Below are 269,882 nucleotides of genomic sequence, written 5' to 3'. Positions count from 1 at the left end.
ACACCTGAAGCTTACATAACATGTCAAATTTATTTAATAAAAAAATTCAGACTGCTAACAGTCACACTGCTGTATGATTTGCGGTCAGTGTTGATTCTGGCTGTTAGCTCCTACAGAAAGTGGTCACTGCAGGGACCCCGGGTAGAGTGCTCTTGATACAAGGGCTTAAGAGGAAATGCTAGTTAGTTCCATAAGAGAATCTCTCTCTCTGCTTCTAGACAAGTTTAACCCTGTGTTCCTGGACCTGAACTTGGAAAAGACCCTGATGAGTGAGCTCCAGAAATACGCCCTCATGCCCCACAGGTTCTAAAAATTGACTAACTGCTCACCACCACATTGAGTCTTTTATGAAATTAGTTCAAAATTAAATTATAACAGTCCAAACACACCTTCACACAGCCATGTGGTATGTGATTCAGTAGTACACATAGACTTCAATAAGTATTCTCTTGAAACTGCAATATTTATTCTTATAATTGTACAGCTTTATAAAGAAAAGTAACAGGCAAATGACTTAGAGCCAGAAATTCTTAAGTATCTTAGGATCTACCAATTTTAGTATCTACTGAGTAGGGCAGGGTGAAGGGGAGAGCTAAACTGTCTCTTAGTCTCCCTTTGTTCGTTAGCAGCTGAATCAATGGGTATCTCAATGTAAACAAAGTTATGTTGAGTCGGTAAAGGTCAATTGTTTCACAGTCACAGATGAAGCCATTCATATCTGTCCTGGTTGTAAATACATCACCATAGTTACATTTTAATTCACCAGCATCTTAGGGAACACATTTCACTAAAAATAAAAAGCAATTCTTTATTCAAAAAATTAATAAACATCTAGAAGAAAATACAAACAGGCGTTCTGGTCACGAAGCAGTGTAGTAAAGCAACAGATGCCTTTCTGGCTCGACATAACAAAACATTAAAAATTATGAGCAAATAGCTGTCAAATACACTGTTAAATGATACCTAAGTCAACGTTTCACTCTGTTCGGAGCGCTGCTGGGTTGATGAACACGTGAGATGCTGGGAGAGCGGCGCGGCAGCTCCACACCTCCACACACCTTGCCCTGTGCGTCTGCTCCACACCTCCTCCCCACACCTTGCCCTGTGCGTCTGCTCCACACCTCCTCCCCACACCTTGCCCTGTGCGTCTGCTCCACACCTCCCCACACCTTGCCCTGTGCGTCTGCCGGCCGGCTGTTCCTGTACTCAGCTGTCGACTGAAGAACATCCCAACCTGCCTCTCTCCTCCCTTGCACATCCCTTCCGTGATCATTAAGCCGCCGGGACAGTTAGGTTCTGGTCACCATCAGTCTTGGAAACAAAGCCTCAGGTCTCAACGACAGGACTATTTTTCTTTTGGGTATTTTTGGCAGCTTCCCCCAGTCTCCAGAAATACCAGGTTTACTTATTTCTTGTTCAGTAATGCTAATCTGACACCACATAGATAAAATACAAGCAGTTTCCTTTATTATTTTCAAATCATCACACGAGGATATGTTTGAGAGAGAGAGGAAGAGAGAGGGAAAGAGAGGAACATCCATCAGTTGCCTCTTATACACACGCTGACCAGGGATTGGACCTGCAGTTTAGGTGTGGGACCTGGCTTGGAATTGAACCTGAAACCTGGTGGTATACAGGATCCTGCACTAACCAAGCTACCTGACCAGCGCCACAGCATTTTTCTTAATTCAGGCAAAACCAGGAGTGGGTTTAGAAGTGGTCTGTATCTTTCAAATGACTATAATGCTCTGTGGTTAACAATGAATTGATGGAATTTTTAGCCATTCCTTTTTTTTACAAATCCCTTATTGATATCCCTTATTAATGACAATGCAGCAGCCAGATGAAGAGATTCGTAAGTCAAGGTCTTGAACAAAGAGCTGTTGTCTCCGAGCTTGGGGCGCTGGCATATCAAAGCATTCTGATTCTCCTCTTGTAATTCTCGATTGTTTCTCTGTATAAGCTTGACTGTGACAGCGAATGGGGAGTATAGATTAACTATAAGAAAAATGACATTGACAATGAGTGCTTGTGGTGCTAAGTTAATGTTTCTTTAAATGTTGGAAAGTACTATTGGAGAGATCCAAGATGGCAGTGGGGTAAGTGGAAGCTACGCTCACCTCCTCCTGGTTCCAAACTGGAATCACAACTAAAATATAGAACAATCAACCTGAATAACCAACTGACGAGCCTGAACAGAAATCTTATAACCAAGAATTTACAACAACATCAAGACTGGTAGGAAGGGCTGAAATGTGAGAAGGACTGATCCTGCTCCCGTGGGGTGTGGCTGAGATCCCAGAGGGGTATCTCGGCTGTGAATTCTCCCCCTGAGGAGTATGGAATCTGCGTTCCATGCCAGACTCCCTAGCCCAGAGTACCAACATCTTATTCAATGGCAAAAACTAAAAGCATTTTCCTTAAGATCAGGAACAAGATAGGGAGGTCCACTTTCACACTCTTCCTCAGCTAGGACAGGAGGTCCTAGCCAGAGCGGTAAGACAGAAAGAAGAAATAAAAGGTATTTTAATAGGAAAAGGATAAGTAAAACTATCATCATTTGCAGATGACATGATATAGAGAACCTTAAAGATTACACCAAAAAACCCTACTAGAACTGATAAATGAATTCAGTAAAGTAACAGGATACAAAATAAATATCCAGAAATTGGTTGCTTTTTTAAACAACAATAATGAACTGTCAGAAAGGGAAACTGAAACAATAATCGCATTGCCCTGCCTGGTATGGCTCAGTGGGTTGGGCATCATCCTGCAAACCAAAAGTTGACTGGTTCGATTCCCAGTCAGGGCATATGCCTGAGTTGTGGCCATGTACCCTACTGAGGGTATGCAAGAGGCAATTGATCAATGTTTCTCTTGCACATTGATGTTTCTTTTCCTCTGTCTGCTGCTCTTCCCCTCTAGTAAAGAGAGAAAGGAGGGAATAGAGAAAGGAGGGAAGAAAGAAAATACTCCCATTTACAGTTGCATCAAAAAATAAAATACCTAGGAATAAATTAAACCAAGAACGTAAAAGACTTGTACTCATAAAAGACATTGAAGGAAGAAATTGAAGAAGATCCAAATAAGTGGAAGGATATACTCTGTTCATGGATAAGTAGAATTAACATCATTAAAATGCTTATACTACCCAAAGCAATCTACAGATTCCAACACAATTCTTGTTAAGATATCAATGGTACATTTCACAGAACTAGAATAAATACTCCAAATATTTATATGGCACTGCAAAAGACCCTGAGTAGCAACAACAATCTTGAGAAAGAACAAAGTTGGAGGAATTGTGCTACCTGATAAACTATGCTACAAAACTATAGTCATGAAAACAGCATGGTACTGGCATAAAAACAGACACATAGAACAACGGGTCAGAATAGAAAGTCCATAAGCAAACCCATGCCTTTATGGTCAATTAATATTCAACAGGAGGCAGGAACATACAATGGGGTAAAAACAGTCTCTTCAATAAATGATGTTTGGAAAATTGGACAGATAAATGCAAAAAATGAAAGGACTAACTTACACAAAAATAAACTCAAAATGGATTAGAGACCTAAATGTAAGTCATGAAACTATAAAAATCCCAGAAGAACACATAGGCAGTAAAATTTCAGCTATGTATTGTAGAAATATAGTAGTACTTTTTTCCTGATATATCCTTGGGCAAGGGAAACAAAACATAAACAAATGGGACTACATCAAAAAACTTTTTGTGCAGCAAAGGAAATCATCAACAAGATGAAAAGACAACCCACTGAATGAAAAGAACATATTTGCCAATAATACATCTGATAAAGGTTAATATCCAAATCTTATAAAGAACTTAATACAACTCAACAATCCAATTACAAATTTGGCAAAAGAGCCGAATAAACACTTTTTCAGAGTACATACAGATGGCCAATAAACATGAAAAGATGCTCAGTGTCACTAATCATCAGAGAAATGCAAATTAAAACCACAGTGAGATATCACCTCACACCTGTCAGAATGGCTGTTGTCAATAAATCAACAAACGACAAGTGTTGTGAGGGTGTGGAGAAAAGGGAACCCTTGTGCACTGTTGGCTGGAATGCAGACTGGTGCAGCCACTGCGGAAAGCAGTATGGCGTTTCCTCAAGTAATTAAAAGTGAAATTGCCTTATGATCCAGAGATGCCGCTTCTGGAAATATATCTGAAGAAACTCGAAACACTGATTCAAAAGAATACATGCATACCTATGTTCATTGCAGCATTATTTACAGGAGCCAAGATCCGGAAGCAGCCCAAGTGCCCATCAGTAGATGAGTGGATAGAAAAGCTGTGGTACATTTACACAGTGGAATACTACTTACTGGGCCATAAAAAAAGATATTTTACTTTATGCGACAGCGTGGATGGACCTGGAAAGTACTGTGCTCCGTGGAATAGGCTAGTCAGAGAAAGACAGATATCATATGATTTCATTTATTTGTGGAATCTAAAGAACAAAATAAACAAACAAACTAGGAACATACTCATAGATACAGAAAACCTACTGACAACTGTCATAGGGGAGAGGGGTTGGGGGGTTTTGAGAAAAAGTTGAAGAAATTAAGCAGAAACACAAGCCTCACTGACACTGTGCCATGTGGTGGTTACAGAGGGAAGGGGAGGTGGTGGAGGGTAAGGTGGGAATAAATGGTTATAGAGACTGGACTTTGGATGGGGGACACGATACAGTACACTGGTGATGTCTTAGAGAACTGTACACTTGAAACCTGTATGATTTTATTAACCAATGTCATCCCAATAAATTCAATAAAAACTTACACAGAGAAAGTAGTCTTGGTTAACAAACAAAGTTGAACACAGGTGAAATGTTTGAAGTGTGAAGTTACTTGGGAATTTGTACGCAACAAAATTCTACCAGTTGTGACTTGGAGCGTCATAGTTTCTTTACTCCAATTTTGAGGAACCATGTTAGCATTTTTTAGGAAATATAGATAACTGAAAAACTTAAAAAAATTATTATAGGGCCCTGGCTGGTATGGCTCAGTGCATTGAGTGCCAGCCTGCAAACCAAAGGGTCGCTGGTTTGATTCCCAGTCAGGGCACATGCCTGGGCTGCAGGCCAGGTTCCCAGTAAGGGGCATGCAAGAGGCAACCACACATCAATGTCTCTTTCCTGTACCCTCTGTCTAAAAATAAATTAAAAATTTTTAAAAATTGTTATGGGTTGAATTGTCCATTGCAAATGTTGCAGTCCTAACCCCCAGGACAAATGAATGTGACTGTATTTGGGAAGAGGGTCTTTGTGAATGTAACTGAGTTAGGATGAGGTCATTAGGGTGGGCTCTAATCCAAATGGTCTCTATAAAAGAACAGGAACACGCCATGTGGACACACACACACCATGTAACAGAGGCAGAGCCTGGAGTGATGCAGCTACGAGCCAGGGAACACCAAGAACTGAGGGCCACCACCTAGAAAACTCGAGGATGCTACTACCCAGTCTCAGAGCATGGCCCTGCTGATACCTGGATTTGACCTGTGGCCTCCAGAACTGAGAGAATAAATTTGTTGTCTTAAGCCAACCAGTTAGTAGTACTTGTGGCAGCCCTCGGAAAGTAATTTGAACTCTTCTCGGAGTCTAAATACAGGACAAAAGCAACCTATAGAGCAGTGATCGACTCCAGGGGGCCTGCTTTAGCTCCAACTCCCTGGTGGTGATGGAGGTGGTCTTTGGACCTGCAGTGCAGCTCGACTTCTCCTTCTGCTCAGGCCCATTTCCTTCCACAGGTGTTCTGAGGACACTCCTTAATAAACAGTCTGCACACTAAACTCCACCTTAGTGCTTCCTGGAGAACCAAGTATGTAACACATACAAACCTGAAACTCAATAGTACTAGATTATACCTTAGTAAAGCTGTGGGGGGGAAGTTTGGAGGATTCTGAGCATGTCACTCCTTTCAGATGTCACTATTTAATGCAATGCAATGGCTCTAACTTCTGTAACAATTTTTAAAACCGGTCATTTATTGTGGCTCCCCAAATCAGAAATATTACAATAAATAGCTAATACTATTATGAAAGGACTCTTATAGCTTCATCATAACATGTTTCTCTGGCTGAGCTCCCATTTTATTTTTTAAGTGGTTTTATTTGTTTTAAGAGAGAAGGGACGCGAGGGAGGGAAACATCAATGTGAAAGAGAAGCATGGATTAGTGCCTCTCACATGCACCCCAACTAGGGACTGAACCTGCAACCCAGGCATGTGCCCTGATGGGGAATTGAACCAGTGACTTCTTGCTTTGCAATATGATGCCCAGCTAACTGAGGCACTCTGGTCAGGGCTATATTAAAAAAAAAAAAAAGATAAAAGCAAGACACCGAATATTTGGGATCTTTTTTATTTTTGTACACATGACAAGATTTTACACCAAGAATAGTCAGTTAAATAGTACAAATTTACATTCATGAGGAATGTTAAAAAAAATTCAACTAAAAAACCCTCTTTTTCCTGTGACCCACAATTCCAACATTTTACAGTGCACGGGAAAAGGGAGCTGGGGGAAGCATCCAAAACACATCTCTCCCAAAAGAAATGACTTAATTTTTCACATTCCATCTCCACACGGGATCCAAATGGTGATGAGAGTAATTTACAATTCATCTTTTTCAGCTGTAGATTTCTGTGAAAACAAGAATCAGAAAACATTAAAAACCAGTAGAAATAAAATTCTTAGCACACAGAAGGTTCATTATGTGGACCTGGTATGTACTTCTATCTCTTTCTATTCTTTCAGCAGTAGACTAAAACCTCACCTTGCTAATCTGGAAACAATTTTAGATAAATTTTAGATAATTTACTACTCACAAGATCAGTGGCCCCCGAACACAAACAATCAAAGTTTAAAACACCCTAATGTTGCTACACAGTAAGGTAGAGCAAATGACAGAGTATGGAAGAATTGTGGGTTAAGGAAAAAGTCTGTTTAAAAACACCAAGAATGGATGTCTAAAATAAGGAAATAAAAGAAGCTGAAAGATCAAAGAATATACTTTATTTACAGAAGGAACATGATTTGATCTAAAGCCTTTGAATTTCCTATGAGACGCCTCCATGGGGGCAGATTTCTGATTAAGTCTGACTTCTCTATGTTACACGGTCCTAAATTTGCTGGAACTAAGGGAGTCCCCGTTCTCGGTTAGCTATACCTCTGCTGTTTCTTCATCTGCTCCGGCATCCACGTCTTCTTCGTCTTGCTCTGTATCTTCTGTGGTGTCCTCCGTTGTTTCATCAGGTTCTTCTTCTGGTTCTTCTTCGACCTAACGGCAACATTTATGAGCCCACGAATGGATCTATTTTCACCTCGAGTATTTAAATGTGTAAGACCTCAATTTCACAATCCTCCAATTAGAGTTATCAGGCAAGCTAATCATGGGAGATAAGGTTAAAAAAAAGCACGCAAAAGGAGAATATCTGTTTAATTTCTAGTACAGCACATGATACTGGGGATTCAAACATTTAATAAATTATTTCTAGCCCTGGCTAGGTAGCTCTGGTGGTCAGAGCATTGTTCTGACATGCCCAGGTTGAGGGTTTGATCCCTGGTCAGGGCACATACAAGATGAACCAAGGAATGCATAAATAAGTGGAACAACAAATTGGTGTTTCTCTCTCTCTGTAATCAGTAAATTAAAAAAAACAATAAATTATTTCTAAAAAGTAGAGATTAGTCCAAATTTTCACAGCTACATCAATCAGGTAATCATGGGAAACCTATTCTTTAAAAAAGAAAAAAAGAAAAAAAAAGCCTATGCGGGAAAGTTGGGAATACGAACCTTTGCGTCAGGGTCAATGTTTAAGCTGAGGCGAAGCATCCTTTCTATTCTGTCTCCATACGCCTTAGTGTCTGGTAGGAGGTATCCTGACCTCAGTGTGGCTGTTTCAAACAAAACCACCGCAAGATCTGAAACTGTCTGGTCATCTTCGTCTTCCTGAAGTGGGAGAAACCACACTTTATGAAAAGGCACAAGGCATTCCACACGAGGGAGAACGGCTGTGGTATCTACTCACCTTAACTCGCCGAAGCATGTCTTTGATCAGGGGGTGTCTGGGGTTGATTTCAAATGTTTTCTTCTGGCTGGCATAGTAACTGTTAAGGGGTAAAAATGAACATTAACACACACCAAATTTTAGGGCCCATACATTTTTTTCTACTGCACACTTTCATAATTACTGCGAGCAGCTCTGGAAGGAATCAAGATGTTCTTATACTGCCACACCATGCTTTCCCTTTTAAAGGGGGACAGGTGTCATTAGATGAATCCCAAGTACCTAGAACACGCTGAGTGATGAACTGATTTAGTATCCTGCCTGTTCCCACATAATTCGTCCTCACTGCCTCAACTGCAGCTCTGTCCCCCAGAGCTGCGGGTCACCTAGGCAGCCCCTGGGTGTTGCTCAAATAACATTTTCTCCATGATGCCTTCCCCAACACGGCTCCAAGAAAAGTCAACTGGTTCTTTCATCTGAGTTCCACTCCCGATTCTGAACATTCCTTCATGATCTCTAGCATGTTAGTCTGACTGTTCTCTCCAACAGTTATACATTGAGGACAGGGGAACTTCATCTCTCCCCATCCCGGGATGCCCATGACCTGTGCTGGCCTTAGAGGATTAGGACTGGACTTGTCATCCTGACTAGTCTGAATGTGACCAAGGCAGCAGTAATGTCCACTTTAGGCCATCAGTGAATAAACACAGTAGGTGCTCAAATGTTAGTACTGAGTGGAAGGTAACTTCCTATTAATGAATGACTGAAGTAGGTGCACATTTACTAACTGACTCCTGTACTATTGCAGTGAGATAAGCATACCTGATGTTTACAGTCTAGTTGGGGAACAAAACATATAAACAAGATGCCACCTTAGCATTTTACTGTATAAACATATATTGGCGAGTCACGCTAATTATGAAACCTAAGTGTGTGTAAGTCCTTATTTATTTTTAAAAACAATGTGTGAGAAGACTCCTTAAGCTAAGCCTCAGGGAAAAAAGAATGATACTAGGTAGCAATAAGAAGTGGACAAGAGAGAATAAAAGTTGGGGGGGAACACGACCACACACTATTTTCAAAGCCACTGCTATGACAATAAAACATAAACTTGACATATTTCTTAAAAGTAAAGGGTACCAAAGACCGACTTATTTCTAGTACTTGGACTTTGAGTTCAAAATACTTGTTAACTCATGGGTCATATTTTACCTTTAATTTTGTGGGGCATACTATTTGAGGGAGAGGTATGGTGATTAAAAAAGTCTTAACCAGCCCTGGCTGGTGTGGCTCAGTGGATTGAGCACTGGCTTGTGAAGCAAAGGGTTGCTGGTTCAATTCCCAGTCAGGGCACATGCCTGGGTTGTGGGGCCAGGTCCCCAGTAGGGGGTGTGCAAAAGGCAACCACACATTGATACTCCCCCCTCTGTAAAATAAATAAAATCTTTAAAAAAAAGACTTAACTAATTTAATAAAATTGTCATTGACCTCAGCTGTACATGCAACTAAAAATATAAATAAGTCTAGGTCAAGCACATAACAAAATGAAGACAATTTATGAGTAACAAATACAGATTAAAAAAAATCTATAGAGTAACAAATATAGATTAAAAAAATCTATATTTGAAATACCATAAAATAAATAAGTCCAAGCCCCTTTCCTTCCAATCCATTGTGGCAGGAAGACCTCTGTAAACTTGTTGTCTCCCTAACATACAGTGGACATTGACTGACCAGCTCTGTAGAGGGCAATGCCGGCTTCTACAGGATGGCTGGGCCTAACCCGGTGGCAGGCACTCTCCCGAGGCCACTTACTTCGTAGAGATGTCCTTGCCTGTTTGGTATGCTTGAGCTTTCATGATTCTCTCCATGTTGCCAGACCACCCGTACTGGCTGGCCACGAGCGCACACGGAGACTCGGTCAGGCGCTGAGACACCACGGCCTTTTCAATCTTAGGAGGAGAAACCACAGTTAGGTGTATGGAAGTATCAATGGTTAAGGCCATTCAGTAACTGCACTTCCACTCAAGGGCTCTTCCCTTGAGATAGTAAACATAGAGGCAGGCTATTAAAGTACCTCTCATTTAATAATCTGAACTTTTTCAGTCTGAAATACTTAAACATCAATTTTTAAAAACATAGAACTAAACTTAACCAGTAAAAAATTAAATTATTATAAGAGCAATATTAAACTATAGAAAAACCTTCATTTATAAAGAAAAAAACTGTCTAGCACGCATATATACAATAACCACTATTAACCTTTTAGTTCTTTGTAGTTTTTAAATTTTAAGCCTGTCCTTCCAATAATAACTTAACCACAACAGTAAATGTTGTCCTGACAAGTTTTAATGGTTAAAAAGTAACCAGCTGCAAAGTTTAATTTGTTGACAAAATAAAAAAAAATTCGAACACTAAAAAATGTTCACACTTTCTAATTTTCAGAATACCTTGTCCTTAAGGGCTTTATCCTTCATCCAATTGAGCAGAGGCTCAAATTCTTTCTCAATTGCTTCACGATTCTCCTTGGTTTTCTCACTTTCATCAAACTTCACGCCCTCCTTGGCAACATTCTGGAACCTCTTCCCATCAAACTCAGGAAGAGCCTGAATGCAGTATTCATCCACAGGTTCCGTGAGATAAATCACTTCATAGCCCTTTTTCAGAAGTCGCTCAACAAATGGAGAAGATTCGGCCTATAAAATCAAGGGAATTTCAGTTTCCCAGGTCTAGCCTTGATGTACGAGTTCATGCTAGCAGCTTTGTTTATGGAGTACCACAACCTCATTTACAGCTGGAGACTTCAGAGGCACAGAGAATGTAAGTGACTGACCAGGCCTCCTAACTACTACAATTCAAAATTACAATGAAGTTTCCCTTCTTGTTCCCAAGAGTTGGCTGTAACTTTCCAGCTATAAACCATGATCCCTGCCCAGTGGAGTGTGTCTCACCTCTTTTCTGCTGGACCCAGCCATGAAGTAGATTTTGTCCTGCTTCTCCTTCATTCTTTCCACATACTGGTCTAGACTAGTGATGTCACTTGCATGATGAGAAGACTGGAATCGAAGAAGTTTAGCAAGACGTGTTCTATTTGAGTGATCTTCAATCACCCCAAGCTTGATGTTGGTACCAAATTCTTTCCAAAAAGTGTCATTGTACTTCTCATCTGCAATCTTTTTGATCATGTCCAGAGTTTTCCGAACAAGCTTCTTTCTAATCACCTAAACCACAATTAAAGAACAACTGATTAGAGACCTTCATCTCAAAGTTCTGAGAACCTACAAGATGTAAGGAGGCAGCGGGGTGGCGGTGAAGATACCGACAGGCACTATCGCTGCCATTTACCAAGGGGCAGGGAATGGTGAGCACCCCCCATGTCAGACACAGGGCAACTAAACTGTCAGTGGAAATAGTCACAAGATCGCTTTATGTTTATATTCTAACTTTAGACCAGGCAGTGTGTGTGTGTATGTATACATATATATGTCATCGCTATATAATTCTTTTGATACATTTCTCTTAATTCTTTTCTATACATTTGAATATTTTTTATTACATAATGGGGGAAAAAAGAATCAGATTCTCAGGATTTGAGAATTTCAGAGTCAAATTAGACTCATCTGAGTAGCCAAGGACTAGTCCCACAATCTGGTGACTCCAACCATGGGCACTGCGCACCGTGGCCCAATCAAAGAACGAAGCAGCCGGTCTCTTCCCAGAGACACTCACCTTAAGGAGTTTATGTTGCTGAAGAGTCTCACGGGAAACATTCAAGGGGAGATCATCTGAGTCCACCTACATATGGCACAAGTAAGTTCGGTGAGCAATAAAAACACTGGAAAAACCCCAAACCAACCACCAACCAGCCACCCAACAGCCCCTTCTCCCAATCTTCAGATACTCACAACACCCTTGACAAAATTAAGGTACTTGGGCATCATATCATGGAAGTCGTCTGTGATGAACACTCGGCGCACATACAGCTAAGCACAGACAAAAAGAAGAAAAGGTTATCACCTGGAAATTGTACTTGCAAATTAAAAATTCAGTTTACAATACTTAAAAACCCACCTTAATGTAATCACTCTTCTTAGATCCATATTCGTCAAATAGACCACGTGGGGCAGACGTGGGTATGAATAAAATTGACTTGAAGGTAACTTCTCCTTCAGCAGTAAAGTGGATATAAGCCATCGGGTCTTCACTTTCCTATGGGAAGTTGGTACTTAGTTATTCAAAAGGCACCAAAAAAAGGCAGTACAAAGGCTAGGCAATTTATTACACAGTATAGTTCAGTTTAGCATTTAATATAAAAAGTTCCCTCTCCAAAAAAAAAAAAGGGTGAGGGAACACCTGGAGAAAAGAAGAAACAACTAAGACTGCGATTTTAGCTGGCCAGACATGGCTGTTTTGATGGTAACCGTCAATAACATTACCCCTAAACTTGGGAAGGATGGATCCCATGTTTTAGAGGACAGGAAAACCAGCAACCTACCTAAATGACAAAATCATGCACCACACTCCATGAGTGTACTGGTCAACCATGGGAAGTACTCAAGAACAGAGTTCTCCCATGGAATTTGGACTATAGCAGTAGATATAAAGACATATGGGAATAGCTACAAAAGTATTAAGACCCAAATTCCCTACATATATTGCATTATATCCATCACTGTACCCACATGTGGCTAGTCCGAATTGGGACGTGATTGATGGTTAAGTGTAAAATACACAACCAGATTCTGAAGACACAGTGCAAAAAACCCCAAAAAGTAAATTTTGATTTTTTATGTTGAATACTATTTTGGATGTATTGGGTTAAATAAAATAAATTATTAACAATTAACTTCACCTGTATCTATTTTTTTTTAAAAATATGGCTTCTAAAAATATTTGGGATAACATGATGTGGCTAACATTACGGTATATTTCCAATACAACTGCCCCAGAGAAAGTCCCTTTAGATACACTAGTTTATCTAAAGTCCCTTTAGATAAACCTCCCCTTTAGAAGCAAGGGGAGGTTTTTAGAGGTAAAGCTTAAAGGGTGGCTGGATGTGAACACAAGGAAAACAAAGGTTAAGTAACAAATCGACAGACAGAATTAAAGAGTGAAGAACAAATGCCATCACAGAATAGTGTTTTATCTAGCCATGCTATGTCCATGAAACTATTCTATTTTGTACAAAATATGGTTTAGAGAAACATTAACCTGAAACAATCTTAACCTGTGCTAGTTTGGGATGTTTAAGAGTTACATGGGATCAGTAAAAGAAAAAAAAAGTTAGTAGGAGTTATTCCTACCGACGCTTGTGACCTCACAGTAATTAGTGTCGTACACAAGCTCTTTAAGGATCATGTTAAAAGCCAGTCAGCCATACAACTTTGTTTTATGGGTGTCGAGTGGCGTCACACACAAACCCAGAGGTACGATCTGTTGTGTAACACAGGCCCCTTGGCAATCTGGTGCAGCCTATAGATTTCTCAGAGCGACTTTAAAAAAAATGTGTAATATAAATACACAGGATTAAAAAGGAAACCGATTGTAAAGCAGTTACAAATTGTTTTAAACTTATTTTGGAATTCAGTATGTTTTATTATCCCATTATTCTAAGTGATAGTTACCTTTGAAAATGATTTGTAGAAAGCTTTATATTCATCCTCTTCTACTTCTTTTGATGGCCTCTGCCATATTGGTTTGATGTCATTCATGAGTTCCCAGTCCCAGACAGTTTTTTCAACCTGAAGTTAACAGTATGAATTAGTTTCTCCCAGCAGTCACACTAGTGGGAACCATGGCTTTAGGACATTTCAGAAAAGAACATGGGAGGAACAAAAGGTACCTCTAATCTGTATTAACTAGAGCTCCTGCCAACTGTATACAAAGTTTAGGGGAAGAAGTACTTCTTAACATTTAAGACTGATTTAAGATTGGTATTTAGTATAAAAGGCAACTGGTTATCATTGTAATTGATAAAAAGTCAAAATTTTCACTATTTTTAGCTAAAATGTTATGTCTTGAAAATAGGTTTTGAGGTTAGGATATATGCATTACGTAGTTCATGACTTACAGAAACGCAACATCTTACAATAAGTATTACCCAAACTCACAGGCACAACTTGTACCTATTCTGCCTCCTGTGCAGGCCAGAGAACTACTTGTACAGTTAACAACTACATACCAAAAAAGAGGCAGAATGCTGTTCTAAGATTTTAAAATTCAAAATGTACTATAAGCCACCAGTCCTGAGCAATATTTAGAAGTCAGAAAACTCTCATAAAAGCGAACTGGGTTTGGTACTTACAAAACTTTCTAGAAGGGGAAAAACATACACAGCCCCCATCTTTAAAGGATGGACTTGCCATTTGGAAAAAAGACAACCTTTAAGAACTGAAGCTCGCCTGAATCAGCGCCTACTTAGGTTTCTGTGTTTTTCTGATACATCCTGAAAAATATTTTAAGTGGGGACATAAACCAGAATTACTTTTTTAGTTTTTGGCTTCTTTTCTTCTTCTTCTTCTTCTACTGCTGCTTCATCGTCAGATTCTTCTTTTTCTTCTTTTGTGGTTTCTTCTTCTTCTTCCATGGGTTCCTCAACAGTTTCAGTCTGTTGAAGAAGAAAGTAGAACTCTGGTTAAACTCATTTCTTTAATGATTCTGATTTCATCTACAGAATGAAACAAAATCACAGCTCGAAAAAAATATTTTTCTGTTAAAAAAAAAAAGCCAAATATCCTGAACCGGAAAAAAAAAGAACACATTTATCTTTCTCTAAATACTGAATATGTACCAAGGTAATACATAAATTTTTAGCAATGTTGATTTACCTTGCTGCTCCACACATAAATAGGAAAGTTTATGAACTGTGAGTACTTTTTGACGAGATTTTTAATTGTATCCAATTCAAGGTAATCAGAGGCTTCTTCTTTTAGAACAAGGCTGTAAAAGAAATAAGACATTTATAGACACACATCCGCGGTTTCGAAGAGCTGATTATGAATTCACCTTCACGACGATGCTAACAGCCAGCAGTTCTGTTTAGTTTAAGATACCCTGTTACTCAGGTTAAGAACTCTTGTCACCAGTAAGGGTTATGAGTGAAACACACCCAGTATGGATGTGGTAAAAGAATCTTCCGTGCATTCCCTGAAGTAGACTATCCTTAGTTCCAAGTAGGAAATGAAAATGTTCCCAACCTTCTAAATATATATATATTTTTTCATTTGAAGAACTGAAATCTGAAGATAGCTCAAGGTGAGAAAACATCTGGAGAAAAGTGGAATTATATGCACTCTGAAAGTAAATCTAGAAATCAAATGATTAGTATAGTGAGCCCCTAATAAAAACAATGTTCCTTAAAAAAAGCTAGAACGTTACTCTGAACTACTGTTATGGCCGCACCATCCACACTCTGTGAGACAACGCAGACATGGAAGACACCCACCCGAGTTCCACGGGGCAGCTCTGGTCAGCTGACTCCAACACCCAAAACTGTAGCATTGCTTCCTCTCCCCATTTACTGCCCATTCTGCAAATGCTAACCCCTACCCACCAAAAAGAACAAATGACGACACATTCTCAAACACAGCGGCTAGCCCTCATCTTGGTGTTTGTGCTCCCAATAAAAATGAAGGATGTTGTGTCTATGGTTCCTTTCCTGCCTCAGAAAGTTAATAGCTCAGTAGCATTTGCCAACAAGTAGATAGTGCACGTGACGCAGCCTAATGAGGTGACCAAGTCTCCAGTCTCAGAGCAGAATGCATCTCAGAGATGCTGGAACAGTTCAATTTTGATTTTATTTATTTATTTTTAGAGGGGAAAGGAGGGACAGAGGGAGAGAAGCATCAATCAATGTGTCTGCCTCTCATATGCCCCCAATTGGGGACCCAGCCCGAAACCCAGGCATGTGCCCTGACTGGAAATAGAACTGGTGACCCTTCAGTTTGCAGAAGGATGCCCAGTTCACCGAGTCACACCAGTCAGGGCAAGAGTTCAATTTTGGATGCAAGCTGAAGCTGATGATTTGAAATCTTAAGAGGCATTTAAATGGGAATTAGATATAGGAACCGTGCCCAGCAGTGAGATCGGACTAGGAGTTCACAAACTGTGTATGGCTGGTACCCATACAAAACTTTACAGGGACATAACCTCATCATATATAGTTTAAGGTTGCCTTCAGCTAGAACAGCAGAGTTGTGACATGTGACAGATCCAATAGTCCACAAGCTTAAATTACGTACTAGGTGGCCCTTTGGGGAAAAGTTTGTTGACTTCTGATGTAGATGAACGAAGAACACAGATTTGAGAATCCCAAGAAAAATCTGGAACCTGAATCCCTGACAGTGGTAAGATTTAATCAGGAACACAAGGATGAGAAGAGGGCTGAAACTTAACTTTTAAATAAAAAGAACATCAACATTTAAGAAAAGGGAAAGACATGTAGGGCCATGGAAACGAGGCAGTGGGTTGTGCAGCAGAAAGCCAATTCCATAGAATGCATCACAGAAAAACCGAGGGAAACTGAATCTATTGCTGGAGCAATGTCACTTAAACAATGCCCTACTCCATTGGATTCGGCAACAGGGATTATCAGTGAATGATTTCAATGGAGAGGCTGTAGATGAAGTAGATACAGCGGGCTGAGACCTGACAGGGGTGAAATAACCAAGGCTGGTGTACTTCCTTAAACTCGACTGTGGAGGGACAGAAGGAGAGTTAGTGCCCGACAGAAGGGCGGATGGCACCGCCCGCCTTCCCCGACCCTGGGGACCACAACATGCTTCCACTTTGATGGGGGAGAGGCAGGTGTGTGGGAAAGGCTGACTTTAAAAGGTGGGGCAGGAATTAATTTGTGCTTCGTTTTTGAGGCGAGATGAGGGACCACAAGCAGGGACTAGCTTTAGGGAAAAGTGCAGAATCCTGCCCTCACTGTGGTAGGAAGGACAGAAGCACTCATATTTCAGGATCTCTCTTAATCCTCACAACATTTCTCATTCGGATAGGGCAGAGACTAATTTAGGGGTACAGAGAGAGATGAAGTCATGTATGCGGGGCAGGATCCTGACTTCTCTCCATTTTCCTCTGTCCACGTTAGACTTTTAGTTCCTCAAATGGACCTCATCTCTGAAACTTTCGACATGCTGCCTGGAACATCTGAACTCATCACTATTTCTGAAAGGCCTTCTGGCCCTTCCTACATTTGCCACTCTGCAATGACTGAGTGTTTCTTCCCTTTTACTAGAATGAGCACGTGAAAGCAGGGACTGCAATCTGTTTTACCCTCCGCTGTAGCCTTAAACCCTGGCAGGCAACAGGCACTCAAATGAGTATGCTGAGTGAATGGTAGGGTAGTTAAGACTTGAAGAAAAAAAGGCAATTTTGCCCAGGGAAAGCAGAACCTGTTGTAAAGTTTCACTCACTTTAGCAAACATCCATGCTACCTGCGTAACACTGTCCTGACACCTATTCATTCATACAAAAATGTGCCAGTCGAGTGTTAGGCTCTGGGAACAGAGCAGTCAACAAAACATTTGCTTTCATAAAACTTCCTTCTAGGTAGTCTTGCCTGCCTCTCACACTCTAAAATGGCAGCACCTCCGGGGACATCATTTTCTTTCTCTCTCTAGTTAAGAGACGTGATTTACCTACTCTCTAACACCTAATGAGAGAGGGCACTGGGGTATGACTATTAGGGAGGCCTCCTGAGGACGCTGGGAGGTGTCAGCGATCGTAACGAAGCAGGGAAGGGTAAACTGGGGCGAACACACTGGTAAAGAACTAAAATGCAGCCCTCTAATTAGCCTTAGATGTTCATGAAAGGAACATCTCTGACCGCGGAGACAGGAAACGTTATGTTTTGGGATGAAGAAAACTGGTCAAAATGATGGGCACATGCTTCTTTCCTACTCGAGTATTTAATGTTAAGAAAAATTAAAACTGAATCAAGGGGTGAAAAGTGAGGCCTCGGGCACATTTTCACTTGGCAGAATGGAGCACATCTGCTGGCCAGTAGGGAAGGAATGGCCCCGCCGACCACACAGTGCTGTTACAGGCACCACACACGTGATGCTGGGCGTGAGATCTGCCTCAGCTATACAGACAATAATTATTGGCTTAAAATAAATTCCGATGAGAATTCAGTAATTTCCAATTATCCTCAAATGAGACATTTTCTTCCAAAAAATTTTAACTTTCTTTAAGCCTTTAGTCTCTGCAATCCACCCCAACCCACTACTACCACAGATCTCAAATATTTCCAATTGCCGCCCATAGTCTCCTTGCATCCAATCCTGCCCTCCTCTGGAAAACTAATCCTGTGACCACGCTGTTCCTCCAACCTTTATCCGTGATGCTCCACAGACGGACTACCTTTCTAAGTCTTGCTTCCCTGGAAGACTTGGACCAGCCGCTTCTCTGGGAGGCCTCCACTTGGCCTTCTCCCCAGGAAGAGCTAACTTTGCCAACTTATTGTGTCCTCTGTGCACGGCAGCCATCATTAACTGTGGGTGTCTGGCCCTTAGCAAAACCTGAAAACATTCTTCAGCTAATGAGAACAACTCAATCTCATTTTATAGGCAAGGAAATTAAAACCCAGAGTAAGGCATTTGCTCAGAGAGCCCAAACAGGACAGTCAAGATCCTCACTCCCACTGTTAATTACCATGAAGAACTAACTGGTGACACTCACGTAATTGTCGTTCCCCGTCCTAGAGTGTTTCCTCTTGGATCAGCAATCACAGAAAATTCATTGGAGTCGGATTCCCAGATGTGTTGGGTATCGTTGTTGTGTTTCGATGTGACAATGACCTTATCTGCTACAAGAAAGGCAGAGTAGAAACCAACACCAAACTGGCCAATCAATTCAGAAGTCGACTGGCCATCTTCTTGTGCCTCGGTCATTCTGTTTAAAAACTCGCTCGTCCCTGATTTGGCTATGGTACCAAGGTTTTTAACCAACTCTTCCCTGGTCATTCCCACACCAGTGTCTGTGACATGTAGCAGGTTCTTCTCCTTGTCACACTAAAGGAAAGACAAAAACAAGATGGTTATCTTTGCTTTGTACTCACAGTATGACAAGTGAGCACTGAGCTATATGTTGAAAAACTCCCAGCTTTGGGCAACATCCATCCAATATGAATTGTGGTATTTTCCTCCATATAGTATTTTATGGCCTTTTCAGAAAATGCACATCTTCAGTATAAGCATTGTTCTTTATAGAGAGCATAACCTTCAGTTCAGTGTATTGGAGAAAGCATCAAAAGAAAGAGGGCTAAGACAGACTAAACAAAACAAGCTTTTGAAGAAAATATTCAAGAAAAATAAAATTTTATGTTTTGCCTATTTCTCTGATAGAAAATAAGAATTCAAAACTTGAATCACTTCTGTATATGGTATCTGTGGAGATCAATGTTCTTCACCACTATGCCCAACTCTCTGCTGTCCAGAAACATGATAGGAATACGATTCCTCTCTCCTTTCACGGTTGGGGAGGTCGTATCACTGGATTTGGTCGGTAAATTGTGACTTTCGGGATGGAGCCTTTAGGCTCCTCCTACACCATGCTGCTATACCAAGCTCTCTCTACACCATGGCAACCAGGTGGTGGCTGCTCTATCAACCTGTGGCCTGGAGTGAGGATGATACAAAGCACAGAGGCCACAGGCAGCCTATGATTGATTTCAGCCAGAGGGTGGCAAGTTGTTCTTGTAAAACAGCCAGAGAGTAAATACTTTAGGCTTTGGGGGGTCATATGGTCTCTGTCCCTACTCAACTCTGCCACGCAGCGTGAAAACAGTCACAGATAATATACAAGCAGGCATGGCAATGTTCCGATTAAACTTGACTTACAAAAACAGCCAGCAGGTTGGATTTAGCCCACAGGCCATGTTTTGCTGACCTCTGATTGATTCCCTGAGACTCGGGGTGTCGGTGGGGGTGGGGAGGGTTGTCACTGCTGCATAACTTGTTTCCCTCGACAGATGTGAATTCTTATCGCTAAGGATTCTTTTTATTTGAAAAGAAAAAGAAAATAGTTTTAAGCTTACCTTAATTTTGACGGTTAGTTCCTCATTTCCAGAAAGAGCATTTTCATCAGTCAGTGATATTAGCCTTATCTTATCTAAAGCGTCAGAAGCATTTGAAATCAGTTCTCTCAGGAAAATCTAGTTGGAAGCCAGATTAAATACAGTTAGATTAGCCTCAGAATAACACAGGATGTTAAATTTAATGTCAAACTCATTTTATTTCTCCTCTGTACTCTGAAAAAAAGCATTTTATGGTAAAGAGGTGGCTTAACTCTCTTGGTAAAGGAGGTACAGCTCTTTACACGAAGGACTATAGCAACCAGAAGGGATACCTGAGCTGCTAAGAGCAGTACCACCAATCTACTGGTGACCTTCAGGTAGGCAATACATGAAGCTTGGTTCGTTGTGGTCCTTTAAGACTCTCAACTGGTCAGCAGGCCATCAACATAACATGGGGGGGGAAAGGAAAGCGAAGGGAGAATGTCTAACAGTCCCCACCCACCATCACACAGCACACACAGTACCTAGTAGCAATTCTTATTACATACGGTCCTGGGTATTCAAACTTCACTAACTACTTATTTGGAATTACTATTTAAGTACATTTACTATGAAATATGAAAGTCAACAAGTATGCTACCATACAGAGAAAAAAATTATCCTAGCCACATATTGCTTACCTCTTTATTTTTATACAATGAATTGATGATCAGTTTCATCATTCGGTTTACTTCAGCTTGGAAGGCAAACTTTTCTGATTTCTCTCTAAGTTCTCTTATTTGGGATGCATTTAATCCATCCAACTGAATAGCTTCTTCTTCTCTAAGAAGGTAAATTTGATAAATATTGAGTCTATTAGTTCCCTCTAAAAATACAGGACGTGTGATAAGAGCACAGTGGTGTTTTAAGGTGGTCTTAAGGGTCTACCATCTCATTGTTACTGTACCACAGCAGTAGGTTACCTTTAACACCACACTGCAAATACTCAGTTCTTAACTTTGTCAGAAAAATATCCCCAACTTTCCTCCCATTAAAAGGCAAAGTCATATTCGTTTATGCTCCCTCACATGTGGAACCGCCCCTTTGCCCAGAAAGCTCTACCGGTCTATAAAACTAAGTCCCAAAAGGCCAAATTTTAAAACACTGTTCACCTAAGTATTTTCTAAAGCCTTCAGAAGGTCACAGTGTTAGTATTCTGCAACATAGTTATCCAAATAGTTTTCAAAGGAATTCATTCAAGTTTGACCCTTCTTAGGGGCAAGTTAGGAGATACTTCCTTGTGCACACACTTGCTACATTTTCTCTGACCATTTTTTTGCTATTTAAATTTACTTCGTCTGAGCTTTTGGAGATACAAATGAAAGCACCGTATTCCAGTGTTTACAGGACTTATCATTACAGTTTTAAATGAACACAAACCTCTGTACTACTTCATCATCTGTCCTTGAGCCTTCTCTACTTTTGCCCAGGTCCTCTTCTACTGTGCCATCCACGTCGACCTCATCGAGAGCTTGGACCGACCCTGGAGGAAGATACAACAATGAAACCCTCTTAAAACCCCATTGCTTCGTGTAGTTCTCAGAAGGAAAGTAAACAGGGCAATGGGCAGGGGTTGCAAAATTCAGCTGGTATATACAGGAGATGGGGATGGGAGAATGGATCCACCGGTTTAAATAGCCAATGTCAAACAAGTCTGCCTCTTTTTCATTTAAGTTCAGACACTGAGGTTCATTCCCCAGTAGATTCTGAAATACGGAGGCAATCATCACTTTTAGAGAGCCGCGCTCCCCGCACACCCCCGCCCCCCATCCTTTATATCGTTTAGCAGGTTTGATACCAGGCCCCTTCCACATTCACGTGTTGTGCGCAGGCCAAGACAAGGCCTCCAAAGTGACCATGCCCAAACTCAGGGCTTCGAAATCACAGGTCAGAATACAAATAGGATTTTGTGTAACCTCTGGCGAGCGGAACTGAAATTGGGCCCAGGGACCCAAGAAGGGGAAGAGATGTTAAGAGATTGTGAGTTGTTAAGGAGCTGGAGCACAAATGTAATCAGACACGCGGACAGTGCCTTTGCCGTGATCCAGGGCTGCACGCTCCCCAAACCGGCACCTAATAAAGGAAATGCACGTTGGCCAGGAATCGGAAGACGTGGAGGGCGGGGATCCCCAAACTCTAATGTCTAAAGGTTGAGGCATCGGCAAAAAGTCCTCGCGACCGGGCACCCGCAATGCTCTCGGGGTAGCGAGAGCACGAGAGAGGCCCCACCTCCAGACGCGGATACTAGGAGATCTATGAGGGATTTAAATAACTCCGTTCTCTTTTCCCTTCCAGTGGAGGAACAGTAAACCACAGCCCCATAGCCTCTTTCGAGGAAAGGCGACGGTCCCCCTGGCCATCTCGCCCTGTTATTTCATCCCACTCGCAAGATCAACGGCACAAGAACCTTCGAGAAGAGGCCGCGCTTGATGAGGGGGGGCGTCCGGGGTGCCGCTCCTCCCGGATCACTCACCGAAGGTCAGCAGTACGCAGCAGAGGCCCAGCACCCACAGGGCCCTCATGTCGCGCGACCGGCGAGTCTCAAGTCCCTTTTGATTGCAGGAGCCGCCTCGGTCCCGCCACCCCGGGGTTCAGATCCCTACACCTCACGCTGCGCGGTCCGCCCACTACCCCAAGCAAGCACGGCCGCTTTTCACCCCACTTCTCGAGGGCGGAGGACGGGAAACACGAATCCACCAATCGTGCCGCACCACGCACTCTCTGTACCCAATGGAGATTCGAGGGGGGGACCTCAGTGCACCAATCGGAGCTGTCCAGGTGCGGTGCCCATTGCCCGAAGCGTGGCTCCCCCCGATTGGTCATCCGTAGCCACTATTCTCCAATCAAATGGCTCCGCGGGCCCCTCTCACCCGGGTCCGCCCCTCTGCCTGAGATGCTTTGGCCTTCACGGGAAACCGTCCAATAAACGTCAGCTCAGAACACATTCCTCTTTTTGGAGGGGTCGCAGGGGTACTACTTCCGGATCCTAGAGAGCGTTTATTCCGTGACCAGGGGAACGGTAGCCATGGCAACGCGATCTTCGCCTGGCTGTTTGCACGTGGAGTCACTGTGCGACTTTTCTTAGTCAGCTTTCTGTTTGTCAGTGCATCTCGGACAAGAGACACACGTGAGAGGCTGAAAAATCCCCGGAGTGCTCTTAGATGGGAGGATGGTGTGTGTGTATGTGTGTGTGTGTGTGTGTGTGCGCGCGCGCGTGCGTGTGTGTGCGTGTGTCGGTGAAGGGGGGCATTGTGAGTAATTGCAGTTCCCGGCATGCAACGTACTAAGGGTACACTGTATCGAATGCTGGGAATCGTAGTCTTTGACCAGCTGCGTAGTTTGGTCCTTTCTTCTGCACTTTCCCAGCCTGTCTTTGCGTGAACAGTGCGCTGCATTCTTTAGAATTTACATTTTGTTTTAATTGTAGTATTGATCTGTACCAATTCTAGGACTCTCCAGTGTACACACCCCTAAGACGCGGGACTAGGAAGCAGCCACGTCTGGTCCAAGGCCGACCTATGTTCTGCGGGTCTGCCTCTCGGAGTCTGGGTTTCTCCTGGGGCTAGGATTGCGGGTTTCCGAAAATCGCTTCTTGTGAGTCACTTGGGCAGCTTGAGCCTTTGCTTCCTCACTCTGTCCTGCTGCCGGCTGTCCGACGCCTTATTGGTTTACAGAAGAAGGTAGTGAGGCTTTACTTTTCTTTCTTTTTTTCCCCCCTTTGAAATTGCGAGCAACTTTGATGCCTTTGACTTCCTCATAAAATTCAAAGACGGTGACCCGTGGTCCTAGGGTCCCTTCCGTAAGTCAGGAGGAGGGCATGGTCGTGACGTCCGGTCTAGCACAGCAAAAGGGAGGAAAAAAAACCACCCCCAGCCTCTTAGTTTAGCGGGTGCAAGAGGATACACCTGCAAGTATTTGAAAGCAAAACCCCGTGGGGTTGCAAAATGAGAGGGGAGTGCAGCTTTGTAACCTCATACAGATACTCATTCAGCGTTCAGGAAGACACAAAAACCACCAGGTGTCTTTCCTGTAAGGGAAGTTCCTCACGCTCAGCTTGCGCCTTTCGATGTATCTTCTGTCTCTAACCTATTCTTTACTTGCCCCTCACCCCGACCCACCAACTTACCCCTCATTTCCAACAAAAACATTCCTTTTCTTATTGCTAGAAACATTGAACTTCCCATCTGTTTTCTGATAACCGTCCAAATCCCTGAAGACAAGCTTTTCGGTGATGGTCCATCATAATCTTTTAGGACTTCCCCTATTTAGGTTTGACAGCCTTAATTCTGTGGTTGGTGCTTACACATTGTGGTGGCGCCTTATTTACATCTGCCCAAATTACCTATATTTGTTAGTAGTAAGCAAAAGGTATTTACAAAGTTTTCTTTAAACGCCTTCGTGCTTGCATCTGTTTAGAAAGAATATACTAGGGTGTGAATTATGTTCAGAAATCTCAATCTCATTTCTATGTGTTTTAATTCTTGTTTATTTTTTTGAAGATTTAACGTGTTATTAAGAGATTCATGAGTTGAGCAGCATCTCATCTAGCACGTCACAGGGGGCTCCCTTTTTTATTTTTCATATTTGGAAAAATATGAATTCCTTTGCTTTTCTGCATTTCACAGTTCAACTCCTTTACATTTGTCTCCAGCTCTGAACAAGTCAGCCACCAGTTCTGAAAGTGCAAACTCCATCCTTAACTGCTCAGTGGTGGGCAGTTGGTGCTGCACCTGGAGGGAACTGAGAATGAGACGTGCCCTCCAAAATAGACCTCTACCTCTTGTGACTTTTGACCCATTGCTTTATCATCAGTTCCCATCTTCGTGTAGGTCCCTCAGAACTTACATTCCAGATTGACCATTAAGATTGAATACTTTTGGATCTGATTCCCTCACTTGCTAATTCTAACTGATCTCTTTTGACATTATATGTCTATAGACTGTACTGGAAACAGCTGCCTTTGTTCGTTTGTAATTTTTGTTAAGTTCCTTCTTGGAAGAAAAAACCAGATAAGCAAAGGGGTGCCCTTAGGGGCAGTGGATCGCTTCCCTGGTGTAGCCACTGCCTGGCAGTGGGGGGTCAGGCAGATGCAGGAGATCATGGTGCAAAAGCAGCCGGTATCGAGGAGCATGAAGGAATGGGGCTGAGTCAACCGGTTTACTCATTCATTCACTTATTTGCTTTGTCAGTGTCGGAGATCCAGTGTATGCCAGGTATTACGCAAGGTGCTGGCAGTGTAGCGGAACGATGTAGATACAGTCTCTATTCATACAGAGACAGTGGGGTTGCATCATAAGTGCATGCGTTTTATTTATACTGAAGCAAAGACATAAAAGAATGACTGTAAAAGAGTATGAGGGAACTTTTTAGGGTGATAGATATGCTCTTGATCTTGATTTTAATGGTGATTAAAACTAACCAAATTGTCCATTTAAAAAACTGAGTTTTCTGTTGTGGAAATTATACCACGAACAAACACAAACAACCCAGACTAAAACCAACTATCATTCTAAACAGCGAAACACTAAAACCCATTTTAGTAGGAATTGGGAAAAGAGATGCCCGCCGCTGTCAGCATTGTCCCGTGCTGCTTAAGAGTCTTAACAGTATGACAAGAAAAAGAAGTCGTTTTACAAAAGTTGAAGTCTAATTTTGAAATTCCTTCTTGCTGATGAAATGATTATGCATCAGAGAAACACACACACAATAAATCACTGACTGTAAGGTAAACAGATAAACATCAATAGACTTACTTTCATCTTGCAAAAACACATACATAGACATTTTTAATACATTTCATTCATATTAGAGACAAAACCCATGAAATACTTAGGAATAAACTTGTCAAGGTTTGTCAAGTTTGTCAGCTTGTCAACTTGTCGAGCTCCTCTATGAAGAAAACTATACAATTTTACTGCAGAATATAAAACAAACGGAGAACTTGTCTGGTGCCATACCCTATGCTTTACCTATTGCTGTGTAACAAATTACCCCCACACTGTGCAGGTGAAGCAACAAACATTTATCACTTCACACAGTATGTGTAAGTCAGGAATCCAGGAGCACTTTGCTGCATGGCTGTGCCTTGGGGTCTCTCAAGAGGCCACCTTCATCCAAGGCCTGACTGGGCTGTAGAATATGTTACTCCGATAGCCCGCTCAGATAGTTATTGGCAGGAGGTCCCAGTGCCTTCTCACGTGGGCCTCCCCACAGTGCTGCTTTAGTGTGCTCACGGTATGGCAGCTGGCTTTTCACAGAGTGAGTGCACAGCCAAGGCATAAAACAAGGCAGGAGCCATGATAACTCACGACCAGCCTCAGAAATCACACACTGTCCCACACACCGTCCCTTCTGAAGTAACCCTGCTTGGTGAGGGCAGGGATGCACAGGATGGGAACACCAGGAGTCAGAGGTCACTGAGCCTGCTTTAGAAGCTGACCGCTGCCACACCCTTGTTTTAATGGAAGCTGAGAAAAGCTCTGACATTTTCAGCTTCTTTTGTGCGGGATCGGCTCCTAAATTGGGGATAAGAATCGTAAGATGGGGGATTTCCCCAAATACAGGAAGAGGATTCAGATGCTGCAAAATCCGAAAGAATGATAAATGTCCGCCGCATGTTTGAATATTCAAACAGATCAGTGCAACCAAAGAGAGAATCCAGAAGTAATTTAAATGTAGTATGTGAGACAAGCAACTGTTTCAATTCAGAGGGGAGAGGATAGTTTGTTTCATAAGTGATGAAACCTTGACGGGTTATCCATCTCTAGGAAGATAAAGTTGACTACTATCTTACCCCTTGTAGAAAATAAATCCAGTTTAGAAGTCAATAAGAGAGCCTGTGAGTACGTGCTAGGGGTTAGGGAGATCTTGACCAAGACCAAGCATCCGGAAAGTACAACGGAAAGCCTAGGTTTACCAGGCCTCCTTTTTGGTGGGCCCTGAACTCCAGTTCTCCAACTCTTTCAAGCACTAGTGTGAAGGGGCTGTTCAGCTTTGCTTATCTCTTCGGCCACGTGCCGTCTTCTAAGAATGTCGATGCTGTGTGGCCTAAGCATGAGTGAGCACTGGGAGGGGAAGAGCAGCAGAGTGTAGGGCTCGTTTCCATAATGCTCTTCTCTCTGGAATCTCGTCTCCTCAACTCCGTGTTGCCTGGATCCCCTCAAGCCCCGTTTGCCTGAGTAGCTACCTGTTGCCTTTAAATACATTCTCAGGTATCTTACTTATCCAGCCTCTCTAGCTATTTCAGCAGGAGGGTTAGCCTGCTTCAAATTGTCTGTCATAGTACAGTTGACTTTTGAACAACATGGGGGCTGGGGTCCTGATCCCCTGCGCAGCCGAAACTCTCTCCATACCTTGTGGCTCCCCTAGAACTTAACTACTAAGAGCCTACTGTTGGCCAGACATAAACAGTGGACTAACTCGTTTTGTGTGTTTTATGTGTTATATACTGTATTCTTACAATAAAGTAAGCTGGAGAAAATAAAATGTGATTGAGAAAAATTAAAGGAAGAAGAAATATACTGATAGTATTGTACATATCTATTGAAAAAAATCTGTGTGCTAGTTGAAACCTGTGTTGTTCAAGGGTGAACTGTGGAATGGAGAAGTAGATACAGATTTATGTAGTAATAGAAGTCGTTGGTCCTATATTTTTTCTTTATTAGGCTCTAGGTTTTTATTTATTTATTTATAATTTTGGGTTTTTTTTATGGTTGTTCAGTTAGAGTTGTCCCCATTCCCCACCCCCCCTGTTGCTCTCCCCTTCCCTGTCCAACTGCTGCCCCCACAGACAACCCCCCACCCCACTGTTCTCATCCACGGGTCCTTTGTACATGGTCCTTGACTTGACCCTTCCCCTTCTTTACCCCATTATTCCCATCCTCCTACCCCTCTGGTCCCTGTCAGTTTGTTCTTCATTTCCATGTCTCTGGCTCTTTTTTGCTCATTTGTTTCTTTTGTTGATTAGATGCAATTTACAGGTGAGATCATATGGTATTTGTCTTTCACTGCCTGGCTTATTTCACTTAGCATAATGCTCTCCAGTTCCATTCATGCTGTCGTGAAGGGTAGGAGATCCTTCTTTTTTCTGCTGCATAGTATTTCATTGTGTAAATGTACTACAGATTTTTGATCCACTCATTTGGTACTGGCATAAGAACAGACACACAGATCAATGAAACAGAATAGAGAGATCAGAAATAAACGCATGTCTCTATGGTCAATTAATATTTGACAAAAGGGACAGGCGCATGAAATGGAGTAAAAAAGACTCTTCAACAAATGGTGTTGGGAGATCTGCACAGGTACATGCAAAAGAATGAAACTGGACCACCAACTTACACCACACACCAAAATAAACTCAAGATGGATAAAAGGCTTAAATATATGACACCATAAAAGTCCTAGAGCAAAACATAGGCAGGAAAATTTCAGATATTCTACCCAGCAATATTTTCACCAATGTGTCCCCTAGAGCAAAGGACATAAAGGAAAGAATAAACAAATGGGACCTCATCAAATTAAAAAGCTTCTGTATGGCTAAAGAAAACATCAAAAAAAATAAAAGGGAATCAACTGTATGGGAAAACATACTTGTCAATAATACCTTGGACAAGGGTTTGATCTCCAAAGTATATAAAGAGCTCCCATGACTCCACTCCAGGAAGACAAACAACCCAATTGAAAAATGGGCAAAGGACCTGAATAAACACTTCTCCCAGGAGGACATACAGAGGGCCCAGAGACATATGAAAGGATGCTCAACATCACTAGCTATCAGAGATGCATATTACACCCACCAATACCATTTCACTCCTGTCAGAATGGCCATCATAAACAAATTAATAAACAACAAGTGTGGGAGAGGATGTGGAGAAAAGGGAACCCTAGTGCACTGTTGGTGGGAATGCAGACTGGTGCAGCCACTGTGGAGAGCAGTATGGAATTTCCTCAGAAAACTAAAAATGGAACTGCCTTTTGACCTGGCAATTCCATTTCTGGGATTATACCCTAAGAATCCTGAAACACCAATCCAAAAGAACCTACCCACCCCAATGTTCTTAGCAGCGTTATGTACAAGAGCCAAACGCTGGAAACAGCCTAAGTGCCCAGCAGTAAATGAATGGATCCTTGGTCCTATACTAATGTTTCAAAAAATACGAAGATTTTAGCTAAGACATTAAACAACCATAGTTATATTCTCATGTGAACCTTTTGGTGGCTTTTCATCAAGTGGATTATATGATGTTTAATGTTTCCAAACTGTGGAACTTGTATTATTTTTGCTTATAGAATAAATATATTTATAGATATTTAATGTAACTATAGTTTATGCTATATCTACTTTTCGACTAGTTTTATCTCCAATTTTGGATTATTTGTGTTCTTTTCCTTGTTCCTTGCCCCAATTCATACCACATTACTCTGCTTGAGAATTGACTTTGAATTTATAAAACAGTCACCTTCATTTGCTGATAAAATCTCTGTGATTCTCTTGCATGTAATTAGAAAGTTTAAACGTGTTATAAATTAAATTCACCTCCAGTCTTGTAGTTTACATTTTATTTCCTGTTAATTAAAAACAAACATCTCCCTAGAGTCTCCCTTGATTGAATTTCAAATAAGAGATTTGTTAAATTTTAAATGGTGGAGGTAAATTTGATGTTTTGTATGATCAAATTAGCCATGTTGATGATACCATATTTTACTGTGTATAATTCACATCTTTTTTCCAAATTTTTGAGGGAAACATAAGGATGCACATTATACATGGGTAGTATCTGAAATACCTTGCATATGTTCCTGTATTTTGTAATTATTTGTTATATAAAATTTCTTGTATCATATAATATGTTCAAAAATAAATGCTGAAATTCTTTTATAATACAAAAACAAGTATCTAAGTATAAATAAATAAATAATAAAATTTAAAAATGAAAAGAAAAGATTGTTTTTCTAAAAGTTTGGGCCAAAAATGTGTGTGTGCATTATACATGGCAAAATACTGTAATTTTCAATAGAGATTTGACAGAATTGTTGAGCGGGAAGCAAGCTTAGCAATCATGTGGTTCCACAACTCTCCCTTCAGTTTTAAATTATAAAACATATATTTTCATGGTTGAAAATCCCAAATGGTAAAGAAAACTATAAGATCAAAGGTAAGCGTTCCAGGTTCTCCTTACCCCACTGTTCCCACCCCACTGGTCCCTGCTAGAGATGTGTGTGCAGTAAAATGGAAAAGCTTAACTGTTTAAAGGTAAATAGAACAATACGTATTAGCTTATTCCATTTCGTATACCTTGGATGTCTCATTCCTTTTTATGTGCTCCCCTGGTTGACACACATTTGTCTTGTTCTAGTTTGTTGTTATTACAGTCACCGTTTCAGAGAAGGTTTGAACATGCACAGGTTTTCATGTTTGTGCTAGCTGATCTGGAGGATACATCTTCAGTTGTGGAATAGTTAGGACAAAGAGAATGTGCATTAAAAATTCCATGGGTATTTAGCAATTCCCCTATGAGGAAGGCTCTACCAACTTATAATCCCATCTCAAGCCTCCCCAGCCTCCCTTTATGAAGAAAAATAGAAAGCCTAGGAAATTTGAGGTCCAGAGAAATTAGATGAGGTCCCAGAGTTAGGTGATGGCAGAACAAAGTGGAAGTCACATTTAAAAAATTTCATACATTCTAGCCACCACATACCTCTTGCCAACTTGAAAAAGTTTTAAAGGCTTCTTTTAAAAAAAGAAATTTTATCTTTGTATGATTTCAAAATACACAAATATGTATTACAAAAATTTGGAAATTAAAAAAGATAAAGGAAGAAATTAAATAACCCATATTTCTTTATTAAATATATCTCTATTAGCATCTTGGTGTCTTTATTAATATTTAACATATTTAAATTAAATTAGGATCACACAATAATGCTGTTTTATAACTTTTTATAATTGCCTTTTTCATGTGCCAACATATGCTAAACATTATTAGAAATAAATATTTTTTACAAAGTATCTTTTAATGGGTGTGCACTATTTCATGTCATGCCTATGTCATAATTATCCAATTTGTACAGTCTTTTTTAAAATTTTTTTTTCAAGTACAGCTTTCTATTACTCCCATCCCATCCCACTTCCCTCCCCCCCGTGCTCCCCCCTCCCATTTCCACCCTTCTTAGTTGTTGTCCATGTATCCTTTGTATTTGTTCCTCTAAATCCCTCCCCTATTTCCCCTGAAATTCCCTCCCCTCTCCCCTCTGGTTGCTGTCCCCCTGTTCTCTATTTCAGTGTCTTTGGTTATATTTTGCTTGCTTGTTTTGTTGTTTAGCTTCCTGTTAAAGGTGAGATCATATGGTATTTGTCCTTCAACACCTGGCTTATTTCACTCAGCATAATGCTTTCCAGTTCCACCCATGCTGTTGCAAAGGGTAGGAGCTCCTTCTTTCTCTCTGCTGCATAGAATTCCATTGTGTATATATACCATAGTTTTTTGATCCATTCATTTACTGACGGGCACCTATGGTTGCTTCCAACTCTTGGCTATTGTAAATTGTGCTGCTATGAACATTGGGGTGCATATGTTCTTTGGGATTGGTGTTTTAGGGTTCTTAGGATACAGTCCCAGCAGTGGAATTGCTGGGTCAAAAGGCAGGTCCAATTTTAGTTTTCTTAGAAAATCCCATACTGTTTTCCATAATGGTTGTACCAGTGTGCAATCCCACCAACAGTGGACTAGAGTCCCCTTTTCCCCACACCCTCTCCAACATTTGTTGTTTATTGCTTTGTTTATTATAGCCATTCTCACTGGTGTAAAGTGGTATCCAATTTGTTATTGTTGGAATTTAGTTTGTTACCAATTTTAAGCCATTATAAATATTCTTGCTATGAAAATCCTCAGAAGTAAATCCTTATAGACAAATACAGTAAGTTCTTAAAATTGCAACGCTTGCTGGAAATAAAATGCTGGCTTGATTTAAAAGGCTTTTGATAGACACTGACAGATTGCCCTCTAGGAAAGTTGTACCAATTTACATTCTCACTGATTTACATTTTAAGTATAAAAAGCTTAAAAGAAAAGTACAGCCTTGAGCTTTCAATAAAAAAGTTCGATGCTATGTTCATTGGGGAGAGAGGGTGGGAGGCATGACGTTTGAATGTAGAACTTTCTGAAAAAGGTCAGAGGAGCATTTAACCAGTTAACAGATATTCTCTTAATGTTTATTTACTAGGTGCAGTGATAAATACAGTGATGTCATTGAGCCTGCTTCATTGCAAACTATGAAGTCAAACATTTGCAGTAGTGCCAACATCGACAACAATAGGAATAGCAAACATTTATTGAGGCCTTAGTATGTACCTTGCAGATTATAAAATGTAAATTAAACAGTGATGACTTGCTTAAGAAACCTGTTGGGAGAGAGATTTCTTAATGAGAAGCGCACCCTAGCAGTGCTAAAAGAAAACAAATTTTTATTTAATGCGTTTATTGGGTAGGTGCCTACCATGCAGCGTTGCATTAAATCCTGCCACGTGGGTGTGGTCATTATTTCCCGGTTTCCAGCTGTGGGGAGGAGTGTCGGAGTCGGACCTTGAGGCAGGGATTGCGTGACTCCGAAGCCTACACTCAGACTCTGTGCGTTTCCCGGACCACGTGGGCGGTGCTGCTGGGGTGCCACGTGCTTCGGTCAGGTGGGCCAGGGCCAGACCTTCATAACTTTGATTCCCTGGTGCAGACGTTGTATCCTGTCAATTCTCTGTCCGTCTTTCTGATTATGTTAAGGGAAAGTCAGTTCGTTATCATTTGTCTTAAATGTCTTCCTAATAAGTACATGTTAATCTTTGTTTTTAGTAAGACAGCTGTATCTAAGTAGAATTATTCACCCTGTTTGCTTTCAAGCATTTATTGTTATGACTATTTTTGGCATATGATAAGGGTTTTCCACTTGGGGTAATAATGGAAAGTTTCTAATTAATATTTTTTACTTAAAAATTTTTAAAGAAAAATAAAAAGGTATGTCCTACTTTTCTGTATCTTCTTTCCACTCAAAAATAACTCCTTCCATTTTGGTCTGCTAGGTTTTTTTTTCTGTTTTCTTTCAGTTAATCCTCCCTTTTTTCAAGAACTAGGAAAGTTATCAGCACTTGTGAAATGAAGTATGGCAATTATTATTTTTTAATTTAAAATTTTAATTATAAATAATATAGTTACAATTTACTGTCATTTTGATTAGAAAAATAGATGTGCCATAATCTCTGAATTTTAACACAGTGCTAAATTATTTTTCTTCCCTCATGTGCGTTGGTTCTAATTATAACTTTCCTTGAATACTTGTTAATAGGCACTGTTTCTTAGCGTTTTGCATCTAATAGCTTGTTCAATCTTCTCAGCCATTTATGATATGGATACTGTTATTCCTGTTTTGCAGATGAGGAAACCAAAGCGCTGTGAACTTAAGAAACTTACTATAAGGACTTGAATCCAGGGAATCGGTCTGAGCTTGTGCTTTTCCCCTCTCCACTGATATTTCCCATGTTTAGCTGTGTTTCACGAACACTATTGTTATTATGGCCTGTGCTTATTCTTTTCCTCTTCATTTAATCCTTACTTATAAACATTTTCCTCTTCTGTGCGGTTCTCAATTTTTTTTAAAAAAATTAACTTTTTTGGCATAATTTACATGAACTAAAATACACCCTTTTAAGTGTTCAATTGATGAGTTTTGATGAATGCCAACACCTAACCATCACTATATTTGAGATAGAACCTTCCCACCACCCTAAAGAATTCCCTGTGACTGTTCCCTGTAATTTCTTCCCCTGTCCTTCTGTCCCTATTCTAAGATTTCTTGTGACTTCATTTTCAACCCATGAGTTATTTAGAAATGTAATGTTTGCTTTCCAAAATTTGTGAATTTTTTGGGTATCTTTCTGTTATCAGTTTCTAATTTAATTCCATTGTGATTAGAGAACATAATTTATATGATTTCACTTCTTTCAGATTTGTTGAGTTTTTGGTTCATGGTTTAGAATCGTGGTTGGCAAATTTATTGTTTAAAGGGCCAGGTGGAAACTCTTTTAGGCTCTGTGGGCTGTGTGATCACTGTCAACTTTGCTGTTGTAGCACGAAATTCATAATATGAATGGGATTGCCTGTGCTCCAATAAAATATTCTCTGTCAACGTAGCCAACAGGTGGGCTTTGGCCTCACCTTGTGGTGTGCTAACCCCTGGCCTAGAGTATGGTCCTTGTTCTGTGGGTGCCTGAAAAAAATCTGTATTCTTTTGCTGTTGGGTGAATGTTCCCAAAATGCCAGTAAGGTCAAGTTGTTTTGATAGTGTGTCTCAGATCTTATATATCTTTGATGATTACCTGTCTACTATCATTACTGGGAGAGGAATGTTGAAATCTCTAATTGTGTTATGGGTTGGTCTATTTCTCCTTTCATTTCTACCAGTTTTTGCTTTGTGTTCTTTGGAGCTCTGTTGTTAGGTGCCTATACTCTTAGGATTGTTATATCTTCTTGGTGGACTACTTTATCATTTACTGATGTCACTCTCCAGTCTGAGTAATACTCTTGTTTTGAAGTCCACTTTTTTCTGATAATAAAATAGCTCCTCTAGTTTACTTCTCTCTGGGATCACTCCTATATTGTCTAATGTCTGAAAATAGGTATTTCATATATTTTGCCCAGTGTTCTAATTTTTCGAAGAGGGTAGGCAAGTCTAGTCCCTGTTACTCTGTCATGAATGGAAGCAGAAGTCTGTAACTGTCTTGTTAGTAGATGCACAACCTGCAGTCAGCTGTGGTACTTTTATCCTCTTGGGTATTCCCTTAGTGGGGACTAGTTCGCGTTCTTCTCCTATTTTTTCTATTATAAACAATATGATGAACATCTTGACTGTAGTTTTTCACTATTTTGATTAGTTCCTTGGAGTGATTCCCAGCAAATAAGATCATTGAGTCAAAAATTATAGACATTGTAATATATTTTAAAGTATATTGCAATTTTGTTTCCAAATATACTTTCCAGTAGCTTTTGAAAATTATCTGAGTTACATTTTACCAGTATTTAGGTAGCTATACTTGGAAAAATCTATAACATTGCTTATTTTTAAATTTATTTGAATTCTAGAAATGTTGAATATGCTTTTATGTATATTCTTGTATTCTTTTTTTCTCTCTTTGTATATTTTGCTTGTTAGTTTACTAGGATGTCAGTATTTTTATTGGAATAAAGATAAATTTATTTGTGGAAAATATTTTTGAATAGTCTGTTTGCCTTTTAAGTTTTTAAAAAATGTAGTTATATCTCTCCATCTTTTCCTTTGTGATTTCTTATATGGCTTATAAGTTTTAGAAGTTCTATTCAGCTTTGATAAATATTTAATTTTTTTCTTCTAAAAATTGTACTAAAAATTTTCATTCAACAAATTAAAACTTTACCTAACACCTGCTTTGAGCCAGTCATTACACTAATTGTTGGGGACATGTTAGTGACCAAGATAGAAATGACCCCTGATCGTATGAGTAGGAGAAGGTGGATATTTGTGAGGGTGTTAATCTAATTCTAGCCTCCTATGTGATAGGTTAGAAATCTATTAATTAGGCAACCATGATGCCTATTCTGTCATCTTTTAGAATTTTTTTTGCTATAGTAGTGGGAGATTGTGGTTTAAATTAGTTTTTTTTCATATTGCCACCTGTTTATTGGATCAGGGTTTCCCACCCATTGATTTACATCATCTTCATGACCCATAATCCCTAATATGGAGGCAGTATAATGTATGTGTTCCGGAGTCAGGCTGAGCCGTGTTTAGATCCTGGCTCTCCACATACTGGTCAAGTCACTTCTGACCTGTTCCTCATCTTTTCTGAACTTTTGTTTTCTCATCTGTAAACTAGGCTGGTAATATGATCAGTCACAGGATTATTGTGACAACTAAATACAAAAGGGGTACACTTTTTAAAAAGTTACTGCATTATTATGTAATTGTCAGGGGATCTTGATGAAACTTGCTCTCTACATTGTGACATGATATGTTTCTCCATAGGTGAAAGCAATAACTGTAACCAAAACAACATTTGGTATGGAGATGAGTTACATCAAGAAAAAGTTCATTCCGCTAGGCAGTGTTCATTGAGGTTTTTTTTTGTTTGTTTCTGAGTGAGATGCAAGTGTAACTTCCTTTTCACACTCTCAGCAAGACCCCTTCATCCTTGTTGGAGGGCATGTAGTTTTTCCATTAGCTCAGTGACATTGAATTCCCCATGCATGTAGGTGAGTGAAATGTTGTATGAACCTGCATAACTTCAGATTTCAAAAAAGCTCAGAACTCCATCAGACTTCTTTGCCTCCCAGGGGCAAGGAGGTCTTGGGCCTCCTTTTCATACTTTGATTTTTTTCTTTTGTCCCGATGTCAACTTTATAGGCATTTTCATTCTTGCTTCTGGTCTCAGTCACGGGTCTTGGCTTGTTCTGCTCCTAGATACATTAAGCACTTTTCTGGATTTGTCTTCCTTTCACACTCTCAGCAAAGACCCCTTCCGTAATTTTCAAATTCACAGAGGGCTGAAGTAGCAGCCAGCTGAAGGAACACTAGGAAGGTGGCATGGGAGGCTGAGGAAAAGAGGGAGGGCTTTGCATCCAGTGCCCACTCACCTCGTGGTTCCTAGGTCTTCAGCAAAAGCTTTGGGGGAAAATAGAGAATATGAGATCTTCCTGTCATCCTAAAATGAATGTGTTTTTTCTTTTTCAGCCCTAACTTAAACTAGATTGTTTTCAACTCTGACCTCTCCATCCGCTGATTGGTATCTTAGCCTTCACATGTCCATAAGAAAGAAACAATTCTGGGGAAAGATTTCAATCTGTTCGTAGCAAACATAACTCAGAGGAAGTCCTAGAGGCAGTGGAGGTTGGTGGCGATGCCAGGGTGAAAATTATGTTTTAAGCGTGATGTCATCCCCAAGTAAAGCGAGATGAGCCGGATGGCTAATGAAGATGTAGACAGCTGTGCCCAGCTCATTTCCAAGCTCCAGAAACCCATTCAGCCTTACATCTGCTCCACCCTGAATGATTTCAAAGAAGAGAGAGACTTTTTGGCAAACTGCATCTTCCCTCAGCTCAATGAACTCTGCAGTTCACGGGGCACATATTTCAAAGCTGTGGACCTGCGGTGGTCAGCGTTGACGGGCCACGAGCCCCTGCCCTTTAGTCTGGGCAAACAGCATGTCTGCCTCCAGTCCCAACACCTGAAGCTCTGTCTCGACTACGTGAACCGCTGCTTCCCCTTTTTCATCTGCCTGCTGGGTGAGACATACGGGGACTTTCTCCCTGACTACCTGCCTTGCGTGTTCACCAAAGCCACGGACTTGTCCAGTGTGTCCAGGGTGGAACAGAATCGCTACGTTGCTGCAGAAAACGGTTACCCCTGGGTCCTGGAGAATCCCCACTGCAGTCTGGCGGAGTTGGAGATCATCCAAGCCGCATTTCTGAATGAGTCTCAATTTCAGTATTTTTACTTTAGGACCGGAACCACGCTGCTGAAGGCTTTGGATGAAGACAAGGAGGAAAAGCTGTCCTTAGGTTCTCTGATGAACAATGAGGAAAAATTAAGGATTGGAAAGCTTAAGGCCAAGATTATTAGCAAAGGGCTCCCTGTCAGATTTTACAGAGATCTCCAGGAATTGGGTGAACTGGTTTTCAAGGACTGGTCGGTTGTGATAGAAAAGCTATACCCCGCTGCCTGCATGACTGAAAATATAGGTTAGTAAACATGGAGATAACTAAATCTATTATCAACGTAAGGTTAGTGTATTTTGTATGTCTGCCTTGTGAAAGGAATATAAAATGATTGAATATATATACCTTAAGCAGATAACATTGTTACCATATTCCTATAATATGTATTTCTCCATTTGAAGATTTTCGAAATTGAAACTAAGAGCAAATAACGGATCATGAAAGATTAGGAAGTTAAGGAGGTTAAGGAGCTCACAGAACACCTGAAATACCTAGCAGTTATAGATATTTTTTGTAAATCTCAGGCAGAAGTTCTCAACTAGGGCTGATTTTGCCCCCAAAAGGACATTTGTCCATGTCTGGAGACATTTGTGGTGTCCTGGTGGCATCTAGCAGGTGGAGGTCAGGGATACTGCCAGCATCCTTCAGTGCCCTGGACAGTTCCCTATAATAAAGAATTATCCAACCCCCAAAGTCAGTACTGCCAAGGGGTGAGAAACCCTGACCTAAATGGATGAGAACTAACTTTCATTAATCACCTGGTACTTGTGTTATCATACTTAGTCTTTAAGGTTTAGCCTTGCAAAGTAGGCACTATAATTCCTATTTTACAGATGAGCAAATTAAAGCTGTTTTGTAACAGCTGTTTTGTGACTCACCTAATGTCACATAATTAGTGAGGGACCATTTTGGGATTTCAACCCAGGTTCTTATGACTCCCAAATCCATTCTTGTTCTCTCTCATCCTTACTATTCAGAGGGCAGTCATCCATGGACCAGGATCCTCAGCACCACCTGGGAGCTTGTTAGCAAAGCCGGGTCTTGCATCCCATTCTAGGTCAACTGAGTTAGAATTTGCACATTCAAGTTTGAGAAGCACTGCCTGACATCCTATTGCCTCTAAATGAAATGATTACCTTTATTTTTGAAAACAGTATCATGTGGACGTGTGCCACATAAAAAGGGAAGGGCAATATCAAAGTTTCGTAGTGCTGCTTCACCTAGTCAGACTTCAGGAGGGATGTGTGATGTCCCTAAAATTATATGAGTAATGGAAAGTTTATATGCAATGTGCATTTTTAGGGGGGATAGGAAGATGGACTTTGTCTTTGATTAGAATCTCAAAAAGGTCCACGACCCCTCCAAAAAGGTTATGAATTACTATTGTAAGGGCCCAGTTAATGTGGGAATGCAAAACGAAGAGCAGGTGGTACATTCAAACACTCTCAAGGACCCGACAGTTGGTAGTCCTTGTAATATGACAGAGCACAGAGGAATTGGTGGTGAAGGGGGTTGACTTACCTAAAGTCATTCAAATGCAGTGTTGTGGGCAGGGGTGCAAGTGAAATCCCATCTGTGCTAGTCAAACAAAACTGTCAACGAGCCAAATTATTTTGGAGCCCTGGAAAAGAACACCGTGCTATCATAATTCTTTTGGTTTTAAGTGACCCAAACTGGCTTCCACAAAAAGGAAGTTTATTCATCTATATAACTTTAAAGCCCAAGATTAAGTCTGATTCAGCTCAGGCTTTACCCAGGCCCTGGTTCTCACCTTTTCTCCCTATGTTTCTGCTCTCCTGATGTTGCCACGACTCTGTGGCTTCCCCCCCATGGAAGGAAGAGGGCTGTAGCAGCCCCAGATTCAAGTCCAGCAGAAATGGTTCATGGTCCTAATGTGAGTCTTTCTGTCTCTGATTAGTCTGACCTGGACTGTATTCTTGTATCTGTCTCAATCGCTGGTGCTAAGAGAATGTGATGCTCTGAGGATGCTCTGTGATGCTCTGAGGTCACGTGCCACCTTTGGAGCTGGAGGTGGAGTCAGACATACTGGGATAACATGAAGTGAGGCCTGGGGCCGGGTGGGGTCTCCGCTGACAATCTGGGGATGTTACTGAAGCTAGGGTAAGGTGAATGGATGTTGGGCAACTGAAAAATATCATGAATATTCACTATAGGCTTGGAGTTTTAGGGTGTCTAAGGACAGACACACTCTCAGGCCCCAGATTTTTTAGTTTCTAGCATGAGCAAATGACTTAATATTGGTACACCTTAGTTTCTTCTTCTATGTAATGTGTTCACATTAACCTTGAGAGTGATAATGTGTGTAAATGACCTGAAAACGGTGTGTGACACAGATTAGGCACAGAGTAAAGAATATACACACAGTGAAAGGATATACATACTTGGTTAACACCTGGAATATAGTTAATAGTGATATTCTTCGGCTAATCTCAATCCTAACTGCACCTGTTAATTAATATTTAGTAATACGTTCAAGAATCAAGCCTTTTACATGGAAGGGGGATAACAGGGGGAAGAAGGGGAAGGGTCAAGTCAAGGAACAAGTATAAAGGACCCATGGACAAGGACAAAGGGGGGGGAGGGTGGGCAGGGCAGGGGAGAGTAATGGGGGGGAAATGGGGACAACTGTCATTGAGCAACAATAAAAAAGAAAAACAGAATCAAGCCTTTCTATGTATTTGGGTTAGAGACAGATCACTTCTTCATAGTATTTTCCATAATCTTTGATTTTGGTTATTATTTAAAGATTAGCTTGTTTTAGACTTTATTTTTGAGTGTATAATATGTGGACTAAATGTCTGAATTAGAAGGTACAGAAGAATTATGAAAAAGGTATTAGAAAGAAGTCCTAAATTAATATTATTACTGTGTTTTGGATATTCAGTACCCTTTGACTGTCCAGTTCATTCCAACATCTCTCAGCTTGNCAATAAAAAGAAAAACAAACAGAATCAAGCCTTTTGATGTATTTGGGTTAGGGACAGTTCATTTCTTCATAGTATTTTCCATAATCTTCGATTTTGGTTATTATTTAAAGATTAGCTTGTTTTAGACTTTATTTTTGAGTGTATAATATGTGGACTAAATGTCTGAATTAGAAGGTACAGAAGAATTATGAAAAAGGTATTAGAAAGAAGTCCTAAATTAATATTATTACTGTGTTTTGGATATTCAGTACCCTTTGACTGTCCAGTTCATTCCAACATCTCTCAGCTTGGGTAGCAATGGGCCGTTTAGGTAGCTGGTAGTTACTGTAGGGCAATGCAGAGGTATCAGTTCATATTATTGACCCTTAGAAGCATTTCTGAGGTTCTTGAGGATACCTGAGATTAGTTGGTGAGGTTCAAGATTGGCTCAAAAGACCCATGGAACTGTGGGGTTATGCCAAATTCTGTGTAGAATTTTGAAGTTCGAAGCTGCCCTTGGCCAGCCTGTCGGCCTTCCAGGTCTATTCTGGCCTTAATGTGACCACAGAGCAGCCCAGTTAGCTATGCAGGTACAAGTGGAAACCTTGGGAAGTTGGCTGATCTACCTGGGATTCTTTTCCTACACAACAGCTTTCCCCTCCTCTACCCCAGTTACACACACACACACACGCACACATGCTCACACACTCACACCTGGGGAGTAAAGGTGCCTCCAGAAACAGGAGGGTACTTTGGCAGTCCAGAGCCCCCTGACTCTAATTAACTAGGCAGTAGTTTAGACTCACGGTAAATTGACACTGGAAGTAATCTCGGAGACGATCCAACCATCTGGTCCTGCTCTTTATTTTAGCAGAGAGATTAAGGGCCTTGTCCAGTCGCAGAGTTGTCACTGTACCTATGGTTGTCATGGCATTAGGGTGTCTTATCCTAAAAACACACCCTCCCTCCCCAACCCCTGCCATCCACAGACACACGTGTACCTCACAAGATTTAATCAGGTATCTTCATTCTTAGCTAACAATTCGAGAAGATGAAGTAATATGCGTATGTAATAAATCTACTTTTTTTGTTTGCTTCTGTCATTCTGAAGTCACGAAATAACCTGGAACCCTAGGTAGGATTTCATGTACACATAGCATTAGGAGGATTCAGCTACGTGATTTGTGGTAAAACTGCCCATCTAGCCATGGAGTTAACTTTGCCTCCAAAGGCGAGTGCAGCTCAACCTCACTGACCCTTGTAACCATCCGTCACCTTCAAAGAAGGGCCCGTGACACGGCTGAGAGTGCTCACACCAGGGAGTGTCAGCAGTGCAGCAGCTAGCCCCGAGTTGGTTTTTTAAAAAATCTGAGACATATTAATGGGGCTGCTGGGGGGGGGCATTTGCTTTCATTCGGATATAGAAGGGGTTGTGGACTAGGGAGCCAGCCTGGAAAGAAGGTGGTACAGATACAGAAAGGTCGATTCCTTCCTCGGCTTTTATAATAACTGTGTGTAATAAAAAGTGTGAGACTACGAATCTTAAGATATTAAAACTTATCTTTTTGGCCATAAAGACTACAAGCACAGTTCTGAGCGTTCCTATCACGAAGAGTTTACTGAGAAGAGCCAGCAGGTGTTTGCTGCTTCCAAGGAGTCAAACAGAACGTTTGAAATCTTGGAGAGATTTGCCTTAAAGGACTTGGAATTTGATCTTGACAACGCAGCAGCAGGTCCCAGATCTGACTCTGTTCTCAGGTAAGACGTCAAGAAATCCCAACCTTTTCCACCAGGCTCAAGCAGAACCAGCCTGACTTTAATAAACTCGACTTCCCCAGATTTGGAATTTCTTCTGTCACTTCCCCTGTTCTGTGCCCATCCTGCTGAGACTGGCTGGACTGGTCGGGTCTGGAGGGACGGCGATGGGGGATTGAGAAATAAAGAGACAGAGTCAAGGTGGGGTCAGGTGGAGTCCCTCTTCTGGGATGCGGAGCAGGGAACTGTTTATTGGTGAAGTCAGGCTGTATATGTTGAGCCAGCTTTGAAGCAGAGTGTGAGAAAGACAAACCACAAGGCTATGTACATTTTATTTTTTAAGAACATTCGCTGCTCCTTCTTGGTACAGTGATATAGCAAGCAGCCAAGTCATTCTTTCCTTACAACAGTCTATCGGGCTGTTTTCCGTGGCCTAGGGCAGCTGTGCTGAACCGGAGGCCTGCTTCCAACTCCCTTGGCACGCGTTATCCTGCTTGGCCCTCCACACCATCCCTTCCTGTGTATGAGGCCCACCTGAAAGCCACCCCTAGCTTACAATTTCCTGATTAGATATCACTCTGCATATGCAAAGGTTTCCTGGCTATTTCATGAACTTTCTCCCAGTTTCCTCAAGAAGATTATACACTCTTGGAGGGCAGGGTATTTGCCTCTTTTTTTCTCGCATAGGTCAAAATTGGTCTAAATAAGTTCTGACGGTGATGGAATAACTTTAAGGAGAAGGAATTTAGGAAGGAGATTAGGAAATATGAATAATGCATCGGCACAGTGTTGTATATTTTACAAAGAGCTTCCCCACACATCATCAGCCCACTATTTACATTTACATATCCAGCCAGCACTAATTAAATGCCTGCTATGGGCCATAGTAGGCATTACCCCAAACCTCCCTATTTCTAGGGATAAGGCTGGGAGGGACACACGAGACAACCACAGTGCTTACTTCACATCTCAGCCTCTTCATGCCTTCATGCCTCTTCAAACAGCACATGTCACCACCCAGGGTGGGAAAGGTGGGGGTTTCCATGTAGCAGACACCAGCTAAAACATGAAGGAGTGCATGCTTTGGGGAAGGTAAATCTGTTCCTTACACATAAACACAAACAAGGAATTTTCTTTTTTTTTTTAAAGATTTTTATTTATTTATTTTTAGAGGGGAAGGAAAGGAGAGAGGGAGAGAAATATCAATGTATGGTTGCCTTTCATGCATCCCCTGCTGCGAACTGGCCTGCAACCCAGGAATGTGCCCTGACTGGGAATTGAACCCCGATACTCTGGTTCGCAGGCCTGCGCTCAATCCACTGAGCTACACCAGCCAGGGCTTTGTGCTGGAATTTTCTGAATAGTGTGTGCAGGTAACAGAAAGGGGCGTTCTCTTGAAGTTCCAAAGTATTGTGTTAATAACCAAGCATCTAGAGCAAACAGCATTTCCCCCTCATTTTGAAAGGAGCCTCAGAATGCTTTGCAATGGTTTTATTTTCTATTTGTTCTTGAGAAGAAATCATTAAGGCCCTAGCCTAATTATGTAGATGTATTATCTTTGTATTTTCCCCTTACTGACTTTATCTGCTGAGCACCCGGAAGAGTTTTAGACACAGGGGATATGGCAGTGAACAAAAGAGGCGAAAATCTTTGGTAATAATTTCACAATATAGACACATACCAGGTCATTATGTTGCGCTCATACAACTAGTATAATGGTAGATGTCAGTGGTCTCAGTTTAAAAAAGAACAAACAGAAGAATTGCACGTATGTATATTCTAAGATCTACATAAAGGGAAAATGCATAGAAAAAAACTAAAGGGAAATGGGATGAAAAAAGGAGAGAAAAATCCCTGCCTCTATGGAACTTACACATGGAGACAGGTAGTAAACATAATAAATATGCAAAAAGTGTAGTAGGTTAGATGCCTTTGAGTGCTATGGAGCAAAATGAAAACTTGAAAGGGAGTAGGCCATCTGGTAGGAGAGACGGTAGCATTTGGGTAAGTTCTGGAAATGGGGGAGGGAGGAAGCTTTGCAAATACGGGTTACAAGGACGGCCCAGACAAGGGAACAGCGAGCACAGAGGCCCTGGGTCCCCTGGGTCCCCTGGGTCCCCTGGGCCGGGAGGAGTGGCAGGGAGGCCCCGCAGCTGGAAGGAAGTTAGAGCTGTGGAGGGGGTGTGTAACGGGTGGGGGCAGGATGTGGGTTTTGTCTGGTCTCATGGGTCATCGTCAGGACTTGGGCTTTCACTGCTTTTGAGCAGAACAGTGACCTGTGTGACGTAGCCGAAGGCTCACTCTGGCAGCATGGCTGAGGGTGGACTGAACAAGGGCCAAGGTGGAAGTGGGACAGAAAATCAAATTCTGCCATTCACATTTGATGGTTAAATAATTAAAGCAATGAGGTACTGTTTCTGATTTGTATAAGTGGAGATAGAATTCTTTTTTTAAGCATTTTTAAAATTTAATTCTTGTTCAAGTACAGTTTTGTGTCTTATATTCCCAGCCCTGCCCCCCCCCAGTGCTCCCCACCTCCCTCCCATTTCCACCCCCCGTACGTTTTGTCCATGTGTCCTTTATACTTGTTCATGTGAATCCTTCCTCTTTTCCCCTGAAATTCTCTCCCCTCTGGTCCCTGTCAGCCTGTTCTGTATTTCAGTGTCTTTGGTTATATTTTGCTTGCTTGTTTGTTTTGTTGTTTAGATTCCTGTTAAAGGTGAGATCATATGGTATTTGTTTTTTACTGCCTGGCTTATTTCACTCAGCATAATGCTTTCCAGTTCCATCCATGCTGTTGCAAAGGGTAGTAGCTCCTTCTTTCTTTCTGCTGCATAGAATTCCATTGTGTAAATGTACCACAGTTTTTGGATCCATTCATTTACTGATGGGCACCTAGGTTGCTTCCAGCTCTTGGCTATTGTAAATTGTGCCGCTATGAACATTGGGGTACATAGATTCTTTTGGATTGGGGTTTCTAGAATTCTTATGGAGTAACTAGTAGTTAATGATTCTGCTCTGGGGTTCTTGTTTTAGTGGGTTTTCAGACTGATCCTCTTGATTTGCTAACACTGGATATCAGGTTTATTTGTCTTTCCTTCACCGATTCAACACTTTACGATCAGGTACTGTGCCAGTCACTAACTATCCATAGAGATGAAAGAGGCCTGGTATCTGCCCTCAAGGAACGTGCAGCCATGAAAGCTCACCGGACACGTATTTACTACGTCGCAGTGTGTAAGGAGCAGGTCTAGAGTCTCTAAGCGGTGTGCCCACAGACCTGGGAATCCTCTGCACGCCCAGAAGCTTTTCACTAAAAATTAAGCAACGGGCCAAGTTCATTTGTGCTCGTGCCAGTTCAAAGGAATCGCGCTTCCGCTGTAGTAAAAACCAGAAGACCCTAGTGGAGGAGCAGGTTGCTTACTCCTCAGTGAGTCGCTAACGACTATTGAGTCTCTAACGTCATCACGTCATTGAGTTTCTAACGTCATGGCGATCAGGATTGATGGGGACCCTCGGCATATGAGGGCTTGAATTTTTTATTCTCTCCTAATGTGATGTTACATGGGAGACCAGTCTGCTGGTGGTGGCTGTTACTCTGGGGAGGGATGAGCAGGGCAGGCGCGAGGACAGTGGACTGACTTGGTAGGGTTTCCCTGCCTGGGCCCTTTACGTAACCCTGTGTTCATATGGGACAACCCTTGGATCTGTGTAGCTGAAACGGTGTCGTGAGGTTGCCATTTCTCTACTGCCCCGATTTTACTCGGGACAAGGCTAAAGCCCAGAGGGTTTTATCGGGAGCCAACTGAGGCCCAGGTTGAGAGACCAGACTTTCATACCTCTTAGAGACAAACAGATGTGGGGAAACTTTTCCTCCCTCTCTCCATCCATCCCTCCCTCTGTTCCTTACTAAATATTCTTAGTCAAGAGTATTTGCTAATATTTACTAATACTTTACTGCTTTATTTTTCAGAATACCTTCTCCTTCAAGCTCCAAGTCTATTTTGCTCTTATCTGGAGAACGGGGTTGTGGGAAGTCCACTCTGATCGCCAACTGGGTGAATTATTTCAAAAAGAAATACCCAAATATCCTGATGATCCCCCACTTTGTGGGCAGCACCTGGGAAAGCAGTGACATCATGTCTGTGATACATTACTTCATCTCAGAACTGCAGGGCAAAAACTATGGTAAGGCGCTCAAACTTCCACATGTCTTCAGAAAGGTTTGTTAGAGATCAGTTACTCTGTCTTCTGCTCATGTGGCTATTTTCCCCTTGTTTTAATCTAAATCCTCTATTGTTTCAGCTACATATGTGCCCATCTCTTCTCACAGAATTAAAGTTTCTTCCTCCCTCCCTCCTCTCCTCCCCTCCTTACTGCCTTCCTTCCCTCACCGAGTGTTGAGAACTTCCTGTGCCAGGGCCCTGTTCTGGGCAGTGGGGACACAACGGTGAACAAAATGGACAAAATTCTTTACCCTCCTGGAGTTTTCATGAGGGAGGACAGTGAGTTAACTCACTAGGTAAAAGGTGTAGACTGTTTGATGGTAATAAATTCTATGGAGAAAAATAAAGCAGAGAAAGAAGGTAAGCAGTATGTGTATGTAAGAACTGTTAGAATTTAAAAACTGTAGCCTGGCAGAGCCTAACTGAGAAGGAACGTCTGAGTACACCTCTGAAGGAGGGAGCCAGGCCGACATCTCAGAGGTAGCAGACCAAAGACAAGAAGACATCCTCTAGGGCAGGATGTGGCTTTCAACTATTGTTCCTCCTCCTCAAGTCCATGACCGTCTATTGAGCACATTCATTTACGCATTCGTTCATTCAGAATATTTGTTGGTTGCCTGCTCTGTGTCAGCCACTGTCTGGGTTCTGGGTTCATATGAGTGAGTCAGGCAAATGAGGTCATGGCTCCCCCAGATAGGATGTCCCAGTTGAGAAGGCAGATAAATAAACAGGAGACCTATCACATAGTGGTAAATGCCATGCAAAGCGATGTGATGAGGTGATAGGGTGGCTATTAGATTGAGTGACCAGGGAGTATGTTCCTGGATTAGAATAATTCTAGGTAATGTAACAAATCTCATTTCAGTGGCTTCTCAAATGCAATTTCTCACTCATGACACAGGCCAGTATGGGGTTCCTAGTTAGGTGACAAGTAGCTTCTTGTCACAGTGATTTGGGGACATGTGCTCCTTCCATCTTGAGGTTGTGTGGATGGTCTAAGGCCTCAACTCAGTACCTTCTGCTTTTGGCTAAAGGAAGTGGGAAATAAGTGGGAAAGGCACACCCGTCCCTTTCAAGTTCCGGCCCGACAGCAATACACACCGCTTCTACTCTCATTCTTCTGGCAAGAACCTGGCTACCCAGAGCCTGCCTAGCCGCACGGGAATCCGGGGGATAGGAAGCTAACCCCATGCTCTGGCAGGGGGAGCACGGACTTCTGTAGGACAGGCAGCCCTCTCTGTAACAGTCTCCAGGGCCATCTCACAGACAGGGAGCAGCCAGCCGCATGGCAATCAGAAGGAAGAACATTCCAGGCAGAGGGACCGGCGAACATAATAACAGGCCATAAGTTGGAAACCAAGTTGACTGAGGAAGGGGAAGAAGTGTGGCCAGACTGTAGTGGGCCGCAGCGGCAGTCGTACCGGGTGAAGCCAGAGGTGAAGGCCGGGCTGCTTCATATTAGGGTCTTACAAGATGGAACATTAGGTCTGGATCCTACTGAGTACTGTTAACCCAAAGTAAAAGGCCTAAGTGGGAGGCAGCAAATATTAATTTGAGATGAAAGAAGAATAGCTATTCAGGAAGCATGGATTCGGGCAGAAGTCCAAACAGTGTTCTGATTTAGAGACAAAGACAAGGGGTATCTACGAGAAAGGGGAGGGGACAATGACACGAGTAGAAGGAAGGCTCTTCTATTGGTGCAGACAAGCCAGCACAGTGACAGTAACTGGAAACAATATTTTAATTTTAAGTCTGGTAGGCTTTGGTCCAGTGGTCGGATGTCTGCTTTCTTGACCTGAGCAGGAGCTGAGGGTGTTGTGAAGGAGGGCAGTGGCCGTGAAGGCAGCGGGCTTTGGATGAAATGAGAATTTGCTGAGGAATCAAATGTGGGGGTTGAAGGAGAGGGTGGAAGTGAGGATAACTCCCAGTTTTGGCTTTAGGGAACTAGGTGATGAGGGCTGTTCACTGAGATGGGGCAGCATTGGAGGGGTTGGGCAGTGGCTTCTGAGGGGAATCAGAAGCTCTGCTTTGAATGTGAGATGCTAAGATACAGGGTATGCACAGGGAGTGACAACAGTCAGGTGCCATCTACCTCTGTTCTAGGAGCAGTTTTGGGGAGCTCGACTGGTACGGAGCTGTGTGACCTTGAGCAAGTTATTTTAACTCTCTGTGGCTCGACTTTCCCATCTGTAAAATGTGGGTATTAAAAAAATGAAAAAGGCACTTGGCACAGTGCTTGGCATATAGTAACTCCTGATAAATATTAGCTGTGATCATCATCATCGTCACCAGGTGCCCACTGTGCATTGACACGTTTGGGCATGTCTGCCTGCTTTGGGGAATTCATCTGATCTCACCCGGGGCTGGTACCCATGTGTGCCTCTAGGTGCTGAGTGGGTGCACGGGGCCCAGGGTGAGTTGTGATGGATATAGATTACCTCTGTATGAAGGGACAGATATTTGAGCTTCTTTGTGTGTGTGGTAAATGTCTGTGAGCAAGTGGGGTGAACGTGTGCGCACGAGTTCTCCCTGGGTGCTTTTCTCAGGGTGTGTAAAGACATTGACATTAAAACTACGGGCAGCAGGTGTGACCGGGAGTTGGCTAATCCTCCTCAGGCACCTCCCGAAGGTGTTCATTGTGGCCACGTTGAAGGTAGAGCTGGATCAGACCCGCTCAATTAGGAGTGTACTCCCAAAGTGAATCGTTATTTTAATGAGGTGTTTTTAGGTGCTGAAAGCCCCTAAAAAAAACAGCTGTTATCTTTCAAACAAACAGGTCTTTAGTGGGACAGAATAGAATAAATTCAGGGATGGCCTATGATACTTGACAGCCAGGTGACACCTTCTATCCCTGAAAGAACACCCCTCCTTTTTGTCAATCACTAAGTCATTTTGTTACAAAGTATCATGGGATGTATCAGTTAACTGTTTTCCTCTTTCCGTAAGGTAAATTCACCCATCCCAACTGGGCGTTCAAATACTAAAAAAATGTTACCATTTTAATCAGGTAAGAGGCCTTGCCTCCTGCCAGAATAAAGAGAAATGTGTGGGGTCATTTATCCATACTAATAGTGCTGACTTTATCTTCAACATCATTTTGAAGGAAAATGATTTTATTGCCCAGCATGTGGTTTTATTTTTTTATTTTATTTTTTAATTGCCCAACATGTGATTTTAAAAACACTGAACATATGCTCTCCTTTGTACACCCAGATCTCGGCCACATGCATCTCACCCTTGACTGTTTTTTGGCCCAGGACTATATTTTTGACGATGATTATTAGTGACCTTGCACTTCATGATGGTCAGGTTCTGTGTCCTTTGTGAGGTTCATCACAGTCATTTTGGTACCTAACCTCTACACCAGCTTAGAGATGGCCGAACAATCCCTGCCTCCCAGATGAACTGTAAACACCCAAAAATGGTCACAACAAAGCTCGAAATACCGTCTTTAATGACTACTTGTTGTTTGAAGAAAAACTACTAGGAAAATGTGTGTTTTAAAAGCCCCTGGGGATCCGTGTGCTCACGTCCCTTCAGGTCTCTAGGCCTCAGCTTCCTCATCTACAAAATGAGAGGCTTGGACTAGACTAAATGAGGTCTAAGAACGCCGTCTGCTCTAAAATTCTGGCAGTGAAGGCCTGAGTCTTAAAGACTTAAAAAAACACTGGAAGGATGAAGCACCAAGATTAACATTTCCCCTCTTTCTCTTGGAACATGTTTTATATCGGGTGGCACACGTTCAAACTCTCTCTTTTTTGCTGCCTTCTCCTTTAGGTCTCACATTTATGTACAACTTCCAAGGCACTGATTTTATTTTTCTCATATAAAAATCAATACAACCCTCTACTGTAATATAAAAGACGAGATAAAGTTATTTATTATAAAATAATGTGTATTTCCACATGCAAATGCTCAGACCTGATCCAATCAATGGGGGGCAGTAATAGAAGGCCATGGAGTAGGCAGGGGCCTTCCTCTTTGCCGCAAACAGCCACGAAAGCAGGAGCTGGAGGAGTTTGCTGACGTGGCTGTGATGTGTTCAAGGCTCCGACATCATCCGCCATATTGCTCTCAGGGTTGTGGTTTTATGAAATGGTGAACAAATCTTGGCATCATTTCAGATGAAATAATATATAATCTATCAGTTTAAATGGCAGTTGAATTCATAAAATTCCATGTGTTTTTAATCCATGGGGGAAAGCATGTTTACTTGGAAAATGGAGTTGGATTCAAGCTGGGTAACTACAAAGCTCCCTCCCGCCCCACCATGCAGTGCCTCACAGAACATCTGAAAGTCAGGTAGATCGGGGCCAGCGCTTCCCTGTCCTGTGTCGTAGGATGTCTGGGGCCCCTGGAACGCCCCTGGTGAGTGCCCTGCTCTAAACAACCTCCCTAGCTCCAGGCCTTCACCGAGGCCCCGTCTGGCTGGATATAACCTTACCCTTGTTTCTACCTGTGCATTCTTCAGGGCTCGTCTCACATGTCCTCTCTGCGAAGCTCTTCTTCGCTGTGCTGGTTCTGCATCACACTGCAGCGGACTTCAGACTCACATTCTGCCTTCAGAAGTGTTTTTCTGTGTGTGTACTGAGCCCATTTCTCCTTCCCTTAACTCCGCGACTTTCTATTATGGATCATGTCACCTCCCTCGTCTCCAAGTTATCTAGCACAGAATCTTTCCCATAATAGGCATCCAGTAAATATTTGTCAAGCATAATTACTCCAAATGGCTCTAACAGAATCGTAGTGCATTTGAGAGACTTAATCCATTAGAACTTCTTTGCATAACTTCATTTTTTAGATTCTAATATGCTTAAGTTTCTACAGAAAATACTGCTTTTGAAAAATAAAAGCAAGATGGAGTTGTGCGTGGTAAAAGCTCTTTGACTATTAGGTAGTTGATTATAATTTTAGGCTGCTGCTACTATGTCACTTCACGGCAGTTTGAAAGTTGGTCTTCTCATATTACACCCTTTACCCTTTGCTGGTGGACAACTTTGGTCTCCCTGACGATTTTTGGAATCCAAGGTTTGGGGTCCCATGTTGTGGGTAGAGGAGTTTAGGGTTGGCTATGTTAGGCCGAAGATGTGCTAGGACCACAGAGACTAAGCACGCGGTGGGAGATGCCGTGGGTGTGCACTGCTGGGCTTCACGGGGTGGTGGCCGTGGCCCCTACAAAGGCACCTGAAGTAAAAGGGGCTGCAGAAACTTCATAGATCACAGTGATCTAACTTCTCTCTCTTCCCAACCCACCCTTTGTAACACAATTTTTGCATTTTGGGAAACGAGAATAATGTTTTGGGTCATACAAAATATTTTTTATATAAAATCCTGCAAATGTACAGGAGACATCTGGTGGTAAATATCATGATCTATTTTGGGTTGAATATTTTGAGGCTACTAATGACACACAGACATCTATGTTTCAGCTGTACAGCTGTAATTAGCACCCATTGCTCCCAACCCCTTCTGCTTCCCCATTCCATTAAATGTTCTAGCAATGATGGAACCGTTTCTCCTAATTTAAGCAAATTTCTGTGCTACAGGTACTCAGCTTGAAACGGACATTCTTAATGAAGACTCACATGTCTTGGTCTTTCCGCTTCTCGTAGAAGCGTTCATTGCTTCCATCAGTTTAAAGCCGTGTGTACTTGTACTTGATGGAATCGAAGAGTTGGTTGGCATTTATGGCATTTCAGGACAGAAGGTAACCTCTTTTTAGAATAATATCTACTTTATAAGGAAAAAATCCCATAATTTAGAACGTACCTCTCCATTGCATTGCATATCTGTAGCGATAGCCAGCATTGCTTACAGTTACTGCTCTACATGTTATGGGACAGATACTTACACAGCACTCCCAGTTGGCCAGGCACCATTGTAGGAACTCCAGACATCTCAACGTGTTTAATTCTCACAACAACTGTACGAAAGAAGGACTGTGGTCATCACCCTGTTTACACAGAGGGGACTCAGCATGGAGATGGACAGTGGTGGACTGGGAACTCAGAAGTGGGAAGTCTGGTTCTAGAGACTGTGGCCTTGACTGCTGCAGGGTTCTGCCCTGCTATCTTGTACTTTGATCAGGCATTCATTTGGCCCCTGTTGTGTTCTTTATGTCGTATATTTTGATTGGCCTCATCTACGCTGATTTCGCACTTACCAAATCCCGTTGATTGGTTACTATCTTTAGGTTTTCCCCTGTTTGCAGTAATGTTGTATTAATGCAACATTAACTGCAATGTGCAGTTAACATGCAATGTATTAACTCTTCTTGGTATCAAGCATTACTTTGTGAAACTTTTTTAAAACTATAAAGTATATGTAATTATAAATTATGTAAGGGATACCTGTGTCTCATAGGAGATATGATAAAGAAGAAGAGAATAGAAAATTAAATGTCCTTACAGTCTCACCACTGTTACACTTGCATAGCCCTCTTTTTCCTATGGGTGTCTGTATGCACAGGTTACATGTTTGCTTAGATAGATGAAGTCACACACCGTATCGTTTTGGTCTTTAATCTCATACATGCCAACCACCTCCCGTTCAACAAGTAATTGTTGACTGCTTACTGCGGGAGGGGCACTATAAGCCGAGACGGCCTCTGCAGAGAGATGGAGCTTTCATCCTAATAGGAAACGGCGGATGTTAATGACATCATCACACGAGTAAGTATAAAAGTGCAGCTATGACAAGCGCTGCCAGAGATCAGTCTATGCTGTCCTGAGAGCCTCTCATGAAGGGACTTGGCTTTGGGGAGGGGTTCCTGGAAGAAGCATGAGGCAGAGCTCCGCAGGAGGACCAGGGACTATCCAGGCACTTACCTGAAGTAGTCTGGTGCCGTGACTAGGAAACCGTCTCTGGAGCCAGACCCTCAGCTTTGGTCCCAGCTCTGCTTACTGTGGGAATGAATTAGCGAAGACACGCAGCCTCTCTGTGCTTCTGCTTCCTCCTCTGCCTTTCTAGGGGGTTGTTAGGAGGACCGGATGAGTTAGTGTATTAAATTGTGCTTGGGATTTAATTTATAAAGGGACGACTGAGTGGTGGGAAGGGCTGTTACAGGAATTTACAAGGATCTTATTAGGTGTTTATTTTATCCCAAAGGAAAACCATTTAGCTCAAGATAACATCACTGAACAAAGTGACGATTCTTCAGTGGAAAACAGTGTCTGTCTTTTCAATTACGAATGGCTCGATTTGCACCCCCTTGAGGTTCCTTTGGTCATAACTATAGTCCATTCTTCAGAAGTCTAGGATTTCGTTAAAGTATTGATATTTGCTTGTAGTAACCTCTTTTTAGAGTCCACATTTTACTATCAAATTCACAGCAGACAGGTGTCACTCAAATATGGTTCTACGCAATGGGAATTGGTGTTTTCTTATCACCATATTGCTGACTTCCAAGATACTACTTAACATCCATAACTCCGACCCTTATCCTGTATTTGCTCCCTATATTCTACCAACTCTAAGATTAAAAGCCATCAGGAAGTAGTTTTAAAGTCTTTATACTTTTCAAATGTCTTTGACTCCCCCAGGCAAAAGATTTTTCTTGGCTGCCACGCTCGCTGTCTCCTCATTGCAGATTCATCATGAGCACCGTCTCCACCAGCCTGTCCCACAAGTCACTGTGCGCCCGCCCCGACGTGAGGACGGTGGAGCTCATTAGCACAGAAGACAAAGAAGTGAAATTAAACATCTTGAGACAGTATCTCCCCATTTCCAACAAAGACCCCTTCCAACAGATCAGACAGACCTTGAGCCAAAAAGCGAACCTGAGTCCTTTAAAACTCACGATCCTAGCAAATGAGTTGAAAGAGTGTAGGATCTACCGGAATGAGTCTCAGTGTCTGAAGGAATACTTGGAGGCAGACTCTGTTCAGGAGCTCTGGGGACTGATTCTGAAACGTTGGACCGAAGATTATAGTTGGACTTATAAACAAAAACAGGCACGTTCAGATACCATGACTTTGGGAGTAGGTATGTATTCACAGGGAGGAAGATACAGGGTGGACCCCCAACCCAGGGGGGAGGGTCTCGGGATAGGGTTGTCAGAGAAAATACAAGATGCCCAGTTAAATTTGAATTTCAGATAAGCAACAAATACTTTTTTTTAGTATAAGCATGTCCCAGATAGTACATAGGACATACACTAAAAATTATTTGAACTACAGATAAACAATTAATGTTAAGTGTAAGTATATCCCAAATTTTCGCAGGACATACTGCTACCAACAATGAATTTGTGGTTTACCTGAAATTCAGATTTATCTGGGTGCTCTGTGCTTTTATTTGCTAAATCTGGACCCTGTCTGGGTAGTTCTGTGGGTTGACGCTAAGGAGAATTGTATTAGGCACACATTTCAGTCACATTTTGCAGTGGTCTAAGAAATGGGCCTTTGTTTATTTCTGTAACTCTCTCGAATCTCTTTTGAGCCTATAGTCCAACTGATGGCAGAAAACCACCAGCTTTCAGGTTAATTCCATCAATTTAGTTTGTATTCAGGGTTTTTTTTTTTTTTTTAAGTCAAGTGAGGATTTGTGTCCTTCCTGTGTGTCCCCGTTGGGTTAAGCTTAGATCCGAGGGCCTTGGTGCTGGGTGTCCTCGAATGTTATCCGTCCCTTCTGTGTTCCACTGAGGTGGCTGTGGCCCCAGATGGTCCAATGGTACTGACGTCTCTCCGTTTCTGGCATCCATCCTTTAAGAAGCCTGCTTCCCTGTCTGCTCTTGGGTTATTTCACCTATGCTGCCATCTGAGGCCTCTCTCTTCAGCTAAGTTCTGTGCACTTGTGGAGCCTACAGTCCTGTAGATGCTCAACATTCCCGACAGTGAGTGTCTGCTTACTGCACCACTTAGAGGTCCAGACCCCACAGATCCCCCCCAAGGCCCAAGACCATTTCTCCAGTCTGCTTCTTCCCAGGCTCCCCACTGGAAGCAGAGCTCAGGTCCTCCCTACTGTTGGGGGAGCATCCTGGGGGTTGCTCTCCCCCTGCTCAAAGCCAGCTGGGGTTCAGGAAGGGCACACCCCGCTCAGAAACCCCCTTGAGCAGCTCCATCACTCTCTTCTCTCACTCCTACGCCTTGCCTTTCTCGGTTCAGCAAAATCTCTTTTCTTCCTGGGTGGGGGAAAAGTTTTCTTTAGGTCCTCCTGTAATTGTCCAAACCCATTGTTTGTTAAAAACAACAACATTCCTTTAGTTGGCCAGGAATTTGTCTTTTTCATATTCAACAATCAGGTTTTTAAGTGTCAAAGTTTGTTCTCACAAATTGCTGTCTGTGAGCCTTGAGTTTTTCTCTTTCATTTCTGCTGTAAGAACTTTCTTGTAAGGGCAGCGACTTTCCAATAGAGTGGGGATGGGAACTTGGGGCAGGGAGAGAGAAGCAGAAATACTTGGAATGGGAGACACATTGCTTGGCACTACAGCATGCTGTCCTCCCCCAGTTTTTGCTCTGCAGTTTGCATTTTCTTTTTGCAAAGAAAATTGACTTCAGATTTAGCGTGCCCTCCCCGACTTGCAAGTAGGTAGAAACAAGGTCTCTAGAAGATTCACTCAGGCTGAGTGGTCCATGGCTGTGCCTCTGGCTATCCCTACAACTTCAGGAGTGTGCAGGAAGTCCAGCCTTTTCTCTCTCCCAGTGGCTAGCCTTTCCCAGGTGACTTTCTTCCTCCCAGAACTGCCCGCTGGCCCCAGTCAGGCTCAGGGAGCTCAGCCACTGGTGCAGGAAGAACTTGGTGGAGGGGGTAAACCTCAGAGGAAGCTTACACAGGTGGGGTTGAATAGCTGCCTCTGCTTGAAGACAGAATGTATTCTGGGCTCATTCCTCAATTGTATAGGAAGTCAATTCAGATGTATAGGAAGTCAATTCAAATGTATAGGAAGTCAATTCAGAGTGGGACCTCATTGTCATTTCTCTCAATGGACTAGGGATCTCTTTAGAGTCTGTTGACCACAAAGCCAGTGGGAAACCCAGTTGTGTTGGAAAAAAATCTGAGGGTCAGGTGAATAAGAACAGCTGGCTCAAGTGCTGCCTGTGGGTGTGTGCTCAGGACAGCAGTCACACAGAAAAAGCACTCAACCTGTAAATGCAAGCCTCATGTTTGGAAATCATAATGAAGATTGCTGAGCAGAAATGCTAAGGATAATAATGGGCAAGCATGCCAGCTGGCCACCATAGCTAATATGGATTAGTTGTGACAATGCAGGTGATGACTTAATGGTTAAGAACATGGGTTCTGGACCTGGCTGGTGTGGCTCAGTGGTTTGAGTGCCGTCCTGTGAACCAAAAGGTCATCAGTTTGATTCCCAGTCAGGGCATGTGCCTAAGTTGCAGGTCAGGTCCCTAGTTAGGGGTATGCAAGGGACACTCATCAATGTTATCTCTCATGCATTGATGTTTCTCTCCTTTCTCTTCCTTCCTGTCTCTCTAAAAATAAATAAATAAAATCTTTAAAAAATATATGGGTCCTGCAGCCAGGCTGTCTACATTCCAAACCCCATTCTGTGTGACCTTGGGTGAGTTATTTCACTTCTCTATGCTTCTCCTCTCTCAGTTGTGAGACAGCGGCAATTATAGCATTTACCATAGAATGACTGAAAGAATCAGGTTAGTCACATAAGGCATTCAGAATGGAACCTGGTGCACGGGAGCTGTTCTGTCAACCTCGTCCTTATGTTGCCTACGTAGGGCTGGATGGCTGGGTGGCCGACACTCTGTGCTTACTGAGCATCTCGCATTGTGGGCTGGCTGAGGATGAGATACTGCAGCTCTTGGACAAGCTGGGCTACAGGAATCAATACAAAGTGAGCACGTTGCACTGGGCTGCCTTCCGCAATGCCACCAGCCCATGGGTCCAGGCCAAGCCCAGTGGGCTCCTGTACTTCCGGCACCAGTCTCTGCGGAACGCCGTGGAGCACAAGCTTCTCGGTAAGACGCATTTATAAACATGTATAACAATGCTTGTATAAATTAAGACTTGCACTTGGCTGACTTGAGTGGCTGAACATCCCAGGGTTTATTTGCTTATGGGAGAGACTTCTGGCGGCAGGCAATCCAGGGCTGCTCTGGTGGTACCACAGCGTCATCTAGGACCCAGCTCCTTGAATGTCCCTGGTGCACCACACCGTCTTACATTCTCGAAGTCACCTCATGCTTATGACCACTAGAAGCTGCGTGGCTGCTGGAACTCCAGCCACTGCATTTCAGACAACAGGAAGGAAGAAGGGAGGAAGAAAGGGTTGCATTTCCTATTGATGGGCTTTTCCAGAAACCTTCCACCAACATTTCCACTGTGTCTCTCTGACCCAGAACTTTGTCATTAGGCCACGGCTAGAAACCAGGGAAGCTGGGGAGTAGAGGTTTCAACTGGTGAACTACCACCTGAAGCCGAGGTGGGCTCTGTCATTAACAAAGAGGGAGGGAATGGATGTTGGGTGGAGATTAGCAGACTCTGCCCCGATGCTTGGAGTCAGTTTTTATCCCCTTCCGAAAACACTCCCCACCCTAGAGGCAGAGAACTTGACAGTTGCTCTTCCTCCAGGTCTGAGGACTTTGCAAACCTTTAAACCACAGCCTCTGAAAAGACTCGGAGTGCTGTGCAAGTTTCCTTTTACATTTCCTATGTCCTCGTTCGCTTTTTAAAAAGATAAATCCTGTTTTACTGTTTCCTTTGCACATTGTAATCCTTCCCACCATCTCTTATGTTACATATGCAGCACGAGAGCAGGACGAGGAATGAGGATGTTCTCAGAAGTAATGTCGGCCTTTCTGTTCATTTGGTCTGCGATGGGGTGCAATACACTCAACTTCTCTATCGCTCCATGAACAATAACAATCTTAAAGGTGGGGGGACTAAAGCTGGGTGTCAAACTCATTTTCACCGGGAACCACATTGGCCTTGCGGTTGCCTTCAAAGGGCCCAGTGTAATTTCAGCTCCTTAAAAGTTAAGGAGTAGTTATGTTTATACAGTCCTAAAATTGTTTTGGCCCTTCGAAGGCAACTGCGAGGCTGATGTGGCCCCCGGTGAAAATGAGTTTGACACCGCTGGTCTAAAGGGTCATGATGTGGCTGTTAAAATTCTGGATACACGCTGCACACCTTCTCGGCCCTGTGAGCCCCCAAATAAAGTACTGTGGGCAATATTCACTATGGTCAGAAAACAACAATAACAGGTTTTCATGCTGCTGAACCAGGCTGTAAACACCAGGCTTTGCTAGTGGCAGCAGGAATTGTTAGTGCCACAGTTCACTTCCATGCCGTTGGGCATGAGAAGCAAGTCCCACAGGCACGAAAAAGGCTCAAAATCTGGGGCTATGGGACTTCAGCCTGCTATCTTATTCTTTGGTAAAAGGCAACTTTTTGACATGTTTTTCTAAATGTTATACTGATCATTTTGAGGCAAACTTGTCTCTTAGCCACATGCACCTGTCTGCTTCTTTCTTTTGAAATTAATCCTCCGTCTGGTATGGTATTCAACTTGTAACTTAGATTACTCCTGTTAGAAGTTGGCTAATCTAGACTGACACTTTGATCCCTGGGCTCTGATGCAATAACCTCTTTCCCCTTTGGCTACTGTACTCCCCTCTTTGGTCATGTATACTTTGTACACCTGTGTGTACATGTGTGTATACATGCACACATATCAATGGGGTGGAAAGAGAAAAGGGCTGTTAGGAGAGTTGAAAAGCTGACAAATACTATTCTAGTGGCTCAAGGCCATTATCACATCTTGTTAATATTGGCCATAATAGCCACCATTTTTTTCAGTGGTTTCATGTTGGCGTTCATCAGATACATTATTTCACCATAAGAAAACCGGATCTCAGCCAGGGGTCCCTCTCCGTTTGTCCCAAGGCAGCCAGGCCTGCAGGTACCAGGGTGGTACTGGTTCCATGGATGTGCAAGGAGTCATTTCCTGGGGGACCTGAGCCATGCATGCCTTCCTCCCCCAAACCCACCCTTGTCAGGCTCTCAGGGGGCCCTTCCTGGGAAGAGCCCTTTCTGTTTCTTCTTATAGCCCCTAACCCCATAAGAGCTCCCCACAATCCAGTCTGTGAAGCCCATTTTTCAGCCTATGTTGAGTGGAAGGAGTCAGCAGAGCATAACAGTTAGAAGTGGGTTCTGGGGGACTGGGGGTGAACCCTGGCCCTCCGACTTCCAGGCTGATGACCTTGTCCATGTCATTTCCCCACCCCATACAGAGGCCCCCATTGGTAAAAGGATAAGCATTCCAAACTCAAACATTTCTTCCTTTCGAACATTCAGTAAGTTAATTCATGTAGTTATAAGCACTTAGACTAGGCCTGGTCCACAGAAAATCCTCAAGAAATATTAGCCGTCGTGAATTCCCTTCTTGTTTTCCACCCCTGTCTCCCTGTGGCCACCCGCCCCCTGCCTTTCCCAAGATGATCTGTACAAATCCACTGGGGAGGCCTAAGGAGAATCCCATTTCAGCAGATACCCCAGAGAGGTCTGAATTCTCCGGGGCCCACTCCAGTGACACTCAATAGATGCTTCCTGTGGTGTCTGCCTGCAGTAGAATCAGGATCCGGGGGGCAGAGCACTGGAGAGGAGGCGTGAGCTGCCTGCGCACGACACTGTGGCCAAGGGAAGGGCGCAGCCTCACCTCACCCCGTCCGTACCTCACCCCCGGGCCCCATGCTGTGTGGCAAATGGAGCCCACCTTCCCTCCCACTGGAAACCACCCTGGCCTCTACTAGAAGTGATTTCTTCTTAAGAGGAAGGGCTTTGGAATCTGACAGAACTTGTGTGGCCTTGTGCAAGGTGTTTAGCTATTTTTGACTCAGTTTCTCACCTGCAAAATGGGGATAATTACAGTATTTACCATAAGGGTATTAAAAATGCCAAGTATACTTAACGTAAAGTGCTTAACAGCGTCTGGCACAATGATGAGCATGGGGTGAGCACTTCAGCCAATTGCCAACATTTTCAGCTCTGCCCTCTCAATGGGAAGCATTTCCTGTTCCCTTTGCTGGGCGGCACCCAGGGACTGGTTCTGTTCCATGAATCTTGGGTTGCCACTGGCAACTTTCAAGGCAGCCACTGCCCCATGGGTCCTGGAGTGAAGTGACCTGGATTTGGGGGTCCAGCCACCTGGGACGGGAATGATAAACCTTTGGTGTTTTAGCCACTGAAATTTTGGGTCAGTTTGTCCACCCAGCAAGATGTAGCCCGTCGTGAGAGCTAACAGCGCTATGTAAACGTCAGCCAGTGAGCCTGCCATGAGAACTGTGTTTAACTTGGTGTGCACAGGAGAGGCCATGGCTTGGCCATTCCTTGCATCCCATACGTGACCAGAGGAGGACTGGAGCTGAGTGAGAACGGTGGCGTCCTGCTTCTGCAGTTATAAGTCATATGCTGACCAGAGGCCAGCCGCCTGGTCTCTCTCGTTTTAAGTAGCTTTGTTGGCCATATGGAGATTGTATTAGAGCTCTCCAGAGAAACAGGACCAGTAGGAGAAATATAGGGAAATATTATAGATGTGTAGATAAATATTTAGTATGAGGGACTGACGCACATTATTATGAAGACTGAGAAGTCCCAGGACCTTGCTGTCTGCAAGGTGGAGGCCCAGGAAAGCTGGTAGTGTAGTTCCAGCTCAAGTTCAAAGGCCTGAGAATCGATGCTGAAAATCTCAGTCCATGTCTGAAGGTCTGAGAACCAGAAGTGCTGAGAAGATAGATATTCCAGCTCAGTCTACAGGTGCAAATGCGAGTCTCTTCCAGAAACACCTTCCCAGACACACTTGGCAATAGTATCTTAGCAGAGATCTGGGCATTCCATAGCCTGATCAAGTTGACTTGGAAAATTAACCATCACAGGGATTTTCACATCCTCCTCATGAGACTGTAAAAAGGTAAAATCAAACACGGTGTCTGATGTTAAAATGTGTTGCACACTTTAAGCGCCATGTTTAATACTCTGAATCTTAGACTCAAGCTAATATTTCTCTCAGCTCTCTCTCTCATTCCCCACCCACTTTCCCAATTTACGACCCCCAAAATGTCTGAGCCACACACAGTGGTGGGGGGGTTCTTTCCCCACAATGGGTTTCTTAAGCATTGCACATGCCACTTGGGAAGATCGGCATATTTTAGATGAGTTAGCACAGAGCCTCCCCAAATGGGTAGGTAACACGGACATCATTTCCAACAGAAAGGAGCCCCGTTCACTGTAGGTCTTATGAAGAGCCAGGCTGGGTGTGCCATCCAGCTGTGTGACCCATTCATCTTGCAAGAAAAATTGTCCAACAGAAAATTAAAAATACTTGTATATCAGTTTTTGAGGATAGATATCTTCAAGATTTAATGAAACAAAACCTTTTTGTTTCTGACAACCTTGCTTATGGGTTGTATGACCTGTTGGAACCGTTTTCTCTTTGGATATGAAGATGTGGTAATCTTGACTCCAACATTCAATTAGCCATTAGTTTGCCCAGCTACCCCTTGGCTTATATGAGATCCAGGCACTGGATTAACTTCTCCAAAAATGCATGCCCTCCGAGACATGAAAGTGCTTATTTAAGCAGTAACCATGGTGTATATTTAAAATAGAAAAGTAGGTCACAATGATTTCCTTAGGGGAGGGAGAAAGCTCAATATGAAAAATCAACATGTTCACAAGCTTCTCAAAATCTAGGTCAGGGATCACAACTATAAGTAAATGTTTGGTAAATTTAGACTGATTTATAAGGTGATACATTTTTAATAGTGCGGTGTTTTTTCAAGCTACTTTATTGTCTCTAATTATGGCCACAGAACTGTTAATTTACTATTGTGTTTTCATACACTAAAAAGTCAGATGCATTCAACTGCAATTGATTTTTTGAATAGGTGTACTTACTCCTGTTCGAGAAAGCAGCCCACATGCCTTTCAGAAACCAGTGAATCATAAGAAAACACATTTGCACCGAATTTTGGTCACATACTTCCAACAGCAGACTGCTTTCTGGAGAGTGTGCCAAGAGCTGCCGTGGCACATGAAAATGAGCGGCTACTGGGGGGATTTGAGCAGCTTTCTCTCAAGTCCTAGGTAAGTTGCCTTGTTTTTTATTGTGTTTGGCCGATTGAGCGTTTCCTTCTGCTGCTCTGCATTTAGTGAGCCACGGATCCCTTGAGCAAGACACACTCATTTATTCACTGGAAGGACCATCATTTGGCATCAACTGGTGTGGCCGATGGATCCCCAGGGTGGCTCCATTTGATCACCTGGCTCTACAGAGGGTTCTGTTCACTCCTTGACTCCCCCTGGATTCCTCTCCAAGTTAAGAGGCCTTCTGGAAAGAGGAGGACTTATAGTTGGGCAGGGATCAAGGACTGGCCATGTCCTCTTGCTTGGCCTTCCTTCCTTCCTGCCTCCCCTTCTTTGTTCCCTCCTCCTCCCCGCCCCTAGTCCCTCTCTCCCTTTCCCTTCCTTCTCGCCCTCTTATGCGTTCCTTCTGCAAACATCTGTCATTGACCCCCTCTGTCTCCCACTCTGGTGTAGGCTCTGGGGGGTGCATGAGTGACTGAGGTATAGCCCCAAGTCCTTAGGTGCCTTCCATGTGGTGGGGAAGATGTGCAGCCAGAGAATTGCTACACACGGTGGTAACGGGTGTGCACAGCCTCACCAGAGCAAACACAGCGAGCTATGCAAGCTCGGAAGAGGGAGCAGCTCGCTCTGCTTGGCAGGTCCTAGGAGCCCGCGTGGAGGAGGGGCCTCCTGGACAGATGGGTGGCATTGGCTTTGACTGCTGAAGGGTGACAGGCTCATATTTCTTTGTTGACCTATTCAAGTCATATCAGTTAAGAAGTTTGTGAATAGGCTTATGGAATGTCAACAGAAGACTAACTCCCTTCAAGGCATGAAATTCTGAAATGACTTACACTAATCCATTGTGTTACAAGTGTCACAGACTTTATGTCAAAGATCCAAAGCCCGAGCTTCTGGACCAGGCTGCACCTCTTCCACTACTGGAATGTATTATCCGAAGTTGGGTACGATCCTGCCAGGGCCTACCTGTCCTCCATGGCCAAGATTAAAGAAGACAAATGCTGCAAAATAAGGGAGAGATGTACACTCTCAGGTACAGTGAGTAGTGATGTCTCCGTACTCCACTTTGCTGGGCTGTGCAGCAGCCAAGAATGACTGTTTCCTCACATCGTTCTGGTCGCCCCGACAGACCCCTCTGAGCACCCCTCCCCACAAGTTAAGCCAATGATTTCTGAAGATGGGAAATCGAGACCAAGTGTTAATTTTGAAGTGTTTCTTCTTTATTTTCTTGTTGTGATCTTTCCTTAGCATTTTTTCTCTCTCTTTACTTTCTCATGGCTTCAGCCACACCCCAAGGCTGTGTTTTAAGCCTGAACCTCTCTTTGGAGTATCTGGGCACAGAGCTCACTTCCTGAGAGTGACTGACAGTATCGCTGCTGCGTCCATAGCTTTCCTGAGTGACAGCGGACAGTTCAAATTATGTAGGTGCAAAGTCTAAATTATTTCAGATTTCCCCCCAAACGTCCTCTTGTATGTTTCCACAATCTACTGATGGGGCCACAAATTAAACGTGTAATTACTGTGGAGGGTGGCCTCAATCCAAGTTGGGAACACTCTTCCTTTTCTAAATTTCAAATGAAAAACATTTTAATTACAGTTCACAGTCAATATTATTTTGTATTAGTTTCTTGTGCGCAGTGTAGCGGTCAGACAACCAGGGACCGTTCTTCTTTGATACTCTGTCCAGGGCCTGGGCTTAGATGGCGTTTCGGTTAACATTTCCTCCCCCTGTTCTCCATCAGCAGTTCCCCCTGCCTGTCTCTCTCTCTCTCTTCCGCCCTGGCTTGTGAAAGAGTAATAACCTTCATTCATTCTTCCAACAAGTGATAACTGCGCACCTGCCTGGCCCGTGGACCCACTGGGCACTGCTGATGCAACCAACAGAGTCCCTGCTCTCAGGGGGCTTACGGGAGGGACCGTGACAGCAGACGTTGAGCATGTGCCATGTGTAAGACTCTAAGTTAACTGCGGTGTATGTGTCATTTTGTTTCGTTCTCTCAAAACCTCTGTAGTACCATCACTATTGTGTCTTGATTGAAATGGAGGAGGCGAGTCTCAGAGAAATGAGGTGAGTTGCCCAAGGTCTTCCCAGATAGCGAGGAACAGGTTTGGGCTAAACATGCCTCCATCTGTGTTCGCCCTTAAACAGGTAGCCTTTACCTTTATTCTTATTCCCAAGTAGACTTAGGTGATTTTGGAATTTGTCTGATCCACTGATCCTCCGTTCGGAAGGACCTGAGTGAAGCTTGCATGGTTGGCAGTGCTTAGGGACTGAGGGTGGAGGAAGGAGGTGGGGCTGAGAGACAGGGGTGGGGGTGGTCTGTATGTGGAGGAAGCTGGCAACTAACCAGAGGAAGATTAGATCTCCAAGGTGGGGGCAAAAATCCTTCCTGATAATGCCTCAACTGCTTGTCATAACCTGGTTGTCCTGGTGATGGAAGGGGCGAGGCTGGGGGTTGAAAGCTGGAAGAAATCGCTTGGCATGTCACTGTGTGATGCTGTTTTAGATGTAGGTGAGTTCAGAGTGCATCCCCTTGACCGAGGCTGCAGATGCCCACAGGGCTGTCCTGGTGAAAGTGTAAGCAGCTGCCTGCTGCTGCGTGACAGTCATCTAAGATGCTGCTGGCTAGTCTTTGTGTTACTCTGGACCATGAGGGCTCCTCCGCAGAAGTCCTGGCCCTGTCGTTGCCTTTGACACCTCCCTTCTGCCTCACCACTCAGGCTCAGTCACCACCGAGTCCTGTAGTTTTACCTCCATGGCGTCTGTCACGTGCATCTCTCACGCCCACCCGGTCCCCTCATTTCCTCTCTCTGACCATCTTCATAACACAAGGCTGCGGTCAAGTCACTGGCTTACCTGCCTCCCTGCTGGCAGAGTCGGCCCATGGCCAGTTGGGGGGCAGCTCCCTGAGGTACCCCCAGGACTGTATAGGTTCACTTTTCTTCCTTTTGGGTTGCCGAAAGTAGAAGTCACAAGGCCAAATACTTGTCAACAAAGCAATAGAAAATGTATTCTATTCAGTGGAACAAGGTTTAAGTACAGTAGTAACCCTGTATGATCGTCCCAGGCCAGACCACAGTGGTTGGCTGTCTGGGCCTCCTCAAACGTTTTTTGTCTCTCCCCTGGTGGTGCAGCCACGCACAGCCCTGAGCCCATCTGCCCTCCCAGGGTGCTGCTGGAGGTAAGGCCCTTACCTGGAACACGCTTTCAAAGCGGTTCGTGAGAAACCCTGTTTTGTAGTCTGCAATCTTGGGAATTGCTTGCCCCCTTACCCCTGCCTTCCTTTCTAGTGGAGAGGCCTGGGCAAGTGCTCTCACTTCTCCAAATCAATTCAGCAATTTACTGAGTGCCTGCCTTGTGCCGACCATGGGGCTGGATGCCGGGGTACAGCAATGGGTCAGACGCTCTTGGTTCCTGCCTTAATGGAGCTCACGGCGGAGTGTGAAGGACAGACACCACAGAGCAATTAGGCCTGAGAAGTGTGGTACCCGGTACACGGAGCCTAGAGTGGGGGGAGAGGCCTTGTCTTAGGACAGCAGACATTATCCCAAAGAAGGGACAATTCATCTGACTCTTGGAGGATGAGTAAGAACTCACTGGGTACAGAGCAGAGGGAACAGCACGGATGACGATCCAGAGTCGAGAGGGAGAGCAGTGAATCTGCAGAACTGACCGAGCGCAGTGCGGTGCCCACGAGGCTGCAGAGGCCGCAGCCGCCCAAGTGTGGAGGGTCGTGCTCCAGCATCGGCCCTGAGCCCGAGAGCAGTGGGAGGCCACTGGGAATCTAAGCACGCTGGTGCCAGGGCTGGTCTTCGAAGTTCACTCTGGGTGTGGTGTGCAGGATGAAATGGACGGGTGAGTGGGTGAGAGGCAATGCTGGCGTAGATGAGGAGGTGGCAGTGGGGACGCAGAGGACAGTTTGGACCTAGAATCCACAGCTTTGGTCATCAAGTAGGTACAGGAGATGCGGGAGGCAGGGATGACTCCCACAGGTCTGACCTGAGTGACTGGCTAGGTGACGTCTCCATCAACCCCAGCAGCAAACACTCCCAAAGAAGTGGGTGTGGAGGACAGAAGCCGTGTTGAGTCTGGAGTGGGAGGAGAATGTGGGGAGCAGACACTCTCAGCCTCAGAGAAAGTGGGGCCCTGGATACACACGTGGAGTGGGAACTGAAGCCAGGAGAGGGAAGAGGAGCGGCGGTCGATTGGTTTTCCTAATAGTCAGTGACTAGACTAATAAATCAGAAATTTCGAAAGTAAGGGTGAATGTCAATTAGGGGCATTCCATTAACTATCTAGTACATTTTTAATGATTTTGTTGTCTGTGCTTGGTTGAAACACTCCTCTGGTATCCCTCATTTTTAGTTTAAGCCTGTTACAGATTGGGGACAAGGGGAAGAATCCAGTCGTTCCATGGTTAAGGCAGTGTGCTAAGGCAGTGTGCGTCAGGGAGACGAGAGCAAGCAGCCCGGGAGTCAGTGCCAGGAGCGCAAGCCCCGGTGGGACAGGGTTCTAGGTGGGACAGGGCTCCAGTGTGAGCAGGAGTTTAGGGTGGACGGCACAGTTGGAGCCAGGCATCACTGGAAGCAGGACTGGCCCATGGGGAAGTGGGTACAGGACCAGTTCCTCTCCCCAGAGCCACCAGCGCGGGGGGGGGGGGGGGGGGGGGGGGGGGGGGGGGGGGNCGGCGGGGGGGGGGGTGGGGTGGGGGGGGGGAGGCTCGAGGAGGGAAGGGCCAGATCTCGCTGCTGGGGGAAGAGGAGCTCTCAGGCAGGCACACTTCAAAGTAGAAAGAGAGCCCTGGTTCTTGGGGACAGCAGGAGCATCCTCCCAAATACAGTGCCTAGCCTCCCTCCCCACAGACGAATCTGAATTCCCTTTTGAGGCTTAGTCTGTATTATCCCCATTTTTTTCTGAAAGGAATACAGGCTACTTACATTTTTGTCCCCTGCCTGCTTCTGAAGGCAGTGAGAATTTCCAGGGGTCCCAGGCCTATTTGCTTGGATAGAGGAGCCAAGGAGCATCTGATGTCGCTCCAACTGCCGAGGCTGTGGGTCCAGGATGCAGGCACACCCAGCTTCTGGTTTCCCTCCTGCGTGTGTGGTTTGGCTCCCCCTCCTGGTTGCAAGGAGAACAAGTGGCCTAATGTCTTGGAAAGAGGCAGTCTGGAACGTGAACTCCCTTCTCCCCAGGTATTCCTTGGCGCCTGAGCTTGCCCCTCTGTGCCAGCTGCGTCTCTGACTGCTGGCTAGTAGAGAAGTCCTTGAGCCTAGAGGACAACTTCTGTGGTTGAATAAGCTTTTACGGATTATCTGATGTTCTTCTTTTTGGCTGGAGCCCTGGGTCACATAAAAGTGAAGAAAACCCATTTCTGGCCACAGTCACGCTTTTTGGACAATGTTGAAAATGAGAAGAGACAGAATAAGAGCAGATGGCAGAAGGATGGGTCCCCAGTGTGGCTCCATCTGGACAGATGGCCGGCTTCTTTGCAGGTGGCAGATGTGGGGTAGGGAGAAGCATCTTGTCCTCAAGGGGCAGACATTCTTATGAGGGCAAAGGAAAAATGTGTTACGTTGCAGGGTCTTGGTGGAAGGTTGCAGTAGTGGGACAGTGGCAGCTTTTTGAGACCAATGGATGAAGCTTTGCCCTTGGCACCTTCGGAAACCTCTAAGTATTTTGGGTGGATGGAACCAAGTGGTTCATTAAAGAATTTTAAACAAAACAAAACAAAAAAAAAGAATTTTAAACATAGCTCTGCAGAAAAAAGAAAAGGACAAAAGATATAATATAGAGCGGCCACAGAAAATATGAAATATCTAAGAATAAACTTAACATGAAATGTGCAGGATCTTGTATTTTTATAAAATTTTCAGAAGTACAGAAAATAGCCCTTGTCAGTGTCACTCAGTCGGATGTAGCATCGTCCAGTGCACCGCAAGGCTGGGGGTTTGATTCCCAGTCAGGGCACACACCTAGGTTGCCAGGGCATGATTGGGAGGGAGCCGATTGATGTTTCTCTCCCACTTTGAGCTCTCTCTCCCTCAAGTCAATAAACATTAAAAAAATTAAAGAAAACGAGGTACAGAAAATAAGCTTTTAGTGTGTAGAGATATATACCATATGCTTGGATGGAGCAGTTCAGTGTTGAAAAGCTCTCTATTCTTACCCAATCAATTTGAAGGCAGAAGACAATTCTAATAAATACCCCAATGCGATTAAGGCCTTTCTAAATTTTCAAAAGGATTCTAATGTTCTTAGAGAAAAAATATGTGAGAATAACAATCTAATGAGGCAATTTGAATATCAAATTATTTAAACCTTTTATAAAGCTATAATAATTAAAAAATACTAGTGGTAACAGAAGTGGACAGCTCTGTGGAACAAAATGGAAAGCCCAGGCATAGACTCAGCGGTAAGTATACGAAATTAGTAAGTGATAGAAGCATTTCACATTAAATGGATTATGGAAAAAATGGTGCTTGGATCATCATCCACTATTTGGTAAAAAGTTACCTAAAACATTGTATCAAAATAAATTCCAGGAGGATATGGGTTAAACATAGAAAAATAAAATTTTATCTACAAAAGAACAAGAAGAAAATGTAGATGAATGTAAGCAAGAAAATAAAAGTAAGTCGTGAAGGAGAAGATAATTGATAACTCTGTCTAAATAATGCATGAAGTTTTTATATGTAAAACAAAGCAAAATGAAATAAAACAATACTCAGAAAACCAGAAACACAATTAAAAGGCAAGTGAGTAACTGGGGAAATATTTATAATATACATAACTAGTAAATGATTAATATTTCTAGTATATAAAATGCTCTTAAGGTCATTAAGAAAACGACCAACCTGTCAATGAAAACAGGCTCGATCATGATCATGAACAGGCCTCCCAAAGGACAGTCCTTGTCTGACTTCACTCCTCAATGTCAATGGCCTTTTATGGACTGTGCCCTCCTCTTCCACACCGTCTGGTCTCTTGGCCTTGCTCACACTGTGGGTTTATTTTCCATCTCTCTGGCTGCTCCTTATCTGTCTCTTTCCTTAGTTCTTTCTCTTCTACCTGCCTAAGTGTCAGAGTCCCTTATAGCTTTTCTCCTCTCCTGCTTTAAGTTCATGGTAAGCATATCATCTGTGTCATCTGTAAGCATATCATCAGTCCTTGTCTGCATGCATGCGACTCTCACATCAACTTCCCTAGCCACACTTGACCCACTGACCCCCAGACCCATATAGCCAATTGCCTATTTAACTCTCTGCTTGGATAATGTCTCCAGAGCTTCCCAGACCCAATGCGTGCAATACTGAACTCACCCACGTCTTTCCAAACTCAGGGTCTCTTCCAGGGACCATCTCTCAATTTACTACTGGAGGATTACCAGTGGAGTAATCCTTGACACTTTCCCCAAATCCGTTTTATCACTGAACCCTGACATTTTTTACTTCTTAAACGTTTCTCAGATTTGTTCATGTTCACCACCACTGCCCTTCTCTGAGCCATCAGGACTGCTGTATACAGTTGTGCTGATTATTAATATGCACTTAAGGTTCTTCTGTGTGTTCTCATGGCCTGATACTTCATTTCTTCGTATCACTGAATAATGATCTGTCGTTTGAATATACCACAGTTTGTCCTGTGTATTCACTTATTGGAGGACTTTTTGGTTGCTTCTAGTGTTCCCTGATTATGAGTAATACTGCTGTACATACTTGCACATAAATATGTATATGTACATAAGTTTTTAAATAAGTTGGGTAAATCCTAGGAGCATGATTGGTGGATTATACAGTAAAACAATATTTAGCTTTAAAGGAAACTGCCAAACTGTCTTTTAAAGTGGCTTTACCATTTTGCATCCCTACCAACAATGAATAAGAGTTAACATTGTTCTACATTCTCATTAGCATTTGATGTTGTCAGTTTTTAAAATTTGAGCCATTCTAGTAGGTGTCTAGTGGTATGTTATAGTTGTTTTAATTTGCAATTCTGTAATGACAAATAACATTGGACATCTTTATTATTTTTTAATGTATAAAATAGATGATCTTTATTTTTGTTTATATATATTTTTATTGCTGACACTATTACAGAAGCCCCCTATTTTCTTCCCCTGTGCACCCCCTGCCCCCGCAGCCTCCACCCCTGGCCTTCACCACGTTGTTGTCTGTGTCCATGGGCTGTGCACAGATGTGTGTATGTTCTTTGGCTAATCTCTTCCTGTCTCCCCCACCTCCTGTCCCTCTGAGATGTCGGTCTGTTCCATGTATCCATGACTCTGGTTTTATTTTGTTTGTCAGTTTATTTTGTTCATTAAATTCCACATATGAGTGAGATCATATGGTATTTGTCCTTCTCTGACTGGCTTATTTTGCTCAGCATCTTTATTAATGTTAAGGTTTACGAGTTCTCTGTATATTTTGGATAGAAGTCCTTTATCAGATACATATTTTACAAATACTTTCCCCTACTCTGTAGTTTGTTTTTTCTAGTCTCTTAACTATGCCTTTCACAGAGTACAAGTTTTTAATTTTAATAAAGTCTCAACATAATATTTTCTTTCATGGGTTTTGCTTTTGATGTTGTATTTAATAAGTCATTGCCAAATTCAAGATCACATAGCTTCCCTTCTGTGTTTCTTGTAAAAGTTTTTTTTTTTTAACAGGAGTTTTTTTTTTTAAATATTTTATTTATTTATTTTTAGAGGGGAGGGGAAGGAGAGAGGAAGAGAAACATCAATGTATGGTTGCCTCTTGTGCATCCCCTGCTGGGAATTGGCCCCTGCAGGGAACTGGCTGCAACCCAGGCATGTGCCCCTACTGGGAATCAAACCGCGATCGTCTGGTTTGTAGGCCCGCACTCAATCCACTGAGCTACACCAGCCAGGGCACTTGTAAAAGTTTTATAGTATTTCATTTTCTATTTGGATCTAGGATCCATACTGAGTAGTTTCTGTGAAAGGTATAAGGTCTGTTCTAGATCCCTTGTTTGCACACGGATGTGTAATTGTTGCAGGACCATTCGTTAATTAGACTGTCTCTGTTGGATTGCCTTTGCTCCTTTGTCAAGGATCAGCTGGACGTCACAGAAGGTCTTTTTTTAAAACAAAAATTTATTTATTTATTTTTAGAGAGAGGGAAGGGAAGGAGAAAGAGAGGGAGAGAAACATCAATGTGTGGTTGCCTCTCATGTTTCCCCCACTGGGGACTTGGCCTGCAACCCAGGCATGTGCCCTGACTGGGAATCGAACCAGCAATCCTTTGCTTCACAGGCCCATGCTCAATCCACTGAGCTACACCAGCCAGGGCACAGAAGGTCTTTATTGAGACTGCAGTGAGTCTATAGGTCAAACACTTACCAGTGTTGAGTCTTGCAATCCATCAACATGAAATATCTCTCTATTTTCTAAAATCTGCTCTGATATTTTTCATCAGAGTGTCATAGATTTTGTATATAGACTATGTACATCTTTATTAGATTTATACCTAAGTATTTTACTTTGGGGGTGCTACAATAAATGACATTGTGTCTTAAACTTCTAATTCTAACTGTTCAATGCTGGTACACAGAACAATTGGCTTTTGTGTAGTAACCTTGTTATAATTGCTTATTAGTTCCAGGAGTATTTTGTTGATTTTATTTTAATTTTTTTTGGATTTGCTACATTGACAGTCATATCCTTTGTGAACCAAGACCATTGTATTTTTTCTTCCCCAGTATACCTCTACTTCCTCTTCCTGTCTTACTGCACTAGCCAGGATTCCTGGTATGATAATGAGTAGGGGTGGTAAGAGGGGACGTCCTGAGCCCGAGCCACCCTCCCCTCTCTCCCGGCCTATTGTAACAAGTCTCCAAACGTCTTGCTATTCCCATTTTTTCATCTTATAGTCTATTGTCTGCTAAGTAGCCAGGATGAGCTGTTAAGAATGGAAACCAGATTTGTCACCTCCCAGATTAAGACCAGTCCAATGGCTTGCTCGGGCACTAATTCTAAAGACTAATTTCCTCCGCTTAGCCTGCAATGCCTTGCATGGCCCCTGCATGTCTGGGTAGCATCTTCCCCTTGACCTCTAGATGCCAGCTACCTTGGCCTTCTTTCTGTCCTTCAAGTGCATTCTGCCTTTGGGCCTTGGCACCAGCTGCCCCCTCAGCCAGGAAAGGCTCTTCCTATTCATTTGTTGTTGTACCACCTCTTTCTGGTTACTTGTTTAGATATCAGCTGATGTGTCACTTTCTCAGAGTGGCCGCTCAATCTAATATTATACCTTGTCGTGCTAGATCATGTTATCAAATTTAAACCCTTTGCACATCTCTGTTTGACTCTGTCTTGTTTTCTTCCCCTCTACTCCTCTCTCCCCTGTGCTCTGCCCTCTCAGCCCCTGGAATGGAGGCTCCTTGAGAGTAGGACCCTGCCTGTCAGGTTCACTGCTGGACCTCCAGTGCCTGGAGCAGCACGAGGCAGGGTGTAGCTGCTGAATGGCTCCTTCCTGTGTCTCCATCCTGACCTTGAACCAAATGCTGTGCTCCCTCTGCTTTGCAGTCTTCATCCTTCAGTTCTCTAAGGGCCATGCTTTTTTCCTGCCCTACAGGCTTTGAGTGTGTTCTTTTCCCTGTCCAGAATTTCCCACATCCTCTCCCTCATTTTGCCTCAAAACCTTCTATTCTTTTTTTAACTCTCGTATCAATTTCCAATCCATGAAAAACCTTCCTGAATTCATACCACCATCTCTTTCACAGTTCTTTTCATAGTTTGTATGTATACACAGCTGCATAGTTATGTGACGGTCAGTCGCCCCGACCCCTGACAACCCAGCTGACTGGGCCCGGGTCTGTTTGGGCTTGTCCTTTATGTACTGTGCCCAGGACAGTGCCTGACCCACAGCAGGCACTCAAGGTGCTCAGTAAACTGTTGTTGGAGGAATGAATGCACTAAAGAATAAATCCTGGATTTCACTGGTTTTAAGAAGCAGGCTTTCTCAAAACTTAACATTTCTGAAATAGGGATAAATTCGCACTTGATGGTACTTAGAGTTGATGAAGAACATAAATTGTTAATAAATACAGTATTCTGTTTCAAATACAAATTAAAATAAGGTGATATTTTTTAGGTACCAGAATGACAATGATGTTTTGTATAATGAATTAAAAAAATAATATTGGTAAAGGTGTGAGGAAATAGGCACTTTTCCATGCTGCAAGAAGAGTTTATATTGGCACAGTCATTCTGGGGACAGTTTGGCAATATATGCTCGAAGTCTTAAAAAGACGGATATCCTGTGGATCATTGAATTTCTAACAGCTGCTCTAAGAAAGTAGGGAGAGTTAGAAAGATTCTACCAGGAAGTCTCACTGGATGGCGTTCTATGATGCTGAAGAGCTGGCCAATGGCTGTCTGTAAAATGGAACACAATCCAGTCACAAGTATGTGTATCCTCCAGCAGTGTTTAAGGATGCGCAAAAATACTTACAATCTGTTTTCCATAGCTAAGAAGCTACACAAGGGCAGGAACTGTGAGTATTATGTTCAGTATCTATTCACCATCCAGTGTGGTACGGACATACCAATGCTGTTGAATACAGAAGTCAAAAAGCAGGCATGAAACATTATGCATAGGATGATCCCAAGTTCAATTAGTTAATACATTTTTGAGGGTTGAAATTTTTTTAGTTAATTATTTTTTTCTTGTATTTTTTCATTACCATTTAGTCCCCTTATACCCTTCTCCTCGCTGTGATCACCACATTCCAACTTTGATTTAAAAAAATGAGTGTGGGGCCCTGGCTGGTGTAGCTCAGTGGATTGAGCGCGGGCCTGCGAACCAGATGATCTCGGTTTGATTCCCAGTCAGGGCACATGCCTGGGTTGCAGGCCAGTTTCCAGCGGGGGACGCCCGAGAGGCAACCATACATTGATATTTCTCTCCCTCTCTCCTTCCCTTCCCCTCTAAAGATAAATAAATAAAATCTTAAAAAAACCTAGAAAAAATTATTTTAAAAAAATGAGTGTGGGTACACACAAAAGATCAGAAACACCTACAGCTGTAGGTTAATAGAGATTATCTTTGAATGGTGCAATTATGAGGGATTTCAACTTTTCTTTGTACTTTTCTGTATTTTCAATTTTTTACAATGTACATGTTAGTTTTATAACAAGAAAAATTACTTTCTTATCTATTGCAACTCTGTGCTGGTGCTAAGTGAGTGACGGTGAGGATGTGGCCAATGAGAAGCAGGGTTCATGAATGAAAACTTCTTGGAGCACATAGAATGTTGAATTGAGTACTAAACATAGTGGTGGGCATTGTCCAGTCCCACCTGAGCCCTTGACAGGAATCTGAACCCAACAATACTTCTGGAATGTTCAAAAGCCTGGCTGCAGACAGGAGCCATTCCATGGATGTTTGTCTAGACCATCCTGTCTGTCTGCTCTGAGCAGCTGCTTAGAGTTCCTAGGCTCCCTGTCACTTGACTTAACCCCTCAATTCTCACCTCGGGCCCCTTTCTTGGACAGCTGCTGTGGACAAACGTCTCGGACCCTCAGCACTCTCTCTCCCTGGTCTCTGATTTGGTTTTTGCTCTCCAGCCTGAGGCTCTGTAGCTAAGGCTCAAAGCCTCCCAGCCTCCCTGCAGGCTGAGGGCTGCAACCTCATCTGCTGTGCTGATGGACCTAGGATGCCGTCTCCCACGTAGATGCTCAGTAAATCTTTACTCTGTGTATGGATGGTGACCCGTGGAAAAGGTGGTGGGAAGAAAGCAGGAGGGCACTCGGGTCTGGGCGGCCCACAGCACACGCAGAGGAGTGAGTCTGGAATGGGGAGCATAGCGGTATCAAACACATGAGGCCCAGAGATTTGAAATGTAACAGATGGGCAAATGTAGAAGGTCAGCTACTGGGACATTTGGGAAGAGAAATTCTGAAAATGATGCCCTTGACGTACCATGTATTTAACTGGGTCTTCAAGTTCAAAAATTCTGTATATTTTCATTTGTGCATAGGAAGATATAACCACACACACACATGCACACAAAGTATGTTCCTTATTTTGTTTTTTTAAACATTCTGTAATTTCTGTTAAAGAAAGAACAATTCAAGGATAATTCAAGATAATTGCAACAGAGGGCAGAATTGTGTAAGATATTGAAACGCTTTTTTTCTTCTTGCTTGAAAAGCACCCCCGAATACAAATGACAGCAATTTGCAGCTTGAGCTATGGAAACACTCTTCTCTGACCCTCTGGTTTTCAAATTTACACACCAAGGTGATTTAACACCATTAGAGTTACTTTTCATGTCATTGTTTAAAATAATTGGTAATATATGTAAGCCTTAATAAAAGCAAAGTGCTGGTCCCTTGAGAGAGCAACACTAAAATCTGGATAATGCATTTAACTCCTGTACCAAGAGTCAGTGACGGGGATTCCTTGTTCTTTTCCAGTGTGATTTAGGACAATTTGCTTTTCCTTCTATTCCAGTGCTGGAATGTAGGCCTCTGGAGGCCACCACCACAGACAAGTGCAGATTAATGTTCTTTATTGCGAGATTTTTGAAGCTGATGGGCAAGACCAAAGAAGCGGAAGAGTTGTTCTTGAGTGTTGAGAACATGTTAGTGCAGGTGATGTGGGAAATAATTTTATTGTACTTTGTTTTCTTTTGAAAGGGAACCTCTTAGGTACATTTGAAAATAATTTAAGTATTTTATTGTTTAAGCTATTATCGTCTGAATTTTTCCCCCTGTGCCCCCCTGCACCCATCCCGCCCCCCTCCCACAGCCAGTCCCCACACGGTTGTCCGTGTCCAGGGGTCATGCATCTATGTTCTTTGTCTAATCTCTTCCCCTTCTTTCAGCCAGCCCCGCCTCCTCCTCCCCTCCTACAGCTGTCCCTCTGTCCGTCCGTGTTTCCATGCCTCCAGTTCTGTTTCGCTCATTACTTTATTTTGTTCACTAGACTCCACTTATACGTGAGATCGTATGTTATTTGTCTTTCACTGACTGGCTTATTTCACTAAATCCTTCAGGCATTATTCCTTTTATTATTTTGTTAGATATTTTTAGGTATCATTTACCTGTGCTCCTTTTCAATGTAGTCCACAAATAGAGAAACCAATTAGTTATGTTCATTAATGAGGAAGCAATGATTTTAATCCATGCCCCAAACTGTGTATTAATGACAAGTAGCAGTAAATAGATGGGAGTTGATATAGAATGAATGCCTATAATCGGCATCTTTAATGGGAGTGGGGGAATAATAATGTTCATAAAGAAAAGGGGAAGCTGAGTAATGGACTGAAGTGAATTAATAAAAGATTGGTTGCAGACGTGGTCACACTTTTCATAAAGTGTTGGGGAAAGTTGATTGATTATCTTGGCTATATTGATTTACTTTTTTAGAAATATGAACTTTTGGCTTTGTTGAACACAATGAAAATTTCACTCATATAACTATTAGCCATGCTTAGGACGACATTTAACTGCCCTTTAAGAAAAATATCAATTTTTACTGATTTCAGTATTATTTGTGGACTGAAGATAGTATAATCCAAAACAAACCTGTCTTCGTTTTAAAGCCAACACCTTCGGGTTTTCATAAAAGACTGCCTCCAATCCCACCGACACACAGCTAGCTCTACAGAAGGAATTCCAGCTGGCCAGATTTATAAGAGTCAACTTTGCAAGTTCTGTTATGGCACAGACCATTCTCGTCTGCCAATTTTGGTATCCTCTATGGCATATTACAACTTTGGGGCCCTTAAGAAATGTGATAAATGTGTCAATGTGCCAATTTGAATATGCAGGTACTTTATGTCGTTAGAAGGAAGCGTGGAGCAGTGAACAGAGCCTGGGCTGTTTGCAGACTGACCCACACTTAAAAGCTCTGTGGCTGGCACTCACTGCCGTGGGACCTTGGCAAGGATGCTCACCTCTGATTCAGGGAGTTCTCATCGTTGAGGATTCTGCTGTCTGTCTCCTGGGGCTGTTGCCAGGTGGACGGAGACAGTGCCCAGAGCACTCCGCACAACACGTGGCACACAGTGAGGTGTTAAGAACTGGTAGCTATTTTGTTATTACCGTCTATGGGTTATAAGGTAATTGAAGCCCAGGCTATACATAATAAGAGTTTGATTTAAGCGACTTTGAGCCCTGTTTCATCTTTCAGAGAGCAGAACCCAGTGATTCTCTGGTGTCTTATTATGATTGCGGGATATCCCCCATACCAGGTGATTTTTTCCCCCCGTGAGGTCCAGGTTCTTATCACTGACATGTGTGTGTCTAGAAAGCACTAGTCATTTTGTTAGGTAATCGTTAGTGCGCGTCTGACTGGAGTCATTCACCCAGTCCTTCTTCACTCAGCTGACATTCACGCAGGGGCTTGCCTAGGCCGAGCACTGTGCCGGGAGGTGGGGAGAGAGCCGTGAGCCAGGCAGGCACAGTGTCTGCCAGCGTGGAGCTTCCCATCTCGCTGGAAGTCCCTGCCGACCCTGACATCAGTGATGAAGCGCAGTATGCGGACATTGGCTGTCAAGGGATAAGGCGGTTTCACAGGGGCCTGCCGAAGCTCTGGCATGCTAAGAGGATTTCCCACTCTGGAGCACCCTTTCTGGAGGCATCAGTCTCATGATCCCATGCTCAAAATAGTTTACAAACAGGTCTTTGAGACTAGCCACCAGGGAAACTATGGTAAAAATTTTCTTTAGGCTCTGCAGGCACTGTCATAAGAGAAGTTCTAAAACTATTTTGGGCAATCGCAACTTCTCTGAAATACGTGTTTGAGGCCCTGGCTGGTGTGGCTCAGTGGGTTGAGCACTGGCCTGAGAACTGCAAGGTCACTGGTTCGAGTCCCCGTCAGGGCATCTGCCTGGATTGAGGGCCATGTCCCCAGTTTGAGGCATGCAAGAGGCAACCCATTGATGTTTTTCTCACACATTGATGTTTGTCTCCTCTTTCTCCCTCCCTTTCCCTTTCTCTTTCTCCAATAAATAAATAAGGTCTAATAAAAAAGAAATGTGTGCTTGAGAGTACAGATCTTGTTATTTGTGATGCACACATTCTGAACACCACTTTTAAACTTTCTTCAGCCTACGATATTTTAAAGTTTTAAGGCAGTGGTTTTCAACCGGGAGGGAGTTTTGTCCCCTAGGAATATCTGGCACCGCTGGCAACCTTTTCGGTTGTCACAGCTTGGTGGGGGTTGCTGCTGGCACCTAGTGGGTAGAGGTGAGGGATACTGCTAAACACCCTACAACGCATGGGGCAGCCCTCGTAGCCCAGAGGTCTTCTGCGCCAAATGTCATTGCTGGGAAACTCTGATTTAAATGGTATGCTTGTCACAAAGGCAGATCTCACGACTCTCCCCACTATTATCTCACAGTAGGTACCCAGCAGCAGGAAAACCGAAGGGTTTTTGCGTCAGAGGTTCCCTTGTTAAGAGAATGCACAGAAGAGAGCTTCGGTGTTAGGCAGGTCTGGGTGGGACACCTCTGCTCTCCTGCTTGTGAGCCACGTGAGCTTGGGTGATTTATTTAACCTCACTGAGCCTCAGTTTCCCCAAACTGTAGCAGAGGACTAATAACCCCTGTTTCCTAGAGTTTCCATAAACACCCACTGAGGTCATGCATAGCAGGAGCTTAGTTCAGTCAGTACCCCATAGAGAATGGCGGCCACTTCAGACTGCAGCTTGGGAAGCCAATGGAATCTGTGCTTTGCAATCACTGTGAATGTCAACAAACCTTTGCTGGCTACCCATGGGGCCCGGAACCCAGTGCGTGGATTGTGGGCTCCCTGCCCTCAGGAAGCAGAGGGTCCGGAGTAAGAGGAGAACGTAAGGCGTGTCTTCATAGAGAGGAGGCTGACCGGATCCCACTGCGCCTGACTGCTGATTAGCGTTCCCGGTGATAGGGGCGGTGAGACTCAGGGTTGGAAGGACCATGGTGGCCTGTGGATGAGTTGGGAGATGTCAGCCTCCCTGGGACAGGGGCTTCTGCCCCATTTAGACTGATTGTCGATGACAATGGCCGTGGGACGAATCAAGCAAGCCCTGAGGAGCTGAGTCTGATGGACACAAGTGGGGCAAGCTGGATGTGGGAAGGATGATGGTAAATTTTAAACGTTTAAACCACTGGGACTTTTAACATCTGCAAGACGCTGTCATGTTATTCCTATCTTCAAAAATTGTATTACCACTAACAACCAGTGAGAACATTTTCCAAAATTTATTTTTAGTTTGCGATGTCTCCCAGTAAATGCTTCCCTATTACCAATGCTTCAAAAATGTTTAGACTCCCCTGAAAAATGTTGTAAAGCATACAGTCTTCTGGAAGTTTATTCAGAAAAGGGCCTTTCTTTGGCGGGGGTGGGCTGGCCAGTCTAACGCTGTGTCCCCTCAGGAATGGTGTCCTCCTCGTTTTCTACAGAGTCAGAGCAGGGCAGACATGCTTCTCCAAGTCCAGACCGCGGTGGGAGAGCTCTACCTGGAAATAGGGATGACTCCGGAAGCGTTCCAGTATTTCAAGAAAGCGTGGATGAGGCTGATGGAATTTTCGCCCAGCGACTTAAAAGACAACCAGGGCTTGGTGAAGCAAAAAGGTTGGTTGGGTGTGTGCAGAAGGCGTAACCTCTTGTGTTTCCCAGTCCGACTCCCAGGCTAGGTTCCCCCACAAAGAAAGGGGATGAGGAGTGGCTTTGTTCATCTGACTGTTTTGGCAGGTAGGTGGGTGTGTGAGGGCTGACGGTAAAGCACCCCTCGTGGGACAGATTGCCCTTTCAGAACGTCAGGGCTGCTGTGATGAGCTTCAGGAAGGAAGGCTTTGAGCCATAAGCGGGAAATTTGGGGTTTGCCTCTGAGCCAACCTTTCTAGGTTCAAATCCTACCCCTTCATTTCCTAGATCTGAGCCTTTAGACTCATGACTTAACCTTTCTGGGTCCCAGTTTTGGTCACAGTTTTCCTGTGTGCAAGGGAGGGATAAGAATAGCATGTGCACAGCATGTTTCAATGAGACTGCAAGTGTTCGCAGGAGGCTTCCGAAGCACATGGGACGGTGCCTTGCATGCGCAGTTAAGCCAGTATTTTATGCCCCAGAATTTTATGCCCGAGGCCACTGTGGCACCACTGATAGAGAAAAAGAATGTTCGGTGGGTGAGATATTAAACATTTTTGACCCTGTGACTGATAGTCTGACTAAGCTAAAGGACTCTAGACTTACATTTGGTTTGAATGGCTATATCAAAACCACTCACAACTCAGCAGCTTAGAACAGCAGCTGTTTATTATGGATCATGGGCCTGTGGGGGGCTGGGGGGGGTTCCCCCAGTCCAGGGTGGGCTCTGGCAAGCACCTACCATCAGCTGGCAGGGCTGCTGGGCTGGCTGTTCAGAGCAGGCTCCACTTAGACGTCTGGTGGCTGTCTGGCTGAGGTGACGGGGGTGGCTGGGCCATGTGTCCCTCCTTCTCCAGGAGGGTAGCCTGGCCTGTTCGAGTGGTAGCTGGCAGGATGCCCAGAGGGAGAGCAGAAGCTAGGCCTTGCTTCAGAACTGGCACAGCGCGCTCTCTGCTGCCTTCAGTTGGTCTCAGCATTCGGAGTTTATTCGCAGTGTCGGGAGAGGGGGGAGGCCATCGCCGGGCGTCGGGGCGTGTCATGGCATCTGATTTGTGTTCTGAGATCACTTTGGCTGCTCTGTGGATGCCATGGTGAGTAAGGGTGGACATGGGGAGACCGGGTAAGTGGGTGTTCTTCCCTGCCTAAGTGCAAAGTGGGAGGCCCCGATGGATGGCAGGGGAGGGGAGCGGTGGGCACTGGTCAGTGAACGAGGCACTACTGACGGTGGGAACGGGGCTTCTCGACAATGTCATGGCAGTCCTTTGTAGTTAAGACTGGATTCATGCCACAGACAGTTAAGTCTGCTTTTCTTTGTGACCAGTGATGCTGCAATGGCACCTTCTGGGAACCTGAGCGTGTTTTTCTCTCTTCCTAACACAGCGTAGCTTAGAAAATACTTTCTGTCCCGGGCGGGAGGCGCAGTTGGCTGGAGTGTCATCCCATACACCAAAAGGTTGCGGGTTCAATTCCCAGTCTGGGCGCATACAGGAGGCCACTGATAGATGTTTCTCTCCCTCCCTTCTTATCTCTAAACATGCCTTTGGGTGAAGATTAGAAAGAGAAAGGAAAATAATTTAAAAACATGTTTAAAAAGAATAATAAAAAAGAAGAAAACACTCTACTTTTCAGAAGTCTGTATTGTCAGAATATATAACTCTCAGTAAAGGATCAAAATGCTGTCCTTCGCAGAGGGCACTTCTCAGGTGGTGTGTGTCTGGGCAGAGTCTGGGGTTTACTGACTGGGGGTGTGGGGCTGAGTGCGTCGCATGTCTGCTGTCTCGAGGCTGTACCATTTTACTGTTTCTTATCACACTGGCCGCCCTCTGCAGGACTCCTTGTCACGGTGACAACCCAAATTACTACATCCGACACCCTGTGACCTGTCTGTTTGCACAACAGACTCCGAATTGGGTGGCAATCTATTGTCTTAGCTCTTTGGCCCAATAACTGCTGTGTACACACAAATATGTCGTGTGAAAACTGAGCCCCCGTGCTGTGTAGGTCAGGCATTGATTTATTAAGGAAAAAAAAACCTATTGGCAGGGATGAGGAAATGGTATTAAATTTTCTGCCTATTGTCTTCTTACCTCTTTTGTGGAAAAGGAAACACTAAGTATCATCTTCTTTGCCGAAATTTCTTCTTTGCAGGCAGAGTCCTGAACAACCTGGCCAAGTCGGCGCCCGAGGAGTACCTGAAAGAAAAGCACATTGTGGAATGTGCGGCCGACACTTCCTGCCTGCTGGACGGCCACCCCCGCGACCAGGCCACCATGAAATACACCGAAGGTGTTCTGATGTAAACATGTATTTTTTTCTTGAGATTTTTTTGTTTTCTCTACTGGCTTTTATTGTTATGATTGATATACTAAACTCACACTCGTGAATCCATCTCCTGTCTCACTGGCTGGGTTAAGAAATGCTGAATGGAAGTATTTCCACCCTCCAGGTCAGTGGCTCTCAACCCCGGGGCAATCTTGCCCCTGATGGGAGCTTTGCCGGTGTCTGAAGATAGTTTTGTGTTATGACTGGGGGTCGCTGTTGGCACCTAGTGGGCAGGGGCCGAGGGTGCTGCTAAACATTCTACACTGCACAGGACAGCCCCCATCAACAAATTATCCAGCCCCAAATGTCAGCAGTGCTGCGGCTGGGAATAGTGTTCTGGTTTCTTAGGAAGATGCACAAACATCTTGTTACAAATCACTTTGGAGGTCTTGCATCGCTACTATTGTGAAACACTCTGTTGTTTTAGGTCCTCCCATGCAAAACCCAGGAGGTTTGTGAGAATTTGTTTCGGAAACACGATGAATGTAGCCAATGATTACCATGCCCGGTAAATGACACGCATGTTTTATTTTCAGATTTGCTGCTGGAAACAGTTCTCTTGCAAAAACAAAACTTCAAGACGGCTTAAATATCAGAAGAAGTTTATTTGGGGAGAAAAACTTGCTAGTTGGAGAAATTATGGAATTTTTAGCAGATTTACTATTTTTTCATGAAAGGTAAGTTGTTATGAAATGTTTCACGTATGTGTATCTCCCCCTGTGCCCACCTCCCTGCCCAGTGGCGGGGAGGTCTGGGGACATCTATCCAGGGCGCTTTGCTTCTTTGGCTCCAGCCTCAGAGGGACTCACTGTGCCTGAGAGTTCTGTCCCAGCTGATGTGTCAGGACACTGACCACATGTGTTTGCAAAGAGCTCTTGGCCCACGAACTGCACCGAGGTTTTGGCAGCAGAAGCCTGGTGGCACAGGGAGCGGTTCCCAGCACCATTCATAGGACGACATACTGACTCTGGGCCTTGGTGCAGGCCTCAGCCCTTCGTCTACGGTCCCCGCAGCCTGCCGGTCTGTCTGCTGCCAGACCTAGGCCGCCGCCTGCCGTGCCTCAGGCCATGCTTTTCTGCTACCTCTCCCGACCAGGAAGTCATCTTGCTCTCTTGTGACCTGTGGGGCTTTCCTCAGCTCCCCACATGAGGCCGTTAGAGACAAAATTATCCATGACATGTGTCCCAGAAAGGCGAGGCAGCCATTTGTCAAACCCCTCATGACAGGCACATGTAGGACCCACGGTAACGGGGTTTTGCAGAGAGGGAGAGTAACTGGACTCAGCTTCGCGGACAATGAAAAGTGGGGTGAGAATGTGAGTGGGTAAAAATTACTAAGAGGAAACAGCAGGAGTGAACGAGGATCCTGGCTGAAGGCAGTACCAGGGTTCTTGCCGAAAGCAGGCCAGGCTGCTCAGACATTGGCTGGGGTGGAGGATGAGGACCGTGGCTGTGTCTGATGAGGGTCAGAGAGCAAGGTTGGCCAAACTGACTCCGCTGGGTTCCTACTCACACTGGACAACACGGACATGAACGTGGAAGTTGAATGTTGAGGGCCAGTGAGAAAAGCTCAGAACAGCCTCAGTCGAGTTTGGTCAAGGAGAAACTCTTTGTCAGCATCTGTGTTTGAACGAGGGTTGTAGGAATTTCCCTCTGGATCTAACCGGTGTTAGCATCTGCTGGGTCTGACCATCTCCTGACCGGTTGGTACGGGAGAAGATCCTGTGTGAGTCCGGAGAGAGACGTGTACATCACACTCTTCCCATGGCCTGGCTTATACCCTTTCATAGCCAGGTCAGCTGACTGTTGGTCAGGGATGGGCAAAGTTAAATGGTGAAGTCGGGGACGTTTGTTTGGTAGCTGCTCTCCCGCCCTTCCCCGTTCTCTATCTTGCTTTTCTCTTGAGCTTTCCACTTTTCTCGAGATAGTTTTCCTCTCACCTTTCACCAGAAAACTGACCTCTTTCAGCATTTGCTCCCAGGAAGAATGTGCTGTTGGTAATCTCTAGTATTTGGTGCTTTTTCTAAGAGTGTTTACCTTTAAAAGAGTTCAAATGAAGGAGTTCAAATGAAGGGTAGAATTACTGGTGAGACAGAGTAGCCGTGAGATGGTGAGCTCTGGGGTCCGGTTGCCTGGGTTCCCATCAGTGACCGTGAGAACCTGGGCGTGTATCTAACGTGTTGGTATCTCATCCGTTTCCTCATTAGTAAAAGCAGAGTGGTAACAGTGCCTTCCTTGCAGGCTGATTGGGAAGAGCTGTATGTAAAGAGCTTAGCACGTACCAAATGCCTGGCACATACCAAAAGAGTCAACAGCTTGGGCTCACGGTATTATTTTGCTCCCCAGCAGGAAACTTTTTTAGGCACTTGATACCACATAAGCCTCCTTTTGTTTCTCTTAAGAGCAGCACTGTGAGCAGAGAACAAGACTTTCTTCAGAGAAACAAAAAGCTTGGCAATAGAGCCCTTGTCTCAAAAATGAAAAATCTGAACGTGCAGCTCACTGACTGAGTCATGCCTGCCTCTCGGCGGCTCCGGCACAAAGGCAGAGCCAGCAGGGCGTGGGTCACGGGCAAGGATGGCCTCTGTGCCAGAGACCGGGTCAGGCTTGGGTGCCTCCTTCCCAGGCCTCACTGCCAACGGTCCACCTTCTGAAACGACTGCCAAGCCTTTTTCCTTGTTGACGGTTGTTCGCAGGTGGCCGTATATCGTCCACACTGGTCAAGATTGGGGGATACTTTGCTACTCGACTGGACTCTCCTGTCACTCATGTCCTGGTGGAGAGGGCCCCCCCGAAAGCTGTAGTCCAGTTTTCATGCACTACAGAAACGAGTCAAGGTGTCCCGAGGGCCTTGTAGAATGGGATGGGTAGGGGTGGATAAATGAGTTTACATTTAAAAATTAAAAGTAAAAGAAAAAAAGAACAGGGCAGAGAAGAACGAACAAACTGTCAGCGAGGCGGTTGTCATCCACTCTAAGTTTGTGTCCACTCACCCCTCAGTGTCCTCTTCACAGGCGAGTCCCTTTAGTTCCTCACTTCTCATTTACTGTCACTCGACTTCACCCCCCCCCCCGCCCCCATTTCGTCTGCTCCTGTGGAGGTCATGGGGAGCACCCTAAGTGTGTCCCTCTGCACTTCGACTTTGTTGGTCCCCTCCTGCTGACGTATCTGAGTGTTGGTAGCTCCGCTCCCTCCTGGTTTCTGAGATGCACGCCCTGCTTAGATACCTTCTCTGATTATGCCTTCTCTGTTTCTTTCGTGGGTTTTCTCTTTCCCTCGCTGACTCGTGTCCCATGGCGGTGTCCTCGTGGGTTCTGTTCATGGACTCTCTGCTCGTCTTAGCCTTAATGCCTCAACCTCACCTGCCCCGGGGGCTGCAGCCGACCTTCTAGGAGGTGATGGCTTCTCGTCTCTCTTCTCAGACTTCTGTCATCAGCTGCCCACACGCGCATCCACCTGCCCATTGGATATCACCATTTGGGTATTCCAGAGTATTTTGGCATTTCAGAGTCAATATTGTGAAGACTGAATGCATCCATTCCCTCTCCTGACAAAATGCTTCTTCTCCTTCACCCAGTGCAGGCATCCTCTTAAGGATCCGTCTTAAGGATATTTATTCTCAGTCACTATGCTAAACACATTCCATACATTTTCTCATTTAAGCATCACAACTTGATGGTCATTTTGAGCATAAAAAGTCTGAGGTTTAAGAGACTTAGACGCTTGCCCAGCTTTTAAGTGGTGGAGGCGGGATTAGCGCCGGGGAGTCTGTGCCCGGCCACTGTGTCACCCCCAGACCCGCCTGACTGAGAGCTTGGCTCTGACCACGTCACCCTACTGCACGTGTGGGTGCCCCAGCCCCAGCATTCAACGTGATGCCAAGCCTTAGCCGGTCTCCTTTCACCTCTGTGGCCACTGCGTTAGCTCAGACCCGCATCATCTTCCTCTGGACTAACTGCCCCCCCCGCCCCCACCTACAGCCTCCCCTCCTTCAGTTTATCCTCCATACGTCCACCCAGATGACTTTTGTAAAATGCAAATTAGATCACATCATTCTCTTCATGAAAATCTTCAACATTAAAGCCCCAAACCCTAGGTTTGCACTCAATGCCCTTCCTGAGGGGTCAGTCCTCGGTGTCACTCTCCAATCTCTCCTCCTACGTCAGGGAACTCGGCGAGGACAAGGATGAGTCTCACCCATGTCCGCCACCAGTGCGAGCACCAACACTCTGCAGTTTGTCGGATGAATGAATGGATGAATGCCGACAAGGCTTCTTTGATGCAAAATTTTAATTGAATCTCTCTTTTCTAGATGCCAAATGAAGAAAGCAATTGAATATTATAAACAAGTGGTAAAAATAAAGGAAAATGCAATCACTCTGGCCCGCTCTTCACTCGTCAGAAAGCAGCTGAGCGTCAGCCTAAGCGATACCTGTTGTAAATTAGGTAACTCTCAGGTCTAGTTCTGTCAGAAGCAGGTGACTTCGCTCATTTAAACGATGTCATCTGTGAAGCAAGCAACTGTGCCACATACTTTCAACTTCTGTTTTGCTACCTGTTTACCTTCCCTCCTTAGGGAAGGGTCCGTCTAGCAGGGCTGCCCTAACGGAACACCATGGGCTGGGTGGCTCAAACAGCCAGAACCTCCTTCTCACCATTTCAGAGGCTGGGGAGTCCCGGATCCAGGCACGGGCAGGCCATCGTATGATGACAAGGGCGGCAAGAGGCCTGCCTTACGGATAGGTCTGAGAGGTTATCTTCGATAGGCCCCTAGTTTACATTCTTCTAGGTAGTTAAGGGGGAGTCGCCTGTGGGAGTTTCTCCTGAGCCCGAAGGGTCTCAGCTGTCTTTACCTGGAGGTGAGCCACAGACCACAGAGGCACGTCTTCAGTTGTCACACGAGATTTTTAGTAAGTGCACTAACATTGTATTGTGACTGCAGAGTCCTGAAGGAGCTCGAAGGACCCTTTTATGACACTCATTTTCTATTCCTTTGCAATGTGAGTATCCTGACCCCTTAAACAGACTGAGCAGGGTTCCTGTGATTAGTTCTTTGTATCTTCACAAAGCACCAGGCATGGTGCTCCATCAAGCAGGAAGGGGAGGGGGTGGGTGAGCAGGTTCTGTCTGGGTGGTTACACAGTGGGCCTGGGCATTCGACAGAACTGGTGGCTCTGCTCCAGGGTAATAGCATCCAGAGAAATGGCCTAAATTGTATTTTAACCTATTGAACACGGTCATCTTTAATTGATTTTTTAGAATTCAGTGTGGATTATAGATTAACGATGATAATTGCTAGTTTGAAAGGTCTTGGCACCTTCCTTCGTCTTGTACTATTGTGTTTGATGAACATGTAGAATGCCATGTAATCCACCAAGGGGTATGAACATAGTGGGTTTCCAGCCATGGCAACTCAGATTTCAATTATCCTCATCATGTTTTTATGTGTGAGATTATAGTAAACTCATGTTACAATGATGGAGTTGATAGAGGGCATTCAATCCTAAATCCTATTTCTTCTGATCACGGTTTTGTGAGGTACTTAATCAAAGTGAAATCTCTTTCTGTTTAATAGCTCCTTTACAGCTTATCTCATCTCAACTCATATATCGTATATATTTTAACTCAATGTCTCAGCTACAAGGACAAATCCTACCTTAATAAAACTTAACTCTAAGATTTTAGTACTAATCTTGACCATGAAAGAGGGCTTTTGTGATTTATGTTCCAAGCTACCTCTGACACAAAGCCATCTTACTATTCTCCTTCTCTGACAACTGGTTTAAATCTGCCTATTGAGAAGCCATTTCCAGGGGAGAAAAAAAAACCAGATATGCACATTTTCATATTCCATTAGCTCAGGCTGAGTGTGTGGTGTTGAATTATTTATTTTGGATGAAGTGTGGTAGATGAACATGATGTGGGTGGATTTCGAAAAGAAATGCCAGCCCTCTCAGTCATTGTCGAAGGAAGAAATTAAACACGGGCTCTAGTGGATGACTTTCATTAGGGCGAGTCGGTCCCTTTCGCCACGATTGATTTTAAAAGGCTCCGCGCAGCCAGAGACTTCTCTGTAGCAGGAGGTCCCTTCCTCCAGAAAGTCAGGTAAGTGATATAGGCAACATTTGCACTGTAATTTTAACTTAAACCTGTGATGCCATCCTTCCCCCCTGCTCAATCTTAAATTTAGGATCAGAGTCTTTTTATAACGGGTCCTTTGATTGGTGTTAGATGTCAGCTTTCTCACAACTTCCCCACCATGCATCCCCCACCATTGCTAATTTTGGCGTCTGTGGAGAACTTAGACGATTGTGGTGCAGTGTGTGCGAGATCCTTCTAGACTGCTACCTTATCTTCCCCATTTAAGTGGACAATTTTTTATGATTGCCTTGTCCTTTCATAATTTGAAAGAATTTCAAAGCATTCAGTCTGTTTTTCAGAGAGAACAACTCTCTTTCATTTCATGCTCATAAGTTGAGTTTGTACGATGAGTTTGTACGAATCTAATTCTGATTCGATTATCAGAATTAGACTAACAAACCCAATTGACTCTAGGTCATGCTAGAACCCGACAGTTAGGAACAGAGGTCTGCCAGCAGAGGAGAGATGAGCCTGCCAGTTGCAGGCATTTGGTGTGTCTTGGGCATCAGGTAATATGCAGAGGAAAGAGAGGGCCCTGGTTAATCCAGCAATCCAGTTTATCTTAACAGAGCTTCCTTTTCATTTGTTGTGTGGCTGATCCGTGTGACAGCCTCAATCCCCTGACAAACAATCTGTGGAATCTGGTTACTGCTGTCTAGAGGATTTCTGGGAATGAGGTCTTGCTCAGCCACCACTTGAGACTTTCTGGTTCTGTTCTTCTTCACTGTTACCTGTTAAGGCCAATTAAGGCCAATTAAGGCCAATGCAATGTGGCCATCCTGAGCAGGGGAACTCAGCATTCTGCTGAGCTAGATTGGGGCAGCTGAGAACATCACAGGGAGTCATGACAATAATTCAAAATGAAGAGAAATGGCCACAGATTGCTAAGTAGAGACAACAGCTGAAACTTTCTATCGGATTTCCAGCAGAAGCTACAGGCAATATGTGACCTGGGCTATGACTCGAGAAGCAGAGCTTACAGACGGAGAGAACATCTCTGCAAGCAGGAGCCACTGCCGATGCCCAGAAGGACGATCGTGGGGGATAGGCAGCCTAGTGTAGAAGTCAGGAGCAGGGGCTGGGGGGTGAGGCAGATCCCACACTCTTTCCCCAGCAATTGGAGCAAGTCATTTAACTCTTTTGTTTTCTCATCTTTAAAAGACTTGGACACACACAGATTCTCTGGAAGAACAGGCATTTTAGAGAAGATTGCACAGATGGGGACATGATGGGAGAGACACTTGTCACTTTGTATCTTTATACGTTTTCATTTCTGAACCATGTGGATGCGTGTCCTAGTAAAAAGAGTAAATGGAAAAAAAAGGAAGGTAGCTTATACCTTACAAGGTTATACAGGCCTGATGGGTGGTAATTACTCACATAAATTTGCTCTTATTGTTATAAATACAGGGATGCAGGCAGGGTCATCGGTCAGTGCTTTATGCCCTTAATATCCAGCAGTCTCTCTCTGTTACATATTCAGATCAATGCCCCACCAGCCTTGCATTATGTTTGTAGTCAATGCTATAAATTCTGCCCCTTAAAAGCAGTCTTGTAAATGGGTAAATTGAATAAATGAGTACCACTTGCAAATTAGATTATAAAATGTACATTTTTTTACTTTTAACATATTATAGAGAATGATATCAAATTATTGACAGTGGCCTCTGACGGTGTATAATAAACACCTCTGTAACCTTCACCTGTATTCATACCAATTGTTAACCTTTTTTGCTACATTTATATTCTCTGTCTTTCACACACACACACACACACACACCCCACAGTTTTATCTAAACCATTTGAAAGTTGCAGATAGGACACTTTTATCTCTAGACACTTCAGCCTGTGTCTTCTGAGTACACCAAATGCTTTCTCCTATATAATGACAACCAATGATCAAGCCCCAGTAACTTAGCCATCAGGTAAGACTATCATCTACTGTGCAGTCCGTGTTCAAATGTCCTCAAGTGTCCTAGCTGCTTCCCCATGTAAGATCCTCGGTTGCATTTTTCTGTGTCCCTTAGAGCATTTAAGTGGGCTTGCTTTGTCTTTCATGATGCTGACATTTGTGAGGAGTCTAGGTCAGGCTCTGACCTTTCCTCCCTGCTCCAATGTCCCTCAATCTGTGCCTGTCTGTTTCCTTGTAAGTAGACTCAGGTTAAATGTGTTTGGCAGAAATACTACAAAAGGTGATGTTCCAATGCCACCGTCGATAAATGTTTTTTATCCTTCTCTCTTAAATGTGTGAAGTCAGGAGTAATTTTTAAAAATACTAATATTCTTATTTTCCAATACCCAGCAGGTCAATTACTGATAAGTGACTCTAGTCATCACGTCATGATTGAGGCCCTGGGCTATTTGTACAGGTCACTCAATTTAAGGGCCACTTCCCTGGGGTCTTCTCATTCATCAGTCCATGGCATCCTGCAGTGAGTTCCCCTTCTGTGTCTCAAAAATAAATATGCTTCCGGTTATTCTTGTCTTATGCATAACCTCTTGACAATTTCTCATCTTTTGCAGTCTTGTAAGGGAAATTGAGTGGATCCGGGGCAGGAGATTTTGGCCTCAAGGCATGAGCCGGCAATATGCTGAGGGTTCTAGGAATGGCACCTCCTTGTGGAAGTACTTGCTGAGGTTAAACTACCACAGCGCCCAGAGTCCTAATACGGTGAGTTCTGCAATGTGCGCAAGTGCAGATAAGTCACAGAGGGCTAAAAGCACAGACCTGGTACCTGATACAATTTCAGGTAAATCAAAAATTGCTTCCAGAAAAGGGAAAAAGGTCTTGAGACCCATGATTTCTATTTCTGCTGAGGAAAAGACCCAACAGAAGACACAGAATACTGTTGAAATATGGGATGGCCCGGGAAAAGAAGCATCAGAGAAAAGCAAAGATTATTTTTCTAAGATTTTATCTGCGGGTACAGCGGATAATGTAGTAAAGCTTTCACGACAAAGGGTTTTGTCAGCCGATGTGGAGAGTGGCATTGGGCGAGTCACCAACGTGTACCAGCATCGCCTGCTATGGCCTCTTAGCACAAACAATCCCTCTGAACCCATAACGGAGCTCATCTCAGAAAAGTGGCTTTTTCATAGGCCAGATTACAGTTCCATTCCTCAGAAGTGTGTTTTGCAGAAATCTCAGTTTGAAAGATATTTGTTGAGGACCTCAAAGGATACTAATAAAGAATTAAAGTGATTATGGGCTCTTCCATGTCTGTACATTTTTTCTGCCTATTTTATTTAGACCTTTTGGATGAGATGTGTGTATTTTTAGCTGCATAAAAATACTGTAACAGATTTTTGCTAAGAAGAGCAATTTTTGAGTGATTCACATTTGTATGGTAGGTATGTGAGTGCTGATCTCACAGGGTTCCATATCTAAAAGTATAGTGAAACAATGCTATAAAGTTCCAATTTGTGTTAGTTTTACATTGTTACGGTTTATCTATTTTGATCTTATGAATTAATTTTTCAAGTAAACAATTGCTATCACCCAAACTTTTTAATGAACCATGAATAAGAAAACATATAAATTAGAATAAACTGAGGCCATAAAGTTTAAAGTACCAGAGTCCACGGACTTGAAATCATATATGTTTTAAGCATTTTAATTGCCTCTTACCAGTGATTTGTCTGATACTACCCATTAACTATTAAGGATTACTTATTGGCTACCTTCTTCCTTAACACCCAACTAAAGCCTACCTTGTACATTAGGAAGCCAAAGGGAAGAATCAGCTCAGCTGCATGATCTTAGGAAAGTTATTTTGCTTCTCTCAGCCTTGGTTTCATTATTTACAACACAGGAGAGATTATGCACCTACTTTTCAGGATTACTGAACTACTGCATGAGAGCGTGCACACAGCATACCCTTCAATAAGTGGTAGTTATTATCTGTCATGGGTTAACCCAGAGGCCACCTTTTTCCATGAAGCATGTCTTGACCTGCCTGGCCACAGCTAAAGCCCACACTAAAGCTTTGTGCTATTTGCCTTCAATGGTTCCACACCTGTTTCATGGATGACAGACAGTATGGTCTCCCAGGCAGAGTGCCAGGCTTGAGAGTTATTCCCCTCATCCAATCCTGCTCAACACTAACTAATAGCTTGGGGAGTCCTCGCGGTTCAGTGATTCTCAGTCAGGTCCTGGGTGGGCCTTATCAGTCTTTCCCGCGGGACCTGAGACGTGCAGAAATGTTGCACGGTGGGAGTTGCTGTTTATTTGACTTTGATGGATCCACAATGCACAGAACAGGGGCAGCCTACCGGGGCTGAGAAAAGACAAGTGCACCATGCCGGTGAATGCGGGCAGGAGCTGGGTGGCAGTGTCCCATGGCTTCCCCAGCTCCGCAGAAATCTCCTGAGGAGCGCTTGACTTCTAGGTTACGCAGTGGGGGGTGCCTTTCAAGCACATCAGCGCAGCTGCCCTCTCACCGGCAGCACTGAAAGGATCCAAGCTGGGGATCTGGGGACGTCCCAGACCCACTCTCGCGATCCAGGAGAGATCCAGAATTCAGAGGCCATTAATGTGGAGAGAGGTCACCTCCAGAGTGAGGGGACAGGCACAGGCCAAGGGAGGGAGGAAAATGCTGCGGAGCTCTGCAGGCGGTGCAGGGGTCACGTTCAGTGGCCCAAGGCCAGGAGCGAGTCATCCCTTTCCGTGTGGCCTCGGCCTGACCCGGCGTCCACCCAATCGCGCTGCCACTCCAGTGCGCTGTGGGGCCGAGAAGTGACTGCCGCCAAATCCGCGCTTGGCCCCTGCCACCCCGGCCCCGCCTCTACTCCCGCCGCCTCTCCTGCCCCTCCCTGAGCACGCCAGGCCCCGCCCCGCCCCCCCCCCGTGCATGCACCCCAGTGCATGCCCCACCCCCGCCCCGCCCCGTGCATGGCCCCGCCCCCGTGCATGCCCCGCCCCCGTGCATGCCCCGCCCCACCGCGGCTGAAGGGGCCGACCGCGCCGCCACGTGTTCAGACGCAGGGAGCTGCCTGCCTGCAGGACTGGGTGCGGGCGGAGCTCCGGCCCCGCGGTGCCCGGCATAGCCGGGCGGAGGCAGGCATGGCCACCGCGGCAGTGGCTGTGGTGGCCCGTGGGGCCTGGGCCAGGGTGGTGGCAGCGGCCCTGAGGAGCGGATGCGGGACTGCGGCCGGGGTACCGCTGCGTGCGGGCTCGGCGCGGCTCTTGTGCACAGCGCCTGGAACCGCTCCGGACATGAAGCGCTACCTGTGGGAGCGTTACCGGGAGGCGAAGAGGAGCACGGAGGGTGAGTGCGTCGGGCCCTAAGCCCGCTGTACCTGGGGGCGGGAACCACCCCGCTGGGCTGGGGCGCTGAGTCCTCTCGCTTGCGGTCAGCCGGAGACCGTGTACCTGACCCGCGCAGGATCGCAGTCGTGACCCTCGGTCGCCCGGGTCGCCCCCAGCTGCGGGCGACATCGCGTCTGCATTGCGATTTGGGAAAACACGGAAAAATGCATCTCCAGAAACTTTGCAACTCGTGTCTTTTACTGCTGGGAAAGCAGTTTTATAAATTCCTGGGATTTTTTAGCTAGACATCTGCATCAGAAGCACTTCGGGCTCTCCCGGAGGGTTCGCCGACATCACTCGGGGACGGTCACCCTCACGCACCGTTAGATACTGTTATTAAGGAGCACTAATAATAGGAACAGCCCGAATCCGACGAGTCGCGGATCACTTTGCATCAGGGCTGCTGGGCAGGTGGCAGTGCCCGGAGGCTAACCTATTTTCCTTCTTCGTTTTAGGGGGCAGGTGGGATTTGCTGTTTGGAGGAGAGAATGTAGGTGGGCAGTGTTCTGGGCTATCTACCAACCTCAGCAAGGAGGGGGGTGGCGACAACTTTGTGGCTTGGTGAACGTAAAATTAGCTTGGTTCCCTAGTTACTAAGGGGAATGGGGAAAGACAGAAAGAGGACATAGTAAATATCAGTGCCAGGCACAAAGACTGTCTCCCTGAATTCTTCCTATGTCTAGAAGGACCTGACCTGGGATCGAACCGCAACCTTGGCGTATCAGACCACGCTCTAACCAACTTGAGCGATCTGGCCAGGGCAGGACTCAAGTTTAAGGAGCCTGCCCATGGTCACACCTTGACGGATCTGTCTGTCTCAACCTCTCACTCAGTGTCTTATTTACTGCTTTGCTCTGCCTTCCAGCAGTAGCGAACCATTTGGGCACTGGCGTAAGGGACCAGTGATATGGTGCCGCTTCTTTCAGGGAAGATTTAGAATGGAAAATTTAAACAGATTTTTTGAGGGTGGCGGTGAAGGGTGACACATAGAGATAAGGAGAGATTATTTGGTGGGAAAGAACATTTCGTAGAATCACATCCCACCCCCCCCACCCCCCTGCTTTTTTTTGGGCCAGAAGTCAACTTAATGAAAAAAATCAGTTAGGATAATTTTCTGAGGGAACTCAATGTGGCCAGCAAGGCAGAGTCCTATGTAACGGGGCTATTTTCTTGGTGTTCCTTTGCTCAAACTTAATTTTGCATTGGTTTTTGAAGTGGTTGTGTGGTATGGTAGAAAAAAGGACTGTCTTTGGAGACATTGGACATTGCAGATTTTTGGTGAAAGAAAGAGAGATCATATAGCTCAGCTTAACAGCAGGCAAGACTTTTAAAAATTGAAACTCTTAATTGAGATAGTTGTGTAATTATAATATACAGTTCTAAGAATGAATACAGGGAGATATGGTATACCCTTTACTCCAGGTTCTCCCAATAGTAACACTTCGCAAAACAATAAGTAGCGCAGTATCATGACTAGTATATGGGTATCGATACATTTCACAGCTCTTGCTCAGAGTCCTCTTGTTTTACTTGTACTTGGGTGTATGTATACCGTAAAATTTGGTGTGTGATGATTAATCCCAGGGGAATTTTGGAGTATGACAGTTTGAGGGAGATTTTGAGATTGATTAGCCTTGTGACCTTGGTGGCAAGTTGTTTTCCTTTCTGACCTCAGTGTTTGTCACTGTAACCTGGGGATAATCTGAGGATTTTTAGTGTCGACTGGGCACCCACCAGAGGCTCGGTAGATACTAGCTATTGTTATCAGTTACTAAATAACTCTTTCAGTCTTAGACACCCGGAATAAGGGGGGAGGAGGGGTTACTTAGCTCTGGGTCTAGATCTTCCTCACCTGGGCCAGTGCTGTAACTAACTGTGTGGCCTTGAACGAGCCATCTGATCTCTTGAGCTTTGGTTTCTTCCTTTGTAGAATGAGGCCACTAAATAAGGTGTTAACCTTTTTTGGGTCTGTGAATCAGATCCTCTTGTGCCCCCCTCCCCCATCTTCACACCTCAGCACTTGGTCAGTCCCTCCATCACCCCTGAGAACACAGGGACATCAATTTGACATTTCCTTCTTTGCCCTGTGTGGGCCTGGACCACCCCTGTGCCCTTTGGCTGAAGTCAGTCTGAGTGTGTGTGCCCTGCTTGTGGTCATTCACCAAGCATTTATTAAGCACCTAGCAGTGCATTTGAAGGCTATGGATTCACAGGTGAATGGGTCTGAGGGGGAGGAGCCCACAGTGTCCAAGCCCCTGCCTGAGAGAGCAAGGACCCTGTGTTGCCAGGAGGGGGAGACTGGTAAACAGATAAGGGACAGTCCAGCTTGGGGAGATAAACAATGGGTCCCAGGGGCTCTGACACCAGAGCAAATGACTGCTCAGGGATGCGGGAAATGCTTCGAAGGATGAAGGATGGTGTCTGTAGTGATGAGAGGTCAGAAAAAATACAAAAGCATGTAGTGGTTTGTTTGTGCGTTTTGGTTTATAAGAAGACAAAAGAATTTTGTTGTCTCACCTCCTGATTGTTTCCTTCTGGCTGTCCGATCTCTTGCTCTAATCCAAGCAATGTGTCCAGGTACCTTCCTTTGAAGAGTCTCCCAGGGTGATGCTGCTCTGGGAAGAGAGGGTTTTTACTCTGCTTACTCTTTCTCTCCCATCCTTTCTATTTTCATTTTAATTTTTTCAAGTATTCATTTTAATGCTTAAAAGTATTTTTTACAAGCTTTATTTTTTAGATCCGTTTTAGATTTACAGAAAAATGGCATGTTTCTATAAACCCTGTTACCTTCTTACATGACTATGGTTTTTTTTTTGAGATTTTCAGAAGTGTAGTATTTCTGTACTCTGTATCAAACTTAGCTCAAAGAAAACATTCTTTTTATTTTTAGGAAAAGAAATATTAGTTTATAATCTCTTGCAAAAATTTCCTGTAGAGCTATGGTTTTCAACCAGAGTTGGGGAGTGGGTGTGCATTTTACTTTCTGGGGGGACATTTGACAACGTTTGGAGACCTTTTTGGAGGGGGAAGGAAGGCAGCTGGCCCCTAGCCGGTGGAGGCCAGGGGTGCTGCTAAACATCCTAAAATGCACAGCCACCCATGGCAAAGATGACCAGCCCCAAACGTCAGTTGTGCCAAGACTGAGAAATCTTGTCCTAAAATGATGAATTCTAGGAAATCATTGTGCAATGATAATGTAAAGGGATGGATGTCTTTTGCATGGGGTCTGTTATTTCCTGCTATACTGCATGCTGTGTGCATCTCTGAGCTTAATCCCTGGCCTCCCCTGTGTTCTGATTAGTGATTAGCTGGCCCGTTATGTCCAGAGTGAAAGGAATCCTGCTGCTCCAGCCCTACACTTGGAGAGCTGGGTGGGCTTCCCGCTTTAAAGTCCTCTCAGAGCCCGAGATGAAGAGTGACTATTTTCCAAAGTAAAAGAACTTCAGAAGAAGTTCTGAAGACGACTAAACTTCTAAACTTCTGAACTTTTTGTAAGAACTTCAGAACAACTTTTGTATTTTTGCAAATTTCGGTGGTGCCCGGATTCATGGAAGACTGCTAGCTTCTCGGGTCTGATTCTGCGTCGTTATGTTGCAGAATCAGAAATTTTGTTTCAAATGTAGTTGCATATAGTTTGGTTTTTGGAACTCTGGGAAGCGTGATGGCTTTCTGTGGAGCAGAATTACAGATATTACTTACAGAGTAATAAGAGATATAATTTTAACTTTTGGTGGGAGTAGTATAAATGTCAGGCGCTATTAATTATTCAGATGAATAATTTTATTTGTCATGGATCGATTTCCCCTGGAGATGATGTAAAATATCTAAACTAGTGAAGAAAAGGAAAGCTTCTTTGTAGAGAGCTCAATAAAAATGGCTTGTGAATTACGGCCTCCCTGGGGGCGGGGCTGGGGGAGTGGCCTGCCCAGCCCTGTGTTAAGTACCTCTGATCTCCCCCTGGCTGGTGTGGCTCAGTGGATTGAGCGCAGGCCTGCGAACCAGAGTGTCGCAGTTCGATTCCCAGTCAGGGCACATGCCTGGGTTGCGGGACAGGTCCCCAGTGGGGGACACATGAGAGGCAACCACACACTGATGCTTCTCTCCCTCTCTTTCTCCTTCCCCTCCCCTCTAAATAAATAAATAAATACATAAATAAAATATAAAAAAAAAGTACCTCGGATCTCCTCTGGCAGAGTGCCTCTCTTGGTCTCTTTCCCTGCCTGTGATGTTGCTCGTTATATTTTGTGCTTTACTCTTACTTTTATTTATAAGCCCTGCACAGTGCCCCATATAGTGTCTGGCACATAGTAGGTGTGCAGTAAGTGCTTATTGAAGAAATCCCTGAGAGTTGAGTAAGTGGGGAAATCAGTTTACCAAAACACTACATGTTGTGTGATTTCATGGGTATAGAATCCTAGAAAATGCAAACAAATCTGATCAAGTAAACAGCAGTTGCCTGGGGATGGGCAGGGGTGCAGGAGGGAGGGAGGGACAGAGGTCAGAGGGGTGCAAGGAAATGTTTGGGGACACTAGATATGCTCATTATCTTTTGGGGGATGATGGCTTCACCAGTGTATACATATGTCAAACTGTATCACACTTTATTACACTATGTGTGATTCATTATATGTCATTGGTACCTCCATAAACCAATAAAGGGGAGACAGACACGGAAATAAGGGACAGGCTCTGGTTTAGCCTGGGTTAAGGCAGTTCCCAGGAGGTGGGACCCCAGGAATGGTCCAGCGTGAGCCACGTGGTCTACTCTGGACCGAGTAGACCGACAACTGGGGATGGAGGGGTGGGGCAGGGTCCCAGGAGAGGCCAGAATTTGTGTTTTTAGAGGTGGGGAAGGGTTATTTCTTACCTAAGGTTTGGGGTGTGCTGGGCAGATTGCCTGGGAGATGTTCCCTGTCATAGTGAAAAGGTCACCTTGGACAACCTGACACCCATCACTGGACCATTGCGGAAGTGGTTATTGGAGACACTGGAGAAACCAGTGTCGGGCTAAGAACAGTTGTATTAAACCCTTAAGGCCCGACAGTAGCACACGTCTATGTATTGTCTGTATTGCAACTCATTGTTTCTGCTTGTTTCAATTTCTCTTACTGCATGTAACTGATTATTAGCAGAAAGGATGTTAAATGGACACAATCATACCAAATGACATTAGTTGGCAGGAAACATAACATTCTAAACGTAAATGTGAAATTTTGCGTTATAGTCTCACTGTTCTCCCACATACCAATCTCATCAGAGCGAATTCACGTTTTTCAGGCAAGTGTCAGTAGCAAAATGTCCAGCCTTTGCCCAAGCCTTCCCTGGCAGAAGGAAGTTGTAACGTGTGAAGTTCACTGAGGGAGGGATAATAACCTCAGGTGGGCTTGTCTTCTTGGCAATGACAGATGAGAAGTTTAAGGGTTTGAAATTTGGATGTAGAACCTTGAGTTCACTTGCTGCAGAGACACCTGGGAATGTATATACTGCCTCCCCTTGGGGGCCAAAGTTCCTACGCTTTTTTTGTATATTTTCAATCTATATAGATTTAAGAGAAATTTTGAAACCTTGTTTTTAATCTGCATGTGGACTTTTAAAAGAGAATTTGAAGCCATCTTTGGTAAATAGGAACTAATTTGTAAAATACTTTGAATATTTATGAGTATACATAAAATATGGGTATAATGAAGTACAATCAGACATTGAGATTTGGTCAAATGAGGGAAAAACAAATAGTTTAAATCTGCTGTAACTTCTGCTGATGGAACATAGAGAAATATTACAAAGAAATGTTAACCTTGAGCTGTTCATCTTGTCTTTATTTTCGTCCTCTGTGAAGTGGGGATATTAAATGATGCCCACAGGCATTGCTTCATACAGTCCTAGACACACGGCAACTGTGCCGGCCTGTTGGCCCCCAGGATCTCTGGTTGTGCACTGAGACCTGGGGGGATTCGGGAAGCCTGGTGGTGCTTTATGGGGGCAAATGGAGCCTTTCTTGTTTGTTGTGCTCTAGAAAAAACATTGTTTCTTTCTCCTCTTTCACCCCCCCCCCCCTTTCCCTTTCTTTTCTTCTTGGGATCTGTGCATCCTTTTTTTTTTTTCCCTGGGAGACTAGTTTGAAGTCTGGGGCACACAGCAAAGGAAAAACCCTAATTTAATTAATTAGTTTTTACTTAATCAAATCTAATTAATGAAAATAAGTCACCTTTAATGTCTCTGAGATTGTGGTTTGCCGTACTAAAAAATAAACACTTAAACTTCAAGGATTTTCCTCTGCATTTCAGCTTCTCTATTTGATCATGTTCTCGTAAGCATGTTTTCTTCCTGAGTTCAGGTATCTGAGATGTGTGTTTGGGCCTTCAAATGAAGCCTTTCTCCCAGGTTTTGCTTTATTAATATCACTGTAGCCAGATCTTTGTATGTAAATTCTTATTCACATCTTTGAGTATTTCCTTAGCACAGATTCTTAGAAGGAGAATGACTACGCCAAAGTGTATGAATGTTTTTCAAAGACTCATGGTAGTTATTTCCAACCTGCTTTCCAGAAATCTCAGGCCAACTCATTCTCTTAAGCAGCAAGGAGTGAGGTTGCCTACTCCCAAAACCACCTTTATGTTCTATCATTAAAAATGAAACACGAATAGAAAACCCCATACGACAGCACATACAAATAACAATAATAGCAACCAACACACCACTGTAGTCTGATAGGAGGAAAATGGCGTCTTAGTTTCATCTTTTAGACAAGCCACACATGCTTGTAAGAAAAAAAAGGGGAATGAAATAAGGACACTGATACCACTTATAATTCTGCCTTAGGGGAGAGCAACTGCTAACTGTTTTAGTTTGCTTTTTAATCATTAGAATGTTTGAACTATGTTTATTAGTCATTTAATTTCCTGTCTTGTAAGATATAGATCCTTTATCTTTGCACTTGGGCCCTCGTTCTTGTTAACAGCTTGGTATGGATTTTTAAATATTTTTAATATTTAATATATTTAATACTTTTTAATTAATATATTTTAATATTTTTTAATATTAGGCTTTTGCTGTTTGTCTTTTAATTTTTCTTTAATAGACCCCTTCATACCACATTGCTTTTGATATTTTTAGATATACAGATGTTTCAGATTTTATGTTGTAAATCTGTCAATACTTGTCTCTCATGATTTATTCTATTGCTTTTACATTTAGAAAGTTATGTTCTATTCAGAGATGAACTAAATAGTAATCTATGTATTTTTAACCTTTTAAATATTTAAAAAATTTGACTCTTTGATTCACATGGTATTTATTTTGAAATATAGCATGAAGAAAAATCTTATTTAACATACTTTCCTTACAGCTACGTGTTTATTTTGTTAGGCCAAGAGATAGAATATTCTAGGTGAGTTTAATCCAAGGCAGAGCTGAACTTCGATATGTTCTGGAGAGCACAGAGGAAGAGATTACCCATTGTGTTGAAAAAGGGGCACATGAAGGAGAATTTAAGATTGAAAAGATGGATTAAATTGTAAGAGGGGAATGCCTTTGATACCAGGTTAAAAACTTAAAATGTATAGACTAAGAATTTTGAGGAGCTGAATATCCTGGAGGTGAACTTTTACTTGGGACTTCTTCAGTTGAAAGCAATAGAAAGCCCAACTCAAACGGAATTTAAACAAAAAAAATTAAAATAAAAAGAAGAAATTGTATGGGCTCATGTAATTGAAAAACCCAGAGGTAGTACTAGCTGGAAGCATGGCTTGATCCAAGTTCAGATGATGTCGTTGGGCTGCTTCTTTCCCTTGACCTTGCTCTCTTCCTGTTGGCCTCTTTTTCAGGTTCCTACTAGTGGCCCCGCATATCTCCAGATTTACATCCTCTTAGGTCCAAGTTTGGAAGAATAGTGCCTGTTCCTTGCAATTCCCCTACAAATCCAGAAACTTTCCTGATCAGACTCATTGGTGCACTTTGGCTGCAGGGAAGGTGTGATGATGATTGGCTAGAGGGGTCCTCTGCCTTCCCCAATCAGTGTTGGTGAGGGAAATCAGGGGCTCTGTTTGGCCAGGCCTGGTCACACCCTCTCCTGGGGTCGGAACCGCACCAGGACCAGGAAGTCTGAATGTTGGGGAGGGACGGTTTCCCTGAAGACATGCAGCACATTAGAGGAGTAGAAGGTGTATCATTCAGTTAGGCTAGGTTTTGCTGAGAAGCGACACCAAAATCTCAGTGGGTTACCTCAGAAAGCTGTAACCAAAGTTTATTTCTCACTCATGCAAAGTCTAGGGGTCTCAGGCAGCTTTCCAGAGCAGTCGCCTCCAGGTGGTGGCTCAGACTTCCTGGCTTCTTCCATCCTGTGTCTCCATGATCAGCCCAGTAGGAGAAAGGAGTGTGCTGTGGTCTGGAAGTGACACTTGTCACTTCTGCCCACAATCTTTTGGCCAGAGCCAGTGTCAGGAGTGGGGGGAGGATTGCAATCCTCTGCATGTGCCTAGATGAGCGATGAAAATTAGTGGGAGGTGACGCAGCCAGGAGGGGTGAGCGCAGACAAGCAGTGCCCGCAACCATTGCTGATTGAAGGCCTCCCGGTAAGGTGGCCTGCCCTTGTCAGATCCATCCCTTTCACCCCTCGTGTCTCGTGCTGGGGATGATGCTGAGAGCGAGTAATGTATCCAGTAAACTTTTAGCGCCTTCCAGTGCTGGTCCCCAAGGGCTGAGGAGGAGTCACGTGATGCCATCTTTCTGAGGACAGGAAGAATATTTGACACAACTCAGGCCATGGATTTGTACTTGATCCTGTCCCACCAACTGCTCCGTCAGACATGAGGCCTTCATTGAGGGAGAGTCACTTAGCATTTCTGGGCATCGAAGGGCACGAAGTACTTGGCAAAAGTTGTATTTTTCCAGACTTAGATCTTTACACAGTCTAAAATGTTTTTTTGGCTAGGTGGGAAACTTGTCTGACTTCTGTACCTAAGTTATGACTTCATTCATATTCTTTGTCAGTAGTAAAGATAAAATTTAGTCAAGGAAAAAATTCTTTTGTGGTGATCTTAAAAAATCAAACCAGAGAACGGTATGGGGGCTATGGAACAGTATGGTGGTCCCTCAAAAAAGGAAAATAAAATTACTTGTGATCCAGCAGCTCCACTTGTGGGTCTATACTCTAAACAAGGGACGGCAGCCGCTCCAAGAGACACTGGCCCGCACCCCCACGTGCATCACGGCATTATTCATGGTAACCGTGTCCCTGGTGGATGTCGTCCCAAACAAAATGCGGTCTCCACCTACGATGCGGTATTACTCAGCCTTCAAAGGGAAAGAAATTCTGACACATGCTACGAGATAGATTAGCCTTGAAAAGGTTGCGCTAAATAAAATAAGCCAGGAACAAAAAGATACGATATGATTCCCCTTGTACCAGGCACCTGGAACAGTCAAGTTCACAGACAGAAGGCAGAGTGGTGGTTACCAGTGGCTGGGGGTCGGGGGTGGGGTGGGAGTTTCAGTTCTGCCCGATGAAAAGCGTTCTGGGGTGGCAAATGTGCTGACGGTCACACAGCTATGTGAATGAACTTAATATCTGACCCATATAGTTACGGGTGGTTAGGATGATACATTTTATGTTACTCATATTTTACCGCAACCAAAATGAGTAAACAGCCCTCCCCCCAAAAAGCTTACATGCTTTGCTCTAGTTTGCTCACCACATTTCCCAGTGCTCCATGGGATTAGCTGGTGAAAGACCAGAAGCTACTGAGTGTGCCAGTGGGTGTCCCATCTGCCACACTGTCCCCTGAGAGGCACTTAGCTTCCCGTTCAGGGTGGCTGCGTGGAGACCAGGCTCTGGCCAGAGAGTTGGCCAGAGCAGCAACTCTGTCTCTCTCTGTTTCTTTGTACACTTATTCACTGTCATCATCCATTAGGTGCAAAAGGAATTCACTTTCTAAATTCATACCCACTCTTTTCTGCTTTGGGAAAGTACATAACTGACTAGTTAAGGGCCCTTCTGTTTATATTTTAAAATCTGCGGTTTAGTCTACTCACTCTCTTTGTGAGTGGTTGCCATCCTTTCCTTTTGCCTTGTAAGTATTTGTTTTATTCTTAGCACTTTTTCAAAGGGGTTGCAGGGCATGCTGCGATCCCTGTTAAGCTTCTGATATCCTTCAGTTTATTTTGAGTGATGACAAACGTCCAAGAGTTCCGGTGACCGTGTTCATGTGATTGATACACCCCGGGCTCTCTGTCCGGGGGGTGGGGGGCGCATTCCTGGGCAGCTTTCGGAGATGTGCTGGCCAGCTATTAGCGATTTTCCATTGTGGGACTGTTTCTTTGAGAGCTTCACATATTCTTCTTAGGTCGTAGGAAGGGAGAGAGACTTCATTGCCAATGCCATTTCTAAATATAAACTACTTATTTAGACAGGCTATTAGAACTTCCCTTGGAAGGTTTATTTGTGGAAGAGCTTTTAGGTGCTCTGTCAGTGGTCCTGCTTCATGTACTTCATCGTGTGGTCCCGCTCAGAACACAGCATCTGCCGTGACGGCCCACTGATTTTGTAAGGCCAGAGGGCTTGCGTGTTAGATGCCCATGGGCTTGGGGCTGCCGGCTGGCTTCTCCCTTCCTCAGGACTAGTTCTTGTCAACAACGGTCTGCCTTCAGATTTCTTAACACATTGCTGTTTCCTTCCTCAGCTTGGTTTTATTTGCAAAAGAAAAAAAATCCAAGGTTATTGTCTAATTAGTGTCTTTGTCAAAATCAATGGAGAAATGGAATCAGCGAATCTTGACTATTTGGGTTTTCAGTAGAGACGGCCGTATCTGGTCCGTCAGTGGGACATGCATTTGCCCATTCATCCACTCATCCATGCCCCTGCCTTCGCTGGCCTGGAAATTCTGTGTGGGGATGTAAAGGCTTGGTTGGAGCCTGGGGTAATGAGGCAACTTCACTGGAGACCATGGAGAGGTTCAGGGGTCAATCTCTCTGAAATTTTCTGCAAAACCTCTGTTTTCTGGGAAAAGGATCCTAGAGCTTCTGTTAGTTTTTTTCCTTTTTTGAAAAAATTATTTTTTTATCCCCACCTGAGGACATTGTTTCACTGATTTTAGGGCGAGAGGAGGGGAGAGAGAAAAACATGGATGCGAGAGAGCAGCATCCATTGGTTGCCTCCTGTACACACGTGCAGACCGGAGGTCATACACACCCGTGACCTTGCGTTTAGGGGACGATGCTCCAACCACTGAGCCACACCAGCCAGGGCCTGTTAGGGTTTCAAAGGGCCCCCAGCCCTGAAGCTGCAGGGGGCCTCTGAAACGCTCTGAATTGCACCTGATTGGAAGTCGCACCCTGCTAGATCGGTACCTTTCGGGCATTTCAGGTGGCCCTTGGAACACAGGTGGATAACGTGGGCTGTTCCCAGTCGGAAGGAAGTGAGCCCAAGGGAAAGGGGAAGCACCATAGACTCTAAAGCTCTGAAGTTGGAAGGCCTGAATCCATTATTTTGGGGGGGGAAATGCACCCTTCTGAACAATGCTTGTTGTTCCCACAAACCTGGGGAAGGGAGTCAGGAGCATCCATTCCAGAGTTAGACTTCCCGGGTTCAAAGCCCAGCTCTGCCTTTCAGCTGCTGTGTGTCCTTCAGCAGATGATAGAATTTCTGTGTGACTCTGGTGTCCTCATACATAAATGGGATAGAGTGCTTGCCTGGGAAGGATGATGTGAGGTAATGTAAGCACTTCTGACGGCACGTAGTACGTGGTAAGTGCCTAATCAGTATCAGCTATTACTCAGAGCCAGGAGGTTGTCTCTGGTAGCGTAAAAACATAGACGGTTCCGTTTAGTAGTACAATGTGGGCAGTTGAGTGTCTGTGTGCTTGTGTGGTGGTTTTGTGTCTGTCTCCAGAAAGACACCGCCTTCAGCATTTGTTTGCTCATGCGCTGTTGCGAGTAAATTCTGGTGCGCCAACCTCACAAAAGGTGAAAGCATGCCTTTACATATCCTTGTAGCAAAATAGGATGGTTGGTGTTCCTGTCACAAAATGTTCCATGATGAGGTTCTCCCTGTTTGCTGCCTCCCTGTGAAACTGTGCGTAGTGCCGGGTCCGCTGTGTTGGCTTCGACCAGTCTTGGCAAGAAACACACGACGAATTCCTTGTTGTTTTTCTGGGTGATGACGTGATAATCGTGATATTTAAATTCAGTGGTCTGCCTATTTTCTAAAATCTGTAACTGGCCTGTAGTATTTTATAAACCAAACAAATCTTTCGGTGATGTCGAAGCTAATACTCTTTTTCAATAACAATTTTATCAAGGTGTTATTTACACACCCTATGAATCACCCCTTGAACCTCTCCCACTCGGGTTTTCAAGTATATTCACAACAATTCTTCAGCTGTCCCCGTAATCAATTTTAGAACATTTTCATCACCCCCAAAAGAAGTTCTGTACCCATCACCAGTCAGTCTACCTCTCCCGACCCCACGGTCCCAGGCAACCACTTATGTTCTTTCTGTCTGTATGTACTTGCCTGTTCTAGACATTCGTGTGAATGGGGTCACACGGGTGAGGTGCGTTGGGACTGGCTTCCTTCACTCAGCATGATGTGTTCAAGGCAAAGCAGGTTACTCTTGCACTTTCGTTTGCTCACTTGGTTGGAAATCACACTAACCCTTATTTAACACATGGTATAATGTATTTGGTTCCTTTACTTCTAGAACTGGTTCCTTCCATTATGAACAACTTGCTGAATCCAGATGCCATTTTCTCCAACAATGAGATGAGCCTGTCGGACATCGAGATCTATGGCTTTGATTATGACTACACCTTGGTGTTTTATTCAAAGCACCTGCACACGCTGATATTCAATGCTGCTCGGGACCTCCTGATCAATGAGCACCGGGTAAGAGCACGGGGCACCCCCGCTCCTTCTCCCACCCCTTCGACATCTGAAGAACGGCTGTGAGCTGACCTGCCTCACGCCTGGCACGTTGTCACTCAGAAAAATGTGGCTGAATGAATGAGGAGGGTTTTTGTTCCATTCCAAATAATTCTACCAGGAAGATATTTTTTTTTTAAATTAACCATTTTATTGAGGTATGGTGACACGTAAAAAGCTGTGCATACTTAATGTATAGACTTCCTTGAGTTTGGGCATAAGTACACACCTGTGAAACCATCATCACCCACATCAAGAACACAGACTCTCCATCCCCTCCCAAAGTTTTCTCCTGCCCCTTTTATTGTTGTTACTGTTATTTGTGTGTCTGTGTGTGGTAGGAACACTTCACATGCGATCTACCCTCCTAGCAAATTTTTAGTATGGAGTACAGTATCTGCTCTAGGTACCATGCTGTATAATAGATTTTTGGGACTTACTTATATTACATAACTGAAACTTGTATCCAGAAGATAGGTTTCAGTTTGGGGGTTTTTGGGTTTTTTTTTTAGTCTTTTGGTATCTATCAGTGGAGATTCATCTACAAAAATGAGTTTGTGCTCTCAGTTCTTACAGAGCAGCAACATAGCTTCTTCCCAGATCTGAGAAGGTGGCAGCCCGTTGAGTTCTGGTTAGAAGGAATTCTTCAAATGTTAGGCATTGTGTCCACAATGACCAGTGTTGTGGCTGCCCCAGCCCCTGTGGTTCTTATTACAGTCGGAAGTAACCCTTTAGCAGCAAGCATCAGGCCACTTTAGAAAGATACAGCTTTATTATTTACAAGAACTCTAAATGATACCACACACCTGGGGCCACACAGCAAGGTGGACGTAGAGAGAACACATGTTCAGGGGCCTGGGGCTCTGCTTTTATTGGGGTTGAGGGTGGGGGGCCTACAGTGTCCTTGGCTCACACTTTATTGGTGAATTTAAAACATAAGACCTGGCATTTAAAGCGTGGGAAGAGAAAACAAATAATCAACCCAAATGGTCATTTACTGTCCTCTACATGATCTCTGAAACAAAGAGCCACCGTAGTGGGAGGTGGCCTGGCCCTTTGCCTAGTTCTGTGGCTGGCAGTGTGTGTGTTCCAGATTTGAAGGGGATGCCTCTTTGAAATGGATGCATCGGGAATCGGGCCTCATGGCAGGCACTTGCATTACAGAAAAGCAAAATCAAGGTCACGGCTTGTACTACACAATGGTTTACCCTCATCACTGATCAGAATCATGTTCTTTTGCAAAGAACAGTTGAATATCCTCTGGTGCTGAGTATTGTTGAGATCCTAGAATAAGGAAGGAGAAAAGAAACACTCAAAGCCTAGCATGCTTTTCTCTAGGCTGGTGTGAGTCCAGTTTTCTGGAGCCAGGATGAGAGGTGTCCTCAGAGTTTGTGTGGGTGCGTGCCCCTGGGGGACCCCCACAGCCCCCCGAGAAATACCTCTGGAGTCCCCATCTCAGGCCCTGGTGCCTTACTCCAGGAGGGGTTCTGGTTTGGGAGAGAGTCATCCATGGTTGGACAATTCTGCCTTCACAGAGATTTCTCCACCCATCTCTTCTCTTCCTTCATCCCTTTGCACCGTCCTTAAACCCAGACTAAGGGCCTCTTCTCTGCCAAGCCCTATAACAGAAGCCAGGAGCACGAAGACAGGAAGGACCCAGGTTCTGCCCTCAGAGGCCCGGCAGTCGAGTCGGGGAGTCCGTCCTACAGGTAGATGAGGTATGAAGCCACCTGGTGGAGCCTCTGCAGATATCCGACCAGAGGGCAGGGACGTGTGGGGGATGCTCGGGGCAACTTTTTCTGCCTGAGGGAATTGGGGGACATCAAGGAAGGTGATATTTCAGCAGAGTCTGGAAGGAGTTTGTCAGCACCGGTGGGCTGGGGGTGGGTGGAGTGGGTGGGTGTGAGTAGCCTAGAAACAAAAAACTTGACTGTTTTCTGTTTAAGTAATAGGTTGGGTGTAGTATAGACCAGCCCCTGTGTCCTCTGAGACTTCTCTTTCCCTAGGATGATCATTCTTAGTTCGTTCAAACCTTCTCATTTGACCTCTTTTTACCATCTTACAATTTTTTTATTTAGTGATTTGAGAGAGAGAAGAGAGAGAAACATTGGTTTGTCATCCCACTTAATTGGTTGCTTCTTGTATGTGCCTTGGAAATCGAACCCGCAACCTTGGTGTATTGTGATGATGCTCTACCCAAGTGAGCTAACCAGCCAGGGCTCTTTTTATCACCTTTTTTTTTTTTAGATTTTATTTATTTATCTTTAGAAGGGAAGGAGAGAGGGAGAGAAATATCAATGCATGGTTGCTTCTTGTGAGTTCCCTCCTGGGAACTGGCCTGCAACCCAGACATGTGCCCTGACTGGGAATCCAACTGTGATCCTTTGGTTCTCAGGCCCGACTCAATCCACTGAGCTATACCAGCCAGAGCTCTTTTTATCATCTTGGTCACCCTCCTTTGTGTATGCTTTGGTCTACTCCTCTCTGATGTAAGGGCTTGAACTGGAGATGTTACTGTAGGTGGGATCTGACTAGTGCGGAATAGAGGGGGACCATCACCTCCCTGGTTCTCAGTACCATACCTTTATTAATGCTACCAAAGTTCCCATTGGTTTTGGATCCTCACCATTTGATACAATGTGTTCCCTTCAGCTTTTGGTTATCAGTGAATTTAATAAGCAGCTCATTTTGTCTTCATCCAAAATGCAGAAATGGTGTTTGCCAAAAATAACTTGACCTCTGCCACTAAGCCATTGGCTATCTTAGTTATGGCCACCCTACCAGATGGCAGCCCATCCGGCCACCAGCCATTGAGCAACATCTCCCCCTTTGTTCAAGAGATTCTCTTCTGTCTAACCCAGGGTCCCTTTCCTTGACTTGGAGGATGGAAGCAGAATAAGAGCTTGGTGGTCCTGCCCTTCTTCTCCCATCTGTGAACCTATACCACTTTTTCAGCACCCCACCGGGAGATCAGGCTGGAGGGGTCTGGGCGTGGGTGCTGGCATTCAAGTTCCAGGTCATATGCTGTGATCCTGATGTCACTTATAAGGTCGTTACTAACAGCACCATCTGTTGCTTGTCTGCTAGGTACCAAAAGTACAGGTTCTAGAACCTGATTGGCTGGGGTTCAGATCCTGGCTTTATCATTTCCAGTCTGTGACAACCCTGCAAATAGATGTCTCGGTTTTACTGTTGAGGAAACCGAGGCTGATGGAGGTAAGCCAGTAGTTCAAGGCCACAAGATCAGTGGGAGGCAGAACTGGAATTTGAGCTTAGTCTGCTCATTTCCAAGTACAGATGCTCCCTCCTTTACTCCGCGTTGCCCTCTGTGGGGTATGTGACACCTGTCATTTCTGCCTCATGGGTTTATTGTTCGTACAAAAATAAGATGTTCATGAAGTTTTAAAAATTTAGGGAGACAAACTACGAAATTTGGGGGAAAGGAGGTTACGATGATTAAGATTAGAAAAGCTTCTAGATTTAAGATCATTGAAATTTCAGTCCCATTATGTGTGTTTGTTGCTTGGATAAAAGAAATGTGTCATAACACTAATTATATCGTGCATATTAATAGAGTCAATTATGCTTCTGTGCATTTTCTCTTTGGATCTGAAAATAATTCTTCTAAGACGCTGTTGAATGCGTTGGCTTGGCACTGGTTCTCCTGCCAAAGACTACGTGTCCTTGTAGAGTTGGAAAGACATCTGCGTTGAGATGCAGTCATAGAACAATAAGTGGGCAATTTAACATCTTCCCAAAGAGCACATGTAAGCTGCCAGCTTCTTCTTAATTACCCGTTTTCCCTCCCTTCCTTCCTTCCTTCCTTCCTTCCTTCCTTCCTTCTTTCTTTCTTCTATCTTTCTCTTCCTTTCTTATTTCTTTTACAAGAACATGTTTTCACAAAAATAGAAATAAAAAATACTGGATAGCCACTGTTCCGCACCTTCATTTCAGATGCCCACCGAGGGCTACAGAGGGACTTAGGAGAGTTCCTGAGTTCCTGTCCTACCTTTGCACCCTCCTCAGTGTCCCAATCATGGATCAACACCGATGTTCCCCTGGTGTTCAGGCTGAAGCCTAACATTAGCTGAGACCCCGAGGTTCTCCTCCATTCCTCCTCTGATCTCTCAGCAGATGCTGTGGGCCCTCTCTCTCTTTTTTGAAAACAAATAATCTTTTAATTTGAGAGGAGTCTGAGGTTCACAGAAAAGCTGCAAAGGTAATACAGAGAGCTCCTGTCTAAGTATTCTATACCTGGTTTCCCCTAATGTTAACATGTGAACGTTTTTTTTCCTTTTTCTTTTAAAATAACGATACAGTCACAGAAAGTTGCGTAGATAGTACAGAGTTGTCCTCTACCCCTTCCACCTAATTTTCCCCATTGGTTCCCTCTTAAATAGTTACAAAATGAGAAAATTGACGTTGGTATGCTGGATCTGTATAGTTCTGGGGTTTTTTTTATCACATGTGTAGATTCACGATGCAGGCATGGACATGATGCAGGCATCCTGAGTTTTTATGTAATGTCCTGTTCCTGCTCCTCTTGGCTGTGACAGTTTCTCAGCCTTTCCTTGTTTTTTGAGAACCTGGACAAGTTGGAAGGGTACTAGTTAGGGTGCCCTTCTCTTGGGATTTGTCTCATGTTTTTCTTAGGGTCAGACTGGGGTTATGGTTTGGGGGAGGAAGACCACAGAGGTAAAGTGCTACTGTCGTCACCGCTTATCTAGGGGATGGACCATCAATGGGACCTACCTGTGATGTTGGCCTTGATGAGGTCGTGCCTGTCCTCACGTCTCGCCCTCAGGCTTCCCTTTCCCCTTCCCGTGCTGGTTCCTTTGGGAGGATTCACTCTGCGCAGACGCGAGCCCTCTCTCACTCATGCAGAAGATACTCCTCCGGTGCGTTTCCCGACTGCACCCACTTCTCCCCTCCCCCACTGCTGCCGCCCTCACCTCCTGCCCGGCCGTGCAGTGGCCTCCTGACTTGTTTCCCTGCTTCTCTGTTCTTGCTCCTTAGTCTGATCTCCATTTGGCAGAAAGAACGAACCTTTAAATATTGATCATGTCACTCCTGGGCTCAACCCCTCCCCCCCCCCAGCTTTCCCGTCACACTTGTAATGACATGGAAGGCCTCCAGGGCTCCCAGGCCCCCGCTTCCTCACTAGCCTCTCCTCCCACCTGCCCGCTCTCTGCTGCAGCCACACCAGGCTGCTTGCGGCTTCTCTAGCTCCCAGACACGAGCCGCCTTTGGGCCTTTGCCCTTTCCTCTGCTTCGGAATGTCCCTCTGGGCTGCCCGAGCCCTTGCTTCTCTTAGTTTTTATAGCTCTCTGAACTCGTGGACTGCATTTGCTTTGTAGTACTTGTCAGGCACGATATTGTGGTTTTTTACTTGTTTATGGTCTGTCTTCCCACAGTAGAGTGGAAACCTCTTAGGGTCAGGGACTGTGTCAGTTGTGTTCATGGCCATATTCCCAGGCCCTAGCACAAAGTATGTGCTCAGTGAATACTTGACGTCTTGGGGAATTCCACAGTTAAGCAAGGGTCTCGTGCCTGGCGTGCAACTCTGATTCTGGTGTAGGTCATTTGCCCTTACTGACTATTTTGTGTGGAATTTGGAGAGCTTTGCCTTTATGCCCTTCTGCCCTGCCTCCAATTAGACTCATAATTTAGGCTCCTTTAAATAGCAAACTGAGACCCCTGAAAAATGGATATGCTTGTAGGCATCTGGACCTCAGGAACTCACGGGCAGTGTTGTGGCGTCGAGGTCGTGTGCTGTGGCCAGAGCTCTGTCGCTGTGTTGGCTGGGAACGGGTGCATGGCCAAGCTGCAGATTGGGGGGAATGGCACGTGTGGGGGCTCCGGGGTCCTCCGCAGTGTTTTAGTGCTAACTTTCCTCGAGTCTGTCAGGGACATGACAGACTGCGGCATGTTCCGGGCGACCTTGGCCTTTCCTTGTCTGCACCCCCGCCCTCCCCCCCACACCCACAGATTGCACCCACAGCTAGAACAGATCCAGGTACTGAAGGACACGAGTCTAGGCCTAAATAAGATTTTTTAAAATAAAAATCTTGAAAGTTTTTTTATCTATTATATTTCTTCCCACTTTTAGGGATACTAGTAACCTTCATGACATGAGGGGTGAGTCACGCTTTTCAGGATGGTGGAAAGTTTCTCAACTACGAAGCGTCCAGAAAATCTAGCCATAGGCCATTGGAGAGAAGTGTGGTCCCCTGGCCATTGGGAGCGGCTTTGGCATCCTTGACTGGACGTTACTGTGACCGGCTGGCTATTCCTTGAGATGTTATGCACGCCCACACGGGCTTGTGTGTGTTGGAAAGGTGCCCATCATGGGGACCTTTGGGACTTGGCTGCATGCATAGGGAATTACAGTTGAGGGCCAGGAATGGAGCACAGACATCACCCAGTTCCAGTATAAGGGAGAGGCTAGGAAGGTTCAGTGACTCACCTGAAGTCCTCCAGGAGAGTAGCAGAGGCTAGTGGAGGGGGCCTGAGAGCCCAGGCCTCCTGAGTCCCCATCCAGGAAAGAAATTCAGTTTTCTCAAGCAGTTGCTGTGTGCTGGGAAGACTGGCCCGATCCCCCACTGGCATCCGTTGGTTTAATCCTCTCTGCTTTCATGTAGGGTGGGGCTCTTGTTATTGTCACCTCAGAAATGAGAAATCGAAGCCCAGAGAGACATGATCTTGCAGTGAGCACATGGTAGGACTAGAATTTGACGCCTGGTCCCTTAGCCCTGGGCCTGTATTCTTTATCAGGTGTTGTCCTGTGATGGCTCCTTCAGCTGCTTCTGTCAGTTCTCCAGGTTCTGCTGTGGTCTCTGGACCATTCGAAAGCCACTGTGTATCCACCAGGATGTCTATCAGTAGCTCCCCAAGAAGCAGCGAGAGTGACAGGTAGGCCTAGTTCCAGAAGGAGCTGCCAGACTTTCAAGCAGTCCGTGTTCAGAGTATATGCACTCTCTCTCATTCACACGTGTCTCTTAGCTAAAACAGTCAGCAGCCCCCTTGTCACCGCGAGTCCTCTCAGCAGACTCACTGTGCCACCTGATGTGGCAGCTACTGCTGTCACAGAGGCGATGAGCATCTAGTATGTGGCTCAGGGTTTGTTCTGATTTGGTTGTGGGGGCAGGTTGGGGTGGACCTGGCTTCGAATAGTGGCCTGACCTCTGTTTATCTCTGTGAGCCTGGGCAGGCTCCTTGGCTTCCTCCTCAGACTATCTAACAGGAAAACGAACGTGAAGTGCCCTTAATGCTGGGGGAGTAAATAAAGTCACAGGAGGTGTCCAGAACAGTGTGGCACACGGCTCAAGAAAAGCCCCTCTCTCAAAAACCTGTTAAACACCTTCCTCCTGTCCTTTCCCTGTTCGCCACTCCCAAGTTAAAAGGAGACTCCAGTGGGTGGTGTCTCCTAGCCTCACTTCAGGGGAGTGACAAAGTGTCAAGCGTCCTGTGGGGCGTGTGTTGGGTTCTGGGGACAGGAAGTGTATGAACTGTGCACGGTGTTCTGAATTCTTGGGAACGCCCATGAATGGAAATATCATGTAGTGATTTCTTGGCACACATGGCAGGTGTTAGACAGATGAGCCCGAAAGTGACATTTGAGTCAGCGCTTCGTGCAGCTTGAATTGAAAACTTGCTGTCTGTGGTTCATCCTGGTGGGACTGGGACATCTCCTCATGCCACCGTGACCTCGGCCATGAGGAGTGAGCAGCGCAGCCCTTGCAAAGAGGTTTCCTGTGGGTATTGATTATTGCCTAGGTTTGTGTTTTTTTGAGAGGCAACAAGAACTTAATTTGAGACTACACAATTGCAGTGCTAGTGAGCACGGATTCAGGCAGAAACCGAAAGAGCGTTTCCATTACATAGTAACGGCAAGGGGATTTTGTGAGAAAGGGAAGGGAAATAATGACACAGATAGAAGAAAACCCAATTGGGGGCAATAAACTCTGCTGTACATAGTACCGATTCTTGCGGATGTCCATAATTACCTCATTGTGCTCGGGTCAGCTTTCCTGTTGGCTTTACCGAGAGTTGTTTGGAAGACAATGTTGCACTGATCCAGTCCAAAGGTTGTTTTGTCCAAGTCAAACATTCTGCAGGTTCAGAGAGCAAGGTTCCAGGAGCAAGGCAAGCACTGTCCCTCTGGGACGGTGGCTCCAACTCTGTTTGCAGATGGCTCTGTTTATGCCATTTTTCACAAGCTCCATGTAGCAGAAGAAACTTCTGTGCCAGGCAGGTGTGTCCGTGGTGCTCAGTCCCCTGGGGCTCTGTTTTTGGGGAGACACGCAGACTCCAGAATGACAAGTCCATGGATTGTTTAATCTTACAGGATTCGGGAAATGTTAATCCGTGTAGTAAACCTGCACTCCCCCTACAACCCCCACAGAACCCCAAACCCTGCCCCTGTACTACCATCTATGTTGCCCGGCAGGGGTGTCCAGCCTTCCGGCGTCTCCGGACCACACTGGAAGAAGAGTTGTCTTGGGCCACACGTTAAATACAAAAACACTAATAAAAACTGGTGAGCGAAAAAAGGTTTTAAATAAATTTATGATTTTTGCATTGGGCCGAATTCATAGCCATCCTCAGCTGTGTGCAGCCTGTGGGCGGCAGGCTGGGTGCCCCTGCCCCAGAGCATCATGGGAAGTGTAGTCCGGAGGTGTTCCCTGTGGCCACAGGCATCTTGGCTGCAGGAAGGCAGGCACCTGGGTTTTTACTTACGCAGTTTACATTGTGATTGGAAGATTCTGGTGACACAGCCTCTGTAGCCTCGGGAGTAGAAGTTCTGTCCTGCAGATCTGTGCTCTGAGGGCGGGGGGTGTGGGGAGAGCAGGGGCTCAAGCCTGACTCCTCACCCACCATGCCCCAGCTCCGTGGCCCAGGCCAGGCTGTTTCGTCCAGTGCCTTTGATGTTGTGTCAGTGGAATGGGAATGGCAGGGCAAGCAGTGCTGGGTATCTCGGTTCTGTCCGTGGGGTAGCTGGAGTTCCGATTCTGAGCCTCAGGGAGGACGGAAGGACTCAGGTGCCTGGTGCACTGGATAAGGAGGGAGCTGCTGTTTTTGTCTGCATCGTTTGAGGAATGGTTTAATAACCAGGAAACACCAGGGGAGCTGAGCTGTCCCCCAAAGCTGTGCGTGTTCTGAGTCACTGTCGTCACTGTCGCCAGGTGACTGGAGCCACATGCTAAGAAAGGGCCCCTCCATGCCTGAGTCAGGGGATGCTGTCCTGACAGCGGTGGGGTCCCTCCAGCCCATGGAGGGTGAGCGGTGGCCTGCTGTCCAAATGAGAAATGTAATGAAAGCTATATGGAGGGGACCCTTTGAAAAGTGTTCTGCTTTGGTGTCTTCACGAAACCTGGTAATGGGCTCATCGTGGGGCTGCGACATGGAGGTGCTCAAATGCGAGCTGAATGGTGGGCGGCACCGTACTAAGGAGGGAAGAAGCAGATGTGAGTCTGGGTCCAGGGCTCTGGGAGTCTGGGGCGGAGGGAAGGAGGGGAGGTGGCAGTGAAGATGAGAGGAGTTGGGGGGATGAGGCCCCACCTGTGCTGGGCGGATGCACAGGGAGTGGGGCTGGGTGGAGGGCTCTGGGGCTGGGAGGCCCTGGGTCCAGAAGCAGAGGGACACGATGTGATTTACCCCTTTCGACCCCACCTTCCCACCACAGTACCGCAGCCACCTTGGCCTTCGTACAAGGAGCAGATCCGGACACTGCCTTGAGCCTAGTACACACCTCGTTAGCTAAAACCGGTTTCTTTCTTTTTTTCTTAGTACCCCGCTGAAATCAGGAAGTATGAATACGACCCAAATTTTGCAATTCGTGGACTTCATTATGATGTGCAGCGGGTAGGTTCAATCCTCATGTTTTTCTAGTTTAAAGGTGCTTGGGGATAAAATGTACACTTGGTGCTTTTCTTTGCTCAACACGTAAATTGATTTAAAATTCATGATCTTTGGGACTGCAAAGCTGAATTCTTCAGCACATCTTTGCATCAAGTCTTTTTCAAGAGACTGGGATTGGAAAAGCACGAATGCGTGTAGCAATTTGGGAGATAGCGTTTTATTTCCAGGAGGCCCTTTGCTGTTTGGAGGAACAGCCAGCCAGTTTTTACACCTTTCAGTAATGAGTTGCACGGTGCTTCAGTCAGCCAGCAGCAATGTCAGAAACTTGCCCGTGCTTCCTCGTTGTGACAACCTCACATGGGAAAAATTTATAATGACACCCGGAATTCTCATTCAGCGTGCAGATAGCTGTGCCTTATTAACATGTGCCTGTGTTTATGTTTTGGAAGGCTGTGTTGATGAAGATTGATGCTTTTCATTACATCCAGCTGGGAACTGTCTACAGGTAAGAGTAAGCTCCCTCGCCCACACACTTGGCCCTTCTCTCCTGGGCTCTTCCAGTTTTCTGCAGAGTAATCCGTCCTAGGCATTGCTGCTCTGCTTATTTCCCTAGAGCGCTTTCCCCAACCACCCTCTCCTCTCTTCCGAAATCCCTGATGGCTCCCCACTCTCTGGAGACTAGAGCTGTCTCTCAGGTTTCCCGTTAGCGTCCTCTTTTTGCACGCACAACTCCTTCAGACACTGGGTTGGTTACGACTCTTAGCTGCAAGTGACTGGAAGCCAGCTCAGGCTGGCTAACGCAACGCAGTACTGGCTCACTGCTTGTATAGTCCAAGGGCAGTGCCCGGCGCAGATGCGGCCGGCTCCAGGGCCCAAACTGATGTCGTCAGCACTCTTTCCATCTCTGGGCTCTCTTGCTCTCAGGGATAGCTCCCTCTGGGGCAGGCCCCTCGGTGAGGAGTCACCAGGCTTTCCAGGTCGAGAGGCAAAGGGGAGTTTCTTTTTCCTACAGTTTCTACCAGTCTCAGAGGGAGTGGATGCTGGCAGGTACAAATAACGTGTGTTCCTTTCCCCCGAGTTCTCCTTTCTCCCTGCTTGGCAACTGTTCAAGCCGGCAGCCCTTCTACCAGGGTAGTTTCCTTCTTCTCTGCTTCTTGAAATCCCGACCCTGCTTCAGGGCCGACTTGTGGTGAGGCTTCCCCTTACCCCTCAGCCTGAAATGGTTTTTTCCTTTGCTCTTCTGGGTCACGTGATTCTGTGCTCTTAATTGTCTTGTGCAGCCAGGTGCCTGTGACTGTAGGTAGAGAGAGCAGTGGCTTCTGAAGGATTGGGTCGGGCCTCAGGTGGAGGCGGGGACCTCAAGGGCAGAATTCGTCTCCCTCTTGTGGTCTCCTCCCAGGCGTTAAAACCCGAGGGGTGTGCACAGCTGACTGCTGCTACCTGAGCTGAGCTGTTGTCCAAGGTCACCGTCTAGAATGATCTGGTTTGGTGCCAGTGTCTTATCTGATTTCTGGAACAAAGATAAACGGAAGTACAGTGCCTCTTTTGTTTTCAAAGGTTAGCAGTTGTAACAAGTTAATCAAGATCAGAGGCAAAACGTTAATGAATCCACTCGGATATTTTTAAAGGTTACATGAGGGTGGAGAATGGAGGAAAGAGGCTGAAATTAAATTTTCACCGAAGTGACATATCCAATGTGAATTATTTTTGTATGTATTTTAATATTGGCCAATTAATTTTTTTTTTTTTTACTTTGAACAGCCTGTTTGTTTTAGTAACCAAACTTCTCACTGAGCGATTTGTACCCCTGCTGTAGCACAGCATGCCGTCCTGCCCGTTCCTTCTGTGGTCCCTTGTCACGGTGTCTGTTTGTCAAGCACCTTCTCTTCTAGAAAAGGGGGTAGAGGAGCAGACCCACCCCCTTTAGCAGGCTAGAGTGCGAGGTTCCAGGTGAGGAGATACGAGACCGTTGAGCCCTGGTAAAGGCATGTGCTCCAGGCACTGGTGGCAGAGGCAGGCCTGAAACCCAGCCGCTCTGACTGCAGAATTAATTCTTTCCTGGGTGCAGAGGAGCCGGATTCATTGGCAGATTCTCCTGCGGCTCCGGAGGCGGGCCGGTGGCGGGCGTCACCTCGGCTTTTACAGATGAGGAAACTGGCTTTCACTGTCACGTAGCGTTTGGGTCACCCTCTTGGGGTGGTGCCCAGGCTTCCGGCCTTGTGTCGTGGGGTTTAGTTTACCCAAGCCTCGCACGTGACTTTTTCCATCTCGGCACCGACCTTTGGGTAGAGCGATGTGGTCCCCGGCTCGTGAGGTCCGCAGCGTTGTGGATGAGACACGACAGATCCACGCGGACTTCCGAGTCCTGTGGAGGAAAAGGGACTGTGCAGCTTCTCTCTCGAGGGGAGAAAAAGCCTCAGAGCACCTTGACCACCCTCTTAAGAGGAGAGCGCCTCAACCCTGGCCTTGACAAGTTTTATTGTGTTCAATTGGCACAGGAATACAGGGCGTATATGTGAAGCTCATCAAACATTGTCAGGCAGAAATGGCTGAATAATAGGTAACATTCAGAAAACTCTGAGGGCTTATTCTGAGTCAGGGTCAGATTGTTAAAGGACCATAAAACTTTGGGGAACAAACTCACTTCCTGCTTGGATCCTTATCATTTAAATTGAGGGTATTAGCAAAGTAGGTTTCATAGGATTTTATGTGTTCTTTCTTAGGCCTGGTCACCTAGGGAACCTGCCCTTTCCAGCACAGGGCTGCACCCACCTGCAGCGTTGTTTCAGGCTTAAGTCAGGCAGGGGAAGTCAAGCAGTCAAGAGATTAGGAGACTTCTAGCAGACAGAATAAGAACTTAGGCTTTGTCAAAGCCGAGGGGCTAGGGTCCATCACCCCCTTTTTTGATAGCCCCTCAAGTCTTTCCCCGAGGGCCCCTTTGTGATCATGTCTGTCTTAGGTTGTCCCTCTTTTGAGAATCTTACCCGTCATTGGTTAACCAGTCATCCGCCCGGGGCCAGGCAGGGTGAAGAGAAAGGGGGCAGGGGTGGTGCCCCTACAAGGAAGATAAGCTTTGTCTCCTAAGTGGCTTATGGTCCCAAGGTCCGTTACTCAGCCTTAGCCAAGGTGAGGGTGTAGCTTCTGAAACCAGACAGGGCAGTTCCCAACAGCAGAGTATCAGAGGGTACAGGATGATGGAGACAGAACCAAGCCTGTCTCACCTTAACGTATTAAAAACATTAAAAAAAAACCCCACCCCAAAGTAAGGCATTAGAAGGCCTTGTACCTTGTCGAGGGAGGCAGCGTAACAAAGAAGTTGCAGAGCCACAAAGCCTAGGACCCAGTGCTGACCCACCATCTTCTATTGGGTGACCTTGGGGGAGGTACCTGACCTTTCTGTGTCTCAGTGGCCTCTGCTGGGAAAAAAGGGATAAGAGTGTCTTTCCCCTGGCGTTGCTGAGACGTAGGTGAAGGACTATGTGGAATTCATATCTGGCGTGCAGTGGGTGCCCTGTAATAGTAACTTATATTTCTGCTTTGATTGCCATTAAGATGGCAGCAGTGGTAACAGTAGCAGCATTTTGCCTGTCACTTGTAGCAGTTACTGGTGGCACATCTTGCCTCCTCATGACAGTGTCTGACACATTGGTAGGAGAACCCCGGTCATTGCCAGAGGTGTGACAGTCATTGCTGTCGCTGGCTGGGCTGTTAAACTGCACTGCCTGTCATTCTTCCAGGGGCCTCAGCGTTGTCCCCGACGAAGAAGTCATTGACATGTACGAGGGGTCCCACGTGCCTCTGGAACAGATGAGCGACTTTTACGGAAAGGTAATGAGAAATGCTTTATTTATTTAAAGCAGCCTGTGTTTTGCTTTCTCAAAGCATGGCCCGGGAGACTGAGAAGTCTGAATCCCTAGACTCCGTGCCTGCCCACAGGGAGCTGATAAAAAAAATTGGGATTGTGTTATGAGAGACCCAAGGTTTGAGAGAGAAGAGTATGTTATAGGCTCCACGGGTTCATTCCTGGTGCTCCTTCTTTTGCCCTTCCCTCCCTACCTGACGAAGGCTCTGTACGCCTTCCTCACACCTACTCTTTGCCACCACCTCCCTGAGGTGTCCCCACTTTCCGGATTAAGTCACTGGGGGCTGTCAGTGGGGTGGCTGTCGCCTCCCCTGAGATTGAGGGCGGCAAGTCACCCTGAGCCTGAAGGGAAACCTCTGCTTCTCTGACGTCTGTGGGTCTTGTTGCTCTCTGCGTTTTTGCTTCCTGTCCCATTGGGCGCCTTGTCTCGTTGGCATCGTTAAAGCGCAGTGGACGGTGCCGGTGAACTGTTGTAACGTGCAGGCATTCAGAGAAAGGTGCCTTTTCAAGCTCACACAGAGGCTTGGGAGGGGCTAGGACCCAGCAGAGTTCAGTGGCTTTTCCTGCCATTCCAAGGGCAGCGGCCTATTCCCTGGGTCTCCTCTGAGCCTGATGAGGGTGTGAGCTGGGAGCTGAGCGGAGTGGAAAGGGGGGCTGGTTAGACTTGGGAGCAGGGATCGGGGCGTTTTCTCAGATGTGCGTTACACTTGGAGTGAAATGTCAGCTCTGTTGTGAGTGGCAGGAACAAGGTGGACGTTTTTGCTTTTCTGTGGAGAGGGATGAAGATGTTGACCGGAATCCCCCTTGGTGAAGGTCATGTCTGGCTCTGCTGGGGCGTTGGCCTCCATTTCTAAAGTGTGCGCCCACCTCCCCCCCCCCCTGCAGAGTTCCCACGGGAACACCATGAAGCAGTTCATGGACATCTTCTCACTGCCGGAGATGACCCTGCTGTCCTGCGTGAATGAGTACTTCCTGAAGAACAACATCGACTACGAGCCTGTGCACCTGTACAAAGACGTCAAGGTTGTGTCGACAGTAGGAGGCTGCGGTTTTGCATCCCCGTCGCCTTTCTGTGGAAGGAACAGAGTTTTTAGGCTCCTTTGTAGGTCAGGTGTTTGAAGTAGCCCTTTGCCTGGGTGCTCTTGGGTTTGTGGTTCGTCCCTGAAAATTGTAAGATGTTTGCGTTAGGAGAATTGGAAATCAGTCCAATTTGTTGTTAAAAGAAGAGGGTACTCATATTGTTTCATGGATTTCTAATTCTTCCTGACCCAGGGCCAGGGCCAGGGCACCTGGCCAGAGGGGTGAGTGGTGACTATGGTCCTGTCTGTACCCAGCTCACCCTGAGCCCGGCCACCGGCTAGGGGAGGACTCTACACAGAGACCTGGCGTTCCCGTCTCAGGCAGTAGCCCAGGGCCTGCAGTGCCCACCGGAGGCCCGCCTTGCCCTGTGCGCACAGGTTCCGTGCGGGCTTGCTGGGGCCCGGCAGAAGCTGGGTGCTGAGATCCACTCGGGGCAGGAGACAGGGAAGTCTCAGTATTTCTATGCCTGTGCACACACGGCATTTATATGACTTTGTAGTTATAGATTTTAGTTCACAGTCATGTGTTTATTTATTTATTTATCTTTACTGTTCAAGTACAGTTGTCTCCATTCCCCCCCACCACTCATGTGTTTATATGTATTCTTTAAACTAAACTTTTTTCACTACTTAGAAGTGTTTATGTATTATTTACTTGCTATATATTTCTTATATATTTCTAAGCATGTTATAAAAATGTTATATATTGCCCTGGCTGGTGTAGCTCAGTGGATTGAGCGTGGGCCTGCAAACCAAAGGATCACGGTTTGATTCCCAGTCAGGGCACATGCCTGGGTTGCAGGCCAGTTCCCAGCAGGGGATGGACAGGAGGCAACCATGCATTGGTGTTTCTCTCCCTTTCTCCTTCCTTTCCCCTCTAGAAGATAAATAAAATCTTAAAAAGAACTTTAAAAAATGTTATATAAAACATATAACGTTTTTTATTTAAATATATGAATTTTTAAAAGGCCAGTATTCCTATGCTACAATGTTCCAATTGTGTGTCTGTGGCGGATTTGAAGTTCTCACTGTTCTGCGTCATGGATTTTAGCAGATAGATCCTCAGCATCAGTCTGGTGTTAGGTGAACTGAATTTAAATATTTAGTTTCTAGTCTCCTTTTCACGCACACAAGTACTTCATGTTTAAGAAACTTTAAGAACCACTTCCAGTCTTGTAGCCCTCTGCATTCACAAGGAGAGTTGTCTATTTAAAAGTTCAGTTTTTACTTTTAGTGTTAGAAGTTCACCAAGAGTGAACATGTAGGCAGGGTCTTCCTGTGTTCAGGCATTGTTCTTCTGAGGGCTTTGTGCATAGTAACTGATTAAATCCTTACCGTAATGCCTTGAGATAGATACTATTATCGTCACCTTCATTGTATAGTTAAACAGAGGAACAGAGAGGTTGGGTATGTTGCCCACAGTTAAACAGCTAATAAATAGCAGAGCCTAGATTTCAAGCCAGGTTTGGCTCCGGCTTGCTTTTCACCATTGCCTCCTGTTGATGTCACGTTGAAACAAGCCTGTGCTAGAAGGTGATCGAGGTTGAGTTTATAGCCCAGGGTGCACACACTGGACAGAAATTGCCTACCAATTTCCTAAGGCTTATGGCCCACTGTCCCCTCACCCCAGTCCCCTGCCACAGGTGCCTTCAGGGCTGCCACCTGTGTAGAGGACCTGCTCATTGTCACCAGAGAGTGGGGCTGTGCTTGCTCTTGGCACATGTGGGCCATCTTTTCCTAGATGGCTGAGCCTGCTGTTGGGACCTAGGGAAGGGTGCAAAGATGAAAAGCACAATGAGGCCCTTGGCCCAGATGCCCTGGACTCATTTGTTCATGATACTACATATAAATGATGGTTTATTGTGTGGGGCTTTTTTCAGAATTATCCATACAGATTACTTCCTCCCAGTGACCCTATTGCAGACTGCATTGAAAACTGCCACTATCACTTAAGTTCTCCCCACAGGGGCCACCCATGGTGCTTGGATTGCCAGGCTCCAAAGAACAGATGTTATCATGAATGCCCTTCCACTTGTATTATTGCTCAGGCTCACATGTTCACTGATTAAAAACGTGTCTTGACAGGATTCAATTCGAGACGTGCACATCAAAGGAATCATGTACCGAGCCATCGAAGCAGACATTGGTACGTATTCAGTATCACTGTGAAGATTGTCTTAGGCCTGCCCTTGGCCATGGCACCGTACGGGCATTTTACTCTCCGTGCTGAGCAGACGCCGCAGCACCTTCCTGAGTGCTGTGCAAGGACCCTGCATCCTTGAGTCTCAGCGGTCTTCCTTCCCTTTGCCTTAGAATTTGACATAATCCTGATTCCGAAGGAGAGGTGCTGGCAGCTGCAGCCCCTTAGTTTTTTCCCCATAGATGGAGGAGGCAGGGTCTTGGCTACTGATATGTCAGACGCCAACAGCCCACCCTGACCCAGGCTTCCTTAAGACTTCCTCCTCTTCCCCCATGTGCCCTATACAGCTCTGGTGGCAGGTTGAGGGACTGCATGCTGAATCCCTGTGTGGATTTTTTTTTTTGCTCTTAGAAAAGTACATCTGCTACGCTGAGCAGACCCGTGCAGTGTTGGCCAAACTGGCTGATCATGGCAAGAAGATGTTTCTCATCACCAACAGCCCCAGTAGCTTTGTGTAAGTTGCTCTGTGTTTCCTGGCTCCCTCGCTTTCAGCTCCCTGCTTGTATTGCATTTCACAGTTGGAATTTTGTGCAAAAAAGTTGTAAAAACAGTTTACGCTTTCAGTATTAGACTAACCTGGCTGACATGTTGTTTAGGGACAAAGGGATGCGGTACATCGTGGGGAAGGACTGGAGGGACCTATTTGACGTGGTCATTGTTCAGGCCGAGAAGCCAAGTTTCTTTAATGATAAGCGGAGGTGAGTATCCATCTTTCTAGGGGACCAGATCTTTCTTATTTGCTGCTGTGAAGACTTGAGATTGGCGAAATTCCATTGGAAATCACAAGCATTTGACATTAAAGTTTTTGATTTTTAATTCTTCTCGCAAGTAATTGCAGGGTGGTGAGATTAATGCATAAGACCTCAGATGTATTAAAATGGTTGTGGGGAGTGATTTTGGGGGGTGGTTGTTTGTGGGGGTAGTTGTTCGGGGGGGGGTGGGCCCAGCATAGCACAGTCCCTCACTGCACCCATTTAATTTTGCCTTGTTCTGGGTGCCTGGAATAAGAGCTGAATAATCCTCCACCTATATTCATCTCTGTGTTATTTTATAATGATGGAAGGTCAGCAATATCCATATAAGGGAATATTATGCAGCCACGAAAATGATGCATTTGGAAAAAAAGCAGTGAGCCTGTATTATGACTGTAGAAAGTGATATATGAAGAATATGTGATCACATGGGAAATTTGTCACAACCTTAGAGAAAAGAAGATATGACCAGTGAACACAAATGATTGTCATTTTATGTTCATTAGAAAGCAGAAAGGTACAGATGTAAAAAGACCATAGACATCTACTGAAATACACCTACATGCTAGAATTAGGGGTGATTTTCCTTCTCTCCTTTTTTTTTTTTTGCATTTCCAGTATTTTTTGCAGTGAGTTTCTATTTTTCTAATTGGAAAAACAATTCAAATAAGTGTTACCTTAAAAATCTACAGGCAAACAATCTCCCTGGCCTTTGGACAAGCACCCCCAGTGTGAGGAACGACTCTGGTATTTCCCATTTTCCATCATAAAATAGTGTGCCTGTCCTCTGGTTGGCTTTGTATCTAGAGTGCCTGAATTTCAAGTACAAAGCTGGATAAATATACTAAGGCAATATTTCCATAAGTTTGTGTGTGTATGTAACAGAGTTTGTTTTCGCAGAAAACCAGTTTTTTGTACAGTCCAACTTGGCAAATCTGGGTTAAAGACAGTTTCTGTGTAGGAGGGCATTTCATAGCTATCAGTAACTTTTTAAAAAAGGGACATGTATAGGGCATAGTGTTCTCCAAATGTAGTTGACCCTGGAGTTCCCTGTCCACTGCGTGTTCTTGGCTGCTGGGCCTGCAGTTTGGGAGACATGGCCCAGGGCCAGGGGCTGCGTTGGAGCTGGTTCCGGGCTCTAAGGCTGCTTCAGCCCCTTTGTGTCCCCCTGTGAGTGACCATCTAGTGTTCCACACAGCACACGGCCCACATGGCCACCCTCGTCGTAATGCTTCCTATTTCTGTTCTCAGACCTTTCCGAAAGGTGACCGAGAAAGGCGTCTTACTCTGGGATAGAATCCACAAGTTGCAGAAAGGCCAGATTTACAAGCAGGTACCTCATGACCAGTTTATCCTTTTTGTGATTTTGCTTTGTGTGGTCAGCGGTGCCGATGACAGCTGCCGTTCCCAGAGGCTCGCCCCGTGCCGGGAGCAGTTGTGAGTGCTCTGCTCCGGTGGACTGTTGACAGCTTGGTGGCAGAATTGAAGCTGAAGTCAATATCTAAATTAACTTACATTGCAGAGTTTCTTAAAGTAAAATGTGAAGCATTACTTCTCATAGTATCTAACATTTAAGATGCTGGTAGCAAAGCTTAGGCATTTTTTTAAAAGAACCATTTAATCACATGGCATATTACTTGCCCAAATTAGTAATTATTTCCTGACGAGCTGTGTTTTATCTACAGTTTTAATATATTACATAAGGCTTACAAATGTTTGTTTGGATAAATGATTGCATTGCTGACTCTTATTGTATAACTGAAATAAGCTTTTTCATTTTATTTTATTTTTTTACGTGATACATTTCTGGTGGGTTTATAACAACCTGCTAGATTTGGCATTAAGCGTATTTTCTAGGCATTGAAAAAATTAGCTTTGATAACAGCCATTCGACTTCTAGGAAGTTAGCCTAAGAAAATGATTAAGATGTAGCCAACTGCCTGCTGTAAGAATGAAGTTACTTACAAAATAGATAATAAAGCAGATGAGAACAAAACACATGTCCGACATCAGGGAATTGGGTAGATGACTCGTGGTATACGTGTCGGGACCGGAAATTCCATGGCAGGTCAGTACTGGACCTGGAAAGAGGGTCATGGCGTGGGAAGTGTGAACAGAGCATTGCAAAGGAGTATGTACAGCATGCTTCTTTTTTGAAAAGTACATTTGATGTACAAGAAAGGCCTCAAAGATTTCATACTAACATGCTTTTATCTTTATATTTTGATATTTAAAGTAAATTATAAAGGTGAGATAATTTTTTTGAATTTTTAAGAAAAATCAGTATTTGGGGCCGTGGGTCAGTCCCAGGGCCTTGGGCTATACCTGTCATGGATATAATATCTACATGTTCCTCATTGCAGGGCAATTTATACGAGTTTTTGAAGCTGACCGGCTGGAGAGGATCCCGAGTGCTGTATTTCGGTGACCACATATACAGTGACCTGGCGGTGAGGGGGCCTTTGGTTGTAGTTCTTTGTTGGGGGACAGACGCGTTAGTCCCGCTTGTTGAGGAATTTCTCTTTCGGTTAAGATAATTTTTAGGCTTTCATAAAAATGAGGAGTAGGCCACTTTTTTGTGTGTCTCATATTCTACAGAACAGATGGATCAGTCATGAAAAAGATTAATTTCTGGAGAAATGATGGAAGTTAGCAATTGACTCAAGAGTTTATCAGAAAAATCTTTGCATTTGAGTAATGGTAAGAAGTAAATGCCAGTGTTCTTGCCTCTTCCTTTTATTAACGTGTCAGGAACACACGGCTGCAGCGTAAAGCTCAGTGACCTCAGCCAGGGCTTCTGTTGCCAGCCCGGTGCTTCGGAAACCGGCCTTTCTAGGAAACAACTGTTAGGTGGAGATGAGGCTTTTCTTGCCCCTTGGAAGGACCAGTGGGGCACCATGGCACTTGAGCTGTGTGCTAAACCCGTAACTGGAACAACATCTAATTGGAGGTAGAGGGGGTTGGTGCCAGCACCTGCGTGTAGTGACGCATTTCCCAGGTGACTCCTGCACACCTGCGTGACCACGTCTGCCCGGTGGCTGAGGTCTAGTGGAAGGAACCATGGTCCAGAGTGAGGAGACTCAGGGTTTCCACCCAGTTCTACTGTTTATTAGCTGGGTGACCTTGAACACTTCCCTCAAGCCCTGGTGTCCTCAGTCTTCACCCCTGTAAAGGGGTGAAATGAGATGATGTATATACCCATGCTTTAGTAGAGGAGAAATACAAAGTGCTACCAGCAGGGTGTCGGCCTTCCCAGAACGTCAGGCCACGTGACATGGCATCATGGGCACTTGCCTCTTGCTAAGTGGGGTCTTCAGGTTCTGAGGGGAGACTGTGTGCTGCCCTGATGTCCTGTGGGTGCACGGCCCTGGGAGGTGACCCCACAGGCACACACGCACAGGTCTTTGCGGACTCTGAGAGGTGCTCCCAAAGTGGTCATTCTTCAAGTGGGACCCCATGGCATCATTGTCACCTTGTTGGCAATGCACATTCTCCGGCCTCACCCAGGACCCACTGTGTCAGTGCCTCTGGGGGTGGGGCCTGGCCATCTGTGTTTTAACCAGCTTTCCTGCTAAAATTTGATATCAGGGTAACGCTGGCCTTAGAATGAGTTAGGAATTGCCTCCTTCTCTTCAGTTTCTGGAGGAGTTTGAGAGGGATTGATATTAATTCATCTTTAAATGTTTGGTAGAATTCACCAGTGAAGACATCTGGTTTGGGCTCTCCATGGTTGGAAGTTTTTTGATTACGAATTCAGCCTCCTGACTGCTTAGAGGTCTGCTCAGACCTTTTATCTCTTGTGATCCAGTCTGGGCAGGCTGCGTGTTTCTAGGAATCTGTGCAGTTCATCCGGGCCATCCAGACGTCGTCAGCTCACAGCCTGGCCTTTAACCCTTTTTCCTTCTGTCAAATTGGTAGTAAAGGTGCCACTTACATTTCTGATTTTATGAAATTGAGTTTCCTCTTTCTTTTCTTAATCAAGGTAAAGGTTTGCGAATTTTGTAGATCTTTTTAAAGAACCAACTCTTCATTTTGATGATTTTTTTCCTATTCTCTATTTATCTCTTATCTAATCTGTATTTTTTTTCTTTGCTAGCTTTCGGTTTAGTTTTGCCGGTTCCTTAAGGTATAAAGTTAGGTTGGTTTTCGACCTTTCCTGTTTAGGGTCAGTGTTTGTAGCTGGAAATCTCACCCTTGGCACTGCGTTTGCAGCATCCCTAGTCTGGTGTATTGCATTTGCATTTCGATTTGTCTCAAGGTCTTTTCTAATTTCCCTTGTGATCTCTTCTTTGACCCATCGGTTAAGAGTGTGTTGTTCAATATCCACATATTTGTGAATTTTCCAGGTGTTTTCTTCTGCGGTTGAGTTCTAGTTTCATTTCTTGTGAGCAGACAAGATACCTCGTATGATTTCAATATTTAAAAATGTTTAAGGCCCCCCGACATTGTGTGTTTACTTTCTTGAGGGCAGGGATGTGTCTGTTTTTGTTCATTGTTTTATGTTCAGTATCTAGAACAGGGCCTGGCAGATGGTACTTGATAAATATTTGCCAAATGAGAGAAAGACTGACCTTTTAGTACAGTGATTGTGTGTCTTAGATTTTCTAGGGCATGGTAGACACGTTATAGTCTGGCCCATTGTCAAATCATGGGGTTATAATATTTGAATGAAAAGTGTGATCGTGTGTGTTTATGTTGTACGGTCATTCCAAGTTTGATATGCTGTGGTTCCCCATAACCCACCGGGCCTGGCACACAGGGGGGAGCACCCCAGCCATCTGTGGATGGATTAAATGAAGACCTTCAGTAGCACCTCGGTCCAGCCTCTTTCTGCCCGTCACCTGATCGTTGCTTTATAGGCCATGGTTAATGATTCCAGACCCTGTGATTCTGCAAGGACTGTGACTCACAGCAGTTATTTCCAGAACAGAAATTTCCTTGGGGCGAAACGATCAAAGCCTCGGGCTAACTTGGTTTTCATTAAATGTAATTGATTGAATTTGGCGTGGTTAATAACTGACCATTTGCAATTAAAAAGTAATTCAATGAATGCCTGTTGTGGCTGGGTAAGGAAATGAAATGGTTTAAGTTCTGTTGGCATTAATGTTGACTCTCTGTGATCTTGGCGATCAGGATTTGACCCTGAAGCATGGCTGGCGAACTGGAGCCATCATCCCCGAGTTACGGTCTGAGCTCAGAATCATGAACACGGAGCAGTACATCCAAACGATGACCTGGCTGCAGACCCTGACCGGGCTGCTGGAGCAAATGCAGGTTTGGGATCCTTTCCTTTCCTACTTTTTTTTTTTAGCCTGAAGTTAGCCCACTGGTCAAAGTTAATTTAAGTATTTATTATTTAATTGTGGTTATGAAGTAGGAGGCACAAGTCATCCTGTAGAATAAATACTGGGGTTATTTTGCCCTTAAGAGTTTTGCCAATTTCCCTGAAGAGGCCTTTGAAAATGCCCCCAGAGCCAATTGGAGAAAGCGCTTCGTGGGGCCCGCATGCAGGTGTCTGTTTATGTCCGTCTGGCAGGTCCCTCAGCCTCACTTTCCCACTGAAGCCCTGTTGGGGGATGTCCTGTGGGGCAGTGGGATTCGAGAAGCCCTGCCACCATTTGGGTCTAATCCTGGTCCTGCGTTTAGCCTGCAATGGTCTTCCCTGTTCTGGGCCTCAGTTTCCCCTTCTGTAAAATGGAGCATCCTGTGGAACAAACACGTTGGGCTAGGCGCCATGGCTTCCTGGAAAGTCTCAAAGCAAGAGTCAGGGTCCCTATGGGCAGTCTGCATTTGGCTTTGAAGGTGACACCAACAAGGAGCTGGCTCACTGGAGAGCAGTGGCGGATTTTTCCTTCCCATGAGTCACGTGGCCGGTTTCCTGGCCCGTGAAGATGCCCCTCTGTGGCAGTTGTGACCACCTGTCCAATCTTGTGAGGCACCTTGTTTTCTCACTTGGTTCAGCTGCCCAGGCCTGCAGCCATCTCAGCACATGTGCTGACTCTTTCAGGATAAGGGGCACGGATGCCCACTCTCTGTGCTAACGCAGCTTCTGCTCATGACCTGCCAGCTCACTTTGGACATGGCCAGGGAACTGCCTTGCCTGGCAAAGCTGGCAGCCTGCGTGGAGGCAGCTGGCAGTGAGCTCTGGCAGAGCTGTGAGGGGTGGCAGGCCAGGTGCTCACTCCAGGGCACTCACATTGCAGAGCATGGGGCGTTCACGCCCCCTGTCTGGCTTCCATGTGCTCAGCTCCATTGGTTCTTGGCTCTTCTCTAACAAGGATTCATCCTATTGCCTCACCATGCTTGTCTATGAGATGATTTTCTAAAAATAAAAGGCAGTTCTGGGTTAATAAAGCCTGGGGTCTGTGCACAGGTCATACAGGAATTATAGTTACTCTTTATATGTACACACACACAACCATGTACAGGGTCCAGTGGAAGTACTGCCATTGAATGTGTGGTTGGTAGGATATGTGAATGTCTTACATAAGATGGACAGCAATTTGAACATTCCACCCAAAATATATTGTATGCTTTAGTATGATATTGTTATGTTACCAAATTACATGCTTATAATTTTATAATAAAAGATTTGGTATAGACTACCAGCTCAAAAAAGAAACGTTATTTGTGCAAGACCCATATACATATTTGTATATGTATGTATATATTTATGTGTATGTATGTATTTGTGCATGAGCACATACATATGCATATGTCTGTACATGTATAAATATATTACGTGTGACACCCTACAGATTTTTTTATCTCGCCACATCCTTTGTAGAGTTTAAATTCTGGAGTGAGTAATTTGTTGATTAGAATGTCAAAGCTCATTAAAACTAGGCTCACAACACCATCCACATCCCCACGAGTGCCGGGCCAGTCCCGGGGTGCTCCACTTACACACAGTGAGGAGCGTCAGCGTCACTGCTCCTGGCGGTGCAGGCAGTGTGCTGGGCAGGGAACCCACACTGCAAGCTCAGGGCTTGTTGGTGAGGCCGAGGCCCTGGGCTGGCGAGCGGGGCAGACGGGTGAACAGAAGGGCCTTGGCTCCCATGTCAGAAGCAGATGGTTTTCTTGTTTGGTCTTTTTCTCCGGGTCCCACGGCTGCCCCGTGACCGTGAATTGCAGGGAGCCACCTGTCCCCTGCGATCACGAGCGCCTCTGACTCTGGCTGGGCGTTTGTTTCAGTTCAGCCACAGGAGCCTTGCAGAGAGACGGGTGAGATGCCGTTGTCAGGTTGGGGGCAGTTGCCATTTTCTGGGTGCCTTTTGCTCATATTTCAGCTCAGCTAGAGAATTCTCTCCTTTTCCATCTGGTTGAGGGGCTCTACCTTTTTTTTAAGGAAAACATTTTTTCCTTAAATATGTTAAAAGATAATAGAATATTAAGGAAGCCAGTTTAAAACAGATGATAGTCTTATTACCCTTGCACAAATTAAGAGAAATTTCCATGTTAATTTCTTAATATATACACGTATTTTTACACGCTCCCAAAACTATTTCTCCTTAATTGCCATTTTTATGTTGATGCATATAGGTAATGTATGTAATAGGTAGTCTCTGTTAATTATGTTTATGTAGGTAATACATGTGTTTACTGGATACATACTGAGGTCTGTCCAGAAAAAGTCCAGTCATTGTTAATATCATGAGAACAGTTCGTATGACATGTAACTTGGCAGCCAAGGAGAGCGGACTGGAATGCACATGCGTGTATGACAACTTCACTGTACTAGTCAGTGGGGGCAGTAGATGCTATTGAGTGAGCATGTGTCCTGTGTGGCTGTCACATTCAAAATGACTGCATGAGTAGAGCAACGAATCTGCATCAGATTTTGCGTTTAGCTTGAACATTCTCCGTGGAAACTATTCCAATGATTGAGAAGGCTTTAGGGGATGATGTAATGAGTACAGCCAGGGGCAACTGCTGATTGGCAGCTTCATCACGGCAATGCACCCGCTCATGCATCACATCTCATGCAGAATTTTTTGGTGAAACATCAAATCACCCAGGTCACTCAGCCCACCTTCAGCCCAGATTTGGCGCCCTGTGACTTCTGGCTTTTCCAAAAGCTAAAATCACTTTGAAACAGAAGAGATTTCAGACCATTGATGAGATTCAGGAAAATATAATGGGGCACGTGATGGTGATTGGAAGAACTGTGTGAGGTCCCAAGGTGCCCACTTTGAAGGGGACTGAGGCATCATTGTTCTGTGTACAATATCTCTTGTATCTTCCTCAGGAAATGTCTCTATTTTTCATATTACATGGCTGGATACTTTATGGACAGACCTCATGATTTATGTGGATAGGCATTATGTATATACATAGCCTTTAACAATACTTTAATATCCCTAGTTTAATAGTGACCTTGTTTAATGCCTTCATAATATTCCATTTAATTTGTTAAACCATATTTCTCTTGTTGGACATTTCAAAACTATTTGGGAGGGTTGCAGCTGGGAAATCTGAATGTGCATTTTTCATGCAAGTGCCTGTTTCTTAGACTTGAATAAAATTTCTCCAAGAAAAGCTGCCTGTTAAAAATTTCTCATTACCGAGGAGTTTATTTGCATCCAGAACATTCTCGGTAATTAGCTGTGTCCTGCAGGTTCACAGAGACGCCGAGTCCCAGCTCGTGTTGCGGGAGTGGAAAAAGGAGAGGAAGGAGATGAGGTAAGGGCAGCCCACTGGGAAAGTAGGGAGTCTGCCCCCTGTCTGCGTGCGCTCAGCCCACACACCACACCCGCCCACGCACACTTCCAAACATCTTTTTTTAGCTCCCAGGTATGACTGTTGCCAACCCAGTATCCAGAACCACCCACCTGCTGTCAGTGAGTGACGTGTGACATTTCCTTGAGGCAGCAGTGACCTCCCTCTTACCTCCTGCCCTTACATTTGTTTCTGTTTTGAAAACCAAACAAGATGTGCTCTCATTTCTCTCACCTAAACAGCCACGCACACCCCATCTCGGTGCCACACGCCCTGCCAGGCCCCGTCTGATTGGAAAGCCGTGGGAGAAGGAGCTGTTCCTTCCCACCCTGGCCTGCCTGCCTTTCCCGTTCGGGCAGCTGGCGGCCCACTTGTTGGTAATGCCGCCACACAGCGGGGCTCCTGGGACAGGATTGGAGGCGGGCCCAAACCACAACGAGTTCCTGGGGCTCTTCCAGCCCTGGTGCTTATTTGTCACCACGGCTGTGCCAGGAATGTGCCCGCTCTCAGAAGAGTTTGGTGCGTCTTGAGGGAACGGTGGTTCAAGGGGCCCTGGGCAGTGGTGCCTCACTGAGAGGACACCATTCACGCGATCATTCCTGCCCTTGTGCCTGGCCTCAACTGCCCCGGGCCCGGTGTCTCTAAGGTGTGGAAGCAGCAGTCACTGCCAGGGTTCTGGCCACTGAACGGGGCATGGAGAGGTCAGGGGACCTTTTGTTTCCACTTTGAGTTTCTAACAATTTCATATCTCAGTGAGATTTTTTAGTAAAGGTTTAAATACCACTTATGCCACTCCACCCACAGACCTAACTGAGTACTTTTACTTCTTCATTCTTTGGTCATCAGCATCCACTGCCATTGTCTGATGGCACAACTGCTACCAGCTGGTGGCTTTTGTCACACAGGGGCATGAATGATGATGTGTTTTGTTGGGTTTGTAAAAGATTAACAGTCATACAGTTTTTAGCCATTTTGCTGGAATATTCTGAGCTCTACGGCAGCAAAATGCGGCAGTGTGTGGCAGAGGCGATCCCCACGCAGGGGTCCTGGCCATCAGATGGCATGCATATTCTGTGTGCATGTGATGGGGTTTGATTTACATGCATATACACGTGTGTACACGCGCAGGGGCCTCGAGCCTGGGGTGTGGTGCTCAGCCTTGCCGAATGCTTGTGATCCGGGCTTCACGGAGGCCGTGTGGTCTTTGAAGCTGAGTAGTGGATGGTGGAGGTTAATTTACATCTTTACACACTTTAATTTCTTAGCTATCAGAGTGCTTTACAGTTTACAATATGCTCTATTTTTCCTGCCTTACTTAGTTTTCACTATAACCTTACAGACGGGGGCCTTGACCCCATTCTGTAGAGGAGGCAAGTTTGGAGACTGTGAGAACACTCTGTCTGTCTGTGCTTTCAGAAGCAGCTCCCTCTTCTGTTTGAAAGTGTGGTGTGCGGACTTAGAGGGGCACGCGCACCGGAACTGGAGCCTCAGACTGTGCTTTCCGAGGCCTCGGTGGGCGGTGGGATCAGTCATTTGGTTGGATGGGTGGACAGATTGTTCTTCTGATGAGAGGTTGAGGCTGCTTCTAGGCTCATTTTTCTCCCAAGTGAGCCCTACCAAAATGAAAAAGTGGTTTTAGTTGCAGTACCTTTGAGCAAACAGGCTGTTTTGAATCACTCTTTGCCACGCCCCTCTTTTCTGATCCTTCAGAGAGATGACCAAAAGTTTCTTCAATGCCCAGTTTGGAAGCTTGTTCCGCACAGACCAGAACCCGACCTACTTCCTGAGGCGGCTGTCGCGATTCGCCGACATCTACATGGCGTCTCTGAGCTGCCTGTTGAACTACGATGTCAGCCACACGTTCTACCCCAGGAGGACTCCGCTGCAGCACGAGCTTCCTGCGTGGTCCAGTAGGCCCCACACCTGCCGGCTGCCCCTCCTGCAGGAGGCCCAGGCCAAGTGACCCGGTGCTCACCTGTGGACACAGCCAGAAACAGCCCTGGCCCCAGCTTGGGTGGATGCCCCGGGCTTAACTTTGTGTGGATATGAGTGTTGCTTTTGGAAAAGACACAGATAGGCCTTTTGATATTTATCTCATACCTCCTGGAGAATACCGCCCAGGTTGTTAGGGCAGAAGCCGGCAGCGTACCAGTCCCACCTTCCTGCATGCGTCGGGCTGAACAGCGAGTGGCATGTGGAACCTCTGCGAGCCGTCTTCTTGTTGACCGAGGCACTGTAACGGGTGCAGGTGTTCGTGGACAGGTGAGACTTCTCGATGCCATCTCTGTATTCCAGCAGGTGCAGTTTTGAAACTCTTCCTGACCCTGCCCTGGACAACATACTGAACATTCAAGGATGGGCCTGTGCGGATGGAGCGGCACAGGGGCGTGCGGTGATAAACTGCCTGCAGGGAGCTGGTGGTTTAGTGAGCTCTACAGCAGCAAAACGCGGCAGTGTGTGGCAGAGGCGATCCCCACGCAGCAGCCGATGCCCTGGCCTTTTGGTCACAGGGCTTTGGCATTCTGGTGCGTCACTTGGGAGAGAAAAGAGCAAGAGAAGGGACAAGTCCTTAGGGATTGTCCTCAGTATCCGCTTCCTGTGTCCTGCCCCATGCTGGATGCTGGGAAGGACAGACGGTGCCACAAGAGACGGGCGGGTTTGCTCTTTTCCCCAGAGGAAGAGAGAAGAGCTGGTCATGTTTCCGGCCAGCAGAGCAGACTTGGTAGAACAAGGCTGTGAGCAGCAAGCAGGTCAGAGCTGATGCTTGGTGGTGGGTGCCCTGGAAATGCCACCCGAGTGTTGGTTTGATGCGCTCATTGGAGGACAGAAAATGAAACAGAAAAAAATGCCTTGTATTGAAACGCCACACCAGGCCCCTCACTGCGTTGTGTTGGCATTACCAGAAGCCACCCTTTTCTGGGGGGCAGTGAACACGGCCGCCTCGCTCGTGACTTGTTGGCAAGACGCAGCCTTGCATTCAGCCCTCTCCGCTTAGCCATCCCCCACCCTCTGCTCCCCCAGCTTCCTTTCCTGCCCTGTTCGTGTGGCTATTTGGGAGTCTGGGGATGGTTTCTTCAGGTGTCTGTGTTTAAGTTGGGAGAGGACAAAGGGCATTGAAACTAAGGAAAAGGTTAGAAATGATTTAGCTCAGTATTTCTCACATCTGTCTAAGGACAACGCAGGTGACCTCCATTCGTAAACCTGATGCGTGGCAGGTTCAGGAAGGGGGCTTGTGGAGAGTGCTTGCCAGTTGAGCATTTTTATTGCAGTAATAAATGTATCTATGGGAACCAGCTCTTGACAAAATGCTAGCTTGGCATCCCATGGGCTGTCTACAGAATGCAGGTATTAAATGGGTTCTGTAGTGTGCTCTGGAATGCCGCTTGGTGTAATGGGGTTTTACTTGTGATATTCTCTTGCATTTAACTACACTGCTGAAGGTGGCCCTTTAGACCCAGTCGGCCCAATTTGTTGGGCCTTTTCTGTTAAGTTTTGTGGTAAACACAGTGGTCCGTTCTTTTTGGGGGAAGGAATAGGCTTTTGTTGACTGCTCGTTAGCTCCTAGGTGGTTTAAGCATCAGAGTGCATTGGACGGGCATTTATGGGGGGCAGGTGGGCGCCCAGAGCTGCTCAGTGTTGGGGCCCCCGAAGGACATGCTGGTGCTCCCAGCTTCTGCTTTGGAGATGCTGAGTGAGGAAGTAGTGATTTAAACAATTTTTCTTAGTTTTTATCTCATCAGATATTCATTGGATGTCTCCCAGCTGCCAGTTTGCAGGGTGTTTTGTTTATTTTGTTTACTCAAGGATGAGGTAGACTGTTTTTAAAACCTGCTTTCGTGGAGGCCCAGGTTAGGTGAGCCAGGCCTCAGCGGGGAAGAAATACATTTTCTGGGTATGAATAACGAATTTCACAATTACTGGTTAAGGCTGTGTCTGTGGGCCACCGAATGGGCCAGTACTGCAATCTGCCACATGCACCTGTCTCGGCAGGGTCCCGGGAACCCGTGCCCGGTAGGCGGCAGACCTGTGCCCGGGCCAGCAGCTCAGGTCGGGCAGCCGCCTCCACGTGAATCACGGTCCACGCTCAGTCACTGAGTGACTCCCCTGGGACTTGGCACGTTGTCCCGGGCATTTCGTTCTTTCCAGTTCGTTCTCTCGGGCACAGCCGGGGGAGCGAGGCTGTTCTCCACCCTTCGAAATGGCAATTTGGAAAGCGGACAGAATAAAATCAGTTTGCAAACTTAAAAATATTTTCCACTTTTAGCGTCAGTCAGACGAATCTTCTCAGAATCATGGGAACAAAAATTGAGAGTCCAAGGGCAGGCCGTGCCAGCCGAACGTGAGGCGCACGGTGCTCACAGCAGGTCTTCTTGGGAGGGACCTGCGCAGTTGGGTCTCCAGAGTTGCTTCTGTAGGTGGAACCTGGCTTTTTAAATATTTTAGCGGCTTGTCTTAGCGCTTTCACTTTTCCTCCTGACGTCGTCTCTCTCTCTCTCTAAATGCTCTTGTGCTGCTGTTGCCATCAGTGCCATGTAACATAAACCACTTGCTGCTGATTTGGGCACATCTCAGACTAAATTACTAGTTGCTTTGAACGCGTTGGGCCTCTTCATTATTGCAAAGGAGAAATGGAAAGCAGTCTTCCCACCCAGCTAATTGAGCTTTGGATGAACTAAGTGGGTTTTCCTCCCCGAAGGCCTTTGAATCAGCCGAGAGCTGGGCTCGGTATTGGAATTGAATTCCACTCTGCCGAACACTGGTTTGCCGCCAAAGACCCACTCGGGGGCTCTTGTCTGCAATGCTCGAAGACTAAACTTGGCCAGAGGCAGGGGCCCTTGATCGCGCTATTCAACTATGAGGGGGCCTCTGTTCTGCCCTCTTATTATCAATTTCCTCTTGTACCGATTTTCTTGTTTATTTTCTCTTTTATTTGCCTTAGCATTTGGGAGCTTGGCTCCAAGGGCAGTTAACCTCTAATATCCTAGTGGCTTAAGGAAAGAAAAGGGAATGAAGTGTCTTTGGTGCGGGGGTGAGGGTGGGGGTGTCCATGAACTTTTCCTGTACAGGGCCAGATAGTAAATATTTTTGGCTTTGCGGGCCATGTTCTGCCACCATTACTGTAGGAATGGACACAGCTGTGTTTCATTACAGCTGGATTTATAAAAACAGGCCGCAGGCTGCATTTGGCCGTTGGCGTAGTTTGCGACCTCTACTCAAACGGCAACAAAGCGTGTCAATGAGCAGCCTAATCGTGGGTCAGACAGGAGGGAGGAGTCCCGTAGGCAAGTGCACCATATTCCCCTAGGAGCTACTCTCCGGGCGTGGTTACTTATACGGCCAGTGTGTGTTTCCAGCACATGGCATGGCCGTGTGTAACGGAGTTGCCAGGCTCAGGCACCAGTTGAATATACCTCTTATTTTAGTTGTTTGTGACTGTGCTCATCATGGGTGATGGGCTTGGCTGCTCGGATAACCCTCAGGACCGAAGGACTTAGTCCCCCAGCTGCCAGGCACTCTGGCCGCTGGGCTGGTGGCCCTCTGGGGGGCGTGTCCTGAAAAGCCCTGCCTCCACCGGCCAAGGTCACGCCCCTCCTCTGAGCAGCTCCCTTCCCTTCTTCCCTTCCCTTCTTCCCTTCCCTTCCCAGGTGTGGACCCCAAGAACACACCCCATAAACTTGCATGTGCATCTGCATCCCCGCGGCACCCACTTTCTGGGGAACCACCTGGCCACAGCGCTTCTGTGCTTTTCTTTGGCTATGGGAGTGAACTTGGATCTGGGAAACTGTTTTCTCACTGTAGCAGAATGACAGATGGTGCCTGTGGGAGAGCAGGCACAGTCAATGCGAACTAGGTAGACCTCCTATTTATTCCGAATGTGAGTTTGCTATTTATTCGAAATGTTTGATTTTGTTATATGATATTGAATTTGTTGCCAAATAAAAGAGCATTGTCTCATCCAGTTCATTGTAAGTCACTGGTTTTTGTGTGCTTAAGTTGGTGGCAAAGCCATCGTATCTAATATAACCGAAAAGGAATATCCCTGTGGGAGGGGGGAGTTGGGGTTCAGTTCCCACCACTCTCATCCCTTCACGCCCAGCAGAGCACACTTCGCATGTCTTCAGAGCTTGAAGACTGTGCAGTGAAGCCACAGACGGAAAATTAGCATGAGCTTGGCTGTCGGTGCCGTCCCGTCCCTGGAATTTCTTTTCTCCCACAGACAGTTCCCTCCTTGAGAACAGGGCGAGGGTGGGGAACCACATGTTTGGCTGCCATTAAATTACCAAGACAGCTGGAAATTGGAAGCAGTGTTCTAAGGGAAGACAATACTGAATAATACTGAATTAGGAGTGCTATGAAGTCAGATCACTATTGGGTTTTGGATGCATTTAAATATTTTGCAGAGTTTTTTTTATCTCCAACACCTGTTTAAACATATGTGCTTGTATGTGAACCCTTCGGTATACTTCACCTCTCACTCTGCCAGGACCTTGCTCTCATTCACTTCCCCGTGGATAGCCTGCTGTTTGTCCTTCCAGTCACTTGCCTTCGGGTACCTGTGATGGTGGCATTGGAGGACCCACAGCAAACCTGTGCCACGTTCTTTCTGGAGCGCGGCTTCCTGGAGAGGCAGCTTTCCTCCCACCGTGGCATGTCGTCCTAGAGGAGGTGGCTCTTCCTTTGCCTGGAACTGGGACTTCTTCCCTTTGCTGGAGTTGGGGAAAGCTTACAAGACACTCCGGGGTTTCTAGAACTTTGGATTTGACGTAGCAAAACCCCCGGTGACATGGGACGAAGTTATGCGGGCTGTGAGGGCAACAGAGAGGAGTCCAAGAGCTGCCCAGCCTGGCCTTCCATTGCTCGTCCCCGCAGAGATTCCCATGCCCAGCCAGTACTAACCCCCACCCCAGGGCAGTTTGGAAATGTGCGGCGGGTGGGTGGGAGGGTGTTTGGTTGTCAGTCATGGGGGCACTTCAGGCACTGTGGGGGCAGGAACCTGATGTCGAGGACATTCTGCGCAGCGCGGAGAGTCCTGTACATCACCACTAAAATTCCAGAGTGTTTTCATCACCGAAAAATAAATCCCACAGCTCATGGTGGCTAGTCCCATTCTGCCCTTCTCCAGTCCCCGGTAACCACAAATTAATCTACCTTCTGTCTCTGAACTTGCCTATTCCGGAAATTGCGTGTGCATGAAATTGTGCTGTATGTAGTCTCGTGTGTTCTAAGTTTATCCATGTCATTGCATGTTTCAGCATTTAGGTCCCTTAAGTGCTCTTTAGGCCCCCTTTCGGGTGGAATGACATTTCATTCTTGGATATGCCACAATTTGGCTTTCCATTCATAAGCTGATGGGCATTTGTGTTGCTTCTATTTTTTTTGTGCTATTGGAAATAATGCTTCTCTGAATGTGATTTATGTGTTTATATGGACATATTTTCATCTCTCTTGGATATATATGTATACCTTGGAGTGAAGGCTCTGGCTCTTATGGTATCTTTGGGTTCACCTTTCAGAGGAACCATCAGACTTCCCGCAGTGTGGCGCCCTGTGTCCACAGGACAGAGCCCCCGCAGTGGACGAGGGCCATGGTCTCTCCACGCCCTCGCAGCCCTGGTCATCACCCGCCTGTCTGCTCTCCTAGTGGTTGGGAAGTGGTGTCATTGTGGTTTATTGTGTCTTCTTAATGCACACACAGGCAAAACAATTAAGAACAAAGTCGTGGGGCAGAGGTTGGCTGCTGAAAAGAACCAGGTTAGGTACAGCAAGTAGATTTTATCTTTGAAGCTTGACTCCTGCGGTGGCAAAGAGCATTTTCATTGGTTTCCCAAAACACTAGATTTGTTCCACAGGCTTTGTTTCTGTTCCATAAACATTTATTGAGCACGTTGCATGTGCCAGACACCGTGCTAAGGGCTGAGATACACGATGGAGGAGGCTGGTGCCTGCCTTCGGGAGCTTACAATCTAACAGGAAAGGAAGACGAGGGCACCGTCACTATCGAGTTGGGGAGAAGGTAGTAAGAGCATCTAAGGGCACACAGGAAGGACAGCTGGAGGTCAGAGGAGGGAGAAGTCCCCTGAGTTGCTGGGCAGATTTCACAGGGTCCCTCGCCCACAAACAAAACTGTCCCCCAGATGGAGCGGAGAGATGAGGTACGATTCATATACTTCAAAATGCTGATGGTCCTGCTGGTCCCCGGAGGCAGTGAGGGCTGAGGCAATTCACAGTTGACAGCCCCTGTGAGGAAACTGCCAGAGCCCAGGCGGCCAGAGCGAGGCTGGCTGCAGCAGGGCTGGGCTGTCACAGCGCCCCCAGCGGGTCGCTGCCCTCCAGCTGCTGGTCTTCCAAGGCGTCCTGGGGAAGAGAGGTCTGTGAGACACACTGGAGGGCCCGGGAGCTTCCCAGGTTGAGCATCTCCTTTGGCCATGAGTCTGAGACCCAGAGGGGGCTCAGGACAGACGACTCCAAAATAGGACACCTGGCCTTATTAAATGTCTTACGCTGAAGGAATTTTTTAAAAAATGGCAGAAGCAGGGAGGTCATTCTGACCTCCCCCCATTGTCCACAACGCAGGTCATAAAACTCCCATGCCAAGGTCCCCTCCTCTCCCCCGAGTGAAGGAAGCACTCTTACCACCGGAGATGAGGAAGGTGGGGCCGGAAACCCTGTCCGGACCAGCCCTGGCCAACCACCCTTATCTTCCTAGCTAGTTCTTCGCCGTGTGCTACCGGGGCCCAAACCTCTCTGTCTTACCAATTCTTCACAAACGTATTGTTTCTTTACTTCAAAGGCATAAAAGCTTCCTGTTCTAGCCCCTTCTTTGGGTCTTCATTCTCTTGTGATGCCTCTTGTTTACATGTAAACACTCACTAACAGGAGGATATGCCTTTCTCCTGAGAATCTTCGTCAGTTTACTTTTCAGACCTAGCCAGGGTCTCGAAAAGGGTTGAGGAAGACCCCTTCCTCCCCTGGAGCCTAAAATGCAACTCTCCCCCAAGTGCCGGTGCACACACGTGGGGGGAAATGCTCTTGCACGTGGCCGTCTCACGTCTCGCGTTGAGAGGCAGGATGATCTGGTGGTTGGGGGCCCCTCTCTGGGGTCAGTTGCTGCTGTTTGAAGCCTGGGTTCCCTGGACAGATTATTTAGACTCAGCTGTAGTTCCCTTGCCTATAAAAAGTCGTCATAGGTGTGAGGATTGCATTAGATACTACATTAAGAAAGGTGTAAGCACCCCACAAATGGTGGCTATTCCTGTCATTACTGTAAGGCTCCTTTTAGGTTGAAAATTCATCTTGAACCAGAGGTGGTCCTGGAGCATCTGAGAGAGCTGATCAGCAGCCCCACTCCGGAGGCCGCTGCCGCAACCTCCTACCGTCTTTCTCTCCGACGAGCACTGAAACGTTGTTAATTAGCATCATGCACATGTTTGAAGTGTCTGGGTTGGCTACAGATACAAAAGGTATCAGATTCTAGCACGTCACTTTTTGGGGATGGCACCCTTGGCATAGGATTCCTGTTACTGGGATATGTTTGCCACCTGGTGTCATCAGAAGCATTAGATGAATCCTGCATTTAGGATGCTCTCTCACCTGCCTCAGGTGAATCTAAGGCACAGTGCTGATGAAGCCCTTAGCTGAGAAGGTCCAGAGCGGGGTGAACAGGATGGCTGACTTTTTCTCTACTTGTTAAGTGAGGCTGATTTCAGCACCATGCTTGCAGGAGTAAAATATTAATTCACGCAATCTAGCTGAGCTTACCCTTGCAATTTAGACCAGAAACTCTCACATGGGTTTGGTTAAAAAACAAAATAGGGTTTATGATGCAGTTACTCTCCAGTCTGTCGCTACCACAGCGCCATAGGCACTTGGAGCCACAGACATGCATGTTCGGCTCACTGCTGACAAATGATGTCTGTGGCACTATATGAGCTTAAAATGGGGCAATAAAATGGTTTTGTAATGTTTCAGTGCAGCTCACAAAAATTCAGCAACCAGTATGTATAGTGTCTGTGGCACTATATGAGCTTAAAATGGGGCAATAAAATGGTTTTGTAATGTTTCAGTGCAGCTCACAAAAATTCAGCAACCAGTATGTATAGTCTTTGAGGGAGAAGGACAGCATACGTCTGTGCAAGAAACAGAGGAGCTCTCTGGACCTGGTTACTATCGCAGGAAGGTCCTAGACGCACACAAGCCAAGTATTTCCTGAGACCTGGGTGAGGCCGTCAGCTCAGTCTGCTGAGGTGCAAAAGGGCGGTCAGCACACCGGTTGCCGGCATCTCTTATGTGTATATGAAAGGAAGAGTTAAATTTTAAACCTAGTTTCTCAGTCCAGACCTGGTGATACAAGCGGGGTGCGCTTTCCATAGTCAGTGTGCCTGGGGTCCCCTGCCGTGGGGTCCCCCCGGGTTGAAGTCAGTGAAAGCCCCATCAAAGCTCAAGGATCACCAACTCCAGAAATCAACGGCCATTTTCTGGAAAACCAGGGCAGAGCGCGCTCCCCTGGGTATAAAAGACCTCACCAAAGGGATGAAGCTTCAAAGCCTGGAAGCTGCTCTGACAACAGGCAGAAGGGTTTTGGGCAGCCAGGTAAATACAAGTTTAACGTATAACCCAGGATACATGCATTTTGAGGGCTTTGTGTCTTATTTCCCAGCAGCAACCGCCCAAATATTTGCAGCAGAATTTAACGCATTCCTTCTCCTTGTGACACGTCACCTGATCATGAGGTTGATGTGGGCAACCTCTGGTCTTCCCCTGCTTCCAGTTGCTGGGGCTTCTGTCACCCACCCAGAGGAGCCCGGGAGCACCGAACAAGCACATGGCTTCCCTCTGCTCACAACACCGGCGTGTAGGCTTGTTGCCCGAGACACGTCCTACAGGTGAGCTTTTCTTGGTGTGAAGCTTTCCACCGGGATTTGCCAAAAGCCATCATGTCCCTGTGCCGCAGTGCAACCTGTTCCTAAATAAATAATGCAAACTCACCACGAAGGGGTCGTAGGAAGGTTCTGGGGGCGCCGGGGTGGTGCTCTCATACAGGGGGTTCGAGACATTCTCAGGTGGCTGCTTGCCGAGAGCTGTGACGTCAATATCCTCTTCAGACTGTTTGGAAAGGCAAGCACCAGGGCTGAGAGCCAGGATGTCCCCTGGAAGGAACTTCCTCCCAGTTGGCAGGTAAAGCAAGCCCCGCCCCTACCTCCACCTCCGTTACAGCACTTTAATAGAGATCTGATTTCCATAGAGTGACATACGCCAATCTTAAGTGTTCAGCTCAGTGTTTTCTTAATATGTCCACCCAGGTGTGACCACCACCCAAATCAGCATATTGGGCATTTCTCCCCGCCCTCCAACTCCCCAGTTGCAATCCTACCCAGTGTAATTGCTGTTCTGACTTCTTCCGTCACCCCTGCTTGGTTTTGCCAGCCCTTGAGCTTAATTTAAAAGAATTCATAAAGTGTGTACACCTGTGCTTAAATCATTTTTTTTTTGAGCTTTGTCCCTGGAGTTTACACTTAGGCAGGTTATCTGCTAGAAGACAGGTGGCAAAAACAATGCCCGTGGGCCCAATCCGGCCCTCCACCTTGTTTTATCCTGTCCAGCACCTTGTTTCTGACCAGCGGCAGCACCCAGCTCTCGTTTAACTGTTAAGGAGTAGTTACATTTATACAGTTCTAAAATTATATTCAGCCCTTTTAAGGCAACCATGAGGCTGATGTGACACCCCCCCCGCCCCCTCGCTGGTGAGAATGAGTTTGACACCCTGTGCCGGGAGGAAGTGGACTGCTTGGGGGCTCTGCTCGGTCTTTGCTGGGTGTGTCTGGAGGAGGCCGCCAGAGGAGAGGAGAGGCCAGGGAGGGGTGGGTCACTCCTAAGGGACGGTGCTCAGCCACCATGTGGCTGCTGAACCCGGTCCCAGGGTCACTCCACGGTCAGCCAACACCCGCTGACCTAGATGTGGGCTCCTCAACAGTTCAAACAGGGCGAAATGTGTTTCGCTGGCTGCCCCAGGAGGCCCCACGGTGCAGGTCCCCGACTCTGACCCTGTCCCCCACCTCACACTCAGCCTTGAGGCCCAAGCCCATCATGGTGGGCGTCTGTCTCGTGAATCCCCCAAGATGAGCACACCTCCTGGCCCAGGGTGTTTGCTCCCCACCTGGCAGAGAAGCTTGAGGATCCATGCTATGGGCGGCCCCACCACCCTCCTGAGCAAACTCCATCTCAGCCAGGAAGAGGGGCTCCAGGGTGCCACTGCTGCTGCTCTTAGGGGCAGAGACCCCTCCCTGGAGGCAGGAGGTGTGTGCCAAGCACCCACTGCTGGGCGTGCTCTTGGAAGCCGCGGGTCAGCTGAAGTAGCCCAGAGCCGGAGGCTGGATTGTGGAGAGGACCCCCATCACCGTGTTGTTCCCATTTTCCTCCTTCCTACCTCAAAATGCTGGAAGCCAATTGTTCTCCGGTTCAGTCGGAAGTAAGAATATGCACCCAAAGCGATGACTCCAATGACCAGCAGGATGGCAAAGGATATCCCCGTTCCCAAGCCAGTGTGCGCTGCAGTCTGAACATAGAAAGGGGAGGGGCGGTACTTGAATCTGATGACTTCCCAGAGAGGTGTGCTTTCTGGAGCCCACCCCCTGCTTGCTGGCCTGGGCATCTTGGAGCAAGTTGGAATACAATTAATGATAAAATGATTAACATGCATCTTCCCTTACGACTGCCAGAGTCTACCCCTTGCATGAAATAATTCGTTTAAATGTATGGTAGCCCAAAGAAATAGGGACAGTCATTATCGTTTCCATTTTACATGGGAAAACCGAGGCATAGAGAGGTATCACAGCCAGTGAGTGGTCAAGCTGGGCTTTGAAGCCAGCTCGGCTATGCAGCTGCTGAGCTTAACTCTGCTGTGGAACTTCCCAGCGTCTGGCTGTGCTCACCCCTCCTCACGCTTTGGAACAAGGTTGGGACACTAACAACATCAACCACCCAACTCTTACAGGGCATGGGCTACGTGCCAGGGGCTGTCCTATTATTTTGCACTGACTCATAGTCCTCCCAAGAACCGAAGGAGGAAGGCATTAGGACCCTCATTTTATAGATAAGAAAAATGGGGCTCAGAGATGTTCTGGGACTTGTCCAAGAGCACACAGCTATGAAGTGGAGGGGCTCAGGATTTCTCACTTCCCTTCCAGTGGTTTCTCCATTGGCCCATCCCATCCCTTTTATTGGACAAATACTAATGGTGACAGGTGTTGTGTTGGGAATACGCAGGAGTGGGGCTGGGCTGAACCACGGCCAGGTATCCCCGAGGCCAGCTGCCACCACTTGGGGAGGCTCTCCCAATCTCCAGGGGGGCGGTGCACAGGGCTTCCAGCAAGAGTTTCCCCTTGGAGAGTGGACATTGGGCTCTTCCTGACCCCTCTCTGGGAACCCTGGATACTCACCGTTGGGACAGGCGGTGCTTTTAAAGGCCTGGAAATGACATGAATGATCCCATTGGAAGCAAAGATGTCCCACTGCAGAATGGTTCTTCCATCAACAAACCTGGTCTCCTAGGGAAATGGGAAGGGTGCTGATGGAGATTGGCGGTCCCCTGGCTCTTTCTCCCCACATGGTGGCTCTTCGTTCATTTTGCCCGAGACCTCGGAGCCTGGGTTTCAGGTCTGTGTTCACCGATGGGCAGCACAGGACTCTGCTCTCCAGTGGGACTCACCCAGAGCAACTACCTTGATCCAAGAGCTGTGGAGAACCTATGGGGTCACCTGTGCAGCCCACTTGTCTGATAGGTAAGGGTTCAGGAGGAAAAAGGTCTGTCCAAGATCACCCAGGTAGTCAGTGGCAAGCCGCCTTGCCTCTTTCCTCCAGATCCATTGCTCTGAACATCACTCCACACTGGAGAAGAGAGGGTTTTAAGGGACCAAATCCCTAGCTGATCAAAGTGTGAGCCACTGGCGTGTGGTGAGGCCGGTCCCCTGAGAGTTCACTGGAGATGCAGAACCCGAGGCCCCACACTCCACCTGCTGAATCACAGCTTGCGTTTTAACACACCTGCAGGGGACTTCGATGCCTGTTGAAGTGTGAGAAGCACTGGCCTAAACTGCCGATCCTCAACAATTAGAAGTCTTTCATTAGGTAAAAATAAAACCATACTTATTTAACATTTGCTACATGTCAGGCACTATTCTCAGACATCAGAAGTCTTGAGTCACTGAGTCCCCACTAAAGCATACTCTATGCTTTGATCTGACATCACGGTGGTCACGGTCATCACTACCACCGCCACCACCACCTCCAGCAGCAAAATGAGCACCATCGCCAACATAACCACTAACATCACCACCACTGCCATCACCAACGCCATCACCACGATCGCCATTGACGAAATATTATCACTCTTACCACCACCATCGTCAACATCATCAACGCATCCCTTCATCCCCCTTTTCAGAGGAGGTTGGGATGCAGAGAAGTTGGATGACTCGGCTTAAGTTCCTAAAACTAGTAAGTGGCAGAAGTAATTTTCATTGCAGGGTTACCTGACTGCAAGGCTCATGCATTAACCCTTGGGACAGGCTGACAAACTGGCAGAAACAAAGGCCGTGACCAGAGAGCTTTCCAGTGGTTGCATCTGTAGTTCCTCATTACTGGCTTCTGAGGCTTGAGGTCACCAACGGCTTACCTCCCAATGGCTTCCTTCCCAATGGGTCGGGGCAGATTCACAGTGTGGTGTGCTACGGTGTGCAGCAAATCCCATCCCCCTCCCTGCAGGTTTACAGTACACTTGCCCATTAGAACAGCTGCCATCTATTAAGCACCTACTGTATGCTAGGAGCTTTGCATGTATTATCTCCAGTCCTGCTAATAAGCCCAGAAGACTTTTCATACCAGTTGGCTCTGGTTCTGGCTGGAGGTGATGAGCAGCTGGCCTCCCAGCCTAGTCTGCAGCTTGGTACCGTTGACGAGGTCATTGTAAAAGAAGATGTCGACGTTGGTGAAGTGGTGCTCGATGTCCCGCCCGGAGAGCTTCTGAGAGGAAAGAAGCAGCACAAGAATGGTCTTTAAAGGCCGAGCAATGTTTTTTCTTTTTAATGATAAGGATGATATAGAAAAAAACTGTCACTTCTCATGGTCGTGGATCTTCTGCCCCCTGCGGTGATCAGGAAAGGGCAGGTTTATCTCAGGCTTTGGGTTGTCTGGGCTCTGCCGGAGGCTCCCGTCTAGCTAGGTCCCAGGATGTGGCATTGAGAGTCAGCCTTATGATCTAAGCAGGGCTTCCCAGTGGTGCCCTGGGAAGGGTATCAAGTGGCCAGTGGTATAATAGCAAATGTAACCAGACAGGGGCTTGAAAAGTGCTAGCAGAACTGGGCTTCCTCTCACCACATCCTGCCATTGCCATGGCAACATGCCCCAGCTAACCTGCTGGAGAATGAGAGCCCTGAGGAGCAAAGCCCCAGACCAGCCAGCCTAGATCAGCCGAGAGCCAGCCCCCCTCAGGCACACGAACAGGCCTGGCCAAGACCAGAAGAACTGTCCACTGACCCGCAGATGTGAGAGCTAAATAAATGTGTGGCTGCTGAGTTTGGGGGTCATTTGTGACATGACCTCATTGTGGTGATGGGTCATTGACATTGGGCAGAAGAATTAGTCCACAGCACAGACACCAGGGACCCGACTCACCCCCTTTTCTCCCGGCTCGCTGTTTTGGGGCACAAAGAGGGTGCCGCGGACTGACAGGTCAGTCAAGAGGTTCAGAAATGTCCGGCCCCTGGCTGAGCTGTTGGAGTAGGCCAGCATGTCCTGGGGAGGGAAGGGACAAGATCAGAGGGGCCAGTGGTGTGCAGGGATGGGGTGGCTGGAGAGGGTCCCATCACCCATCTGGGAATATCCCTGATGTTAGTAGCCCCAACTCAGTGGCCACTAGCCTGCTGTTTCTCTTTTTAACTTTATTTTTTTTCCATCTATTTATCTATCTTGTCCCTTCTTCTACTTCCACTCATCCCCCCCACCTCTCAGGGCTGTCAGCCTGCTCTCTATTCATGAGTCTGTTTCTATTTTGCTTGTTAGTTTAGTTTGTTCATTAGATTCCACATATGAGTGAAATCATATGGTATTGATCTTTCTCTTGTGGACCTGGAGAACATTATGCTGTCTCTTCTGACTAGACCCTGGCAGAGTTTCAGGGGCACTTTCCCTTTCTGCAATGAATCTCGTGGTCCTAAATCACAGCTCCGTCACAGAGCACGCTCAGTGGGGCCAACTGTCTAGTCCTTTGAAACGTTAAGTCAAACCTTGAGTCTCCTGTTGTCAAAACCCTGCCCTGGCCGCCACTTCACTCAGGAAAAGCCAGAGTCCTTATAATGACCCATGAGGCCCAAAGCTGGACACGGTAGCTCCTCTGACCCCATACCCAGCTGTCCCCTCTCTCGCTCACTCTACACCAGCCGCACTGGTTTCCTTACTGTTGCTCCAAGTTGTCTGGCACACTCCTGCCTTTTGTCCTTTGCTTAGCCTTCTTTCTTCTTCCCTGAATGATTTTCCTCAAATCTGCACACCTCAAATGTCACCTTCTCACTAAGGCCTTCCCTCATCACTCGATGCAGAATGAACACCCCGTGATGCCCCTTCCCCCCACCCTCCCCTCCCCCACAGCACCTTCTAGCATTCAACACCATGTACTTGTTTATTCCATTTGTTTATTTTGTTTGCGTTCACTAATGTAGCTCAAGCACATAGTAAGTGCTCAATAAATACTCACTGAACAGATTATGAGAAATCACACTGCCCAGCTCAACCGAGTCATTGTGTAGACAGGACAGCTAATGCCCAGTGAGGTCAATTAACTTGCCCAAGGGCACACAGCTAGTGGGTTTTACCCTGACACTGCCCTTTCTCTGAAATGCTGTCACAAGCTCCCACGCAGCAGAAACATGGGCTTGGGTGATTATCTTTAGACTATTTATAGTAACCTTGATTTTTAGATCAGTGAGAAGGACACCTTTGGTCTGTGGACAAAGATTCACCACTCTGGGGTCCTTGGTCTAACTTCTGCCCTGATCCTGCAAGGTTTACATTTATGCCTAGTCTACTCTCCTTGGCTGTGCCCATGACCTTCCTAAACATCAGTTTCTTTATCTACAAAATGGGAATAATAGAAGTGACCTCATAAATCTTGATGAAGATTTATTCCTTCTAACAAGGATTTATTGAGCACCTAATACATGCAAGCCACAAGGTAGAGAGAGAATCCTTCCCCTCACAGAGCTTACATCCTGTGAATTGAGTGAAAATGCTCTGAAGGAGCTCAGGGCAAAACAAATGCTTAGGAAATATTAGCTTTCTCGTTATTGTTATTATTATTAGCTAGACCTTTGATCAGTCAACCTCAATCCTCCTCCAACTGGGGCTCTCTCTTCGTTAGACATAACTTGGGGACGACTGACGTGACTTAACGTGCAGTGCGAAATACAAATTGACGCCATGGTGGTAATTTGGCTCACTGGGTGATCACCAGGCAGGCTTAGCTCACTGTGTCCCACCCTGTCTGCGGACACAAAACAGCATCTCAGACCTGCAGATCAGACTCTCACGAGGCTCTAGATGCAAACTGAGGTGGCGACGCTAACGCCAATGCGAATCTTCCCACGTGCTGGCCGCAGGTCTAAGTGCTTTACAAACATCGACTCGTTTAATCAGCACAGTGATTCTGTGAAGTTGGTGCTATCATCACCCCCGTTTTACAGATGAGAAAACTGAGGCCCAGAGGAGAAAGTAACTTTCAGGTGCTGCAGCAAGGGGCAAACTCCAGCTCCAAATTCAGGCAATGGGCTCCAGTGCCCGTGCTCTTAACCTTGACTGGAGCCGCTGCCTTCTTTCAGGGACTCACCTCTCTAAGACCTGCTTTGAGACAACCCCTCCTTCCCCGAGGTGAAAATGAGCAGACACAGGACATACCGTCAGGAAGTTTGTGAGCGAGGGGAAGGACATCAGGACCTGCAACAGATTCCCGCTGCATGAGAAGCCATCTCCCACGAAGCCCTTCTTGCAGGTGCAGTTCACGTCTGGAAGGCAGGTGCAGGTGGGGCCCCGTTCCAGTGGGGCAGAGGCCCCGGCTGCCAGCCTCACCCTTGGAGATTGGCTGGCCGGGCTGAGTGCGGCTCAGCAGCTGTGTGGCCTGGAGTCTGAAGTGTAGCGGGATAATTACCTTTCATCCGGTAGCAGAAGACATCCCACATTTCACTCTGGTTTCTTGGTCCATAGTCGACTATCCCAACAATACCAGAGCCACAGTTCTGGGAGGCATAGGCAACGGGGTAGGCAACCCGCCCATTCTCAATCCAGCCTGCCGAACAGAGGTGGTACTTGGCCTGTAGGGACACAGATGCGGCCATGGGTTGGCAGCAGCTTTATGTCTGTTGTGCAGTCCTTTGCTTAATGTCCGTCCCCCCCTCAGACTACAAACTCTATGGAGTCAGGGGTTATGGCTCATTCTTCCTATTGTGCCTCTCTGCCTGTAACATAGCAGGTGCTCATTAAGTTTTTGTCGATTGAGCCACTGGATAGATTGAAGTGGTGCCCCCTCTTTCTTGTAGGTGCCTGAGTCCTTCACGCTTATTTCACTTTTCTCTGCTCTTGAGAGAAGATTGGCTCTCAGCCATTTCCTGCTGGGTATGAATTCTTCTGCTTATGGACCAGCAGAACCCTAACTGATCATCACTACCATCACCATCACCATCACCACCATCATCACCATCCTTACCATTATCACCAACACCATTACCACCTTCATCATCACCATAATTAACACCATCATTATTACCATGCACTCTGAGAGCTTCCTCTGGGTCAGGTTCTGTTGCAAGGGCTTTTTACATGTCAACACCTTTAACCCGTGCATTGATCCTCTCAGGTAGGAACTTTAAAAAATCCCTATCATATAAATGAGAAGTGGAGGCAAAGAGGAGTTAAATAACTTGCTCCAAGTCATACAGCCCGCAAGTAGCGGAGCTGGGATTCAAACCCAGGCAGTCTACTCCAGAGCTCTTAATCTTAAAAATTGAGGTCCTACTGTACACTGTGTCATATTACTCTTAGTCTTTATACAGCCATGCCAAGTAGGACAGAGGTTGCAATGGCTTGATCAAGGGCACATAACCAGAAAGCAGGAGAGCAGAAATTCAGACCCTCCAAGATGCTGGGTCCTGGCATCAGAGCTTTGTTCCTTGATGATGAAATGTCAGGTCTGAGCAAAGGTAGAGAGATTTGGTAGTGATGGAGGTTGGAGGAAAAGTCCTTGAACTATCCTGTGGAGGCGGTCACTTCCTCCACTCCCAGTGAACAATCACTAGGCAACTCCAAGGGGCTGGCCTTTCCTAATGGGCAGGGCTTCTGGTTTTTGAGGTTGAGAGAGTAGCTCTGGCCAGAGCTCCACTTCTTACATGGCTGTGGCTGAGAGCTGGGACCACCCCCATTTACCCACTTTTCAGCCCTTCCAGACACAGAGGAGTCCAGCTGTTCCAGACAAACTCAACTGCTCTGTAGGTTCATGGAGATCCCAGGCTGGCGGTTATTGATTTTTTCTTGTCTCCAGCTGTGATGTATGTACTCCCAGCCTGCATTCCTGCCTTGGCAGCTGAATGTCATGGTTGAGAACAGACTTTGGGAGTCAGGGCTACATTTGAATACTGGATCTGCCGCTTCTTGGCCAGGTGACACTGGACACATTACTTAACCTTTTAGGGCCTTAGTTGCCCTCTGTATACCTCCAGGGATGTCGTAAGGATGACAGCAATGTCAACAAACCACCCCTCACCCTGCCTGATACACAGTAGACACCAATGGATACAACAGATTGTGATTATAGCTCCAGGAGCTCCCGGCCCTCCCCTACAAGAAGGCACCAGCATGAGCATCCTTGTGTTACGAAGAGCCTGTAGCTTCTCTCTGCACGGTGCTCACTAATTGGGGACCCACCTTCTGAGCATAGGAGAGCTGGTTGTAGGTTGCCAAGGTTGCAGCTTCGTTGGCACAGGCCTCTTTGGCTTTGTCAAAGGTCAGCTTATACCGGCCCAGTGGGGAGCGTAGATGGAACACTCCAACAGTGGTATCTGCATAGGGAAGGAGAGGAATTGCCCTGGTCAGTACTTCTGGCAAAGGACTTTGAAGGACTTTCAAAGAGCAAGGCCAGTTACTGAACCTCGGTATGTGGAATCATATATTTGTCTGGTGGGTCCTTACTGCTTTTTCTCCATCCAGTTTCAAGATGCCCTATCAGCTGTGTCTCCGTACTTTAGTTTTCTTATACTTGGTTTATTATAAACCGTTCAAATCACTCTTGGAAGTAAGTGGGGCCCAAGCCAATCAATGTGCTCCTATCAAAATAACTGCTAAGAGAATAATTGCTTCTGCCTGTGGTCAGTGCTTCCTCTTTGCTATTTAAACCCTAAACTGTGCTCTTTAGATTCAAATATAGTGATGGGTGGCAGGGATTATTACTAAGTAATGTGAAGAAAGCAAGTATCAGGAAATTCGTGGTAGGGGACCTTTGAGCTCCCTTCTGGTTCTCATGGCTCAGGGTCCAGGTCTGAGCCCACGTGCCCCTCTGCTGTGGAAGCCGCTGCCTCCTGGGCACCAGACAGCATGGGCTGTTTGGCTCCTACTTTGTCCTTGAAAAAAAAACTTTAATTAAACTGTAAAATTTAATAAAACTAAAATTTTTACCTTTTTAAAGTTAAATTGTTTTTTTTCTTTTGCCTAAAGACCAGGTGGTTTGGTTCCAGACCCCCTAGCCCACTGACCCTGGAAGTGGAGGTCGGCACAGCTGGCGTCTGCGTGGCACTGCCCATTGTCCTGTAGGCAGCGGTCCACAGGCAGCTGCTCTGGCTCGCAGCTCACCCCGTCTCCTACGTAATGGCTCTTGCATTCACACTTCTTCTTGCTCTGTGGGGAGAATGGAAAAGGTGAAGAAGCCCCTTGTCTGGGGCCCCAGGGCCCCCCAGTGCTCTGCGGGCCACCCTCCAGTGGAGGAGATGTTCACAAGGATCAGGGACGCATGCCTCTCCTGCCCAGTGGGAATGGAGTAACTGCCACGTCAGGTGTTTGAGCAGCATCACGACGAGGAAGCGCCGTTCTTTGCATCTCGGCCCAAATGTTGCTTGCTCAGAGAGAGCCTCCCTAATCCCCCGAAATGAGAGGCCCTCCCAGTACCTCCTTGCTCATTGGCTGGATTAGGTTCTTCCTGACTCTTGGTGCTCTCTGAAAGGATCGTGTGTGTTTGTTTCTGCACCGAGCATCACCCTTCCCTCTGCTTGCATACAAGCTTTACATTGTGACATCTCTGGCCCCAGCAACAGCACATAGTAGGTGCTGGGTGACCCTTTGTTGAATCAATGAATGATCTCACTTAATCCCCACAACAATCCTATGAGATCTGCCTTATTATTAGGCCCACTTTGCAAGTGAGGAAATTGAGGCTCAGGGAGATTAATAGCCAGCCCCAGGCCCCACAGCATGGAAGTCCTGGAGCTAAGACTCAAAGGCTGTCTGACTCTAAGCTCACATTTATAACCTCAGTGGACATTGTCTCCCACCGGTTTCTCTTCCCACCAGATGCACAGGGCTCTGGGTGCTGATTCCCTTCTAAAAGGACTCACGGGTGCCCAGACCTGCACTTTCCCTGCCACTTAACCAACTCTTTTTGTTTAATGACATTTTTAGTTAGAATAATTTTAGATTTAGAGAAAAGCTGCAAAGACAGCAGGGAGAGGCCCTCCCATACGCTCTCCACCCATTCCCCTAATGCTAATTACTACCTTACATCACCTTAATACGATTGTCAAAGCTAAGAGATTAGTGCCGGTACCTTACTGTGAACTGAACAATAGACTTCATGTGGACTTCACCAGTGTTTCCCATGATGTCCTTTTCTGGCTGAGGACGCCACCTTGCCCTTGGCTTTCTGACTTAATAAGAAATGGACTGAGATGGGAAGAAAGCTTAGCAAGGGGCCAGTGGGAAGCAGAGTGGAGAAGCCAGGCTGAGTGAGGCACAAGAAGCTGATCTCTCACATTTCCTCAGGGAAGAGAGACTCACGGGGCCGGTCATCTTGCAGATGGCATGCTCATGACATCCGCCATTGAGGCCGTCCGCACAGGGGTCTATCTCTGAGCAGCTGTGGCCATCCCCCGTGTAGCCCTTTGGGCAGCTGCAAGAGACCTTTGTGTCCTTCTGGGAGCACTTGGCGACCTTTGCGCACCCTCCGTTGTCCTGTTTGCAGAAATCCACAACTGCAAGAGGAGGAGAGAGGGCTGCGTGAGCCACTGGCTGTGTATATGGGGCTTCCGATTGGGGATGGGTCACCCCAGGAACGGGACCAGGGGCACTGGGGGGAGTAAACGGGCCCCAACAGGTTGGCACCTTGTCTCCCCCTGCCCCATGGTCTCTGTGCTAGTGTTTGTGAACCTAATATCCTGTGGTTAATACCCCATAGACCAGGCCTGGTGACATCTGTCCACCTCTGCCCCTTTCCCATACTTCTAGGCTCTCCTTTGGTGGCACTTTTCTGTGTGAGTTTGGGTTTCTCACATCAGGACAGTTACATGTGTACACGTGTGTGCCGAGCTGGCACAGTAGGGAACGCCTGTGAGGTCGATGTTGTACCCCTTTCTGCAGATGAACACACTGACACTTGCAGAGTGAGAATGAGGCAGAGCTGGGATTTAAACCCGGGCTGGTTTGACTCTGAAGCTTGTGCTGTCCCCACTGTGCTATGCTGCCTCTTAGGACCTTTGTCTTCACAATCCCCCAAATTTCAACCCAATAATAGATTAGCTCTCACCCCAGGAATAGCTGGAAAGCCATCTGCTTTCTCTTGCCTTCCTTTGTGCCTAGAGTCCTTGTGGCCCCTTGAGACCACATTAGGGGACATTAGGACCCAAGGCTTCACCCTAAGGATGGCAGAGTAGAAAGGCAGCCCTGGGACTTTGTTGCCATTGTAGGGGGCCTTGTGCCACTCCTGACTGCCTTGTGGCAGATTGCAAAAGAGCAGTGTAGCAAGATATCATTTTTGTAAAGAAAGTCTGTATCCCTGTGAATAAATTGTTCATGAAAAAGGACCTACTTTCCCCTGGTACCAGGGTAGTTTACCCCTGGTTCCTACTGTCTCCTTTATATATAATAGTAGATTTTTAGCTGGGCTCATGGTTGCTCAATGAAAGACTACATTTCCCAAGGCTAGAAGTGACAGATAATGAGGGCCCAACCAATAGATGGGAGCAGACATGATTTTAGCAACTACTAGGTGTGTCCTGAAATCTCCCTCCTCTCTGTCTCCACCCTGCTTCCTGGGAGGTGCTTATGGTGGTGGCCATCTTGGGCAAGGCAACTGCATGACTGCAGAGCAACAAGATAGAAGGAGCCTGGGATCCCAGATGACCTTTCAGAGTGACACCCGTGTTAGCCCTGGATGCCTCCATTCAAATTGTTATGTGAGATAAAAATGAACATCTAAATACGAAGTATCAGTCTTCTTAATGCCACTGTTCCTTTGGACCTCTGTGGGGCTGAACCTATATCCTGGCTACTAAAGACAGACATTGCAATGTTCAGAGTGGTTCTCACTGAGTGGTGAGGGTATGTGTGGATTTAGCTTTCCTTTTTCACACTGGAGTGTATCTTCTGAGTTATTTGAAGAAAGACTGGATTACTCACACAGTTAGACAAACACTATAAAATAAAGTGCATCACAGTTTGTGAAGCAATTTCAAAAAATGACCTCAGGCGTGAGCAAACCCATTAAGGAAACTGAGTTGCAGGGAGGGTAGGTATTGTCAAGGGGACCAGGTAGAATAGAAGGGCCAGGATGGAGCCCAGGCACTGTGACCAAGTTCCGTTCCGCATCCACGTCGCGCTGCTGCTTCACACATGCGCAAAGGGAACCCACCTGTGCACGTCACTCCGTCACCTTCGTAATTCAGGTTGCACTCACACGTATTGTTCTCCTTACAGGTAGCATAAGCAGAACAAGGAGGCGTGCACACGGGGGGCAAAACTACAAAGGAAAAGGTTACCGTTCATCTTGAGTCACGGTGAGGAGAGTTGAGACCCACTGAACACGTCTCCCCAAGATTCTGTCTCTGGGCTGTCACTGTGTTTCAAACGGGTCCCTACCTAGCGGGAAGGTGGGGTGCTTTGCTAATCTTGCCTAGAGATTCAGAGATTCTGGAATCACTCCTTTATATTAAGACATTATCTCTGCAATGTTAATCAGATTAAAATGCAATTATGTTATTCTGGGGGGCAACCAATGAAAACTGCATACTTCAAAGTTTGCTAATAGAGGTGAACTTGGCAGATTACTTCTCTGGTCCTAAGGGCATGGGGTTCCAGATGGAGATGGTTCAGTTGGAGGAGACATTCCATGGAGGTGGAGGTCTGGAGCTTTGGGGATCGGATGGGGCTGTGGCATCGATAGACCACGTGAAGCCATGAGGCAGTCAGGGGTTAGAGGAGCAGGAGGAGGGAGGAAGCGGAACTGAATTAAGGGCATTGTTGGAATTCTGGAATTTCAGGTTGCCAAGCCCAGCAGAGGAGCCTAATCTGCCTTTGGAACCCCAGGGAGGATGAAATAACAGTGGTTCACATGAGACAGTTCAAACTTTATGTCTCAGACCTTCTACCAGCAATGTGTTGGAACATTGAAGGCTGTTGAAACACCCTTCCTTGGCACAAGGGAGGCCTCAGAAAAATGACTGCTCAGTAAGTATCAAGTCAACGATGACAATGACAACGAGGGCGTGATAATGGCAGCTACTGTTTGTAAGGGCCCATATATGCCGGGCACTTCAAACCATGACCTCCGACCCTCACAACCATGTTCTCACTGCAAAATGTGTAACACACACACACACACACACTTCTTTACAAGGATGAGCACATCGAGCCTCAGAGCAGGCGGGTGATCTGGGGCCATTGTCTGGATAGGAGCAGAGTCGGGGTCAGGCGGGGGATTCCAGACTGTGCCTTTTCTGTGAAACCACTCAGCCCCTGGGCCCAGGGCCACGATCCCGAGGGGCCGTTCCTGCCCCATTCCGCATTCCGTAACTGAGGGGGGTCCTTCTGTGATTGTACACCAGTTTCACTGAATTCAGTATGTTCATCTACTTTCCCTTCAAGCCACCACGCCTCCTGAGGCTTGGGGCTGCATAGTCACACCATCTTTTCCACGTGGGAAAGGGAACACCTATCTTGTCTTTTTTCTTGCCCAGGTGTTGCTCAAACCCAACCTCAGTTAGAAGCTCTCAGCTGGGTCCCCTACAGCCTGGGGCTGCTGGTGGCTGCCCACTCCCATGACAGACCTGTCTGTGTGTCACAGAAGCGGCCGGTCCACCCTGCTTCACAGAGGCACTGCCCAGAGCCCGTGATCCCCTCGTCACACTGGCCGTGGTCTGAGCAGCCACAGGCTGTAAAGCAAATTGCAGAGTGATCAGTAATCAGGGATCGGAGTTTGAAATCCAACCAACCCGCTCACAACCAACCTGTTGGCCGTGTTGCCAATGTGGGAGGCACCTTCCTCATGCCACAGTCACTCATTCATCCACTCACCCGTCCACACATTCAAAAGATCACTTATTCAGTGGCTCTCCCAGGACAGACACTGCTAGGCAATGAGGTGATGCTGGAAAACATAAGACATAAGGTCCCAGGTCCATGGAGCTTACAGTAGGAGTGGCTAGCTATTGAACACGTACTTATAAATATGGGGAGTATCATAAACACAGAAGCAGCGAATGTGACGGGGTATGTAACAGGGTAGGAGGGGGAGAGAAGCTTATCTGGGGCCTCCTAACAGAGAAGCTGATTTAACAGTAAAATCTGCAAGATATGTACCAACTCTTCCACTTCTCGCCACCCCCAGCTCTACCACCATAGCCCAAGGCAGCACCAGCTCCAGCGCTTCACCGAGATTGTGGCATTAGCTTCCCTCGAGGTGACCCGGCCTCTGCACCTGCTCCCTGCAGTGTGTTCTCCATGGGGCAGCTGGAGTGATCCCTTCTAATCTGCACGTGACGCTTCTCCACTCATAGCCCTCCACTGGCCACCCATCACACAGAATAGACGCTGTGGTTCTTTCTCTGCCCAAGCAGCTCCCATGTGACTTGGCCCCCAGCAACCTTCAGGTTTCATTCCTCCCTCCCTTCTCTGCTCACTGTGCTCAGGCGCTCTGGCCTCTTTGCTGTTTGCTTCAGGCCACGCCTGCTCCTGCCTCAGGGGCTTTGCCCTTGCTCATCTCTCTTCCACCATTCGATTTACCTGCTTCTTTTTGTTTATACCTTGACAACTAGTTTCGTTTCTGCAGTTCTTGTCTGTTTCCTCCCTTTGAATGCATACTCTCTGAGAGCTGGGATTTTGCCCCTCCTAGACCACTGTAACCTTACATCTTAGAACCATTCCTGGCTGTTGAGCAAGTCAATGAGCCTCTTTGTGTCTCTGTTTCCTCATCCGCTAAGTGGGAAGGATAACAGTACTGATCTCAGTGTTACTGTGAGAATTCACTGGTAAAACATATCTGCCTGGTACATAGTATGCACTCCATAAACTATTAGCTATCGGTATTAATAAGGACTGAGTGATATATGTTGGTCAAATAACCGAATGAATGAATGCTGCTTGCCTTGGAGGCTGCAGGGGTGTGAGCTTTACTCCTTAGAGATGAAGCTCTTTCAGCAGATGGAACTGGGAGTACATCCAAGGAGGGAAAAAGCATGTAAGGGCTAGTAGACCTGGGCGGGGGGGCGTGTGTCAGCGAGAGGGGGGAAGAAGGATGGTTTCAGGTGAGCAGGATGGTGTGGAACAGGAAACAGCAGGGGCAGAGGTGTCACATACGCTGACAGTCAGGCCCGAATCTCCCTGGCCAGCACAGCTCACACGCGGTCCCGTTGAAGCCGGTGTTGCATTTACACTCTCCCGTGGCTGAGTACCGATCAAGGCAGATGCCCCGGTTATTACACGGGGTCTCCGCTCCTCCAGGGCAGGCTGGAAGGGATGAGATAGCAGGGACTCAGCAGTCTCCCCAGAATTTGTAAAGGTGCTGCTGACCCATCCTCAGCTGTGGGTTTCGACCTCCATCAGCCCAGAGGGATGGTGGCCCTAGAGGCACACCCACATAGTGTCTCGATGTTTAGGGGGCGTGACTTTAAATGCATCTGATGTGCTCTCCTCAGCAGGGTGATGCCCTGAACTGTGCATGGCACTTGGGAGTCAGGAGACCTGGCCTGAGTAGATCTGGGCTGAATAACGAACTCACTCTGAGGGTCAGTTCTCTTAGCTCTAGAGGATATTGATCATGATATAATGTCCTACACCACATTATGGCACGAGGGTCACATGAGGTAGTACAACTGAGAACAATTTAAAAATCTAAAGCACTGAACAAATATAAGGGATGGCACTGAGTTTTGTGACTGTCCACACTTCAGGGATGGAGTGATTGCAGAGACCTCCAGCCCAGAATCTTCTCAGCTGAACCAGAGTAAACAGAGTATGCCTGGTAGTTAACATCCTGGCTTCTACAAACAAACGCATTGCGGGACCTTGGGCTTGCTTCTTATCCTCCCCGTGCCTCCATTTTATCATCTGTAGAATGGAGATAACAACATAATCTAGGTCTTAGGGATTGTTTTGGGGTGACGTATAATTATACATGTGGGAGGTAGCACTCACGTGGAGTGTTTACTCAAAACAGTGCATGGCCAATGGGAGGTGCCATGACATCTGTTATGCCACTGTTGCTGATGGGTTACTGGCCAGGAGTTGTCCCTAGACACAGGGGTTTCAGGATGGGCCTCCATTTCCTGGTAAGATAAGGGTGGGGGGCAATGCTATGTACCCAATACCAGGGGGGTATTCCGTAAATAATGGCCCAAACATATCATATTAGTATGGCACTGTGCCAGGGTAGAATTCTGTGAGATTATTTAAATCCACGTGCTTATCCTGTCATGGACTAGGGTAATAAATGAAATCTGGTGTTCGTAGCACCGTACATGGGGCGTGTCTTATGCTATAGTGAGAGGCACAGATGCCTGCTACACAATCACAGTCCGTGCACAGAGCTGAGTAGACTCTCAACTCTGTCAAAAACAAAGTAGCGCAAGAGAGAAAAGTGGAAGAAAAGCTACACAGCTATTCGGAATGATTGCTTTGGGATCTTAGAGGCGCCGTTCAGAGGATGTGCCCCACCACCTCCCCCACATACACACGTCATAACTTCAGCACTGTCAAAACTTCCGAATGCTGCACAGCGATCGTGCAATCCACTCGGACTCTCACGTGCGGAGAGGTGCCCTCACCCTGGCAGTCTCTCCCGAAGTAGCCCTTGCAGCACCTGGACACCTGGATCACCAGGGCACACTGCTGCCGGCAGCCTTCCACGTTACTCTTGAAGGACAGGTTGTATAGGCACCTCTGCTTCACGCCCTACAGGAAGAGAACAACATCCCTCGGCCTTCCAAGCCTGAACTTGGGCTCCCAGGCGCTAGCCTGCTCCGAGTAGGGGGTCTGGTAGTGCCCAAGTGGAAAATGGGACTCAATGGTCTTTCCCGAGAATTCTTTTCTTGGAGCCCTAGACAGGCAAATGAAGGGGGAGGGTGCAGGCAAGAAAGACTTCTCTCCAGTCTCAAGGCCCTTAGGGTGTTTGCAAAGCATGTGGTTGCTTGGTGAGAGGGTGGGGCGTGGCCAGGCAGCTGTCTGTCATGGGAGGGGTCTTGCTATCAGGCAAGACCTGGGAAGGGAAAGCAGGAGTTACATCTTGTTTTGCAAGAGTGTTTTCGTTAGAGGTTTTCCTAGTAGAATAGAAAGAACTTGGCTTTGGGATAAGCCAAAGTTCTTTTTCACTGAGAACTTGGCTCAGTAATAAAACCAGTAATTAATGAACACTTGGTATATGGCAAGCTCTGTGCTCACATTTTAAAACTTACTTTTCCTAATACCCCTATATTGCATAGTTATTAGCTCTATTTTACAGAACTATTTTAGATTGTGTGATTTGCCAAAGATTACCCACTGAGATACGACACCATATCTACCAACTCCAAAGCTCATTGACTAAATCATTACTTCTACATTGCTTTCTGGACTCCACTGTTAGCTTTGCTCCTGACAAGCTGCGTGATCTTGGCTGGTTGCTTACCCTCTATGACATGCATATTTTTCATAAGTGGAGATGATAATAGCTTCTTATGAGTGTTATAATGAAGAATAGGGACATGAATAGCAGCTAGCCAAATCCAGCTGTTATTTCCATCATTATAATTATCTTTGAAGTCCCTTCTAGGTCTACAGTTCCATGACTTTTCTGGACAGTGCCTAGAAGACAGGTAGTGGGTTGATAGGTTGCCTGGGTTAAGAATGTTCATTTCTCACCCTGGCTGTCATAGCTTAGTGGATCGAGTGCTCGCTTGTGAACGAAAAGGTTGCTGGTTCAATACCCAGTCAGGGCACATGCCTGGGTTGCAGGCCAGGTCCCCAGTTGGGGGCATGCCAGAAGCAACTGATCGCACATGGATGCTTCCCTCCCTCTCTTTTTCCCTCCCTTCCCCTCCCTCTAAAAATAAATAAGTAAAATCTTTAAAACATGTTTAAGAAAAAAGAATGTTCATCTCTCACCCATTGGCCTGGTTGAAAAGTATGGTACAAATTATAGTTATACAATGCATGCACACGCCTACCAGAAGACTAGGGTCTGATCATGAAATGGACCTATTGCTCTGTGAGTGTCATCTCTGCGTTCATAATTACCTTTGGTTTCGTCCACCTGGGGCAGCTGGGAGTATAGGAACAGCTCCCACAATCCCCCTAGGAGGCAAGGAAAAAAAAATCACTTAAAAATCTAGAATATTGGGAAACACAAGGAAATGCCCCTGGTGAATGTCTCGGTGACTTGACTAAGACCTGAATCTTGATTAAGACTCTGGCTATGGCCAATAAAATAAAAGTAAACACATGGCAACTTTGCCATGGAGAATTCTCAGGGTCCACACCTTCTGCCTTGGACCTCAGTTCCTTGTCTAGTTCTTGGAGATGAAAAGTCCCCTGCTCGGTGGGGGTGGACTGGGGCAGCCTCACACAGGCTTGTGGTACACAGTGGGGACCGTGGACACAGGAGTCAGTACTGTTACAGACCTGCTGGGGTGCTTCTGGAAAATCACACTCTTTGATCCCTAGGTTTCTGATCTATAAAACCGGGATGATAATTCTTGATGCTATTTAATCTTCAGGGAATTGGCGAGAAAAAACGATTAACTGAAAAAACGTGCGTGAATATACTTTGGAAGTTAAGAAGGCCACCGCCTCCGCAGCAACACCTGGGTTTCCGTCTCCAACTCTGGCGGACAGGCACCCCACTGATTGGGGGTATTCATGAATGCCTACATGTTGCCAGATACCAAATCAACTGGTGACAGACTTTGCCACGTAAGTCACTTCACCTCTTTGAGACCCAATTTTTAAATCCGTGTACTAGAGTTGATGATGTCTACTTCTATTATTGGATTACTGTAGGGACGAGAGGAGCATTGAGCCAAGCTCAAAAAGTGGTCCTGGGTGGATGAGTAAGTGTGAGATAGGAAAAGGCCCCATCCAGTGCAGGGCCTAAAATAGAAGTTCAGCCAGGGTTGTTGCTGACTGAGCAAGTGCATGGAGGTGTGGGTGGCATGAAGCATTAGATTGAACCCTGTCCAATTGCCATGTCTGCAGTCACAGCCCGTTAAATATGGCAATGTCATGTGGTTTAATATAGCAGAAGCTCAAAACATGTTTGTTGAATACATGAGTGAACAGCTGAATGGATGGGTGGATTTGGAAGTGACTGGCAAGGCACATGTGTGGCACCCGGGGATGTTTCCCTAATGGCAAGGGCAGGAATGGAGGGGTGGGTGGGTGGGTAAATGAACATTTGCGAGGCCTGCTCAGGGCTAGGTAGATGCTTGTTGATTGAGAACCTGAAGAACCCTGTCATCTAGCCTCTGACCTCTTGGGTCTCAGGCTCACGGGGGACTGGCCCCAGAAGTTTTATAGCAAAGCCTGTGCTGGATCATGAGGGCTGTTCTTTGGCTCAAGGTTCTCTCCCCACAGTAAGGGTTAAGTGTTTTTAGGACTGACCGAGATGTTGAACGTAGTAAAAGTGTCACAGCGTCCCCCTAGGGTGGGGTTAATCAGCAGACAGTCAATGCCATAGGCCACACCCAGGTCAAATAAGAGCTCCCGTTGTATAATTCTGCACGTTTGGCCATTCAGGAAGAGGTCACCCTGGGAGGGGGGTGGGGAGAAAGAGAAGCAGAGGGAGAGACTCAACAATCGTTCTTAGATTTCTTTTCTTCCTAGGCCGTATAATGTAGCCAGCACTTGCAAGACTCGGAAAGAACTGAGATATATATTTGTATATCTCGAACACTCAGTGCATGTTATGTGCCAAGTACAGTTCTATGTGCTCTACCTGTGCAAATCCTTTTATTCCTCCCAACAACCCTAGGATGTAGCTACTATTGCTAGCATTCCGTTTCCAGGTAAGGAAACTGAGGCAGCGAGAGGTTGAATAACTTGCCCAAGATCACTGAGCAGGAAGCGGTGGTACAGGCATTCACACCAGGCAGTCGGCCCCCGCGCCCACACTTGGCCACTCTGCAGCACCGTCTGTGCACAGCAGAAACAGTGGTGGGGAGGTGACACAGCGGAGAAGGGGTGAGCCGGCTGTGGTTCAGGATAAACTTTGTTGATATGGCCACTCCCTGTGCAGTAACCCAGTGTTCTTATTCAGTGCCAGCGTCCAGCAAAGTACCTGACACAACTTTCCAGGAGATACAGTGATGGACTTCACCTTTGTACTGAAAATGGTAACTTTTTCTTCAAATGTGCTACGTGTTGTCTACATTGGGCTTTAGATGCGTTACTTTGTTTTGTGCTGCAACTGTCCTGGCACTTTTCCTCATAAGGTCCACCCAGCAAGGTTGATGGGTACATCCCTCCCCCACAGGAAGTAAAAAATTTTTAGAAAGTTGCTTGAAAAGGAAAAAAAGATAAACCTCAGCATCTATGATGCAATGGACACAATGCGATTCAGTGGAAAGAACACTGGAAAACTGGTTAAATTCCCCCAGTGCTACTCATCACTGTGTGGCTGGGCAAGTCGGCGGGCTTCTCTGAGGTTTAGTTTTACTTACCAGGTACATAGGATTAATGATTCCATTACATAGGGTTGTTATAAAGATCAAACTAAACAATACATTGCAAAATTCTCTAAAAGCTGTATTAGCCCATGGAACGAGCAGTGGGGATTCTTATGATACTTCTTTGACTGGCATCCACTTTCGTCTATGAAGATAGTACAGCCAATGCCCAGAGTGAATACACTGGGTAACTTTCCAGAAGCTGGAATGTAAATATGCTAACATTCTTCATATTCAGTTATAAATTCAATGCAATTCCAATCCAAACACCAAAGGGATTCAGGCTGGTCGTTAGTTATAAACAGAAAGTTGTATGGGCCTTCCCAGAAGGCTCTTTGAAGGAAATCAACTCATCTGGAAGCTGTATCCCTTTCGCTATTTCTCTTCCTTACTACCTGGAAAGTGGATGTGATGGCTGGAGCTCCAGTAGCTATGTTGGACCCTGAGGTTACTTTGCAGCAGAAAACATGTGGCAAAGAGCAGAAAGATGAAAGGAGCTCTCCTACTGAGCCATCATACTAGCTCTGGATGGACCACCTCCCTATTTCTTTTATAAAAGAGATAAACCCTTATATATTTAAGTCATTGTCATTTTGGGTTTTCCTTTATATGCAAGATATAGGATGTAGCTACTATTATCCTATCACATCCATTCATCATAGGGAAGTAGAGGAAGGTCAAATGGTTCAGGAACCAGCCAGGGCAGGTGGAAATTGCAAACTTTCACTCTGTTGACTGATTTAAGAAGCAATAGCTGGGAGCTGATTCTGACCAAGAGAGGGCTGGAGACGAGGCCACAGGGAGGCTAGGAAGAAAAGGGAAGGAATGAGTGTCCTTTTCTGCTTCAGGGAAGTGTCTCACACTGGAAAATAAATGCTCCACCAATAACTAACTAACTAACTAACCAACTAACTAACCAACTAACCCTAAAAGCTGCTTTCCACATGTGCAAGGGAGGGGGCTCCTTGATGCCTGCTCCCAGGGCATAGGTGGGCCAGGGTGTATCCGGTTTTCCACATCCACTTACTCTCAGGGAAATACCTCTCAAGGCAGTGAGGGAAAAGAGCTTGCTGTCAGCGATGGGAAAAAAAGATGAACATATTGAAAGGGGAGCAGTGGGGGACGCCGACAGTGTGTTCACAGCCCCCACCGGTCCGACAACACTCACGATGTTCCTGTCAGCTCCGCACTGCACACTCAGCTCTGAGCCTTGCAGGGTCTTCAGGAAGCCGTATCTGGGGAGGTCCACCGCTAACACCTGTGGCAGCGAGGATGCCATATTAATACCCCGAATTTGGGCTGGGGAAGGGCCCAAAGGATCTTTGCCAACAAACCAAATCCAGACACAAGTGTTTCCAAGAGTTCTAATAACTCCAGCTTCAAAATGACAGCAGGTATAGTCAAAAAGAATAATGATCACAGGCCCTCTGGAGCTGGGAAAGTCTTTCCGCAGGGAGAGTTTCCAACAGCTGGCTCTGGTGCGGTCACCCTTCCGTCCCCCATGTGTGCCTGGGAGGCCACGGAAGGTGCTCCCTTGGTGTGTGAAGCCAACGGCAGGATGAGCGGGTGAGGGAGATGGCACTGTTACGGGTAGAGTTGTGCCCCCACCCCAAAGTCAGAGTCCTGACCCCACTCATTTAGGATGTGATCTTAGTTAGAAATAAGACCATTGCAGATGCAATGAGCCGAGATGAAATCACACTCAACTAGAGTGGGCCTTTAATCCCGTGTGACTGGTGTCCTTGTAAGAAGAGAGAAGAGAATGCCCTGTGAAGACACAGAAACACGCAGGGAGAAGACGGCCTTGTGACAATAGCGGCAGAGGCTGGTGGGGCGTGGCTACAAGCCCAGGAGTGCTGAGGATCGGCAGCACCCAGGCGCTAGGAGGGGAGTGCAGAGCAGACTGTCTGCTAGAGCCTCGAGAAGGGACAACCTTATCAGCATCTTGATTTCCAACATCCGGCCTCCAGAACTCAGAGAGAATCAATTCCTGTTGTTCCGAGTCACCCAGTTTGTGGTAGTTTGTTACAGTGGCCCCGGGAAACTAATTCAGATCCTACGAATTAACCAAAATTTGGACATTTGGCATTTTTGGATTGGACAAATTCAGTCCCAGAGAGGAACATGGGACTGAACCTGGTCGGGGACCCAGGGTTTTAGAGAGATCTGCCACGTTCCTGCAAGGTCTCGATTCCCAGAGTGCAGTCGACCGGTTCAGCAACGAACAGCTGACTGCGGGTGCATGAGTCAGCCCTTTGCCTTGGAATTGCGGAACTGGGAGAGAGTCCATCTGGAGACACCCCACGTGGGGACTGCTGTCAGCAGCTGTTCTGCCACGTGAATGATGGAGGCGGTAAAGCTGATCTGCTGTACAAGGCAGACATGCTGTTCTTGGGTATTGGTGAAAGTTGGAAAGACACCGGCAGGTGGGAGAAACAGAATGAGGCGTGGTATACTGCCGGGGTCAATTCATGACGGCCGGTCAGAGGACACAGTGGGGCAGGGGCTGCTCCCGGTTCCTGGACTGCGTCACCCCTTGGGCTCCCCTGCACTCACATCTGCATAAAGACATAACACTGATACCTTGGCATCTCGGATCACGTGGAACTTTAGATACTCCTTCAGTTTGTCCTTGTTGTCTTGGTTGAACAGGAAATCTTGTTGCTCAGGGGATAGGGCTTGGAGGGCCTGGTCCGTGGGCCAGAAGAGAGTGATTGGAGTGTGGATAGGGTCAGTGATGATGCTCAGCAAGCCAGCATCCTGAAACACAGGTTTGGTCACATGCTCAGCAAAACCCAGTCTGGGGGGAGGACTAAAGGCAGCTGGTCCCCACCCCCCATGACCTCCCGTGACACAGCCAGAAACCAGAGGCCCATCATATTCCAGCTATTTGGAACCTCATTTTCATAGAAAGCAAAACAGGAAGTCAAATTCTGAGCTTTGTTAATAGGAAAATTAACTTTAGTGAGCATCTTACAATTTTTTTTTCTTTTTACTACTCTTGATCAAATACTTTAATTTCTGGAAGACACACTTAGTACTTTTCTCATATTTCATTTACAAAAGTAAAACCTATCCACTACTGAGATATTTCTGTGCATTTATAAGATTTCTAGATCGCATAGACCCAAAAAAGAAATTGCCAGATGAATGCAGAGGGATCATCACAGAGCTTTCTGCAATCTGGGTGCATCATATACATTTTTTTTCTTGTAATTTTTCTAACAACCTTGTGAAGTAGGTTTTATTATTCCCTTTCAGTCAACCCGAAAGAGATTTCCCAACTTACCGTAAAAGCCTGTGTTCAACCAGACCTGATGCCCAGGTGTGGTGGGGGCCCTAAGGTTTTGGGAGGGAGTGGGTGAGCAACGATTACTGGTCTGTAACATCCCTGGGATTCTCAGTTGGAACATCTTGAAATCTCCATTTCTTAAAGGCTGCCCAGAGAGTGTGAGCCCCAGATGGTCTGGAAATTCCTTGGTCAACAGAGAGTCCTAGATGGGGCTGTGGCGTGGGAGGGAGGGGGTTGGAGGGGGAGCCAGGGTTCTTAGAGCCCTCCTGGGACTCCTTGGAAGCAGGAGGAGGAGAGGGGGCTTGGAAACCCCCGATCCTCTGCAATATTTGTTTAAACAAATATTGAGTAGAAGTTTTTCTACTCAATTTGTGTGAACAGGCTCTGAAATCAGAAAGATGTGGTTTTAAATGCAATTTCTATCTGTCTCATGGACGTGGGTTCCCTGACTCTGCACCTCAGGTCCCCATCGCTCTCATGGAGGTGGTACCGCCAAGTGGGAAGCCCCCAGTTCAGGGTCTGGCATACCCTAATTCCTTTCTCTTGTTCCAACCTCATATACTTCAATTTCTAACTTGGCCAATGTGCACTACATAGCTGAACAAACCATACCACTTTGGGGGGAGGGAGCAGCAGAGAATGACTTTGTGCTCTGGAAAATTAGGACTTCGCCACATAGATCCCAGAACAGCTGGCTAGTGCCCCACACAAACAAAAACCACACACACACACACACACACACACACAAGCAAACAGCAAAAAACAGAAACAAACATAAAACCTCCAAAACGAACCTCTTTGGTCAGGTTACCCCCTGAGGTAACTGCCCTCCGAGGTTTTTACCTGTATTAAGTTGTTAAATTTGATGTACCCGTGGTTCTCTGCCACTGTGGTAAGGTTTTGCTGCAAAAATAATGAGAACGGGAATGATATCTTTCCTCATGCACTCCACAGAGCACTTTAACGAAAATTCAACTGAATGCAGTGAGGGTAAGATAACATGGCAGGTACCCTGGATTGGTTCATTGGCACCCACCCCAGCTCCAGTCTGCCCTTGACTTTCTGCATTATAGAGGCTGGAAGGCTAAGCACTGCATTTCCCAGACTGCCTTGCAGCTAGAGCCTCATGTGATAAAGGGTCCTCCAAGGAGAGGCGCTTGTGCAAGGCTCCTGGGTGGAAAGAGACAACAGGAAGTGGCAGTGGCTGCAGGCGGGGAGATCAGATCTGACAAACACATGGTGAGACTGAGTGTCCAGACCCTGTGTCCTAGGTGGTGAGGCTGGAGACAGGTGGCTTTGGCAGAGCTTACTGAGGGGATGCCAGGGGTGTACCCTCCGCAGAGGCCCTCGGGCTGCTTTGTGCCCAGCTGAGCTGCACCTGAATCAGGATCTCTGGCTTTCCAGAGCTTTGGGGATGTGAATATCCTAAGAAACTCCTTTTCGTTTAGGTATAGTGAATTCTGTTGTCTACAATGAAGAACTCTGGCCAATATGAATAAATAACAATAAAAAGTTAAGATTGTCTTTTTTTGTCAATTGAGAGGGAGTTTTACTCCAGGTCTAGTTGTAGTGATATCTATCTATCTATCTATCTATCTATCTATCTATCTATCATCTATCACCACCCATTTACATAATTTCTCCATCTTCCAAACCTATGCAAAACCACTTGCCCTGTGGACACAGAAAAAACTGATACAATCCACTTATCTCTTTAAAATAGACTTATTTGCTTCTAAGAATAATATTTAGTAGGCTTTTCATAGTTGAAGCAGTAAAATTAAAGTGTCTCAAAACAATGCCTCAAAATCAGAATTGAGATACCAAATTATTAGCATTAGGAGTCACTCTGTGCTGAGAGTGTGACCGTGAGTTCACCCACCAGTATCCTTCCAGCAGCATCTCTAGGGGTGATGAGCAAGTCTTGGGGAGACAGCAATTTGTCTATGATGTGGATGACTCCATTGGTGCTGATGATATCACTGGATATGATTTTAGCTTTATTATTTATATGCACAGCATCCTGAAGTCAACCGGAAAGGGGAAAATGAGCACAAACAGAAATAGACACACAGTTACTTCTTTCCAAATATTTGCCAACATATTAAATTCTCATAAAAGTGCATGTTTAAGCAGATCTGTGGGAGGAATCTGAAGATCCAAGTTTAGCACTTTTCTTGTTATGGTGATAAAAAAAGGAAACTGAGACAAGAATGTAAGTTTTACCTGGAGAAGTTAATAGCAAGTCATCAACCAAAACAGTCCTTTCACTGGGATTCTTCAATGTGAAATAGCGAGCAGATCAAAATTGGCTTCTCACTCGCATTGCTCCCTAGATCACCAGCACGCCCCTTCTGCCCCACCACACACCTTTCCCCCTTGGCAGTGGGCCCGAAGGCCATCATTTGTTTCCCTGTGGTGGGGCAGGAGTGGGCCGGCATGGTGAAGTGGCTTCGATCAAAAGCTTCCATCCTTCTCCAGCTTCTGATGGGAGCTGCCAAGACAGGTCTGTTAACCCGAAGCTGCCCTGCCTCTGAGTTTGAATTCCAGCTCTGTGGTTTACTTCCTGCGTGCCTTGTGTAACCCCTCTGAGCTCAGTTTCCTAATTTATAAGTTGAGGAAAATGACATTATCTACATTATGGGATTATTTTGAGGATTAGATGAGTCAGTACGTATGAAACACTCGGTACCTGTCGTACAGAGATCACTCAACCTGTGTTCATTATTGTTGTGGTTTTATTATCCCTGGTGTTACTCTGAGGAAGGGGAGAAGCAGGGAGGCCCAAGGAGAACGGGCACCTTCCTGACGTGGCTTCCCTTACCTGGGAGACAGAGATGGCAATGGACTCCCCTTGGAGAGAAGTAGCATTTGGGATCCATTTCAGGTTTTCCAGGAGCAGCTGGTGGCAGGCGACCACATGGTACCGGAGAACCTGGGGCATTAGGCCCTGTTTGTCCCAGTCTTTAATCTGAAATAGAAGGTGGGAGGGTCCCTGCCAGAGCCGAAAGCCTTGGCTCCCACTTGCCCGTTGGCGGTCCTGTCCTCCATGCGCCTCCCGCTGTCTCTCCCCACCTGGCCCTGGGAGGCAGGGGTCAGGGCTGGCTGGTGGTTGGGGTGGGAGGTTGGAGGCTGTTCAGACAAGAGGGGAAAGCACCCCTAGTTTCTGTCCAGCTTCCATTGAGGGACCTGGGAGGGGAAGAGCACTTGGGATTCCTTCAGCTCAGCGTTTCCCGTGTGGCAAGGACCCCGAGTCCTGTGAGATGCCACTTGAGAAAAAAAAAAAGAGTTTTCTTGTGAAAAGTACTGGGAAACACCACATTTGTGTCCCCTCTCAGAGAGGCCCCTGGGCTGGACTGAAATCTTTAGGATGTGAGAGGCCACGATGCTTCTCTGCTTGTGAATCAAAATGCAAACAAAAATACCCGCACAGTAGGTGTAATAGAGAACCACATGGTTCTCACTGTTTTAAGATAACGCCTTTGATAATTTTAAAAACTGACCAAGTGTCAATGTTTTTCAAAAATTATTTTTGTGTCCCCGCTCTGCTGGTGCCCCAAGTATACACAGAGAGAGGCCTTGTGTGTGGTGTCTAAGGACACAGGTGCTAGGGGTGCGTTTGGGTCCTTGTGCCACCATCGGCTTGGAAAAGTTCCTCCTCTCAGTGTCCTTGACCGTGAAATGGGGTAGTAATAGCACTCAGCAAATGGGGCCGTCATGATCGAGGCTGGAAATAGTGTCTGGTACTCGCTGCATGATGATATATTAATAAGCAGCCCAGCATGAAGAGTCCCAGTGAATGTCAGAATATTGAAGGTTCTGTTAAGTCCTGCAAGGAAAAAAATATTTAAATTCCTTTCATCTTTCCCCCTTTTTTGTTGATGGAAAGTTTGGATCATTTGAGAATTGCTGACTTTTTTCAACCTCCTACTCTCTTCAGGAATGTCCTTTAGAGGGGCTCTGGCCAGTGGTTACCCCAAATCCACTTGACCGGGTCCCTATGTTGACAGTCAGTCCCTACTGTTGCTGGTCAGTTCCAGCTGGTCTTAAATCTCCCGCTCAGAAATGTCTCCACTGTCGGTTCCAGGGTGACACCAGAGACCATGTTCTAGTCCCAGGCCTCTGCCACCGGGCCAAGCTTCACTCTTACCCGCAGGTCCTCATCAAAGGCTGTAGATGAAGGCGCAAAAACGGTGAAGGGGCCCGGACCAGCCAGGTCTCGTACGGAATGCTCCTGTGGGGCGGCGGGGGAGACACATGTCACAGACTCAACAGACATACAGGGAGGGGCTCAAGCCAGGAGCAGAGGGAGCAGGTGGTGGTGGCAGAGGGCGGGAACATTGGGCGGGGAGACCTGGGCTTCATTTAGTCTCAGATTCAAATACATTCAGATTCATGATCACTGAAATAAAGTTTATTTTTATCTGGTTATCCAAGTAGCATAATGCTTATTTTGTATTAGAGATCTGAAAATACAGCGTAAAGAATAAAAGCACTACCCATAACCCCACCACCTGTCATTTTCAGGTATTCCTTTCCAGTGTCTCTTCCATGTGTAAGTATTTTACGTACTTGGGATAATACTACAAATATAAGTTATAAGATGATTTACTTAACTGTTCTGTATTGTTGCCAATATTAACAACATATGGTTATATTTTTGTCTAATTTTTATGATTTCATTCCTCTGGATTTTAATCTTTTATTCTTAACATAGCTGGAACTTAGATACATAGTGTGTGGAAAGATCTAACATAGTATTTTCACCCAGAGAGTTAACCAGTTGCCCCATAATGCTTCTTTTTGCCACTGGCACGATGGCAGTTTTTTCAGGTGCCACATTCTTAAGTGTAGAATGGGCAACTGTGACATTTTTCACTCTTTCATGCTGCCTACCTGTGGTCTGAAAAGTTCACCAATGACAGACACAGAGCCCGCTCCAGAAATCCAGGGCTCCGGACTTTCTTCTCCCCTCACCTACCCCAGAGGCTTGAGACCCAGCTGGAATAGCAAGACAGACACACAGTATTCTTACCAGCAGCTGGAAAAAATACTGGGAAGTTTTGGGGTTCTTGGGAAGCTCCTGGAAACAAAGAAACAGCAGGCGCATTTAACGTCTGTGGGTTATATGTGAGAACAGCACAGGGTTATTGCAGGACAATTTTTCTAAGATCGAGGGCATCTACTATCCATCCTTTCGACTGGGAGTCTGCCACCACAGGCCTTCTCCAAGCCCCACCCACAGGCTGCATAACTGATGCCCCGGAGGATGGTGGTGTGGACGGGCTGTGTGCTCCACAACCTTTCTGGAGTCACCGTTTGATTTATCAGAGAAAGATCCTGTCATTTTCAGAAGCTGCTGGGCTTTAAGAGTATTTCAAAAAGTTCAACTGCTTTTAGTATTATTATTTTTTTAAACAATGACAAACATTTATTTTTTCACAATTCTGAGGGTGGAAGTCCAAGATCAAGGTGCCATATTCTTCTGCGGCCCCCCCCTCCTGGGCTTGTAGGTCACTGTGGGCTTCTTACTGTGTGCTCACATGGCCCGCTCACTGTGTGTCTATCCCTGGTGACTCTTTCGTGTGTTAAAGCTCAAATACTTCTAAAAAATGAGTTACAGGTTTATGGCAGATGTAGTTTCTCTATTAATGCAAATTTTGGATCAGCCGGAATGCCCTAGCTTCTCTTTTAAGTCAGATAAGGGGATGCTTACTTTACAAGAGGTAGAAATCTACCAGTATCCTGAGCCCTCCTCCCCCAGGCCCACGCAGATAGACGCACACGCTCTCCAGCAGCAGCCCACATCAAGCCTCACCTTTGGTTGCCGTGCTCTCTGTACCCGCTGCACACAGGATCTCATTTAGTACTTACACCGACCTGATGGGGTGGGCACCAATATTTTCTTTTACAGGTTGGAAAACTCATGAATAAAGAGGTGATGGAATCTGCCCAAAGTCACATTGCTAATGGGCAGAACGGAATTCCAATCCAGGTGTTCTGAATCTGTATTTCCCCAGGTCAAATGAATTCCCAGGGGTAGATGACACTTCTTTTCACTTCCAATTTATGGGAAAACAGTCTTTCGCATCGTTAGGGAGCATCCCATGTTATACGATTCTTGCGTGTCCCTTAGCAACCTGGATTCTTAGCACAGAGAGGGAAGTAGGGTTTACCGTACGGAAACGTGACTTGCGATACCTGATGGATGTTGCCACGGCAGGTGAACCCGTCTCCAACGTAGTTCGGCTTGCAAGTACAGGTCCTTTCTTCTTCCCCAGTGTGGTTGCAGATAGCAAATTCACTACACCCACCGTTTTTCTGGTAACATTTCCAAGGGATGGGGGATAGGAGTCAGATCAGTTAGTTTGCCCACTTTGCCAATATTCATGAAACAATTCTGTATTGAAATTTATTTTTTGCTGCCTCATTGACTGGTTTGCCTTATTTACCCTTTCCTGAACTGGCCTTATATTCAGTGGCAGGTACATTGATCAACCTAGAATTGCCAAATGGGAACTTTGCTGGCATCTGGGGGTTCATTGGAAAGGTCCCAATCTTGTTTGACACTTTCTAGCTGTAGGATGAAATCTGATCTCTTGGGAGCAAAGGTAACAGTCATCAGCTAGAAGGAAATAGGTATAAAAGGATACAACACGTTGTTTTTATCTGTAAAGAGCTTATAAACTGTGGAAGATGGTGCTGAGACCTAAGCTATAAAAAAGCCAAATGCGGTTCAAAGCCAACACCCATGGAACACCAAGAAGGACTTTGTAGGCCCAAGCAAAGGCCCTCAGAGGGGAGAGAACGGAAAGCTCAGGATGAACACATCAGCTGAGGTTGCACAGATGAGGTGGTCAACAGTCTAAAAGGCCAGCTGCAAAATCTCCCCTTGCAATCCCCATTCCAAAAGTATTCGTGGGCCTGGCTGGTGTGGCTCAGTGGATCGGGTGTCATCTCACAAAGTGAAATGTCACTGGTTTGATTCCCCATCAGGGAATAAGTCTGGGTTGTGGGATCAGTCTCTGGTCCCCGTGTAGGAGAAGCAACTGATTGATATTTCTTTCTCACATCAATGTTTCTTTCCCTCCCTTCCCTTCTCCCTAAAAAATATAAATAAAATGTTTTTCAAGAGTATTTGTGGAGCATTCTATTTCAGCCCAGGAGTGACCTACTGCTGCAGATTCCCGCATCGAGCCGACACAAGTCAGGGAGCTTTTCGAGGAAGCTGACTCCTGAAAGACCACGGACCACCTCCTGGGGACCCTGGGTCTTCCAGCTAAACACCCTGGATTTACTTGTCCCGATGCCCTGCGTGCTTTGAGACCACTAAGAAGAAGCCCCTCTTGTCCCACCTTCCTGTTTATTTCTATAAGGTCTAGGTGCCCAAAGTCACCTCCTACTACAGGGACACTCCTTACCACGTGGCTCTGTGTACCAGGGATCGGACTCTGGATCCTCCCACTTCCCGCCCTCACAAACCCCTCTCCGTGCCTCTGAAACTCACCACTCTTAGCAGACTGCTAACAGTCTCCACCTGCTCCCCAGAAGTTCTCATAACTTTTTACTGAAGAGGTGTCTCTGTCTCCGGCAAACACTGTTTGCCCTGTGCACCAGCCTTTGAGCCCCAAGAAGACATTTCACTCTGTCATCTCTGTCCTCAACTGTCAATCACTGTCCCCCTGCTCTCAGTTGATAAGCTCAACTCATATCTCATGGAGAAAAAAGACATAATAGACAAGAACCTCCTCAACTTCCTGTCCTGTAGTTCACCACCTCCCTGAGCCTAGAGTCACAGCGGCTTCCCTCCCAGCCCCTGAAACGATGCCTGGTGTCCAGCGAATGCTCCTCAACTGCCTGTGCTCCCTGCTGTGCAGGGCTCTCCATGGGATGCACACAATGCAGACAGTCTCTGTCTTCATGGAACTATTCATTTAGAATGGCCAGGCATAGACATTTTAAAGTTAATTCACAGTAAAGGGCCCTATGAAGTAGATGTCCATGAGTGACTCATTGACTTGACTGACTGGTTGAGTAACTAACTGATCAACTAACCAACTAGCTAACTAACTGCCTCACTGACCAACTAATGGACTGACTGACTACCTACCTATCTGCCTACCTGCCCCTGCCCGTGCTCCTGTGTGAGACTCTCCTCCCCACCTATGGGATCTAGTTCCCCTTAGTGACTCATGTACTTTCCTCCTGTAACAGGCCACCTTCTCACCTCCAGTATCAATCTCCTTCTCTCTAGGGTATGTGTATACTCATCAGGATAAGCACATGCCTTAGTATTACTCATCTTGAGAGAAAACAAACTTCCTTTCTCTACGAAAGGAATCCAGTGGGTGGCGGCCGTCATGGGCACAGATGAAAGGAGTGAGGCCATGAGTAGTGACCCTAGTACCAGAATGTCAGGCACAAGTGGCTTCGTTGCATTAATTGCCAAGATAAGGTGGCCATTTTTGGAAAAAGATGAAAATTGCTGCTGGGAGAACTGCTGTTAAAATAAATCTGGCCAGTCCTGGCTGGTGTGGCTCAGTTGGTTGGAGCATCATCCCATAACCAAATGGTTGTGGTTCAATTCCCAGTCAGGGCACATGCCCAGGTTGAGGATTTGGTCCTGGTTGGGGCATGTATGAGAGGCAATCTATCCATGTTTTTCTCTCTCACTAATATTTCTCTCCCTCTCTCTAAAATCAATAAGCATGTCCTTGGGTGAGGCTAAAAATAATCTGGCCTTACTATTATCAGTTGTGATAGCTCCACACCCCAGCTCTCTGCTCTCTGCGGATTCTTCCCTATTGTCCCTATATGGTCATTTCATGAGGGGACACTGTTCTCCAGATGAGCTTGCCACACCAACACCAGGTGACAGTAGGGACCTCCCTTGGAGAGGAAAGACTTTCATCACGGTGTGTCTGCGCTGTTCTCATGCCCATAGCCGGAAGCTCTCAGGTGGGCAGTTCAGATGAATAAGGAAAGTAACGTGTTTCAATGGGGCCCCACTGGGGTCACCGCCTTGTGGGAGGAACAAGTACCCCAAGAAGTAGTCAAGGCTGGCCTTTGAGTCAGAGATGCAGCTTCAGGTTCTGGCTGTGCCTTTGCTTGCTCTGTGACCTCAAGTAAGGACCTCCACTCCTCCCGTTTGCAGGGGGCTGAATTTTGGCCCTCCAAAGGGTATGTCCACCTCCTAAGCCCTGGTACTTGTGAGCATGTCCTTGCTTAGAGAGTCTTTGCAGATGTCATTAAAGATCTTGAGATAAGATCTTTAGATTAAGATTAGATTAGATTAAGATTAAGATTCGTCTTAGATTAAGCAGGTGGGCCTGCGGTCCACCAGCATCCTTACTAGGAAAGAAGACAGAGGTGAAGGCCATGAGAAGACAGAGGCAGAGACTGGAGTTGCCCCAACGTGAGCACTGGAACGTGAGGGAGAAATGAGCCTCACGCCTAAAGCAGCTCTGAGGCAATCACCCCAACACCCCATCTCCTAGAAGAGGGTACAGGCACCCCACGCCTGACCTGAGGGGGCCTCAGTCCTAGAGTTGTACTCACGGTTAAGCAGACATTGATGAGTGAGCAGAACTTCCCGTCTCCAGTGTATCTTGGCAGACAGTTGCAGACGGCCTGTCCGGGAGGAGAGGCCATAGGTCATTTTACAGATAGATTCTGCTGGCTCTCACACTTGAATTCCATAACACTACTGGTGATGTTCCCAGACTTTACATTGGTGATAGTTATTTTAAAATGATAACTATTATCTTACATTTTAGCACCTTGGGCCTACCTTACTCTAGTACTGGGATCTCCTACCTATTCTACCTTTGCTACCAAGATAATTTATTTAAAAAAAAAAGCCAAAGCTTTGTTACCTTATTTGGTTCCTTGCCTTTTTGGGCACTCAGCTGTTTTCTCTCTTCGGTTGGTAAAGGTTCAGCTGTAAGGAAGCTAAGCTCTCACCCACTCCCATTTATACTCAGTTCTTGCTCATCTCCACCCAGGCTCGGCCCCCTGGCGTGAACACCAGGTGATGGCTTTTCAGGCACATCAGTTGCACATGTGAAAATAATCAGTCAAACCCACTGTTTGACCAAGGAAGTCAGCTGGGCACTTCAAGTTGAGGAAGGAGACACTGTTTATAGGAAGCTGGGGACCGCCTGGTTCGTCCCCATGTCCCATGTGCCATGCTTACGAGAACCCAGGCACGGGGGTGAGTGGGGCTAAAAGCCAGCTATACTCTATTCACCACGCTGTGTCCAGAAAAAGGGGTCCCTGCTGCTAAAGTGTCCCCCTAAGGGGTGGATTTCCCCTCCTTTGGAACCCTCAGATTTTTCCACCTGCCCAAATCTATGCAATGGGGAGGCCCTGCAAGGCACGGTGTTAGGGAATAGGTAACTGACAAGAGGGGCTAAGAATGTTATCTTTGCTGAGGCACATGTATTTCAGCCAAAAAAAAAAAAAAAAATTGTGGGCTTCTGGGAAGCAGGGAGCTGAAAGAGAGGGGAATATGGTTGAAGATCTTCTAGGTGCGCCCGAGCCATGTGGTGTTTGGAGAAGACTCCTTCTTCCCACTCTAGGAAAGCCCCTTCTCCTGGGGACCCTTTGTCTCCCCTCCCATTTCTCCTCATTCCCACAGAATGGCCCCCCTGGAAATGCTGTAAAAATTTCTCCTGAAGTGTTTATTTTCTGCTGAGGTCTCCTCTCTGCCCCCTTCTCTCAGGCTTGGATCTAAAGACCTTTAGCCCCACCCCCAGGGAGGCAGAATTCACCTGGTTGGGTCCCGTCTGTGTGCACTCAGCGTGCCTGTGACAGCCACCATTGTTCTCCAAACACGGGTTGATCTCTGTAGAACAAAAAGCCAACCCCTGGCATGAGAATCACACCTCATTTTCAAGTAAAGGCATCTTGAGAGACAGCCAGCTGGCTAATTGAGCAGGTGCCAAAGTGTGATTTGTTTTCTGACACCCCTGAGGCAGGAGTAACTCAATGTGGGGTGGGGAGGATACCAGGAATGGTTTCTCAAAGCTGACTCTCTGGGATGGGGTATGCCAGCAGAGTCGCCATCTGTGCACTTGAATCTGTCCTCTGTTGAATGGGTATAAGCATTTGCAGCCAAGGACTTGAAATAATAGAATCTCGGAGTTCAACCCAACACGTTATGAATGATGAGATTTAAGAATTAAAAATGTGTTGCTACCTTCACAGCATAATTGATTCAGGGAAGAATCATTAGTAGATGATAATTTTAGGTGATATTTTTGATGAGGAGCTAAATATTTGCATTGGTGTCAAAGAGTCTTCCCACAGATTGCTTATCAGTACCAGTGGAGAAATCAGACAGCACCTTGACCTCAGGGTCAAAATTAACCCCACAAGTGAGAGGAGATTGGGAGCCACCGGTGTGATATTGGGCCTGGAAGACCAAATCTGAATATAATCATGAAAGAACATCAGACAAATCTCAAATGAAGGACATGTTAGAAGAAAGTTGGGGTGGTGAGTGGTATTATTCCAAAATGTCCATGTCATAAAAGAGAAAGCAAGGCTGAGGAACCTTCCCAGGTCAAAGGAGAGTAAGGACACAGGATAATGAAAGGCAATACCCAACCGTGGACTGGATTCTGCACTAGAGGAGAAAAAACTGTCCAAAAAAGACTGTTATTGGGTCATTTGATGAAATTGGAGTACAAATGATAATTTGACAAAAGTATTAGATCAATAATAAGTGTACTGCAGTTGGTAACTGCTGTGGTTCTGTAAGGGTCTGTCCTTATTCTTAAGTACAGTCATGTGTATGAAGTATAGAGCTTATTCTCAAATGGTTAAAATATAAATATAAATATATAGATGGAGAGAGAGGGAGAACAAAAGATAAAGCAAATGGGGCAAAATATCAACAATAAGTCAACCTAAGTAAAGAGGAAATAGGTCTTCTTTTCGCACTGTTTTTGCAACTCTTGTGTGTGATTTTTTTTACAGCTAAAAAGTTAAAGTTTAGATAACTTAAGAATGGCATATCTTTAGAGAAGAACAGTGTGCAGCCATTAAAGTAATGATTTGGAGGTATACTTATTTTCTGGGTGGGTCGTTTCATCATGTTGCTAAGCACAGGAAACATGATATGTCATAAGACACATTTTTTTTGTCTTTAAAAAATACACGCATACAGCCCTGACCAGTGTGGCTCAGTTGGTTGGGCGTCGTCCTGCAAGGTGAACGGTTGTGGGTTCCATTTCTGCGCAGGGCACATGCCTGGGTTGTGGGCTCACCGTACGAGAGGTGACTGATCGATGTTTCTCTTTCACATCGATGTTTCTCTCTCTTTCCTTCTCCCTCCCTTCCTCCCTCTCTAAAAAATAAGTAAAATCTTAAAAAATGCATGTGTACATAGCAAAATGGGGCAACTTAATAGTAGCAAGAGTGGTCATCTCCAGATTCCCCACCCTCCCCAGGCTAGATGCATCCTCTAATTTTCCTATATTGAGGATGTGCTACTTACACACAAAAAAGAAGCAATAAGTGTTTTAAAATTCAGTTACCATCAGTAACATGTAACTGTAAGAAGTATTTCCCCTCTCTGCTTTCAAAGCGATCATGCACATTCATACCCTTGTGGTCCCATTTCCACACCTCCACACCTTCCTGCCCAGGCAAACTGAAAGACGGCCCAACAGCGCCCACACATTAGGCTCATATGACAGGGCCCCGACTCTTAAACCATTGCCACTGCATCGACGGGGGATGGCGCATACCTATGCACACGATGCCGTCGCCAGCATAGCCTGCCTTGCACACGCACACTCGGCTTCCTGGGGCAGTTCTCTTACAGGTAGCCTTGGCAGAGCAGCCTCCATTGCTGATGGCACAGGCATTGATTGCTACGGGAGACAGACGACACAGAGCAGAGAAGGGGGAGTGGGGGGAACATTGACACATTTTACTCGTCACCGAGAAATGGGAGCACTTCAGAATGGCAGATGCAGGATTAAATAAGAATAATTCAAAAGAATGCAAAGGGTCAGATCTTTTCGTTGATGATGCCTATCAAACAGTAAAAGAAGAATAAACACCAAATTTTCACAATTTTTTCTAAAAGCTGGAAGAGAAGGGAAGACTTCCCAATTTATATTATGAAGCCAGTAGTTCCCTGATGTCAAAACCAGACAAAGTCATTGCAAGAAAAATATAAACCAACATCGTTTTGAATAGAGACACAAAAACATCCTAAAAAAATACTTGTAAGTCAAATTCAGCAATATATAAAAAGGATTATGTACAGTATCCCCCTTATCCATGAGAGGGCACATGCCAAGATTTCCTGTGGATGGGAATCCACTGGATAATATCATGCCTTATGTATACTGTTTTTTCCTATACATAGATGCCTAAGATAAAGTTTAACTTCTAAATTAGGTACAATAAGATATTAACAATAACTAATAATAAAACAATTATAACAATGTACTATGATAAAAGTTATGTGAATGTGGTCTCTCTCTCTCTCAAAATACCTGGAATTTTCTATTTAATATTTTCAGACTGTGGTTGACAACAGGCCACTGAAACCATAGAAAGGAGGAATGACCCTACACCATAACCCGGTGGGATCTACACAGGAACACAATGTGGTTTAATGCAAAAAAAAAATCAATTAATGTAATATAGCATTTCAGTAGAATTAATTATATGATCACCTCAATAGAAGGAGCAAAACACTGAAACAAGTTCAACAAGGTTGTGAGGGCTCAAGTCCCTTTCTTCCTCAGTCCAGAGTCCCCACACCCGGGTCACACCCTAGGTCAGTCAAATCAGTGTTTTCAAAAGCTCTTCAATTGCGGTCAAGGGTGTGAACCACTGCTTGGAGAGAATGGGTGCAGCCCCTCAAGAGTGGTTTGCCTTTCCCGGCACGGTCAGCTGCCTTATTCCACCCAGCTCCCCAGCAACGGTTGGTAGTGGCTGCCCACTCAGCCAGCAGGAGCACGGGTCTCCCCACAGCTCATGCTAGTCTTCCCCCCCAGAACAAATTCTGCTTCACTTGCCTGTGCAGACTGTCCCATTCCCTTGGAATCCCGCCGCACATTTGCACGAGGCTGTGCCGTCTGGATTGAGAAGGCAGCTGTTAGGAGAAAGGGCAATTACTCTTTGTAGATAAGCACGTAACACCCCCCTGTATTCGGCCAGCGGTCTAGCTCCTGCCCCGGGTGGCACTCAGAGGTCCTGCCTATGGGTTCAGGAGGACAGTCCCTTCCTAGCTTGGCCACAGGCACCTAAAATCGAAGTCATTATCAGGCAAACTAGAGGGTGTATATGCGGGCGTGAGCTCGGGGTTAAGGGGTTAAGCTACCCATCGTCAAAGAGTCACCTGTGTGTTAGGGGCTGTGCTTCACGCATTGCTGCCTGTAACTTACCCAACATCCAATAGCCCTGACAGGTGGGTATTATTATTATTCCGATTTACAGGTGAAGAAACCAAGGCTTAGAGACATTAAATCACTGAGTCAAGGTCATGCAGTCAAGGACAACCACAGAGGCTTATTTGAATTCACCTCTAACTCCAGCCAAGAGGCTCCTCATTGACTAACCCGCCTGCTGGGAGTTGAGCTCTGCTAGGAGCATGAAGCTGGAGAGTGAAGCAGGCTTGACTGTGAGTCAGGAGGAAGCTCCGATGAAAGCAGAGGCCCGCGGGGCTGCCCCCGCCTCTGTGAAGGGGTCACGGGGGCATGAACTGCGGATAACGACTGGCATTGTGCGAGGTAACTTAACTCAGGGGCAGCTTGTTCAAAACGCTGGATCTGGCAAGTTGATGGCAGTCTCTTCAGAAATCCTTCCAGTTTTATATTAAATTTGTCCTAAATCCTAAGTACTCTTGTGAGGACGTTGCCTGGGGTGCACACTAGTAGGCAAGAGCCCTTCTCGTTGTCCCCAGGGGAGGCCCAGAGGGTACCTACTTGGCGCTGGTGTGGCATGTCCCATTGCAGTCGTCTTTTGTGATTGCTGAAAAAAAAATTTGCTTCATCAGACCTCTTTTATCAAAGTTCCCTCAAGACCTATTTTTTAGTATTCAGTGCTAGGAAAAATCGACTTTTCCTGTTGAAAATGACACACATCAAGTGTACTGTGTAAAACTATGGGTCCGTGTCAATTTTTTTAAAAAACAATTTTTAATTTTCAATTACCGTTGATGTCCAATATTGTATTAGTTTCAGGTGTACATCCTGGTGATTAGATGTTATAGGACTTACGAAGTGATTACCCCAATAAATCTCGGGCCCATCTGACACCATATATAGTTGTTATAACATAATTGACTACATTCCCTATGCTATACTTTACATGCCCATGACTATTTTGAAACTGTCAATTTGTGCTTCCTAATCCCTTTACCCTTTCATCCATCCCTCAACCCCTGTACTATCTGGTAATGTCGTACAGATCATGCAGATCTCTTTTTCAGTGGCCGCCAGGGAGCTCAGAGCCAAATCTGAAGGTCAAATACACTCGGTTTCCTGTGGGCCAGGCCCTGTGCTAGGGGGTGAGGATGCAAGGGTGGGTAACGCTCAGTGTCCTCCCTCAGGGCCGGGTGTTGAGCCAAGTCCCTCCCTGCAGCTTTATTTTCTAATGTGTTTATATTTTCCATGTTTCTTATTCTTTCTAGTTTTTCATCACTTCCTTATGAAGTGATATAAATAAGCAAACACCTAATTATGACAGGTATTAAAGGTGAGATTTTTGGGGGGTGTGTGCAGAAATAGCTCAGGGTTTGGCATGCAAGAGGTACTCACTATCTCTTTGTTGAATTAATTCCTAATTTCCTGGAACAGTGTAGGTTTTTGCTCTTGAATGCTTAGTTTTTTTTTTTGGATGCTCCTTGCAGGGGAGGGTCCAGAAAGAAGTAGTTAGAGATGAGGAGAGAGTACCCTTTCTTTGGGCAGGATGCTCATGCTAAGAGCTTTTGGGAGAGAAACCTGCTTACACCTGGCAAGTCGCACAGAAGGTCCTGAAACAAACCTGGCTGCTGCAGTGGCCTGCTTTGTGTCAGAGGGGACATTTACAGGCTCACATGGAACCATGCGGATGTAATGCAATTTTGTGCTTTTCTGTGCTCTATCCCCCAAGCCTAGAAATCTGCTTCTTTCTATTCACTGCCTATTGAAATCTTAATCATCTATTAGGTCCTCCTTTCTGAAACCTGCACTAAACCTTCGAGCCAACTTCAATTAATTGGTAGTGACTACACAGTGTGCTCTTTTGACGTGACCCCAACCCCCACCTGGCCTCAGAGAGAAGGAGTGCAGTGACTGATTCGGGATGTCTGTCATGGGCTGGAGAGTGAGGAGTTCACACACAGACACAGGAGCTGTCTTCCTTGCTGTAGCCTAGAGGCCCTGTGCTCCCCACTCCCCGTACCACCATTTCTGAACACTGTTGAACATTAATTTCCTTTTCTAGACTGGAAGCTCCTGTGCAGAGTGTGCACTGGAGACAACACTGGAAAACACTGGAAAACACAGCAAATGCCAATTGGTGAGTAGCTTTGAACTCCACCCAGCTAAGGTGTTTCTCTTGGGGGCATTGAACTGTGTCCTGGAGACAATGAAGAGCCATAGCAGGTAGGAGGTGAGGAACATGATCTTATCTATTGCTATAGACTGAATGTTTGTGCCCTGACCCAATCTGTATGTTGAAACTAATCCCCAATGCGATGGTATTTGGAGGTGGGTTTTGGGGAGGTGATTAGGTCATGAGAGTGGGCCCTCATGAATGGGATTAGTGCCTTTTAAAAGTGACCCCAGAGAGCTACTTTGCCTCTCTCGTATAACACGAGAAGATGGCAGTCTGCAACCAAAAGAGGGCTTTCTCCAGAACCTGACCTTGAACTGGACTTCCAGCCTCCTGAACTGGAGATATTAATTTCTGTTGTTTATAAGCCATCCAGTATATGATACTTTGTTACAGCGGCTTAAACAGACTACAACTTCTATATTTTGGAAAGTTCTCTCTGGCAGCAATGTGGAGAATGGAATGGAGGGAGATATAACAAGAGGCAATGAGATGTATCACCAGGCTACTGGTGAGAGAAGGAGCAGAATGGAGAAATAAAACAAATGCAAAAAGATGTATGTATGAGATGCTCACTGTAGCACTGTATATGATAGCAGGAAATTGTTTTCAAAAAGCTTGGTACAGTTATATAATAGCATATTATATAGAAGTTAAGAAAATAGTGATGTTGCCCCATATTTACTCACATAGAGAGGTATCCATCACGTAAAGTGAAAAAGGAGACTAGAGAATAGTCTGTAGACTATGGCCCCATACACATATGTTTGTACGCCTATAAAAATTTTGGAAGGCTAATATAAAAATATTAAGGATTGCCTTTTCCTGCCTTGGGAGTAGGAATAATTTTTATTTTCTTCATTCTGCTTTTCTTTATTTTACAAACTTTTTGCTGCAAGTAGAGTTACTTTTATTGCTCAAGGAAGAAATAAAGATGTCACTTCTATTTTAGAAGGGGGAAACAAAATGTGGCTGCCGAAAAGGGAGGCTGAGGACAGATCGTGAGTCCCAAGGGGCTGAGTCTTACCGCTGTCACATTTCACTCCTCGCCAGCCAGCGTCACATTCACAGGAGCCGTCACCAGAGGGTCCTTGGTTGCATCTCCCATGGACACAAGAACACACTAAATGAAAAAGTGCCCACACGTTGTCAGACATCTGAGCTGTGTTCCATAACTCATCAATCATTTACTACGAAGGTTCACTTCCATGTACTCTATTCTCCAACCCGGTTTCAGAGAATAGCTGTTTTTAACAGAGAGCTGGATTCACAGGAGGGGCGGGGGCCTGGGAGGTAGAGTCGAGCAGGCTAACAGGTGAATCAGGTCATGCCTCTACAAGGATCATAGTTTTGGGACCGTGTAGCACTGTGGGGCAGTCGCCCAAGAAGTGAGAGTGTCCTCGGCTAAGGTTACTGGAAGATCCAAGGTTATGTGGGACCCCTTGGAATCCTTAAGAGTGGACTTTAAAAGAAGCCCATTTGCTACCTGGTTTATATAAACCTGGTGTGGCACTGCCCTCTTCCACCCCCTAGAAATGTCAATTCCTCTGTTGCGCAGATGTATCATGAGCCCCCTTGAGAACTGGATGAAAGCTAGGGATGCCTTGCCCAGGAAAAAGCCCTCAGCCCAGGAAGACCATAGAGGACTATGGGTCCCAGGTCAGGAACTCCTGCACAAATACAAATGGGCAATCTTCCATGTAACAGAAAAAATCAGTACTATAATGCCAATTATATATGATACAGACCCATTACAATGAGTCAACTGTATATTGATTTTGCCTTGCTTGGACCAGCTGATGATAAAGCAGTGATAGCCAGGTCAGACTTATGGTTTTTAGTACAAAGTAGAAGAAATGCTTTGTTTTCTTATCATGAATTAGGAAATCCCCCATCTGAAGTCAACCGGGTTGTGTCCCTGGGCACAAGAAAGTTCAGGGTAAGAGAATGCAAATGACTTGGCTCAAATGGACCATTTTTTGTGGGGGGGGGGGCAAAAACAAATGAAAGTGTGTGATTTCCTGAGGGTGAATCTCTAGAGTAATCTTCATATAAAAGACAACATCCTGCAAGGGCAAAGCTTTGGAGTCAAGCAAAGTGTGCATTCAAATCTCAGTTCTGCCTCTTTCAGGTGTGACCTCGGGGAAAGGCATCTAATCTCTTTGCCTTAATATCTTCATCTGTAAAATGGGCATGATCTTATACACCCACCTGTATAAGGTTCCTGTGTGGATTAAATGAGACAAGGTGCACAAATCTGCTTCACAAACTATCAAGCACTGTGACTATGAGGACCAGCTACACGGGCAAATACACAAATGTGGTTAGGATGCGGAGTGCCAATGAGCAGATGGGGTGATGGGTTGGTGGGTCTAGACGCGGAGTATGTTGGGAAACTCCGTCCTATGCAAATCACGTAACACAAATGACGTTGTAATTCACATGGTTGTGGAGGTGGGATAACGGCCTGCCTGGAACCAAGGCCGAGTTCCTCTTCTCCTCTGGACTCGGGCAGGGAGGGGAGGGGTGCGCACCTTGGTCACAGTGGATGCCGTACTTGCCCTCCGTGCAGGTCTCGCAGGCTGTCCCATTGAAGCCCTCTCCACACTCACACACACCGGTGCCGTTCACTCCGTCCAAGCAGATGCCATTTCCAAAGCAGACGTTGTCAGCTTGCCTGGGGCAGGGCTGACACTGGGGGCCAAAGAAGCCTGCACAGCATTCTCGTTTCTGAAACGAAAGGCCAAGGCTGGGCTTGCGCTCCCCTCTCCTGGTTTTGTCCAGCTGCGGTGCAGAAACCCCACTAGCTGGGCTGGCTGTGTGCCCTGGGCTGCAACCCCACGGTGAAGGGGTTGCAGGAACCCCTGAGAACCAGGGAGGCCAAGCAACTTCCAGGTGTGCCAGGGATGGGCGGAGGTCTCCGCCAAGGAGGTAGGGAAGAGAGAAAGGAAACAGGCAGGGAAGAGATGAGGATGAAGCAAGGTGAGGGAGACAGAGGGGCAGCAGGGGCTAAGTAAAAAATAATGCAAGTGATATGGAAGGGGAGGGACATCGAGGGCTCTCCCCAACCCAAACCTGACCCCTTCCCATTATACGTCATTTCACTTGGTACCAAAGGTGGGAGGCCCAGGCCAGTGAGGTTCTAGTTACGCTCAAAACAAATCTCTGATAGTTCATGGAAACCCTGTGTGACACTGCACGGCTTGGCCTGACTTTACTCTGAAGGACATGAAAACACACGATCTCTTATAGCCTCAGGCTCTGAGGCTTAAGGGCTAAACCATCTTACCTCCGTGGAGTGATAGACGTTATGTTTGGCCTTCTGGGAAAGCAGCAAGACAGGAAATTCTAAAGAATTTTCCTGCAGATTCCTAAGCAGCAGGACCTCACAGGTACTTAGCTCCGGGGTCCTGTTTCCTAAATGCCCAGGTGCTTCTTCTCATTCTTTAGGCAGTTGGCCAGGTCTTCTGTCTCTTTTGTTTACAAGCATGCTCAGAGGGCAGTTCACCTCTCAACCTTTCAGTCCCTCAATTTCTTCATCATCTAATTGGATATTGCAATGTTTACCTGTTTGCTGACTTACAGGCTATCTGGCTATCACCACTACTTTGAATGACAATGATAATGAAGATAATAAGGTGGAAGATAAGATGGCAGAAGGCGTATGTGTAAAGGCACATTAAAATATAACATGATTAAGTTTCCCAATGCCACCTCTATAATTAGAGAAATGATTAAATTGTGATACTCACAATGACAATTTTCACACAGACTGGTTGGCATCCAATGAACACGGATCGTTTGCCCATGAAATAAATGGTATAGATACATCTCTTTGGCTCATCACTCTATGAAATAATAATGATTATATCAGCTTCTCAGTCAGGAAAGTGTTTTCTACCCTCTAAAAGCAAATAGGCGGGTGACACAGGGCAGTCTCTCCGACCGAAATGCTTCGGAAAGGGACAGGGATGGCTTCTTAGAGCTGCTTCATAGAAGAGAAAACATAGAAACAGTATTGGCAGCCAGAAGCCCAGGTGGGAAAATCCAAGTGATTCCACTGTAAGGTAGTGTTCTGTAAAAAGAACCATTCTCTAGACGACTAACTTGGGTTGGGAAGAATCACAGAGTAAACTAGACAAAAATGTCCTTCCAGCACTGTACGCCGGTTGGTCTGAGCCTGGATTTCTGGTTACTGACTTCTTCTAGTCTGCCTTGATCAGAGAAAGGATTAAGGCTACTTACAAAGAACTATGACACACAAGATTAAATTAAGACTTAATTTAAGTTTTAAATGAAAACTTAAGTGAGAATCAGCATTGTGAATGTGAATCAGCATAATAATAATAATAATTATTATTTTAAATGCTCACCTGAAGATATGTTTTTATTGATTTTAGAGAGAGAGGAAGGGTGGGAGGAGAAGGAGGGGAGGAGAGAGAGAGAGAGAGATGTGAGAAGCATCAACCAGTTGCCTCCCATACGTGTCCTGACCAGAAATTGAACCCACAACCGTTTGGTATATGGGATGACACTCCAACCAACTGAGCTACCTAGCTGGGGCCTCTTATAAATGATTATTATCATAGTCTGGAAGGTGAGCAAGTGTTTATTCTTCCTAATGGTTGGAGCATTGTCACAATTAGTTTTTTTATTATATAATAAATAGCTACAAGAAACACAGGTTGGTAATTAATTCAAAGACAAATCCACCACCCCAAGTCTGCCATCTGTTTCTTAGAGAAAATCAGTTGTATCTTCAACTGGAGAAGGNGTGAGAATCAGCATTGTGAATGTGAATCAGCATAATAATAATAATAATAGTAATTTTAAATCCTCACCTGAAGATATATTTTCTATAGCATCAACCAGTTGCCTCCCATACGTGTCCTGACCAGAAATTGAGCCCACAACCGTTTGGTATATGGGATGACGCTCCAACCAACTGAGCGACCTAGCTGGGGCCTCTTATAAATGATTATTATCATAGTCTGGAAGGTGAACAAGTATTTATTCTTCCTAATGGTTGGAGCATTGTCACAATTAGTTTTTTTATTATATAATAAATAGCTACAAGAAACACAGGTTGGTAATTAATTCAAAGACAAATCCACCCCCCCACCCAAGTCTGCCATCTGTTTCTTAGAGAAAATCAGTTGTATCTTCAACTGGAGAAGGAAATCAGGCAAGTGGAGCTCATCCAGCCTGGATATGGAAGCTACCTTCCTGATAAGATGTCTTGCTTCTGGCCTCAGCTGGCTACCAGAATATGTGTAAAGTGAACAGTCTCTTTCTGCATTGTGCATTGGTTAAGATGAACTCCACTTTCTATTACTTATTAATTAAAATTTTGACTTGGTCCAAAAGAAATGGATTCAAGACTTTAGAAAGATGCGTACCACCTAAAAAGGTAAAACAAAAGTAAAACCAGTGAAGAAGTGAAGGGAGTGAAAAGGAGGGGTCTTGGAGGTTTGGACCTCCCTGGGATCCGGAAACTATTTGGTCAAAGTGGGAAAAATACTTACTAGTGGTGTACCTCCGTATGGGCAGGTTGGTTGCTGGGGACACTTCCCACACCTTCCCTTGACAAAACACAGAGGCAAAGAGAACATTTCATGGTTATTGATTTCTGTGCAAAATGAGGCTGTAAACATTTTCTCAGACTTTAGAGCTGAAGGTTTTAGATTATAGAATTGAAAACCAGGAAGATATTAGGGAAGCTTGTCTGGCCAACCTCTTTAATATTCTTTGAGACAAGCACTTTAACTATCATTACTTCAGGTCTTGGATATTTGAGCATCACTTCTGATGCTGGTAATCCTTTAATGTGAGGAGGTCTTATCTCATTTAAGTCCAAATTTCTTTATCAACAGCCCTCACTTGTTGGTAAGCCATTATTTACTCGATTGGGCCAGATTCAGTGCCCAGTCCTGGGAACCCATGGTCCAGCTGAGCGGTCAGGGTGGGAATAATATATACACTATCATGAAACAGAGAGCACAAGTTAAGAATGACAGAAGCTCTTAAGTGTGACATGTTCCTAAAACAAGAACAGGGCAACGCATCTAGACCTTAACTCAGCATCTGCTGGAGAGAATGGTCAGGTTGGTTGTTCAGAGTCCTGGCTCTGGGACTCACACTGCCAGGTTGGAACTTATCCTCTGCCCCTTGTCCGCTCTGTGGACCCAGGTGCATTGGTCTGCTTCTCTGTGGCTCATTTGCCCCATGGATGGGATGTGGATAGTAATAGTCCCTACTTTGTAGGGTGCTGTGATAATTATGTGGGTTAATATATGTAAAAGGTTTGGAACAGTGCTTGGCACATAGTAAGTGCCCAATAAATGTCAGCAGCTATTACTATTACTGAAATAATAGTAACGGACTGGAGTGAAAAGTCTCCATTTCCATTTTTTCTCTCCTAGTAGCTCAGGCTTGGCCAATATCTGCCAAGTACCATAGTCCCCTCCCCATGCCTATGGTACATTGCACAGCTTCCCTTTGAGAAAGACCTGGCTTCAAAATCCTGCTCAGCACAATCCTCCACACAGGCTTTCCCAGGCATCCAAGGTACAACTTACTACGCTAGACTGTGAGCCCATCGAGGGTGGAGGTCATGTCTTATTTATGTTTGTGGAGCCACAGCTGGGTGGCTGTGATGTTCCTGTGCATATCGGAGATGCTCACGCAGTGTTTTTTTGAACTCAATTGAAATATCCTAATACATGAATCTAATGCTTAAAACATGAAGAAATCAACATTCAGATGCATTGTTGGCCTTGGATATAACTTACTCGTAGAATAGCAGTGTAGTTAATATCACATCTATTCTTCTGAATTTCCAGAACTTTCCCCACGCCATGGATCACTCCCTTGTCAGTGGCTACGTTGGTGTAGTTGATTGGAGCTTCATTTACGTAGAGCTGTGAACGAGAGGGTTCGATGTACATTTTTCTTGTAGTGATTTCAAGGGAAGTAGGGAAATGGGGATTGGAGGCTGTCGATAGGACAACAGCCTAAGAGATAGTCCGACATTCGCCCAGAGGATAGCGCGCTGCAGCTGGCCTTGGAGGGGGGGTCTCAGGAGCAGTCCTGCATCTGGCAGCCTGCCGCGGTGTGACCTTGGGCCCCTTGCTTTTCGTTGCTTTTCCTCTCTGAATCTCAATGTTCTCTTTTGTAAACGAAGCAGGTTGTTCTACATAATCTTTGAGGTTTCTCTCCACCCTCCGAGCTAGCTGGTTTATGACTGTTTGAAGAATCTCGAAGCGTGATCATTATGTTTGTGACCATTGGCAATATGGCTCCGTGGTTGGACTCGGCTGTGCTGCGGACTAGTGGCCCTGCAGGGGGCGGGCTTTCCCCAACCAAAACGTGCACAATGAGATTCACTATCTTTTCCTCAGGTCTCTACTTCGTGGTTAATTTGCAATGAACTCTCAGACAGGCTAGGTGACACTTGTATAGGAATAAAAGTAACTTTTTTTAGAGTTTGTTAAGTGTCCCACCAGATAGCATCATTTCCCAGCGTGTGAACACTGCTCTGAGGTCAGCATCACCCCATGTTTCCCTTGGGGTTCCTTTGGGGTGTATGGTATGTTTGTATCCATCTTTGCCTAGTGTGTCCATAAGCACCCAAGACATGGGCACTAGGTCGATATCTATATGAGGTCAGCTCAAATTCAACTTTAAGTTAAATTTGTTTTGTTCCGACTTTTTTAAGGAGAAGGCCTTAATGATTGACTAATACAAGATAAGCTAATCTACTAGTTCATTCATTAACATAAGTAATATAGTTGGAAATAAATGGTTCTCTGAAAAATCGGGGTGGTGTGTGTGTCTCTGTGTGTGTGGGTGTGGTAGGGCTGAGGTTGGGAGAATTTTTTAGTTTTTACTTGACATTTAAGCAAATGTCAAGTTCATATTCAGCAAGTGTTTACAAATGATTAGCAACATCCCCCAAAGTTCCCACAGCAGCAATATTAAAATGACTCTGCTAAGTGCTTAACCTTGAACTTCCACTGAATGTTAGAGTCCCTGATGATTTACTTGTGAGTCAGGTGAGTTGCCAGTGGCCGAGCTCCCCAGAGGCCGTGCAGGGTCTGTGTAAATTTGAATGACTCCCAGTGAACCTCACTGGTGGTGTCAAATGGTGATTACAACACAAAAATTTCCTGAATTCTAAGATGCTGAGCTAATTTGAAATATCAAAAGGGCAGAAATTTTGATGCTATAATACTGTTGATTTGACATTAAAATGTGATTAATTTTCATTGTAAGTCATATCCAGAGAATTTTGTGTTGCATTAAAATTTTGACTTGGACCCAAGTCTGTTTATGCAGAGAACATTTTTCTACATCTCTGTTGTCCTAAGAGAAAGTAAGTGAGTTATCAATAAAAGAAAAACCTTTATTGTAAGATAGAACCATTTATTTGTTGTGAGATGAAGCATTTCTTTTAAGACTGTTCTAGATCAAAGAATTTCTGAACAGATGGAAAACAGATGGAAAATAGACATCACATAATTGAAACTCACTCAACTAACTATGCTGGAACATTCGTTACTATGTGATGAAGTAAAAGATGACATAGATTAAAAATAAAAATGTGAGTTCTTAATATAAATTACTTTTCCTGAAAAATTAAGAAAATATATTTAAAAGAATCTCTTAAAAGTTATTATAAAATAGGTGAGGTATTTGTGGGAGTCAGAGAAATATCTTTGGAGTTCCATTATTCCCTAAGTAGTGAAGAGTCAGAAAGACTGTTTTACCCAAGCAGTTTAAAAAACATGCACACGAAATTCCCTTGGAACTCAATGAAGATACCACTGGGAAAACTGTTGGTAAGACTGCCCTTCTTAAAAAGAGCCAAATGACATCATCGTTTAAAAGTTTCTATGATTAAACTTCCTTCATTTTAATATAGAGCTTAGTTTGTCTTAATAATTTATTTTTAGCATTTTTTCTTTTGAGAATCTACACTTAAGTCACTGAGTTTCCTGTTTAATTTTCATAGATTGATCTTTTCTCTTGATGTTTGAAATGAGATGTGGGAATAAAATTCCCTATTTGCAATATATTAAATATGTAGTCTCACTAATTCTTCTTTTAAAGAATTCTAAACATTTGAATATTGGGGGGTTGTGTGAGATGAATACTGGTGGGCTGGGGTGGAGGTCAGTTGGTCCTAGGACCACAGTCTCCACAGTCAAGCAGTGATAATGTTCATTTATCTGGCTGCTGTCCTACTTGCGTCATTAGGCTGTCTGTGCCCTGGAGCCCGTACCACTTTCTGGGGGTAAGGTTTTGTTGGCAGTTCCCTTCCCTCTTAGGGACCATTTGGGGACTATCTGCTGGGTTTGATAGGAATCAGCCTTGAGGAACACCTGTTACTGCTGGGCTTCAAATACCGTGATTAGCAGAGCCACACTGGTTATCTGAAGGCTGGTGACAGACACTCTGGCTTAGTCATTAGTTTATGGTGAAACACAGACAACTGTCTAGTTGGCAAGGTTTAGGAAGCATGGTGAGATGAGTCCAGTATGGAAGCGATGCTGGATGACAGGAGCCGAGACACCCATGCCTGGGTTTGGAGTGAAAGGACCGCACCTGGTCATTGTGGACAAAGAAGCCGAGGAGGTAGGAGAAGCCCAGCAGGGTCTCCCGGTGCATGCCGTTGTGCAGGTCATTCTTCAGGAGTTTCTCCCCCAAGACCACGTGATACCTGAGTATGTCCTCCTCCTGCACAACACACGGAATTGAAAATCAACCCACAGGCCAGCCAGTCCCCAGTCACTTACTAGGCTGCTCCCATGTGTCGGCCACTGTGGGCCATTACAGGAGCAACAGCTCGTTGAACCAGAGGTTTTGACTGAGACACCAGGGCACAATAGACTTTAAACACTAATTCTGAGGCAGATCACCTTGGAGAATGGGCACATTTTCCATACGAGATAGTCGAGAACTCATTAGGTGATCCTAAAACCCAGACTGAGGGCCTGAAAGTTTGGGGGAAAGTTTTAAAGAGTACTTAGGAAAGAACTACTGCAAAGAGTTGCCACACCCCAGCCTGCCTTTCACAGTACAAGCCATGAGAGGAAGTGTGATGGGGTGTGTGAAAGAGCTTGCTGTGTGTCCCCTGCAGAGATGCTGGCCTGTGGGCCTGGGGTCTCACTCAGGCCCGAGCAACCTCATGCCATGGACTGCTGGCAGGCTGGCTGATACACAGGGGAGTGAAGACAGTTGTCACTGCGCTGGGCCCCCCCGCACTCCCAGTGGTGGCTGGGACAGTGGACACCTGTGTCCTGTGGACACACATCCAGGTTCCTGGAACTCCAGCATTCTTGTGTACATGGGCCCAAATGTTTAGGTTCCGTGAGCAGAACCTAAATACAGTACATGGGCATCTCTGGCACATATATGGGGAGGTGTGGGTATTACAGCATCTCCTCGTGACTTTCTGTGAAGTATCTGGTTATGAAAAGGAAGTTTTGGTAGAAGAGTAAAGGGATACATGATTGATGAATTGTAAAATGTTGAGCGTCTGAATTTCCAGAAAATGATTTCCCTGGGTATCGTTCCCAATACCTACTAGACTTGTGACCTTCTTTTCCCGGATGTAATTCTCGATGGCGTCATTGTTGGGGGCAAACACTGTGTAAGCATCAGAAGCCTCTATTGTGTTCACCAGATTGTATTGCTGTGATGGGAAGAGATAAGAGCGCGTGAGGGATTTCTGTTCCCAGGAACCTGAGCAAGGGGGTCATGCAGAGAACATGGTACTTGCAATGATGTAGCCCCGGAAGATGGAGTAGTCAGGCATCTGGTCCAGCCGGGTGAGCAGGTTTGGTAAGGAGCCACTTAGACCTCTTTGGGGAACCAGAACCTGGGAAAGGAAGCCCCAAAATCCTGTTAGCAGGTGTTGGTCGGACTACGACTCCCCAGTACACGGGTTCATGTCACAAAACACTATTCGATTTTCAGGGCTACTGCCAGTCCCTCAAATGCCTCTGAAAACATAAAATAAGGCAGTCTTTGCTCTGATAGTTTGCAATACCAATAGGACACACAGTTTGGGGCATGAACTGGGCTGGGTTTCAGCCTCACTCCACCGTTAGGCCAGGAACCCTTACTCAGGGCACAACCTGCAAAGCTGTTCATGGTGGCTTTGACAAAGGTGACCGTAGTGTCCAATGAATACATGTAGAAGGAGGTCCTTAGGGAGCCAGTGAGTCCTAGAGGCTGGGCAGAGAACCTGAATTGGTGGACACGCACCCCTGAAACTTTCGTGTTCACATAACTTCCTCCTCAATCCCGTTACTTAACCATGGGGTTGCCCAGCTGCCTCATCTGGGGAGTGAGAACCATGGCACCTACTTTCTCAGGTGTTGTCAACATCAGATGTGATAATGTGGCACGTGATACTTGTCACAATGCCTAGCCCCCAGCGGGCTGTTAATGGTCCCTATTATGACTGTATTCGAGGTGAGGTGCTCATGCTGATGAGAACCACAGAGAACATTCAGCACCCCCCCCCCCCACCCCGGGACAATGCACCCAGGAGCCTCATAAAGTGCCTCTCTTTTCTGAATGGAAATAGTTGACCTTTTCTCTAACCTAAAATAAGAAAATGAGTATGTAAATGCCAAGTGAGAATAATTTTAGTTAAAGTGCAGTTAGTTCATTGTTTTTCTTCATCTCCCACCTTTCAAAAGCTCCCAATATATCCTAAATTCCAACTTTAATTTTAAATGAAGAGTCCAATATAATAACCAATAATTGTAGTATAGCTTTAAACCCTGTTTTGCATTATACTTCATTTCCTATTTCATACCTGAATATTGTTGAATTATACCTTAGAAGAAAAAGACAATTTCATAATACCTTTTCTACCCTTTTGCATTTTTTTAAATCCCCACCCGAGGACACACTTACTGATATAAGAGAGAAGCATAGATTGGTTTTCTTTTCTTATGCGCCCTGACCAGGAACCTCTCGTAAGTGCCCTGACTGGAGATTGAACCGGCAACCTAGGCATGTACCATTACTGGGAATTGAACCTGAGACCTTTCAATTTACAGGACGACTTTCCAACCAAGTAAGCCAACCTGGCCAGGGCTACCCTTTCCCATTTTTCTAGGGCTTTACCCACCCCGTTGTTTTAGGGTGCAACAATACAGAGAGGGGACTGGAAAAGTGATAAGTAAGCACCTGCTTCTCCTCCAGTTCTTGCTTACATCCCATCTGGATGAATGCACTTCCCAGTACCAAGGCTCTGTGTGCCTTGTAAGATGTTCCCATACATAAGGATTACACTCTGTGTGGCCACACTTTACAGGGGGCCCATTGCAGAACATGGGCTGAGTAGGCAGTAACTGAGTCTGATTGAATGAGTAGAACCTCAAAATGGTTTTAAAATAAAAGTACTTAAGCACATTGCAGGTGACTTTTATATTAAGGACAAGTATTTACCACCCACCCCTCTCACCCCCACCACCAAAGACACTGTCCAGGAAGATAAATAAAAGGGGAAGAGAAGCTACTTATGAGAGAGGATGGAATTTCGCACCTTGTTGATGATGTGTATCACGCCATTTGTGGCTGCGTTGTCACTGTCAAGGATAGATGCCCCTTCAATTGTGATGTTCTGCAAATGCAAACCACAGTGGGAAGGTGAGTCTCCATCGAGTACACCTAGGGATCGACATTATTTCTGGGTTTTCCACTTCCTGAGAAGCAGTGACCTTCTCCCTTTTGGACCATGACCCACAGATAGAAGTACCTTTAACTGGGACCCATTAGACATCACACACACATACAAACACACAATCAAAATGAAATAGTACTTTTCTTTACTCTGTGAGAGGCATTTGATCATTGATTTTATTCCACTCCATTCTATTTAATTAAAAAAGTACTGACTGGGCACTAAAGTGACCTTGATGTTAGAAAAACACTGTAGACAATGTTGTGGGTTGGACTGTCTTTCCTTCCTCCCCCAAATTCATGTGTAGAAGTCCTAACCCCCAGTACATCAGAATGTGACCTTATTTGGAGACAGGATCTTTACAGAGGTAATCAGGTTAAAATGAGGTCATTAGAATGGGCCCATTAGAATGGTATGACTGGTGTCCTCGTAAGAAGAGGAAATTTGGACCCAGCCACGTGGGGAGAATGCCATGTGAATACGAGGACAGTCATCTGCAAGACAGCCTGGAACAGCTCCTTCCACAGCCCTTAGGAGGAGTCAATTCTCCCCACCCCTTGATCTTGGACTAGCAGCCTCCAGAGACGTGAGCTGAAATTTCTGTTATTTGAGCCACCCGGTCTGTGGTGCTTTGTTATCACAGCCCTAGCAAACGCACACAGACAGTAACTGACTTTCCTGGTCAGAATTCAACTATTCTTCAAGAATAATAGTTAAAAGGGGAAAGTCACCCACCCACCCACCCACCCACCTAGCTACCCACCCACCTAGCCACCAACGGACCACGACAACTGGGCTTTGCCCTCTCTGGTTTCTTAGGTTTCCTCTCCTCATCTCCTGACCATGACCCTTTATTGGAAATTCCTCCTGGGCATTTTGGGTGCAGAGGGGACTTGTCTCACCCCGAGCAGCTCCAAAGTCACATTGACAGAGGCCCGGAAGAAAACATTCCTGGCCACCTAGCACACCTCCTTTGGTTAAAGAGAGACAGTTACATTTGTTATAGGGATAAACTCATTAAAATGTGTCTTTGATGGTCAGTTCCTCCTGCTCAGACATCTTGATTGATTTATCTTTGAATCTATAGTTTGGGATAAGCATGACCAGGCTGGATGTTCACTTAATGCTTGCTAAGAGAATCAGTGATTTAAAGCACTGATAGAAAATAACCATATTATCTGATATATGTATGTAATGCACAAAATTATATTAATATGTAAAGAATCCATGGGGCCATAGGCAACTCTTTTCTGTTTTCTAAAAGGACTCGTCTGATGAAGCATGTACATTTAGGTGATGCTAGTGATGGAGCCTTTTCAGAGCGCTCACACCGATGAACAGGAAGGGAGAAGTGCTTTTGAGCAGTTTGCCTATCTCATAGGGTCGTTAGGAAGACTAACTGAGTTATATGCAAAGCACTTAGCACAGAGTGGGCTGTCAATGATGCTAACTGTTGCCACCCTTGGGGGAGGGGAGGGGGTGTCTTAGAACACGCTCAGTGCTGTGAATCTAAAGGTCCATGTGGCTTCTGGGACATTTTGGCTGCGGCCCACGGTGCACTGATGGTTCTCGCTATTCAGTAGAATCCTCATTCTCATCTTCTGAGATTCACGGAGAGAGTTTTAAGACATCACCATGTGCAATAGGGCAGCCCGACGTCCTTGGGGAAGACTGATTCTAAGTGCTTGACACACGGTAGTAGGTGCCAGAAGGTGAGTATCTATAGGGTTTGGTTCTCCTCTGGGCTCCGCCCTAATTCCAGTACTTCGATCAGTTCCTGGAGTATAGCAGGCGCTCAATAAATATTTGTTGGCCCAAACTTAATATAAAATTCTAGCAACCTGTAATGACTCAGTCAGCAGGTTACACTGACAAGCTCTTGGTTAACCATACATAAAAATCAAAGTGGTCAAATTGTACAACCTTGACTTAGAAGAATGGAAAGATTTGACTTTCTGGGTCAGTCTGTGGTCTGTCCTGAAGGGCCTTGTGGCTAACCAGCGGGTGGAGGGCCATGTTTTATAGGGTCACGGCTATAGAGTCCCTGTGCATGTGTTTGTGTGAGTATCAACCCAGGGGGATGACAGTTGAAGATGGGCGAGGCTTACATGGACGTTTGAGGTTTTCTTTTTGCTCATGGTTGGCAATTTCCACAACATAAAAATTTGAAAAGCATGACATGAAGAGAGCGGGCCTGTTTCCACCAACCAGACGAATGGCAGGGCTCTTACCCCATCTGCCTTCTCCAGGTGAAGGAGGTTGCCCTGCAGCGACGTTGCCAGCGTATCTGAAGATGACAGAGCCTGCAGGTCTGCCGCTCCGTATGTGCCTGGCAGCATGTGGTTTCTAAAACGACATTAAAGGGCCTTATGAAAGGGCTATAATGAAGTACCAGCGCATGAGGCAGTATCACTGAGTAATTTTAAGAAACTGGTTCTGGAGCCAGACTGCCATGATCAGCCATGGCACCCTTGGGTTACTCAATCACCCTGTGCCTCAGTTTCCACATCTGTAGAAGGGGAATAATTATAATGCCTATCTCATAGGGTCCTTGGGAAGACTAACTGAGTTATATGCAAAGCGCTTAGCACAGAGTGGGCGGTCAATGATGCTAACTGTTGCCACCCTTGGGGGGGAGGGGCGTCCTAGAACACGCTCAGTGCTGTGAATCTAAAGGACCGTGTGGCTTCCCTCCGTGGAACTTGTTCACAGTGACACCAGTAAGATATCATGAAGAATAAAGTACGTAATACTTACTTTATGAGGGCGGGCATATTGCTCTTGGACAACCAGAAGTCTTTCTCGTCTTGGTCCATGTCCTCAATAGCTTGTTGGGAAGGCACAAGGACAGTGAGGTTGGAGGCAGCTGCCAGCATGGGATGTAGAGAAGCGTTCTGAATCACAGAAGGAAAACACAGTGGCCTGACTCATGTTAGGGGACAGACCGTGGCTGTCTTCATGTTTCACAGAGATGACACTTTCCCTTTAATGTAATTTCAGGGACACTGCAACTGTCTGAAGGACTGCTTTCCCAAATCCTTCCTTTTATTTAATTGTCAAAAGGCAAATTTTCCTGATCAAGTCACACTTTGAGTCCTTATCAGTCCTTTACCCTTTAGTCTAAATGAAGAGTCAGAGAAGATTCTTGACAGGATTGTGCACGTGTGTGCCTGTGTGTGCATGCATAATCCTTGGTGATTCTGGAATAGTATGGTGGGAAGATTACAGGAATAATTTCGGCCCAGGAGAGACTGAAGGACTGAGATCAAACGTTACCTACTTTCCATTCTTACCTAGAGCTAGTTGTGGATAAAAGCATTGGTGCACTTATGTTTAACAATTGGCTCTCCAAGATAAACAAGCAAACAAAAAGCCCTGGTTTATGGTGTTTGCTGATTTCTGCAGGGTCCACATTCCCACCATGGCTGAATTCAAGCTACCAACAGGACGGAGGGGGGGTGGTGGGAAAGGCGTGCTCTCATGAGCGGGGAGGGGCTGGATCCAGCACGGCCCTGGGCAAGCTTATGTGTGCGAGGTTGGTCTGTGAAGAAATCGGCATGCACCACAGGACTCTCCGTCCCTGCTTGTCCTTGCCATGGGGCCAAAGGGGCCCCACAAAGAAGCAACAGGAAGGTGCTGACAGGATAGCTGCCTCTGTTTGCGTAAGCCTATTTAAAGGGGATAAACCACCTGTGTGCTGGCTGGCTGACCTTGGTCCCCTCAGGAAAAGATGACAGAGATTCAGACAACTGGGTAGGGTGGGGACTAGATTCTTTGTTATAGAACTTTCCGGGCACCCACGAAGTTTTCCAGATTGCAATGATGAGTCCCAGCTCTAACTCAGTGAGTTAGTGTGATGAATTATGTTGACTTTTTTAAAAAAGACCTGTCATGAATGAAGCTATACATGTATATTTGACTTGGTTGAAAAGTTGACCACCCCAGCTATCATAGACTAGAAGTTCTTAGCCCTGGTTCACATTAGAATCCCCTGGGAATCCCCTGGCCCCCAGGGCAAACCTCTGGCCGGTCAAATCATTGTCCGAGGGGGGTGTCTAGGCATGGCTCTTTCAAAGACGTGCCCCATGTGATTCTAAAGTGCACCTGGGGTTGAGAAACTCTGCTCTGGACAATGGCCCTCCCTCTTCATTCCAGCAGCATTTTTAGTTTTTCATTATATGCATTCCAAATTTCTAAAATTATGTATATTCCCACTGTTAAATTCCAACAAAGGTACTCACATTTATCCACTGGTTAAATATAGCTGCCGCAGAGAGAAACGACAATTCCTTATTCATTGTGCAACGGAGGGAGGGAGAGAGGAGAGAGAATGTGAGCGAAGGAACAATGAGAAATGTAATCACAGCCCGTTTCTGGGTAGCCTGCCCTTGGCCTGCCCGTGCGAGGCTCGTTTTCCTTGCCGGCCTCCTTGATCTGACATGAATGGTTCCCCAGCTCCTTCAATTTCCTTGTTGCCAGGGCTGCTCGTTTCTTTCAGGCCCAGGGGCTCTATTGTTCTCTGTATTTGAGCTAAAGCAGTAATTCCAGGAAGGGCAAGTGGAACAAGCACCTGAATTTAGGTTGTAAGGACATGGCCACCCAACCCTAGGGAGGGCCACAGAGCTCAGTAAAGACCCCCCTTTCAGAGTCAATGTTGAGTAGTGGCTTGGAACATGGAACGAAAGTTCTCCATGCAAGTGACGTAATTTCTCTGGGCCTCAGTTTTCTCATCTGTAAATTAGGGAAAATAAAAGCTCCAACTCAGAGGGGTGATGTGCAAACTGGAGGAGTTAATGCTTTTAAAGTGCTTAGAAAGAGGCTGGCATGAAGGACAGGCTTATTGTTAATGTATCCCATGGAATTTATTCATGAATATATAAGCCGGATGCACAATTGGGGTACCAGGCTGGTCTGCAGGGAGGGTATGAGAAACGGGAGGGAAAAGGTGGCTTCTGCCATTATCCAACTTACAGTTGTTCTAGGGAAGTGAGAACTTGAGACTTCAAAAGATAATCAACAGTGCCAGTGGATCAGTGATATTGAATGTGTTAGAGGAAAGAAAGCTCTGGACTTTGAGTTAAAAAAGGCCAGTTTCTTTTCCCAGGCCTGCCATTTACTAGCAGTGTGATCTTGGGCAAGTCACTGAACTGCTCTGAAAGCTCAGTGACTAATCCGAGCAATGACCAGGATGACGCCTTGTATCTGGGATTATAAATATTATATGCATTCATGTTTGAAAAAGCACTTTTAAACCATTAAACACCATGAAACTGGCAATAACAATGATAATGTGCAAATTTCATAAAGACAATAAATCTCAGGGCTATCTCAATTTCTTTTTGATAGTAGTTGAGGTTATTAAGTCAGTCAGTTAATACCTGTTAAAAAGTAAATTAGTGAACAGATAAGTACAAGAGCTGAGATGGTCAGGTAATTCCATCAAGGGGCAGCTTTAAGGGAAAAAGTGGCACAAGTTGGACCTGAACTGATGGCAGGAAGACCAGAGGCTGGTCCCTGTGAGAGGGAACAGAGCTGTCATGCAGCTGGAATAGCCACAGCGGAGCTCAGTTACTTGCAGGAAAAGTGAGTTGAGCCTGTAGATGCCCAGATCACCAGGCTGAGGATTTGGACATCACCTCATGTTCTGTGAAAGGAGAGGGACATTGTGAATGCAGGATGTTAAGCTTTTAAGGTTTTAGGAAATGAGGCCCATGGACGGTGCAGAAAAAACGTCAGGTCTACTCTCCATGGTCTGGGAATCAGGAGACAGCTCCTGGGCCCCGCAGGGTGAATAGAAGGAGCAGTGGGAAGTGAAGGGTGGAAAGGACCATGGAGAGGCAGAGAGGCCAAGGACCCGACGCCACAGCCAGCCTTGGGGAACAAGGACCCGAGCCTGGGGGAGGCTCTTAGTTTGGGTGGGGTGCAGGTCCTGGTTTGCCAGATCAGTGGTTTCAGCAGAGAGGAAGGACAAGAACCAAATTGTGATGACTTGATCAAAAAATAAGTGATGAAAAAATTTGTTAATTCACTGTATTTTTCTTTTCAACAAATCTTTATAAACCATGGGAGTGAAGTAGGAACCAAGGTGAAGACGGGCCCTCAATGGTTTAGAACCCACTGGAGGGGGGACAGAGCAATGACAATTTGACATGACAGGAGCTACACTGCTAGAGTACCCTCCATGTGGGCAAGTGCTGGGGCTCTGCACTTTGCATCTGAGGGGCTCAGGCAAATTTTCTCAGCCTCTTGGTTTCCTCATCTGTCAAATGGTCCTAATAGTAGCCTTCGCCTCAGAGGTTGCCCTGAGGTTTAAATGGGGTTCCTGCATGTTAAGGACTTAGTAAGATGCCTGGTATATGGAAAGTGTCCACACACACACACACACACACACACACACCCCAGAGGTGGTGAGCGCAGGGTGCTCTGGGTACCAAAAGGGGCGCATAACCCAGACAGGAGCACACTGAGAGCTCAGGGGAGTCAGTGAGTTGTCCATTTAGGAAGTTTGGGAATGGAAAGAGGTAGAATGACCAGAAAAGGAAGCCAGGACAGCTGGGTACACAGCAGGTGCAAAATAAAAGTTTGCTCCTATCAGCCTGTATAAAACATATGACCCATGGGCCATATATACCATCTGGGAGAAGCAGCTTATTTTGTATAAAATCTCCTAGAGCACCTGGTTTGTACAGCACTTTAAAGGCATCTGAGCTCAGAGCGTTGTAAACATGAGCTCTGTCTTCATCATTCTGTGCTGGAGTTCATCTCCGAGGACTTACCATCGCGGCGTTTCCATAGCACAGAAAGCCATCTCCTTCATAGCCCTCTCGACACACACAGCTCCAGATGCCAGAATTAACCTGACACGTTGCCTGATAAAATGAAGATGGAAATAATGGCCTGATTTTCTAACCAAAGAGTTCAATCTGAGTTACATCTGTGAGACACCAGGCTCCATCTAAGTTGAGAACTACAAATTTGGGGTTGAAAGATGGTGGAAGTGACCAGCGGACCCTTCCAGGTTGCAATGAAAGGCTCCAGTCTGCATGTTTGGGGCAGCTCTTACTTAATCATAGTTAAATTCCTTTTCTTTTTCATCCCGCCAGATGTAGCAAGAAAAACCACAGGACACATAGCTAATTTCAACTTCAGATAAACAAATACGTTTTAGTATAAGTATGTCCCATGTAATACTTGGGGGCATTACTTGTGGCTGCAAAAAGATTCATCATGTGTCTAAAATTCATATTTAACTGGGAGTCCGGTATTTTATCTGGAAATCATATGTTGGTTCTTCCAAGCTTTGGAATGGAGTGGCAGCTACAATAATTACTCCTGTTCTGCTTAGCCTTGATCTCAGACCTGAGATCTCAGATCTCAGATCTCATTGATCTCAGCCTTTGGCGCTGAGAGAGATTCCATTTCCATCTATAGGCTCACATAAGAAATAACCTAACTTTCTTTCTCAAGTACTTTTTTTTGGTAAGAATAAAAGAAATCAAGAAACTCACCAGGGGATGACATTGCCCAGTTTGTTCCAAGCATGAAGTTATTGGTTCACACTCAATCCCGTTGCCTCGGAACCCTTTCTTGCACTCACACTCANCTGTTCTGCTTAGGGACAGCCTTTGGTGCTGAGAGAGATTCCATTTCCATCTATAGGCTCACATAAGAAATAACCTAACTTTCTTTCTCAAGTACTTTTTTTTGGTAAGAATAAAAGAAATCAAGAAACTCACCAGGGGATGACATTGCCCAGTTTGTTCCAAGCATGAAGTTATTGGTTCACACTCAATCCCGTTGCCTCGGAACCCTTTCTTGCACTCACACTCACTCTGTAATTCCAAGAACAGAGCCAAAGGGCGTTACGGACAACAACTGCCTTCCATGTCATGACCTCACGTGGTACTGAGAAATGAACTGTGGAAACCACAGCTCTTGGTTGTACTCCAGAGTCTAGGCTGTTGATCATCCCTATTCCACATTGAATTTCTCAGTCTGACAGTTTCTTGGTCCCTTAATTATTTTTTGTCCTCATTGTAGGATATGTATATTGGCTTTAGAGAGAGAGGAAGGGAAGGAGAGAAACATCGATGTGAGAGAGAAACATTGATCGGTTGCCTCTTGCACCAGCCCTGACTGGGGACTGAACCCGTAATCCAGACGTGCACCCTGAGCCACACCAGCCAGGGCTCATTTTGAATTTATTACCCAAAGAGGACCAAGTGGAGAGCCCCAGAAAACTTAGACTCCAAGGAGCATCACAGTGGAAAAGTCGGCCCCCTCATTTGAGAGGGAAAGATTCAGGGAGCCGTGAGGTAGCCACTTGGCGGAGCTCCGTGCCCAGGACCATTGCTAGACTAGAAGGCACTTTGCGCAATGTAAGATAGACATCCCCTCTGAGCAGGTGAATCTGAGTGAGGCACCACCTCTACATGGACAACCAGTACCTCTGAATGTGAACTTATTTGGAAAGAGGATTGTTACTATGTAATTAGTTCAGTTAAGATGAGGTCATACTGGAATAAAGTTGGTCCCTAATCCAGCATGACTTGTGTCCTTATAAAAAGGGGACATTTGGATATGGACACACACAAAGGGGGGACGCCATGTGAACGTGGGGACAGAGATCACGCTGATGTGTGCATGAGCCAAGGAACACCGAAGATTGCCTGCAAACCACCCAGAGCTAAGACACAGGTGTGGAACAGATTCTTCTTCACAGCCCTTAGAAGGAACCCAACTTGCCAACACCTTGACCTTGGACTTCTAGCCTCCAGAGCTGTGATACAATAGAGTTTGGTTCTTCAGTGCCACCCAGTTAGTGACACTTTGTTATGACAGCCGTAGCAAACTAATACATATACTGAGAAATCTTTTTTCTTTCTCTAATACAATTTGGCAACTCAGGTGAGTCAAAAAGAATTTTGTTGTTTTTAAACTCACTGAGGATATGTTTGTTGATATTTTAGAAAGAGAGGAAGGGAAAGGGAGAGAGGAAGAGAAAGCACTGATTAGTTGCCTCTCATATGTGCCCAGCTAGGGACTGAACCCACAACCTAGGTATGTGCCCTGACTAGGAATTGAACCTGCAACTCTTTGCTGTGTGGGACAGCGCTCCAACCAACTGAGCCACCTGAGCAGTACTTTTCCGTGGGTGCAATCCTAGTGCAGTTGTCACCGCCTCTCCTGGATTGGATACATTTCTAAGCAGTAGCTTTTTCTGCCTCAGTCTCCCTTAGATGAGGCTAAGTGAGAGTGACTGACAGACTGCAGTGCCACAGAAATGCAAAGCATGGCCAAGGGTGTGATTGAGAGGCCAGCCCTGGAGTCAGACTGGGTGCGAATCTCACACCATGGTTTATGGTCTGTGTAATATGAGTAAAGTATTTAGCCTCTTTGTGCCTCTTTCATAAGAAATATGAATAATTGTACCTACGTGGCACCAAAAGCAAAAATCAATGTGTGACAACATCAAACTAAAAAGCTTTATACGGCAAAGGAAACCATCCACAAAATGAAAAGACAACACATTGAGTAGGAGAAAATATTAGTGAGTCGTGTCTGATAAGGGGTTAATATAAAAATATAAAGAACTCATACAACTCAGTGGCAAAACCCTAAGCAATCTAAATAAAACACGGGTAGAAGATCTGAATAGTCATGTTTCAGAGAAGACACGAGATGGCCAGTGGGCACACGAAGAGATGGTCAACATCACTGATCACCAGGAAAATGCAAATCAAAGCCACAACGAGTGGTCACTACACATCTATGGGAGCGGCTATCCCCAAAAAGACGAGAAATGACAGGTGTTGGTGACAATGTGCAGAAAGGGGACCCTGGTGCTGTGTTGATGGGAATGTAAATCGGTGCAGCTGCTATGAAAAAAAGTATGGAGGTTACTAAAAAATTAAAAGTAGAACTACCCTGTGATCCAACAATTCCACTTCTGGGTATTTATCTGAAGAAATCAAAACACTAACTAGAAAAGCTATGTGCACCCCCATGTTCCCTCCAGCATTATTTATATTAGCCAAGATACGGAAAGCAGCATAAGTGTCCATTGACAGATGAACAATAAAGAAAACGCAAGACACACTTGCGTGCACAGAAATATTATTCAACCACAAAAAGGAATAAAATCTTGCCATTTGCAAAAAATGTGAATGGACCTCGAGGGCATTATGTTAATGAAGTAAGTTAGAGAAAGACAAATACTGAGTGATCTCACTTAAATGTGGAATCTAAAAAATAAGAATACTAAAAGCCTCCCCAAACCAAGGTCATAGAAACATTGGCGGTTCCCAGAAGCACGTCTCTGTCGAGAGAGAACGAAGCCTTCTTTGCTCTCTGACACCCGCGCACCTACCTGCCCAGGGCCCACGTACAGACAGGTTGCGTTGTCATGGCAGCCGCCAGTGCCGGGCAGCTGGCAGTTGTTGATCTCTGAGCAATCCCGACCGTCCCCCGTCCATCCCTGCTGGCACACGCAGGTGTGGGTCCCCACGCCAGTTCTGATGCATTCTGCCTGCAGGAGGAAATAAGGAAGCAAGACTTTGGAAAACTCAGGCCAGCCACGTGATTCTAAAAGCAGAAAAGGGTCTTCTGAGGGACATTCTAGAAACACATATTTGTGTGGAATCCAATGGAAATAATTAAAGCATACATTTGCATTGAGATCAATAGAAAAGATGAGATGGTTTAAAGAGCAAAATTGCTTGGAGTTGGCCAGCTAATGGCCGCCACTAACATTACTGTCATTTTATTGAGCTAAGGACTCTTCCTAATATTTTGTAGGTGTATGCCACTTTTGAGGAAAGTATTATTATTGCAGATAAGCAAACAGAGGCTCAGAGGAGCTAAGTAAACTGCCTGAGGTCACACAGCTACAAGGAGGCACAAACCTAGGTCTACATGACACTGAAGACCAAGCTTCTAATCACTGTACCTTTTCTTAGGCCGACCACACTAGGAGGTCAAAAAACATGGTGAGGGGGGGAGAAATGCAAGGTAAGTTGTTGGGATGAGGCTGTCAGAGGGGGTGGGAGTAGCCCAAGGGGAGTCTCCTGGGCTGGGGTGAGGGATTTGCATTTGATTTCATCCTCAGAGCGGGTGTGTGTGTGTGTGTGTGTGTGTTGGGGGGGCGGGTGCAACCGAGGGGCTCTCAGCATGGGAGAAACATGATCTAATCAACTTCAGGCCACTCTGGCTGTGGGTTGGCAAGAGAGGCAGCAGGGAGACCAGTTATTAAACTGTGGGTGAGGGATGAAGGGGAGGATGGCCAGGTGGTGGTGGTCCTATTCAAAAAGCATTAATGAAAGCAATGGTGAGTGAGGGATGAAGGCATTAGTGAAAGCAGTGGTGGGTTGGGCTACCCCCCCACGATAATAGAACTTAGGGCAAGTCACTTAATGTCTCCAAGCTTCAGTTTCCAAACCAGTAAGATGGGGGTTATGAAATCTGCTTCATTGGGTTGGTGGGGGTGTGAGATTGCATACAGTAGAGCTGCTTGGAAGATGTAGCATCCGAATCAATAATTTATTTATTTATTTGAATATTTTAAATATTTATTTTTAGAAAGAGGGGAAGGGAGGGAGAAAGAGACTGAGAAAAACATCAATGTGTGGTTGCCTTTTGTGCGCCCCCAACGGGGGACTGGCCCGCAACCCAGGCATGTGCTCTGACAAGGGATTAAACCAGTGACCCTTTGGTTTACAGGCCGGCACTCAATCCACTGAGCCACACCAGCCAGGGCATGAGTTTCATACTAATGATCTCAATAGCTGATTCTCAGGCTGTGTTTTTAAGAGTCCCACCCCGGTACACATGTGGACTTAGGAAGTGGAGCCTCATAGAAGGTATCTGGCATCATTTTTAAGATGCAAAGTTTAAACAAATGTGCTTCATGTGATGAAAAGCCATTGGACCTTGCCTTTTGGAAGTCCTTCCTTCAGGATTTCACCCCCAAGCCAGGCCGTTTAGAAATACAAGCCCAACACTCACATTGCGGCTGCAGCCCCCTGGGGTTAATCCCACGCAAGGGTCCATCTCTGAACAGAGGCTTCCGTCCCCTTCGTATCCTGGTTTGCAAACACAGCTGCAAGAAGGGGAATGCACACAGTCAGCCCCAGAAATATAAGCACCAACCCCCCAGAAGGCGGCCAGCCAGCCTGCGGTTCAGGGCATGACCTATGCACCATGGTGTTTGTAGGAATTTCTGGGGTCTGCAGCCAGACAGACCTAGGTGGGAATGCGGGCCTCATCTCTTGGCAGTCATGTGACCCTGGGTGCGTTTCTTACCCTCTGGGAGACTTCGTTTCCTCATCTGGAAAGTGGCCCTGATCATTCCACCTCCCTCCTAAGAATGAGCTAATTTTAATGCATGTGGAGCAGTTAGCCCCTTACAAGGCTCAGCATCTGCCAGCTTTTCTGCGCAAACAGAACCGAAATCTGCCTCTTCGTAATTCTAGTTACTATCTCTGATCTGGCAGAAAACCACTCTACCCTTTTTCTATGCGACAGTCCTTAAACTCCGTGCAAAGACAGTCCCGCGAGGCTTCCCCTTTCCCTCTTCTGGCCCCTCCGTTTCTCCCCCCGCAAACACAACATTCTCAGGTGCCTCATTCCGTGACTTGGATTGGTTTCCTGACCCCTTATCCTCTCAGACACTCTTCTCAAAACGTTCCACCAGGGTGCTTCAACTACTAAATGTGGGGCCATTTGTTCAGCCAATATTTACTGGGGGCTTTTTGATGGGTGCTGGGACTCCCCTGTGGGTCCGTCTTATGTCCATGTTCCTGCTGCAGATTGTGTGCTCACAAAAAAGAAAAATACTATTTTTCATGTGTCAAGGCCCCAGAGAAACTTAGTATTTTATCTGGTGCCTCAGTGAAGATGTAGGTAGAACTGTTCCAATGCTGATTTGAACTTAAGTTTACATAGTCTATACAGATCTATGTTCACAGTCCTTTGTGGGTGATTAGGAGGTTTTAAGGGTAACTTTGATTACTTGTGGTTTTTGCCTCGTGCACTGAGACAGATCCTCACCCCCTGGAAGGTGCATTTCTGTAAACTGTGGAAGAGAAAAGACAGTCGCTGGCCCCAGGCTGCCCACAGTCTGGTGGGGGACACAGGCCGCAACAGGTGAGCACGTGGCTATGTAATTAGGAATTAGGAAAAGTGCTATAAAAATAAGGCTGAGAACCCAGACATGCTCTGCATTTTCTAGAATATTTTGGGGGTGCTTACTGACTTTGAACCAAATATGCCCGGGGAAGAAGTTTTCTCTCCAGGCCCACTGAGGATGTTACCACTAAGGTAACATAAATAATGACCCAACGACCAAGGACCCACTTTCTCGTAAGATGCCTTTAACAGGGGAGCTATTATCAAGGGCCTTAGGAAGCAAAGATGTTTCTAAAGGTTCGGAATGTTGGCGGACAACTCTTTACTTCCTTCACGTACGTGATGATAATAATTGTAGTTTCCACGACTAAACATCCATGATGTGCTAGCCCTGGTGCTGGGTGTCCTTAGAATTTCTGCAAGTGCCCTGCCAGATAGGTGGCATCACCCTTACTGCACTGTTGAGGAAAGCAGGACTCAGAGAGGCTGAGTAACTTGCCCAAGGTCACACAGCTGATAGGTTTCCAAGGAGGGAGAACAGCAATTCGAACCCAGCTTACTTTGCGGTTTCCTCCACAAAAGCCACACTGGCAGTTGGAGAGAACAGGCCTCAGTGTATGGGTTGGGTCTGTCTACAGGTAACACAGTGGCCACCGGCCACGAAGGGTGGGGCCCCCCCTTCCCTAGGACTTACCTTGCTGTCCCATTGCTGTATTCGCAGGTGGCGTGGATGTGACAGGACTGCATGTAGGGCCCACAGGCTGAGGTCTGCTTGTGGCAGAATGTCCCCGAGGAGCCCTCCCTGCAGGAGCCGGTGAGGCAGGCCCCGTCGCTGTCTACCCGGTTATCACACGTCCCGTGAAGGCACAGACATTCTGAAAGAGAAGGAAGAGTGACATTCAGGGCTTGGGGGGCAAGCTTAGCCTTGGGGCACATGGGTCGTGGAAGACAGGGGCCAGCTCCCCTGGTGCTCCGCTCACTCCTGTCAGAGGAGGACCTGAGGCAGAGCAGGGGATGCTTGGGGTGCTGCTTCTTAGGGTCTCTTGGTGAGGCTGACTGTCCCATCGAGATGAGAAAAACTTGGACCCAGAGCTGCTCTATATGTACGGGTGGGGGTACCCAGGGCGGGTTGCTGTGGTGTAACGGCCACCAAGGAACTCTATTTTCACCCACTTCATGGTTGGAGAGTTTAGTCTGGAAATGCCTCACCTGTTTTTGAGGACCTTCTGGAAAAAATAGAAGTGATTTCTCATGCCAGCCCAGCCTCTGATTCCACCTTACCTATTTATTCTTCACTCTCCGTCACAGCAAACCAGTGGTGATGGTGGCCAATATTTGCATGCTGGCCTTCTTCCAGGCAGGGGGCCAGCATCTAACCTGTACCATCTCATTAATAGCCACCAGCCTCAGGAGATAGGTACTTTTATCATCCCTGTTTTCCAGATGAGATAACTGAGGCCCAGAGAAGCAAAGCAAATCACCTAACTGGCTGCTCAGTTCCCAAGCACGGACTTGAGCTCAGGCCTTCAAAGTCCGTTTCTGTTAGTGATCATGTATTAGCACAAATAGATTCACTGACATGGCCACATGCCCATTGTCATTTTAAACTTGAGCTGCTTACTTTGCTTTTGGTTGTAGATATTTAAGAACTGCAGCGTGAGCCAGCTCATCAGACTCGGGCTCCAACACCTACAGGAGGGGATGATTCTCAGGGGCAGGAGGCAAAGATTTAGGGGCTCAAAACTGATCGGAAATGAAGGAACCTGTGGCTTTGCCCCTGAAGGGGTTGATGGGGGAGAAATTAGTTTTCATGTTTGGAGCCAACATCCAGAAGAGGGAAGAGAGACACGGTGAAGGGGCTGAAACAGCATGGCTGGATTTAAAACAAAAAGGACTTTTCATAAACTTTAAAGCAAGTCAGGGCTTAATTTGCTAGAAACAAGACCCTGGAAAGGAGGGTTCCCTGCCTGAGATGGCAGGCAGCCCCAGACCTGGGCTGAGAGTCGTCCACACAGGAAGCCCTGCACCTCTGCCCGGCTGGCCTCCTAGGAATGTCAGCGTTGGCAGGCTTTGGAATAAACCCTATTTTTCTTTTCTCAGAAGACTCATTTGGCAAAAAGAACACTGAGCTAGGATCAGCAGCCCTGCCTGCCTGCCTGTGCTCTGGCTTCCTGTCCATTTTCCAAGGTAGTTGTGAAGGTCAAAACAAGGTCAGGGGGGAAGGGCTGTGCATTTTATAACAAATGAGTGAAGTTACTAGTAACAGTGGTAAGAATGGCTTCATTTTTTTTTTTTGGATTATTTGCTGGGTGCAAGCTCTGTGCTAAATCCTTAAAGTACGGTGGTCTGACTTAATCAGTGGTCCGTGTGGTGGGTACGGGTGTTAGTTTCATTTTATGGGTGGGAAAACAGGGTCGGCGAGAGACTTTCTCTAAGGTGGTAGGGCCAGTAATTAGCACAGCGGGAATTTAACTTCAGCTGGGTTTGACTTCACTGCCAGCTCTGGTCCATTCCCTTTATTCTTGTTAAATTCTAATCTTAGTTTAGAAGTATGTATCTAAATGTATTTATATACATAATTTACACATACTGGCATTTGAAAGAACACAGTGCCTTTTCTAAGGTTATGTAATTGCACTTTCCATTGTCTATTGTTGTGGAACTTTCTGCATTTTTTATAAGCTTCTTGACATTTTATGCCACTGAACTGAGAATGATAGTAACAGTGGCAACAGATAATAGAAAGTAATACAACACAATAGCTAATAATAAGCGCTAGCAAGTTTACAGTGCATACTCCGTGCTAGGCATTGTTCTAAGGCAGGTGCTTTCCATTTATAACTGGTACTTACAGTGTGAGGGAGTCTAGCTCCATTTTATAGACAGGGAAACTGAGCCCTAGAGAGGCGTTCTGACTTGCCCAGGGTCCCACATTTTACAAAGGGAGGAGCCGATGGAAGCGGACTGCTTGAAAGGCAGGGAGCCAGTCTGTCCCTTGATATGGAACCCACTCTCACTTCAGGTATGTGGAAAAACTTAAGAGACTGGTTTTGAAAGTGTGGTGCTTGGACCAGCGCGAGGCAGCCTTCCTAGGGAACTTGTTGGAAATGCAAATTCTCAAATACCGCTGAGGCCCACCTCTCAGAAGCTCTGTGGGTGGGCCCCCGCCGTCGGGCACGTGCTACAGTTTCAGAACCCAGCGCTTCAGGAAAGCCCTGTGGGGAGGGCATTGGCCAAGCAAAGGGGCCCAGGACAGCAGGAGCTCCATCAGCTCGCCCGGGGAGCCTGACTGAGGGGGAGCCTGGCTGAGGGGTGCGGGGAGGGGGGGAGCTCTGGAAGCGCCACTTACTTTTGTCACATCGAGGTCCGTATTTGTTGGGGTCCGAGCAGAACTGACACTGGGAACCCTGGAAGCCGTCCNAACCCAGCGCTTCAGGAAAGCCCTGTGGTGAGGGCGTTCGCCAAGCAAAGGGGCCCAGGACAGCAGGAGCTCCATCAGTTTGCTGCAGTGCCGCAGGGAGCCTGGCTGAGGGGGAGCCTGGCTGAGGGGTGCGGGGAGGGGGGGAGCTCTGGAAGCGCCACTTACTTTTGTCACATCGAGGTCCGTATTTGTTGGGGTCCGAGCAGAACTGACACTGGGAACCCTGGAAGCCGTCCCGGCAAATGCACGTTCCATTGCCACCGAGGCCGTCTTGGCACTGAGAGCAAAGACAGGCCCCCTGGGCGGTCAGGACAACACATGCCCATCCCCCAAGGAGTCTTGGACCCTTTCGTTGCGTGACCTGCCTTCTTGGCATTCAGATCCAAGCCTGCTTGAAATGACTCTATGGGACTCGTTGGGACTCCTGTTGGTATCAGGTAGGAAGCTCTGATGACAAGCTTGGGGTCTGAATCCAGGATTTAGAACTTTAAGGGAAGTCATTCAGTTATTCAAGTGGCGGGTGGGTTTGGGGAATCCTAGTGGGGAACTGGAAATCTCCAAACAATGAGTGACAACACACCGACCCCCAGAATCAAGACTGGTTTTTCCTACCAGACCCTCGCTTGCTCAGATCTGTGACTTCACACTGCAATGTTTCTCCCTTCAGTGGGAAACACTTCCCCTTCCCACCTCCCCAGCCATGTTAAGGCGAGGTGTCTAATGATCGACATTTATTAGAAGTGGGCGTGAGTGCCTTCCCGACCACCCAGCTACAGCAATAGTTGGTACCAGCTCTGCCCACGGCTCCGCGCCTGCATGGTGTCCCCACCTGTGGTTGTGCAGTTTTTCCTTCTCCTTCTAAGTGGCACATTTAAAAATATGGATGTCTTAAATGCACAGAACTACGCTTTTTCCATATGAATCACTGCTACACTTTTATCTTTAACCTTTGTTTATTTAGCTCTGGCCTCCGAGCTAAGTGAATTAAATGTTGGCCTTTGTGTGTCACTGGGCTTTGCAGATAGGTTTTAAAAAAGCAATCACTGGGCAGTGCTTTTTTTTTAAAGTATCGTAAAATCTTAGTTCTGGAAAGAATCTTAGAGATTCAGCCAAGCCTACTATCTCCCACGGGACGAAGTGGAGTCCAGAGAGCTTTTGTCAAATTGCCCAAGGTCATGTCGTCAGCAGAAGAAAAGCAAAGACTAGATGTGACATCTCTGTGCCCCAGGGATGTCAGACTCATTTTCACCGGTGGGGGGGCCACACCAGCCTCGTCGTCGTCGTCGTTGCCTTCAAAGGGCTGAATGTAATTTTAGGACTGTATAAATGTAACTACTCCTTAACAGTTAAGCGAGAGCTTGGCGCTGCCGCCAGGCAGAAGAAACAAGGTGTGGGGCGGATAAAACAGAGTGGAGGGGCCTTGTGTTTGCCCCCTGTGCTGTACCCCACCCCCACTCCCTCTTCCCAGGCAAGATTCCTTCATATGCCTGTTCTTTCAGTAACTGATCTGTATTATTTTTACTTCCTGGGGACAGTGGTTGGCATTGTATCATTTCTCGGTTCAGCGGTTTAAAAAATCACTTTTCCACTTCAGAAAGGTCAACCTCAGCCTCCATCAAAAGGTAAGCGTCAGGGACTATCCTTATCACCTGTCCATTTCCGGAGCACGGCCTGGCGAAGCCTCCTGGACACTGGTTGCAGCCCGGCCCGTAGAAGCCTTTGCAGCACTGTGGAGTCTGAGAAACAGAACACATTGTGGCCTTTTTAAAACCCAAAGCAGAGGGCCGATGCCTCAATTTCCATTATTATCCTAAACAGCGTGATCCCCCTCCCCCATCACAAGCTCGACTTTTCTTTTGCACACCATGTCATGGCTGGTGCTCGGGCATCTGTTGGCCACAAGTCTACTGAGGGCTGACCGCGGGGGTCTGCCTGGCTCTGGCACCACGTGAGCAAGGCAGATGAAGCCTTGTGGTCAGGGGTCTATGTTCTGTCTAATCAGGAAGAGATATAGGAAAGAGATATAAGACATAAGAAAGAGTAAAGAGAGGGGGGAGAGGGGAGGGAGGAGAGCAAGAGAAGGAAGAGGGGAGGAGGAGAAGAAGGAGAAAAATGAGGAAATTTCAGAGGTGGGAAAACAAAGTACTATATAATAAAGCGGCAGCAGGTGAAGGCAGAGGCGGGGGAGACTGGGGAGGCCACTGTGGACTGGGTGGTGATGGAGGAGGCGAGAGTGAAGTGGAGACTTGAAAGATAACCCGGCCCCAAGAGAATCTGGAAGAGCATTCTGAGGCTGGGAAGGGCCGTTGTGCACGCTCTCAGGTGGGAATAAGGGTAAGGGGCAGGTCAGAGATGGAGGGTGGGCCGGATGTGGGAGTGTGTGCTCTTTATTAAGAGTGAGAAGGCACCATTGGTGAGGTGGATACAGGGATGGGGGTGACCTGGCTATCTTGTAGAGAACCCACCCTTCAATTCCCTTGTAGGAAGACATCGCCAAGGCTACCCAGGCAGCCTGTGACTGCACAGAACCTGAGGCCCAAGGGCCTCCCAGCCCTGCTGGCTTCTGTGTGAGCCCTGGTGGCCAGGATGAGGGCCTGGCCGCACGCACTCCTCACCTGCACAGTGGCATTGCAGTACCGGGCACAGCCACTTTTCAGGTTCCTTGTTCTGCCAGTGTAGACACAGTTGTGTGTGAAGAGTGCCTGGAGGAGAGCCAATGAGAAAAAGCGTCACTGTCTGCCTTTTGAGGTCCCCTGGGCACTTCTCAGCGTTTACGTACGCTAGACAGTCTACTTCCATTTCACCAGTGATGTCAAGGAGCCGCTCTAGGCCATGCTGGCACAGGTGGGTCTCCGTCGGACCCGGGTAGACTACAGGCCAGGGTTTGCGCCAGGACACGTGCAACTTTGTGCCCCTGCTCAAGGGATGGCAGACGTCAGGGAACACTTTCCTGTTCATCCTGGACTGTCTTGGCTTCCCCTTCCAGTCAATTGCCATCCCGAAGCTCCTCTTAGGTAGAAATTTTGAAGTCAATGAAGAGTCTATCTGTAATTTTAGAAAGATACCCACCCCCCACCCAAATAGTGATAGTCTGAATTTTCTCTTGGGGGTGGGGGCAGATGTAATTGCTTCCTTCCATTCTCTAACCCCAATGCCCACTCATAATTCTCTAGAACTACAATTTAGTGAGAACTTATGAGGGTTGGACACAGTACACATATGAGGTTATCCATCTTCAACCCCATGTGAGTGTTTTTTATCCCTTTTTATAGATGAGGAAGCTGAGGCCCAAGTAGGTTGTCATTTTTCTAAGGAACTCTGCCAGTCAGTGGCAGTTCCAGAGAATGGGACCTGCCTTACCACATACTAACTTTAGGATACCAGAGGCAAGTCATGTCGTCTCCATGGGCCTCAGCTGCCTAATCCATGAAGTGGGACAATCATGCACCTCAAACTTTGTCAGAAGCATTCATTAGTCCCTGGCTCAGATTTTATGTCACATAAATATTGATGTTGAGCTTACTTCTTCATCTTAGGCTCTTGCTCAAGAAGAAAACATTGAGAACTTNCTCTGCTCAAGGGACGGCAGACATCAGGGAACACTCTCCTGTTCATCCTGGACTGTCTTGGCTTCCCCTTCCAGTCAATTGCCATCCCGAAGCTCCTCTTAGGTAGAAATTTTGAAGTCAGTAAAGAGTCTATCTGTAATTTTAGAAAGATACCCACCCCCCACCCAAATAGTGATAGTCTGAATTTTCTCTTGGGGGTGGGGGCAGATGTAATTGCTTCCTTCCATTCTCTAACCCCAATGCCCACTCATAATTCTCTAGAACTACAATTTAGTGAGAACTTATGAGGGTTGGACACAGTACACATATGAGGTTATCCATCTTCAACCCCATGTGAGTGTTTTTTATCCCTTTTTATAGATGAGGAAGCTGAGGCCCAAGTAGGTTGTCATTTTTCTAAGGAACTCTGCCAGTCAGTGGCAGTTCCAGAGAATGGGACCTGCCTTACCACATACTAACTTTAGGATACCAGAGGCAAGTCATGTCGTCTCCATGGGCCTCAGCTGCCTAATCCATGAAGTGGGACAATCATGCACCTCAAACTTTGTCAGAAGCATTCATTAGTCCCTGGCTCAGATTTTATGTCACATAAATATTGATGTTGAGCTTACTTCTTCATCTTAGGCTCTTGCTCAAGAAGAAAACATTGAGAACTTCACTGACTGTAAAATCCTAAAGTCTTAGATATGTTTATTGAGGAAGGAATACTCAGTTCCCTCAGTGGATCTCAGGATCAATCACCAAGTGTCCATCATGGAAGCCCGGGAGGGGCAGTTTTGAGGCTCTTTAGGCTCCAACCCAAGTGTCTCATCTTGCTTCTCTGCCTCCTCCGTCTTTGGGCTGAGGCAATGTGGGATCAAGCTTCTGTCACGTATCAGCTGAGTGACGTGTGAGGCATTCTATATATTTCTTTGCCTTAGTTTTTTGATGACACAGTGGTTATGATAATAATCCACCTACCTCATGGATTTGCTGCGTAAAGCATTTAGAACAATGCCTGGCACGCAGCAGTCACTGTGGTACTGGCTAGTGCGATTTCCTCCTTCCCCTTCCCTCCCCACATTTCCTGGTGGACAGCAGGCTGAAGGGCTCAGGGGCGATGGCTTCATTAAGCAAAATACACATCCAGACACCTGTGCCTGCTTAATCGTAATGTTTCTCTGTGCAATGCTTCACAATAAGATTTCATTAGGAGCTCATCACCTTCCTTAATGATTTATTCTAGTGTTGAATGAAATTTCTGGCTGGAGGAAGTTCTTTCTTAGGATGAACTCATAGGCAGACATTTCTATCATCAGCTTAACCTTAGAACACTTTGTTTTGGTCACCAAGAGAGCACATGGCACGTGGATTATGAATTGTACCACTGTCCGTTTTCCATTTAGATTAGAGCTCTCGAGAAAAAAGCAAGATAAAACAAACTAACTATCTCACTCGTCTTTTTGCCCACAGAACCAGCTCTATACTCCTCAATAGCTGTGTATAGAATTCAATCAAACCTGAAAAGGTTTAGTTAGTTCCAGTGTCTTTTCTTTTTGATATTTCCCTCCAGAATAATGCTTTGTAAGAGCAAATACAAATAAAAGGTGGCAGAATACGCCACCCCAAAGTATGCCACTTTGACATAAGGATATTTTGAGCTAAAGGTACCTGAAAAACAGGAGATACAAAAGGGACCCTCTGGTTGCTTTCTTTTTCTTTATGAAAACAGGAGATAAAACTCCTATAAAAAAGATGCCCTCACTGTACCCAGAGAGAAGAAATATCTTGTCACTATGAACAGGAATTTGAAGGCAAGAAAAATCTGTACACACAGACTTTGTTAAAATTACTGATCTTTCGTTAGCCTCCCCATACGTTCTAGTTGCTTTCCCCAAATTGCCATTCTTTGTTCAACCTACTAAACAAGCATTTGGGTTTTGCCACTTGTCTGGGTCTTCATTCTCCTGTGGAGCCTCTCACTGCGTGTATAAAAATCTGTGAGCTTTTCTCCTGTTGATCTGTTTTATGTCAGCTTAATTCGGAAGCCCAGCCGGAGACCCTAAGAAGTTGCATGTAAGGTGTTGCCTTCCTAACACACACTCTGTGTTTTATTTAAGAGGGAAAAGTAGAGAAGGAATAAACTTTTACTGAATGGCTACTTGATTGAGGCATTGTGCTTGGGTATTTCATTTATGCTAATCCTGTTGTGGTGGTTATTATTCTTATTACATACAGGTGAAAAAATTACAGTAAAAAGGTTAGGCAGCTTACATAGGGCTACTGTGTAAGGATTCGAACATGGATCTGTGGGCTGTCTTTCTACCATCTCCCAGCTGGTAGGCTAAGAGCTAATCTTATAGTATCCCAGTTGGAGTTAACATCTTTTAAGAGGAAAGTAGAAAGGATGAGAAACCACACCAGTGGGGTACTTGGGTGATGTCTGCTTTCAGGAAGCTGTCACACTCACTGTGGGCTCAGAGTTGGCAGGACATTTGCTCCAATGTATCAGGGAACAGCTAACACAAGTGCCCTGGAAGGAAAGACAGTGGATCAGCACAGGTGCCCCTTTAGGAGGCAGCAGGGGACCACCCTGTCTGGCTTCACGCTTCCTCCCTGCAAAAGGGATTCTACTAGAGTAACTCTTGGTCTCTCTCCCCATCCCCTGCTGACTCAGAGAAAAGGAATAAAGACAATGCAGGCAGGTTGTGGGAGAAGAAACTGAATCTGCTCAGCCCCTTCCTCTCCCTCTTTTAGGGTCAGACAGATAAACTCTGCCATCTAGAGAGGCACCTGACCCGCAGGGGACCCTTTGGTTGTCCACCTGTGCCAAGGATAAAGTGTTAGGGTGAAGTTCTTGTTCTCCAATTAGCCTAGCAGTAATGAGGCTGAACATTGAAGCTCCACCTTTCAATCTCCTGGGCTTCTTGCTCCAGTGGTTCTGAATTCAGGAGCAAGGAAAGGGGTGTATGCCTCCACATCTCCCAGATCCACTCTCTGACCTTCTCTATTGGGCTCTGTGCTCCAGCAGGCAGACCTTGAAGGACAGTCCCTTGGGTTTCCTTGCCCACTTTGATTGTTCTTGGTCAATGGGAGGCACCAGCAGGATATTGATGGGTAGGAGGAGAACAAGGTCAAGTTATTTCTTCCCTGCTCTCTGTATGCTGAGGTACCATCCCTGCAGCTCCTGATGGTATCACTTCTTCCACTCTTCCCACCAGGTAACTCTACTCCCCTTCTTGATCCCCCACCGTGACTCTTTGGTCCCGAGGTGGCAGTGATTTCCTGCCATTGCCTCTCCCCGGATGCCCTAACATAACTTGTTTGTTCCCTTAGCCCTGCCCATCCCTCCAAGTTAGTCTTCATTAAAGTCTCTCCATGTGAACCTTTGGGCTAAATTCTGTTTCCTGCAAGGACCCTAGACCTTAACAAGCACAAGGTGCTATTTATTAAACCTCTAAAATCTAAAACACACCCCCCCAAAGCCAAACATACACGGCCAAAGGCAGCTATGGGTTCAGCCTGGTGAAAACTGAGACTTTTAGAAGGTGCCAGGAGCTTCTGTTCTTTGCTAGCCCGAAATACTTTCCAGAGAATGCATTTGTGCTTACACTAGACAATCACAACCACCCTAAACCATATGGAGCACATAGATTTAACTTTAAACCCAGAGAAAATGGTCGAAGATTCCCTTCTAAGACAGCTATTGCAAAGGTCTTTCTCCTCTCCCAGATTCTTTCGGTTGAGGTTCAAAGCCACATCTTGATTATACCCTATTGGGTGATGGAGAACAAACTTTTGAACTTCCTGGAGTTAGGCAACCTTGAACCCAGGGCTGCCCTTGTGACCCCACAGACTTTTTTCCCTGAACTTGAATGGCAGCTGCTCGGGGTAGAGGAGCTCTGAAGGAGTCTAATTACTGATTTCTTTTGACTCTTCTTTGCAGAGGCCATATTTTCCTAGTCTTTGGGCCAGAAGTTGAGACTGTTTTCCTCTGGCCTGTTCTGATCTTTGTCCTGGCTGAAGCTGGGTGATACAGCTGCCAGTACTTATTTAAAGGATTGAACCAAACCCAAATCACTGTCAGGGACTGGCTGGGAAAGTGACCAAGTTTCTGCCTCCTAAAAAGTGGTTCTCAGAGTTGAATCAAATCCCTCAATGGTATGTGGCTGGCACAGGGGACCAGTACCATCACAGTGCCTAAAACATATCAAAGTAATTATATTAATTAAGAAATCTGAATCAAAGCAATGAGCCACGAGCCTGTGCCAGGTATTCAACTATGCATTTCCAGCCTTCACGACAAAAAGAGAGATCAATAAAATAAAATCTATAAAAAGAGGTCATTATTCCTTGTTCAGTGCACATGTTCCAAGAACATTCTGAGGACAATTATTGACGCAATATTGATGTGTCCTGAGAAGAAATACCCAGACTTATTATTGCTGTGACTTTGGGGTTGTGTTTTCCACGGGAACTGAAAAATCCTATGTAACAGCAATGTTAAAATTTGGGGTGCTCTGATTAAAACCAGTGGAGCCGAAAAGTTGCTATGGAAACAAGATAGGCCATTAGAAGGTACACTGGCGAACAGTAAGTTTACATAGGCAAACAGAAGTTTTAAGGCAAACAGAAACTTACATAGGCAAACAGCAAGTTTCATATTTAAAAAGAAGTACAGAAAGATGGTTGATTGGCTAGACCAGAGCATCCACCTGAAAAGAAATTCTACTTTCAATCCCTCGTGAAGTATTTTGAAGTACAGTGGGTTGAATCTGCTCAGCCCCTTCCCCCCCCAAAAAATTTATGTTTGTACAAATCTCAGAATGTGATCTTATTTGGAAACTGAGTCTTCAGGGATGTAATTAGTTAAGATGAGGTCTTACTGGACTAGGGTGGGCTCTAAATCTAATGACTCGTGTCCTTACAAGAAGAGTAAGAGACACACAGCGACACATACAGAGAAGAAAGCCATGCAAAGATGGAGGGAGAGAGAGAAATGTTGTAGTTACAAGGAACACCAAAGGTCTCTGGGAGGCACCAGCAGCTGGAAAAGGTAAGGAAGAACCCTCTCCACCCATCTACCCAAACCTTCAGAGGGAGCATGGCTCTGCTAATACTTTGATTTCTGACTTCTGGCCTCCAGAGGTGTAAGAGAATAAGTCTCTGTTGCTTTAAGCCATTAAGTTTGTGCTAATTTGTTATAACAGCTTTAGAAAAGTTAATGCACTCAAGCAGCATCTGTCACCGCGGAAACCCCTGCAAAGAAATCTTAGTTCATGCCTGCCTTTCCATGAAGACAGAAACCTTCTGGGAAGAGCCTCCTCGGAATGTGAGAGCTGGAAACATTGTCTGCTTTGTGGAGCTGTTCAGGGGCCCTAATTTACTTCCCTAGTTTTCTTACCAGTTTCAGTTCTCTCTTTGCTTCATCGCATCTGTGGGGCAGAATTGGGATGATGGAGGGAGGTAGCAGAACTCCAGTCAGCGTGTAAATTTGGCCATTTTTGGCAGTGACCTCAAGTTCTTCCATGGCCACATCATTTGCCAGAATCTGTCCCTGGAAAGAAGCAATGACATCTTCCATTCTGTCCTTCAGGAATACCAGTGGTCCTCTGGTAGGTCTGCATGGTGGTGACCTCACTAGAGAACTTCAACTTCACCTAACTTTTCAGTGAGTGGAAGATTGGCTACTAGGAGGGCTTGGCTCACAGGAAAAGATGAATCTGTTAAATGAATTTTTGACTAGTGCCAGGCAGGGATGTTCTTGCAGAAATGGACCTTGCAGGTGCCATACTAGAAAGAGTTATAACAATTTTAGCTCCACAATGTATTTGCTATGACACCTGGGGCAAATTAATTTACCTCTTGGTGGGGATCCATTCACATGCATTCAGATACATTTATTGACCTTGTGATATATCAGTAAACAAACTAAGACATGTTCCTGCTTATGTTGTAGGAAAGGGAGCAGAAAATGGACAAATTGGTGAGAAATTCTGACCCCCACTCTTCCCCCAAATCTGCTCCACCTGCAATACTAATGACAACTCATCGCTGTGGTTGCGCAAGTCAAAAGCTTGGGACTCATCCTTGGCTTCCTCTCTCTTTCTTCCCCAACCCATCAGATGTTTTGTTACACCTCCCTTCAAAATATCTTCAGAATTCAACCACTTCTCATTACATCCCTACAACCCCCCTAATTGGAGTCACCATCATTCTTCTGGATTGCCTCCAGATCAGTCTCTCAAAGTGTATGTCTGATCACATCATCCCACTGCTCAAAATCCTCCGATGGCTTCTCAGCTCATTCAAAGTTAAGGGCCTATGTCCTTACCTTGAATTCTTAGGCCGTGCATGCCCTGACCCCTCCTTTCCTTCTCCCTTCTACTGTCTTGACATCCTCTCTAAACTCTCTCTCTTCTACTCTCTCTGATCTTGCCACACCGACCTTGCCGATTCCTCAAACAGGTCGGGCACGCTCCTTGCCTTTGCACTTAGTGTTCCTCTCCTTGGAGTGCTCTTTCAAATAGTCACACTGCTTCTCCCATCATTTCTTTCAGGTCTTTGCTGATGCATTTTCTTCTCCATGAGGATTTCTTGGGCAATTTATCCAAAACTTCAGCCCCCTCCCTGCTTTCTAGTCCCCTTCCTTGCTTTGTTGCTTTTTATCTTCTCACTTCCAATTCCCTAATATGTGGCATATTTTACTTTTTATTTATTGTCTGTCCTCCTATTTACTGGAAAAAAAGTTCCACATAATAAGAGCTTTTGTATGTTCATTGATCTACATTCAGGACCTAAAATGGTGTCTGGCACAAAGTAGGCACTCAATATATATTTGTTGAAAGGTGGAGTGGCCATTCATCGTCACCACCAACAGTGATTCAACAGGAGACAGAATCTCTACGCTGCCAGACTTCTGCTGATATTACAACCCCAGGGAGTTGGCTGGATAATGCTGCCTTCTTTGAGTTTCTTAAATCAGTCATGTTCTCTCCCACCTCAGGGCCTTTGCACATGCTCTTACTTCTGCCTAGAGCACTCTTCTAGTTTTCTTTGCCCAAGTTCACTCTACTCATCTTTCAAATCTTGGCCAAGGCTTCACCTTCTCACTAAGGACCTCTGGACCCCCAGACTTCCTCAGACTCCTCCTGTTGCATGTTCTCATAGACCTCTCAACTTCCACTTGGTGGCACTTATTACAATTGTGATTAAATAATTAACTGGTTGCTAATTCATTATTGAAAGTCTCTTTTCCTTTTTGGTATGGAAGCCTGTCTCTTTCACTGCTTTACCCCTGACATCTAGTTCAGACTCTCACACATGTAGCTGCTCAGCAGGCATTTGGTGAAAAAACTAAAAAATGAATGAAATAATCATAAAGATTTTAAGCCTTTGAATTAGTATAAAGGTAGGATAACCTAACAATAATTATAAGAAGAGAAAAAATTAGTCATGAAACCAGTGGTCGAATTTTGCACCTACATTGTTGGTTATGTTAAATTGTATGATCTGGTTGGCCATGCTCCGAATGTGAAAGGTCGAAATGAGGGTGGCCACTTCAAGCTGCAACGAGAACAACAGACAGAAACATTTAGAACAACACACAGAGCACTTTTTCATAAAGTCTTCACTAGAAAAAACAGCCTGAAAGGTTATGGAATAATAATGGGAGCTTTGATGTCATGGGTTTGGGGGCTTTGAAGATGTCTTTGACGGAAGGCTCATCATTCATAGCTAAGGGTTCACTTGAAACTACAGAAAAAGGACAATTGTCACCTATTTTTCTAGCATCAAATATTGCAACTTAAGACTAGGTCAGATATCTTCAAAACAGGGAAAAAAAGATATCAGGAAAAACAAGGCCTACCTGGGTAAAGGGGACAATGTGGTGTCTGACGAGTTCCAGAAGCTTCTGAGATCCCTGCAAAGGAATTAAAATCCTTCTTTAGTCAATGAAGAAAACAAAGCACCACCCCCCTCTTGTGGGAACCTCCTCAAATAACTTTGGACACTTAGTCAAGGAAAGTAAGTAACCCATACTCTCTTTATTGGGAAGTCCAGGTTGAGAAAAACCCCATCCCCTCAATAGCTAATATTCACCAAATTCCTACTCTGCCAAGAGGCTGTGCTGAAAACATTATGTGCACATTTCCTTTAGTCCCCTCAACAGCCCTGTGAGGTAGGGACTACTATCAAGTTATTCAATGAATGATAACACTGAATTTTAAAGACATGTCCAAGGTCACAAAGTTAACTTAGCCTATAAGTCTAAGAATTAGCCCAAGCTCTCAGTCACTCTCCTCCATGACCTCATTGGATGTCCAAGGCTATCTTCTGGATTTGCCACGACAGCCTTCGTTTATGATTCCATTTCACTTTCGCCATAACCACCTACTGATTATTGAGGAGCATTCAGTCCTTGTTTGAACTGCTTGGTCAGGATACTTTCCCTTCTGAGCTCCCTGGGTACTTGGGCATGTCTCTTGCAAAGCCCTTACCGAGATTTCTCATGCTTCAGAAAACGAAAGCAACAGTGGAGGAAAATTGGTCTCGGGACTATAAATAGGATGAGCAGCCCCCATGAGGGTGTCCTGGAGCCCAGGGACCACTGTCTTTGGGGGAAGAAGCTGGTGGCAGTGGTGGTGGTGGTCTGTTGCAGGATGTCACAGTCTCCCAGCTGAGCCAGAGCTGGGACTTGCAAGCTTCACAGCCTCTGACTCTGCTTCTTAAGTGGCACCGACATAGTTACCGGGTGAACAATTGCAAATCAAATCATAGTAATGCCCAAGAGGCTGATCATTCTAGGGACATATTACAACAGTGTGAAGTCCCAGATCAAAAGAGAGCCCTGCTGAATCTGAGTCCTGTTCACTCAGACTCCTCTCTGCATTTGGCCCTGGTTCCTATGCAGAGGAGTCATCTGTAAGTAAGGTGACTGCATATCCTGGCTTTTCTGGTACAACCCTCATTGTCCTGGCAGCCCCAATTGCTCTCAGAGTTGTCCTGGTGTAAATGATAAGTTATATGGCTACCATATCTGTAAGTCAATAGCATTAGGTGCAGGGCACGGTAGCCAAAAAGTGTTGAAGTTGACTACCATCTATAGTACTGGTTCTGCTACTACATGACTTTGAGCAAGTCACTTAGCCACTGGGTTTAACCTTCCCCTTTATGCTATTTTATGGTACCCAGAAGTGAGACTTGCAGGCAAAAACAATGCTAGTATGAACTTGGATGCTCGGGGGCAGAAGAGATGAGAAAAAATGGGAACCACTGGGGAAAATGTCAGACCAGAATGGACTGCAAACTTCCGGAAGGCAGGAACTGGGTCTATCTTACTAATCACTATGTCCCCATCCAGCACAGTATGGGGCACATGGAAAGCCCTGCATAAACATTTATGACAATAACTTAAGAGGAGGGGGGTTCCTGGGAAGAGCAGTGAGCTGGACCTCAGGATCCTGAGTTCTGCTTCGGTGTGACCCTGAGCAAACCACCGAACTCCTCCAGGCGCAGCTTCACCTGAAAAAGGGACTGGCAAGGGTTCCTCCCAGCCCCCTAATTCTATATGGAGGACTTTACTGGCTGAGTCATCCACTTCTAAAGCCTCGATAGTTCATCGGTGTTGGATTCTTTTTCCAAGAAACAGGAGAGTGAAAGGAACAAAGGCATAGATCAGTGTCACCCTTGCCACTGTGTGTGCCCGCTGCCTTATCTGCCTGAGGGCCACCATCCCAGTAGAATTCAGTCCAGTGTGGCTCATAGTGACAGGCTATGCTTCCAGGTGCTGTTGTAGAAAATTCTTTTGGGGAAGTGCATTCTTTCCCTTACGAGGACATCTACTTCCTCCCAGCTGTTTTAGGTAACAACACAACAACAACAACAACAATACCAACAACAAAAACCAAACCTTTTGGTGCCAGAGACAGAAAGAGAGAGTTTTCTCCTTGCATTCTGTAAATGACCTTGCATTCTGTAAATCCACTTCCTTTTGTCCTATTTAAGTCTCAAGGCATTCGAGAATTAGCAAGGGCCAATCTCCCCCCGGACCCCCCGCCCTTTGCTTTTATTTCCATCTAGTTCAGGGACGAAGTCATAAACTGGGGCTTGTAGTCAGCAGCTGTGCTCTCTGTGGGGGTGGGGTGATTTTGAGACCGAAACATTTTTTTCAGGGAGAAATAAAGAGATGCACTGGAAAGGAAACACGGCGTTCCGAATGAGAAATTGAAACCGCCCTTCCAATGAGCTTGGTTCCTTTTCTATTTTATTGGTGTGGCTGATGGAAATTTCACTGTCTCCAGCTGAGGTTCTTCTTGGAAGAAACAACTAAGGGGTGCTACTAAGATGAATGGAGACAGAAGTCGCTTCCAATAGGCTGAGAAATTTTAACCCACGTAGGCTCTGTACTTGAGAAAGAGGCAAAGTGGTTGTTTCATCCCTTACCTAGAAATTGAAGTGGAAAAACAGTTCATGACGGAGGGCAAAGAGACTTGAAGGGTTATATTCTTTGCAGGAAGAAAGATACTGCCTTTGAGAGAAAAGAGATTGAGAGCCAGGAGCAGTGGTGTGTTAGTGGTCGTTTCTGTGGGGGAAAAATAAGCCATGATTTATAGTGTTGGCCAATTTCTATGGTATAAATCACCATGGACTGATTTCAAGCTACCAATGTGTGACCTCAGGGAACAGAGCTGGGAAGAGGTACTCACAATGTACGCGGGAGAGCCTGAGGGTACCAGCTCCAGACTCCATCGGAAGGGATAATGGGAAGGGATAATGAGGGAGGAGAAAGAGAACAGCTTTCGGAGCAAAGGTGCTTGACACAAAAGCAGGAAGGATGATTTGTTTTCCATTCTTGTTAAAAGGCTTAGTTTTAATTTTAAGTGTACCTGATTATGTGTCTGAGAACATGTTTATTATTAAAAAAATCTGTAGCAGAAGCTCATGCACTCAGAGAAGACGTACAATCTCAGGATTTTAATAATTTCCCAGGGGAGCAACATGACTTTTTCAGCTTTAAAATTAGGTAGGTATAAGTTTGAATTCTAAAGAGGGATATAACAGTTTTTTTTCCCCCAATGGCTAAGCTTCAGAAAATTTGAGTGTGAATCATCTGTTTGAAATAAGATCCTATTTTTAAGACACTGGGAAATACAGCATTTTTAATGAAAACCTGTAGCAAGTCCTTTAATATGTTGAATATCCATTTGCGATGTAAGGGAGTTTACCTCCTTATTTATCTCCTCGATGCCTAGCTTCTTAATCCATAGTTTTCTGAAAGTAAGATATCCTTGTAGTACTGGAAAGTATTCTAAATATGGATGCATCCATGTGAACCTCTAAGCCACACACAAAAAGTTTCAGGATTCCAGAAGGAGTGTGGCCTGGGCTACCTGAGTTAAAGCTGGTGTTTACCAAAATGTCTATGTCTGGCCCCCCTTCTAGTGCCATTGGATCAGAATGCGTGGAGAAAAATTCTGGAATATGCCTAGTTTCAACAAGCTCCATCAGTGATTCCTAAGCATATGAAAGTTTGGGAATCATTAACATAAAACATCTGGATCCCCCCTTCTGTATCATTGGCACTAATCTACATGAGGTTGTAGGTAGTCTTGCTCATTGCCAAGATAGAACATGATTCCAGGACACTGGAAGAGAGTGGGTCTTCCACCATTTGACATTCTAATGAACAAAACGCCACAGTTAGCTCTTCTTCTCTTCACTGTAAGGCTGTTGTTTCTCGGGGAGGAAACACTTTAAATGCCTTTAGTCATTTACACCTTAGCTTGAAGGAGTCAGAAAATCTCCTTTTCTACAGAAGATTGTGAGAAAATTGAAGGTTTATGGATTACAAAGAGAGGATTACAGTGGAGAGAGATGAAAGCAATAAAAAGGAAAGGCTGAATTATCTAAAAGAGAAAAACATTTGTGCCTTTTAAATTTAGCCTAGACCTGGCCCAGAATGGCCTCATTTATAGACTTCATTTTCTAGATAGTTTTAGAGTTGTACAGAACTTAAAATACTATTTTGCCACTGAGAAATAGTAGAAGAGACAGGACTAATGAAACCAGCCATTTAGGTCTGGGGATACAAATAGATTTTATTTCCTATGCTTTGTCTGATTGACTGGCCACAAGTATTTGGAACTCCACTGAGGAGAAGTAAGCCACTGAAACACCAAGCTTAGTTCCAGAGAACTGTGATTGATTAACGATGTCTGCCGTGGTTGTGGGAGGGTAGATAGTGATATGCATGCAACTTTTTTTTTTGCCATGCCTACTTTACGAAAAGCCTGTATGAACACAGACTGAGGCAGTGGTGCTGACGTGATACCATCAAAGTCAAGTAGGAAACAATACCTCTGGAGAGAGGAGGTAATCGAGAGTGCCATCCGCCATGTTGTTCAAAGCTTCATTACTTGGAACAAAAATGGTGTACGGACCACCAGCTCCATCCCCATCATAGGCATGCCCCATGCTGGTTTTCTGCATGTGAGACACAAAATTTTTTATCTGACACTATCTCAGAAAAATATGCAAGTCCTCAAAATATTGATAACCAACACATTTGATAGTTTTACGAAGGCTGAGCATAAAAATTTCCCATAAATTCATGAAGAGTACGTACCTCTAACAAAGATCTGAACTTGTTGTATCTTGGTTGTAGCATTGTCATTATGGTTTGCTAAAAAGAAACATTTAAAACAAATAATAAAAAAAGGTAGTTCAGAAAATAGACACTATAACATTAAAAGACAGAGTTTCTGTGTAATTGTGAATAGATACAAATGTTTTCTGTTGTGTTTGAAATGGTAGTTTAGACCTGCACACTCTGAAATAGCCTTCAGCCATCATTAAATAGGTCAGAGGGAATAAATGTGATTGAAATGAGATTGCCCTCCTCCATAAAGCACGAGGGATAAGTTTTCACTGGTCCCTGGACTAAACTGTCAAAGGCAGTCCTAAAAGAGGTCACGAAATCAATGTCTTTCCTACACTTACTGCACGCCTCTCTCTCTGTAGAGGTACCTGGAGTCTGTTGAAAACAGACAAATGATTCCATCTTCCCCATGGTTGGGGACCTAGCACAACAAATGAAAGTCAAGTGTATACTGCTGGCTTGCATTTTTTGGGGGAATGTGACCTTCCATGGAACAAAGGAAGAGGAACTTGGGTTGATGTCACTATTCGCTGAATTATCTCACCTCCGTGTTGCTCTTAAATGTGGGTGCCATCTTGTCCATGGCTCTGTCAAGAATGTGCAGGAGCCCATTGGAAGCAATTATGTTCCCCTCTATAATTTTCACCTTCTTTTTACCTCCATAGAGTTTAAGCTTTAGTTGATTATCCTATAGCATCAAGGGAAAATAAAATAAAATTAGTGGGGTGGCCTTGAAGGAGTGAGTACTGGACTAGAAGACTTCTGACTGGGTTCAGCCATTTATTGGCTGTGTGATCTTGAATGAGTCACTTAACCTAAAATGCTGAGGGTGGTATCTGCCAGATTGGCTTCATGGGGTTTTCGTTAAGACCAAATGACATAGCTTGTGAAAGCACGGATGACTATCATGCTAAATGTGAATAAGGCATTACAAGTCTCCCCTAATAACCTGCAACCTCCAAAAAGGACAAACCTATTCAACTTACTGTAAATATATCATCTATTTTATTTATTTGTTTCTCACCCAAGGATATATTTATTGGAGAGAGAGAGAGAGATCGTTCAGTTGTCTCCCATACACATCTCAAATAGGATCGAACACAAATCATAGGTATGTGCCCTGACTAGGAATGAAACTCTCAACCTTTTGGTGTATGGGACAGTGCTCCAACCAACTGAGCCACCGGCCGAGGCACATCACTTATTGTATTTTAGTATCTTGTGCAGAGAAGTCACACAATAAAAGTATTTGCTGAGTGAATAACAAAAGCTAATTTCTTCTTCCTCCCATGTGGTTCCTGTAAGTTACAGACTTAGTAAATATTTGTTGAATGAATGGATGAAAGAATGCGTGTATGTGTTTGGGAGAAAGAAGGCCACATCTTCATCTTCCTTCCTTCCTTCCTTCCTTCCTTCCTTCCTTCCTTCCTTCCTTCCTTCCTCCCTTCCTTTTATCTACTCACTCACCTATCCATCCTCACACCCACAGTGTAATATACTGGTTGGGGAATCAGGTTTTGGAGTCAGGCAGACCTTCATTTGAATCCTGGCTCTGGCAAAATGTCCTTCACAGGGTTGCTGTGAATCGTATCCAACATGAATAAAGATTTACCCTAGTACCTTGCATAGAGTAAGTGCTCAATAATCCATCAACTCTTGGTATTTGGTGAAACATAACTGTATAGTCCATAATATTCACACACATTCTGTTGATTAGTCCTGTGTGCCTTAGCAAAGTCACAAAAATAGCTATTTATGAAAGGAAGGGATAGTTTTATTTAAAAAATGAAACAGAGCTAATGGCATTAGGAAAGATGTAACATTACGCAGGGGAGGATGGACAAACTTCAGCAATCTAAAACAAACATGGTCCATTTCCTTTGAAGGAGAAAGCTGATCTGGCTTTGCACTGATACTTCCAGGGAACAGATTGGCTGCAAAGTTTCTCCTTCCTACTTGCATTGCAATGGTTACCTTGAAAATCAAACACTTTATGACCCCCTTTTTATAACAGTCTGCCACTCTCCTAAATGACCCTTTCTGGTGTTGCTCCCCACTTCTTCCTACGTAGGGAAGTTCTTTGACAAACAGAGAGAGCCAGCTGTGGGCGCTGACTCAGTGGACAGTTCTGTTCTGGGAGTGGACATCAGAGAAAGCCTTACCTTATCACCACTGAAGATTTCCCCCGACCTTCCCGTCAAGGTGTAGAATGTGTCACTGTTATTCATACTCTCGGTGCTCATCTGCCCAGCGATTATGTGAAGTTTCACAAAGTACTGAGTAGCCTTATCATCCATCAAAAGCCCCTTTACCTATGAAAAGAGAACCTGTTCCTTTAGAGGTCTCCATTGTGGGGGAGCCAGTGGGGTTTATGATTCATACATTGACTTGTTCATCACTGACATCCAAGTCATTGCGCTCTCACTGGGCTCACAGATGCAGATGCCTTTCCCTGAGCGCAGCTGCCCTGGCCAGGCCTTAAAGGGAGTGGGAAGCTGGAGAGTGGGAAGAGATGCAGGTTATTCTCTCCAGCCAGGGAGGTGCTCTAGCCTGGAAATTGTCACGGTGGAGAGAGCACAGCATCCGGGCCGGGAAGAACACGGAGGGGGCGGGCACCGGGGAATCATCCGGAGCTCAGGAAGCAGATGAAAATGAAATATAAAGTCAGGTGGAAAGAGCAGGTAGAGTGGACCAATGGAGCTTTTGAATGGTAATATTAAGATTTTTGGAATCCATTGGACCACATGTACATTTTTTAGGATATCATCAACAATCAACTGACACAGAGTTTTAAAAAAGGAACTTTTTGTAAACTGAATTTGTTTATTAAACAAGAGACCACACGCAAAGTGCCCAGCCCAGAGGCATGCGGTCTTTACCAGTTCTCCCCAACAGCAGAGAAGGGAGGGCACCTCTGAAGGTCAGTGACAGATTCATCTCAGACACATTAAAGGTGGTGGCACATGAGGGCCAGTGAGTCTGGAACTTACTGGGTTTTTCTTCCACGTAGCAGCAGCAATGATCATAACACATCTCACAGTAAGATAAACCAGTTTTATACAAATCAGTGTGTCCATTAGGTATATTGAGCCAAATCTAACTATTTGACACCATTGTGATGGGACACTAGGCACTATGCGCTTCATTCCCAGTGGATGACATTGTCGTCTCAGACAGCAGCTGCTCACAAGGGAGATGACAGTTTTCTAGTTTCGCCCATCACTGTGACCCCTTAGGATTTTAAAGAAACAAATACCTAGCTAATGCATGAGTTTAATTCTTCCTGTAGGACGTGAGCAGCTTTGCACTATTCAGATCTTATCTACCACATGCCTGTAGCTAAGAACCCTCAGAGATTGCCCTTGAAGGGATAATGACTGGAAGGGGCATCTGGGGTCTTGACGGGAGCTGGTAATGGTCTTGCTGGACACACAAGCATGTTCACTTTGTTACAATTCATTGAGCTGTGCCCTCAACCCTTGGCATACTTTCTGTCAGGGTGTTACATTTCACTAAAAGAAGTTTACCAAACCATCACCATCCTTATTATCAGCAGGTTTGATTTTAATGGGGGGGGGGGGGTCTTACTCTATGTAAAAGCAGGAAGTGCCTAGTAAGATTTTTGTTGTTATTATTTTTTTACATCAGTCTCTTGGTATAGGTTTCTTGTAAATACTCACATTGAGTCCTTTCAGCCCCTTGTCTGTGGTCACCAGCACAGTGAAGGGTCCCAGGTTACTGAGTGGCCAGGCGTAGGCTTTGCCTTAGCGGTTGCAACACACAAAGAAAACACAAGTGAGTCAGTGGCACATGTGAAACACAATCAGGCAATGGCCCTGTGGTCCATGTGCACCCTTGACTCAGGGCGCCTCTGTCCTAAGTGTCCCATGTGGGCTGTAAACTGGGAAGCTGTTTAAGAATGCATGGCCCCCATAGTTTCCTCAGAATGATGTGATTTTCTCTGCAGCCACAGTTTTGGCTGTAAGGACACCATGGGATGAAACGAGAGGTTCTGTGGGGTCAAGGGACCAAATCCTCAGACAGCCCCAGCCAGCAGGTCCCTGACCCTGTGCCTGGCTCTCTGAGCTGACGCCTTCCAGCTGTCAGCTGGAAGAGTAAAGCGCTTCCCTCTGGAGCCAGCTCAGAAAAGCCCCATGCTTGGTTATTGCTCTGATCTTGCCATCTTGAAGAGGTTGCTTTTTGAAACCAAAGGACTCTGCCTTTTCATTCTGCAGGGGCCCTGCAAGGCCTGTGGCTGGTTGTGTCTCCATGCTGCTGGGGAAGCTGCGCTCTCACACATGGTAGGAGGCAACGTGTGTACCAGCACTTCACAAACGGGGCGGGTGAGAGGGTGACCAGGCTCTGTCCAGGGAAATGTTCGAGGGCCCAGCCTGCAAGGGACACTGCCACTCCAGTCTGCTCTCCTCTGATATTTCAAGGGACCTTTGAAGAAGGTTGTGAGGAGCCTGGAAGATTGCCCCCGAGCCCCGAGGCATGCCAGTAATGCTTGAATCCCCTTAGGGTGCCTGGGAAGGAACAGGACATTTATGCAGGATGCACGTTAAGATTTATGTGAGGAACACATCACTGACCCAGGTAGGACATTTCTCTCTCTGTGCTCTTTGGGGGAAATCATTTTTGGTGACTGGAAAATTCAAGATACTTGTATTTTAAAGCTTCTGTTGATTTGTTGAGTCTGTGTTTTATTTTCTGTGTACTGGCCATATTTGTGTTTTATTGACAGTGTTGTCAAAGGCTGCAATCAGCTATCAGATTTGATTCTTAATGACCTAGGGGGCATTTGGAAATACAGGAGGGTATTTGGGGCTGTCACCCTTCCTGGGGCGGGGGGTTAGTGGAGAATGTGTCACTGGAGCCAATTAGTGGTTGGGTGCCAGTGATGCTAAATGTCCAGCAATATTCGAGATGGTCACACCTAGTCAAGACTATTCCCCAAATTCAAACATCACCTCTGCTGAGGAACATAGATGCTGCCTCATGGCTTTAGTCATTCTTTACGCCCAGTATTACCTGCTAACCTCGTTTCATACCTGAAGGGCCCATAAGGCCAAGGGAAATAGGAATGCCTCCCTATTCATACTAGTGGCTGCCCTGTCTCAGAGTTGTTGCAGACCTGGTAACCTGTGGTGACCCAGCTGCCTGTCTCTTGACTGGCACTGCTAAGTCTCCTGGCACTAACAACTCCTTCCTTTTTGGACACAGCTGCCTGTCCTTTCCTTCCCACTTGCAGGGCCTTTCCTTGAAGGGCTGACCCCTATTCACAGCCTTGCCTAGCCTGCCCACCATTTTTGAATGATTGTGTCTTGCAGTTGCTGTTGCCTGTAAGACGGCTGCCCTTTATATGGAATCTGCACCCATAGACGCGTACCTAGGAGCGAGATGAAAGAAGTCAGACTTCCTTGCCATTTTCCTCCGGGTTCGGTGTTTAATTCTCTGAGTCTCTCCATGATGTTTCCGTAACACGTTGAGCCATCACCCACGTAGCCTTTTTGGCAAGTGCACCTACAGAGAGGGTAAAAACACATTCTCAGAGTCTCGGTCATTGAGTGGCGAGATCCTACAGAACAGCTTCTTGTCTGCAATGATGGGGAGAGCGATGCCCAGGGTTGGCCAGGGATGAGGCCAGGAGAGGAGAGGCGCTACACAAGTGAGCCCTCTTAGAGCAGTGCCTGACCCAGGGTGAGCCCACAAGAAATAGATATTTAATGAGTTATGTGTATCTATAGACACTAGATATCTTTGTATTCTTTCTCAGTATTTTTCAAAGTGTGATCAAGGGACCGTGTACATCAGAATTACTTGGAGTGCTTACTATGAATGCAGAGTCTAGAGCTATAGGGAACTGATCTGCCCGGCAGTGGCAAATGTAGCTCAGCCCTGGTTTGGAAAACCGACAGGCACGAGGTGGCACACAGGAGCCAGGCCTGCATTGCACCTAGGCTGCTTTGAGGCTTGTTTTTGCTAAAACGTCCTCACCCTGAATTGAGGCAGAAAACATTTACTGCGTATCTTTTAAAGTAACTTCCTAAAGTCTGTGCTAATCCTCCCAAAGATGGAGTGTAGCCAGTTTGACTGCTTTTCCCCTTGCATTTGCAACATCTTTTTCTTTGAAGTAATCATCAACATCCTTTTTTTTGGGTTATCTGTAAAAGGTAATCTAAAGCGAACCTGTGCATAGGAGGTGAGGACCATCCTTGATGTAATGTGCCCAGAAAAGCAATACAAACCTGTCCAGACAAGGGTCAGGGCCCTTTCTCTTCACACAGAGAGCAGCCATGCCCTCCCTTTTCTCCACAGGACTCCTGCAGTCCGTGTGAATTTGTTCAATGCATCCACAACACACAGACCTCACTGGTCAGAGTCCACATCATAGAGCCCCACCATAGAGCCTGTGGATCAGAACAAACTACTGATATTAGCCTCAGAGCTGTTGATCTACTTAGAACACTCGTCCCTTCTACTTTCTTCCTAGCCAAGATCTCTGCTCAACTCTCCCTTCCTTAGGGGAGTATTGCTCAATTGTCCATCCCCTCCCTACTCCCCAAAGTGTATCAGAACCCCCCTTAGTGTGTACTCTCATGGTACCATATAGCTCCTCCCTGTACCACCAGGGCCAGTTGCAATTCTGTCCCAACCGTGTGGTTATTTGACCCCACCTAATTTGAGAAGAGAGTGAGGGCAAGGGCTATGTATGTATTTATTCACTGTTGTCACCCCAGGATTCTAGAAAATTCTAGAAGGATACATATGAGTTTCCCAGCAAGACAAATTTAGTGACTGAGTTTTCAAAGTTTTTACAGAGAAGCCACTCTCCACCAGGAGAAATTTTGCCCCCCAGGGGACATTTGGCAACATCTGGAGACATTTTTGGCTGTCAGAGCTAGGGAGAAGGTGTTAGTGGCAACTCTCAATAGTAGGTAGAGGTCAGAGATGCTGCTATACACCCTACAATGCACAGGACAGCACCTACTACAGAGAGTTACCCAGCCCCAAAGGTCAACAGTGCTGAGGTTGAGAGACCTCATTATAGGGCATCACTAAGGTAGATCTAACCATGGAATGGCAGTCTATTTAATACAATCAAATAACAGGTTTCTACTTAAACATCAGCTTTTTTCTGCAAGAACTGTGCCACAGGATGGTGAATTCAAGAAGGCTAGGAGGGGGATTGGAAGTGGTACAATAATCATTGTTGAAAATTAATCCTGCTCTAAATTACGTAAGTTTCATTTGAAGACAACTGTTAATAGTTGGACAAGTAACCTTTACAAACCACTAAGTGTATTTCTCTCTAAAAGTTCCCTAAGTTGTTATGAGGCTAATGATCTGTTTTGTGTAAAATGACTTGACTTGTTTTTTCTAAGAATGATATTTTAATGGCCTCAGTGTGGAATGGAATGTATGAGACATAAATATTTTTAAATTTTTATTTAAAATCTCAGTCCAAAGTCTGAGACTTCATGAGATCATTTTTCTGACTTTAAAGTTCTCAGTTGGGCTACTGCACATTCACAGCATTGCCTTCTTTATAAATTGGTTCCTTATTAGGTGTAAAGATCTACTGCTGTCTTAAAGCTTTAAAAACACCCCTCGTGTTTTCAAACTCTCGTGCACTGTTGGTAGGAAGGCAGATTCCTACCAAAGTTGGTAGGTGCAGCCACTATGGAAAACAGGGTGGAAGGTCCTCAAGAAATTAAAAATAGTACCGTCTTATGACTCAGTGATTCCACTTCTGGGTATATATTCAAAGAAACCCAAAACACTAATTTGAAAGAACATAGTCACTCCCATGTTCATTGCAGTGTTATTTACAACAATAGCCAATATATGGAAGCAACCCAATAGACAAGTGGATAAAATAGCCATAGTACATATATACAGTGGAATATCATTTGGCCATGAAAGGAATGAAATCTTGCTATTTGTGACAGCACGGATGGGCCTAGAAGGTATTATGCTAAGTGAAATAAGCCAGTCAGAGAGAGACAAATACCATATGATTCTACTTATATGTGAAATTTAAAGAAGAATAAAAATAAGCAAATAACACAGGGACAGACTCAGAGAAACAGAGAACAGACCCAGGGCTGGGTGGAAAAGGTGAAGGGATTGAGAGTACACATCACTAGTTACAAAATATTCAAGGAGACATGAAGCACAGCATAGGAAATACAGTCAACAACACTGCAATAACTACGTACGGTGCCAGGTGGGTACTGGAGATACTGGGGGGACCACTTTGTAAAGCATATGATTGTCTAACCACTATGCTGTCTACCTGAAACTAATATAAAATAATATTGAATGTAAACCATAATTAAAAATGAAAAAAAGAAGATTGTGAGAGTTTTAGCTTCCTCCCCAAACGAACAAACAAACAAACAAAACCACCCATAACTGTGGGTCCGAATGCCCGACCTTGTCTGAGGTCACCCCACAGGTGAATAGTGGAGTCCCTGTTGAGCCCATTCTTCTTAATTGTGGGTGTTCTTTGGTGCTAATACAGTGTGAGTTTGAATATTCTGCATAGACGGATGACCATATCGAGGAAGCATAAACAAAAGAGATCTTTATCTGAGGTGAACTAAACTGCCCAAATTGCTGATGGTCCCATATTTTATCCAGGTAACTTAGCCAGCCTTTAACCGGAGCTTCTTTCCTGCTGAAGACAGGCCATTATTTGGGGAGGGGGCAGGGAGGGTCAAGGAAGTTTATAAGTGATACACATACCCCTAATATCCAATGTTAGATCCACTGACATTCGAAACAAAAGTTTAATGCAATTTATATTATTCTAATGTTCACTATTTTTATTTTTTGAATTTTATCTTCTCAGACACAAAGGAAAGAAAGTGCTTAGAGTATTCTACTCAAGCTTCCTCAGAAGATGGTTGAAAGTGTGTAAGCTGGCTTGTTTGGTTGTCAGTGTTACCAGAATCTGTGTTTAAGGAGGTTGTGCCTGTACACTATGCCTGTTGGGTGCATATGTGACTATACACACAGGTGGGGTGTGTTTGTGTGTGTACACACATGTGGAGTGATTTTCAGGTTCTTCTCAGAGATTGATGAACATAATCTCATGATAGCCTCACTGTATCCCTTGTTCAGAGACGTTAAGGTCTGTGGCAGAGTTGTGATTTGAACCCAGATGTTCTGATACCCCAATTCTTTCCGCTTTATGCATGCTGAGTGTGGATTTACTTCTTTGCATAGACAGGATATGATGACCACAAAACCTATCTGGACAAATCTGCACATTCAAAACCCAACCATGAGAGGAAGTAGAAGGGGGTCAGGAACCACAGAAACCCTTAGAGTTCCATAGGATGTCACCCTCACAATGGCATCTGAGTCCTTCTTGGGTGCTGATGACAATAAGAACTGAAAGTGGCACCAAGATGGAAGCCTTGGTCTGGGAAAGACTTGGGTTCTGGCCTCAGTTCATCCACTAATAACAACGTGAGACAGAGCTGTACAGCAGTTTCCAGAACATTCTCTCCTGTAATCTTCACAACAACCTTATGAAGTAGACATCACTGTGCTCATGTCATACATAGAGAAACTGAAGCCAGAGAGGTGGTGTCACTCCCCCCAGGTCATACGACTGAAAGATACCAGTAAAGAGACTCAAACCCAGGTCTTTATACTTCAGATACTGCCTCCTTCCCACCTCACCAGCTGCCTCTGCCTCAGGAATTTTTAGGCAGATATTTCTACTCACAGTAAACCCCTCCTTTTAAGTCCCGGAGTCCAGGAAACACCATTAATATTTATTCACTTTCCTTGCTTTTGTTTGGCACCACTCACAAGTCATATTTCATGAATGAGGAAACAGGCATATACATCAGAGGCCAAATCCCTATCATCGCAACAGACATTCATTTTCCCAGTGACAGCGGCTTCCTCCTCCCACCCTCTGACCACTTCATACCAGATTAGCAGCCCTGTCAGTATTTCAGACCTTTCTAACGGTCATTAGAAAGGAAACACTTTCTGAAGGATTTACCTATTGTGCATTTTGCATCGTGCTATGTGGGGGTAGGGTGGACATAGGCAGAATAAGACATTTTCTTCGGAGAGAAACTTACAGCGTTGACTGGCCACCACTGTCCCCACTTGCAAAGAAGGTGGTGGAACTGCAAAGACTTACTTGGTTTGACCTGGTGCGATGGTGAAGCAGTTTGCCTTCCTGTGACAGGGGTTATTAGATGCACAGATGTCAGTCATACTGCACCCCAGGCCAGGTACAAAGCTGTGGTAATGTTCCTTGCACTCACAGTGAGACTTCAGTGGACAGGAGAAAAAACAAAGAGGGCTCTAGTCAGTCACAGGAGCTGATGTTCTTACACTCCTGTCTTCATACTGCCATAAAAACGAACTCAGGGCAGGTCCAGAGTGCGGGTCGAAACTAGACCTTTGTCCAGGTGTGTAGAATTGGAAACCCTCTCTCTACGCCTTGTCTGTTTGGAAACTCACACACCTGGTGGGTAGTGTACCCTTCAGTTTTCTTGTTTGCAGACCTGGGACCTCACCGTAATTCCTGACTTTGGATGGTCCGCAGCTGAGCAGAGAGTCGGGCTCAGGTGGGAAGTATTGTTGCCCCAGCATACTGGTTTTCAGCCGCTAAACTTGGGTGGCATTGGGCTGTGTCTGGAGATTTTTGATTTTCATGACGGGATGGGGATGGTGTCACGAGAGGTCAGGGATGCTCCCAAACATCCTACAATGCTCAGGACAGCCCCCCCCCACAACAAAGAATAATATATGTGGTTCAAAATGTCAATACTGAGGTTGAGGACCTCTGCTCTGGAATAATGAAAATAATGGATGCATTGTTTCTGAGTGAGCAACAGGGGTTTCTAAGACTGGAAAGTCTGACATGGGACGCATATCTTAAGAGACAAAATATTTTTTTAACCTCACTCCCAAGGTCCTGGGACCTCGGTTCAGGCTGTAACATGACTTTGTCCACAGGGGACCTTGTTTAAAGGATACGGTTCAGCCCTTTAAATCTCTTGCAAATCTGCCTCAGAAATTGATAGCAGAAATGTTGTGTGATATATTGTTTTTCCTATGAGATAAGATTGGGTAGGTTCTGTGCAGGGAGTGCCAGGGGCGCTCCTGTGGGGTGCTGATCAGACAGTTGGGGACCCTTGGCTGTGTCTGAGTCAGACATGGGAGCCTTTCCTCCTGCCCAGGCAGCAACAGCCTTGGGTGCAGATGGATTTCCTCCACTAAACACTCAATGTGCAGGTCTGGGTTCAGTAGGCACGCATCCCTACATATTTCAGGGATGAATGAGATATTAGGAACAGGGTTCTTTCAACTGGACTCCTCAGCAAAGGTCTCCTGACCAGGCTGAATTTTGCCAGACAAGGTCATGATGTGATTTCGAGGGTCAGGGTCTCACCCCAGAATTTCTTCACTGCTCCTTGCACTGTGCCAGCACTGCCTGGCATTTTATCAGCGTTCATCCCTTTGACATGGAGTATTTTGGGGAAAAAAACAACAACCCTAGAGTGACTGGAGGATTGCTGGTGAAAGTCACTTACACAGTCACTCAAGACTTGGTTAACAGTTAATTTGTTAATCTAATTTTATTTGTGTGTATATTTGTCTATCACCCTATAGGACTAGGATAGAAGAGAATGTAGGACAGTTAGGTGTTTTTTTTAAAAAATATTTTATTTATTTATCTTTAGAGGGGAAGGGAAGGAGAGAGGAAGAGAAACATCAATGTATGTTGCTTCTTGTGCATCCCCTGCTGGGAACTGGCCCCTTGCCGGGCACTGGTCCCTTGCTGGAAACTGGCCTGCAACCCAGGGATGTGCCCTGACTGGGAATCGAACCACCATCATCTGGTTCACAGGCCCATGCTCAATCCACTGAGCTACACCAGCCAGGGCCTGACAGTTAGGTTTTGACTGGGGAGCTTGGAAAGCGTGAGTGTAGAGGGTGCCCAGGGGAAGGGACGTGCTGCAGTCATCCCTGAGCATTCGCAGGTCTGTCTGGAGAGGAAGCCCAGGTGGACACTGCAAGGGAGCACTGGGAAGGCCCAGAAGACAAATTACACCTATGGCTTGTTTTACCTTCGGTGGCTTGTCCTATTCTATTTGCATCAGTTCTGTGCAGCAGTAGCTCACCTGTCCAGGCCCATCATATTTGCACACCGTGGACTTTGTAGGGCAGTTTCCGAAGTTAGTTTGGCAGGGGTCAACTGGTAAGCACACTCGGCCATCCCCACGGTAGCCTTCTTGGCATGTGCAACGGTGCTGATTTGGTCCCAGGTACGTGCAATGAGCGTGACGGTGGCAGACATTTTGTAAACATGGATTGATGGCTTGAGGAACAATGACAAGGCAAGAGGCAGTTACCACACCCGGACTGAGAGGGAACGCGGAACAGTGAGGGCACTGCCTGTCACAGCTCATCAAAGCTGCACAGGCAATGCACCGATTTTGAAAGGAGGAGTAAGACACATTTCACCCCACCCTGCCAGATCACCGCCCCTGCCAAACAGACTTACGTCTGACCATCAGGGTTATAACCATAAATAATGTGTTGATATATTATTGTGCCATGTGACACGCAAATTTAAATATGAAAGAAAGCAGTNTCATCTGGTTCGCAGGCCCGTGCTCAATCCACTGAGCTACACCAGCCAGGGCCTGACAGTTAGGTTTTGACTGGGGAGCTTGGAAAGCGTGAGTGTAGAGGGTGCCGGGGGGAAGGGACGTGCTGCAGCCATCCCTGAACATGCGCAGGTCTGTCTGGAGAGGAAGCCCAGCTGGACGCTGCAAGGGAGCACTGGGAAGGCCCAGAAGACAAATTACACCTATGGCTTGTTTTACCTTCGGTGGCTTGTCCTATTCTATTCGCATCAGTTCTGTGCAGCAGTAGCTCACCTGTCCAGGCCCATCATATTTGCACACCGTGGACTTTGTAGGGCAGTTTCCGAAGTTAGTTTGGCAGGGGTCAACTGGTAAGCACACTCGGCCATCCCCACGGTAGCCTTCTTGGCATGTGCAACGGTGCTGATTTGGTCCCAGGTACGTGCAATGAGCGTGACGGTGGCAGACATTTTGTAAACATGGATTGATGGCTTGAGGAACAATGACAAGGCAAGAGGCAGTTACCACACCCGGACTGAGAGGGAACGCGGAACAGTGAAGGCACTGCCCGTCACAGCTCATCAAAGCTGCGCAGGCCATGTACCGATTTTGAAAGGAGGAGTAAGACACATTTCACCCCACCCTGCCAGATCACCGCCCCTGCCAAACAGACTTACGTCTGACCATCAGGGTTATAACCATAAATAATGTGTTGATATATTATTGTGCCATGTGACACGCAAATTTAAATATGAAAGAAAGCAGTGAGGTTTCTGGAATTTGTAATATGTACTATGCTCTGTTCTAAGCATTTGTCACACATGAACTCAGTTAATGTTTACAACCCTCCATAAGTACCATTATTATCCCCATTTGTTAGATAGGAAAACGGGGGCACAGGCAGGCTAAAGAATTTGTCTGAGGTGATGTAGTCAGTAACAGGCAGATCTGGGATTTGAACCCAGGCAGTCTGGCTCCAGTTTCACGATGAGCATTTTGCTTAGAACTGTTTATATATTTCATTCACTGACATAGAGAGACATAGAAGTGGTCATTGCACGAAAATTAGGGAGGTAGTGAGGGTTTTCTTTTTTCGGTTGAGTAACCTAAACATCTCAAGTAACAAACTAGCAGGATCTACATTCTACTCACGCTCGCAGTATTTGCCATCGCCTTTGTAACTGGGAAGGCATCTGCATTCTAGTCTCCTTTCATCCTCGCTGGAAAGTGAGCATCTGGAATTTTCTGGGCAGAGCAAGGCTGCACATTCAGGGACGGCTGCAAAGGGAGGTTGTGGAGGTAACTGCATCAGTAGAATAACCAGTTCTAAAAAACTCAACAAATGCAACATTCCCTATTACTAAAAAGGTAACACAGACTTGTAGTAATTCCAAAAAAACCAGAAGACAAAAAGAGAAAATTAACTGTCTTCCTATTCTGACTATCCCACCCCATCCCTAACATAACCAATGTCGACAGCCAATATATTTATAAGTTTATGTATATGATTTTTAAAACAATGTAGGATCCTGTTAAACTATTTAGAAACTTGTTTTTTTTTAATTTAGCAATATACTATGGAGGTCTTTAAGGATATACTTTAACCTCTAATAACTGCATAGTATTTTACAATATCGAGGGAACATAGATGGTTGTTAAAAACCATAGAGAGTTTAACATAATAACCAACACGCAAAGCTAACCAGTTGGGCTGAGTCAGTTACATGGGTGCTGGTAGGAGATATGAGACAAGAGGTATATAAGATATGAGAAGATATGAGACAAGTGTGAGGTATAGAAGATACCCTGGGTCAGAGATGAGGGCAGTTTATTACTTGCATAAAGAGCAGTAACCGGTGTGTCAGCATTATTGCTCCAGGCCTTCCAAGCCCCAATTCCCACGGGCAACGCAAAGAGTCCTGCATGGAGGCTGAACATGCAGGGGATTTCATTACGGGAGAGGAGTTCTGATCTTAGGGAACCTAAGTTTTTTTTTTTTAATAGGCAATGTATTAGGGCTCAGGCAGGAGATAGAAAACACACGATAATTTGAACAGTGAAAACTGTAGTGTAAAGAATTATGACCAGAGAATTAAAACAATGGGGAATTCCTCATGAGAGTGAAAAAGAGCTCTAAAGAATAAAGGAATAGCAGAAATACAAGGAGCAACTACTCCCCTTGGGTTGAGGTAAGTACTCAAGGTAGACCCTCCTCTGTCCAGGGTTGGGTCCAGATGCCCCTGGAAAGGGCATGGCCATGGTCACTGGATGGGGAAGAAGGTGCTGAGATGCCTTCATGGCAAGATTAGCTGGAAACCTTCCTTCTAGGGAAGGTCATCCACAGGGAGGTGCTGAGAGTCAGGGCCCACTTGGTGTCTGGGGCAGCTGCTGGGACCAGGAGCTAAGAGACACTCTCTCGAAAGTATAGTGGGCTTCTGTGTGTGACTGGGACCAAGGTGGCTTCAGGGGCCAGCTGTGTGGGATGAAGGTAGGGTGGCCAGTCCCCCAGGTGGCCAGTCCCCCAGGTGGCCAGTCCCCCAGGTGGCCAGTCCTATAAAGCCACTGGTGGGCACAAGGCGGAGGAGAGGGTGTGCAGAACAGCAAGCCCCTGGACCGGGCCCAGGCTTGTGCCCATTTGAACTGGTGTGGCATTGAGGAAACTGGTGGTACTCACGCTTGTCACAGTTGGGGCCAGTGTACGCAGAGTAGCACTCACAGGTTCCGTTGCCGTCTATTCCACTGTTGCACACTCCATGCACGCAGCTGCACACTGCAGACAGAAAATGGGGATTTTTCAAATAGTGTTTATGGAGAATCTGCATGATGAGGCAGGGAGAACCATGAGTTTGAAGTCCTAGAGATCTTGACTTCAACCTTGACTTCAGTTTCTTTTAATAGCTTCGATGTATTTATGTATAACACATAGATAATGATACCTACATCATGAGGTTTCTATAGAATTGAATGAGATAGTGTATATAAGGCATACCTAGCATATCACATGCACTGGAGTTCCTTTCTCTATTTTGAAACTGGTTACATTGTTCTTGGAGAGCTCAACCAAAGATTAAACTGGATGTCTCACATATACCTGTCATGTTTAAGAGAGAAACGCTACCACTAATGCCATCACTGTTGGAAACAGGAATCTGTGGGAATAAATACTGCCTCCTGAATGATGAGGCAATGAGAGAGAAAGAAGAAATTCAGAAGGGCAGAGAAGAACTATGCTGCGTTTTACAGTTTGAAATAGGTGACTTTTCAGCCCCATGACGGGTCATTTTGGGAATGAGAAGGCCAAGTGGAGACAGCAGCAGTGACTGGGGTGATGCCACCACCAGCCAAGGAATGCCTGCCGCCACCAGAAGCTGGACGGAGCCAGGAAGGATCTTCCGCTGGAGGCTTTGAAAAGAGATTGGCCTGCTAACACATTGATTTTGGGTTTCTGAGACAATAAATTCCTGTTTTTTAAGCCACCCCATTTGCGGTATTGTACTTTGTCTCACCAGCCCTAGATAACTAGTGAAATGATTTATTTTAATTATGGAGGTTTTGATGGCTCCTTAAGTTCTGTATCTGAGAACTTAAGTTCTGTATCCTTAAGTTCTGTCTCCTTTAAATTCTGTATCCTTACCCCTCACTCACCTCACCCTAGAACTGGCCCTGCACCTGTTTTTGTTGAGTACTTATTACCTACCAAGGATTCTGCCACAGGCTTTACATGTATTATCTCATTTAAGGCTGACAGCACCCTGTGAGGTAAGGATCATTCATTCATTCATTTATAAGTATGAAAAATACATATAAAATGGGACATGACTAGCTCAAGAACTCATTCAAATGAGTAAAAGATTAAATCAGATCTGCATTTGTCATTTTTTCCTTCCAAAACCAATTTGCTACTGCTTCTATTTTAGCAAAGCACTTTGACATCCACCGATGGCTGTAGGTCTTGGAGAGTTGAGTACCAGGGGTGAGGCGAAATTGGTCACGGAGATGACTGGGGTGAGGAGGGGCTGTGCCACGAGCTCAGCAGAGAAGACGTACTTCAACTCGATTTAAGAATATCTACTTAGCTCCTTCCTAGTGGCAGGCACAGTATTAGGCATGGGGNATGGAAGTTTTGTTGTCTCCTTAAGTTCTGTATCTGAGACCTACCCCTCACTCACCTCACCCTAGAACTGGCCCTGCACCTGTTTTTGTTGAGTACTTATCACCTACCAAGGATTCCGCCGCAGGCTTTACATGTATTATCTCATTTAAGGCTGACAGCACCCTGTGAGGTAAGGATCATTCATTCATTTATAAGTATGAAAAATACATATAAAATGGGACATGACTAGCTCAAGAACTCATTCAAATGAGTAAAAGATTAAATCAGATCTGCATTTGTCATTTTTTCCTTCCAAAACCAATTTGCTACTGCTTCTATTTTAGCAAAGCACTTTGACATCCACCGATGGCTGTAGGTCTTGGAGAGTTGAGTACCAGGGGTGAGGCGAAATTGGTCACGGAGATGACTGGGGTGAGGAGGGGCTGTGCCACGAGCTCAGCAGAGAAGACGTACTTCAACTCGATTTAAGAATATCTACTTAGCTCCTTCCTAGTGGCAGGCACAGTATTAGGCATGGGGAATACAAACACGAGTAATTCAAGGAGCTCACTGGGCAGTGCAGAAGCCGGACCCTAATAGGTACAATGACATTGTGTGATCTGAGTGTCGTCATGTGGTCCATGGAAGAGGGCGATGGGGCAGAAAGGGGAGCTGAATGATGTGACCCAGCCCCTGCTCCCGATTTCCAGCTCACTGCAACAGCTGTCCTTGTCCCCGAGCTTCCCCTCAGGCTATGTAGCGGGAGCCCAAGAATCTGGCATGAGCCACTCCCTGTGTCCTGTCCTTTAGCGCAGCCTTGGACTGGATTAACAGCTTTGGGGAGCTTCTCACATGCATTGCAGGGCTGCCATCCTCTGTCAAGAGAGTGTCCTTGAGAAGGAGAAATGAGCAGCAGAAGGATTCCCACATGTCATTTAAAGAGCCTTTGGCATTTGTTGCAAATCTCTAGAGATACTTGGAACTTGAGGTGTGTGACTTTGGAGTGGTCAAAGCCATGGCCATTTGGGTCAGAGGATAGTGCACAAAGGCCCCTGTGCTGGGCCCCTTGGCAGACTGAGCTGCTCCCTCTCCCGTGTTTTCGTGGCATCCATGGTACTGTGCCCACTGGGACAGAATTGTCACCTGTGTTCCTGGCTCCTTGAGGCTAGGCACCTAATCTCTCCCCTCTTTGGATCCCTATCACCTGTCAGGGGTCTAGGGGTGCAATGCTTGGGCACCCAGGTCCAGGCGTCAGACATTTGGGGTCAAACCCTGCCTCTGTCCCTGTAAAATCTTCATGACCTTGAGAAACCCCTCAGAGTCTTCACCTATAAAGTGGGAAACCCAGCTCGAAGAGTTGCTGTGAGGACCTTCCCACACTGCCTGGCACACAGCAGGTGCTCAGCAAACAGCAGCTACTGGTAGTGACAAGACATGGTTGTGGAGCTGATCGGGGGTCATGTCAGAGGAGTGGGCTTTGCATTCTGCCCCAGCCAGGAGTGAGGCACTGAGTGGGCTAAGGTGTTGGCAGCAGAGATAAAGTCCCTTGGCAGATGCAGCTCTAACTCGTGTCTAAATTAATCACCGGTTGGGTAAGAGAATGCTCCAGCAGCAGGTTCAAGCCAGCACTAAAAATAGACTGCAGCTAATAGAGCTGTCCTACTTACAGGCAGAATGGCCACCTCTGAGGGACCAACTCCCCACTGGATGAGACAACACTGGCACCCAGTGGATGCCCAGCTGAAAAAATTTGCAAGCTCCCCAATGCTTGCCAATAGGCAATGACCAGCCATCACTCAGCCATCCATCCATCCATCCATCCATCCATCCATTCATAGGTGAATAAGTGTTCACCCTACTGTTGGATTGCCTTTGTCCTCACTTGATACTTGCTTTTGTTAATTGAGTGCTTATGCCATGGTGCTAAGAGCTTGGCTACTGCGTCAGCCTTGTGAGGCAGGTGTTACTGTCCCCTCCTTGCAGATGAGGAAGGCTCAGAGAGGTTAAATAGCTTGCTCCAGGGCACACAGCTGCTGATTTCAAACTCAGGCCAGTCTGATTTCAAAGCCTGTTCTAGTGCTGAGCAATCCCATATGGTAGCCACTGGCCAGGCGTGGCTATTTAAACTTAAATGAAGTATATCGAAGTCAAATTTAAAATCCAGTTCCTCAGGTGCACCGGCCACATTTCAGGCCCTCAGCGGCCACAGGTGACCTGGAGCACTGTGGGACAGCCCAGACCACATCACCGCATGAGGTTCTGCTGGGAACTAGGGTTTGGAATTTTTTCTCTCGACTCTCAGTTTAGGTTTCCAATTTTCTTATCAGTTTAGGTTTCTGTACCATCTCTCTCCCTTTCACCTTTCCTTTCTCCATGGCACAAATAAGTGTGAATAAATGCCACGTCATTTAGAAAGGTTTGGATTCTCCACGTACATCTGCGCTCACTGGCAGCCAACACCAGTTTTTTGGGGGCAGTGTGGACTCCCCTTCTTTCTAAATTTTCATCCCAGAGCAAGGGCTTGGCTTCTTGGGAAGTAAGCAATGCTAGATGCTATCTTTCTGCCTTTCAATTTTAATATTTATTTAAAATATGGGATTTAAATTCCAGTACTATGGTAGGGAAGGGCCAATTTAGGAAACATGTAATTTCTAAACAGTTGATATTTTAATGTTCTTTACTATAATATATAATCTTTAAACTATGCAGACTACCAACATCTCTTTTAAATTTGCTTTTGCTAACACTTTTACAAAATAATAAACATTTACGGAATGCTGGATGAATATAAGTCCTAAGATTGGGGCCACTAGGGAATAATAGGTAATATTAGTAATTGCTAACATTTACCTTGCACTGATGATCTCATTAAATCCCCACAGTAATCCCAAAGAAGACAATATTATTTCTGTTTTTGCAGACGAAAACACAGACATAGAAAGTGCTTGTAAACTTAAGGTTCCCACAATTAGCAGCCTTGGGACTGAAACCTGCTTGAGTCTAAAGCTGGGGCCCTGTAGGCTGCCTCTCAGAACCGTGGTCTGGAGTTAGGTCAACACGGCTGGAGCAAATTGGATCAGTCATTCTTTCACTCACTCACTGACTCACTCACCCAGCCAACAAAAGTGGACTGAGCATCTACTGCACCCACAGACAGCACTGTGGGAGGCACTGGAGATAAAGAAGTATACAGGGGTCTGTCTTCAAAGAACCCAAGGACTATTTGAATGAGACCACACCTCTGGTCTTGCAGATAAAACTTATCACGGAGTGTGCACACTTATGAGGATGAGGTGTCCATGTGTACGTGCAGGGTTTCTTCAAGAAAATTTGAATCAATGCAGTATCTATTGAATTGGATTTTTCCATAAATTCCGAAACCAAGCTGGTGTTCAAGAAAGGCCACCGGATATATCCTTTCTGGAGGACTATGGTCCTGGCCGACACGGTCCCTACCATATGCACATTTTCTAGGTCTTGCCAATTCTGCACATTCTAGCCTGGAAATGCTTCTAGGAAGTCTGTGCCACCTGGATGCGCACTGGGGGCTGAAAGGGCCAGGGAAAGGACAACTCCCCCACCCATGACTGCATGTATTAGCTTCCTAATGCTGCCGTAACAAATTACCCCAAACCTGATGTTAAAACAACACAGATTTATTGTCTTACATTTCTGGAGGTCAGAAATCCAAAATTCCTATCCTAAAATCAAGGTGCCAGGGTCATGTTCCTTTCTGGAGGGAGAAAAATGTTTGCTTGCCTTTTTCGGTTTCTAGAGAGAGGCTGCCTGCACTGCTTGGTGCCTGGCCCCTCTCATCTTCAAAGCTAGTGGGGGTGGGGGATCCTCCTCACATCTCATCACTCCAACATTGTATCTTCTTCCTCCCCTTCCTTCCTCCATGTTCCAGAACCCTGTCATTATACAGGACCCACCTGGACAGTCCAGGGAACTCCATCTCAAGGTCAGCTGAAGAGCAACCTTAATTCCCCTTGCCAGGTAAGGTAATGCCTTCTCAGGTCCAAGGGATGAGGATGCGGACATACATTTTTTGGGGGGGTCATTTATTCTGCCTGCCACACTGTGGTGCCCCGTCCCCTCTGGTGAGAAGACTCTGAGGTGTGCTGGACACAGACTTTAGAGTCCCCAGGGCACCAGGCTCTGGTTGTCACACCGGTCTCTGACTTGACAGCACACCCTTATTTCCTTTCTTAGTGTGCCCAGGGTCACCTCCCAAACATGCTGCTTGTACTGGAATCTTGTTTCAGGGTCTCCTTCTAGGGGGAAGGGGGAAAGAAACATAAAAGAATAGACAAACCAGTGTCGGGTGTGTTTGCTTGTTTGTTTAACCTGCAAAATGGAGCCGGCAATCACGGATCCTTTATTTGTGAACTCCCCAAAGGGAGGGACAGAGTAGCATGCGGTGTGACAGGTGGTAGAGGGGAAGGCCCCTGGGGATAACATCACTGCTGAGACCAGAATCTGGAAAGACCTCAGGGAGAAGCTGAAGAGGCAGAGAATGGGGGATGTTGGATCCTGGAGTCTGGAGGGGTGGACTTGCAGGCCCCCACGTTTCCCAGAAGTGTTATTGGTGCAGAGCTGACTGCACGTGCTGAAAACCACAGAAAGCACTGTCTCTTTTTTCAAGAACTGCAGTTTACCAGAGTTGTCGTCAACTCTTTGTAGACATGGTTATACATAGCTGTTCAGCGTTTACCGACCCCCATGCCCCAACAAACAGTCTTTCTGGGGTCTTTGGATCTGTAAGCCACGTTTGACTTTCGATCTCTCCAAATGCCCTGCTGGATCGCACAAACATCAGACATACCTTCTGCGCAGCTGGGTCCAAATAAGTTGTCATGAGCACAGGTTTCACAGGCTGTCCCGCCGAACCCTTCCTGCAAAACACCCCAGGGAGGTGCTATTAGACCCCAAGTGACCAACATCACTCAGGAGGCCCATGGATTTCTTTCTCACTGGTGGCCTGGTCAGGCTTTGTTTCTCAAATATACCTTTCCTCTGTGCCTATCCTGAAGCTCCTTCTTTATGCATTTCCTGTATTCTTTGCTGTTTTTCTGTTATAATGTGTACCTTAATTCCTGCATCATTCAGAGCTCCTCATAAGAAAGCTGCTTTGTCAACCCAAAGATATAAATACAGAGTGAGTGGTATCAGCCACAACAGAATTTCACCCAAGGCTGAAATGAAAACTCAGTGTTGCATTTCTAAAGACAGTTGAGCTCATTTTCAGAAGGATTTCTTTGTATTTTACCAAAGGCTTAAAACTTGCAAAAAGTCACTTTCATGGGATAAAAAAGCAACCCTTCAACTGGCAGGCCCGGCACTTGCCAGCAGGAGCTGTGGACATCGCCGAGAGCAGTTGGCTAACAGCGGTGATTATCAATCATCCTTAACAGGAGGAGTTTCTATAGCCCTGTAGGGTGTCACAAAGTATTTTCACATGCGTGACCTCATTTCACTTTTCAACAAATGTAAGCACACGGGGTATTATCAAACCCATTTTACAGATGGATATACTTAAGTCTGAGCAGTTAACTAAGTCTAAAGCCCCCAGCCTCTGAGATGTCATTTTGTCGTAGATTGCTTACTTTTTCTTTCTTCTACTAGTATCATTTCCTAGACACTCCATCTACTGTGTGTGTACATGTAAGGAGGGACAAAGGTAAGAGAGGGAGCAGAGTTAGGGAGAAGAACACATTTCTGAACTTACTTGGCATGAGCAGCTTCCGTTTCCTTCCATGCCTTCGGCACAGCTGCCCCTGCCACTGCAGGGGGATTGTGCGCCTCCCGGGCACTCTAGGGACCAAAGGGCTCAGAGTCATTCATTTGTGATGGCACACACGCATCCTGCAAGGGTGCATTCAGCACCTCCTACGCGCCACATTCTAGATGAGGAAACTGAGGCCCAGAGTAGTACAGGGACGTGCCCGAAGTCACCTACCTGGCCAGTGGCCCCCTTTCTACTGCATGAGTCCGCCTCCCTACCCGCCCTCTGCATCTATCCCATCAACAAAGATCTTTGTTCGAATCTCTCCCACGCCACAAGTTTTCTAGCCCATGTATCTTCTGCATTCCTTTGGGAAAGTCAATGCCTGGCTCTGAGATTCGGTTCTAGTGTTGCTCATCCTGGCAGGTTGTAATAGGGACTGGAAATAGCAGGCACCCAATTAAAGGGAGGTGTTAGAATGGATACTGTCAGCCTTCTCCAGTTCCGGTTCTTTGAGAGTGGCAGTATAACAGGCAACAGCACTCAGAAAATAAATTATCGGGCACCTGTTTGAATCAGGACCAAATAAGGTCCTGCATACACAAGGTGAGCACACAGACCTGGTCTCTATTTCCATGATCCTGCCGGTCTAGTGAGGAGTGAGTCATGGATTCACAGACAATGAAATAAATACTGGTTTAAAAACTGGGATGGGGGTTGTTGGGGGCAGTCGACCAAGAACTCTCACCATTCCATTTCCTGGAGGTTACCGACATTTACCAAAAACAACCTAATCCTGCATGGCCCTGATGACCTAGAGCTGGTCTTAACAGAGGGCAACAGCCGGATCGTTAAGGAAGGGCCTTGTTAACGACTGTGGTCTTTATCTTAAAAAGAGCAGGAGGAGGTGAGGATGAAGAGCTAAGGAGGGGGCCTCACCAAGCAGGGACCAGGTAGCACTTTAAGGTTCATCTGAAAACCAACAGAAGCACTTGAGTTCTCAATGGAGGACACGAGGTGCCAAGAGAGCGTTTCCAGAAATCATTGGCCACCAAATGGCTCTTGTCCCAGTTCCTCTGCTGTTAGGTTCTACTTGGGCTAAGATGGTATTTTGGAAACCAGACCCAACTCTGGGCAGGGCAGAGAGATAGAGAGGCGACATTTCTGCCACTGTTCCTTCTCTTGGCCCCGGTGCTTCTCCCTGGGGCTAGGCATGCAAGGGGCTCTCTGAGAGACCCCCAGCCTGCCTCTGGGCTGGCTCAGAGGGACACAGAGCGTCCTCTACCCTGGCACTCAGAAATCAGCGCCACCTCGCAGAAATGCCCTTCCAGGCATTTTTACTTTTGCAGGCAATGCCAGTCTCCTCTGTGCTGCAGCCTGTCTCGCATCCTTTCTGTCCACCCCGGCAGACTACCCCAGACATGCCCTTCCCTCCACATCTTGCCTGTGCCCTTCCCACACACAAAGATGCTCTCCCAGATGCCTCCTCTGAGGCCACCATGTGGGTGTCCCTTACACTCAGCCCATGCTTTGTGCAATATACAGAGAGAAAAACAGGTCAAAGTCATCTATTGAGAATATAATCATATTCTATGCTGGTCCCTGAGGAACTGGGGAGCTTCCCCCATCCCAGCTTCCAAGATTGTGACACTGTGTCCTTTTTCTTTAGGAGACAGTTAGCAAGCCTTTCTTCTTAAAAAAAACCAAAAAACAAAACAAAACAAAAAAAAACCATAGGCAGGAGTTCCTCTAAGGGACTGAACCATCTGGGTCTAACCCTCTGGGAGTGGGGATTGCCCGAGGGCAGATTCCGAAGGCCTTTCTCTGCAGGAACAGGAGCTATGAAAAAGCACCTCTCTGATCTCTGTGGTGGGAGCAAGATTTTTCTGAAATACAGCATTCTGCTCACCAGACCACAATTCCCATGGCTGCCTCCAGCCGTGACTGAGCACGGCAGGGGTACCAAGGCGGGACTCTTCCTGCAAGATGGGGGACTCCTCTGTTGGGTGACTTTGGCTGGAGGAAACCCCATCAGCTCCCCTGATTATTATTATTATTTTTTAAGAACTGCATGTAGTCTGAGACTCTTCCATCCAACCCTCCTTGGCTCCCTCCCTTATTCACACATGTCTGCTGGCTCCCATGTGTCTCCTGGCTTCCTTCTCACTTGACCTCACAGGCGCTTCTTTTCACTACTCTCTTGCAGCTCTAGCCGTGTCTTGGAATCTGCTTTGCCCGGGACCTCGGCTAATCCACCAGGGCATAGACAGCCTTTGTGCAAATTAGAAAGTGCTCCCCCACCCTACTGCCCTTTCCCCCATATCCCCACAGATACTAAGCTTGGCAAGAAGATGAAGCTAAAATCAAGAGATGATCATTCCCTGGGGTGGACTAGCCACACCAGAGTGTATGGCTTGGTTAGCCAAGGATGGGCTGGATTTCAGCCCATATTCGCCCTATTGGTCAATCATAACTCATTACACTTTTATGCCAGATTCAGCCTTTCACACCTATCATATGGGGATTTCTGGGTGTAAAACGCTGGAATATGCATTTTCACAGGCTTGATAGTAATTTTACTGGACATTAATGCTGGTAAACCACGGGGTATGTGGAACAATTCATGTCAATTGTCCCAGACAGGGAGAAGGCAAAAGTTTTTATGCGAAAGTGTGAGTTTCTTCCCTGCTTCTCAAATCATTTGTTATCACCTCAGGTTCCCATGAAGAAAAAAGATGGTACAAGGGGCAACTCAGCAACCACACTTGAAAGAGAAATTGCAGACTTTGCTACAAGGGCATGTTTCTGAGACACCGTGAGGCCCAAGGAGCTGATAAGGCTATTTTAGGTTGTTATCGCATTTCCCTTCGGTCACTGCTACTCTGGTGGTCTCTTGCTTATGACTTTCTGCACGCAGGGGGCTTACCCATTATAAACAGTCAGCAAATCATCAGCTGCCTGTTTCTTTAAAAGAAGATAATAAGCTTCCTGGCCAGCAAGAGGCCAAGGACCTCCCTGTAACTTTATCTCTCAAGGATCCCTGGAGGTGCCTACTCTGTGTCACCACTTTTGTTAAAAAACTTGGCTCACAGAAAGGCAGAGAATATGTTCTGCCACTCCATTTAAATCTCTGGTTCAAACTACCTGTCTGGGAAACTGATGTGAAATTAGGTTCCTTATGTAAGCTCAGCGTTATTTGTTACTCAAAGCCAAAAAGGACCTGCCTAAAAGAATGGGTTCAGATCTCTTTTGTCTGTTATTTGCAACCTGTGCAGTGAATGGCCAGGAACAGACAACAGGAAAGAAAAAGTGGTCTGAAAATGCCAATAACACGATACAAAAAACAAGTGTGCATAGTTCGATGGCACTGACCTCAGAAAGTAGAATTAAGGTCATTTCCTTCTGAAACAGTCAGATTGTTTTCCCACATTCCTTTCCCATTACTTTGAGTTGTAGCATGCATCCACTAATGTCAATGGTGGAAGGAAAAGAACTGGCACGTTCGAATAAGAAATCTGTTTCATCTTAAATAGAAATTGGTCGTTTAACTGTAGTCACTCCCAGGGTTAGAAGTATGCTTTTGTGCTAATGAGAAAAGACTTCCAGATGCACAGCCGATAAAGCAGAACAAGTTTTAATGAGGGGTGAGCACATTTAAAATGGGTAGAAACACCTTTGTTAGGTCAGAACAATATTTTTTTTTCCTCAAGTGAGAATTCATGCCTTTGTCTTCCTTTTTTTCTTTTTGGCTATGAAGATGTGTATTGGAGTTTCATTTAACAAACGGAATATTGGAAATAAATGTTCAAAATAAGGTGTTTGCTAACTAAACGATAGAACATGTAGGCCATGAAGCATTTACTATAGAGTCATCCAAAAAAAGTGTCACGGAGCCACTTCTATTGGCATAGAAAAATTTCAAAATACACAGTTAAATGAAAATGAAAAATTACCTAAAAGCATATTAAAAGTATGGTATTTTAAATAAAAGCAGTGTGGAGGTCTACAAATTGTTATACCTCAAACAAATAATAGCAAAGGGTAATAACAATAGTAATAATAACAACAGTTAATAGTAATAGCTATTTTTTTTGTCTTCACAAAAACATACTAATTAGCATTGCCAAATGCTAGTTATGCAGATGGTAAAAGTGAGACCTAGTTTGGTAAAGTCAATTGATCAAGAGTAATGGAGCTTATAAATTGTTGAGCAGATATTAAATTTGGGTTTCTGTACCTTCAAGCCACAGCTGTATATCACTCTACAAATTGATCAACAGTTTAGTAGTAGATGTCTTTGGAAGCTCATTGATATTTATCTTCTTTATTTTACTTATTGGTGCTATGTAATTTTCTTTAGAAGACACATCTTACTTCTGAAGAATAAGCATTTTAATCATTTTTATTTTTCAACAATTACAGTCCATCTGCCATACTAGGTCCAGGTGTACACCCCAGTCATTAGACATTTCTATAACTTGGGAAGTGGTCGCCCTCATAAGTCTAGTACCCACCCGACACCATACACTGTTATTGCAATATTATTGACTGCATTCCCTAGGCAGTCATTTTAGAAGATGATGAGTCGTTTTTTCTCATTGTGTTTTCTGAACAGATCAGAGAGTTATTTTCTAATTTGAATAAGGTACTATTAAGATAATGTAAAAAGTAACCCAGAGGTGTAGCGTATGAATGTATATCCCAGAGCACTAAAAGGGAAGTGGAGGCTGCTCTTGCCTTGGAAAGAAGACTATTCCAGAGCTTGTGCTTCCTCAGAAAGAAGGATGGACACATGTCAGCAGTTCCGAATGGCCTTATCCTGGAGGAAATGTAATGAGATAGGCAAGGTCTCTCCTGTCATCACCATAAATGTGAGTGAGAACTGAAACACACAGCCCAGTAGAAGACTTATCTCTTTCCTGAACCAAAGGAAGGAAGCCTTTTGAGACATTTAGTGTGTTTGGAAGACAAAGATAAAGGGGAGTACACTTTTGCACCAACAAGAGGACAGCAGAAGGAATGTCCAAGCCTTGGTTTTCACGTGTTTTGCGGCAATGGCTTTGAGACCTATCAGAAGGAAATGACCGCATCTTTAAGAAATCCTCTAAGACTCCTTCGATCTTAGGTGTGAGATCTTAGGTGTCACATTTGTCCCTAGCTCATAGTGGTGGTATGAAAGACTTTGAATCCTGCTTGTCTGCTCATGTTTTCTGAGTTATCCACTGCTGTAGGTAGAAAATAGACAGGGGGAGGTTAAGAATAATATAGGAAATGGAGAAGCCAAAGAACTTATATGTGTGACACATGGGCGTGAACTAAGTGGGAAAAATGTGGATGGAAGGGGGTGTGTAGGGCACAGGGGAATGAAGGGGGGAAAATGGGACAACTGTAATAGCATAATTAGTAATACATATTTAAAAATAAATAAAAGGTCCTGGGGAAAGGATGTCATTTTGTTTGCCTTTCATTATTAGAGGTCTATTTTGACTGTGTTCATGCATTCATTTATTCATAACATTTTTATAAAGTATCTTCTTAGTGTCATACATGTTGTCTAATATTTTTACTTACATCAGTGTTTTAGAGTCTCTATTATATTTTTGTAAAGTAAGACTTTTTACCACCATTGACAGCTAAGGAGACTGAGGCATGAGCAGGAAATAACTTGTCCAAACCAGTAATAATGGAATTGGGTTAAAACCTAACACTTGCTAACAGACTCAGAATTCCTTTTCTCTCCTGGCCGTGGTCTGCCTGTCATTCATGCTGTTGAACATGCTGACTTTTAAGGCTGAACAAAGCCTTTCTTCTCTGCGATGTGTCTAATCAATAACTTAGCATCAGATTAGTTTTTGTGGGTTAGAAAGAGAAAAGGAAATCTAAGAGAGCTTTCTATTACATGAGGGTGTCTATAAAAATGGGATGTGATATGACCACAGTGATACTAAAACAATTCTCAAAATCTGGAAGTCTGGGTTAATCACTTGATTTTGGCCTAATAAACTCGAAGAAACACATGGTGTCAATATGCTGAGATGACACCTAGCAGAGCAGTAAACTGAGAGAAGACCCAGGATACCCTAAACCCCAAACCCTGACCTTTCCAGGTCCAGGAAAGGAGCATAATCCAGGCATTGGCTGGGGGTCTGAAGGGAGTACCAGTCAAAAGAGAAATTAAAAAAACCACTTGGAGGATACTAACCCCACCTCCACCGTGGCAAGTTGGGTGCCAGCAGCCCTGAACTTGAATTTGCATGATCACCTAAAAACTCAAAGGAAACTGGCAAGAAACAATCTTCAAATATCTGATTCATCAGATGCAAAATGGAGATAGGAATGTCTAACTCAAAGATTTGTTTTAAGAATTAAATCAGATAATATAGGCCATGGCCCTCTCTAGTAACTAATAACAGCAATGTCGAGTAAATGGAAGATCAGTCATTTCATCACTAGTTAGACAAAGAAACCAGTGACAACATTATGCATACACTGTAGGCTCAATGATTTAGAAGCCATATACGAAGTAAAAGATCAGGAAAATAAACCAAAATATTTAGGGCTTCCTAGGTGTGGCAAAATACAAGTTTGCTATTTTTCTTTGTACTTTTCTTCAAAAGCTGTGTACAATTTGCTTATATTATTTTAATCAGAAAAAAGCTAAAGAGAACCAATCTCGTCCCTTAAGTGCATACCTGACATATTTTCATTACATTTTAGAATATGAAATGTAACGAAGAGTAAGTTTGTGAATTAAAATACCTGATTTTTTACTATCTGAGAAAAAAGAGGGATCTCACACAATTTGTATGTCACAGCCAGGACGCAGTCACTACTTGAGTGTAAACATCTATAATCGGGATAGAAGTTCAATTTCATAGAGCAAATGCTATGCTTGACCACAGAAGTCTAACTATAATATTGACTCAGATTTGGCTAGTTTTTCTTACAGTGGAAACTGGTCATTATAGAGTTTTTCATTGCACCCTAAAACTTCAATTTTTAGAAGGTTGAATGATCATTTTTCTTTTTTTTAAAAATATTTTATTTATTTATCTTTTTAGAGGGGAAGGGAAGGAGAGAGGAAAGAAACACCAATGTATGGTTGCTTCTTGTGCATCCCCTGCAGGGAACTGGCCCCTGCAGGAAACTGGCTTGCAACCCAAGCATGTGCCCTGACTGGGAATGAATGATTATTTTAATTGCCAAACAATAACTACAGCCTTTGAGATATTGTCATAAAACTTCTTACAGAAAATTGTGTTTGGGGTCATTAAAATCCAGCATTCTTGCTCCTTCTCTATCGTCAGTTATTCTTTGTTATGATAATGGATAGCCTTTCAATTGTCCCTTTTGCTGAATCATAAAGGAATTCTCTCAAAAACAAATCCCTAACTGGAGGAAAATAGATTTCTTTAGAAAAGCTGAGAGGGCAAGAAAGATTTTTCTCTACATACAGACAGGACTGTGACTTTCTAGATGCTGCCATTTTCCTTTTATCAAGTTTCCTTCCTCTCAATTTTCCGTCAGATAGGACACTGAGAAGGAAGTCTCCAAATCCAAGACAAAGCATTTGCCACTCACCCAGGCAGTCGGGGCCCCAGTAGCCTGGACAGCACTGAGGCTGGAGGTAGTCCTTCCTGCAGATGTGACGGCACCCAGGGACAGACAGAGAGTATGACCTGATCTCAAGGGAGTACCTTGAAGGGGAAAGCGAGACATAACCCATTATCAGAGCAAGGTGTTAACTCTGGGCAGTGGAATTGCCCTACCTTTTTTTAGGTCTTTACACTCACCTCTATTTAAAAATATGTACGCACATTGAACACAAAAGTTAGAAAAAACAATCGTGATTTATCTTTAATTGTAGGAGATAGATGACAAAACCAGGCCACAAAGAAAACAGGGGTGACATATCTAAAACAATGTCAGAAGTGAAGTTAGAACACACAAAAAAGGATGTTAGGTTCTAGGTACGTGGTACAAGTGGACTTCACACTTGTGACCGAGTGTCCTAGGCACCAATACAGGAAGAGAAAAGTCATGAGTTGTGTGGTGCACAGGATCCATGAATTTAAATCGAACCAACTGCTCAGGATACCGTAGATGTAGAAATTTCTGGCAGAGGTGGTGTAATGTAGTGAGCAACATCTGCCACATTTTTCTCTTTTTTTTCAGATTTTATTTATTTATCTTTAGAGGGAAAGGGAAGGAGAAAGGGAGAGAAACATCAGTGTATGGTTGCCTCTCGTGGGTCGCCTGCTGGGAACTGGCCTGCAACCCAGGCATGTGCCCTGGCTGGGAATCGAACTGCGATTGTGTGGTTTGCAGGCCCGCGCTCAATCCACTGAGCTACACCAGCCAGGGCTGCCACATTTTTCTTGAGGGAAATCCAATGATGAGTTCCTTAGAACAGTTTTTGTACCATCTGAGGTACAGTTCTGGAATAGCCATTCTATAGAGGCTAAACATTATTGTCTATTTACAGGGATCTCTGCATGGATGGCTTATTGTGGAATTTGACTTCAGTGTTTCTAGAGATTATCCTCCACAAATATTGTTTCTTTCAACTGGGCTGTTACTAGTAGTGTTCAGGTGAGTTCAAGGTTGTACTCCTAAACCAGTGCCTGTTGTGTAGCTGATGAATCACACAGCTAACGGCTTTATGGGCAGTCAGGTTGAATAAACAGTTGACAATTTCTCTGAAATTGTCAGAGAACCCTAGCAGGGACACCTCTTTATAAAGACTGCAAAAGAGAGATGCAAGGGCAGAACCAAACATTCCCTCCAGAACCAGTCTTGGGGTTGTTTCAGTGTAAATGAATGATAAATCAAAATCTTCAGTACTGAAACAGAGAACATGAGTGCACTAATCTACGAATCTTATTCTGTGTGAGATTCTCTGTGAGAATCTTATTCTCATGCACATGCATGTGTTTAGGGTAGAGTGGGGTAGGTCATAACCAAGTGCCAACCTTGGCCATGAAAAAAAGTAACCAGTACAAAAAAGTTCTCACCAAAGCCACCATGTACTTTCAACTTGAACCCTAAGTCTTTCTGACATGCTTTCTAAAAGAAACTAGTTGCAAATGTGCACCTACTTTGGTAACTGAGTGGTCAACTGCCACATATGCGTGCCAATTCTAGGCCAGTTAGTGTTGGGAGACCCCTATTAAAAATGATGACTTGGGTTTAGAATATGGTGCAGCTGCATTAAGCAAACATGAATTTAAAGTCATGTGGTATGGCAGTGTCAAGGTTTCATTTTGTGCAAAGTAAGAAATCATACTTATTCTTCGTCCCTGACTTAAAAATGAAACTCACTGAGGGCTGCCTAATTTTTAAATTAGTAGGACTGAGTAAATGAAAAAAATACTGTGCACTTGAACTACATGGCTGCATCCATTAGCTGGTGAGAGGAATGGCTTGTCATCCTTTGCCAGGATTAGTCTTGAATCCCGAGAGTTTTGAATCTTAAGGGGATTTCAGGAATGCAGTACTCACATAAAATGCAACACAGCTGTAATTCAGTTGTCTCCCTTCTTTGGGTTCTAATTGGTACCAGGGTCCTGGCTAGTTAGTAAGACTATTGGACCCAACAAGGCTTTTTGATATGTTCTGCCTAGAACCCTTTTCCAGTAATACTAAACCCAGATTTTCAAACTAAAGAAGGGCAAAACGAAGGAATAATGTTTCTGTACCATGAAATATAGTCCATTTTATATTAAAATGTGAATCTAGTTCCCTGCAGGCCAACTCCCAGCAGGGGACGCACAAAAGGCAACCATACATTGATGTTTCTCTCCCTCTCCCCTTCCCCTCTAAAGGCAAATAAATAAATAAAATCTTTAAAAAAATGTGAATCTATAATAATACCAGTTTTAGACTTAAGGTCATAGTTTTGAATTACCTAAGTTTGGACTCAATGCAGTCTTAGAAAAAGAGAAAATCATGGAAATGCTTTGCAGTTTTTGAGGCAAGAGGTTTCTGTTTGGATTCACCATCCCTTGAGTTTCAAAATTTGAGCACCTCTATTTTCTCATGATGAGTACCTGCAATCTCGAACCCCTACGGAGCCATTGGTAACCTTGGTGTAACCATCGGGGCACTTCATTCTTGAGTTGAGTGAGCAAGATTGGCACTCAGTCCTAATGATGAGCAGAGACTTCTTATCGCATCTGTTTGTCTAGGAAAACATAAAAGAAAAATCAAGTTCCATTAGCAGAGCCTTGCTTGGCCAATCTTCTCCAGTACTTTACGTCAATGGAATGACAAGGATGACAATGAGGTTGATTAGTAATGACTGGCAGGCTGCTTTCAATCTTATTTAGANGGGGATGCACAAAAGGCAACCATACATTGATGTTTCTCTCCCTCTCCTCTTCCCCTCTAAAGGTAAATAAATAAATAAAATCTTAAAAAAATGTGAATCTATAATAATACCAGTTTTAGACTTAAGGTCATAGTTTTGCATTACCTAAGTTTGGACTCAATGCAGTCTTGGAAAAAGAGAAAATCATGGAAATGCTTTGCAGTTTTTGAGGCAAGAGGTTTCTGTTTGGATTCACCATCCCTTGAGTTTCAAAATTTGAGCACCTCTATTTTCTCATGATGAGTACCTGCAATCTCGAACCCCTACGGAGCCATTGGTAACCTTGGTGTAACCATCGGGGCACTTCATTCTTGAGTTGAGTGAGCAAGATTGGCACTCAGTCCTAATGATGAGCAGAGACTTCTTATCGCATCTGTTTGTCTAGGAAAACATAAAAGAAAAATCAAGTTCCATTAGCAGAGCCTTGCTTGGCCAATCTTCTCCAGTACTTTACGTCAATGGAATGACAAGGATGACAATGAGGTTGATTAGTAATGACTGGCAGGCTGCTTTCAATCTTATTTAGAAAGAGTGTTGGGGTCTACAAGCAATGTCTGCCATGGCTATGCCAGAGGCTGCTTGTACCACCCTGATCTGAAGCCTAGAGGCCAGCAAGGCAAGGTAACCTCACTACATACCACTTCTCTAAATGGAGAAATATATTGTAGAGCACTCTTTTCAAATGAAATTGTTAAGGCAGGTCATTCAAGGTTGATTGGCCATAGATGGACCATAGGCTGGTTTGGGTGTTAAATGCCATGGATCATACAGTTTCTGCTCCAAAGATGTTTGTATTCTTTTGATTACAGTCGAGCTAGAATGTGGGTTCCATGAGAGCAGCAGTCTTTCCCTATTTTATCTTCTGCTGCTTTGTCTGAAACATCTAGAATAGTGTCTGGTGCATAGTAATGCACAGTAGTTATTTGTTGATCGAACAAATGAATTGTAGGAAATCAGACACACTAGAAAACATTAGCAACGGTTTGCTAATATTGCAGAGAACTGTTACAATGAACGATGCAGCCATATTTGGGCCCTGTCTCAGGATCCCTTATTATCCAAGCTGCTGGTGTGGATCCTCCCAAATGAATTTCATCACCTTTTCCAGATTTCCTCCATTTTCCCAACAAACTTAAACAGAAGCAGCTCTGTACGATGATGAGAGACTGAACTTGTGAGTCAAAAGACTTAAGTTTGGACTCAAGCTCAGTATTTTGTTAATTGCACAATCTGGAATGAATCCCTTAGTCTTCACCATTCTCTGTAAGGGGACTATATTGATAACCACTCTCCAGGATACTGAGAAATTTAAATGATGTAACATGGGCTAATTGCCTGGCTCAGTGCTGGAGTATCATAGGCAGTAAGGGCTCCTTCCTATACCACTTCTCTCTCCCCATTTCTGTGTTTTGCTTTGTTGCTTCTCCTGATAGAAATGTTCTTTCCTCTCCCCTTGGCTACTCACACCTCTAATGTTTCAAGGCTCTGTTTAACAGCACTGTATACACAAAACCACACCCATTTCTCTTCCTTTTCTCAGAGATTGGCCAACAGAGCACACTTGTTGTCATTGCTCTCCACTTAAACATGACCACTTTTATGGGTTTTTTTGTCATCCCATTGGCCCAGCACTATGTTAGGGGTCATGGGAACATCATAAATACTTTTATGTTTATTGAAATCTGTGAAGGCCGCACAAAAAGAAACCTCATGTTTATAGAGCAGCTCCTGGTTATGCATACTTCCAAAGGCAACATCATGTTTGGTTTGACTGCCCTGAATAGCAGTAAGGCAGGTAGCATCATCCTCATCTTAGAGAGGAGCGCAGAGGTGAGGGAGGTTCACTGACCTGCCCAAGGCCACACTGTAAATTCCAGGTCTTCTGGTTCCTTGGTTGGCCATTTCTCTTCCCTGCGTACTCCACAGTGGTGGACAGAAAAACAAAACCTATTTTTTTTTTCAGGTGGCTTTCATTTAATGGTCACTAGGAACCAAAATAGCACTGGATGGCCTTTATGGAGTAGTAACAAAACCACCCTTAGATATAGTTTCAATTAATCGCCTTTCATGGTCACGAACATCTATATTTTTTAAAGGAGAATGGTCTTTACACTAGGGTTGCCCGTATGGGTAAGTATATGGGATGACAGTACTTTGCCTTTTCTTTCTTAGTAGGCCAGAGTTAATATTCTCTTTCCCCAAATCCCTTGGCCATCAAACTGATCTTTTCAAATGGAACGGCTCATTGCACTTCTCATATGATCTCTTCTGGAAGAGCAAACTCATCTTTAAGCGTCAGTCAACACCTGGTTTCTGCACTACAGCCGGCAGACATGATGCAGATAGTGAGGGTGATGGCGAGGAAGACAATTACTGCTGATTGCGGAGCACTGTCAGGGGAGAAGCTGAAGCTTAGAGACACTAAGTAACCTGCTGAGGGTTGGACAGCTAGTAAGCTGTGGAGTAGAAATTACTGATCCTCAGAAATATTCGCTAAACAAATGAAACCGTCGTTCAGACTCACCCCTACCTAACCTCAGAGCTGAAGTGAGTAACCATTATGGCATTTAAAAATATTTCTGTGAAAAATATTATTAGATTACAGCCAACTGAAGTATAGTTGGGGTTGATAAAAATTTGCTGGGCACAGACTCAGAATCATGTTTATTGTTCACAGAGCAGAAACCATATCTTTGGAAGTGCATTTTAAATAAATCTCTTGACTGACTCCCACACCCCACACCCCGTTTAGGGTGGCTTTGTTGCAGATCTGACACTGAACTTGCTTTATGATGACAACTCATGTGAGCCAGCTTGAGAAGCTGGCGTGCTGGTGTAAAGTGCCCTGGGTACTTTTACTACAACCTGGGAGTGTGGAAGGGGGAATACCTACTACATTTGTAATACTGCATCTCTCAGCCAGGTATCACCCAACCTGGAATTCCCCAGAACATCTCTCCACGACCATTGTTGTTCTACATTCTGAGTGGTGCAATGGGAAGTGATGAGACTATTAAAACACACACACATACAAAACCCTGGACACCCAAATCCACCTTGGAAGGAGGAATGTGAGCACCAAAATCAGAGATTGCCAACAGTAGCATTTTAGCACAGAAATAACCAGCTGGGTTAGCATGCCTTCAGAAAGATGGGGCATTGCACTAGAACCTGTCCTCCAGAAGCTTTTTCTTTACTCCACGGAGCCCAGATAGTACCCTCTACCCGTGACAATGTCGGAGAGCAAAACGCTTTTGAATACATCCTGAAAATGAGCAAATCAAAAGGCTGAAGTCTCATCTTACCTGCTCTGTTGTTTCCGGAGGCGAGCAGAAATTTTGTACAACCAATCCAAGAAACAGAAGTATTAAATTTGGTAGCATAGCGAGAAAATATTTGCTCCTTCTTCGTGCCAGGCACCTGTCAGCACTATTGCCCTATTTTAACTTTGTCTGATGATCTCCCAGTGAATTCTTTCTCATTTCAGTGTCTGTTTTTAAATCCTTCCCTCTCCTTTGCCTGGACTGAACCAGATGATTTGTGGGACCTGCCTCTCTACAGGAAAGACGCAGGCAAATCCAGGGGTTGCAGTGACACTGGCCACCTCGACTGGACATATACGCCCCGGCTGAATAACAGGATATCCTGAAGGGGCTGAGGGAGAAACACGATGCGGAATTTTTGTGCCTTGTGAAACTCCTGGGAACAAGCCCCTGCCTCCTGCAGTTCTGCCCGTTCTGCCTCTGGTCCTGTCTGCTCCTGGACCCAGAGATGCACCAACATTCCCACAACCACGCCGTGGAAGACTGCAGCCCTTTCTGGCTAACTCCAAGCTTGCTGTCTGGCAGTATCTGTGGGAGTGCCCATAAATGGGTACAATCCCCTGGAGGGAATGTTGCAGAAGCCCCTGCCCTTGACTTTGAAGACTAGTGGTGGCCTCACCTAGAGTGGTTGGCAAACTACTGCAAAGAAATGTCTCTTTGCAGATGTCAACAGTGGGTTTTCGACTTGTCCTTTCTCATCTTCCTTGTCAGTTCAGAAACAAAAGACTGAGCCTACAGGTCTCAGCTTGCAAGGGCCCCTCTTTAAGGATCTAATGCCACCTCCTCTGAGAAGCCTTCCTGTCCTGCCCTCTAATAGCATCTTGGAAACCCTCCTAGCATTACGCACACAATAGTATGATAGCCTAGTCACATCTATCACAGTTCATGTCTGTGTGTCTGCCTCCCATGCCCAACTGTGAATTCCTTAAGGACAGGGGCATAACCTTCATCATCTCTATACCCCTGGCCACCAACAGCAGAGGCTTATACTTGACAATAATAAAAACTAATAATAATAACCAACGTTTGTTGAAAACTTAGTATGTGCTAGTCATTATTCTAGGCCTCTCCATGGATTAACTGGTTTAATCCTCACTGCATTTCATAAAATATTTATAATTATTCTCTCCACTTTGTAGATGAGGAAACTGAGGCAGAGGGGTTAGACAGCTTCTCCAAGGTTATATAACTGGTGGGTGGGAATCCAGTTTTCATATTGTGTGACTTTAACCCCTACCCTCTACTACCTAAGACAATAACTGTTGTGCATACACACATAGCAGGTGGTGCTCAGGTCCCACGGATGCGATGGGAAAGTATCAGGAGGGACAAAGTCTGAGCTTATCAACAGGGTGGGCTCAGGAGGGTACATGTCGTGATCCTGACTTAACAGGGGGACTCGTGCAGTTATGGAGACTAGTTTTGGTAAGACAACTTCTTTCCCTGCCAAGCCTTTCTCTTTCAGAATTTTTGAAACATTACATTACCCTGATCAACAATCTCAGAAATGTCCAATACAGACAGCTTTCAGAAGTTCACCCAGAGGTCTGAATGGGAAGATGCCCAATGAGGAAGCCCTGACCTTCCCTTGGTTCCGTGGGTTTCAGCCATGATTTACAGTCCCGGAGGAACTTAGAAATATTAAGAAATTAGAAATAATTCCTTGATGTGCAGCCCTACTCTGAACCATCCAATCAAAACTTTTGGGTGTGCAAAACTGAAAAGGTATTTTCTCAAGCTTCCTGAGTGATTTTACTCACATGGAACTGTTGCAAGAGACAAAATTACGGTAACTATTATTCTGGGAAGCCAATAAGGGTTTGAGGTTTATCTGCTACACAGCTGTGTCACTTTAACTGATGCACCAGAAAAAGCATTTGGAAGCTCCATTCTGACTCTTTCTTCTTTGAAGGGCCTGGATAAACATTTGAGGCTCAGAATATTTTAGATCCCTGGGGAAATAATAGAATGAACTCATACTTGCATTTTTGAAATAGTTCTGGAAAATGCTGCAGGGGGTGCTGGGGAAGGAAGAATTCTCTCATCAGGTGATTTGGAAATGTCTGCCTCTGATGTTCCTTTCTTATTAACTGGCCACGCTCACTTACCTATTGAAGTTTCTGAGAAGACCTACAGTATAACCTAATGTAACAAAAGCAAGGAAAGACAGTTCCACTTTGCTTAACACACTATTTGCCAATTTTTTAACACTAAGAGATGCTTTTCCCCCTTGCAAACTAGCCAACAAGCTCTGGATTTAGTGCTCTGTTGATCTGTATTAGGGAAATAGGGTCCTAGACTTTAGTAGGTTGAATATTCCATTTTTAGAAGTTAGCCTGCCAGTGGCCTGGGGACTCTGTAGGTCCTGTTCATTCACTTATCAATTAGTTGCACTAAAAAAAAAATACATGTAAGTCACATGACTTTGTTTAGAAATTGTCTGAGTATTTTTGTTATTTTTTTTCTGTTAGGATCATTTGAACAGAGATTCTTCAGATTATTTCAAATTCTCACCACTGTTTTCCTCAAATGTATCTGCAGTCAATCAGCCAGTAAGGTGCTCAGAATGGCGCCTCGCACATAGTGGGCACTCAGTCACTCTTAACCATTATTATTATATAATGAAAAGATGCCAACTTCATAGACAGCTGCTATACAAATCTCTACCCAGTCCAGTGTAGCTGGGTCTGGACTTGCTCTGTCCTGCTGATATGTGTGTCCCTTGTAGGGTGGGATGCCACTTTACTGTGATTCATATTCCTTTTTGCAGCCTCGTTAATCTCTGCCTCTAGTATTCAAAGCTGTTTTGACACAACGGTTTTTAGTCAGTAGTATTTCACAGGCAGTTTGCTTTTAACAGCGTCTTCTACTGTGTTGT

The 269,882-nt window shown here is 45.5% G+C and overlaps 4 protein-coding genes across 6 annotated transcripts; 2 read left to right on the top strand and 2 right to left on the bottom strand.

The window, feature by feature from the left end:
- Positions 1-6,378: 6,378 nt before the first annotated feature.
- HSP90B1 (heat shock protein 90 beta family member 1) lies at positions 6,379-22,759 on the bottom strand. The gene is made up of 18 exons (XM_037067901.1): positions 22,578-22,759; positions 21,485-21,587; positions 20,746-20,887; positions 20,087-20,203; positions 18,730-19,061; positions 14,871-14,982; positions 14,528-14,650; positions 13,668-13,784; positions 12,115-12,252; positions 11,949-12,026; positions 11,773-11,838; positions 10,995-11,264; positions 10,494-10,739; positions 9,859-9,995; positions 8,065-8,143; positions 7,830-7,985; positions 7,203-7,313; positions 6,379-6,676 (listed from the first exon to the last, which is right to left on the bottom strand). Exons 1-18 carry the CDS (start codon positions 22,624-22,626, stop codon positions 6,647-6,649), a joined length of 2,406 nt encoding a protein of 801 aa, XP_036923796.1. The 5' UTR covers positions 22,627-22,759; the 3' UTR covers positions 6,379-6,646.
- Positions 22,760-36,404: 13,645 nt separating this feature from the next.
- LOC119002441 (putative tetratricopeptide repeat protein 41) lies at positions 36,405-91,845 on the top strand. Its single transcript, XM_037068359.1, has 15 exons — positions 36,405-37,863; positions 42,125-42,305; positions 46,276-46,490; positions 52,075-52,235; positions 54,070-54,511; positions 57,220-57,459; positions 62,386-62,584; positions 63,439-63,617; positions 76,061-76,200; positions 79,998-80,169; positions 82,330-82,477; positions 83,040-83,180; positions 86,815-86,948; positions 90,946-91,075; positions 91,167-91,845. Exons 1-15 carry the CDS (start codon positions 37,077-37,079, stop codon positions 91,843-91,845), a joined length of 3,948 nt encoding a protein of 1,315 aa, XP_036924254.1. The 5' UTR covers positions 36,405-37,076.
- Positions 91,846-93,618: 1,773 nt separating this feature from the next.
- NT5DC3 (5'-nucleotidase domain containing 3) lies at positions 93,619-138,551 on the top strand. Its single transcript, XM_037068013.1, has 14 exons — positions 93,619-93,910; positions 106,647-106,831; positions 116,657-116,731; positions 117,178-117,233; positions 120,466-120,556; positions 121,476-121,613; positions 123,755-123,815; positions 124,221-124,323; positions 124,466-124,567; positions 125,873-125,954; positions 126,985-127,071; positions 129,755-129,895; positions 133,239-133,303; positions 135,050-138,551. The coding sequence occupies exons 1-14, from the start codon at positions 93,706-93,708 to the stop codon at positions 135,300-135,302; spliced, it is 1,644 nt and encodes a 547-aa protein (XP_036923908.1). The 5' UTR covers positions 93,619-93,705; the 3' UTR covers positions 135,303-138,551.
- Positions 138,552-141,191: 2,640 nt separating this feature from the next.
- STAB2 (stabilin 2) lies at positions 141,192-267,491 on the bottom strand. 3 transcript variants are annotated; one of them, XM_037067805.1, is made up of 69 exons: positions 266,987-267,491; positions 263,929-264,062; positions 260,894-261,009; positions 253,316-253,401; positions 252,413-252,482; positions 246,169-246,264; positions 244,647-244,772; positions 243,789-243,985; positions 241,034-241,167; positions 236,252-236,385; positions 234,543-234,625; positions 233,025-233,174; positions 231,407-231,550; positions 230,830-230,886; positions 230,562-230,687; positions 226,072-226,125; positions 225,687-225,767; positions 223,606-223,758; positions 220,672-220,734; positions 217,269-217,355; positions 216,303-216,389; positions 214,819-214,930; positions 211,927-212,107; positions 210,111-210,204; positions 208,477-208,635; positions 205,844-205,939; positions 204,884-204,976; positions 202,349-202,396; positions 200,865-201,001; positions 200,339-200,453; positions 197,970-198,047; positions 196,188-196,286; positions 195,993-196,100; positions 195,011-195,142; positions 192,196-192,324; positions 190,930-190,986; positions 189,157-189,252; positions 187,939-188,134; positions 186,432-186,527; positions 183,793-183,838; positions 182,884-182,960; positions 181,597-181,722; positions 179,614-179,687; positions 178,400-178,471; positions 175,043-175,162; positions 173,877-173,924; positions 172,992-173,075; positions 171,666-171,812; positions 170,724-170,864; positions 169,685-169,744; positions 168,133-168,309; positions 166,718-166,807; positions 164,486-164,632; positions 163,124-163,180; positions 161,677-161,803; positions 160,211-160,360; positions 158,683-158,787; positions 157,269-157,376; positions 155,420-155,613; positions 154,126-154,267; positions 153,302-153,435; positions 151,533-151,695; positions 151,283-151,389; positions 149,009-149,128; positions 148,217-148,357; positions 146,776-146,883; positions 145,764-145,892; positions 144,326-144,442; positions 141,192-141,694 (listed from the first exon to the last, which is right to left on the bottom strand). In XM_037067805.1, exons 1-69 carry the CDS (start codon positions 267,062-267,064, stop codon positions 141,641-141,643), a joined length of 7,647 nt encoding a protein of 2,548 aa, XP_036923700.1. In that variant the 5' UTR covers positions 267,065-267,491; the 3' UTR covers positions 141,192-141,640. The 3 variants fall into 3 exon arrangements, with proteins under 3 accessions (XP_036923700.1, XP_036923701.1, XP_036923699.1); XM_037067806.1 differs by having other exon boundaries at positions 146,776-146,880; positions 148,217-148,361; positions 149,013-149,128; XM_037067804.1 differs by having other exon boundaries at positions 148,217-148,361; positions 149,013-149,128; positions 266,987-267,490.
- Between the last annotated feature and the right edge of the window lie 2,391 nt (positions 267,492-269,882).

The sequence above is a fragment of the Sturnira hondurensis genome, unplaced genomic scaffold (assembly GCF_014824575.4).
Source record: "Sturnira hondurensis isolate 20B ecotype Veracruz unplaced genomic scaffold, ASM1482457v3 Scaffold0017436, whole genome shotgun sequence".
NCBI classification, from domain to species: domain Eukaryota; kingdom Metazoa; phylum Chordata; class Mammalia; order Chiroptera; family Phyllostomidae; genus Sturnira; species Sturnira hondurensis.
The sequence above is the reverse complement of the archived record's forward strand: the minus strand, read 5'-3'. Positions and strand labels throughout refer to the sequence as shown.

Coding starts and splice junctions, on each gene's coding strand:
- LOC119002441 (XM_037068359.1), top strand. CDS start 37,077: ATGAGCCGGATGGCTAATGAAGATGTAGACAGCTGTGCCCAGCTCATT. Junction 37,864..42,124: donor CTGCATGACTGAAAATATAG/GTTAGTAAACAT, acceptor TTGGCCATAAAG/ACTACAAGCACAGTTCTGAG. Junction 46,491..52,074: donor ACTGCAGGGCAAAAACTATG/GTAAGGCGCTCA, acceptor TCTGTGCTACAG/GTACTCAGCTTGAAACGGAC.
- STAB2 (XM_037067805.1), bottom strand. CDS start 267,064: ATGCTACCAAATTTAATACTTCTGTTTCTTGGATTGGTTGTACAAAAT. Junction 168,310..169,684: donor AATTTAACAACTTAATACAG/GTAAAAACCTCG, acceptor CCTGTGTTTCAG/GATGCTGGCTTGCTGAGCAT. Junction 151,390..151,532: donor CTTCTGCTACCGGATGAAAG/GTAATTATCCCG, acceptor CCTGCCTTCCAG/ACGTGAACTGCACCTGCAAG.
- NT5DC3 (XM_037068013.1), top strand. CDS start 93,706: ATGGCCACCGCGGCAGTGGCTGTGGTGGCCCGTGGGGCCTGGGCCAGG. Junction 117,234..120,465: donor CAGCTGGGAACTGTCTACAG/GTAAGAGTAAGC, acceptor TCATTCTTCCAG/GGGCCTCAGCGTTGTCCCCG. Junction 121,614..123,754: donor ACCTGTACAAAGACGTCAAG/GTTGTGTCGACA, acceptor GTGTCTTGACAG/GATTCAATTCGAGACGTGCA.
- HSP90B1 (XM_037067901.1), bottom strand. CDS start 22,626: ATGAGGGCCCTGTGGGTGCTGGGCCTCTGCTGCGTACTGCTGACCTTC. Junction 13,785..14,527: donor AGAAGCCAAAAACTAAAAAA/GTAATTCTGGTT, acceptor TGTTAACTTCAG/GTTGAAAAAACTGTCTGGGA. Junction 12,027..12,114: donor AGAAGAGTGATTACATTAAG/GTGGGTTTTTAA, acceptor GTCTGTGCTTAG/CTGTATGTGCGCCGAGTGTT.